General features: G+C 48.9%; 7 protein-coding genes, 3 long non-coding RNA genes and 2 pseudogenes across 42 annotated transcripts; 6 read left to right on the top strand and 6 right to left on the bottom strand.

Annotated features, from left to right (window-relative positions):
• Positions 1–9,951: 9,951 nt before the first annotated feature.
• LOC100451127 (small ribosomal subunit protein eS26-like) lies at positions 9,952–10,531 on the bottom strand (annotated as a pseudogene).
• Positions 10,532–12,508: 1,977 nt separating this feature from the next.
• On the bottom strand, positions 12,509–49,848 carry NCKAP5L (NCK associated protein 5 like). 3 transcript variants are annotated; one of them, XM_024257055.3, is made up of 13 exons: positions 49,699–49,848; positions 27,318–27,379; positions 25,257–25,415; positions 24,431–24,499; positions 24,292–24,330; positions 23,176–23,295; positions 19,701–19,814; positions 16,119–18,748; positions 15,092–15,254; positions 14,710–14,791; positions 14,041–14,349; positions 13,809–13,951; positions 12,509–13,413 (listed from the first exon to the last, which is right to left on the bottom strand). In XM_024257055.3, exons 3-13 carry the CDS (start codon positions 25,377–25,379, stop codon positions 13,201–13,203), a joined length of 4,005 nt encoding a protein of 1,334 aa, XP_024112823.2. In that variant the 5' UTR covers positions 25,380–25,415; positions 27,318–27,379; positions 49,699–49,848; the 3' UTR covers positions 12,509–13,200. The 3 variants fall into 3 exon arrangements, with proteins under 3 accessions (XP_024112823.2, XP_024112824.2, XP_054383923.1); XM_024257056.3 differs by having other exon boundaries at positions 25,257–25,385; positions 49,699–49,836; XM_054527948.2 differs by lacking the exons at positions 23,176–23,295; positions 24,292–24,330; positions 24,431–24,499; ... (1 more) ...; positions 27,318–27,379; positions 49,699–49,848 and adding an exon at positions 19,968–23,169.
• Positions 49,836–70,871, top strand: LOC103892029 (uncharacterized). Of its 2 annotated transcripts, XR_010135763.1 has the most exons (6): positions 49,836–50,125; positions 50,312–50,460; positions 59,466–62,903; positions 67,498–67,642; positions 68,151–68,273; positions 68,928–70,871. It is a non-coding gene; the product is annotated as an uncharacterized LOC103892029 (long non-coding RNA). The 2 variants fall into 2 exon arrangements; XR_010135762.1 differs by lacking the exon at positions 50,312–50,460 and having other exon boundaries at positions 49,836–50,057.
• Positions 56,305–64,142, bottom strand: BCDIN3D (BCDIN3 domain containing RNA methyltransferase). Of its 2 annotated transcripts, none has more exons than XM_054526245.2 (2): positions 63,830–64,142; positions 56,305–60,059 (listed from the first exon to the last, which is right to left on the bottom strand). In XM_054526245.2, exons 1-2 carry the CDS (start codon positions 64,100–64,102, stop codon positions 59,415–59,417), a joined length of 918 nt encoding a protein of 305 aa, XP_054382220.1. In that variant the 5' UTR covers positions 64,103–64,142; the 3' UTR covers positions 56,305–59,414.
• An 11,102-nt stretch (positions 70,872–81,973) lies between the features above and the next one.
• On the top strand, positions 81,974–84,737 carry LOC129049314 (large ribosomal subunit protein eL33-like; annotated as a pseudogene).
• A 1,165-nt stretch (positions 84,738–85,902) lies between these two features.
• Positions 85,903–121,642, bottom strand: FAIM2 (Fas apoptotic inhibitory molecule 2). Of its 3 annotated transcripts, none has more exons than XM_063711607.1 (12): positions 121,483–121,642; positions 118,838–119,033; positions 115,680–115,783; positions 115,214–115,278; positions 114,726–114,779; positions 108,755–108,805; positions 108,374–108,413; positions 107,807–107,844; positions 107,163–107,250; positions 106,792–106,887; positions 105,073–105,126; positions 85,903–89,537 (listed from the first exon to the last, which is right to left on the bottom strand). In XM_063711607.1, exons 1-12 carry the CDS (start codon positions 121,495–121,497, stop codon positions 89,514–89,516), a joined length of 825 nt encoding a protein of 274 aa, XP_063567677.1. In that variant the 5' UTR covers positions 121,498–121,642; the 3' UTR covers positions 85,903–89,513.
• Positions 118,012–147,922, top strand: LOC129049315 (uncharacterized). 13 transcript variants are annotated; one of them, XR_010135764.1, is made up of 8 exons: positions 118,012–118,216; positions 119,710–119,850; positions 141,434–141,605; positions 141,937–142,145; positions 142,572–142,740; positions 144,521–144,656; positions 146,993–147,197; positions 147,495–147,922. It is a non-coding gene; the product is annotated as an uncharacterized LOC129049315 (long non-coding RNA). The 13 variants fall into 13 exon arrangements; XR_008512318.1 differs by lacking the exons at positions 118,012–118,216; positions 119,710–119,850 and adding exons at positions 129,573–129,843; positions 139,577–139,630 and having other exon boundaries at positions 142,011–142,145; XR_008512323.1 differs by lacking the exons at positions 118,012–118,216; positions 119,710–119,850 and adding exons at positions 129,583–129,843; positions 139,577–139,630 and having other exon boundaries at positions 141,403–141,605; positions 142,014–142,145; positions 142,572–143,024.
• A 20,444-nt stretch (positions 147,923–168,366) lies between these two features.
• Positions 168,367–176,639, top strand: AQP2 (aquaporin 2). The gene is made up of 4 exons (XM_002823203.5): positions 168,367–168,820; positions 171,919–172,083; positions 172,392–172,472; positions 173,164–176,639. The coding sequence occupies exons 1-4, from the start codon at positions 168,461–168,463 to the stop codon at positions 173,371–173,373; spliced, it is 816 nt and encodes a 271-aa protein (XP_002823249.1). The 5' UTR covers positions 168,367–168,460; the 3' UTR covers positions 173,374–176,639.
• A 571-nt stretch (positions 176,640–177,210) lies between these two features.
• LOC103892031 (uncharacterized) lies at positions 177,211–179,522 on the bottom strand. Its single transcript, XR_008512327.1, has 2 exons — positions 179,331–179,522; positions 177,211–177,403 (listed from the first exon to the last, which is right to left on the bottom strand). It is a non-coding gene; the product is annotated as an uncharacterized LOC103892031 (long non-coding RNA).
• An 87-nt stretch (positions 179,523–179,609) lies between these two features.
• Positions 179,610–183,425, top strand: AQP5 (aquaporin 5). The gene is made up of 4 exons (XM_009247691.3): positions 179,610–180,118; positions 181,232–181,396; positions 181,831–181,914; positions 182,734–183,425. The coding sequence occupies exons 1-4, from the start codon at positions 179,756–179,758 to the stop codon at positions 182,917–182,919; spliced, it is 798 nt and encodes a 265-aa protein (XP_009245966.3). The 5' UTR covers positions 179,610–179,755; the 3' UTR covers positions 182,920–183,425.
• Positions 183,426–187,117: 3,692 nt separating this feature from the next.
• Positions 187,118–194,916, top strand: AQP6 (aquaporin 6). The gene is made up of 4 exons (XM_002823204.4): positions 187,118–191,320; positions 192,072–192,230; positions 192,494–192,574; positions 193,218–194,916. Exons 1-4 carry the CDS (start codon positions 190,919–190,921, stop codon positions 193,428–193,430), a joined length of 855 nt encoding a protein of 284 aa, XP_002823250.3. The 5' UTR covers positions 187,118–190,918; the 3' UTR covers positions 193,431–194,916.
• Positions 194,917–206,872: 11,956 nt separating this feature from the next.
• On the bottom strand, positions 206,873–242,333 carry RACGAP1 (Rac GTPase activating protein 1). Of its 15 annotated transcripts, XM_063712143.1 has the most exons (19): positions 242,176–242,271; positions 238,663–238,762; positions 235,280–235,353; positions 233,415–233,499; positions 224,094–224,296; positions 222,913–223,049; positions 221,898–221,967; positions 219,910–219,963; positions 218,847–218,927; positions 217,275–217,392; positions 216,800–216,930; positions 214,721–214,885; positions 212,120–212,215; positions 211,837–212,035; positions 210,243–210,348; positions 209,936–210,068; positions 209,689–209,824; positions 208,390–208,498; positions 206,873–208,053 (listed from the first exon to the last, which is right to left on the bottom strand). In XM_063712143.1, exons 3-19 carry the CDS (start codon positions 235,313–235,315, stop codon positions 207,978–207,980), a joined length of 1,935 nt encoding a protein of 644 aa, XP_063568213.1. In that variant the 5' UTR covers positions 235,316–235,353; positions 238,663–238,762; positions 242,176–242,271; the 3' UTR covers positions 206,873–207,977. The 15 variants fall into 15 exon arrangements, with proteins under 15 accessions (XP_063568213.1, XP_009245969.2, XP_009245970.2 ...); XM_009247694.4 differs by lacking the exon at positions 238,663–238,762 and having other exon boundaries at positions 242,176–242,282; XM_009247695.4 differs by lacking the exon at positions 238,663–238,762 and having other exon boundaries at positions 242,151–242,264.
• Positions 242,334–266,644: the final 24,311 nt, after the last annotated feature.

A 266,644-nucleotide genomic window follows, 5' to 3' on the forward strand; every position in this document is an offset into this window, starting at 1 on the left:
GCCCACCCAAATGACCTCATTGTAACTTGACTACCTCTGTAAAGACCCTATTTCCAGATAAGGTCACATTCTGAGACACTGGGGGTAGGCCTCCACATCTTAGAGGGAGAGGGACACAATTCAACCCGTAACACCCCATTCCCATTCCCATTCTCTCAATGTCATGCAGCCCATCCCGTGACCTCCACCTCATTTCTTCCCAACATCTTTCCAACTTATTCCCACTAGTACTCTACCTCCAAAATTCCTTTGACCCCACTGGGACCTACAATCTACTGTCCCTACTCCCCCATGCCTCCCTCTTTTACTGTTCCTTTTTCTGTTTTTATCCAATTTAAAGACCACAGTCACACTTGTAATCCCAGCTACTCAGGAGGCTGAGGCAGGAGGATTCCTTGAGCCCAGGAATTTGAGGCTGCAGTGAGCTGTGATCTCTCCACTGCACATCAGCCTGGGTGACAGAGCAAGACACCGACTCCAAAAAAAAAATAGAATCACTCCCCTGCATACACCTTCAATTCCCTTGCTTCTTTCCCTCTCCTTTGTTGCACTCAATTAGTAAATGGCAGCCCTGGCTAATTCACCTCACTGCATGGGAAGCATGGGCTGTAGAAGAAAACCAACACATTCATGTTAACCAGTCTCCCTTTAAATTCCTAATTACCTAAGGTGGACCCTTCATGCTGCCTGGTAATCCTACTACATTTCCCAGTCCATTCACTCTTTTGGGCTCCTAGATGACTACTCATACGTTCTCCTGTCTTCTCAAGCCTCCAACATCTTCTCCAGCCATCTTTCTCAGCTGATGATCTTGAATATTTCCTTGAGAAAATAAAAGCACCCAGGAGAGAGCTCCTATAGTTAGACACCATCACATATACCCAACTACCTGCTTCTGAGCCTTCCTCCTTCCTGTACCTATGAATGCTATTTAAAGCCACTTATGCACTGGAGCCTGACAATTCCCTCTTCTCTTTCCTGCATCATCAGATTTTCTTTCTTCCTTCCTTTCTTTCCTTCCCTTCCTTCCCTTCCTTCTTCCCTTCTCTTCCCCTTCCTTCCTTCCTTCTTTCTTTTCTCTCTTTCTTTCCTTCCTTCCTTCCTTCTTTCTTCTTTTCTCTTTCTTTCTCTTTCTTTCTTTTCTTTCTCTCTCTTTCTCTCTTTCTTTCTCTCTTTCTTTCTTTTTCTTTCTTTCTTTTTCTTTCTTTCTTTTTCTTTCTTTCTCCTTCCTTCCTTCCTTCCTCCCTTCCCTTCCCTTCCTTTCCCTTCCTTCCTTCCTTCCTTCCTTCCTTCCTTCTTTCTTTCTTTCTTTCTTTCTTTCTTTCTTTCTTTCTTCTTTCCTTCTTTTCAGATGGAGTCTCGCTCTGTCGCCAGGCTGGAGTGCAGTGACACGATCTCGGCTCACTGCAACCTCCGTCTCCCAGGTTCAAGTGGTTCTCCTGCCTCAGCCTCCCGAGTAGCTGGGACTACAGGCATGTGCCACCACGCCCAGGTAATTTTTATATTTTTAGTAGAGAGGGGTTTCACCATGTTGGCCAGGCTGGTCTCAATCTCTTGCCTTGTGATCTGCCCGCCTTGGCCTCCCAAAGTGCTGGGATTACAAGCGTGAGCCACTGCACCTGGCCCCAGATTTTCTCTAGTTTATCGTTCCAATAAGTATAAGAATATGCTGTAATTTCTTTTTTTTTTTTAATTTTTAGAGATGGGGGGGTCTCACTATGCAGCCCAGGCTGAACTTCACTCCTGGGCTCAAGCAATCTTCCTGTCTCAGCCTTCCAACTAGCTAGGACTACAGGCATGTGCCACTGGGCCTGTCTGGCTAATTTTTCTTATGTTTAAGAAATCCCCACTTAGAGCCTGGGAGCAACAACACTCCAACAGCAATGAACAAACCCAGCTTCCAGATCTTTGTTTCTAAATATTCCCCACGAAAATAAAACAGGGCTCTTTGGAAAAATGCTTGATTCCAGTACTGGGTTGGGGAAAATCCAAGATGAATCTCGAGCATGTTATGGCAGAAAGTAAGTACGTCCTTGAAGAATGATGAAGATTTGTTAAAGAGACACAGAAGCCAGTTTGAAGGGGCTCCCACTGGCCAAATCATGGACAGTTTGAGCATTTGAGATATAAACCACTGAATAAAATAAGAAACCATAATTCTATACTGATTTAAATAAATGAACACATAAAAAGTTAAATAAAAACTTAATATTTACATTTTCAGAGTACCTATCTATAACGTAATTATTCATTATAAAGGGAAATAGTAAATGTGTGATGGAGAAACCTAGCAGACAGCAAGTAATGCAAATGAACATTTTTAGTAATGAGACAAATCAATATCAACATCTGTAATCTTCCAAAATTTCAAAGTCCTGTAAGTTAGGAAAGACTGAAGAATTGTTCCAGATTGAAGGAGACTAAATAAACATGACAACTGAATGCAATGTGTGACTTTAAACTGGCTAGAAAGGATATTATTCTGACAATTAGTGAAAGTTGACTGTGGTCTGAGGAGTAGATAAGTTTTTTTTATCAATATTAATTTCTGATTTTGATGGTGGTATGGTATTGGGGAAGATAAGAAAGTGTCCTTGTTTGTAGTAAACAAACCTGAAGTGTTTGGGGTGATAAAACATCATGTTAGCAACCTACTCTTAAATAGTTTAGGTGAAAGACGGGGACACCTATAATGCCAGGTACTCAAGAGGTGGTGGCAAGTGCCTATAATGCCAGCTACTCAAGGGGCTGAGGCAGGAGAATCACTTGAACCCAGGAGGCAGAAGTTTCAGTGAGCCGAGATCGCACCACTGCACTCCAGCCTAGGTGAGAGAGTGAGACTCTGTTTAAAAAAAAAAAAAAAAAAGATAGTTTAAGAGAGGAAAAAAAACTTTGTACTGTATTTGAAACATTTGTGTATGAAATAGTTTCAAAAATAAAAACTTTAAAATGATGAAGTCTAATTTCTTGACCCCTATCTCCTCTCCCACTCTCTTCTACCCTACTTACTTGTCCCTAAAGAAGGTGTCTAGGCTGGGCACAGTGGGTCACGCCTGTAATCCAAGCACTTTGGGAGGCTGAGGTGGGTGGATCATCTGAGGTCAGGAGTTCAAGACCAGCCTGGCCAACATGGTGAAACCCCGTCTCTACTAAAAATACAAAAATTAGCCAGGTGTGGTGGCACGTGCCTGTACTGTAGTCCCAGCTACTCAGGAGGCTGAGGCATGACAATTGCTTGAACTCAGGAGACGGAGGTTGCAGTGAGCTGAGATCGTGCCACTGCACTCCAGCCTGGGCGACAGAGCGAGACGCCATCTCAAAAAAAAAAAAAAAAAGACGGCGTCCAGGGAAAACGAGATCACGATGGCCTTGAATCTTGAACTCTTAAACTCAAGAGATTCTCCCACCTCAGCTTCCTGAGTAGCTGGTGGGGGACTTATAGGCATGTGCCTTTTTCTTCCCTATATCTTAAAAGAATTTTCTGTTTCTTAAATTATTTGTTTTTATTTTTTTTAGAGACAGGGTCTCGCTTTGTCACCCAGGCTGGAGAGTGCAGTGGTGTGATCATAGCTCACCGCTGCCTCCAATTCCTGGGCTCCATGATCCTCCCTCCTCAGCCTCCTGAGTAGCTGGGACTATAGGGATGTGCCACAATGCTAAAAAAGAGCTGTCTATACTCCAATTCTTCCTTTCCCATTTGCTCTTGACCCACTCAAAACAGCTTTCACTTCCATCACTGTTCCTGTTAAGGTCACCAGTGACCTCTGTGCTGCTAAATCCAAAAGGTAATTTTCTTTTTTTTTTTCCTTTGAGACAGGGTCTCACTCTGTCATCCACCCAGGAATGAAGTGGCACAATCATAGCTCCCTGCAGCCTCGACCTCCTGGGCTCAAGTGATCATCCTGCCTCAGCCTCCCAAAGCACTACAACTAAAAGGTGCGTGCCACCACGCCTGGCTCAAAAGGCAATTTTCAATCCTCTTTTTGCCAGACACATCAGCAGAAGTGACAGCTGATTATTTAATCCTTCTTGAAACGTTTTCTTCACTTACATGCCAAGACCCCACATTTTCCCAGGACCACCCTGCAGCCTCCTTTGCCGTTTCCTCCTCGTTTCCTCTGACCTCTAAAGAATGGAGTATGCTAGGGGTCAGGACCCAGACTTTTCCTCTTCTCACTTCTTTGGTGATCTCATCCAGTCCTCTGGCTTTAAATAACATCCACATGCTGATGACTTACTAATTTATGCCTCCAGCCAGGCCTCTTTTCTCAACTCTGGACTTCTATAACCCAACTGCTTACTCCACATTTTCCCTTGGATGCTATCCAACAGGCATCTCAAATTTAACGTGGCCAACACTTAACTCCTGACCTTCCTTCCCTCCCCGACATCTGCTCTAGCCAGTCTTCCCCATATCAGTGAATGGCACCCTTCCATTTGCTCCAAAACTCTTAGAGTTATCCTTGACTCTTCTTTCCTCACATCAATTACATTAGCAAATCCTGTCATCCTGACTGTCTCCGCTTGGTCCAGGTCACCTGCATCTCCCACTGGGGTTCCTGAAGAGGCCTCCTTACCGGCCCCTGCTTCTGTGCCAGCCCTCTACAGTCTCTTCTCATCACTCTCCACTGCTTCCCCATTTCACTCTGAGTGAAAGCCAAAGCAGTCCCGACACTGACGCAAAACCCCACATGATCTCTTCTACCAAATTGGCTAACAAGAAGTTTGATAGAATCAATGATATGGAAGAAGTGGGGAGACAGTTCAACTTGTATGTTGCTTGTGGGAGTGTAACTTATGAACGTCTATTAAAAAACAAAGTTAAGGCCAGGGCAGTGGCTCATGCCTCTAATCCCAACACTTTGGGAGGTCAAGGCGAGTGAATCACTTGAGCCCAGGAGTTCAAGATCAGCCTGGGCAACACAGCAAAACTTGTCTCTACAAAAAATACAAAAGTTAACTGGGTGTGATGGTGCATGCCTAGGTCCCAGCTACTGGGGAGGCTGAAGTGGGATGACCAATTGAACCTGGGAGGTGGAGGTTGCAGTGAGCTGAGATGGCGCCACTGCATGCAAGCCTGGGTGACAGTGATACACTGTCTCAAAAAAACAAAAACCTAAGCATACTCTACGACTCAGAAATTCCATTTATAGAAATTTATTTATTTATTTTAGAGACAGGCTCTTACCCTATTCCTCAGGCTGGAGTGCAGTGGTGGGAAAATAGCTTGCTGTAGCCTCAAACTTCTGGGCTCAAGGGATCCTCCTGCCTCAGCCTCCCAAGTAGCTAGGACTATAGGTGTGTGCCACCACATCTGGCTAATTTTTGTAGGTTTTGTAGAGATGGGGTCTCACTGTGTTGCCCAGGCTGGTCTCAAACTCCTGGCCCCAAGCAATTCTTTCCGCCTCGGCCTTTCAAAGTGCTAAATTACTGGTATGAGCTACTATACCTGGAGAATATAGGAATTTATCCTATGGAAATATACAAGTGGCCAAAGACACATATGGAATGTTCACTGCAGTGTTGTCATGACAAAACAAATAAATAAAGTATGTCTGTACAATGAAGTACGATGTACAAAAGTGGAGATTCATGGGTTTTGGAAAAATCTCCAAGATATATTATTGAGTGCTAAAGGGAAGATCAGTAACTACGGGATAATCTCATTGTCTAATAAAAAGGTAAACATAAATATGCTTGTATATATGTGGATTTTAAAAACATCTGAAAGGGGCCAGGAACAGTGGCTCATGCCTGTAACCCCAGCACTTTGGGAGGCCGAGACTGGCAGATCACATGAGGCCAGGAGTTTGAGACCAGCCTGGGCAACATGGTGAAACCCCGCTTCTACTAAAAGTACAAAAATTAGCTGGGTGTGGTGGTGCATGTCTGTAATACCAGCTACTCAGGAGGCTGAAGCATGAGAATCACTTGAACCTGGGAGGCAGAGGTTGCACTGAGCCGAGATCCCGCCAATACACTTCAGCCAGGGCGACACAGCAAGACTGCCTCAAAAATAAATAAATAAATAAAAATAAATAAAAACATCTGAAAGGATAACCAATTAACTCAGGTTGCCTGTGGAATGAAACCGAGGGTGTATATGAAGGGGATTTTTCGTTTTTTCTGTTTTTTATTAAATTATTTTTAATTTTTAGAGACAAGGTCTTGTTTTGTTGCCCAGGCTGAAATGTAGTCGGATGCTAATAGCTCACTACAGCCTCAAATTCCTGGGTTCATGCAATCATCCCACCTCAGCTTCCCAAGTAGGTAGGACTACAGGCTCACACCACCACGCCCAGCTAATTTTTTACTTATTTTTTGAGACAGGGTCTCACTCTGTCACCCAGGCTGACTGCAGTGACATGATCATCGCTCACTGCAGGCTCCAATCACTCAGGCTCAAGCCATCCTCCCACCTCAGACTCTCAAGTAGCTGGGACTACAGGTGTGTACCAACATGCCTGGGTAATTTTTGATTTTTTTTTTTTTTTGAAACAGAGTCTTGCTCTGTTGCCCAGGCTGGAGTGCAGTGGTGCAATCTCGGCTCACTGCAACCTCCGCCTCCTGGGTTCAAGAGATTCTCTCCCAAGTAGCTGGGATTACAGGCATGCGCCACCACGCCCAGCTAATTTTTGTATCTGTAGTAGAAATGGGGTTTCACCATGTTGGCCAGGTTGATCTCAAACTCCTGAACTTAAGTGATCTGCCCGCCTTGGCCTCTCAAAGTGCTTGGGATTACAGGCGTGAGCCACAGCCCTGGCCTAATTTTTAATTTTTTTGTAGAGACATGGTCTCACTATGAAGCCCAGGCTGGTCTCAAACTCCTGGGTGCAAGTGATCTTCCTCCCTTGGCTTCCCAAAGTGCTGGGATTACAGGTGTGAGCCACCATGGCCAGCCCCTTTTTTTCCTTGTATAACATTCAATTTATTTTCCTTTTTTTTTTTTTTTTTTTTTGAGATGGAATCTCGCTCTGTTGCCCAGGCTGGAGTGGTGCAGTGGCGTGATCTCGCCTCACTGCAATCTCTGCCTCCAGGTTCAAGCGATTCTCCAGCCTCAGCCTCCTGAGTAGGCTGGGATTACAGGCGCATGCCAACACGCCTGGCTTTTTTTTTTTTTTTTTTTTTTGTATTTTTAGTAGAGACGGGGTTTCATCATGTTGATCAGGGTGGTCTCAAACTCCTGACCTCGTGATCCGCCCACCTCGGCCTCCCAAAGTGCTGGGATTACAGGAGTGAGCCACCGCGCCTGGCCTAATTTGTTTTCAATTTTTTTCTTTTCTTTTTTTTTTTTTTGAGATAGAGTCTCGCTCTGTTGCCAGGCTGGAGTGCAGTGGCATGATCTCGGCTCACCGTAACCTCCGCTTCCCGGGTTCAAGCGATTCTCCTGCCTCAGCCTCCCAAGTAGCTGGGATTACAGGCATGCATAAGCACACCCGGCTAATTTTTGTATTTTTAGTAGAGACGGGGTTTCACCCTGTTGGCCAGGATGTTCTTGATCTCCTGACCTTGTGACCCACCCACCTGGGCCTCCCAAAGTGCTGGGATTACAGGTGTGAGCCACAGTGCCCAGCCTCTTTTCAATTATTTTTTTTTTTTGAGACGGAGTCTTGCTCTGTCCCTCAGGCTGGAGTGCAGTGGCGCAGTCTTGGCTCACTGTCAGCTCTGCCTCCCGAGTTCACGCCATTCTCCTGTCTCAGCCTCCCGAGTAGCTCGGATTACAGGTGCCTGCCACCACGCCCAGCTAACTTTTTGTATTTTTAGTAGAGACGGGATTTCACCATATTAGCCAGGATGGTCTCGATCTCCTGACCTCATGATCCACCCGCCTCAGCCTCTCAAAGTGCTGAGATTACAGGAGTGAGCCACTGCGCCGGCCTCTTTTCAATTTTTGACACTTTATAATTGTATGTACTTATGGGGTACAATGTGATGTTTCTGCATACATGGATACATTGTATAGTGATCAAATCAGGGTATTTAGGACAGCCATCTCATTATGAATTTATCATTTTTTTGTGGTGAGAACATTCAAAATCCTCTCTTCTATTTTGTAATAATATACCATACCTTCTTGTTAACCATTGTCACCCTACTGTGCAATAGAGCACCAGAACTCATTCCTCCTCTCTAGTTTTGTACCTGCAAACAACCTCTCCTCAACCTCCTCTCCTCCACTGGCTCCACAGCCTCTGGTAACCACTGATCTGCTCTATACTTCTGTAAGATCGGCTTTTTCTTTTTCTTTTTTTTAAGATTCCACGTTATCAGTGAGATCATGTGGTATTTGTCTTTTTGTGTCTGACTTATTTCACTTAACATAATGTTCAGGTTCACATAATTTGTTTCAAATGACAGGATATCATTCTTTTTCATTGCTGAATAGTATATTCCACTGTAGTATATACCACATTTTATCCATTCATCCATTGCTGGCATTTAGGTTGACTTCAATTCTTGACTATTGTCAACAGTGCTGCAATAAACAAGGGAGTACAGACATCTCCATTTACCCACTGGTGGGATTGCTGGAACAAATAGTAGCTTTACTTTTAATTTTTTGAGGAACCTCCACAGTTTTCCTTAATAGAGGTACTAATTTACATTCCCACCAACAGTGTGTAAGGGTTCTATTTTCTCTGTATCCTCACCAACACTTGTTTTCTTTTGTCTTTTTGATAAGAGATATTCTAACTAGAGTGAGATGGTATTTCATTGCGGTTTTGATTTGCATTTCCCTGATAATTAGTTACAACATTCAATTTCAATTCGTTTTTTTAAAAACCATGAACATATACTCTTTTTTTTTTTTTTTTTGAGACAGAGTTTTGCTTTTGTTGCCCAGGCTGGAATCTTGGCTCACTGCAACCTCCACCTCCCAAGTTCAAGTGATTCTCCTGCCTCAGCCTCCCGAATAGCTGGGATTCCAGGCATGTGCCATCACGCCTAGCTAATTTTGTATTTTTTAGTAGAGATGGGGTTTCTCCATGTTGGTCAGGCTGGTTTCGAACTCCTGACCTTAGGTGATCCACCCGCCTCGGCCTCCTAAAGTGCTGGGATTACATGCGTGAGCCATTGTGCCTAGGGAACATATACTTCTGTAATTTCTACTCCTTTCACAATTAAAAACCTTTTAAGGGGCCAGGCACAGTGGTTCACGCCTGTAATCCCAGCACTTTGGGAGGCCGAGGTGGGTAGATCACGAGGTCAGGAGATTGAGACCATTCTGGCTAAGATGGTGAAACTCCACCTCTGCTAAAAATACAAAAAATTAGCCGAGTGTGGTGGTGGGAGCCTGTAGTCCCAGCTACTCAGGAGGCTGAGGCAGGAGAATGGCGTGAACCTGGGAGGCGGAGCTTGCAGTGAGCCAAGATTGCGCCACTGCACTCCAGCCTGGGCGACAGAGTGAGACTCCATCTCAAAAAAAAAAAAAAAAAAAAAAAGTTAAAAAAAATTTTTCCCGAGACTATAGAAATGCTCACCTGTATTAACTTCAAATTCATGTGGCCTTAAGTAACTTATTTATATGCTTGAACTAACTCACACAGGATTACAGAATGAGGGTATATATCTAGTTTGCTGCAGAGAATGATTGTTTCTTTTAAAACCTTTTTTTTTTTTTTTTTTTTTTTTTTTGAGACGGCGTCTCTCTCTGTCGCCCAGGCTGGAGTGCAGTGGCATGATCTCGGCTCACTGCAACCTCTGCCTTCCGGGTTCAAGCGATTCTCCTGCCTCAGCCTCCAGAGTAGCTGGGACTACAGGAGCGTGCTACCACACCCGGCTAGTTTTTTGTATTTTTAGTAGAGACAGGGTTTCACTGTGTTAGCCAGGATGGTATCGATCTCCTGACCTCGTGATCCGCCCACCTCAGCCTCCCGAAGTGCTGGGATTACAGGCGTGAGCCACTGCGCCCGGCCTTAAAACTTTTTTTGATAAAGAAAACAGGTTGGATGCAGTGGCTCACACCTGTAATCCCAGAACTTGGAGAGGCCAGGGTGGGAGGATCTCTTGAGGCCAGGAGTTTGAGACCAGCCTGGGCAACATAGTGAGACCCCATCTCTAAAAAAAAAAAATTTTCTTTTTTAAGTACAATTTCCATTTTATTTTTCTCCAGAGAATAGTCTGTCTTCAGTCTTTAAGAACTCAGCTCCTTACATGGGCTTTGGTGGGGGACGTGGGGCAGCACCCACAGGTCTAAATCGGGGTGAGGGTGTTTGGTCCTTGTGGGCTTCACGAGATTGATTCCTGACTACTTTGCTGTGAATTGCACAACTCACACAGTAATGTAGCTCACATACAGCTTGGGAAGCACATAGGCATCGAAGACGCTCGCTTCAGAAATGTCCCTGACTGCTGCGGCCTCCACTATGTTTCAAATGACGAATTTCTTAATGGCCTTGTCCTTGGGCATGCATCGGGCACAGTTAGTGCAGTGAATAGGCTGCACGTGGCCGTGGCCCTTTTTGGCACGACCGTTGTTCCTTCTTTTCTTTGTCATCTTGGAGGCACGGACCGGAGAGACAATTTTTTTTTTTTTGAGACGGAGTCTTGCTCTGAACCCCAGGCTGGGGTGCAGTGGCGCAATCTCGGCTCACTGCAAGCTCTGCCTCCCGGGTTCATGCCATTCTCCTGCCTCAGCCTCCCGAGTAGCTGGGACTACAGGCGCCCGCCACCACGCCCGGCTAATTTTTTGTATTTTTAGTAGAGACGGGGTTTCACCGTGTTAGCCGGGATGGTCTCGATCTCCTGACTTTGTGATCCACCCGCCTTGGCCTCCCAAAGTGCTAGGATTACAGGCGTGAGCCACCGCGCCCAGCCAAATTTTTTTTTTTTTTTTTAAGAAAACAAAGCACACTATTTGTAGAAAATCTAGAAAAGGGTAAAGAAGGGAAAAAAAAAAAAAACAAAAACCACTGGCTACCCAGAGAAAACTTGAGTTAACATTTTTGGGACATTTCCTGCAAAAGGCAAAGTGCCCAGTGAAGTTGAACCTGAAGCCTTGTCATAATCTTTTGCTGATGCCTTGATGCCATTCTGGGGGATGGGGGAGGTGGCCTGGCAGTTTTGTCTTCCTTTGTTTGGAAAATCCAGCAGAATGGGTCTTGCACATTGGAAAGGCAAACATTCACCTATTATTCTTGGAGAAAACAGTGAATTTACCTGAATTCTGCAGGAAGATGTTGCAAACTGAGATATGAAGTGTTCTGCCTTAGTAAGGATCAAATCGTCTTTTAGCCAAACCTTTCTTTGAAGTGCAAGAAATTGATTCCCCAGGAGTGTCTTTAAACTCAAGTGCATGTCTTCCTCCACAGAATCATTTTAGATAAAATACTGGGTCTGTGTGGAGGGCACACAATTATGTGGGCCATGGGGTGGCTCATCTGGGTCCAGGGTCTCTTAGCAGAATGCTGGAGGATTTAGGAAGTTTCCCACCATGGAACAGTTGGTAGTCAAGGGCTGCCTCCAGGCGTCAGGTGTGACTGATGCCACCTGCCCTGCCCTGGTCAGTCAGCCCACATTGCCCTGGAAACCAAGGTGACGCCTTGCATTTGCAAACACCAGAGAATACAGCCTGGTGGCAGATGGATCAGACCCTGGTGGTAAGAATGCGGATGGACCCTCTGGTCTCAGCTTGAAAGAGGTGGAGTCCTGCATCAAACCCACTATGCCAAACTCCTTCCCCAAAAGGAAATAGGAGAAATATCCTGCAGGCAAACAATTCTGTTCTAACTAGGAAATGAGGTAATCTACCAAGTTCAAGCAGAGAAGAGGGCTTGAAAAACCAAGAAATAAAAAGTGGGAAGGAGGTAGACCTCTTCAAGCCCACCTGGCAAGAAGCAGAGATTTACAGCTTGGTAATATTATGCTTAAGCCTATAAAAGCAGAAAGGATAGGACAGTGGGATAGGAATCTGGAAGTAGAAGACAAGAGGTAAGAAAATGGGATACTGACTTAAAAAAAAAACAACAAAACTCAGACATCCAACTTGACCCTCTCTGTCTTGTTAATTTCTTCAATGATGATATTAACTAAGAAGGGGTAGGAAGAGAATTGGGGAAGGGGTAGGAAGAGGAGAATGCTGAGAAGAAAGTCTGGCTGATGGGACCAGCTCGTCTGGATTAACCTTCTGATCTTCTATAGAGGAGGAAAACCAAGGTCTGGAGAAGAGATGCAACTCTGCTCAGAGTCTGCATGTCCCACCCAGCCTGGGACACTTGGGGCCTGAGTGCATGTCCACAGCCATCTTCCCCAGCTCCCTCTCCAAGGGGCCACTCAGCCTCACACCGTGCCCAAGCCCTGGGCCAGGAGAATCTCTCCGAGCCCAGGTACCCTTCCGGGCCTAAGCAGGCCCTACTCTCCCAACCCTCAATTACCTTCTGGGATGACTCCAGCCAGTTGCCCTGGTGAGGGGGCTGTGTCACAAGGGGGCCTGGGGTCCCTCAACCTGGCACCCATGCAGTGTCCCCCGACCTGGCCTGCCTGAGTCCTTCCACACAACAAGCCGAGCCAGGGGCAGGGAGGGGGCCTCCACATTTTATTAGGGATACGGCAGAAGCAGAGGCAGGAAGCAGAGCAGCCGCATTTTAAACAACAGATAAATTAACCGCAGTGTGGGGCTGGGGGCTGGGCCAGGTGCTTCAATATATAAAAACAACAACAAAAAAGACGGACAAATAGACCCCAAAGGCATGGGGCAGGGGAGGGCAGCACCATCCAGACAGCAGGGAGGACCAGGGCAGAGAGAGAAGGCAACTTGTCCCCCTGGCCCCCAAACTCCACCAGCATGGGGGCCTCCAGGAGGGCCTCTCGAGGGCTTCGGGGCAGAGGAGCAGCCGGGTTGGGCAGAGATGGCACGGCTGGTGGGCAGGAAGCCCAGCACCACAAGATGGCTCAGCCTGAAGTAGGGGCTGGGGGGCTGCGACACAGTGGCCTTAAACCCGCAGTCCCTTCAAGGAAGAGCCTTACTCTGGGTGAGAGAAGGGACCAAGGGCGGGGTCTCTCCCTGAGCTGAGCACGGTCATCTCATCCGCAGTAGCAGTGGGTGGTGGGGTGTGCCAGGGACCCCCTTTTCACCTTCTTATCCACCTGCCTCCTTGGTTCCTTCAGGGAGGGGCCCCCGTCTCCGGGGGCTGGGCATGAAGAGAGCCGGTCCAGTCTGTGGTCCCCAACTCCAGCGGGGCTGTGGCGTGGCGCAGCCCCTCAGCCCTGACTCCCACAGGAGGAGAGCGAGTCGTAGAGCGAGTCACTGAGAGACTCTGAGGTCTCCAGCCCCGGGGGGCCCCCACTGGCCACTCTGCCTTCCTCGGCCATGTCCGAAGTGCTGGGGGTGCGGCTACCCCCGAAAGGTGGGCCCTGGGGCGTAGGGGACGGGCGGCTGGGCTCCTGGCTTCGCTTCCGGTCCACGGGCAGGGCCTGGGAAAGGAGGGGCAGCTCGGGAGGAAGCTCCTCTCCACCTTTCCGCCCAGCCTCAGAGGCACTGAGCTCTGAGAGGCATCTGGGCACCTGATGGGGGGCTGCTCCAGAGGGGGCCCAAGGTGGGGTATACTTCAGAGGAAACAGGCTGGAGGTGCAACTGAGAACAGTCCTACAAGGTTCTGGGGAGGGACAGAAACCCTTTCCCCACGAGAGGAGTGCAAGGAGGGCAGTGGGGAGGGCCGCTCACAGGGCATCCCAGGGGTCCTCCTCCCAGAGGGTGCCACACTGAGACTGTGCGACACACAGGCCGTACCTCACTGGAGAAACTGGTCTCCCCACATCACTCCCTCCTGCTCCCGAGTCCTTTCCCTTTCCTCTGCTGCAATTCTCACCATGGGGGTCCTGGGCAGCCCCTCCAATTGTCGGGGTGGGCACATGAAAGGGTCCGAGGAGCTGCCGGCTGCCCTAGTATTGGGGAAGGTCCAGTTCTTGGCCAGCTGGACAGGAGGGGTGGGGCCTGGGTCTTCACAGGGATCTGTCCAGGAACAAAGGGAAGGTGGATGGAGCTGCCTGGGCAGCACCAGGATGCCCAGGGGCATCCCACCCTCCCACCTGGACACTCACCATCAGGACAGGTCTCATGGCCCCGGTGGCCTGGAGCAGCGGGTAGCAGTGCAGGGAAGGCTGGCATGCTGGGGTGCCGCCCACTCACCAGCAGCTCCTCTATGCCTGGCACTTCCCGCTCCAGCGTGTGGGCGCGGCGGGGAACCTTGGTAAGGGGTGGGGGCCGAGCTGGGGGTACCCCAGGTTGGGGATCCAGCCGCGGTGGCTTGGTCTTAGGAAGATTCTTGCTGGGGGTCCCACTGCTACCATGGTCTGGGGGTGGGAAGGTCCCAATGCCACTGTCCAAGGTTCGAGTCAAGGAGCCACAGGCTGGGGAGGGGAGGGCCCGTTAAGAGTGTGAGGCTGGGCTCAGTCCCCGGCCTGCCTCTACTTCCCGCCCAGCCCAGGCTCCACCCCTACTCAGGGTCCCTCTTGGCCCAACAGGCTCATTCCACAGCACCTGTCCACCATCCCCACCTGCACTGGGCTTGGGGAAAGGGTGCAGGTGGGGCGAGTACCCTGAGGGCAGGGAAGGATTTGCTCCTGTGTAGCTCCAGTGTCCACCTGGTGCTTGGCACCAAGATGGCACACAGAGCCTGGCACCTGCTGCAGGGACAGGAAGAAGTTAAGTGGGAAGAAGTGGGTAGGGGGGTGGGGGCAGGCCCATCCTCAGCCCCTGACCCTGCTGACCTGTGAAGTGTGAGGTGGGCACTGGCTCGGCCAGGCTGTCCTCCGAAGGCATCTCTTCCCGCCTCCCTGGCTCGCTGCTCGGCTGTGTGGGGTACAGGAGACCTCATAGTCCACTCCTCCCCTCTCCACACCCCTCCCCATGCCTCTAGAGGGTGGGAATGTGGCTGTGAACATATGGGAGTATGAGGATTAGGGCCCCGGAGTATGGATCTGAGAGCCCCTGCAGACTGGGAAGCCCCTCTACCCTCCCCAGTCTCCCCTTAGAGACCGTGAGTGCATCTGGCACTCATGGTCTTGGGGAAGGGGAACCCTCTAGGGGGTAAGAGACCTGGCAGGGCCAGAAAGCCAGGCCCTTTACCCAGTCCCTGCCCCAAGAACTTACCTTTCCAGGAGGTTTTCCACAGCCCTGAAGAGGGCCCACCAGACCATTCCGGGGCCCACAGGCTGGCCAGGGGCTCTTGGGATCAGAAGACACCGGCTGGAAATCCCCGTACTCAGGCTTGGGCTCCCGCCAGCTCTTGGATGGCAGCTCCTTGCCATCCACCCTATGGGCAACAGCACAGATGTAGGTGAGGGTGGTCTTGCCTGCCCAGACATTCCAGCCTTGCACCCGCCAATGGTGCTGGGTTTAGGGAGGCACTTCCTGCCATCCACCCCCGGGGAAGGGGACATGTCATTAGTGATTGCTCCCACCACCCTTCTTGACACTGGCAACAGGCAAGGGCCCTAGGGAACCCCAGAGGAACAGAGGGCAGGGGAGAAGACGGGAGAACTCCCCGAAAGTTATCCAGGGTCAAGCCTAGAGACTGCTTGATGGTGATTCCAGGTAGACTGGCAGACCCGGTCACATCCTGGTCCATGAACGACACACTCCACCTGCTCTAGCTGAACTTCTGAGCACACCTGCAGTCCAAACCACACACCCTACCTGGGGCCCAATTCCTGCAGACTTTCTGCCTCATCTGGCCCAGACAGAGCAACCCCAATATGGGTGGATCCCTTCTTTAAACCACAACTTCTGTCGTGGCAGGTGTCAAAGGGCAAGATGGGAAGAGGACTCCCCTTGTCCCTTTCCTGAGAGAGAAGACCTTCATCAGCCCATAGTTAGGCTCTAGACTTCACTTAACTATCACATGCAGACTGCCTCATCTGGTATGGAGACCATCCAGGAAGATGTGGACTGTTAACTCTTCTCAAATGAGAAGCCAGCAATGAGGCCAAGCCCCTGATCTTTCCTCCAGGCCAAGTCACTGACCCCCCAGCTGCTTTGGTGGCCTTCTATCCCTTTTGACCTCTGGGAAGCCCCAGCTCCCAGGAAAAGCAGGCCTAGCTCCAGATGCAGGTGTGCCCACGAAGGGAAAAGTGCCCCATGCCCACCAAGCACCTGTTGACTGATCCCAGGCCCTCACCTGTTTAGCAGCTGCTGCATGAAGGTGTCTGCACCTTGGTACATGCCAGCCAGCTGGCCCTGCACCTGCCCCAGCCCCGTGTTGGGCCCTGGGGCTGGGCCACCAGGCCGTGGCCGGGCCCTGCTGCTTAGGTAGGCCTTCTCCTCTTCCAGTGCCCGACGCAGGTCTTCCGCCTTGGCCATCAGCTTGGAGATGTTGAGGCTCTCGGCCTCCAGCTTCCGGGCTTCCATCTTGACTTCCCTCCGGAGCGGGGAGCCCCCACCAGCCCCCTCCTTGTTCTTGGTGGCCTCCGTGCGGCGGTTCAGCGCTGGCAGCTTGCTCTTCTTAAGGCCGAACCAGCTGGCGATGCTGCTGGTGTTGCGGTGCTTGACCTCGGCGCCGGGGGCTCGCTCCTGGCCCTGGAGCCGCAGCACGTTCTCCTCAATACCCTTCATCACCTTCTCCTCGATGGCTGAGTGTGGGGCCAGCCCCTCAGGGCCCTGGCTTGGGTCAGTGGGGCCAGGTACTAGGGGTGTGGACTGGGCCGTGGTACTACCACAGTCTGCCCAGGGAGGGCCCTTCCCTTTGTCAGGCTTGGGGGACTCCTTGGTGACTGGGGGAGCCCCAGGTCGAGGCACCACCTTGGTGGGTGACTTGGAAGGGAGCTTGGTGGGGCTGCTGTGAGGGCTCTTATTGGGCTTGCCCAGGCTTGGGGCTGAGGTTGGCACTTTGGCAGGGGTACGGGGTACCTGGGGGCACAGGGCCCCTGCCAGCCGGCTCTTGGCCAGCTCTACTTTGGTGAGGCAGCTCCTTGGTGAGACAGGCTCCAGGTCCACCCGGGCCCCCATGGAGTGAGAGGAGTAGACTCGGGCCCCAGGATCCCCCATGAGTCCAGGTTCCTGCTGCTTCAGGCTGTTTGTGCCCAAGGCCACTGCCCCCCGTATCCCCCCCTTGGCTTCTAGCTGCTCCGGTGGCCTGTGGATGGAGGGCACCATGTCTCCAGCACTCTCCCCTGACTTCCCAGGTCCCCGGGTCTTTTCGGTGCCAGGCCTGGCTGGCACCCCATTCTTCTCTGGGCCCAGGGCCCCCTCGGGGCCTGTCTTCAGCTTCCCCAGGGCCGCCAGTCTGTCCCGCAGAGGTGTGCTGCCAGGATCCCCAGGTCGCCGTCCTGACCCCTGGCTGGGCTTCTTGGATGAGTTGCCTGGGGTCCTGCGGCCAGGATGGGGAGACTCCGAGCCTGCCTTGTCCAAACTCTTCTCCTGGGGGCTCCCATAGGGGTACGATTCTGCGGGGCAAGGGCTGGGGGGGACTCCAGGGCTTCTGAGGACCTCAGGGGCCTGTGGTACCTCCAGAGTTAGCTGTGGGTAGGTGGGCACCTGCAGTGGGGATGGAGGTGGCTCTGGGGAAGGCCCCCTAAAGGTGCTCCGAGAAAGGTCCAGGATGTTCTCATAGCAGGGAGACACCACTGGGCCTGGGGACAGCGTGGTGGACAAGGCTGACTGCAGGGGTCTGAGCTGTGCGGAGTCTGGGGTTGTGTAGCAGGGTGAAGGGCTGGTGGGCAGGCCTTGAGCCCCCTCTGGGGACAGCTCTCCTCCACCCAGACCCCTTCGGGGCAACAGTGGGGAAGGGCTGCCGTCTGAGCCACTGTTCCGACAGGGGATTCGCGAGTTCCGGGGGAGCTGGGGACTGAGCTGCGGGCCTCCTGGGCTAGGGCTCTTCTCCGAGGTTGGAGGCAGCTTTAGAAACTTGAGACCCCTAGCTGGAGAGGGCAGAAGGGGTCCTTGAGCTTCCCCAGGAGAAGGGGGGCCAATTTGGAGCTTGCTTTTCACCTGAGATGAGGAATGGGGGTGGCCAGGCCGAGAGCCCAGTGGGGCATCCCCAGCACCCATGAACATGCTAAGGAAAGGAAGGGGCCCCTGGCCCTCTGAGGTAGCACCGAAGCCTGGCCTGTGGGCCTCTGGGGTGCCCCCACCCCAAGCTGACTTGGGGAGGCCTTTGGACTTAGACAGCTGTGGGGGCGCCTGGTCTGGGGAGGATGGCTGCCCGGGACCTGGGTGGTCCCCGTTGAGTGGGCCTGTAGCCCCGGCCAGGAAGGCCTGTAGGTAAGACTCTGTGTCCTCAAGGAGCTGGCCCAGGTTCAACTGTCTGCGGGCCAGGGCACCGAGCAGGGTGTCGGGGCTGGGTGCCTCATTGGGGTCACCTGCCTCATCAGAAGAAGAGGAGGAGCTGCTGCCTGGGGCACAGTTTGGGCCAGAGCTGGTGCCCTGGACCTGAGGAGGTCCCCTGCTAGGACCCCAGGGCCGCCCAGTGCCCTCTTCCCCTCCCGGACCCCCCAAGAGGCGCTCCCAGTGCAGCAGGCCTCCCAGGTTGCCAGGGCCTAGCAGCAGGCAGGGCGCCCAGGGCGAGGGTTCAGGCTGAGGCGGGCCACACAGCTCGCCATTGATGGGCTCTGGGGAGCCAGACCCCTGGCCTGGAGGCCGCCAGGGGGTGGCAGGTGAGCAGAGAAGCAAGGGGTCAGTCTCTTCCAGGGCTCTCAGCACCTCCAGAATCTGGGCCTTCTTCCGAAGGAATGGGGATAGGGCATCCAGCGCTGGGGGTGGGGCGGCTGGGGGGCCTGGGCCTCCTGGCCTCAGCCGCTGCTCCCAACATACCTTAGGGGAGAGATGATGGCATGAGGAGGAGACCACAAGCAGCTGGGATCCAGTTCCAGGCCCAGGCCCTGGGCTGGCGTAACAGGGAATGCCAGGAACAGAGCTGGCCTGGTTGTGTCTGTGTCCCCAAAAGGAATTCACAGCAACTGGGATATGATGGTTCCGCTTCAAGGGTTGCTCAACCCTGGTTATCCCAATTCTTCTTCCTGGCACGCTTGGGGTTGGGCAGACATCCTACATCCTTTTCTTGGTTGCTCCAGCCCCTACTCCCCACAGCCATTTGGATTAGCAGGGCTGACCACCTAAAACTCTGACCTCTGTGTTTGTCCCAGGGGAGGGAGGCCTGTCCATTTCTCAGGCCCAGAAAGAACACACAGACTCCAGAAGGGAGTGTGATGTGGCCAAGTCCTAAGTCAGTCACTATAGGCAAACCCAGGCCTCCTCAGGGAACACAGCTGACCCCGCTGACCTCATCCCCAGCAGAAAGGGGTTGGGGGTGACGCCATGCCCAGCCCTTTCTCGGGGGTAGCATAGTGTGGTATAGTGGGCAACCCATAGGCTCTGGAGTCAGCCTGTGTAGGCTCAAGTTCCAGTTCTACCTATCGATAGGGCCTTCAAGTTATTTGAGCTCTAAGCTACTTCACTGTGTCATCTGTAAAATGGGATGATTATTATGTTAACCTCACTAAGGAAGACAAATGAGATCCAGGGTGTTCTACACAGTGCCTGGCATGCAGTAAGAGCTCAGTAAGTGTTAACCATGCCTCCTAATGCATTACTAATGCATTTGCTCACAGGGCCAGTGGCTAGGATTGGGGATCTGCTTTTCTTGGCATTCGGCTGCTCACACTTCCAGCCTGGACAAACGTCTGAGCACTGTGAAACAGCCCTTCTCTGGATATTTGCTAGGAAACATCAGTGGAGTACTGACCACAATACCCAGCCCTCCTACCTCTCTTTGCCCAGCACAGTGCCCCAGAGGCAGCGGGGCAGCCGGTCTCTCAGTGGAGCTCAGGGAGGGGGAGGCTGGTGGCTCTGATGGTGGCTGGAGTGGAGTGAGTGGGATCTGCAGAGGTAGAGGCAGAGTTAGCACAGTAGCTGTCTGACCCCAGCTCCCTACTCCCTCGCAAAGCCAGGCCTTCCCCTCTGAGTCCGCTCCTTCATGGAGGACTCCCAGACTCCCAGCCCCAAATGCAGCTCTTGCTGCTGCCCCACCCACCAGTAAGAGAAGCCTCAGGAGACCACAGCACAGGCAGATCTGGGGTCTCAGAGTGAGACTGGTCAGAGGGCTTTGGAGAAACATGAATGTCCCAGGTCCAGAGGGCCACAGCAAGTCTAACTCAGGGTGCCTTTCTTAGCTCCAGGCCTGCTTTACTTTTCTGTGGGGCTTCCTCTCCTCTCACAAAGAGGGTTACCGCAAAGGTCTCTTCCTGTTCTGACCACCTGGGATCTGAGGATCATAGGGACAGCTGAGATAGATGGTCTTAGAAAAGAGATGGCAGGGAGTTATAATATTTTGGTCTCCCCCACCTGGTCTCATGTGGAACATCTACTCTGAGGACTGAAAAGGAAGGATTTAATCATTCTCAGTCCCTGAGAATGTAATTTCCTTCTCCTGGGCATCTTGTGGCTAGATACAAGTCAGCTTTAACTCCTCCCTCTCCCTCATTCTTCACAGCCTTTAAACCCTGTCTCTGCAGCGCCCCTCAAGCCCCCCTACCCCACAACCTATGGCCAACTGCAGCAGCGCCTCCAGCCCAGTTCTTCCTGCCTCTGGCCTGCACTGCTCAGCATCTCATGCAGTCTCCTTGACCTGGTTTGGTGGTCTTTCAATCTCCTGTGCACAAGACAACCTAAAGCATCTTTTTTTTTTCTTTAAACTATAAACTCTAACAATGAGATGAGTTTTTTTTTTTTTTTTTTTTGAGACAGGGTTTTGCCTCTGTCACTCAGGCTGGAATGCAGTGGCACGACTGTAGCTCACTGCAGCCTAGATCCCCTGGGCTCAAGCAATCCTCTTGCCCCAGCCTCCTGAGTAGCTAGGACTACAGGCGCATGTCACCATGCCTGGCTAATTAAAAAAAATTTTTTTTTTTGTACAGATGGTGTCTTGCTATGTTGCCTAGACTGGTCTTGAACTCCTGGGCCCAAGTTGATTCTCCCTCTTCAGCCTCCAAAATGTTGGAATTATAGGCGTGAGCTACTGTGCTTGGCCTCATTTTCTTTTCTAAGCATTTTTGTGCTCGAAAGCCTCCTATGCCTGCCCACTGCCCATGGAAACAAGTGTGAACTCCTCTGCAGGCATTCCGGGCCTGGCTGGCCAGCTCTTCCCATGCCACCATCTCCCTCACTGTCCCTTCACACGTCCTTTGCTCCAGCCAAGCTGCACAGCTTGCTGCTCTCTGGGCTTCCTTGCCCTTGGATCTTTGCTCATGCTGTTCTTTCCACAGGGAATCCCTCCGCCCCAGTCCCCATTTCACTCTTAAAATCTCCCATCCTGCCGGGCATGGTGGCTCATGCCTGTAATCCCAGCACTTTGGGAGGCCGAGGCGGGTGGGTCACCTGATGTCAGGAGTTCCAGACCAGCCTGACCAACATGGAGAAATCTCGTCTCTACTAAAAATAGAAAATTAGCTGGACGTGGTGGCGCATGCCTGTAATCTCAGCTACTCGGGAGGCTGAGGCAGAAGAATCGCTTGAACCCGGGAGGCAGAGGTTGCGGTGAGCCGAGATCGTGCCATTGCACTCCAGCCTGGGCAACAAGAGTGAAACTCCATCTCAAAAAAATCTTCCATCCATCCATTAAGGCCCAGTTGCAATGTTGTTTCCATCCTTCTCTTATGGCCTCCCCACACTGTCCCCTGGGTTCTTTGACGGCACTGTCACACTCTGCCTTGTGGCATGGCGTCTCTACCTCCCTGAGCTCCCAACAGTCCCAGGGTCCTGGGGTCCTGTTGGCCTGCAGAGGCCTCAGCCCTTAGACAGGGCCTTGTGATGCAGTCCAATTCCATACGTGTTGTCAAAGGCACTGCTCACAGTAAGAGCTTAATTGGTATTTGTGCAAAGGAGCTTTCACCCTAGCAAAGCACAAGCTGGGAATCACATCATAAACAGCTGCCACTGACTGACTATCTACTGTGGGCCAAGCGTGACATATCATCTCATTGAATCTTCACGTCAACTGCAATATGGGTATTTTTATCCTTATCTGTAAAGAAAAAACTATAGTCTGTAAACCTTAGTAATTTGCCCCAGGTCATGCAGCTAAGAAGTAGCTAAGTTAGGGATCCAACCCAAGTTTATCCGAGGCCAAGCTTCGTGCTCTTTCCATTATGTCATGTTACCTCTGGGGAAGATAAATCTATTGGCCCAAACCCCACGAGGTTCCAGAATTCATTTAGGTAAAAAGTAAATGATTTAAGGACACTCGACCCCTCTGTTATCAGCAGTCATTGAGAAGAGTGTGCTGGGGTGGGCTGAGCTGGTGTGGTTGGGCCTCTGGGGATTCCAGGGTAAACCCTGCCACAGGGACAGATCTAGGGCAAGGAGAACTGCAGAGTCACTGCTGTGGACTCTGACCCAGCTCTGTGCCAATCTGGCGAGACGGGGGCTCCAGAGTGGCCATGGTGACAAGGGGCCTCCTCTGCGAGGGCCAGGCTACCAGTGAGTGGAGGGGCTGCCTGCTCAGGGGCTGGGGGCCAAGAGCTGCCTAGTTTTCCTCAGACAGACACAAACACGCACACCCCCCTCCCCCATACACACACACAGAAAAGTGCTTCTCTTCTTGTCAAAGTGAGGGGAAGGGGCTGGCTAACCTCAAAAACAACCTGCTGCTCACCTCAGGCATCTGGAGCCGCTCCTGATCCTCCCACCCCCATGTCTTACCCCATCCTTGGGGGTTCCTCACAGAGTAACCTCAAGTGACACCTTAACTCAGCCCAGGAGTCACTCCCAATAGCCTCCTGCTTCTCCTGGGGAAGGCAGGTGTCAGGGCTCCCAGCAGAGACTGTGAACAGTTATCAGATCTGAAATGTCTTTCCTGACCTCTCCGTGACACCATACCCCAGGCTGCCTTACACCCAGCCCTACCCCTGCACCCAGCCAAGAAGAGGCTGTGTCAGTGGCCAAATAAGCCTCTTGGAAGCTTGAAATAATTGCATCTGCAGACTCCACCCATCTCCCCACCCGAGGCAGGAGCAAGTGCAAAGCTGTGTCAACAAGAAGGGACACCCTCCCACTGGTGGGGAGCACTGGGAGGAGGGAACAGCCAAACCCAGGGGACTTGGGTAGTTTCCATACCCCCAGAATGGAAGGTGGACAGCTGATGGCCTGCTCCCCTAGGTGCACGTCAGAAGACTGTGATGGGCCGATGGAGCCGAGGAGGCAGGAGGCAGTGCGATGGGAGTGAAAGGAGTGCAGATGCCTACCTGAGGGAGCGAGCCTGTCGTGAGCTGGAGTTTCTGCTGAAACAGGGCACTCAGCATCTGGTTCTGCCGTTCCAGGTCAAACACCCTCTTCTTCAGCTTGATGCACTCCTCTCGCAGGTCCTGCCACCCACCCCGGGAGGTGCAGGAAGAAGAGGAGAGGATGGTGGGAGAGTGTCACAGTGCTCTTCATCAGAGCAGCGGCATGCACGGATCCTGTCTGGAGGCCCCAGGACCCTTCTGGGCACACCCTTCCGCTGCAACCTCCTTCGATGAGGAATCTGAGCCTGCCGATGTTGGTAGCTATAGCATCTTCTAGGGATGGTAAATTCTCTGAAGTTTATCACCCCTGGTGGGAGGTAAATCCTATTCTCTTTGTTATCTTTCTCATCCCTAGAATCGACCCCCCTGACTCTTTTTTTCTTTTTTGAGACGGAGTCTCGCTTTGTCACCAGGCTGGAGTGCAGTGGTGCAATCTCGGCTCGCTACAACCTCCACAACCTGAGTTCAAGCGATTCTCCTGCCTCAGCCTTCCTAGTAGCTTGGACTACAGGAGTGCACCACCACGCCCAGCCAACTTTTGTATTTTTAGTAGAGACAGGGTTTCACCATGTTGGCTGGGATGGTCTTGATCTCTTGACCTCGTGATCTGCCCACCTCGGCCTCCCAAAGTGCTGGGATTACAGGCGTAAGCCACCACGCCTGGCCCTCTGCCTCTTAGAAACCACACATTAAAAAAGGGCCTATATAAGACAGAGCAAGGCCTTGGAGTCAAAGTGGCCCTGATGTCAAGAAGTTATCCACCATAGGTGAGTAAATATTCAGATGCCATTTAGGCTCACAACATCAACACTGCTTTAAGGACTATCACAACCTGGAAAAGCCAGCTGGGGACAGGGTAAGGGACGGAGTCATGCTGAAATCAGTGACCACTGCTCAGAGACCTGGCCTTACCTAGTCCCACCTCTGCCTCTAGGTAGAACGGTATGGACCCGCCCAAGGCGGAAAGATGGGGAATCACCGGAGGGCAACAGCCCATCTCCTCCAAGCCCTTAGTCTCCAGGAAGGGTCTCATCTGCTGTGCCCAGGGCTTCTCCCCAGGGTGTCTGGGCTACTCACCTTCTGGTTCAGCAACGCCTGCACCACGTGGTTGGCAACCTGGGGACAGAAAGCCCCGAGGCAGAGCCATCAGCTGACCCCAGCTTCTGCCAGGAGCAGATGAGCCACGTCCTCCCAGTCCCACTGCAGACCCACAGACCTCGTCCAGACAGCGCTCATAAGTCTCCCGCTGGTTTTCGTTGGCCTGGGCAAGTGCCGAGTTCTCTGCCTGCAGGAGTGAGGGACGAAGAGGGCAAAAAGGTGGCTTTGGGGATTATTCTTCCCCCAGGGCACATTCCTTTTGGGAAATGGGAGGCAACTACAGGGGTGCTAACTACACCCCCACTCCAGCTCTTGGCTGTGAGCAGATTCTCATATGAGGAATCCTGCAGAGGCCAAGGGCAGCAGGAGGGCAGGGCTGACCTGGGATGGTTTTCTATAAACCCCGACCTCAGTCAGTGGCAATGGGGGCTCTGGGGAGACACAGTGGCCAGGTAGACCTGAGGTGGGAGGTGCCCACAGTAACCCTTATTTCCCTGGGAGACGGGCAGAGGAGGCTGTAGGGAGGATGACAGGGCGTTAAGAATGTGGTGAGGGGTGTGGCCTGAGGATCTGCACCCTTATCCCTCAATTCCTGAGCCCTGGGCCATCCAGCCTCTTCCTTCTGTGGCCTCTGACCACCCCCTTTCCTAGAGCCTGCAGAGGCATGAGAGGTAAGGAAGGGAGGTGTTCGGGGGTTAGGACGCTCATCCCTGTGCATGCTTCTTGTCCCCAAGCCATCACTGGGCTGGGGAGCTAAGAGCAAGGAAAGGGCTTCTCAGAGGAGCTTTGCAAAAGAATGTTCTGCCAGCCTCCCGCCTGGCAAAGCAGGCCGAGAGGAAGGCCCGTGGCACCCAAAAACCCGCAGGAAGCTCAGAGGGAGGGGCAGTCCTGCCTCCCCAGGGCTCTGGCTGGCACTGCTGCCCCTACCATGCCCCATGCCGCACCTCCAGCTCCCGCAGTCGGTGCAGAAGCTCCTGGCAGGTGCCCGGCTCCATGCTGCCATCATCACCCTCTCCTGGCCTTGGGTTTCCAGGACCCCCAGCTGGCTGGTCCATGGCCTCCGACATCTGGCCCTGGGAACAAGGAAGAGAAGCCCCGGCAGGCTACTCCAGGGCACGAGGAGGAAGTGAGGAGGAAGAAGACAAAAATGAAACCCTTCAGTCTCCTTGGAGCTTAGGTCAGTGTGACCTATATGCATGACACTGTAACAACTCAGGGCCAGGCTGGGAATCTCCCAGTCACGGTCACGGGGCAGACACACAGATACTCCCCTCGTCTTAAGAACAGAGACCATTGTTTTAGAAAGCCCCACACTCGCACAAGAAACCTGATTTCTCCACTGGGACTGGCCTCAAGCTGGCGCGTCATTCAGCCTCCCTGGGTCTCAGTCCCTCTATTTGTAAAATAACACCAATATCCCCTAATCTCATTCAGTGTTTGCAAACAAAGATTAGGTCTGTGAAAGTGATTTGAAGAAGTTAAAAAACAAAACAAAACACTTAAAACACAAGACTGTTATTACTCATAACAGTAATAATAATTTAAACTAATTTAACAAGTAAGACAACTAGGATTTTGTCCTGGGCATCGGTGGTCCCCTGCCTGGAGCAGGCACATGCTTTAGGTAGTGGAGACAATGGATAAAACCCTGGCTTTGCGGCCAAAAGCCTCTGCCTGGCTCTGCCTAGTATGAACTGGGTGAACGTATGAAAACTGAGCTCATTCATTCACTCAGTCAACCAGATGATCCTCAGTTTCCTAGTTCTGAGAAATGGGCAGAAGAATTCTTCCTCCCTTACAGGGTCATTGTGAGAGTCAAATGTGACCACCTAGGGAACAGCACCCTGAGAACATGACTCAGCACATGTGGAGAATACAGTTGAGCCTGGGGCCTGGCGCCTTTAGCTCTAGCTCTGGCTCCAGTGCTCACTTGCTGGGTTATCCCAGGGCAAGGTCCCGCTCCCTGGGCCTCAGGCTCCTCCTGGACAAAGTGGGAAGTACCCTGCACCCCTCCGAGGCTCTGCTTTCTGGCTCCAGCCTCACTAGGCACCCACTGCCCTGGCAGGAGCTAGGCCCCATCAGATCTGGCTCTTTGTGCACGATGGTCCTTCTGCTGGGGTCTCTTGACACCACCCGCTCCTTTCGACTTGGCCAGCTCCTCCCTATTCATCCTTCAGGGTTCCCAGGCGATGCTCCCGCAAGATTGTACACCAGCCTCCCCCACCAGTCAACTCCATGAGGGCAGGAACACTGCATTTGCCTCCCCATCCAAACTCACACGCCTCCTGGTGGGATCCCTGGCATGTAGGAGACAGACTGATGACTAGACGAAGCTCATGACCACATCCAGCACGGCCAGGGCTCAGACCTGCGTCACACCATGGGATCCTCCCACCCCACCAAACCATTGCCATTGTTGCTAGCTTGAACTGACTAGTCTTCATCTTCCAACTGAGTTCCAATTTCTCTGCTAGAGAAAAATGCTGTTTTTCTTTCATACAAATATTGTGGAGGTTTCCAGTAGATGGGCAACCCTTCCTATTATAAAAGGGTGGAAGCTTGGTCCACCACTGACTACCCCTTGTGCCACTGAAGCCTCCACAAAAGAAAAATGGGGTTGGGCGTGGTGGCTTATGCCTTGTGACCTCAGCACTTTGGGAGGCCAAGGTGGGAGGATGGCTTACGGCTAGGAGTTCAAGCCCAGCCTGGGCAACATACTGAGACCGCATCTACCAAAAGAAAAAAAAAGAAGTGGGAGGATCCCTTGAGCCCTAGAGTTCGAGGCTGCAGTGAGCTGTGATCGCCACTGCACTCAAGCCTGGGCAACAAAGCGAGACCCTGTTTCAAAACAAAAATAAAAAGGCTTGGAGCTTTTGGACTATAGGAGAGAGGGGTCCTCAGCAGCTCACCACGGAGCCATCTGAGCCTTGCTCTCTTATCCGCCACAGTGGAGCCCAGGGGTGCCTCTCCCACCCCCAGCATGCACAGGCCCCAAAGCCCCTCACCTGTCTCTGCCCCCTTACACAGGTGGGCACACTCACTCTAGCATCCAGAACGGTCACCTTGCCTGTGGAGAAAAAAAAAAAAGATGTCAGCCACGCACTTACTGGGCTCCTGCTATGGGCCAGGCACTGGGACATGGGACGAACAGCCAGAGACAGCCCAGCCGCTATGATGCTTCCACTCTATTGGGCGAGGCCGACAATCTACAGCGTTGGGTTGTGATAAGGCACTGAGAGATGACAATTAAGCAGAGATCAGAATGAAGTCCAGATGAAATCCTGAAATGGGAAAGCATTTGGGACAGCAGAAAGAGCCAGTGCAAAGGTCCCCAGCTCTCAGCCAGGAATCATCAGACAACAGAGGAGACTGAACAGTCACACCTAGTGCTTTACAACCTGGTTCTACAATATACATTGTCTTGTCTCGTGCTCAACAGTTAACCACAACAATGTTAAATGCTATTATCAGTGCCTGTGTTTCAGATGAGGAAACCGAGAACAGGAAGTTACACTTGCACACACTGTGTTCATCCAATGTGATGAATAGCAGAGGCGCTTTCTTCCACACCATCCCATCCGGTTCTCCTAACAACCCTGGAAGGGGAGCACCCGCCTGCGGGAGGAGGCCGGCTCTGGGGCAGAGGATATTGCCCAAGTCACATGACTACTTCACAAAGCACACCAGACAGGCCTAGATTTTCCCACTCCTCTGCACACACCCAAGCTTCACTGTAAGCTCCACAGTAAAACAGACATTTAAGCTCCGTACAGCCCTAGGGCTCCCTGGAGGCTAGAAACTTGGGCTAGAAATCTGACACTAAAGAATCTCTTTTCTCTTTTTCTCACTTGTAAAACAGGGATAAAAACACTTAGCCCAAAGGGTTGTTGAAGGACAAAATGAGATAATATATGTAGAGTGTCTGGCATGAATTCCATAAATGGAGACTTTTCATATCATCACCTGCTGACAGAGGCACAGTGCAAAGCTATGGGGTTGTTGTGGAGCCTGCTGCCACCTTGTCCGTTCACACAGAGGCGACTCCGAGTCCCAGGGCCCTTACCCAGGGGTCTCGGCTATAGGGGCACCTGAAGATCTCAGAATGCTGCTCCGCCCACCCTGCCCTCAGAGGCCTCCTCTCCAACTCCTCCCAGCCGGCCCTCCAGCCCCAGGGCCAGCCTTGCCTTCCCTCTTCTCTTCTGATACCCCAGAAAGAGAAGCAGCTGTATGTTTGGGGGCTGAGATTACAGTGAAAAGAGAGAATGCTTCTTCGTGTGTGTGTGTGTGTGTGTGTGTGTGTGTGTGTGTGGACACAACAGTGGGAAGGGGACTTCTGAAAACACTTGGAGGAAAAGGAAGACCTGTTTAATACTGATTTTTTTATTTTTTTAAGAGACAGGGGTCTCACCTCACTGCCCAGGCTGGAGTTCAGTGGTACATTCATAGCTCACTGCATCCTTGGCCTCCTGGGCTCAAGTGATCTCCTGCCTTAGCCTCCCAAGTGGCTGGGATGAGAGGCACGAGTCACTGTGCCTGGCCGCTACTGCTTATTGTTAATATTGTATAATAATCTGAAGTTTTTTATTTTAACATCATAAAAATGTATCATATTTAACTTGGTTTGCTCATAACATTATCATGTTTGATAGACTTAGAAATATACAGGCCTGAAAAAAAAATATTTAAGAATTATCCTCCTTCCCACACTCAAATAGGGTGAAACCCAGACAATGTCTCAGGTCACCTCCAGCATCTGACCACTGCCACCCTCACCCACAACTCTGGTCTCTGGGCCACTGTCCTCCCACTGCCTGGAGCCACCTGCCCGTCGGTCCCCAGCGTGTCCCTCAATCCCCTCACCATCAGAGGGGCTGGGGTGTGGCTGAGGTATGTTGTGGAGGAGGAGAAAAAAGTTGGGAGGGTGAGGGAAAGGAATGGGATGAAGAAGGCAGCATCCGGGGTCTGGAAAAGGATAACACTAAGGACTGGGAAACCCTAAGGTTTGTGTTCTTCACAAGAAAGCAACAACAAAACAATGGGTGACAGTGGTTTAGTAGAGTATCTTTTCCTAAAATAATAAAAAAGCATCCAGGTTTAAGAGCAAGGCCAGGCTGTGAGGACTGGCTGCAGACTCTCTATGTGTGCATGCAGCGGTTTTCTGTGCTGAGGACCATGGAGACCCCACACACTCCACAAAGCCAGGCATGGCCCCGATCCACAGCTGAGCCCCTGTGAATCCCAGGCCAGGAGGCCTGAGTCCCACTGAGAATGGGGGAGACCCTCCGATTTATGAGCCAGCCAGTGGCCACAGTTCTTCTCAGTGTGCCCCAGCTGGAGTGGGGCTGGGACTCAGCCCCACTTCGGGAGAAATACTTTCTGGCCTCACAGTGAGGGGGTCTGGGGTCAGCCCAGGATGAGGGGCCTCTTCTGCATCTGCAGGGCAGTCACAGTGGAGGGCAGGGAGCTGTCACGGGGAAGAGACCTGCAGGAAAGCTTGGTGGTGGGGAGGAGCACGGGCTGTGAGAGTCGGCCCAGAGTCTGAGTTCAAGATTTCTAAAGAAAACTTCCTGCGTCCTTACCCTTCTCTAGGTAAGGTCAAGATCCAGAGAGAGACCACCACCACCAGCTCCAAATAGAAGCCAAGTCAGGAATGTGGCCCTCTGGAGTCTGGGCTTTCTGCCTGCATCTCATGGGGGATGCCTGCCCAGGCAGGCTTCGCAGTGGTGGTCCCTGCTGCCTCCCCATGGGCTGAGCACCGCCTCCTCCCTCAGGACCCACAGCTCCTGCTCACAGCCCTGAGCTCAGCCCAACCTGGGGCAGGGAAAACCCCAGGCTTAGGGTTTTTGGAATGGCTCTGGTTTCAGACATTCCTCTGGTGGCCCCAATCTGGGATGCTGGGTCTGGACACACAGTGCCGGCCAGGCAGGGGCTGGGAACTCTAACTTGAACTGGAGGCTTCTCCCGCCGGAATTGCCAGCGGAGGCCCCTCCATCCACAAAGGCCTGATTCAGAGGGAGGTGACCTCAGTGCAGGGGGAGGGAGAGAAGGAGGCGGGAGAAGAGCGGAGTCCTCTCTGGCTCGTCCTTCAGAGGGGGTGGGGAAGGGGCCAGTTTTCAGGCAGCCAGGGCCGAGGAAGGGGGAAACTTGCTCTGGGGTCTCTGGGTAACCTGGGCGACCACCATCTCTTCAGCCAAGTCAGTCACGGAGGGCCCCAGCTCTCCCTTCCCCCTTAAAGCCAGGAGGGGACAGGGGCTTTCAGGGCCTCCAGAGAGATCTGACTGTCCTGGCCTTTCAGTTAGCCAGACCAGTCTGTAGCTCCCACCTCCTCTCCAGCAGGGCACAGGCAAGACCCCTCCCTGAACAGAGACCAGGCATGGGAGGAAGGGGCTGGAGAGGCAGGCGGCAGCAAGCCTGTCCTCATTCCCTCACCCCGGCCCTTAGCCAAGGCCTCCTGGCCCCTGGTGAGCCCCTCACTCACCAGCTGTTCCCCCCAGAGTCCTCTAGGGAGAGAAGCCAGGGACCAGGAGTGGGGGAGGGTGGGCAGCTGTAGGAAGGCAGAGATGGAGAGCTCACTTAATCACAGAATCACCCGTAACACCAACTGCTTCCCTCCGCACCCTCCCCAGCTGCTTTCTGGAATCCCTGTTACCCTCCCAGCCCTTTTACCAGTCACACCCAAGAATCCACTTGTAAACAGCAACTTCTGTCCCCACAGCAAACACCCTTTGCAGCCAAGATCAGCCCTGGGCTGCTGAGGAGTGTGTGGAGGGACAGGAGGACTGAGGCCTGGCTCCCAGGGCACTTCTAGCCTGAAAGGGGCCACTTAATCCCTGACCCAAAGCATCTTTCAGCCCTGAGAATTCCAACTGGTCTTCTCCACCTTCAGGGTAAGAGGGCAGACAAGAATTTCCTTCCCTCCTCCTGACAACTGGTACTGGAGACACAATAGCCCTTCTGAGAGGCATCTGTCTTGGAAGGGGCCCCCTACATCCCCCCAACTTCCTTTTCACAGGCACTCTAAGCACCTAAACCACCATGGCGTGGGTTCTTCCAAACTGGCTGCAGGATAGGTCCTCAGCTCTTCCAGGAAGGGAAGAAGGGCAGTCGTGTTATGAGCCCCAAAGGCTTCCAGATTTCAACATCCCTCATCTCCCCTCCCTCAGAGCCCTCCTGCTCCCTGTCCACAGCATAACCCAGTAACAAAAATAGCAGCTGCTGGGGGTGGGGGGAGGGAAGGGGGTGGGGAGAGGGAAGGGGTGCCGACACAATGGGTTTATTTATAGGACCACACACCAGGGACTCTGCAGCCAAGCGGCCCAGGCCCACTCCCAAAAGTCCAGCCCAGGCCATCCTAGCCCAGCCGAGGGTACTGGAAACAGCCTCAGACCGGAAGGCAGAACAGTCTAGCATGGAGTCCAGTTCGAACTCTGCAATTAACTTACATGCTGTGTGACTAGGCACATCATTCCGTCTCCCCGAGATAAGTTTCTTCACACCAAGTGGTTGTTGTTTTGCCACAGTGGTTCCCATAGTGGGGCCTAGGCACCCTGCGGCCCTCTCCAGGGGCTGTAAGGTCAAAGCTGTTTTCCTGATAATACTACTAAGACACTATCTGCCTTTATTACTCTCATTCTCTCCTGAGTGTACAGTGGCATTTTCCAGATACTATGCTGTGTGATACCGCAAAAGACTGAATACCGAAGCAGAGAGGAGAAGCCAGCTTCCTTCTATTAAGTCAGACAGAAGAAATTTGCAAAAATAGAGAACAATGACATTCTTATTATTTGTGTTTTTGGAACATATATAATTATATTTTTAAATAAAATATGTTAACATGTGATGGGTTTATTGCTATTTTTAAACAAATTAATTAAATAACTGTAAGTATAACATATACAAACAAAAGCTCTTCGGGGTCCTCAAGTTTTAAGCATATAGAAGGGTCCTCAGACCAAAAAGTTGGAGTCGTTTTTCTAGAACAGTGCTGTCCAGTAGAACTTTCTGTGATAATGAACATGCTTAGTCTGTACTATCCAATATGGAAGCTATCTATTAGCTACACCTGGCTGCCAAACACTTGAAATGTGGCTAGTCCAACTGAGGAACTGAATTTTACTTTAATTTTAGATAGCCACATGCGAGCTCAAGAAGCTCCCTGGGATTCCTCGACTTGCGTATTCTAGGACAATGCTTCTTTCCACAAGGAGTGGGTGTTGGAAAGGGACTCCTGTCCCCAGGCTTGTGCTTACGCTCTCTCTCACTCTCTTCCCCCCCACAGAAGGCCAGCTCAGTCCAGCCTGGCAATCCTGCCTGGCTCGAGTAAGAGAGCTGCTCTCTCATTCTGTGCCATGAGTAGCACACACCCTCTCCACTCTCCTATAACTTCTGGCTTACCACCCTCCTTTTCCCCAGAGAATTAAAGCCAGCAGAGGGAAACCCCCTCACACCTCCTGCCGCCACCCTCCCAGGCCCCTCGGAACCCTCCCCACATCCTCATCCACTATTACAGCAGATGAGTTGCCTGCTCCCAGCCAAAGCCGGTCCTGCTTGTCCCAGACTTTCCCCATTTACGTCTTCAGTATCTACCTCCTGAAGAAAGCTTTCCCATCTACCCTTTAAAACTTAAAATCTTTAAATCTTAAAAACAATCTTCTTGCTGGGCACAGTGGCTCACACCTGTAGTCCCAGCTACTTGGGAGGCTGAGGTGGGAGGATCACCTGAGGGACTCCAAGGCTGCAGCGAGCTACGACCCAGCTACTGCTGCACTCCAGCCTGGGCGACAAAGAGGGACCCTTTTTTTTCTCTTAAACAAAAACAACAATCTTTGCTTGACATTTTCCCAGATACTGCCAAATTTTAAAAAATACTCTAGATACTTCAAAGCCAAACTTCTCAAAAAACAAAAAAGAAAATCCCAAAACCATCTTCTCATTCCTCCCTTAACCTGGTCCAACTTCAGCGGTAGCCACCACGATGCTAAATCCAAACAATATTTTTCAGTCCTCATTGCCGTCGCAGGTATAAGACCTCTGTGACCACTTCCTCCTGGACTTTTTTTTAAGCTTTGAGACAGTCCATGTCTCACACAATTCACTCACTGAAAGTGTACAATTCAGTGGTTCTTAGTATACTCAGAGATACGTGCAATCATCACCATGGTTAATTTTAGAACAATTTTATTAGCTTTTATTGTTCCTTTCCTTAACACTGCCCCCTCCCCACCCAGTCACAGGCAACCACTCATCTATTTTCTGTCTCTATTGAGTTCCCTATTCTGGACATTTCATGTGAATTCAATCATATCATTGGTGCCTTTTACGACTGGCTTCTTTCACTTTCCACGATGTTTTCAAGGTTCATCCATGTTGTTGCATGTATCAGTACTCCATTCTTTTTGTTTTGTTTTCATCTTTTTTTTTTTTTTTTAGACAGAGTTTCCCTCTTGTTGCCCAGGCTGGAGTGCAGTGGCGTGATCTCGGCTCACTGTAACCTCTGCCGCTCAGGTTCAAGCGATTCTCCTGCCTCAGCCTCCTGAGTAGATGGGACTACAGGCGCCCGCCACCACGCCTGGCTAATTTTTGTATTTTTAGCAGAGACGGGGTTTCACCATGTTGTCCAGGCTGATCTCGAACTCCTGACCTCAGGTGATCCTCCTTCCTTGGCCTCCCACAGTGCTGGGATTACAGGCGTGAGCCACCACACCCAGCCTCCATTCCTTTGTATGGGTGAACAGTGCTCCACTGTATGGGCCAGCCACAGTTTATCCATCCATTCTACTGATGAACATTTGGCTTGTTTTCACTTTTTAGCTATTATGAATATTGCTATGATCATTTATGTAGTTATCCCTTGGCATCCCCAGGGGATTGGATCTAAGTCCCTTGCAAAAACCAAAATCTGAGGATGCTCAAGTCCCTTATATAAAAAATGGTACAGTATTTGCATAAAACCTAAACACTTCCTCTGGTATACTTTATAAATCATCTCCAGGCTTCTTATAATACCTAATACAGTGTAAATGCTATGTAAATAGTTGTTATTGTATTATTGTATTATTGTATTATTCTTATTTTATGGTTATTTTTTATTTTTTTCCCCCAAATATTTTTGGCCCGCAGTTGGTGGGACCCTGCAAATGTGGATCAGTACACAAGTTTTTGTATAGATGTATGTTTTCCTTTCTCTTGGGTATATACTTAGGAGTAGAATTGCTGGGTTATATAATAACTGCAGGTTTAATCATTTGAGGAACTGTCAGATTGTTGCCCAGAGCAGGTGTACCATTTTATAATACCACCAGCAGTGTACGAGGGTTCCAATTTCTCCATACCATCACCACTTATTATTTGATCTGCTGATTCCAGCCACCCAGTAAGTGTGAAGTGAGATTTTATTGTGGTTTGAGTTTGTATCTCCCTGATGACAAATGATGTTAAGCATCTTTGCATGTGCTTATTGGCCATTTGTATCTCTTCCTTGGAAAAATGTTTTTCAAATTTTTGCTGATTTTTAAATCGGGGATTGTGTCTTTTTATTATCTAATTGTGAGAATTCTTTATTTTTATTTTTTATTTTTTTTGAGATGGAGTCTCACTCTGTCACCCAGGCTGGAGTGCAGTGGCACGATTTCAGCTCACTGCCACCTCCGCCTCCTGGGTTCAAGCGATTCTCCTGTCTCAGCCTTCTGAGTACCTGGGATTACAGGCGTGTGCACCACACCTGACTAATTTTTGTATTTTTAGTAGAGATGGGGTTTCACCATGTTGGCCAGGCTGGTCTCCAACTCCTGGCCTCAAGTCAGCTGCCTGCCTCGGCCTCCCAAAGTGCTGGGATTACAGGCATGAGACACTGCGCCCGGCCTACATTTTTTTTTTTAAGAGACAAGATCTGGCTCTATCACTCAGGCCGGAGTGCAGTGCCACAGTCATAGTTTACTGTAACTTCAGACTCCTAGGCTCAAGTGGTTCTCCCACTTCAGCCTCCCAAGTAACTAGGACTACCACAGCTGGCTAATTTTAAAATTTTTTGTAGAGACAGGGTCTTGCCATACTGCCCAGGCTGATCTTGAACTCCTCCAAGTGATCCTCCTGCCTTGGCCTCCCAAAGCACTGGGATTACAGGAATGAGCAACTTTGCCCAGCCTAGTTTTCAGAATTCTTTACATATTTTAGATACAAGTCCTTTATTTTATATTTATATATATATATATATGATTTGAAAATATTTTCTTCCAGCCGGGCGCGGTGGCTCAAGCCTGTAATCCCAGCACTTTGGGAGGTCGAGGTGGGCGGATCATGAGGTCAGAAGTTCGAGACCAGCCTGGCCAACATAGTGAAAGCCCGTCTCTACTAAAAATACAAAAAGTTAGCCGGGTGTGGTGGTGTGCGCCTGTAATCCCAGGTATTCAGGAGGCTAAGGCAGGAGAATCGTGTGAACCCAGGAGGTGGAGGTTGCAGTGAGCCGAGATAGCGCCATTGCACTCCAGCCTGGGCGACAGTGTGAGACACCGTCTCAAAAAAAAAAAAAAGAAAGAAAAAGAAAATATTTTCTTCCATTTGTGGGCTGTCTTTTCACTTTCTTGAGGGTATCCACTTCTTCCTGGATGACTTTTCCCTTGCTTATTACATTCCCGTGCTCCTCCCACCCCTCTTCCACCTCTTCTTCTGTGTGCCTATGTGTTACTTTATGTATAAATACGTACTTAAAAAAAAGACATAGTAGCACGTTCTCATGGTTCCACATCTTTCTTTAGCAGAACAATTTTTAGAAAATGAAACTATAGCCTTTATATGGATATTATCAGTTTTTCTATCAATATTCTGTTCCAAGATCCAATCCAGGATTCCACAGGGTACTTGGTCACCCAGTCTCCTTAGTGTCTACAATTCATGACAATCCCTCGACCTTTCCTTACCTTTTATCATCTTAACACTTCTGAAGGGACTGGTCAACATTTTGGAGAATGTCCTCCAATTTGGGTTGTTTGATGTTCTCACTGATTAGACTGAGGTTATATGCTTTGAGAAGAATACCACAGAGGTGATATGCCTTCCCCAGGGCATTATATCTGAGGACACACATGATATCAAGGTTTCTTGTTCCTGGTGATGTTTTAACCTCATCACTTGGTTAGGCAGTATCTATTAATTGGTTTCTCCATTATAAAGTCACTATTTTTCCTTTTGTAATTAAATATTTTGGGGGGCAATATTTTGAGACTATGTAAATATCCTGTTTCTCCTTAAATTTTCACCCAGCAATTTTTTACCAAAATCAGTGGATCCTGCTTGTAGCAATTACTATGGTGTTCTAAAACATAATTTTCAATTTCTTATCTTCCTCCTATATTTATTAATTGCAAGTTTTCAATAAGGAAGAATTGTCCCTTCGTCCCATTTAATCATGTATTTATATTGGTATGGATGAACTGGATATTTATTTTAATCTTTGGGTTATAATCCAATAATATCATCACATTTCATTGCTCAAATTCCAGCTATGGCCATTGGTCATTGAGAATCTTTCAGGTTGGGTCCTTCTTTCAACATGCTTCCTTTTTTTTTTTAAGACAAGTCTTGCCCTGTCGCCCAGGCTGGAGTACAGTGGCGTGATCTTGGCTCAAGTGATTCTCATGCCTCAGCCTCCTGAGTAGCTGGGACCACAGGTGTGTGCCGCTACACCTGGTTAATTTTTATATTTTTAGTAGAGATGGGGTTTCACCACGTTGGCCAGGCTGGTTTCCAACCCCTGACCTCAAGAGCTCCACCCACCTGGGCCTCCCAAAGTGCTGGGATTACAGACGTAAGTCACCACACCCGGCCAGTGCTACCTTTTTTTTTTTTTTTTTTTTTTTTTTAAGCACTCTCTTGCCATAAGATGTTCCTGGCTTATCTTGTATTTTCCTTGCCACAAACACTTTTCCAAGGAGCTCCACCATAGCAACCTTCTAAAACTATAAATCTGATTGTGTTCTTCCCACTTCAAATCTTCCCATGACGTCCTACTGCTTTTGGAAACGACCAAAGCCCTCAACACAACCCTCGAAGCTCTGCCTTTGTCTGGCCCCAGAGCAACTCTTTGGACAAGCTTTCCTGTACTCACGCCGCTTCATTGTTCTATCTTCTTCAAGTGCCTCCTGCAAGATCAGTATTTCCAAATGCAATGCATCATGTTCTTGAACATTCCCTGTGAAGGGGAGGGGACTGCCTATACTGTTAGAAGGGGAGCTCCCCAAGGAGAGGCCCTTCCTTGTATTTCTGCACTCCCTGCCACGCCCTCTGCCAGTGTACCACTCCTACCAACCAGATCAGGCCCTGAGCCACCCTGCCCCCTGCAGAACTGGTGATCTCCTTTCATTCTCATCAGAAAGAAGGTTAGAAAGAAGGGACAGCTAAGAACATACATGGGCTCATCAGGTTCCCCGAAAGACCCCTAACTATCCTCCATCAAATGGCTCTTAGGACCCATAGGACAAACCATACTGAGGGTGAGGAAGGAACATTTTCAGATTTGTCTCTGACCCTTTCAAAGTTCTCAACCCTCTCAAAAAAAAAAAAAGAAAAAAAAAAAAGGCTGGACGCGGCGGCTCACGCTTATAATCCCAGCACTTTGGGAGGCCAAGGTGGGCGGATTATGAGGTCAGGAGTTCGAGTCCAGCCTGACCAACATGATGAAAACCTGCCTTTACTAAAAATACAAAAATTAGCCGGGCGTGGTGGCACGCGCCTGTGATCCCAGCTACTTGGGAGTCTGAGGCAGAAGAATTGCTTGAACCTGGGAGGCGGAGGTTGTGGTGAGCTGAAATCGTGCCACTGCACTCCAGCCCGGGTGACAGAGTAAGAGTCTGTCTCAAAAAAAAAAAAAAGTTCTCAACCCAATCTTAGGCTGCAGTGACTCTCTCTGGCAAATAGTACTAACCTATTCATTCTACAGATATTTCTGGTCTGACAAACTCACTAGGAAATGCAATGCTTGGATATATAGCTGGGGGCAATTCAGAGAAGGGTCAGCTCTTGGGCTTCTTGGAGCTTTCAGTCTATAGGGGACATAAGACATGCAAGAAAAAAAATCAGTAGCCTTTCTATATGTTAACAACGAACTACCTAAAAAAGTACAAAATAGTAAAATATTTGGGAATAAGTTTAACCAAGGAGGTGAAGGATCTCTACACTAAAAACTATAAAACACTGATAAAAGAAATTGACATGAATAACTGGAAAGATGTCCCATGTTCAGGGATTGGAAGAATTAATATTTTTTAAATGTCCATAAATACCCAAAGCAATCTACAGATTCAATGCAATCCCTATCAAGATATCAATTATATTTTTCATAGAAATAGGGAAAAAAAATCCTAAAACTCATATGGAACCATAAAAGACCCCAAACAGCCAAAGCAATACGTCTGACAAAAGAATTACTTTGATAGAGTAAACAATAGAGGTTAAAATCCTCTTATTTCTAGAATATAGGAATTGAACCTACCCCTGAGAATCCAAAATTCTCCGTGCTACCTATCACACCACATCCTAGAGTAAAGCCAGGTAAATAAGCTGAGCAACAGTTTGTTCTTAAGCAAAAGAACAAACTTGGAGGCATCACATTAACTGATTGGAAGAACCTACTAACCTACTACAAAGCTATAGTAATCAAAATAGCATGGTACTGACATAAAAACAGATACTAGATGAATGGTTCAGAATAGAGAGACCAGAAATAAATCCACATGTTTACAGTTAATTGATCACTGACAAAGAAGCCAAGAACACACAACAGGGAAAGGACAGTCTCCTTAGTAATTAGTGTTGAGAAAACTGGATATTCACATGCAGAAGACTGAAATTAGATTGGACCCTCATGTCACACCACATACAAAAATCAACTCAAAATGGATTAAAAACTTAAACCTGGCCGGGCACAGTGCTCATGCCTATCATCCCAGCACTTTGGGAGGCCAAGGCAGGCAGATTACTTGAGGTCACGAGTTTGAGACCAGCCTGGGCAACATGGTGAAACCTCATCTCTACTAAAAATACAAAAATTAGCTGGGTGTGGTGGCTCATGCCTGTAATTCCAGCTACTTGGGAGGCAGAGGCACAGGAATCTCTTGAACCCAGGAGGTAGTGGAGGTAGTGGAGGTTGTAGTAAGCCGAGATCGCGCTGCTGCACTCTGGCCTGGGTGACAGAGCGAGGCTTTGTCTTGGGAAAAAAAAAAAACAGAAAAACCTTAAACCTTACCAGAAACTGTAAAACTACTAGGAGAAAATAAAATACAGGGTAAAAACTCCATGACATTGGTCTGGGCAATGACTTTTTGGATATGACCCCAAAAGCACAGGCAACAAAGGGGATTACATCAAACTAAAAAGCTTCTGCAGAGCAAAGGAAACAGCAGATTAAAGAGACAATCTACAGAATAGGAGAAAATATTTGTAAACCACACATCTCATTCACTCAGGCTGGAGTGCAGGCTGGTTGCAGTGGTGCCATCATGGCTCACTGCAACCTCAAACTCCTGGGCTCAGCTGATCCTCCCACCTCAGCCTCCTGAGTAGCTGGGACTACAGGCATGCATCACCACGCCCAGCTAATTTTTTGGATTTTTTTTGTAGAGACAGACTTTGACCATGTTGCCCAGGCTGGTCTCGAACTCCTGGGCTCAAGCAATCTGCCTGCCTCAGCCTCCCAAAGTGCTGGGATTACAGGAGTGAGCCACTGTGCAGAGCCTGACATTTCTTAAAAGACAGACAAATGGCCAGTGGGTATATGAAAAAATGCTCGATATCACGAATCATCAGGGAAATGTAAATTTAAACCACATTACCTCATACATTTAGAATATTATAAAAAAGACAAAATAATCAGTGTTGGCAAGGATGTGGAGAAAAGGGAACCCTTGTACACCATTGGAGGGAATATAAATTAGTACAGCCACTATGGTAAATAGTATGAAAGTTTCTCAAAAAACTTAAAATAGGCCAGACCCAGTGGCTCACACCTATAATCTTAACACTTTGGGAGGCCAAGGCAGGAGCATCACTTGAGGCCAGGAGTTCAAGACCAGCCTAGACAACACAACAAGACCCTGTATTTAAAAAAAAAAAAAAAAGGCCGGGCGTGGTGGCTCACACCTGTAATCCCAGCACTTTGGGCGGCTGAGGTGGGCAGATCACGAGGTCAGGAGATTGAGACCATCCTATCTCTATTAAAACTACAAAAAATTAGCCGGGCGTGGTGGTGGGTGCCTGTAGTCCCAGCTACCTGGGAGGCTGAGGCAGGAGAATAGCTTGAACCTGGGAGGCAGAGCTTGCAGTGAGCTGAGATTGCGCCACTGCATTCCAGCCTGGGTGACAGTGCAAGTCTCCGCTTCAAAAAAAAAAAAAAAAAATTAAAAACCCTTAAATAGAACTACCATTAAATCAGGATGTTGAAGAGATATCTGCACTCCCATGTTTGTTCATTGTAGTCAAGATATGGAACCAACCTAAGTATCCATCAGTAGATGAATGGATAAAGAAAAGATGCTATATATACATAATAGGACACTATTCAGTCCTAAAAAAGGAGGAAATCCTGTCATTTGCAACAACGTGGATGAATCTGGAGAACATTATGTTACATGAAATAAGCCAGGCCCAGACAAATACCACATGATCTCATATGTGGATTCTAAAAAGTTGAATGCATAGAAGCAGAGGATTGCTTGAGCCCAGGAGTTCAAGACCGGCCTGGGCAACGTAGCAAGACTCTGCCTCAAGGGAAGAAAAGAAAACAGACATGTGAATAGCTGTACTATGAAGGAAGTTCCATAAGAGGAGTCTTTTGAAGAACTTTAAAAATCAGGAGAGAAATATTAAGCTGAAGCTGAAACCGTTTTTCAGAATTGGAGACATCAAGTGAACAGAAGGTAAAGACAGGTGGGGTTTACATACAACGAAAAGGGAAGGGTGTCATTCCACACAGAAGGAAGGGCAGCAACAGAAGTGAGGAGGCAGAAACCTCTGTGTGTATATGGAACCAGAATGATTCAGTGCAGCTGGATCTAAGGACATTTGAAGGTGACGGTTTCCTGCTTCCCTGGCCCATGCCAATAACTAACTCCTCTCCTATCCCATGGCCGAATTAGAGAGTTGGCATCTTTTCAATATCCTGGGCATAACCAGAGACACATGCTGGGCCCCACAGGAGGAACCAAGGCAGAGAGGCTCCTGGAGGCGATGGCAGAGCTGATCACTGAAACATCAGCTATTAGTATTTTCTCCCAGGTCTGAGACAATAGGGCCTGGGAGCCTGCATCTGCAAGGGGAGGAGAGCTGGGCAGATACCCTTCCAGCTCCTAGTGCCCATCCCCCAAACTTTATCTCCTGGCCTTTTTTTTTTTTTTTTTGAGATGGAGTTTTGCTCTGTCGCCCAGGCTGGAAGGCAGTGGCGCGATCTCGGCTCATTGCAACCTCCACCTCCAGGGTTCAAGCGATTCTCCTGCCTCAGCCTCCTGAGTAGCTGGGACTACAGGCGCGTGCCACCATGGCTGGCTAATTTTTGTATTTTTAGTAGAGACGGTGTTTCACTGTGTTAGCCAGGATGGTCTCGATCTCCTGACCTTGTGATCCACCCACCTTGGCCTCGCAAAGTGCTGGGATTACAGGCGTGAGCCACTGCGCCCAGGCCCCCATCTCCTGGCTTCTTTCTACAAAAAGAATAAGCTCTGGCCAGCCAATATGCCTTCTGCACTCAAGCAACTCCAGTGCTCAGCTAGTGGGCACCATCCAGCCAGAGCCCAGAGGTGACACCCCAAGCTGCCAGCTCTATGCTGGGAGGAGAAAACAGCTCTGGTTCACCCACAAGCCCCCACTGGGCTCTGCTCTTGTTTGTGATCACAAACAGGAGTCAGGCTTTTGGGATTCTGCTCCTGAGATTCATGCAGCCAAACCACGTGACCCTAGGTGAAGCTGGCACCCCTCTAGGCCTCAGTTTCCTTCCTGTAAAATGGGGGTGAGCCCTCTGACTCCTCTCCCCTGCAGGGCACAGGAGAGAAGAATATCCCATCTAGAAAAGGACTGCAGCTGAGGAGTCAGGTCCCTTGTGCGGGGTAAGGGTGGGGTAAGGAGCTCGGCAAGGCCTTCAGGCATAAGCTGCTGGCTTTGATGCTGCCTTGCTCCTTCAAGGCCTGTAGGCTTTCCAGGAAAGCAGTGGGGGAGGAGAGAGGAAGGGACAGCAAAGCCAAGAGTTTTAGCCTTCTTCTAGCCTGGGGGACAGGAAGTGAGGTGCTGTCTACAGAGGAAGTGAGAAGCAAACCCCCATCCCCACCCCCCAACTTCCCCTCAGCCTGGAGTGGAAAGAAAGGCTCCAGCTTCAGGAGCCTGCAGGCTCAGAGCTGGGGAAATAGAAGACGATGTGATGCGGGTGGGGGGAAGAGAAATGATCAGCACCATCTGGCAGAGAAGGGGGTCTCCTGTCTTGGACACAATAAAACTCAAGGGGCCCAGGACATCCCACAGACTGGGGGAGTGGGGAGAAGAGAAGCCACTCAAGCCAAGTTGAAAAAGCCAGCATTCTAGGCCACGTGGTACTCACATCTGCAGTCCTGGCCTGACTCCTGCTCCCAGCATGTGTGCCATGTCATGCGCCTGGGCACGGGCCACCCCCAACACTAGGTGGGGTGGGTCCTTGGAGTACTTGCTCTTATAGCACGTGCCCTTTCTTTGCAAACCTTATCACAGCTATAATTATAAAGCTGTTTAATTACTTGATTAACGTGGACTTTTTTGATCACCACTGTATCCCCAGAGATTAGCACAGCACCCGGCACACAGTAAATTCTAAATAATCTGCTGGCTGAATGAACAGGCCGCTCATATGGCTTGAGAATTCCTCAGAGGCCGGTTTGGCCTGAATCCTGGCAACTGAATGAAGTTTGGTATACAAAGGTGAATGAACACTGCTCATGACTTGGGGCCAACTGGGGAACCCTGGGATGACTGGTCAAGGCCAGTGCTATGGTCTGAATGTTTTGTATCCCCCCAAATCCACATGTTGAAATCCTAATACCCAAGGTAATGCTATTGTGGGGCAGCGGGGCGGTGGTGCTGTGGCAGGTAAATAGGTCATGGAGGTGGAGCCCTCATGAATGGGATTAGTGCTCTTATGAAAAGGGGCCTGGTGAGATTCCTCACCCCTTCCACCATGTGAGGACACAGTAAGCCTCTGTCCAGGAATCAGAAAGCTGGCCCTCACCAGACACCAAATCTGCCCTTGCCTTCACCTTGGACTTCCCAGCCTCTAGAACTGTGAGAAATAAATTTCTGTTTTTCCTAAGCTGCCTAGTTTATGGTATGTTGTTATAGCAGCTCAAACAGACTAAGACAGCCAGAAACAGGAGAGCTGACATAGGCGGCAGGAGAAATCCAGGCACACCCAGGTACTGCTAATAGGTAAGGCAACAAATACCATAGACATGCTACACTGTATTTTGGGTAAGAATGAAAAAAAGAATATATATTTGTGTGTGTTTGGTATTGTGTAAGGAAACTCGAGGGATATACAAGAAACAAATAAATGATTATGGGGGAGAACGCGAGGGAGGTGGGAGTGAGATTTTTTTTTTTTTTTTGAGACAGGGTCTCACTGTAGGCTGGAGTGCAGTGGCTCAATCTCTGCTCACTGCAACCTCTGCCTCCTGGGTTCAAGCGATCCTCCCACCTCAGCCTCCCCAGTAGCTGGGACTACAGGTTCACACCACCACGCCCAGCTAATTTTTATATTTTTTGGTAGAGACGAGGTTTCACCGTCTTAGTCAGGCTGGTCTTGAACTCCTGACCTCAAGTGATCTGCCCACCTTGGCCTCCCACAGTGCTGGGCATGAGCCACCATGCCCAGCAGAGATTTCAATTTTCAAATTATATTTATAAAACTGCAAAAAATATTAGAAGGAATCAAACTACTCAACAAGTTGATTTCCAAAGCTCCTCCCAGCTGTGGCATCCACCCTCTTCCAGGCCCCTAGGACAAGGGAGCAGGTGAGGCAGCCGGTCAGATGAACGTAGGGGCTCCAACCCAGGGCTGCTGATGCCTTCACATCCTTTCTTCTCCAGCAATCTTGCCCTGGGTTAGCAGAGAGGCCCTCCTAACCCCAGGCTGTGGTGTGGGCATGGTAACACCACTATTCAGAAGTTGGTCAGGGGCTCTACCACCTGGGTAAAAGTTGGGTTTATTCTAGGTCCCTGGGAAGGGGGACAGTCTGGTCGGGGCAGAGGCAGAGGGCAGGGGGAAGTTTGGGGCAAGTGGGGTAAATGACTCCTGGAAGTGCCTGGTGCTGCTGTGGGCAGGTTCTGGGGGTGTCTGAACAGATCCTTGTACAGAAGGGCCGATTACAGCTCCCACATCAAGCCAGCTGGGAGTGAGGTAAATCAGCCCCTGGGAACTGCAACTGCTGAGAACCCCAGAATTCCAGCACGGGACTTCCAGGAGAGTTCCTGGAGAACAGGAGTTCCAGGGCCCCTCACAGCCCTGCCTAGAAAAACCTTGACCATTGGCCTACCCAGAGTGTCTAAGGGCAGGGGCAATTTCAGGCTGAACTACATAAGAGTGAGGAGACATGCAGATCACAGGTCCTAAGCAGCACCTGTCACTCAAGCCCTGCAGGTAACAGCAGGAGCAGCAGAATGGGGTCTTCTCTCCTTTAAGACATCTATACATTAAAAAAAAAAAAAAGCATAGTGAATATTGCAGAATTCTGGAGAATTGGAGAACTCTGGAGAATTCCCAGAGTTCAAGGACCAGCATAAGGTTCAGAGTGCTGTGCCTGACTGGGCTCTTCTCAGCAGCTGCTGGGTTTTAGAAATCAGTAATAACAGCAACAATAATTCACCTTAATAACAGCCTGGCCTCCTCTTTCATCTGCGTAACTCCCAGAGCTGGGAAAATGGTAATTACTGAGCAGATGCCACACCCCAGTGGTGATGCATGATTAATCCAGGAACACTGGCTGGGAAACTGAGGCCCAAGGAGAAGGATTTCCCCTCACAGAGAACTAGAGACACAGGCGCTGAGGGCTGCTGGGCGGTGGGGGGTGAGGATGCCAGTTCCACATCTGCAGTGTTTTGGGAAGGTGCTGAAGACAGGGGCACTCATTCCAGAGTCCTCCGGACTTGGGTTTGGGGAGAAGGTGAAGAAAGACCCAGATATGTGTCCCAAGCCCCCTCCTTGCTGGGCAGGGCCTGGTGAGTAGCCTTAGCTGGGAGTCAAGGCCTCTGTTCTTGAGCCCATGTCCCACCCTCCCAGAGTATCACAAAGCAGGATGACAGCTGCCTCAGGCACCTCCACATCTATACAGTATGCCCAGGCACCACAGGGTAAGTGAGCGCTCAGCCCTCCGAACAGCCCTACGCCACAGGCACAGTCCATGAAGTGGGAGAGGGGAGCACCTTACAGCCAGGTAGGCAGATCAGATCAAGAAGAGTCAAGAAATGGGGGAGACTGCTTCTTGGGGACCCCAGCCCATCTCTGAAGCCCCCTTGCATCCTTGGTATTGATCCTAAAATAAAGAGATCCTTCCTACAGCAAGGCCTGTCTGGCCAGTGCCGTAGAAACCTGCAGGGGAGGTCCAGTTGGCGTCTGCCCTCCAGGAGGGCAGAGGACGGTGGGCAAAGAATCCTAAGAGACCAATGACCTTTTCCCACTGTGTCCCTGGAGGGAACCAGTAGAGACTCAAACTAGGAGGGAAGGGTAAACAAAGATGGAGGCATTGCATATGCAGGTCCATCCACAGCCTGCTGCGTGCCTGGTACTGTGACAGATGCCGGGACAGACAAAATCTAAGCTTCCGAGAAACCACAAGGGCCAAGAAAGGCAGCAACAAATGACCTTAGCCTCCAACCTTCCAGGTCAGTGTCTGGGGGAAAATATTATGGGTCTTGTTCTCAGGGATTTGAAGCTGTTTTTCCTCAGCATGTTACAAAGCTGACCAGAACCCCTGGGGGGTCCTGCGATAACCCTCTGACTCTCCAAGGGCCCAGCTTTCTGCTATCTCAGGTTCAGAACTGGCCCTCTCTGCTTTAAATCCAGCCAGGCTACCTCATGCATAAAACATTAAGGCAGAATAGGACCCTGTAACAGAGCAGAATCAGGAGTCCTGCCTCTGACACTCACCACCGCATGAATCACTTCCCCCTCTGGACTTCAGTTTCCCCATTTTTAACACGAGGGCGTTGGACTAGACTGTCTCTAGGATTCCTTCCAGCCTATGCTCTGTGTTGTTTTGATGTAGTGGCAGATCCCAGATTGATTTACATAAATTTGCATGTTCAATCAGAAATCCCAAACGCCAAGTATAGAAAATCCAATCAGTCCATTAATGCAGCCAGACTGGGGCTCGGGGAACCTGCCAGGTTCGGGTGAGGGTTGTCGAAGGAGACAGTGAGAGTAGTGGTGAACTGGGGGAGGGGGCTGAGAAGCAGGGGCTAGAAAGGGCACTTGTTTTGAGAGATGCAGCTCTGGTGACTCAGGCATGATGGGGTCAGGGACCCCACTTTGGCTATCAGGCAAGGGCCCTTTCTCCTCCTGCTTCTAACGGGGCCTCTGGCTGGCCAGCCTCAGAGCCACACCCCAGGAGGGAACAGCAGCTTCTGCCTAGTAACAGCTGCATCCTTCAGTCTGACAGTGACTCCAGCATTAGCCACTTTCTGGGAAACTGACCTCCCTGGGAGCTTCCATTATCCATTCCAAGGGCTCACAGCGGTAAGGAAGGCTTCCTTGGGATTTAACCTAAACACCTCCTGCTGCAGCTTCACCCTCACAGGCAGCAGGGCTCAGGGCAGAGGGCTTCCCAGGCCCAGGAGAGCCAGCAGAGGGAAAAGTAACCCAGTGAGAATGTGCCCCTACATGAGCAAACCCAGGGCTTCCTTAACCATCACCTCTCCTTCAACATTTCCCTTCACCTGGGAGACCGAGGATGAAAACAAACAAGAAGAACTTCAAGACCTCTGGCTCTTGGGCTGGAAAGCAAGTCCCAACCTGGAGAGCCCAACTCCTGGGAATTCCTACCCTGGGGAGGGAAGGGGCTGGGAAAGGTGGGGTGGGGGCGGCTTCTCCTCACTGCTGCCACTGGCTGGTATAGCAGGGCCTGGGAGGCTGGCTGGGCTGGATGAGGGCGGTGGGGAAGATTCCTTAGCCCCTTGCCTGGGACCTGGGGGTGTGAGTACAGCAGTGAGGTGGGCAGGGCTGGGGGTGGGATGGGCAAAAGCAGTGGGGCCCTCCTTGCCCTCCTCCTGTAAGAGGGCGGGTGGGTGAGTGTGTTGTGCTACCTGGCCCAGATCCTAAAACAAGTCCCAACAGCTGAGATGTAAACTGTCTCCTGGGAATCTGCTTACCCTGCTGGCCCTTGGCTGCCTCCTCCTCTCTCAGCTCCTCTTCAAAGGGCCAGGATGTCTCACCACAGGCGTGATGGGTGGGCCAAACCCAAGCCAGCAGGAGCAGGAGTTCATATCCCAAGGCACCAGTGGTGTGTGGGACAAGGTCTACTCTCAGGCTTAGAATAAGGGAATCTGTTCTCTCTACCCAGGGTTCTAATCCTAAGTAATTGCAATTTAAAGCACACCCAACACGTTAGCTCTCTCTAAATGGAACCATTCTGCCAGAGGACCTTTCTCCCCTATTGATTCACCCATCAGTGGAACCATTCAATGTCAAAAAGTGGAAGGGAATATTAGAGCTATCTAGTCCAACTACTGAGTTTTAAAGATGGGGAAACTGAGCCCCAGAGAGCAAACTGTCTTGGCCAAGGTCATACAGCAAGCTAGGAAAAGTAGGGACCAGAGCTTCTGACTCTGTCTTTATTGATACCCGCTTGGTCCTCAAACACTTAAGTCTTCACCGGCCTATCATGAAGATCCTTCTTCCCTGCCAACCACGGCACCTGCCCCTCCAGGTCTTCACTCTCTTCGTGAGGGCCAGAGCTGGAGAAAGATGCTGGAGGGACGAAGCCACCTCATGCACAGACCATAGACTTTGAAAACAAGCTTGAACATGGGAATATCTCCCCAGACAGGAATACACACGGTTTCCTTGGGATAGGAAACCCACTAATCCCAGGTTGTTTTTAGGAAGATGGGGGGACCAATTTGAGAAATGAATTTTCCTGTCACACAAGGAGTCTCAGAGAACCAGATGGTGTAATGTCTGCAAGGGAGGGTCTGCAACAAGGCAAATGGACTATGTTCATTTTCCCCAAGTACTGACCACAAAACGGTTAGGCATTGACACTCTTTCTACTGCTCCCCAGGCTACCCCTGCCCGGGCCACTTCCTCTGGCTGACCATTGTGCTTAAGAAGGAGGACCCATGAAAGAGGGGGAGAAGTGGGAGGGAGGGATTGCCTCTACAGCCAGAGAACTCCTTAGCCCAAGACCCCTAGCTCCTCAGCAAGGCAGGCCTTTAAGTAGTAGCAGCTGGACAGACTAGGTGGACTCGGCTGATCCAGCCCTGGGATGCCTGGAAAACCAGGCCTGTGGGAGGTGAGGGCCCTCTGTGCCCTTGGGGCCGTGCCAGGACTGGAGACAACGCGGGACCTGGGGCCCAGGACAGAGAGAGGGGAGCTAGGATCCGGGCAGCCGCTTTCTTAGTGGGGCTAAGCCAGGGAAGCGTCGGGCACAGATGAATTCTCTGCATTCTTCTGGCACCGCAGCCAGCACCCGGAGGGCCTTTTCTGCAGGCGCTGCCCTGTCCCTGCTCCCTGCCCAACCAACCCTTCTCCCTCCCTTAGCTTCTCTTCAGCGTGCAGCCCACCAGGTCCTTCCTCCTTCCCGCAGCCCCTCAAAGCCTTTGAAGGGCTGTTCTCTAGGAGACCCGGTCTTTCCGCCTCTCCCCGCCTTCCCCAGGCCCTACCGCCCCAGGCCACGGGGAATGGAAAGAGTGCGAAAGGGAGCCCCAAGCTCGTCTCCGCGCCTGCGCTTTGGGGAGAGAGCCCCTCCCCCCGCAATAACCCGGCACCGCTAAGCGGCACCCGGACGGTGGGATGCGGGTTGGGTGGGGTGAGCAGCTGGGGCAAGGTCAGTGCTTACAAAGAGGGAGGGGAGCCCGGCCCCCGGAACATCCCCCACTCCCGAAAGTTTCCCTTCCGGGGCCACGGAGTGTGCGCGAGGATGGCGCGGGGGGCGGGAGGGGGTGGGGTGGGGGTGCACAGAGTCGCAGCCGGACCCCCGAGGAGGGTGCGGCTGGAGGGAGGGACGGAGGGGCGGGCAGCAGGGTTTGGGCAGGAAGCCGCGACGCCCTCTCCGACCCTGTACTGCCACGAGAGCCTTACCCTCCACACCCCACTCCCCCCGGCCCGGAGCTACAGATCGCCCCCCCGCACTCGCCGCCCTTTCAATCCCAAGTAGACCCAGAACTCACCGAAATCAGGTGTTCAGCTGGGCCAGGGCAGGTCGGATCCGCCAGGTCCATGGCCGCGGCTTGGGGGCGGGGGGCAGAGAAAGGGGGGTGCCGGAGCCGCCTCCTGATGTCAAGGCTTTAAAGGGGCCGGGGAGCCCCGCCCCTGACTCTGACCCCGCCTCCCTCCTCCCTAGCAGCCAATCCACGTTCAGCCTGGATGCGCGCCCCTCCCAGCCCCCTCCAGATGTTCCCAGGACGCGAGCTAAGTCCGCCCGGCCGGCGCGCGCCGCTTCCGCTTTAGTGGGAAGGACCTCCTTTCCTCCTTACAGAAACACTTTCTCCAGGTCGGGCCGCGCTTGGTAAACTTCAGCCGTGCCTAGGTACAGGACGCCGGGCTAGGCCGAGCGGGGGTGGAATGAGGGCGTCTGGAACAGAGAAAACTAAGTAGGTGCGCGCGGGCCCACAGGCATGCGCGTTTGCTTCTGTGGGGCTGGGCGTGCACGTGTATGTGTGGTTGTGAGCGTCGGTGTTTGTAATTTGCCTTTCTGCATACGTGTTGGGTGTAAATCCATGGGGGAAAGGCTTGAGTGCCTCTTTGGCCTTAAATGCTCCCGCCTCTCTCTTCCTTCTCCAGGATGGGGTCGTCCCGCCAGTAATCTGGAAAACAGTGATAGGAACAGGCTCCTCTCATCAGACGGCAGTGCTGGCCGTTTCCTCACTGCTTTGTGGGGAAGGCTGGGCAGAAAAAGGATACGACCTTGTTCTCAACCACTTGCTATCTCGGTGAGGATAAGGAAAAGCAAACAGCCCATCCAGGCCCCTGCAGAGCCTCAGAGCTTTCAATATCATTCCCATTAGTCCTTAATTAAACACCTATTTGCTCTCGCCTAAATACCGTATAACCCTCACAACCTGCATTGTAGTGACTGCCTCAGAAATGTAGGTTATCAACTGGGTTCTGCAGGGAAATACGAAGGAATCCCTAGGTATAGTCTCTGCCTACTTCATTAAAATTTCTTTTGTTGCGGGTATACAAAGGATGCAGCTTACAGTATCATATTAGTCCAGTAAAGGAACATAAAAAGTAAGGCAATTTAGGGTGCTCAGATTGGCTAGGATTAAGAGTTCTTTTCTGAAGGAGGTTTATTTAAATACGGGATTTGAAGGGCAGAGAGAGCTTGAGTAGGGTCCAGGCAGAGTAAAGGCCACAAGGAGACTCAGATAGGAAAGAGCAAATTATCTGCATGGGACCGTGAGCAGATCACCGTGGTACGTTGGGAAGTGGGAGAAGTTAATGGAGGAGGTTTCTTATGGAGGAGAGCAGAATAAGGATATGGATGTGACAAGACATAAGATAAAGAAGTCATTTTGGGTTCTTGAGCATAGAGGTAGTTTGATGAAAAGAGTGCCCAAGGACAGCTATTACTAGAACCTAAAAGATGTCTTGATGATTACCCCCACCAGCTTTCTCATTTTTTTGCTTAAAAAATATTTTATTCTTTTCTTTTCTCTGAGATGGAGTCTCACTCTGTCCCAGGTTGGATGGAGTGCAGTGGCACAATCTCTGCTCACTGCAACCTCTGCCTCCTGATTTCAGGTGATTCTCCTGCCTCAGCCTCCCAAGTAGCTGGTATTACAAGTGTGCGCCACCACACCTGGCTAATTTTTGTATTTTTAGTAGAGACGGGGGCTTCACCATGTTGGCCAGGCTGGTCTCGAACTCCTGACCTCAGGTGATTTGCCCACCTCGGCCTCCCAAAGTGCTAGGATTACAGATGTGAGCCACCATGCCCGGCCCTTAAATTATTCTTAACATGCAATAAAATGCACACATCTTAGGTGCTTTGTTTGGTGAATTTCAAAATATACACCTATGTAATTAACACCCAAAACAAGATACGGAACCACCACCCTATAAAGTTCCCTCATGCTCCTTTATAGTTGATCACCCCACACCTACCACCACCTTCCCCTGGCAACTTCCTGAATTACAGCACCATAGATTTGTCTGCATTTGTATTTCACATATATGGAGCTTTACGGTATGTACTTGTGTCTGTATCGTTTAGCTTAGTAATGTTTTTGAGATCCATCCATGTGTATCAGTAATCTGTTATTTTTTATTGCTGAGTAATATTGCATTGCATGAATATATCACAATGTGTTTATCCATTCTTCAATTGATGGATATTTGGGTATTTCCAGTTGGGGTTGTGATGAATATGGCTGCTATTAACATTCTGGTGCAAATATTTTCATAGACATGTTTTCATTTCTCCCTTTCACCTTATTTCTTGATGATAGTGGCATCTTTGGAAGCCTACAGCATTGTGAATTCTTATTCAATCATCTAACATTTATTGAATAGGGATCAGTGAGCTAGTTCTGGGACTACAACAAAAAGTAGACATGGTCCTTTCCTCAAAGGGCTTGAAAGTCCAATAAAACTCCATGTACCTGTTGTATTCCTAATATTGTCTTGTATTCCTAATTCTGCCTTGAGGTAGAAAACCTTAAAAGTATGCCAGGCATTTCTAACTACTTTTGGATGTTTCCAAATAACTGAATTATTGGAAGTAAACAGAACATCAAGATGATAATTTACTTTCCTTTTTTTTTTTTTTTTTTTTTTTGAGACAGAGTCTTGCTCTGTCACCCAGGCTGGAGTGTAGCGGCAGAATCTCAGCTCACTGCAAGGTCTGCCTTCCAAGAGGCAATTCTCTTGCCTCTTGCAATTCTCAAGCAATTCTCCTGCCTCAGCCTCCCAAGTAGCTGAGATTACAGGCGTGTGCCACCACACCCAGCTAATTTTTGTATTTTTAGTAGAAATGAGGTTTCACCAAGTTGTCCAGGCTGGTCTTGAACTCCTGACCTTAAGTGATCTGCCCACTTCAGCCTCCCAGAGTGCTGGGATTACAGGCGTGAGCCTCTGCGCCCAGCCAATATTTTACTTTTCATTTAGATGTTTACGCTTGTTTAATAAACACAGCCAGAACATCTGTATTTGTCAGAGCAAGTATCTGCGCTCCTTCCTTAAAGGCTATTGTGCACTTGATAATTTCAGCATTCAGATTTTGGCAGAGTCTCTATGCTTCACAAACCTTCATCCTCACTGACAGGGGTTGAAAGAAGTGTAGCTACTATTGCTTCAAGATCCCTTTCAGTCTTTTGATGAGGCTTAAGGCACTTTCATTCCTTAGTGCTATTATTTGCATAAATTAAAAATGACACAGAAGTCCCAAAGTTTGTTCTTCACTCTTATGATATACCACTAATCATATATTGTTATTTACTTGAGTCGTCTGTGTAACAAAACAGGCTAGGCCTCTTAGGTCTCTGGTAGCTGCAAGCTGTTACTACTGGTTTATTATCAAACCAGTTTGGTGGTATTGTCTAACTATGCATGTAGTGCTCATGCCTGATAGATGGATTCTCAGAGAGAACCACCCCGTCACTGCTAACATCAGTACTTTGAATGGGGTTCCCTGCTTTAATACTGTGTGGTCATTCATTTAATGTTGGAGCACCTTCAATTCTCAGGGGTTGAAACTGTAGCCATTTAGCCATTGGTTGATAAGCTGACTCTAGTTTAGAACTCCTGGCAACAGGAGATAGTCAGGTTGGTAACTAGCCTCTCAAAACATTTTTTCTTTTTTTTTTTTTTCCAGATAGGGTCTTGCTCTGTCACCCAGATTGGAGTGCAGTGGTGTGATCACAGCTCACTGCAGCCTTGACTTCTAGGCTCAAGTGAGCCCCCACCAAGCAGCTGGGACTACAAGTGCGCACTACCATACCCAGCTAATTTTTTCATTTTTTGTAGAGACAGGGTCTCACTGTATTGCTCAGGCTGGTCTTGAACTCCTGAGATCAAGCGATCCTCCCACTGTGGCCTCCCAAAGTGCTGGGATTATAGATGTGAGCTACCATGCCTGGCCTCAAAACATTTTTGTAATCTGGCTGTTTTCCAGTTGGATGGACTCTGAGTGCAATCTCAATGTCTTTCCTGATCAGTAAGAGGAAGAAAGGAGCTGTTGTATAATTTTTGGTCCACTTGCTATATAGGAATAGATCTTTACTGCTACAAATACATAATTCTGTACGGAACAGTCATGTTCCTTGGATTCTGACAGCATCGCCAATATGTGCTTTGAAACCTCCTACCTGGCACGGATATGATGAATCTACTCATATCCTTGAACCTCTTTTTCATCACTTTTCATCATTCAAACATTTTTATTGAATCTATATGCTAAGCACTGTACATAAAGTATTAGATAACTTGTACAGAGTTCATGCGGGGTATGATAAACAATGAGACTGGAAAGGTAAGCAGTGGGTAGATCATCGTTTATCCTAAGAGCAGTGTAGCCTTTGAATGGTTTTAAGCAGGAGGGTAGCATAATCAGATTTGCATTTTGGATCCGTGTGGTTGCAGTGAGGAGGATAGAGAGAGCAAGACTGAAGTCAGGGGGGCCAGGCAAGGTTTTTGTAGTACCTGAGGAGAAAAACGAGAAGTGATGTGGTCTGGACTAGGAAAGTGATAGTAGTGATGAAGAGGACATAGAAATGCCCAGGGGGCATCCAAGTAGAAACATCTCTCCAACTCGTCAGAACTTCCCAACTGTGTGCCTCAGGAAGAGGTTACACTGGTGCTGCATAATGGGCTTCACAATTCTCAGGGCAGCACAAGCTTCCTGAGTCAGAGAGCAATCTTGGTTATGCCAGATTGCATCATCCAGCATATAAAACACCATCATTTTCTATGTGTGTACTGACATGGAAAAGGTTGGGAAGCACTGATGTAGGCTGTGGGATAAATAATTCTGAAGCTCAGGAGAGGAATCGGGATGATAGATAAGAGATTTGTGAGTCCGCAGAACGTTGGTGGTTACTGAAGTCATGGAGTTGAGGAGATCATGCAAGGAGAGAAAAGAAAGGCTGGAACAGAACCCCAAGGAACATCAACATTAGAGGGGGGTCTCTAGAGAAGGAGAAAGAAAACTGAATGAATGCTGTCACCAGAACCCAAGAAAGGGATTTCCAAAAAAAAGACCAAATACAGTCGGTCCTTCTTATTGGTGGCTTCCACATCCATGCACTCAATCAACCTCAGATCATAAAAAACAAAAGAATAAAAACTACATTTCTGAAGACTAGATCAGAAAAAAAATAACTACAGCAATAAAAATACAAAATTTTAAAAATTTAGTGTTAACTATTTACATAGTATTTACATGATATTACATATTATAAATAATCTAGAGATGATTTAAAGTATATAGGAGAATACCCCTAGGTCATTTGCAAATACTATACTATTTTATGTAAGGGACTTAAGCATCCGTTGATTTTTGTGTCCTTGTGGGTCCTGGAACCAATTCCCCATGAATAGGAAGGGATGATTTTTTTGGCCCCGATGTTGCTGAGTCAAGTTGGATCAGGACAGAGACATCCCCACTGACTCTGGCTACATGTCATTGGAGACTTTGATAAAACCAGATTTTATTTGTTTATTTAAAATAGAGATGGGGTCTCACTCCATTGCCCAGGCTGTTCTCGAACTCCTGGGCTGAAGCAGTCCTCCCCTCTCGGCCTTCCAAAGTGCTAGGATTACAGGCGTGAGCCACCATGCTTGACCTGGCAAAACCAGATTCTGAAGGATTGAGAAAAATTTACAAAGTAAGGAATGGAGACAGGAGGTGTTTAAAACTTTTTGGCCGGGCGCAGTGGCCCACGCCTGTAATTCCAGCACTTTGGGAGGACGAGGTGGGTGGATCACCTGAGGTCAGGAATTCAAGACTGGCCTGGCCTACATGGTGAAACCCCGTCTCTACTAAAAATACAAAAATTAGCTGTGCGCGGTGGCACATGCCTGTAATCCCAGCTACTCAGGAGGCTGAGGCAGGAGAATCGCTTGAGCCTGGGAGGCGGAGGTTGCAGTGAGCCGATTGCGCCATTGCACTCCAGCCTGGGTGATAGAGTGAGACTCTGTCTCAAAAACAAAACAAAAACACAAACAACAAAAAAACTTTTCTAAGATTTTGGCTATGCTGTGAGGGAAAAATTAGGCAGATAGATGGGTGGTACAGTGAGAGTTATTTTAGAAAACACTGGCTAATTTTAAAAATTATTCAAGATTAGTTTTTATAAAAAGTAATATGTCCATATGGTTTAATAATCAAATAATACAGAAGCAATTATTTGCTGCATTTCTTGCCTCCAGCAATGAGCCATTTTAACTTTTTGGCTGATTCTTCTATATGGCTAAATATGCTTATACTGCCATTCCTTTTTTTTTTTTTGAGATAGAGTCTCACTGTGCTGTCCAGGCTGGAGTGCAGTGGCACGATCTCGGCTCACTGCAACCTCTGCTTTCCAGGCTCAAGCAAGCAATCCTCCCACTTCGGCCTCCTGAGTAGCTAGGACTACAGGCGCACGCCACCATGTTCAGCTAATTTTTAAATTTTTTTTGTAGAGATGAAGTCTTATTGTCTTACCCAGGCTGGTCTGTAACTCCTGGGCTCAAGTGATTCTCCCGCCTTGGCCTCCCAAAGTGTTGGGATTACAGACGTGAGCCACCGCACCTGACCTGAGGACCTCATTTTTATGGGCACTAATTGCACATCCTTTTTGCTTTTTTTTTTTTTTTTTGAGATGGAGTCTCGCCCTGTCGCCCAGGCTGGAATGCAGTGGTGTGATCTCGGCTCACTGCAACCTCCGTCTCCCGGGTTCAAGCGATTCTCCTGCCCCAGCCTCCCAAGTAGCTGGGATTACAGACGCGCGCCACTACGCCCAGCTAATTTTTGTATTTTTAGTAGAGATGGGGTTTCACTATGCTGGTCAGGCTGGTCTCAAACTCATGACCTCGTGATCCGCCCGCCTCGGCCTCCCAAAGTGCTGGAATTACAGGCGTGAGCCAACGTGCCCAGCCAATCCTTTTTGATTTTTTTTTTTTTTTTTTTTGAGACGGAGTCTCGCTCATGTCGCCCAGGCTGGAATGCAGTGGTGCGATCTCAGCTCACTGCAACCTCCGCCTCCCGGGTTCAAGCGATTCTCCTGCCCCAGCCTCCCAAGTAGCTGGGATTACAGGCGCGCACCTGCACATCCTTTTTGAAACTAACTGCCACAGACATGAAATACAGTGGTTCCTCCCAACAGGTCAGGTAACTGCTCAGCCAATCTGTTACTAGGGAACAGGTCATGTTTGGATGCTGAAGCGTCTCCCAAAGCTTTTAGTTATTGAGGATTTCTTTTTTTAAGACAGTATCGCTCTATTACCCAGGCTGGAGTGCAGTGGCATGATCTTGGCTTACTGCAACCTCAGCCTCCTGGGCTCAAGTGATCCTGCACCTCAGCCTCCCAAGTTGCTGGACTACAGGTGCGTGCCACCACTCCCAGCTAATATATATATATATATATATATATATATATTTTTTTTTTTTTTTGCAGATTCAGGGTTTTGCCATGTTGCCCAGGCTGGTCTCAAACTGCTGAGCTCAAGTGATCCACCTGCCTAAGCCTCCCAGTGTTGGGATTACAGGTGTGAGCCACTGCACCTGGCAATTTCTTAATTAGCCATGTTGGACAAAGCCCCTATGTATCCTTCTGCTCACTGAGGTTATTTTCTGTTAACAAGGAGTTATCTGGGAAAGGTGCCACTTGGCTTTGTAAGCCAGTCTCACTGTAGTCAGAACCCATGTATTAGTTTTATAGTGCTGCTGTAAGAAATCACCACAAAACTTAGTGGTTTAAAATACTGATTTATTCTCTTACAGCTCTGGAGATTAAATCTGAAATCAAGGTGTTGGCAGGGCTATTCCTTCTGGACGCTTCAGGGGAGAATACATTTTCTTGCTTTTTCTAACTTCTAGAAGCCACCTGCATTCCTTGACTTGTAGCCCTTCTTCACATCACTCCAACCTCTTGCTTTTGTCATTACATCTCCTACTGTGGTCAGCTCTCCCTCTGCCTCCCTATTATAAGAACACTGATGATTGCACTTAGGGTATATTCTGATCATCCAGGTTAATCTCCCTATCTCAAGATCCTCAATCTCATTTGCAAAGCCCCTTTTGCTAAAGGAGGTGGACATCTTGGGGGACCGTTATTCATCCTACCACAGCCCCACGTATGTTTCTGTGCACTGCCTTTGTGGAGTGAGAGGAGAGAGCACCCAGCAGGGTTACAAGGTTTCAAAGTGTTCCTAAATTAAGGTCTTGTGGGTAAACTCAGCTCTGTAACTACTGTGATAACTGAGACCATCATAAACTAGCCTCATTTCCATTAGCTCCATATCCCTCCCTCCCAACACTGATTCCTTTAAAATGCTCTGTAGCACTGAGGCTGGACTCCTTATTACTTCATCATCCTGAAAAACAAGTTATCAGAGATAGTAAGATGCATGTTTTCTACAAGGTGAGATATTTTTCTCATAAACCTCCGGTCTAACAAGTGCAGTTGTGGTCTGCCGCATGCTCACACAGTGTAACAGCACCTTATTTTTCTTTATCACTCTATATTCTGCACAATACCTTCACATCCTTAGCTCATTTGGGCATAGGAACAGGAAAGTGGTGTTATTTCGTTGTACAATGAGTAAACTGTGGCTGTAAGGCAGATAATGGATTGGAAGGTAGATGACTTTAATATAGGAACCTCCCACCAGGCACCGGACACATGGATGGAATGAAACTTATAAGTAATTGATAGAATTTGCTGCTGGACTTTGAGAGCATTTCAATGTGGGGAATGTAAGTGAGAAAATCAACTGGTTTCTAGCTTAAGCAATGATTACTATCAAATGAGACAGGACTAGGTTTTGAATGAGGGTAGTGAGCTTGCTTTTGAGATCTTTTGACTCTGATGTACCTAAGAACTAAGGGATATAATGACAAAACAGGAAAAATGCTAGTCTGGAACTGTGGATGTCGGGCTACCAATGTATTTGGGGACCATAAGCATGTAGGTAGTTGTTAAAATCATAGGGAATAACTCACCCCAGGAAAAATACATAGAGGAGGACTGAATGGAACCGTAAGCACTCAAAGTATGGTCTACCTCTGCTTGCCTCAGAATCATCTGGGGGAGCTGTTAAAAACAGATGCCTAATTGTGAATGTACTTAATGTCACAAAATTGTATACTTAAAAAAAATTATCAATTTATCTTTTAATTTTTTAATCCAATTTTTGATGGGATTTCCACGTTCTGAAAAACTGTACTTAAAAACGGTTAAAATGGTAAATTTTATGTATATATTATAATAGAAGAATGCAAAAACAAACAAACAAAAAACAGAAAATAGATTCCTAAGCCCCATTCCAGACCTGAATTACTAAGGTTTTGCCCAAAGGCAGGCCTAGCAAGTCCGGAAGCCTGAAGAAACCAGGTAAGATTCAGAGAGCCCAGGAACTGATATATTTTAAGACTAGCCTAGTCTGATCTTTATAAATAATCCCCAAAAGAGCCCTCTCCATAACCCATAACCAAGACCACTTTTCCTAGGCCATCTCAATCCAGATATCCTAGCTCATCACTCCACAGATTCATTCTCCTCAAGATTTGTTCCAAACAATGAGGAACAGATACTGATTCTTTCAATTATGTGCCTTGGACATTTTACCAAAAGCTCCTGCCAGGTTTTGTGGCTGCCTGATTGTTAAGGAGTTAAGGAGAGTGAACATAATTCTCAATATAAAACCCTTTCAATATATTTCTTGGTCTTCTTGCCCTCCCATCTCACTGCTTCTGGAAACTTAATCTGTTCTTTTCTTTCCCTTTTTCTATCAGTGATTCAGGGATTGGATGAGTCTCTATGGTTTGTTTTGCCCTGAAGAGCAGAAGGCTTCTGTCCCAACTGGTGTTGCCAAAGCAACATATTAATTCCATGCCATGATCCTGGGTCAAGATCTGCACAATCTGATTGGGCATATCACCTCGGATGGTAAGGGAGTGGAAGTGGTCAAAATCATGGAGTCCCAGCTTTCGGAGACGCCTTGCAGCTGCCCGGTAACACTTCCAGGGTTGGGGCTCCACAAGAAGGTAGCGGCAGAGGGAGGAAAGATGGGCCAGGAACTCCCACAGGCCATGGTCTCCATGATTCAGATGAATCCACATGGTTATTGACATGCAGAAGCCAATGTCAAAAACTGAACGTCCAAATTGGCTTAAGAAAGAGCTTAAGAGAACCTTCCGGGTCCTTTGGTTCATGAAGTCCAGGGTGATAAAGGTCAAGGCATCAGGAAAAGGACATTCTTTTTCAGCTCGCTTCACCAGGACTGGATCTATGTCGCAGCAGAGGAGACGGAATTCTCTTGAGGCATCTGAGCAGGTCTTCCCGTCAGGTAGGGAGAGGAAGTGTTTGTATAGAGCCACACTCAGATCCTAGAGGAATCCAAAACAGCTTTGTCACTGCAGTTCTCAATCAGTGAATGGAAGAGAAATTTGTATCATTCTCCCACTGAGAATGCCACTTACCTCTGGCTGTATAGGATGTGAGGTTCCTAAACCATAACCTAAAGAGGCTGTGCAAAAATTTCCCACAGAGTAGGCTCTCAGTACCCTCCAGGGGTCACATGCTGTAATGCATCATCCCCATATTTTCCTGACACTGATGATAGATTGGGTTGTATAGCTGAAAGTTACAGCCAAATGGATGCAGCAAAGGAGCCTACAGCAGTATTTCCCAGCTTAAGTAATATGCTGATAAACTCACTCTTTTTCTGGGTATCTCAAGACCCCAGGGAGGAGGAAAGGGGTCCAGAGGCATAACCAGTGTCTCTTACCACCAGGAAAGTGACGAATACAGCAAGCACCATCTTATAAAAACCTGCTTCTCAGACCCGCAGTGGGGGAAGTCTGGATTCCAAAGTCCTCATTCAGCCTTCACTATAGCTTCAATTTTACTGTCTTAGGATTCACCACCTCCTTCTGAGACATTCTGCTTCTATAACCATCATTGCTAAAAGTCACTGCTAACAACCTTCTAGACAAGTCCAATGATTTGTGATTTTTACCACATTAGCACCTTTTTTACTCTTAAGTCACCATCTCCTTTCTCTAACTTTGAATTCTTTTTTTTTTTTTGAGACAAAGTCTGGTTCTGTCGGCCAGGCTGGAGTGCAATGGTGTGATCTCAGCAACCTCTGCCTCCCAGGTTCAAGCGATTCTCCTGCCTCAGCCTCCTAAGTAGCTGGGATTACAAGCACCACACTCAGCTAATTTTTGTATTTTTAGTAGAGACAGGGTTTCACCATGTTGGCCAGGCTGGTCTTTAACTGACCTCAAGTGATCTACCTGCCTCGGCCTCCCAAAGTGCTGGGACTATAGGAATGAGCCACTGCACCTGACCTCTTTGATTTCTATAACCATTATAACTAACTGAAATTTGTTTTTCCACATAGTATTTTCAAGGCATTTTTCTGTTTACTACTTTATTTGCTTGGTGTAACAAGCATGTGAGGAAAATATTTATTTATGCCTTTTGTGCAGGTGAAGAAAATGCACAATGGAAACCACCCAGATGTCCAATGATAGTGGCATGGACAAATAAATGTGGTATAATCATGAAGATAGAATACTAAATAGCAGTAAAAAATGAAGGCACCCAGCTTGGTGCACAACATGGATGATTCTCACAAATACATAATGTTGAGAAAAAAAGCAAGCCATAACAGAAAATATATGACAAGCATCCATTTACATGAAGCTCGAAAATGGGTGAAATTAAAGTACATCGTTCAGGGAAGAAAAACAGTACACTATAAAGAAAAGCAAGGAAACAACAGAAGGCTAGTTGTTACCTCTGGGTAGAGATAGACGTTTATGAACAGGAAAAGGCATATAGGGGAAGTTGTGGGATGCTGAAAATGTTTATTTTTTATTTATTTATTTATTTATTTTTGAGACAGGGTCTTACTCTGTTTCCCAGGCTGGAGTACGTGGCGTGATCACTGCAGCCTTGACTTCCCAGGCTCCAGAGATCCTCCTACTTCAGCCTTATGAGTAGCTGGAACCACGGGTGCACACCACCATGCCCAGCTAATTTTTGTATTTTTGGTAGGGATGAGATTTTGCCATGTTGCCCAGGCTGATCTCGAACTCCTGAGCTCAAGCAATCCACCAGCGTCAGCCTCTGAAAATGTTGGGATTACAGGCATCAGCCACTGCACCCAGCAGTCTTTTGGGTTTTTTGTTGTTGTTTTATTTGAGACAGGGTCACTTTGTCACCCAGGCTGGGGTATGTGGCACAATTAAGGCTCACTGCAGCCTCGACCTCCTGGGTTCAAGCGATCCTCCTCCCTCAGCTCTCTAAGTAGCTGGGACTACAGATGCCCACCACCACACCTGGCTAATTTTTTTTAGAGATGGGGTTTTGCCATGTTGCCCAGGCTGGGAAAGGAGTTTTTAAAACTGAAAAAAAAAAAGCACTCATAAATTATGGTACATCTATCCAATGAAACATTAGGAAGCTGCTAAAAAAAGAATGCGGTGATATAATCTCAGAATTAAAAGCTACTAATAGTGTGTTACCATTTGTAAAACTAGAAGGGGGGTACTTATATGTACATAAATGCTGGTATACACACAGGACTGATACCTAATAAATTATAAACAGTAGTGCCACTATGTGGGGGAAAAGGAGGATTTAGGGTTGGGAGTAGAGACTTACTTTTGACTATATACCCCTTTGTAGTTTGAATTTTTTTGTTTTATCAAGCGCAAGCATTTTTTTCCCTTTTCTGACTACACAGATCCACAAGAAAAAGCATTTTTTAAAAACTGCAAAACAGAAAGCTCCATAAACGTACAGCCAAGTTTGGGAACCACTACCCTAGTTAGCTGCCAACTATGTCTTTGCCTCTCGTGTATACTACTCTCAACTTTAAAATCTCTGGTGGTTTCCTAATGCCTTTTGTGAAATCTCAATCCTTAACCTCAGTCTCTCTTTTCCATTGTTTTTACCCTCTGACTTCCCGTATCATCACAGCGGAGAAATTTTGCAGGTGACACCGGACATCAACCCATCTCCTCATTCCAGTCTTTGAGACTATCCAAATGTCCCCTTCCTACTTATCAGCTGAGTCCCACAAGGTCTGAAATCGTCCCCCAAAGTCTCTTCTGTGAAAGGACAGCAACACAACAGAATTGTCCCCCACCCTCCAGATGCTGGACTGGAGTGATGGAGGGAGCGCACAGAGGGTACTAACTTTTGAAGCATTTGCCATGGTAAGTTCAGACTGCCTGCTAGTGTAGAATATCCCAGTGGCTACAAATAGGTGTGGGAGAGACATTTCCTTATTTTGCATGCGGTTTGATTATAATCATTATATGCCTAAGAATAGTTTGCAGCAAGAAGAGTGGCAGTGCCACCCTTCTCCATTCCCTTGGGCAAAATGCTCTACTTGCTTCTCGATCCTCTCCACTGTACTCTGTCAACTCACTGTTTTTGTTTTGTTTTGTTTTTGGAGTGCAGTGGCACTAGCTCGGCTCACTGCAAGCTACGCCTCCTGGGTTCACGCCATTCTCCTGCCTTAGCCTCCGGAGTAGCTGGGACTGTTACAGGCGCCCGCCACCACGCCCGGCTAATTTTTTGTATTTTTAGTAGAGACAGGGTTTCACCGTGTTAGCCAGGATGGTTTCGATCTCCTGACCTTGTGATCCACCCACCTCGGCCTCCCAAAGTGCTGGGATTACAGGCGTGAGCCACAGCGCCCGGCCTACTCACTTTTTTTGAAATAAACATGCAGGTCCCAGGGTCTGTCCTGCACTGTATAGCACACATGAGTCTCAATATCAGGCATGATTCTGTCACCCTTGGCTCTTCTCTCCCAGTAAACCAAACCTAACCCCATGTTCCCAAACGTGTGTCTCTGGAAGCCCCCTTTCCCCAGCTAAAGCGCCAGGCACGCTGGACAAAGGCCACTCTAGATACAAGGACCGTTCCCACCTGGGGTCTGGCCCTGAAAGAGAAGTGGGAACGTAGTCGACAAGGACTCCTCTCCAAGAGAGATTCCTAAGACAGATGGTGGAACCCTGGCGGGCAGGCAGCAGCGGCACTGGCTCAGTCAAAGCCAGGCTTTATACTCGTTTTGGGAAAGTTTCGATGGGTGTGAGCCCAGGCCAAAACCACAGTGGAAGTGTAGGCAGCCTACCACTTGGCTCCGGATGCTCCAATCCCTCCCGTCACTCACCCCGGAGTTACACCCCACGTCGAGCCCCAGAATCGGCCCGTTCTCGGGACTCTCAGGAAAGAGCTGTCGAAGCAGCTCCGGGGGCAGGAGGCGGAGCCGTTGCTCCGGAGGGTGGAAGCGAGAATAATGAGGAAAATTTCCGAACGGGGCGGCGCCAGGTTCCAGAACTCGCGATTCCTTTTCTGCTGCGGTCTCCTTAACACTCCCTCCATGCAGTTCCGTGGGCACCGCCATTAGCCTCAACACCGCCTCTGGGCCCTGGCGGAACCGGAAGTCGGGAACCTGCGGTCGGCGTGGGCGGTGGCTGTGCCAGCGCGCGTGCGCCGAACAGCGAGGGCGGGTGGCTAGAATTCTAAGGTGAAGCAGAAAGGCTGTCCTGACTTCCTCTCGCTGTATACCTGGAGCCGGCGAGCGCCTGGGGCTTGCCTTGTATTATTGAACCCTCATCACAACACTGGGAGGGGATTACCAATATCATCCACGTTTTACAAGGATGAAACAAACTCTAAGGGCTAAATGTCTTGGCCAAGCTGACATAGTTTGAAACTTGGGCTACTTGACCCAAAACAAGTATACTAGTTTGTTGGGATCTTGGAAATCAATTTTAGTCCAATTTCCTTTCTTTATAAATGCAAAAAGTGAGACCGAGAGAACTTACTTGTCTAGGGTCATACAGTGAATCTGTGACTCAAAAACTTCCACCCGGTTCAGGAAAGGGTAGCCAGGAGGTGCAGGTCACTTGGGAAGCCAGCCGACTCAGCCCTGTTCCCCAGGGGCAACTGTAGACCATGAGCTCCTTGAGAGGCAAGGACCGTGCCTTAAGAGCCAGCACTTAAAGAGTGCTTACCAGGCACCAGACACCCTTGTACGCTCCTTAGTCAATCTTCTTACCCCGTGAGAAAATGACCGTATTATTATTCTTTTTATACAGATGAGGACACTGGAGTACAACAAAGTAACTTGTCCAAGATCCCACAGTTAGAAATGATGGTACTAGGATTCGAACCCAGGTAGTTTGGATCCAGAGGATGTGCTTGCAACGCTGTGTTATTCTCAGCCTTGAGTCTCCTATACTCACCATGGGCCTGGCACAAAGATGCTCAACAAATGTTGAATGAAAACTCAATAGAGGATACAATAAGGCCAGATCTGTTTGGGGAAACTTTAAATGGAAGGGAGAAAGGATGCGAACTGAAACAGACATAGTGGAATGGATTTGGGCAAGATGTGAGTCAGATATTGGAAATAACAAAGCTGATAAGGAGAGGAACTGAAGGGTCAACCTAGGTAGCAGGTTCCAGTCAAAAGCCAGGATGGCCGAGAATATCCGTCAGGGTCAACCAAGCATCAGCAGAGTTGTGCAGGACCCCCAATCCCACCCCTGCACCTGGCCCACCCATCTTAAAGGGGGTATCCTGCTCCATGAGGCTGGCAGTTCGGTAAACTTCTTATAAGGCACTGGAGCATGACTCCTGCAAACAGTACCATCAGGAGTTAAAATAAGCGCTGTTTTCCTCTCAGTTTTTACTTTATGTTTTCTTTTTCTTTTTTCCTTTTTTTGAGATGGAGTTTCACACTATTGCCTGGGCTGGAGTGCAGTGGCACGATCTCGGCTCACTGCAACCTTTGCCTCCCAGGTTCAAGTGATTCTCCTGTCCCAGCCTCCCAAGTAGCTGGAATTACAGGCACCTGCCACCATTCCTGGCTAAGTTTTTGTATTTTTTAGTAGAGACGGGGTTTCACTATGTTGGCCAGGCTGGTCTCGGACTCCTGACCTCGTGATCTGCCCACCTCGGCCTCCCAAAATGTTGGGATTACAGGCAAGAGCCACCACGCCCAGCCTTTACTTTATATTTTCATCTCTATCTGGCCTGCTGTTTCTCTAGTTTCACTTATTTGAGGACATGTTAATAAAAGTCACTCTGGAATTTAGTAAACCACAGTATTCTGCACAATTACAGAAAAGGAGAAAAAGCTGCACCTTTTTGACAAATTTTGGTGAGCTGAGCTGAACTTACGTCTTTTTGTCACTAGATGACGCTAGCACAAATAACAATTTTCAAGGAGCTGGAATCACCTTGCTTCCGGGACAGTGAATGGCAAGAACTCCTGACCCTGGGGTTCCTCCAGAAGCAAAGATAGGCCCTGGTAACATTACTGGTGATCTAAAATGCCTGAGAGGTGACCTCATAAAGAGGTGTTTTAATTTGATCCACTCTGGTGACTTTTCTAACCTATGACCACTTTTCAGAGCCTGAACAGCACAGGTGTCTTGACAATACTTGACAATACCAGCCCCAGCACCTTAAATAGCTGTAGCAGCACCTAAGAGCTTGCTCTGCACTGTGGTCAGCCAGGTTTTATGGAGTGAGATGTATATATAATTCCAAGGGAAAGGGGAAGAAGGGGCGCCCTGTTTAAGGAAAAAACCCCCACCAACTTACAAATATAAAGATAGGTATAAAAGTGAATATTTATTTATAATGAGAAATCACAACAAATTACAAATTTTGAAAAGCTGACTACTAAAAGCATCACAAAAAATTTTCTATAATAGTTTGATTGACTAAATGCTAGTCACACTTGAATATTACTTTTTTTCTTACACTTTTGGCTGCATACTCTTTGATTGCTTCTTCACGTGACAATCACTTGATAATATCATTTTAGAGAGAGACCAGGAAGGTAATTCAGTCTTTTCTAAGCGTGGTGGGTCAAATTTGTCTTTTATTATTTGTCTTTTATTATTTATTATTTTATTATAAAAGTTTCTTTTAAGTTCACAAGTTGTTATTGGCAATGTCATGTAAATTTTTTGGTTTGTTATCAAATTGGGGGAGAACTTTGATTAAATTTCTTTCATTTATTAGCTGGAAGATTTCAGAGCATTTCAAATTTTCTTGTGCAAGAAATAATCTTAGATCTACTCTTCAAATGGACTATATTCATTAGCCAATTTGTCGTTGAGAACCTCATTATGAATGGTGCATTATAAAATTTTTATCATCTGCATTGATAGCAGTAATTTGTGTCAAGTCAGCAAAATAATTTAAACATAGGGATTCGGATAAATTGTGTATTGTACAATTCCCATCAAGAAATAAAAGAATGCATGGTGCATTTATAATTATATATGTTGTGCTATTGAGTTACTGGACAAAATTTATAATTTATAATTTATAATTTATATATTATAAATTATATAATTATAATTATAATTTATAATTATAATTATATAATTTATAATTTATAATTATATATGTTGTGCTATTGAGTTACCAGGACAAAACTTGTTTTGACTGGTGTTTAATAAGAGACAGAATCTTCTGCTTATGATTGGAATAATTTTCTTCAGACTAGCTTCTGACTTCATATATTTTCAAATCTTTAGGCCCACATAACTTCAGGTGCCAGGTGCTATGGGACACATTTATATCCTGGTTTAACCTAAGCCTTTTTTTTTTGAGACGGAATCTTGCTCTGTCGCCCAGGCTAGAGTGCGGTGGCGCATTCTCGGCTTACTGCCAGCTCCGCCTCCCGGGTTCACGCCATTCTCCTGCCTCAGCCTCTGGAGTAGCTGGGACTACAGGCGCCCGCCACCACGCCCAGCTAATTTTTTGTATTTTTAGTAGAGACGGGGTTTCACCGTGTTAGCCAGGATGGTCTCGATCTCCTGACCTCGTGATCTGCCCGCCTCGGCCTCCCAAAGTGCTGGGATTACAGGCGTGAGCCACCGCGCCCGGCCGCTCTTCTACCTACAGGTCACAATACCGGGTAAGTCAGCTTGGTGGATGAATAAGAGTACTTCTGGAAGGTATTCCTGTGTCTGGGTTGCAGGTGGTAGCTATGCATGGAAGTGTTGGTATGCCATATGAATAGATACCAAATGGAGTCTATTCCCAACTCAACTTCCCTGTAGCTTTTATTTCCCAAAAATGCCTGTGGCCACTTCAGTACCATCTAACACAAGGGAAAATGTGAAGGAGGGGAAGTCAGAGCAGAAATAGACAGCAGCCTTAACCAACTGCTGTTAAGATATCTTACTTTTTCCAATTTTACAAAAACAAATGACCTGGTAAACACATTGCAAGGGCCTTGGAAAGGTCCTACATGGGAGTGAGGACCTCGAAGCCTCTGGTTCATTAGCTTCATGGTAAATCTATCTCTGCTTTGCACAGAACGTGTACCCAAGCACAGTTAAAAAGAAGAGGTAGACCTAGAATTGGAAATATCCAATTTAGCAATGATTCCCATGTATCATGGCTTCCACTTCCTCCCACAGGAAGCTTGTACAGCTGACATCCTGGCCCATGGTGCAGCCCATCCTACCCTCCTGTCCCTCTCTGATCACACCTCAGAGCCTTTGCTCAGCTGCTGCTTGCCTATCTCACTCACTGCTTCCAAGGTAAGAGCTTAGGGGGCCTCAGAACTGAGGATGAAGCAGGAACCTATGTATATGTTTAAAAATTGAATCTGGCCAGGTGTGGTAGCTCACACCTGTAATCCTAGCATTTTGGGAGGCCAAGGCAGGTGGATCATGTGAGGTCAGGAGTTTGAGACCAGCCTGACCAATATGGTGAAACCCCATTTCTACTAAAAATACAAAATTAGCTGGGTGTGGTGGCACATGACTGTAATCCCAGCTATTTGAGAGGCTAAGGCAGGAGAATCACTTGAACCCAGGAGGCCGAAGTTGCAGTGAGCCAAAATTGCACCATTGCACTCCAGCCTGGGCACCAAGAGTGAAACTCCGTCTCAAAAAAAAAAAAAAATATATATATATATATATATATATATATATATATATATATATATGTTTTCACAGAAACAATGCTCCAACAAGGAACTCGTACCTGAACTTTTGAAACACAACCCATGTATAAATTGAGAATTTAGTCTTTATTATAGTCGAGAAATTCTACATTTAGTCCTTGTAGAGTTTTAAACCATTTGGAAAGAATAACCATAGGATTTATAAATGCAGTGTTATAGCTCATGGCAACCAAGAGCGCCCCTATTCTAAATTCCTCGTTTTCTTTTTTCTTTTTCAATATCCCAGGTCCTGCTTTGACCTCATTTTCAGATGAAGAAACTGAGACCCAGGAGGTAAAGACAATTTCTCCAAAGATAGGGCTGAATTATTCAGGGTAGGCTAAGTGCTATAACAAGCAATCCCCAAATCTCGGTGACTTACTCATCCAGTATCATGGTTCAATGTGGGTCACTGGGAGAGTGGGAGAGGGCACTCTGTTTCTCAAAGACTTCATGGGCCCATCTAGAAGCTCTGCCTTTTCTATGAGACTGAGTCCTCCAGTGAGTCCTCTGAAAATCCTCTGAACCTGGCTGCAGATGAGGGAGAAGAGAGCCTAGAGAATCTCAAGGGAAGATTTGGGGCCAGATCCAGAAGGGGCATTCCTAACTCTTCCTAACACATTCCATGAGTTGGCCAGAACTCGGTCTCGCAGTCCACCTGGATGCAAGAACGGTGGGCTAGCAGTGTGTCCAGGAAGAAGAAAACACGGGTTTGTGAGAAAACGAACTAGTTTATGTCTGGGAAAAACAGGAGAGGAGAAAGGCAGTGAATATTTGTGAAATATTGACCAGCCAATTGGCACTGGACTTTATACATTATTTCATTTAATCTGGTCTAGACTTTGTGTTGTCCTTATTCCCGTGACATTTTTTCCCGTGGTATTTTTTTTTTTTAACCTCAATCCCATATGGAAGGTAAAATGGAAACAAGGGTATTTCTCATCCTCCATTTCTCTCCCAAGATACGTTTTAGACCTCAAGGGTCTCATTAAGCCAACAATCTGTCTTCCCTAATTACTGAGAAGAGGATCTTTTGGTCAGGTATTCTCTAGCCTATCCTCCACAATATAAACCATTTTCTTGTCCCCTTTGAAATCCCACAGGTCCTGCAGGTGATTAACAGCTAATCTTATCAGCTATTTTCAGAATCTCTCCCCTTTATCTTCTGACATAAACTATTTTCATTGTATCAATTAGAGTTCTTGGTTGCAAGCAACAGAAATTGGCTCTGGTTGATAAACAGAAAAGAAATTTGTTGAAAGGATATATAAGAATTCACAGATTGTAAAAGGAAAACAGGAGAACTAGGCTTGAAAAGGGCATAAGAGACTTCCAGTTAAAGGTGGGTGGATTAAGCCATATGTCCTTTAGCCCCTTTTTTATTTCTCCCATCCTGCTGCCTGAAACTTGGCTATAATGGTTGCATCTCCAGCAGCTATTTTGTGAGCATGAGTAATCATGGCAGACAGAAGCAAATACTAAGGATAGTGGATTAAAACATAGAAGGAACCTGGGTACTGATGACCATGAAGCCATCATACCAGTACTGGACTACCTTCCTCCAGAAGAACAGACAACAAAAAATGGATTAAGGCACAAGACCACCAGCCTGTGATGGCTCAACCTGTGTTCTTCTGCTTGATTGATGGAGACCCAGAATTCCATAGGAATTTGCAATGGCTTTGCACTGAGTTGAAATTATGACTGCAAAACACTGGTTACTATTACAGAAAAAGCCCAGACGAAGAAGTAATCAAAGGCTACGGTCTTTTCAGGAAAAGTAGAAGTTTTTGCCTGCAATGAAAAGATGAATGGATTATAAATGCTGGCAATAGGCTCACTGAGTGAGAACTATTCAGAACAATCATTAATGGAGGTGCTGGCATTAAGAAAATTCTGAGCCCAGGATGTTACTGAGTAGGACAAAGATTTTACATGAAGAATCCTGGGAATGGAAAGTATTATTCTTTTAAATATTTTTTAATTTTTAATTATTATGGATACAGAATAGTCATGTATATTTATGGGGTACATGTGATGTTTTGATTCAGGTATACAGTGTGTAATAATCCAATCAGAATAATTGAGATCCATCACTTTATGCGTTTGTCATTTCTTTGTATTAGGAACATCCCAATTTCACTGTTTTAGTTACTTTTGAATATACAATACATTATTGCTAACTACAGTCTTCAGATTGTGCCACTGAATACAATATCTTATTCATTCCAGCTAACTGTATTTTTGTACCCATGAAAGTGATATTGGCCAGGCACAGTGGCTCATGCCTCTAATCCCAGCACTTTGGGAGGCCGAGGTGGGCAGATCACGAGATCAAGAGATTGAGACCATCCTGGCCAACATAGCGAAACCCCGTCTCTACTAAAAATACAAAAATTAGCTGGGTGTGGTGGTGTGTGCCTGTAGTCCCAGCTACTCAGGAGGCTGAGACAGAAGAATGGCTCGAACCCGGGAGGCAGAGGTTGCAGTGAGCCAAGATCACGCCACTGCACTCCAGCCTGGCGACAGAGACTCTGTCTCAAAAAAGAAAAAAAAAAAAGGATATTCCTGATGCGGGCTGACTCTGTCTGTGGCTCAACTGGACATTGTCAGTAAATTCAGGGGGGTTTTCTTTCTTTTTTTTTACTTTGTTTTTTCTTTTCTTTTTTTTTTTTTTTTGAGATAGAGCCTCGCCCTGTCACCCAGGCTGGAGTGCAATGGCACAATCTTGGCTCACTGCAACCTCTGCCTCCTGGGTTCAAATGATTCTCCTGCCTCAGCCTCCCGAGTAGCTGGGATTACAGGTGTGTGCCACCATGCCCAGCTAATTTTGTATTTTGAGTAGAGACGGGGTTTCACCATGTTATCCAGGTTGATCTTGAACTCCCCACCTCAGGTGATCTGCCCGCCTTGGCCTCCCAAAGTGCTGGGATTACAGGCGCGAGCCACAGTGCCCGCCCGGGTTTTCTTTCATAAACACTTTCTGTTTGCATTTTGCTTTCCATAAACTGCTCATTTGCTGACAATGACTACGCTAAAGTGAAAAGAACAAAAAGTGATGTCTGAAGTATTTTTAAACTCTTAGACCATATTTCTGGCTGTTCTTTCATTTCTTACGAGAAAAGTTCATTTCGTTTCAGGCATGTATGAATTATCAGCTACTTTTCAGCAACTGAAATACTGTGAGATCTAGAGGACTTCAGTTAAATGTTCAGAACCTTAAAGCTAGGAAGAATTCCATCATTACATACTTTATTCCTTATATAACAGGAGAACAAACTGAAAACAACCAAGAAGTTCAACAATAAGGAACTGGTTAGATAAATTATGCTATCTTTTCCACCACGCCTGGCCTTGTAGCCAGAGTTTTAAAAAGAATTCTTACCTTCTCTAAATAGTCATTTAAACATTTACAGGTAAAATGATATAATGCTTCAAAAGAATGGGAGAGAGGAAGATGTATAAGTAAAACAAGATTGGCTATGAGTTGATAAACATCGATCTGAATACAGGGAGAAGAAAGTGTCAAGAAAAGCCCCTGAAATATCAATATTCTCTAATACTGCATCCATGAAACAAGCTATAAAAAGAACATTCAAGCCAGGTGATGGTTATATGGGTGTTTGCCATAAAATTCTTTCCACTTTTCTATGTGTTTGGAAATTTTCATAACAAAATATTGGAAAAAAAGAACACTTAATGCACAAAAAAACCCTCTTGAAAATTAACAATATAATAGCAGAAATGAAACACTCCATAGAACAGTTGGAAAATAAGCTAGAGGCAATCTTCCACAAAGTAGAGCGAAAAAAGCCAAAAGATGGAAAATGGAAAATAATAGACAAAAGATAAGGTCCAGCCTAGGAGGTCTCACAAAATAGGAGTTCCAGAAAAGAGAAGCAGAGAGAACTATCCAATTATCCATCAAATAACTACTATCCAGGAAATAATTCAGTAAAATTTCCTAGAGCTGAAGGGCCCATCAAGTGTCAAGTATAATGGATGAAAATAGTTTCACAAATGACAAAACATAGTGAGTTTTCACAACACTGAGGACAGAGAGGAAATCCTCCTATATGTTTTCAGAAAGATTAAAAATAAACAAAAAGACAGATTTCATACAAAGGATCAGGAATCACAACAACAGTGGATCTCTCACCAGCCACACTGGCAGCTGGAAGGCAACAGAATAATGCCTTGAATGTTCTGGAGGAAAATGATTTCCAATCTTCCCTTCTATACACAGCCAAATGATTAATTTAGTGTGAAGACAGAATGAAGGCGTTTCCAGACATGAAAGAAACCAAACCCATTGTCTTTAATGAGCTCTTTCTCAGGAAGCTACTGGAGAAAATTTTCCACCAAAATGAGGTAGAAGAACCAGAAGTGAAAGTGTATGGAACCTAGAAAGCAGGTTTTTAACAGAGGAGAGTTGAAGGAAATCCCCAGGATGGAGATGGAAGGTTACTGAACAGCAGCAGGGCAGCAGATCTTCAGAGTGACCAATGCAGGCTACAGCAGTCAGAAGATTCCAAGAGAGATGATAGCATCAACAAGATGAAACTGATAAAACATTTAATGGGCTGGGTGCAGTGGCTCACACCTGTAATCCCAGCACTTTGGGAGGCTGAGATGGGAGGATCACTTGAGGCCAGGAATTTGAGACCAGCCTGGCCAACATGGCAAAACCCATCTCCACTAAAAACATAAAAATTACCTGGGCCATGGTGGCACGCACCTGTAATCCCAGCTACTCAGGAGGCTGAGGCAGAATAATTGAACCCTGGAGGCGGAGGTTGCAGTGAGCTGGGATTGCACCACTGCACTGCAGCCTGGGGGACAGAGTAAGACCCTGTCTCAAAGAAACAAACAAACAACAACAACAACAACAAACCATTTAATGTATCTGAATATATTCAGAGAATATTTACCCACTTAGGGAAGAGTTAAGAAGTTACTAATAGGCTGGGCGCGGTGGCTCACACCTGTAATCCCAGTACTTTGGGAGGCTGAGGCGGGCGGATCACCTGAGGTCGGGAGTTCAAGACCAGCCTGACCAACATGGAGAAACCCTGTCTCTACTAAAAATACAAAATTAGCCAGGTGTGATGGTGCATGCCTGTAATCCCAGCTACTCGAGAGGCTGAGGCAGGAGAATCACTTGAACCCGGGAGGCAGAGGTTGTGGTGAGCCAAGATCGTGCCATTGCACTCCAGCCTGGGGCACAAGAGTGAAACTTTGTCTCAAAAAAAAAAAAAAAAAAGAAATTACTAATAAAGACATTAAAAAACTAATCAATTGAACATAGAACTAACAACAATGATCAACTCCCAGAAAAGCAAAATGTTGTGCAAGAAAGGAAAAGTAATCATTGTATACTACATAGTTCAGTGGTCAACGGGGTTTACAGTCTTGATAATGTAAACATTGAATATTGATCAATCTGCAATCACAGTTATAACCAAATCAGAAGGACAGGGTAGGAGTGGCGGGAGGTGGGAAGAATATGTGTGTGTGTGTATGTGTGTGTGTGTGTGCACGCATGCATGCCCTTGATTTCCTTCTCTGTGTTTTTAATCCCTTCTGATTTTTTCTCTGACTGACCTTTTGTTTTCTTGTTCAAACTAATGTATTTCCAAGCTTTCTAATGCACATATATTAGTTTTATAGTCAGAAAAAAACCAATACAGGTTATTATCAAGAAAAGGTTAGGGACCACATCTCTGCATCCTGTTTCCCTTCTTAACTCACCATGGATTTACTTTTGTGAATCTTTCTCAATGTTTTTTGAGCCTACTTATGTTTTCAGCACGTGCCACTGCTTGGGCATAATGAATTCCACAAGGTCATCCTGCTGTGCAAAGTATTTCATAGAATCATAGAATCTTACATTTTCATTTATCATTGTTCAAACCCAAGGGATTCCCTGCACTCAAGAATTATACAAGGTGTGTTCAGGGCAGTGAGGCTGAGGAAAGGTCTGTGAAGGCAGGTAGTGGATGGAGGACTGGAGTGTTTGGGGTTAGTGGGTGGCAGAGGGGCTGATGAAGAAACAGGTAAGGAGAAGACTGGGAAGAGAAAATGAAGAACCATCCCCTGCTGCGGACACCAAGGAAGGAGGTCAGAACAATTGTGTCCTGCCCCTGCTGAAAGCCCTCAAAGGCTCCTCGGTGTCCACACAATAAAGTTTGAAGGTCTTAAGTCAGAGCAGAGCTTCTTGAACTTGAATGCACAAAGGAATCACTTGAACCTCTTGTTAAAATGTAGATTCTGTTTTTGTTTGTTTGTTTGTTTGAGACAGAGTTTCGCTCTTGTTGCCCAGGCTGGAGTGCAATGGCATGATCTTGGCTCACCACAACCTCCGCCTCCCAGGTTCAAGCAATTCTCCTGCCTCAGCCTCCTGAGTAGCTGGGATTACAGGCATGTACCACCACGCCCAACTAATTTCATATTTTTAGTAGAGACAGGGTTTCTCCTTGTTGGTCAGGCTAGTCTCAAATTCCCGACCTCAGGTGATTCACCTGCCTTGGCCTCCCGAAGTGCTGGGATTACAGGCATGAACCACTGCACTCGGCCTAAAATGTAGATTCTGGCTGGGCACAGAGGCTCATGCCTATAATCCCAGCACTTTGGGAGGCCGAGGCAGGAGTACCCCTTGAACCCAAGAATTCAAGACCAGCCTGGGCAACATAGCGAGACCCTGTCTCCACAAAAAATTTAAAAAATTAGCCAAGCATGGTGGTGCACGCCTGTATTCCTAGCTACTCAGGAGGCTGAGGTGGGAGGATCACCTGAGCCATGATTACACCGCTGCACTTCAGCCTGGGCAATAGAATGAGACTCTGTCTCTAAATAAATACATGTAGATTCTGATTCAGAAGGCCTGTGGTGGGCCTGAGAGTCTGCATTTCTGACAAGCACACAGGTAATACACTCTTTCTGAGTAGTGAGGCCTCAGAGGACTCAAAAGCTCCTCTGAGACTGACTTCCTGTCTGTTCCTTCACCTTCCACTGCACTCCCCACCCCATCCCAACGTCTCTGTTCCAGCCATGCTGAACCACTCACAGTGCCCTGAGTGTGCTGGGTGGGAACTCCGTGTCCTCGCATGTACTGTTCCCTGTGCCTGGAATCTACCCTCCATGCACAACTCCCACTTTCCTCAAGACCTAGCTCATGGGTGTCCTCTTTTGTGAAAACTTCACCAGCCACTCTCCTTCAAAGAGAGTGAATATTTTCCTTCCTCTGTCTACATGAATGTCTGTTGCTGCATTTGTCACACAATACTGCAATGTTTGATTTACCATGAACTCATGGGAAAGAGTGACCACATATAGCCTTTGTATCCCCTGCATCTGGCACGATGCCGGGCAGCTAAAGGAATGTCACCTTAATGGGTGGAGGCTCTTTATACATAAAGAAGGAACAGGTTCTCAGTAATGTACAGTTTTACAAAGGGAAGAAAAAATAATTCGCAGAAAAGGACATCTGATGTCTCAAGTAGGTGATACATGGTGAGTATCACTAATTACCTGTATTCCTTCCATCATCCTTCCCTCCTTCTTTTGCCCTTCCCTCCTTTCCTTTTTCTCTGTTTATTTTTTGAGTTTCTCTTTACAGTATATTTTAATACCCAAGTTATAGAATTCTTTCAGTGTAGAAAAATTAGTAAACCTAGATAAGCTACAATAAAAGACCTATTCTTACCCAACCTCTGGAGATAATAATTAACCATAAAATTTTTTAAAAATTTGTAGGTACATAGTAGGTGAATGTATTTATGGGGTACATGAGATATTTTGATACAGGCAATAATAATCACATCAGAGTAAATGGAGTATCCATCAATTTAAGCATTCATCCTTTGTATTTCAAACAATTCAATTTTAGTTATTTTTAAATGTACAATAAATTATTATTTTAGTTATTTTTAAGTGTACAATAAATTATTGTCAGCTACAATAACCCGTTATGCTATCAAACACTAGGCCTTCGTCATTCTAATTATATTTTTGTACTTATTAACCATCCCCACTTGCACGTCCCCCACTACCCTTCCCAGCCTCTCATAATCATCCTTCTACTCTATATCTCTATGAGTTCAATTGTTTTAATTTTCAGCTCCCAGAAATAAGTGAGAACATGCAAAGTTTGTCTTTCTGTGCTTGGCTTATTTCCTTTAACATAATGACCTCCAGTTCCATCCATGTTGCTGCAAATGACAGGATCTCATTCTTTTTTATGGCTGAATAGTACTCCATTGTGTATATGTACCACATTTTCTTTATCCATTCATCTGTTGATGGACATTTACGTTGCTTCCAAATCTTTTTTTTTTGAGACAGTCTTTCTCTGTCGCCAGGCTGGAGTGCAGTGGCCTGATCTTGGCTCACTGCAGCCTCTGCCTCCTGGGTTCAAACTATTCTCCTGGCTCAGCCTCCCGAGTAGCTGGGACTACAGGCGCGTGCCACCATGCCCGGCTAATTTTTTGTATTTTAGTAGAGATGGGGTTTCACCACGTTGGTCAGGCTGGTCTGGAACTCCCGACCTCAGGTGATCAGCCTGCCTCAGACTCCCAAAGTGCTGGGATTACAGGCGTAAGCCACCGCACCCGGCCCCAAATCTTGGCTATTGTGAAAAGTGCTGCAATAAACATGGGAGTGCAGATATCTCTTTGATATAATGATGTCCTTTCTTTTGGTTATATACCTAGTAGTGGGATTGGTGAATCATAAGGTAGCTCTATTTTTAGTTTTTTGAGGGCCCTCCAGACTGTTCTCCATAGTGGTTGTAGTAATTTACATTCCCACCCACAGAGTGTGAGGGTTCCCTTTTCCCCACATCCTCACCAGTATGCGTTATTCCCTATCTTTCCGATGAAAGCCATTTTAACTAGGATGAGACGATATCTCCCTGTAGTTTTGATTTGCATATTTCTGGTGATCAATGATGTTGAGCACCTTTTCATATACCTGTTTGCCATTGTATGTTTTCTTTTGAGAAATGTCTATTCAGATCTTTTGTCCATTTTTAATTGGATTGCTAGATTTTTTCCTATTGAGGTATTTGAGCTCCTTATATATTCTGGTTATTAATCCCTTGTCAGATGGATCGTCTGCAACTATTTTTTCTCCTATTCTGTGGGTTGTCTCTTCACTTTGTTCATTGTTTCCTTTGCTGTGCAGAAGCTTTTTAACTTGATGTGATCCCATTTGTCCATTTTTGCTTTGGTTGCCTGTGCTTGTTGGGTATTACTCAAGAAATCTTTGCCCAGCCCAATGTGCCGGAGAGTTTCCCCAGTGTTTTCCTTTAGTAGTTTCATAGTTTGAAGTCTTGGATTTAAGACTTCAATCGATTTTGATTTGATTTTTGTATATGTTGAGAGATGGAGGCCTAGTTTCATTCTTCTGCATATGGATATCCAGTTTCCCAGCATCATTTGTTGAAGAGAATGTCCATTCCCTAATGTATATTCTAGGCAACTTTGTTGAAAATGAGTTCACTGTAGATGTATGGATTTATTTCTGGGTTTTCTTTTCTGTTCCATTGGTCTATGCATCTGTTTTTATACCAGTGCCATGCTGTTTTGGTTACTATAATGGCTCTGTAGTATAATTTGAAGTCAAATAATGTGATTCCTCCAGTTTTGTTTTTTGCTCAGGATAGCTTTGCCTAACTAACATTTTAATGTATATCCATCTAGGGTTTTTTCTATTCATAAGTAAACATAAAATGTGTGTGCACATATATATTTAATCAACATTAAACAAATTAAGTAGTTTTAATATTACTCACTCAAATATTACAACTGTGAGTATAGCTCCTTTGGAGATGCCACCAGAAGCCTACATTTCAGAACATTTTTGAGGAATACAGGCCATTTAGTTTGCAGAATATCCTTCAATTTGTTTTTTTTGTTGTTGTTGTTGGTTTTTTTTTTTTTTTTTTTGAGACGGAGTCTTACTCTGTCGCCCAGGCTGGAGTGCAGTGGCGTGATCTCGGCTCACTGCAACCTCCGCCTCCCAGGTTCAAGCAATTCTCATGTTTCAGCTTTCCGAGTAGCTGGGACTGCAGGCATGTGCCACTATGCCCAGCTAATTTTTGTATTTTCAGTAGAGACGGAGTTTCACCATGTTGCCCAGGCTGGTCTCAAGCTCCTGACCTCGAGCTTCTGACCTCAAGTGATCCACCCGCCTCAGCCTCCCAAAGTGCTGGTATTACAGGTGTGAGCCGCTGCACCACCCTCAATTTGGTTTTGTCTAATATTTCTTCATGATAAGACTCAGGCTTTGCTTCTTCTTTTCTTTCTTTTTTTTTTTTTTTTTTTGAAATAGGGTCTCACTCTGTCGCCCAGGCTGGAGTGCAATGGCATAGACTTGGCTCACTGCAGCCTTCACTGCTTGGGCTCAAGCAATCCTCCTGCCTTGGCCTCCCAAAGTGCTAGGATTACAGCTGTGAGACATCCTGCCAGCCGGCTTTGCATTTCTTTGGCAGAAGCGTTATAAAGTATATTTTTGTCCTTCTTAGCACATCATATCAGAAAACACGTAGTGTCAATTTGTGCCATTCTTTGTGATTCATGATTAAGTTGGAACCTAACAGTTTTCTCTACTGTAGTGTTATCATTTTTTCCTTTGTAATTTTTTTTTCAGACAGGGTCTCGCTCTGCCCAGGCTGGAGTGCAGTGGCATGATCTTGGCTCTCTGCAACCTCTGCCCCCCAGGCTCCAATAATCCTCCCACCTCAGCCTCCCAAGTAGCTAGGACTATAGGCACGTGCTACTCAGCTAATTTGTGTATTTTTAATAGAGACAGGGTTTCGCCATGTTGCCTAGGCTGGTCTTGAATTCCTGGACTCAAGCGATCCACCCACTTCAGTCTTCCAAAGTGCTGGGATTACAGGTGTAAGCCACCGTGCCAGACCTCTCCTTTGTAATTTAAAAGTAATCTGTGAACATGAAAAAAAAAGCAATCTATGCACATGAAAAGATACTAAGCATCACTACTCATTAGGGAATGCAAACCCAAACCATAATGAGATACCAATTCACATCTACAAATAGGGCTAAAATTTAAAAGACAGATATCAACAAGTTGGCAAGGATGTGGGGAAACTGGAACCCCTCATCCATTGCTGATGGGATATAAAATGGTGCAGCCCCTTCGAAAAACAACTTGGCAGTTCCTCAAAAAGTTAAACACAGGTACATATGACACAGCAATGCTTCTCCTAGGTATATACCCGAAAGAACTGAAAACACATCCCCACAAAAATCAGGAATGTTTATAGCAGTATTACTCATATAAACAAAAGTGAAAACAAATGTCCATCAATTGATGAATGGATACATAAAATGTGGTCCATCCATACAATAGAATATTATTTGGCAATAAAAAGGAATGAAGTGGCCAGGTGCAGTGGCTTACATCTGTCATCCCAGCACTTTGAGAGGCAGAGGTGGTGGATTGCTTGAGTCCAGGAGTTCGAGACCAGCCTGGGTGACATGGTGAAACCCCGTCTCTACAAAAAAACAAAAAACAAAAATTAGGCTGGGTGCAGTGGCAGATGCCTGTAATCCCAGCACTCTGGGAGGCTGAGGACGGCAGATCACTTGAGTCCAGGAGTTCAAGACCAGCATGAACAACATGGCAAAACCCTGTCTCTACAAAAAATACAAAAATTAGCCAGGCATGGTGGCGCATGCCTGTAGTCCCAACTACTCAAGAGGGTGAAACGGAAAGATGGCTTGAGCTCAGGAGGTGGAGGTTGCAGTGAGCCACGATTGTGCCACTGCACTCCAGCCTGAGTGACAGAGCCAGGCCCAGTCTCAAAACATGAACAAAAACAAAAATAAAAATTAGCTGGGCACAGTGGCGTGCACTTGTGGTCCCAGGTGCTCAGGAGGCTGAGGCGGAAGGATTGCTTGAGCCCAGGAGGTGGAGGTTGCAGTGAACTGAGACTGTGCCACTGTACTCCAGCCTGGGCAACAGAGTGAAACTCTATCTCCAAAAAGAAAAAGGAATGAACTACTAACACATGCTACAACATAGAGAACGCTGGAAAACATTATGCTAAGTGAAAGAAGCCAGTCACAGAAGACTGTATTGTATGATTCCATTTATGTGAAGTGTTCAAAATAGGTGCATTTCTAGAAACAGAAAGTAGATTCATGGTTGCCAGGGGATAGGGGAAGGAAGGGAATAGGGACTAATGCTAATGGGAGAGAGAGACGAAAACATTCTAAAATTAGATCGTGGTGATAGTTGCACAGCCCTTTGAATATACTAAGAAAACACTGAATTGCACATTTTAAATGGCATATTATATGGCGTTTGGATTACATCTCAATAAAGCTGTTTAAACACAAAGAAAGGCCGGGCATGGTGGCTCACACCTGTAATCCCAGCACTTTGGGAGCCAGAGGCAGGTGGATCACCTGAGGTCAGGAGTTTGATACCAGCCTAACCATCATCGTGAAACCTCATCTCTACTAAAAATACAAAAATTAGCAGGGCTTGGTGTCAGACGCCTGTAGTCCCAGCTACTCGGGAGGCTGAGACAGGAGAATTGCTTGAACCCGAGAAGTGGAGGTTGCAGTGAGCCGAGATCGTGCCAGGGAACTCCAGCCTGGGCAACAGAGTGAGACTGTGTCTCAAAACAAAAACAAAAAACAAACACAAAGAAAAAAGAAGTCTGTGTGGAGGCATGTTTAAACTATATCAATACTCTGTTCCCTATCAAACTTGCACCTAAGAGTTTTAGCATCCATTGATGATTCTTGACTGAATCATTACTATATTGCAAAATGGTGATTTTTCTATCATTACTCCTTCATCTACTAGTTGGCATTTTACTATAAGGAAGAGCCATCAAAGATATTTTTAAAAATAAATGGGATAATACTCAACATTAATGCTTCATAATTTGCTTTCTAATTTAATATTATTCAGTACTGTGATTCTGTATGTAAATATTTACCCATGTCCTCATTTTTAGTGGCTGCTAAGTTTTTTGTTTTTTGAGACAGGGTCTTTCTCTGTCACCCAGGCTGGAGTGCAATGGTCTGATCTCAGCTCACTGCAACCTCCGCCTCCTGGGTTCAAGCGATTCTCCTGCCTCAGCCTCCTGAGTAGCTGGGATTACAGGCATGTGCCACCAAGCCTGGATAATTTTTGTATTTTTTAGTAGAGACAGGGTTTCACCATGTTGGCCAGGCTGGTCTCAAACTCCTGACCTCAGGTGATCCTTCTGTCGCAGCTTCGGAAAGTGCTGGGATTACAGGCGTGAGCCACTGCGCCCGGTCTCTATGAATCTTATTGGAGGATTATTCCATTAGACAAAAATCACACTGATAAGTCTCTTTAAGACACGGTCTTCTCTATCTTGGGTACCCAGTGAGGCTGCGGAGGAATAATATCCTTAAGATCCTTAGAAGGTCTTTCTCTTCCTGCCATCTTGAATCCTGTGGAGGCTTGCTGGGAACAGGACTTCTAAAAGGAAATATGTCTGGAAGGCTGTGGCCCAAGGCCATTTTTGCTGGCTATAAGCACAGTCTCTGGAATCAAATGGAGCACACAGCAGTTCTTCTTAAAATTGAAGGTGGTTTATGCCCGAGATGAAACAGAATTCTATTTGGGCAAGAGATGTGCTTATGTATACAAAGCAAAGGACACCACAGTGACTCATGGTGGCAAACCAAACAAAATCAGAGTAATCTGGGGAAAGGTAACTCGGGCCCACGGAAACAGTGGCAAGGTTCGTGCCAAATTCCGAAGCAATCTCCCTGTTAAGCCCACTGGACACAGAATCTGAGTGATGCTGTACCCCTCAAGGGTTTAAACTAATGAAAAGTCAACAAATAAAGTGGATTTGTAGGGGGAAAAGATCCTTAGAAGTCCTATTGTTTAACAGAGTGGGTCTGCAACAAACGCCTGTGGGATCCTTAGGAGTACTTCTGCCTGTCTGAAGGATTCTGAGGCACCTGCTTAGATCTTTCTGATGCTTAATGACTGCTTTCACAGTCACAGCTTTGACTTCATCTTTACCCAGAGACTGTGTGTTCCTGACAATGCTCTGGAGTTGATCTTTGCCCCGAGGCTTTTTTATTACTTTGACAATTCTTTCTTGGCTGGAAAGATTATCCTGGGCTTTTTATATCTCCTCCAAATTCTGCTTAAAAAACAGAATAATTCTTTCTTTAGCTTTTTTCTCACTATCTGTATCCTAGGATGCAAGGCTCAAATAAGTCAAACACACTTTCAACCCTCTGCCTGAAAATCCTAGCCAGAGTCATCAGTTAATTAGACCTTTTTTATCTTTCACATTAGTACAGATGAAAGTTTCACTCAACTGTCCACCACTATATCAGAGTCTCTGTTCCTCCAGATTCCAGTAGTGTTTTGCTCAACTTTCCCTGGAGCCTTCGCCCGCAGTCTCCTCAAGGCCCTGCCAGCTTTCCCGCGCAGTCTCACTGAGGGTGTCAGGCGCCTCCCACACGTTAGGTTCTGCTATGGCAGTGCCTCACTTCCAGGTACCAAATCCTGTTCCAGGCATCTGTTGCTGCATAGCAAATGACTTCAAGCTTAGTGGCATAAAACCACAACCATTTTATTATTCTTGCGGATTCTGTGGATTAGGAATTTGGATAGGGCATGGAGGAGATGGATTTTTAATGCTCCATGAGGTCTTGGACCTCAACCAGGAAGACTCGGTGCACAGGAGCTGGAACAGCTGAAGTTGGAGAATCCACTTCCAAGATGGTTCTTCCTGCCTACAGCTGCCAGCCTGGCGGGCGTGGCTGGGAGGCTGGCTCAGCTGGGTCTCTTGGCTGGAGCACCACACGTGGCCTCTCTGGCATGGCAGCCTCGGGAAATTGGACTTCTTACATAGTGGCTCAGGAGAAAAAGAAGCCAACAAAGGGGGACAGCAGTGATGTGGGACAGGCGAGGCTCACTCCTTTTGGCAGCGTTTTCCCAGATAAAGCAAGCAGAGAGTGTGGAGGGGGATGGAAGATGAGAAGCTGGGAATAAAGCATCTTAGCCATCCGTGGTGTGTGTGTGTGTGCACGCACGCATGTGCATGTTTGTGTGCGTGCACACACACACACACAAAATCTGTGAGGGCAAACAGGTTTGCTGGGAGTAGCCAGACTTGAGTAAAGACAGATGGTGTAAGTGAGCTGGATGAGGTTGCTCAGCTCTGGGATTTCTCCAGTCTCACTGGGGACTGGGTACTGTATGTGAAGACTGTCCCATGGGTGGGGGATGCGTACAGAGGCCACCACGGGGCAGTAGCAGCCAGAAGAGAATGAATGGTGTAAAGGGTTGAATAGGGGCCCCCTCAAGAGAGATATGTCCAAGTTCTAAACCCCTGTACCTGTGAATGTGACCTTTTTTGGAAATAGGATCTTTTTCCAAATAAAGATCTTGAGATGAGATCATCCTAGATTTATTGTGAGCCTTAAATCCAGAGCCAGGTATCCTTCTAGGAGGAAGGAGAGGGAGCTTCAAGACACAGAGATACAGAGGAGAAGGCCACGTGAAGATGGAGGCAGAGACTGGAGGCGCCACTGCCAAGCAACACTGCGGATCACCTGCAGCTGCCAGAGGCTTGGAGAGAGCTTGCCACAGGCCCTCCCTCAGAGCCTCCAGTGGGAACCCACCCTGCTGACACCTTGATTTCAGGCTTCCAGCCTCCACAACTGTGGTGGAATGAATCACTGTTGTTTTGACCCACGCAGTTTGTGGCAATTTGTACGGCAGTCCTAGGAAAGCTAACAGGCAGTCCAGGTAAGAATGGGTGGTGAGGTAGAAGGGATCTGGAGGCAGGGGGTGCCAAGGGGGCCCAGCGTGTACGCCAACCTAGACCATTCATCCCTTCCGTCACACTAGCCCCTGCCCCTCAACACTTTGCAAGCTTTGAGCCCTGATCCAGAGATCTTCCCTTTCCCCGGCACCACGGCTCAGCACTGCTTCCCCCGCGGGGCTGCATCTTCTCAGGACCCACGGCTGCACGGTCTCGAGCCGCGGTGCCTGGTTTCTCTCTTGCACCACCATTGGTATCTTCTCCCTCTCCTATCTCTCACCATCTGTGGAAGTGCTTTGTATACAGTGAGCGCTTAATAAAAGTCACTTTTCTCTCCTCAGAGGCCCCTAACTCTTGCCCCAGCCACTTTCCCTGCTCCAACTGAATTTGTGCCCTGACCTTGTCAGAGACAAGGATAACGTCCCCCATGGCTCCAGTGTGATGGCGTTCCCTCCCCTCCCACACAGCGCCCTGGCCTCACCTTCCCCACAGGAGCTTGTGGGGTGATCATTAACCCATGCGCCTCCTGACCCCACTCCCAGTCACTAATTTGTGTGTAAACTTGGACAAGTCGCTGCACCCTCTGCTCCTTAGTTTCCTCTCAGGTAAAATAAGAGGGTTGGAGTAGACACATTCACCCATGCATTCCTCCATTCGCTGGAAAGTTGTTTACTGAGACCGTGCGTCATAACTCTGCCTTCAAGGAGCTTTGGTTCTGTAGGGTTTTTGTTTTGTTTTGTTTTGTTTTGTTTTAAGATGGGGTCTCACTCTGTCGCCCAGGCTGGAGTGAAGTGGTGTGAGCTTGGCTCATTGCAACCTCTGCCTCCTGGGTTCAAGTGATTCTCTTGTCTCAGTCTCTTGAGTAACTGGGATTACAGGTGTGCGCCACCACGCCCAGCTAATTTTTGTGTTTTTAGTAGAGACAGGGTTTCACCCTGTTGGCCAGGCTGGTCTCGAACTCCTGACCTCAGGTGATCTACCCACCTCGGCCTCCTAAAGTGCTGGGATTACGGGGGTGAGCCACTGTGGTTTTAAAGCTGCCGCTCTGGAGAATCTGTCCAGGTGCAACCCAGGCATTCCTTCCTTTTGTGTACCTTTTAGGAAGCAGATTTTGGCTCAGAATAAGAAAGACCCTTCTACCAGAACGGTCCACAAACGGACAGGCTTCCACAGAAAGGGGTGAGCCCCTGTTCCGGAGGAGCCTCTGGGATTGCTTCCAACTCTGGGATCCTGAGAGCCTCTGTAAAGGGTTTATTGAGCAGGAGAACCCATTTAACTCTGTCCATATGAAAATAAACGTGGAGATTTACTTCAAACTCAGCAGCTCTGGTGAGAAGGCTCTCACACAGGTCCAGGTTCGACCCACACAGACTCCACGACCATCTGAGGCAACCAGCACACGGCAGACGAGGGAAACGACTCAGGTGTCAGAATTGCTTTTATTTTTATCTCCAGTCAGTCACAGACCCCAGGAAGGTGAGGTCAGGGAAGGGAACAGGTGCGGACACTGGGGAACTTGCAGGAGCTGAGGCCAGTGGACAGCAGGAGTGTCTGGGGTGTGGCAGCCGGGCCAGGTCCCTGGAGCTGTGTCTGCCCTCAGGGACTCAGGAGAACGGCCCCGGGGAGGGCTTGGGAGGGGGTACACTGTGTCCGAGAGATGCAGCCATCGTTCGGTAAAAGAAAACAGCGGTGGCTGATGAGAAGACAGGTCTGGGGAGGTCTGAGGAGAGGTGGGGGCCAGATCCTGCCCCCAACCTCCAGCCACATGGGCCCTCGGTGACTCTCCCAAACCAGGCCCCGCGTTTCCTCAAGCAGCCACCGGAGGGCAGCAAAGTGCTTGTGCAAAATCCCACCCCGCCCAGGAGAGCAGCCAGGACACCCGGGACTTGGCTTCAGGTGGGCCAGGGAAGGAGGCAAGGAGCCTTTTGGAAAATGGGTGTCTGTCCCATTCTGACTCCCTCGGAAGGAAGAGTAGGGAATGGAAGAACTAAGATTCCAGGGCTTCCCCAGGTGATACAGAAGGAGCCATAGGTGTGCCTGGGAATGAGTCCCAGACTCACGTGTGCCTCCCTGGCCCCCATCTGCAGCTTCCAGGAGAGGACTTCAGTGGGAGACCCCTCAACTCACATTCCAGACGGTCAGATTCCTGGCTGCCTCCAGCTTTACAAAATCCAGCCCACCCCTTCCCGGGCCCAGCCCCACCCAGGCCAAAAATGTGAGGGGCCTGCAGGCTCCCTTCCTCCTTTACAGCTTGTGACACCTGCTCAGCTGTGGTTTCCTTAATCTTGCATTCCTGTTCCCCCGCCCTTCCTCCTTCTGACGCCTCTCCTGGTGTTTCAGGATTCCTTACTGCCTGGATTGGAGATGGAACGCATAGACTTTGGCCCTGACCCTGCTGCCTACACTGTGGTACCCAGGACCCCCCCTCAGGACCCAGAGTAGGAGGCTGCGGCATCTTCTGCCCGGCTTCCCCAGCTCTGCAAAGAAGCCATTTCTCAAATGGCTGTGATGCGTGTGTGACATTGTTTATAGCCGAGGACCTGTCCCTCCTCCCCCAAGCTTTTGGCACTCAGCCCTGAATAAGCTTCCAAATCCCCAGTTTCTGCAATAACTTATCCCAGGGAGAGGAGAACTTGGACAAGTAGATTCTAGGAAGCATGACCAAGGCTATCTGACAGTGGCAGGAGAGTGGGGTGCTGGGGCTAACCCTCTGGAACTGAGGCCAGAGATGAGGAGAGGAAACTGAGGGGCCCAGAGGAGAGGAGGTGGAGGAGGGTGTGAACCGGCTGAGAAAGTCAGTGGAGAGAAATGTTCTGGTGCCTCTCCCACCCTATCCTGGCTATGAACTTCCATGTGGCAGATGGAAAAACTGAATTCCAGACAGCAAGAAACCCTCACCTAATACCAGGAGCCCGCTGGCAGTGAGGCTAGGAACCAGAAACCAGAAATCTTGCCTCCCAGCTCTTGTCTGGAAGATAGAAACCTCAGAGTGCAAAATCTGGCAAGGGGTTTCAGGAAAGACGGGAGACCGGGTGGCACTGAGGACAAGAAATCCCCAGGACATCAGGGCCTGACCACCCACCTCTCTGTGCTCTCATGTGGTCTCATTCCGGCCCCCACCCAGGCCCAGGGGCAAGCGTGATACCCTGTTTGTGTGAGGCAACTGTGGGACTGAACCCCAGGCCCGCCACTCGCTAGCCGTAGGACCTCAGACTCATTACCGAGCCTTTCTGAGCACCTCGGCTTTTCCCTCTGCTACGGACATGAGCAGAGCGCTGTCTCTGGAGGATCACTGCGATGGATTAATTTAGACCAGCACACAGTGGGCATCTCACCCGTGCCCCCAATGCCTTTGCTGCACACACACCACCTGCCAGTTCTTGGCTCCTTTTCTCTTCAAATATCCAAGATGGAACAAAACTTCAAATGCTTCTGCAATGTTTCTTGAAAGCTGGGAGTAGGAAGGGTGGGGAGGGATGGGGCTGGGAAGGAACAGCACACCTCGTCTCCCTTCCCAGGGCAGACGGAGCTCCCAGCACAGGGGAGAGAGAAGAGGAGGAGAGCGAAGCCGAGGGAGGGTCCTGCTAGCCACTCAGAGCCTTCCTGTATCCACACAGTAACTTTCCACTGGCCTGGAGCTGGCCATTGCACATGCTGGCTGCATGCTCCCCCAGTGTGGCCTCCTGGTTCCCTCCCCACAGGCGCCCCCCTGGGGGTTGGAGGGCTGACGCACACCCTGCCTGAGATCCCAGCCGCCTGGAAGCTGATAAGGAGCCCTGGCCTCATTACATGGGACCAGCTGGAGGGACTGGCCCTGGCTGTTAGCATCAGCTGGATGGCTTCCAAATTGGAGAGATGCAGAGATAAGTTGGGGGAGCACTTAGGGACTCTGGGCTGAGTGAGTGGCCAGTGAAGCTAGAAGAGATGTGGACTGTGCCAACTACGAAGACCTCAGGAGGCCTGGCTGGGGACAAGCCAGCAAACAGCAGCTGACGGGAAGGGTTTCGGAAATAAGAGGTGCAGAAGGGACTCCCACACAGCCTCGGGTTAGGGCTGAGGCAGAGCAGGGACTCCTTCCAGATGGGGCTGGCCTGGCAGCTAGAGTGATTGCCTCCTCCCCCAGAACATCCAGCCGGAGGGCCCAATCACACCTCACTCAGCCTCAGGCCTGTGGCAGCTGCCTGGCAGGTGGAGAAGCGAGTGAGAGGATGTGGGTCTTGGTCCTGCAACCCCAAATGCCTCCCAGGTGGACGTGGGTCTGGATGGATTGGCTCCCCAGCTCCCACTTCCCTGGGAGCCCCAGGGCAGGCCCTCACTGAGGAGTGGGGCCCCCTGCCCTCACCTCCTGCCCCAACAGAACTCTGTCATGACCCAGGAGGGCCATTCACAGCAAGCAGGAGACAGCACAGACTTCAGACCCTCTCCTATTGCTCTTGGCCTCCAGGTCCAAATCCCTAGAAAAAGCCGCTGGTCCCAGAGCCAAGAGAAGATGGGCAGCCTGGGACAGCCATCCTGCCCACCCACTCCACCTGCCCAGCTGTGTCCCCTACCCCCTTTCTTACAAAGTGTCAATGCCTGACCTGGACGAGAAAGACAGGAGGACACAGACTGGATGCAGGACAGTTTGCCCCAAGGCCACATGGTTGTGCAGCCCTAGGAGGAATTGCGGTGGGGCTCAGGGCTCTGCCGGGCTTCCTGGGTCTCTCTCCCGCAACTGAAATCCTGCTAGGCTTCTCCTTCTTGTTCCTTGGACCCTCAAACCCAGAGGAGCCTTCAGCCTTGACCGTCCCAGTTTGGAAGATATAACGGGGGGAATGGGGCGGCACAGGGATTGACGTGGCCTCAGTTCCTCAGGGTCCCCATGGCATATGTACAAGCGGCAGAGGGCTGGGCTGGGCTGGGGTAGAGAGTGGCCTGGCCACAGGCTGGGTTGGCAGCTAGTTTTATATCTGGTCTCGCAGGAGTGCAGGGGAGGGACAGGGAACCAGGAGGGGCGCATTCTCTGGAGGACGGTGGGGCGGGGAGGGCTCCTCATTCTCGGTTAGTGCCAAAAAGCTGCAGGAAGAAGGTGAAGATATAGATGATGTCTAGGTAAATGTTGAGGGCTCCAAAAATATACTCCTCAGGGCTCAGCGAGTGGCGTCGGTTACCCATCAGCAACTGGGTGTCAAGTGCCAGGAACTGGGAGAAGTGAGGAGAGAGAGAGATGTCAGAGGCCCAGGCAGTGTGACAGTGACTATGGCAGCCCAGGTGCCCCCCTCAGCCCCACCCCCAATTTTATTACCCTCACCTGCTGCCTGACTGCCCAGTGGCCCTCCTATGACACCTTCTGTCCCTAATTCTATTCAGCAGCTATTTACTGAGCACCTGCTATGTACCAGGCACAGGGATACAGCAGAGAACAAGACAGCCAGGATCCCTGTCCTCACAGAGCTTAGAGTCTAGAGGAAGTAATTGTTAGGATGATGAGTATAACAAGGTTCCAGGCAGCGGTGGGGCTGATAACAAGGAGCCTCACCTATGTGAGTGTGTCAGGAAGTTAGGGAAGGCTTCCTGGAAGAGGAGACCTTCAAGCTGAGGCCTAGTCTTCTTGCCATTCCCTCAGGACCCTGCTCTCAGAGGAAGGCAAACGCTTCAGGTACAAGCAGGGCCTGAGCACTTGTGCTGTACTGACATCAGCCCATCAGTGCTACCGACATCCCCATCAAGTAAGAATCAGATTCTTCCTACAGGAAGCGAGGCCCAGAGACCTTAAATATTAGCTAAAGGTCACACAGCTGGAAAGTGGCAAAGCCAAGATTTGAACCTGAGCAGGCCGGCTCCGGAGCCCCAGGTGTAAACATTCTGCCCTGCTGCTAACAGCACCCGGGGTTAATGCCTTTCCTCCCAGGAAATAGGCTCTTCCCTGGGGCCCTGCTTGGCCTAATGGACTAGGAACAGATTCCCTCTGAGACAGCGCTGTGTCACCCCGCTGCCCCTGCAAGGCCCACTGTATACAGTGGCTCCTGCCCTTTGCCATGTAGCTTTCCTCTGGGCTCCAAGCCTAAGGAGCAGAACCCTTAAGTAGCATATGAAATTTGGCAGGCGTGGTGCACTTTTCTGGAGAAAGAGGCCAAAAAGTCCACCAGTATCTCAAAGGTGATGAAGCACTGATCCACGTGGGATTGGAATTTTTTTTCTTTTCTTTTCTTTTTTTTTTTTTTGAGACAGAGTTTCCCTCTTGTTGCCCAGGTTGGAGTGCAGTGGCGTGATCTCGGCTCACTGCAACCTCCACCTCCCAGGCTCAAGCGATTCTCTTGCCTCAGCCTCCCGAGGAGCTAGGATTACAGGCATGTGCCACCACACCCGGCTAATTTTGTATTTTTAGTAGAGACAGAGTTTCTCCATGTTGGTTAGGCTGGTCCTGAACTCCCAACCTCAGGTGATCTGCCCGCCTTGGCCTCTCAAAGTGTTGGGGTTACAGGCGTGAGCCACCAGGCCCAGCCCGGGATTAGAATTCTTTTACATTGATTCACATTCTTGTTAACTGGGCTCTTCAGTCACTTGTATATGAAAGGCATGTTCCCTGGGTCCTCTGAAATTCATTCATTATACAATAAATATGTATGGGGCAACAGCTGCAATGACAGGGACTTGCTGAGAGCGGAAGAGACGAGAAACACAAAGCCATGCCTGCCTTGGGGAAGCTCACGGCGTCATGGGGGACACTTACAGGTCATTACAAGAAAACCCAGGAAATGCACAATTAGGACTATGAAGGAAGGAGCTACTAATTGGGCCAGAGGAAGGTGACCCAGGAGAGGTGGCATTTCACCTGAGGCTTAAGTAGGAGTTTGCTAGCTGGGAAGGCCTAGGGAAGCCTGGGAGGCCTGACTGGTGTTGTGTGAAGAGTGGGGAACTCGGTGAGGCAGGAACTATGGGAGAAGTGGATAGAAGAGGAAGGGATTGGGGCCTGCCCTTGCAGCTTGCACTCTGCTTGGTAGGCAGGGGTCATGCCCAGTTCCCTTTCCTTCACCCCCGCCATGGACTCCTTGACTCCCAAGACCCAGACTTTAGAGTAGCTACAGACACAGCCCCATAGAATCCTAGTCGAATCCCAGCCCTGGTGCAATGCACTCCAGCGCCACCCCCCATGCCCAAGAGGCCAGGGCTCCAACAGGGAGCAATTCCAGTACACGGGACATTGAGGCAGGGCCACCCTCAAAGGTGAAGAGGTGGGGGCAATTATGAGCAAAGGCTTGAAAGTCAGATCCACTTGGACTGCAGGCTCTGCTCTACCACTCATTAGCTGTAGGACCTGGGCAGAGCATTTAATCTCTCTGGGCCTGTGAGTCCCTATGTGTAAAAGGGAGATGAGCGTGCCTGCCTCCTGAGGTTGTTGTGAGAATGAGATAATGCATGCAAGGGGCCTGGCATGGTGCCTGACACATGGTAAGCACTTAATGAATGCTTGCTATTATATTAATGTGGTTTCATTGTTATTATCTGCAGAAGGAGAGGTGGCCTCTTGAGGACGTGCACGTGCTGCTGATGAGACTCAGGTGTCTCTTGCATCTCATCAGGGAGGCAGCACTGTTCCTTGGGGAACTGAGTGGCCTCAACAGAGCAAAAATGGGGAGCCATGGCCAGGGCTGAGAGGAGCCCTGCGCAGGGTGCGTCAGTCTCCTGAGCTCAGTGGCACTGAGGGAAGGGCACTCCAGACAGGAACAGGAGTTGAAATGCCTGGGTTTGAGACCCAGCTCCATTGCTCAGTGCCCAAGTCATCCACTTGACCTCAGTGTCCTCATCTACAAAATGGGATAGTAGCAATGCCCACATCACAGTGTGGTTTTGAGGGTAGATTTATGACAGTGTATGTGGCATCCACTATTTGTATTCTTCAGTATGATTTCTCTCCATTCCGCTCTGCTCCTTCTGTGTTTGATTTGGATTCCCAAGCACATTTTCCTTCTGCAGAGAGAATGAGCAAGCAGAAGGCCCAGCACAAATGCTTTGGGCCACTTGGCAGTCACAGCTGCCAGCATCAGTTCATAAACTGCTGATCTGGCTGATCAATCAGTAGCTTGCTTGGTTGGTTTCCCAGAGCCTGGTCACCCCTGGGTGAGCTAATGAAATTGAGTCTCTTAACTTGGAAGGCTTGGATCTGTCCAGCTCTGGGAGTGGCCCCTCTGAGAAGCACCCATACAGGAGACCCCCTAGAGCAGCCAGCTGGCTTTTCTCTTGGAGAGAAGAGGAATGAAATGATTTCTGCCCCAGCCCTTGGTCCATGGCCATAGATGCTTATCTATGTGGTGTTCTCTGGGATGGCCTGCTTCAAATTTCAACCCCACTGACCAGTATGACCCATCACTGCCACCTCATGCCTGTGAGTCAAACAGTCTTTTCATTGATTTATTCCCAACAATATTTGCTGAGCACCTACTATGTTCCAGAGAACTTGCCCTCATAGAACTGACAGTCTAATGAGGGCAAAAGACATGATCAGAGATTCTGCGTGGCAGTGCATTGATTTACAGGGGAAAGTCATCTGCTGCTATCTCCTTGGAGATGGAAAGCATTGTTAACTAATGTCTTGGTTGAGAGCAGGGATCTTGGTTATAGTTAACATCTTAGTGGGTAGCTAGGATCTTGGCTGAGAGCTAGCAACCAAATTGACTGCAAACCCCTAAAAGGAGGGCAGGTACTTGAGTTAGTGGCCAGCTGAACAGGAGACTCTGCAGGAGGAGCACGTGGGATGGGGCAGGAGGTCCCCCAGGACAAGGACGCTATTAACTTACATCTGAAGAGTCCTTCCCCAGACCAACACTTGATCTCATCTCCCTCTCCCCATTTGCCCTGGGAGGTGGGCGTTCTCATGGTCTTACACATGAGGAAAGGAGTCTGAGAGCTGAGTGACTTGCTGATGGCTGCTTATCGAGTGCCGTCTCCTACACTGGTGGAGATAGGGGAGGAGTGGGCTTGCAGGGAGGGAAGGAGCATGTGCAGAGGGCACAGGCGCCAAAGGCAAACTTCCCCGCCTCACTTTACTGGCCAGTGCTAAACCTAGCCAGGGCCCCCAGCCACACATTTGGCCTGACCCTGCCGTATCTGGGGCCCAGGCTTATGTCTGTTGTCCTCCCTGAATGTGGCCCCAGAGGTGACGCTGAGGGGCTCTGGGCAGTGCATGCCATGGAAAGGCCAGCTTAGAGCCACCCGCAGGCAGGCACTGAATACAAAAAGCTGGGGTTGCAATGTGTTGAATCAGCATAAACAGTGACACGTGGACTGTGTCTGTCCTGCAAAAATGCCAGTGTGAGGGCGCGTGGAGGCAACCCCCAGGCTGTTGTTTGCAGCATTGGTTCTAACAGTGATATGCTGAAACAACCCAAACTCTACCAACACGGGGGTGGTTAAATAAACTCTGGGCAGCAGTGCTGAGGTGGAAACATCTGTGACAGACGCTACTGTGAGAAAAAAGCAAGTTGTGAAAAATCTATATCGTATGATCCCATAAAACTATACATGTCAGAGGAGCGCACATAGCAAATATCTATGAAATGCATAAAGAAAGGTCTGGAAGGAGAGATAATTCATGGTTCCTGCTGGGGAAAGCAGTGAGGGACACGATCAAAGTGACATTTGCTTTTTTCTATATTTAAGGTTTTCCAAAAGTGAAATATGTGAATAAATGTATTCACATATTATATAATTAGAAGTTTAAAATAGAAGGGTTAAAATAGCATAAAAGAAGAGTTCATGAACTCTTTCACTGAATTCTCACGATAAGCCTCTGCGGCAGGTGTCGCACTATCAGCTCCATCATTTGCTGAGGACACTGAGGCAGAGACAGTGTAAATGACTTGCCCGCATCACCCAGCCCAGGGACAGCTAGAGGGTGAGCTTGGGCTTTGGGGAGTCTCTGGAGAAGAGACTACCAGCCATATGTCCAGGTGCGCCGACTGGGCTGAAGGAGAGGGTGAGGGGGTGAGGGAGTGAAGACAGACCACTGAGTGGAGATCTGGGGCCCATTTCTTGCCTGATACCTATAGAAGATACTTCTCTCCATTGACCTGGGTGTCAAAAATTTAGATGGCACAGACAACATTTGCACCCCCAGGACGGCCACCAAAGGAACAGGGTCTGGCAGGCATTCGAATCAGAAAGCCTGGCCCAGGATGAAAGGGGGGTAGTGTATGAAAGTGTATTAATGACACACGATTATCTATCAACTTTTTAAAAAGTGGGCCAGGTGCGAAGGTTCACACCGGTAATCCCAGCACTTTGGGAGGCCAAGGTGGGTGGATCGCCTGAGGTCAGGAGTTCGAGACCAGCCTGGCCAACATGATGAAACCCCGTCTGTATTAAAAATACAAAAGTTAGCCGGGCGTGGTGGTGGGCACCTGTAATCCCAGCTACTTGGGAGGCTGAGGGAGGAGAATCGTTTGAACCCGGGAAGTGGAGGTTCCAGTGAGCCAAGATCACACCACTGCACTCCAGACTGGGCGACAGAGCGAGACTCCATCTCAAAAAAAAAAAAAAAAAGGAACCAGGAGGCAAGGTAAGCATCAATAGCCTGTGGCAGTAAGTGGAATAAAATATTTTGTATGAAAGAGCCATGTGTGGTCATACGAGAAAGGGCATGAGTCCAGTATAATACAGTGCTTAAGAACATAGGCTGGGGAGTCACACAGACCTGGGTTCAAATTTTGGCTCAGACCTCAGATAACTTACTAACAGGTAAGAGTTACTGATCATTGACCACACACCAGGCACTGAGTGCTTTACATATATGAATGCATCCAAAAGTCACAGCCACCTATGAGGGAGGTACTGTTCTTGTCCCCATTTTACAGATAGGGAAACTGAAGCAAAAAGACGTTACATAACTCGGTGAGTCCACACAGCAAGAATGTGGCAGAGAAGGGGCTTTGATACTTACAGTGAATGATAACCTTGTCATTTAGATCACCAGATTTTGAAGCCAGGCTAAATCTGGTGATCTAAATGACAACGTTATCATTTACCGTAAGAGTAAAAACTGGGCCGGGTGCGGTGGCTCACGCCTGTAATCCCAGCACTTTGGAAGGCCGAGGCGGGCGGATCACCAGGTCAGGAGATCGAGACCATCCTGGCTAACATAGGGAAACCCCGTCTCTACTTTAAAAAAAAAAAAATACAAAAAATTAGCCAGGCATGGTGGTGCATGCCTGTAGTCCCAGCTACTCGAGAGGCTGAGGCAGGAGAATGGCGTGAACCCAGGAGGCGGAGCTTGCAGTGAGCCGAGATCGAGCCACTGCTCTCCAGCCTGGGCAACAGAGCGAGACTCCGTTTCAAAAAAAAAAAAGAGTAAAAGCTGTCATTGATTGAGAATTGCCATGTGCCAAGTGTGAGGAGGCTGATTTCCCTTCATTTGTTACCCTATTCATCCATTACAACAGCCTGTGAGACAGGCAGGTTAGCCCCATTTTAAAGATGAGGCCAGTGAGGCACAGAGCAGTCAAGTCATTTTGCCCAAGGTCACAGAATGGTAAGAGGAGCAGCGAGGCCTTGAATGTGACTTGGTGGGGGGCACTGGCCAGCTGCAGAGCCCCCTCCCCACCCCACACCCCTACTGGCCGTGCCAGTGCCTCTTCCTGGCTCTGCTCTGAAGAACCAAGTCCTGGATATGGAAGCAGAAGTTCCTTTCTGCCCCCAGGCAGGTGTGGAGCTGCCTCTGCCTCCCCTCCCTCAGTCCCCCACCCCAGGGCTTCTCCACCTCCTCCTGTCAGGTTTGAGCAGGGTGTGGGTTGGGGGATGAGCTCCTCAGGAATGAGACAGGCAGGCCTCAGGAGGGGGTCTGCACACTCTCCCCTGAAGGAGCAATCACTGATTAGTCCACCCACTCCAGCCCAGAGGAATCCACGCCACTTCCAGGTTGTCTGGGTGAGGCGTTGGGGAGGCCTCAGGGGAGGCATTGGGACTGTTTCAGTGGCAGAGGGTGGGAGACCTAATAGAGCAGGTTCTCACTGGCTCCTTCAGCCTCACGTAATGCACTGCGGGAAATGGGCCTCAAGCTGTGAATGGAATGAAGATAAGTCTAAAAGTCATGCCTCAGCCTTGGATTTGTGTGGCCATTTTTACTTTTCGAAGTGTTTTTCTAATTGTGAGGAAGGTAGGGCATATATTGCCATCCCCACTAGAAAAGCAGGGTGAGAGGTTGGGGTAGACGGGAGTATTTTTCTTAAATCCCTTGGACGCTGTGGGTCTGGCCCAGGCTGGTCATGGTATGTGTGTGTGCGCGTAGGCGTGTGGGTATGTGTGTGCCTGTATATATATGTGTGTATGTGTGTATGTATGTGTATGTGTGCGCATGTGTATATATGTGTGTGAGTGTGCGTATATGTGTGTGTCTATGTGCATATATGTGTGTAGGTGTGTGCATGTGTGTGAGTGTATACGTATATGTGTATCTGGGTATATGTGTGTATATGTGTCCATGTGAGTGTATGCATCTGCATGTGTGTATATGTGCGTGTGTGTATGTGTGTATGTGAGTGTATGTGTATGTGTGCATGTGCATGTGTGTATATGTGCATGTATGTGTGTATATGTGTGCATGTGTGTATGAGTGTATGCATGTGTACATATGTGCGTGTGTGTATATGTATGCATGTGTACATATGTGCGCGTGTGTATATGTATGCATGTGTGTGTGCATGTGTATATGTGCGTGTGCATGTGTGTTTATGTGTGCATGTGAGTGCATGTGTGTGTGCATGTGTGTATATGTGTATGTGGGTATGTGTGCACATGAGTGTGCATGAGTGTATGTGTGTATGTGAATGTGTATATGTGTGCATATGTGTATGTGTGTGCACGTGTGTATATGTGCATGTGTGTATGTGCATGTGAGCGTATGTGTGTATATGTAAGTGTATGTGCATGTGTGTGTCTATGTGTGCATATGTGTATATGTGAGTATATGGGTGTATGTGCATGTGTGTATATGTGCGTGTATATGTGTATTTGTGTGCATGTGAGTGTGTGTGCATGTGTGTATATGTGCGTGTGTATGTGTGGGCATGTGAATGTGTGTATATGTGTGAGTGCATGTGTGTATATGTGTGTCTGTGTGCATGTGTGTGTATGTGCATGTGTGTGTCTGAGTGAATGTGTGTGCGTGTGTATGTGTGTGCCTGTGTGCTTATGACTGTGTATGTGCATGTGTGTTTCTGAGTGAATGTGTGTGCGTGTGTATGTGTGTGCTTGTGTGCTTATGACTGTGTATGTGCATGTGTGTATACGTGCACGCATGTGTGTGAGTGTATGTGTGCATGTTCATATGTGTATATGTACGTGTGTATGTGTATATGTGTGCATGAGTGTATGTGTGTATGTGCATGTATATATGTGTGCACATGTGTATGTGCACTTGTATATATGTGCATGTGTATGTGCATGTGAGTGTATGTGTGTATATGTGAGTGTATGTGCATGTGTGCATATGTGCGTGTGTAAGTCTGTGTGCATATGAGTGTGTATATGTGAGTGTATATGCATGTGTGTATATATGCGTGTATTTGTGTGCATGTAAGTGTATGTGTGTGCCTGTGTGTATATGTGCGTTTGTGTGTGTGTGCATGTGAATGTGTGTATATGTGTATGTGTGTGTCTGTGTGCATGTGAGTTTGTGTATGTGCATGTATGTATATGTGCATGTGTATGTGTCTATGTGTGCATGTGAGTGTATGTATGTGCATGTGTATATGTGCATGTGTATGTGTGTGTCTGTGTGCATGAGTGCATGTGTGTGCATGTGTGTATATGTATGAGTGTGTATGTGCATGTGTGTCTATGTGTGCATGTGTGTATGTGCATGTGTATATGTGCATGTGTATGTGTGTGCATGTGAGTGTGTGTGTATATATGCATGTGTATCTGTGAGTGCATGTGTGTGTGCATGTCTATATGTGCATGTGTATGTGTGCATGTGAGTCCGTGTGTGTGCATGCATGTATATGTGTATGTGTGTATGTGTGCATGTGTGTGTGTGTGCATGTGGGTATATGTGTGTATATGAGTGTGTATGTATGTGTATGTGTTTGTGCATGTGGCTATGTGTGTATATGTGAGTTTATGTGAGTGTATGTATATGGATGTGCATGTGTGTATATGCGTGAATGTGAAAGTGTGTGTGTGTCTTTCTGGACGTGCTGTCTTGGCTTCAGCGCATGCTCAGCTTCAGCAGCAGCTGCCTCAGGCAGGTCCCTGCCAGCTCTGAGGGCTCCAGGTCTCAGCCCTGCTTTCCTTCCAGAGGCTGAGGACAGATAGCTGTGTGTCTCTCCATAGTCAGTGGTCAACATTGGAACTGGAGGTCCAGCATCCCTACTGAGCATCTTCCTATCCCAGGTCTGCTCATCCAAATGCCATTAGGCTTGCAGCATCCAGTACTGACCATGCACAGTCTCCCTGCCCCCACCCACCCTGGCTCTGGGACACTGCAGTGACCTCCTAACTGGTCTCCCAGCCTCTGGTCTGTCCACTCAGCTTCTCACTAATCTTCCTTAAAGCATGACAACTGTGATGTTTCTTAGCAACTGTCAGTGGCTCCCAAGGTCCTCAAATTGGCCAGACTGGGCAGGAAGTGAAGAGGTCTATTCCCACTGGGCCCATCACCTAATTTCTAATGTCCTATGCCTCATTCCTTCCCGAGGACTCTGGGACTTGGGCTCCTGATTTAGGGGGCTCAGAGACCTTAGCTTCCCCAAGGAAGGACCAACTCTGAGACGGGGCAACCTGCTCCAAGTCCCATGGGCCCTGGAGTCTCAGCTGCGGCTAGAAGCCAGCTGCAGGCATGTGCCCCCACCTTATTCCCTGCCCCATCACGCCAGCCCGGCCCGACCCTCATGCTTCTTGTGCGACTTCCCATGAGTTTCTACAGAAAAGCACCCAAAGAGAGGGCACTAGGGGGAATAGGAGGATTCGGCCACTCTGAGGTCAGGGCTGTTCAGCTGGCTCACCCACTTCTACTGGCATATTTGGGTTCTGGCATCCAGTGAGGGATATGGGGTAGGGGTGAGACCAAAAACCCAAGTCTCCCTGAGAATGTACTAAGGCTGACATGGGTGAGGCCTAGGAGGGGCCCGTTCCTCAAAGCTGGACCAGAGCCCTAAGAAGCCTCGCCTGCCACCCCCTCAGGTGCTGCCCCTTCTACTGGGCGGCCCTGCCCTCAAAGATGGCAGAATCTCAAGGGAGGGGCTGATGTTTCTGGGAGAGAAACTGTATTCTCAAAGCTGGATTCTCACAGCGCTTCCAAAGCTCAGTTGAGGGGAGGGTCCCCCTGGGGGTCTGGGGCCTCCTCCTACACTTCTCTTCACCCTACTCTCGCACAGTCTCCTTGAGGCGGCACACGTGGCAGGGACGCCTGCATGCAGTGTGCTGTGTGCAGCTCTGCTCAGCTGCAGGGCTGGGAGTGGCCCCCACTATGCTGAGAATTCCCCAAAGGCTACAGTGGGAGAGGGCAGGATGGGCAGACGAGAGACCGGGGGTGCTGGGTGCCAGTTATGGGATAGGCTGGAGCTAGGGGACCACAGAGTCCGCAGGCCTGAGGGTCAGGACGAGGTCAGCATGTTTCTGAGTTCGAGCTAATGGGAGGGGAAGGGGATTTAGTTATGGGGCTGGGCATCTGAGGGCCTTCGTCCACCTGAAACTGAGAGGAGGTCAGGGGAACGAGTCTTGAAGCCCCTCTCATCAACATTCCCCCGCCCCATGGGCCCCAGGGGAGCTGCAGATGAACACGGGCAGGGGATGGAGCCAGGGGAACTGGTCCCATGCTCTCCATTGTTGTTTCTATAATCTGCAGGATGATCCCAACCAGGGCCTTTTGGAGTGTTGATCTCCTAATGAGATAATTGGCACTGCAGTTCCCCCTCCCCTGTGACTCACAGAAGACTGATGGGCAGTGCTGAATTCAACCACACAGACTGTGCGTTCTCTGCCTTGCTCTGATTGTACCTCCGTGGGCCTGGCCCTGCCCCCTGCCACACCTCTTGGGGATCTGTTCATGCCACAAACATCTCCTGGGTATCTACTATGTACCAGGCCCTGTTCTGGGCACTGGGGCTGCAGTGATGAACAAGCCAGACTACAATCCCTGTCCTTAAGGAACTTAGATTCTGCTGGAGGGAGACAGACAATGAGACAGACAGATCAGAAAAATACATAGTGTGTCAGAATGAGATGCGCTACAGAGAGAGAGAAATAGGGTAGGCAGGAAGAGGGAGGGACAGAGCTGCACACACTTGAAGGATGGAAGAGAGGGCTGTGAGCAGACCCTAAGAACAGACAGAGGTAGGTGCAGAGACCCTGGGTTTGGAGACAGCCTGCCATGCTCACGCAACACGTGGCTACAGCAGAGGGGAGTGGGGAGGTCAGAGAGCTTGCAGGCTGTGGGAAGCGATTGCGGGATGCTCAACGGAGGACCGAGGGGACCTAACAACTCCAGCTGCTGTGCTGCGCACGGCGGGGCACAGGGGCAGCCTGCAGGAGGCCATGGCAACAATGAGTCCAGGCTGGAGGCTATGGGGGCTGGGAGAAGGAGTAGCCATGAGGGCAGAGATAAGTTGTCAGACTCTGGATAGGAGTGGGGGTACAGCATTGATGTGGGGAGTGATGTAGGGGGTGAGGAGAGGGGAGGAGTGGAAGGTGTCACCAAGGCATTTGTCCTGAGTGACAGGAAGATGGGGGAAGGCTTTGGGAAAAGCAGGCATCCAGGGGAAGGGGCAGGAGCTTGGTTTTGTACATGTGAAGTCCGAGGTGCCTATGAGACTTCCTCATGCAGACCCTCACTAGGCAACTGGAAATTCGAGTCTAGAATCCAAGAGACAGATCCAGGCTAGAGATGTAAATGTTAGAGTAATCATAAAATATCGCATTCAAAGCTTTGAGGCTGCCTGAGACCCTGAGGGAGCAGGGTAGAAAGCGAAGAGTCGGCCTTTTGCAGGATCAAGAATGCTGTAGAAAGGCCTGGGCGGGTGGTGGCCTGGACACCAAGGGAAGAAGATGCTTTGGGGCGGGTGGGAGAAGTAAGGAACCGTTGTATCCAATACTTCTGGGAGTCCAGCAAGATGAGGACTGAGACTGGGTCCCGGATTTAGCTACACGGAGGTCCCTGTGACCTGGATGAGAGTGTGTTTAAGAGGCTCAAGAAAGAATGGACGGGCACCGTGGCTCACGCCTGTTATCCCAGCACTTTGGGAGGCCGAGGCGGGCAGATCATCTGAGGTCAGGAGTTCAAGACCAGCCTGGCCAACATGGCAAGACCCCATCCCTACTAAAAATACAAAAAAAATAGCCAGGCATGGTGGTGCATGCCTGTAGTCCCAGCTACTCAGGAGGCTGAGGCAGGAGAATCGCTTGAACCCAGGAGGCAGAGGTTGCAGTGAGTGGAAATCATGCCACTGCACTCCAGCCTGGGTGACACAGCGAGACTCCGTCTCAAAAAAAAAAAAAAAAAAAAAAAAAAGAGAGAGAGAGAATGGGAGGGAAAGGAATTGTGAGGAGAGTAGGGAAGAAGGAGAGAGGGAGGAGAGCCACTGGAGAAAGTGAGTGGAGGTTCTCTTAAAAGGAATTTTGCTGTATATGGGGAGCAGGAAATGGGGCAGGAGTGAGAAGGGGGATGTGGGTCAAGAGTGTTTTGTGGGTTATTTTCAGGTGGGAGAAATTACAGCATGTTCCTATGTTAATGGGACTACTCCATTAGAGAGGGCAATACTGATTACTGACGGAGAGAGAGAGAGAGGAAGATTCCTGGAGAGAACTCCTCAGCCTCTCCCCAATTCCAAGCCAGTAGAACCACAGAAGGTGTCTTCTTTGAAGGGAACCACAGGGGCACTGGAAATGGCACCAGGCTGGGCACAGGACACCTGGGTCCTGGTCCTCAATCTGCCTGTTACTGGCCATAAGACTCTGTGCCAGCACAGGCATGGTGACTCACGCCTGTAATCCCAGCACTTTGGGAGGCTGAGGTGGGCGGATCACGAGGTCAGGAGATCGAGACCATCCTGGCTAACACAGTGAAAGCTCGTCTCTACTAAAAATACAAAAAGTTAGCAGGGCATGGTGGTGGGCACCTGTAGTCCCAGCTACTCGGGAGACTGAGGCAGGAGAATGGCGTGAACCCGGGAGGTGGAGCTTGCAGTCAGCCAAGATCGCGCCACTGCACTCCAGCCTGGGCGACAAGAGTGAGACTCCGTCTCAAAAAAAAAAAGACTCTGTGCCAGCCCCTTAACACCCAGGGCTTTGGATGTGGAAAGCAAGTCTTTCAGCCTCAGGGCTGCCTGCCCCCACTCCCTGGCCAGACTGTGGTTGAGATGCGGGGAGGTAACAGGTGTGAAAGTGCTTTGTAAAACATAAAGGGTGGAACAGAGGATGGGGACTATTGTTATTATTCTAATAACACTACGGCTTATCCAACAAATTTAAGGGATTACCATTCACCCAGCCCTACTTGCATGCATGGCTTCCTCGGGTGGTTCACACACTGGCTGTAACCTGATCCACGGGAAGCCAAGTAAACTCCCCGGCCGGCCCCCCATGGGTGCTCACTGCCTCCAACATCACCAGCCTGTCTGCCCTGGCTTGACCCCTCTTCTGTCCCCTGCAAATGCCTCCCTCTAGGGCCTCCAGGCGCTGTTGCCCGGACTAGCTCTCCTGAATGTGGCCCTCCTTTTTCTCTCCTAGTCCGATTCCCCACCACATCCTTTGAAACCTTTCTTTAGGAAGTATTGCCTGGAGGGAAGAGCATGGTGTGGGGTCTGAGAAAAGTTAGTATCTTCTGGTGACCAGGCTCCCAGTTTGCCCAGGATTTAGGGGCTCCTCAAGAAGTGGGGCTTTCAGTGCTGAAACTGGGAAAGTCCTAGGTAGCCTGGGATAAGCTGACACTTTAGTCTTGATCAAGACCACATTGAGCCATTATCTTGCCGGGAAACCATGGACAAATCATTCCATTTCTCTGGAGTTCAGTTTTCTCATCTAGATCTCAGCCCTCCAGTTCCAAGCCTGGAGGTCATTTATTCATTCTACAATACTGGCTGTGTGCTACTCTGCACCACGCACTGCACTCTCCCTGCTGACCAGGCATCTGGGCAGCCGCGCTGCACATCACACACAGTAGGTGCTCTATAAACACCTGAGGAAAGGACGCATGAATGAACCTGCCACACCCTCACTCAGGCTTGATCCCCCTGCAAAGCCCCCAAAACCTCTGCTCACAGCTCTCTCCCCATCCCTTCCCCCATTTCAGCCCCCTCAGCCTGTCGCCCACAAGCCTCCGGAACCTGGACTAAGCTGCAACTCTGGCCACTTGAATTGAGCTGAACGTTCCAGCGAGGGAGGGGAGAGTCTGGTTACTGCTTCCATTGTCAATAACTGTTGACCTTGAATGCCTTTCCGAGAGGATGTCACCAGCACAAGCTTGCCCAACTGGGTGGGTCCTAAAACACAATTGCATTCGGGTGCGTGGGGCCCACCTGAGCAGAAGGCCTGTGTTGGGCAGCTCCAGGCAGGTGTCTGTCCATGGTCATCTCTTGCCTCCTGGGCATCTGCTTCCAGCCACTCCCCACTTAGCCTCAGACCCCAAGGGGGACTCACATCTGTGTGACTTTGGGCATGTTATTTGATATCTCTGAGCTTCAGTTTCCCCATATTAATTAATTTATTATTATTATTATTTTTGAGACGGAGTCTCGCTCTGTTGCCCAGGCTAGAGTGTAGTGGCGCGATCTCGGCTCACTGCAAACTCCGCCTCCCGGGTTCACACCATTCTCCTGCCTCAGCCTCCCGAGTAGCTGGACGACAGGCGCCCGCCACCACGCCCAGCTAATTTTTTTTTTGTATTTTTAGTAAAGACGGGGTTTCACCATGTTAGCCAGGATGGTCTCGATCTCCTGACCTCATGATCTGCCCTCCTCAGCCTTCCAAAGTGCTTGGATTACAGGCGTGAACCACCATGACCAGCCTCCCCATCTTAATTTATTAATAGTAGAACCTATCTTATAGACTTAAGATGACGATTAAATGCTATGGAGAGCTGGCTGAGGGGAAGCAAGTGTTCAATAAATATTAGCTGTTACTGTTATCCTAACCATAATCATCATCATCAACATTCTCAGTTTCGTGAGAGCAGCAAAGAACGTGCTCAATCTAACAGTCTCTCTCTCAGGGTACCTGGAATCTCCCTGGCTCCAAGAAGCCTTCCCCAATTGCCCCTAGGAGGGTAACTACTAACTTGGTCCACATGGCCAGGACACCCCCACTCTCCTGCCCCCGCAAGCACCTGTGCCCCTCCCCTGGAGGAAGGGATGCCTCTTCCCAGCTCTGCCTCTGTCTACAGCTTCCATCCTGCTGTTACAATCTTCCCTCCTGCCCAGGTCAGCCGATCTGTCCTGGAAACCAGGTAGAATTCCCCAAACAAACAAAAAAACAAACAAACGCAGCACCGAGCCTAGCCCTACCCGCAGGTGCTCCCGAGGATCCAGGGAGGAGGGCTGTGAGGAAGATGGGAGGAGAAGGGGACTGGGGTGATGGTCAGGATGCTGGGAAGGAGGCTGCCAAGGAGCCAGACCACACTCACCAATGTAAACACACCCGCTCCCAGTGCTGCATAGACTGCATGGAGCCAGGGCACCTGCGGCAGAGGAAAAATGGGCTTAGGGACGACAAGAAGGGGCAGCAGTCAGAGGGGCAGGGAGGAGGGCTCGGTCTAGAGAATGGAGGACATGGGGTAGCCCTGCCCAGCGCTCCCCAAGGAGCCCCAGGACTGACAGTGGCCCCTGATTCTTTGTGTGCCCAGGGTGGGTGAAGTGAGGCCCAGGATAAGAGCGATCCTGGTGGGACTGGTGGGAGAACTCCCCCGAGCCTGGTCGTTCTTCCTGCAGCACACAGCCCTAGGCTCAGGGCAGATGAAGATGACTCTCGGTGGGCCCTGTCCTCCCTCTAGCCTGGGACTGCTTGAGGCTGCTCCCGCCTCCCAGAGTGCGTTCATCCCTGTCCAGCATAGGATCTGTCTGTCCTTGTGTCAGGGCACTCCTGGGCTCTGCCTTGGAGGCAAGGAACTCAGGTAGAAGGGGACAAAGACTTGACCTCAGGGGTATATGTGTGGGGCATCTGGAGTCTCTGCCAGCTGTGCATGGTGCGCTTGCCTGCACAGGCTGGAACAGCACCTCCCCACCCTCTGCCCCCTGGTCTTCCTCCAGGTCTGGAGCAGCCAGCTGTGGGGGAACTCTGCTGGAAGCACCACACTAGGGCCCTCCATGGGGCCCTCCTCCGGAAGACTCGGAAACAAAGCCATCCCATCAACCAGACCTGGGTCAATAAAGGGTTCTTTGAAGTTCTGTGGCCCCTTCCTATAACACTCCTCCCCATCCTAGACACACAGAGGGCCCCCAGGCCAGCTCTGGCCCCTCCCTTCGTCAACAGGATCCTGGGAAGAGCCAAGGAAATGCCAGCACCAATCCTGACGTCCTGGACTGGACGCCAAGTGCCCGGAGGCTGGGGCTGGGCAGGATGGAGGTGGGGAGGGGAAAGTGAGGACTACTGCTCGCAGCCCTGCTAGAAAAGGGCAGTGGGGGACCGTGTACCATGTGTGGCTATGGGGGTGAGGGGTATAAGCACTGGGCCCCCAGCAGCGGTCCAACAGCTCATCTCTTGGGTTCCCAGGATTCAGATCTCAAGGCCTTCCTGCGATGACCCCAATCTGCCCCTTCTCCACATGCAGGGGCCTGGGTGCCTGCAGTCTCAGCTGGATTCTCCAGGGCAGGCTGGACACCTCTAAAAGAGCTAAGACTTGGCCGCCAGCTGGTGGATGCTCTAAGGCCGTGGGTATACTCCGAGCCCCACTGCCCCACCTCCCGCCTGCCTGGCCAGCTAGATTCTGCCTCTTTGGACTTGGCTGATCCCCCAGGAGCCCCCAGAAGACCCTTCCTCAAGGCCCCTCTGGGTCGGGTGGGCCTCATGGAGCCCCAGTACTCCCTTCCCTGCCCAGGGTTTAAATGCTCCACACCCTACCCTCAATCTCACCTCCACCCCACAGAGGAGGACGGGAAAAGTGAAGCCGGATGTGGCTTGTGGAGCCAGGCAGGTACCCAGGCCTGACAAGAAAAGCCTCCTTGTTTGCTTACACTGCCAGCACGCCTGTGGCAGGTGCCAGGAGGGGCCGCACAGGATGGCAGGCTGTGGGGCCCTGGCTCCTGGCCTTCCCTGGCGGGCAGGGGAGGGAACGGCACCTTGGGCCAGTGGGGCCCCTCCCTCCCCGTGGGGCCTGCTGGGGGTGCTGGGGGACCCAGAGACTCACATATTGGAAGGGCAGGAGTATGGCCAGGATGAGTCCGCTGAAGAAAAGAGTCATGAGAAGCACAAAGAGCACTCCCTGGCAGGAGGTGAAGTCAAACTGTGGGGACAGGATGGGGTTAGCTGCAGGAGCGGCCTGACCTTCCTGGGGCCCCAACTACAGGCTGAGCCCATACAGCAGGCCACAGTCTTGTGCTCACCCCAAGAACCTGGCATTCCTTCCCCTCCTCCTCACCAGGTGGCCTCCCCAAACCCAACTCACCCCCTTTACTTCTCTCCCCAGCCCTGGGTCCGAGCTCTGAGCCCCCCACCCCATCTGCCTTCCCCTGCTCAGCCTCAGGCCGGGGGTCCCTGCCTGCAGGCCCCAGAGCTGACCTTGGTCTGGAAGCTGAAGACGGTGACTGAGAGGCAGACAAGGGCCGTGATGCCCAGGCACAGCAGCACGGAGGTGGTGTTGTAGTAGCTGAGGACCATCAGGCCGAGGGGTCAGCTCTCAGGAAGGGCATCTGGTCTCCCCCACCCTCCTAGCAGGCCCCTCTCTTCTGCCAAGACCTGGTCTTGGGATCCCTGACCCCAATCTGGTGCCCTTTCTCCAGATCCCTCTGTCTGCCTCCCCAGCCTTTCTGCTGGGCCCTGCCCCTCCCAACAGGCTTAGACTCAAAATCAAATTAGAAGGATCTTGATGAGGTGGGAGTGCGAGTGGGGAAGGGTTTGTGCTGGGCCCGGAGGTGGTTTACAAGTAACTGCAGATCATGAGTCTGGGGGCTTGTAAGCTACTGTTTGGGAGGAGCCACCTTGCTCCCCACCCCCTATCCACCGGGCCAGGTCTTGGGGTCACTGTCCAGCTGAGTGCTCAAGGAGAGGACCCTAGGCCAAAGCCTCCTGCATGCCTGAGCCCCCGGGCCCATCCACATGCTCCCAGGAAGGATGGTGTGTGGGGCAGCTCCCCTCGGGTGTGGCTGGTGCCTGGCTCCAAGCCTGGCCTACGGTCCTTCTCTCCTTCCACCTGTTCCCTTTACCTGGACAGCATCCCAGTGAGGTAGGCCATGGACAGGGTCTGAAAGGAGAAGCGGGGTAAAGGAATGTTCCAAACTCAGATGCGGGGGCCCAGGCACCCTCGAGGTCCAGCTCAGGTCTCCACCCCTTGCAGGTACCCCTCAACTCTTTGTCTATGTCACCCACACACACACTGACTTTCGGGAGTCAGGCCTGGCTAAGGAGTGTCCCTACTGCCAGCTTCAGTCTCTGTGCCAGCTGTCCCTTCCTTTCTTCTGCAGCCCTGCTCCCCACTTCTAAGACCCTCCACTCTTCTTCATTACCATAGCTCTAGGATGCCTCAAGCAAACCCCTTAAAAAAATTCACAGTGAAAAAAGACAGTGGATGGGGAACGGGCAAGATTAAGCCCAGTTGGAAAGAGAAGATGGAATGTGTTTGCGGAAGAAGTGGGGTGAAAACACCCCTGCCCCGCCAGGGACCTCACATTGGACATCTCCAGCCCAGTCTTCCTGGTCCTCAATCCACCCTGCTTCCCTTCTTCCTCCATCCCCACTCAGTGTCTGTCCTCAGCACACCCTGGATCACTTACAAAGACGGTCAGGAGAATCAGGTTCCAGGGGAAATGCCTCCTGCAAGGCAAGCCACAGAGTTCAGGAGAGAGTAGGGGGTGGGGGCAGTGGACCCAAGCTGTGTCACTGCTGCAGGGAGGGGGTCTCTGACCAACCCCCTCCACACTCCTCAGAGCCTCTTCCTTCAGCCACATCCCCATTTGCTCCCTTCTCCATCCCCCTTCTCCCTACCTGAGAGGTACCAGGTAAAGGAGGGAGGGGCCGCCTGCTCGATAGAGGCCCAGAGAGGGATGGGGCCCTCTCAGGGCTGCACAGCTCACTGGTGGCAGGCACGGCTGGGGCCAGAACTGTCATGATCCTGCTCATATTCCCACAAGTTCCTCCTCAAGCCATTAGCATACCTGGGTCCAGAACAGCAAGCCAGGGTCAGGTAGGTTGCAAAGAACACAGCACTGTGAGAGACGGATGGATAGGTGAGTCAGCCAGCCTCTCCTGGGTCCCTCCCCCGAGACCCCCTGCTTATGCCACTCTCTGCCACCCCCACCCACAGGGCAGCCAGGCGGGACAGGATGGGGAGGCCACAGTCATCCTAGAACGTGGCAGTGGGCAGGGTGGCGGTCCAGTTCCAAAAGAGAGCAAAAGGATGGGATGAGCCTGCTTCTAGAAACGGAATCTTGGGTCACATGAGACAGCTGTTCCTGACCACCCAATCCAAAGTGGCCTCCCCAGACACTATCTTGCTATTTTAAAAGCCATATACAGCATTTTCCATGTGCTAGGCAGTTTTAAGTGTTTTATGAGTATCAACGAATGCAATCCTCATATCTTTACTTTACTGCTGAGGCACGGGGAGGTCAGGCGACTTGTCCAAGGCCATCCAGCTACCACGCTGCAAAAGCAGGATGAGAACCCAGGCACTCTGGCTCCAGAGTCCCTGCTCATAACCACTGCCCCACACTGCCCCACACAGGCCCTTCTCAGCCCTTATCATTACCTGGAGTGATCTTGTTAGTTACTTTACTGTTGGTCTAGCCTATTAAATTGTAAACTCAGCAAGGGTAGGGCCCTTGTCTGTCCTGTCAGCACCTGGCACAAGCAGGAAGTGGCACCTGTCAGGTGAATTTTTATATCAGGTGGCCACGTCCAGTGGGAGGCTGGCAGGCAGCTTGAGGGCAATCCAGAGAGAGCGATGGAGGATTGAGGATTTTCTGAATAGTGGAGGCAGAGACCAGTCCAGGAGGTGGGAGATGATGGCTGGGGACGCAAGGGTGGAGCTTGCCCATGCCTACCTAGGTTAGCGGTGCCACCAATGCATAGTTTCCAACCCCCAGTGGACCTTCAACATGGCACTGCCATCATTTCCCCACCTCCTTCCTCGGTTCTCTCACCCATCACCCACAATTTCAAGCTTCCTCCTCCATCCACAAACTTCCCAGGCCCCCTCACTCTTCCCGCACAGTCTGCCTCCGGTGCTCCAGAGAGACTGGAAATGAGATGAGCTCCCTTGGATCCCTGCCTGCCACCTGCAAATTTGTGTGGTGCTACTTGCCCTCCTGTCCCTCCTCCAGCCGCAGGCCAATCCTCCCACCCCCTTAATTGCCCGTGGATCTCCATGACTTAAACCTTGCCACTGGTACCTCTCCTCCCCCACAAGCCTCCTCAGCTGTTTTCCATCTTTAAACAACATCTTCCCTGGCTCCAGCTACTGCCACTTCATCCTCTCTTGCAGCCACGCATCTTGAAAAAGTGGTCTCCATTCACCGCGCCCCCTCCTCCATCTTCCCAGCCCAACAAACACAGTCTCGGCACTACTCAATAGGAGCTGGCTCTGCCACATCACAGGACCTTATTGAGTGCAGTGGATACTTGTCAGTCCTTATCTTGCCTGGCTTCTCAACATCTGGTCACTATCATTGTTTCCCTGGTTCCACATGACCCCTGGGTCCCTCCTACCTCCCTCACCATTCCTCGGTCCCTCCAGGGTCTCTCTCAGTCTGCCTGGTTCCCTCGATGTGGGGTCCTCTCCAGCTCTTCCCCCACGCTCTTCCTAGGTGGGCTCACTCATCCACATGACTTGCTCACCCATATTTCTGATCTATATTTTCCTTTTCAACCCTAGACTCGAATTTCCAACTGCCTACTGGGCAGACATGACTATTCAGACACAAGTAATATTCAACAGGTTAGAAGGGAGCTCCCTGTCTCCCCTGCTCCGTCTCCTGCATTCCCTCCTGCAGAGGATGTCATGCATCCTCCAAGTCACCCAATCAGAGACTTCAGCATCATCCTTAACTCTCACTCTGCTACGCCCAATTAACCACCTGGACTTGTTGATCTTCCTACCCAGGCAGTTATCAAAGCTGCCCTCTTCCCTCCACCCCACTACCACCCTTTGAGGTCAGGGCACCTCTCTCTCTCTGGCTTGGACTGTTGCAGGAGTCCACCTGCCTTCCACCCTCCATGCTGCAGGCAGATCCAATCATGTGACTTCCCTGTATAAAATTCCCAAAGACCTGGCAATGCCCTGTCTGAGCAATCAGACAATGCATTCCCACCCACCCCTCCAGCCCTTCTCTCACTGCACTCCGCCCCTCCACTACACCCCTCTCATCACAACCTGCTCTGCTCCCTGGAAACGTGCCTGCCACACTCTGCTCCTGCTGGAAAGGACTGACTGGCAAGGACACCTGAGGCCTGGGTTAGAGGGGGGCATCCTCTGTGCACCGCAGGCATACCTCAACCAAAGCCTGAGCCCCCGCACCCTTCGGGCCAGCTCCTCTGACTTCCCACCCAGGTATAGCATCTGGGGGCCAGCCTGCAACTTAATCAATTTTCTATTCCCACCATCTGACCCACAGCTTGGTGCCTGGTAGGTGCTCTTCAAATATTTCTGGATGAAATGCAAAACAAAACAAAACAAAAAACCCAAAAAAACAAAACAAGAGATGCAGGAGTTGAGACAAGCATATTGGATTTGGTGAATAGGACCCCTTCAACTTAACCCTTTCCTGGTCTTCAGTGGTTTTCAAATAATGAGGAACTGTTGTCACAGTTACTGGAGGGCTCTTCTGGTAGTTGGTGCCAGGGGCTGCTGAACATCCTGCTCAGTGCGGGACAGCAGAGCCATCCTGCCCGATTTAGGAAACACTCGGAACCTGCCCTCTTTTAGCCTCGCTTGAGTCATTGGTAAGCCACCTCAGCAATAATCCTAATAATAATACCCTGGTCCATGTGGGTGTGGGTTCTATCTCCCCAGCCAGAGTGGAAGCTTCCTGAGGGCAAAAGCCCAGTCTCCTTTTCTCTCTGGTTCATAGCTCTTCAACTTTCAAGACAAGGGGTCCGGAGGAAGAGCAGAGGGGCCAAAGACCCTGGGATTATGGTACAGCTTGGGAGCCTGACACCCCTCATTCACATCCCAGCTCTGTCACTACTGTTGTGTGACCTTGGACAATAGCCAAGACCCAGTTTCCACTTTAGCGAAACAGAAATACTGGTACCAACTCACTGGACTGTTGGGAGGACTGATGAGACAGCACAGTTCAAGCACTTTGCGTGGGCCTGGCACAGGGGTGGGACTCCCCACTAGAGTTATGATAATTAGAAGCTGGCTGATGGACAGCTTCCTGGAAAGGCTCTGACCCACCTCCACCCAGCTCTGGTCTCACACTTTTCCTCCTCTGCCTGGGTTTCTCCTGGCCCACCAGCCTTCTACCACCGCAGACACGGTGGCTCAGTGGGCGCAATCAGACAATAAGGTGAGAACCGATGGAGGGAGGCGACGAGGGCCTTGAGAAAGCTGGGCTGTGGGTGGGGGAGGGGGAGGCTGGCAGCCCAGGGGGCAGGGAATGAGTCACTTAAGAAGTGAGAGAGTGAGAGAACCAATGATTTATGCATCAGAGCCCCAGCCCCAGGGCCTGGGCAGGAACCACAGTCTGTTTACAGAATGTCAGGACAGGGAAGTAAGGCTCAGGTGCAGGCCAGCATCCAAACACAATGCCTTCCCCCAGCTTGTCCTGCTCTAAGACAAAGGAGGAAGCAGAGCACAGAGGGTAAGTACATGGGTTTCACCATCAGAAAGACCTGGATTTCTACCCTGGTTATACTGCTCTGAGCCTCACTTTCCTTATCTGTTAAATGAGGATAACAGTAGTGTCTGCCTGGCAGGGCTATTGAAAGATCAAGTGAAAAATACATGTAAAGTGCTTAGCACGGTGCCCTCCATACAGAAAAAGAGCTGTCTGCCTCTCAATGCTCCTATTGTTATTCTAAAAGGAAGAGACCCGGATGGAGTCCTCAGGGAGCACATGATGTGTTGCAGGAGGTGAGACCTACCAGGACTCAGACACGAGGCCGACTTAGGGGGCAGGATGGAGAGAGCTGAGGGGTGTGAAGGGGGCAGGGCAGGGCAGGGCAGGACCCCAGGCACGTTTTCTGGAGGAAAAGGGCAGCATCCCGGTGGTGAAACTCCCAAGCACCTTTCACACTTCGGGATACCCTATGAAAAGCGCCCAGTCCACACCCACCTCCCACTTCTGCCAGCACCCACCCTGGTAGAAGCCAGAGAGAGCATCTCTGTTTTCTGCCCAGAGATGTTGAAGAGGAGGGACTCCAGATCTCACCATTCAGAGGTCAGATTCTCACACTCCACCCTCCCAATCCCCCCATCCCCGCAATGGAGTGGACTCTGCCCCCACCTCCTGGGCCTACTCACTCCTGGGCTGTCTCCCTGCAACCACCTGCTCAGAGCATAGAGTCTCACAGACCCTCCTCCAGAAGGCTCAGAGAGGGGCCTAAGAATCCCTTCCCAAGTTCTCAGGGGCCCAAAGCTGCCAGGCCATGCTGACGTGCCAGAAGCCATGCCAACCTGCCTGGCCCATGTCACCGGGGCTGGCCCAAGTGGTAGTCTCTGGGGCCTCATTAGCTTTACTGTACAGTGCCTCCCATTCCCCAAGACACATGCCTCCCTGCCTGCCTGCAGACAGGCCCTCTGTCCTCTGCTCTAGGAAAGACTCTGGAACCCCCAGAGGCCAGGCTAGGGTCCTTACCATCAGCCTCTGGCGGGCCTCTGTGAACTCTAGGCCCATCTCTGAGGCTACTCTGGGCTCGACGTGGTCCAGGGGGCTCTGGGCTTAGCCCACCTCCCCACCAGAGCCCTATCCAGGAACAGACTTGGGACAGCCGCAGTGTGTAAGCTCTTCGGGCAGGCAGTCAGAACCTTGACCCCACAAGGCCCCACTGCTCTCCAAGATGCCTTGGAATTCCCCTGCGTGGAGCCTTCCAGCTCTCTGCCAGAGAAGTCCCAGTTTACCAAATGTGCCACGTGCATTCTCGCCCCACGCTTTTGCTTAAGGCACTTCTCTCCCGGGAACGCTGTCTCCAGTCTTCATGGCCCATCCTTTGGGGGGTGCCCCTGATATGGGCTGCGTGTACAGGCTCACTCCTTCCCTCCTCCCCTCTCTGAATGCTGCATCTGTTCATGCTACCTTGGGCCACCCCATAACTTTCCCTGCAGAGGCCTCCTCTCCTGCAGCCCTGTACAGGGCTGGGCTCACAGTGAGTGCAAGAGCAGTTCTGCTCTGAGCCCCACGATGGTTCTGGTCTGGAGATATCCAGGATGACTCCTTAATTACCCAGAAAGGAGGATCAGAATCACCTACACATTCAAACCTCCTCTCCCAAGTTACCGGCCGGGTTCCTCAAAGAATATAGGACAAGCAGGAGCCAAGTGGCTCGAGGGCTGCAGGGAGCCTGCCAAGTAGGTGGATTAAGAGCACAAGCCTTAACCTGAATTCTGGGTTTGAATCCCAGTTCTACCACTGACTTGCTGTGTGACCTTGGGCAAATTCCTCATTTCTCTGAACCTTAATTTTCTGAAGTAGTCATACCCAGTAGATGTGAAGACCGAATGCAATACTGTACATCAAGCACACAGAACAATGCCCAGCCCTTATTAAGCACTCTTTAAGTGGTAGCTATTATGATTAATATTTCATAAGCATTACTAACAACATTAATAAGAGTAGCAACATTATCATTAGTGTGGGCCAAAGTGTTCCAGCCCCACTTCCTCTTAGGACCGAGGTCTGGGTCTCTCCAGCTACAGCCCTGGCCCAACCCTTTCCAATTTGTGCAGGCAGCAGAACCTACCCCTATCTCCTTTGTGCCCCATCAGATGTAACGCCCCAGAAAGGTGCTTCTGGCCATGCTCTGAAGCCGACAGAATGGGGCAGGGTTGGAGGGGATCTGTGAGGACAGTCCCTATGGGGCTGGGGGATGCTATGGGCTCAGATTAGGTCAAGAAAGACACAGAGATTCCCTCTTTTGGCCACTAAGCCTTCTCTGGAAGGGGACTGGGGACTAAGATATACTCACTAGGATGCCCAGTACCAGCCTGGGTTGGCCTGGACATAGTCCTTGACAGGGTCACTGCAGAGAAGAGAGAGTGGGAGAGACAGTCAAAATGTACCCTAGGTCTCCATTTCTGGTTCAGCATCTGCATCTGTCCCACACAGTTCACAGAAATTGAGAGGAAGCCAAAGGAATGCAGCCCCTGGAGGCTCGGGGAGTCCCAGCCCACAGTCGCCGGCTGGGACCTGCAGGTGCCTGGGCATGCAGCTAGTGGTTCGGATCAGAAGGACTGCCACACAGACACCCAGAAGACACCCCGGGTCCATCCCACACTGGACAGAGGGCCCCTCGCCTGATGCCCTCTCTAAGGCTCTTTCCCAGCAGGAGGAGGCCCACTGCCCCACAGGCATCTCTCCAGGCAGCATTCCAGCAGGAGTCTGATCATGGGTTCCCCGGCTCCAGGCCTGGCCATAGCCACCCCTGGAAGGTGCTGGTCCATGCTGCCAACTCACCAGAAAGTAAAGAGAGCCACGACAGCCAAGGTCACCAGCAGCTGAATCAGCAGGATGGTATAGACCTGGGGGTGGGAGGGGTTCTACTCAGCTTGGGGGGCCCTGTTAGGGACCTGTCAGCCCCGCAGTGACTCAGTCACCTCTCCAGGTCCCCATCCTGTGCACCCCACCCTCCTTTTGGGGGGGTCACTGGAGTGAACCCAGGGCAAGGCGAAAGGAAAGCAAAGATGCTGCAGAGCCAAGCGCACCCCCCAACATTGGGAGAAAAGAGGGGACAGTGTGTTTAGGTGTAGCACAGGGCACTGGAGGGACACCTAAGGAAGCAATTCCTAGTGGGTGCTGTCAGCTGGGATCACAAGAGAAGGGGGCAGGGATGGCTTCTGCAGGCAGAGGGTTGGGCCAGGGGCCTCTCCAGGGGCTCCCCCACTGAGCCTCCCAGTCCTAGAGGGCTAGAGAGGGGCATTACCTTTCTGACGAAGACTCGACGAACTTTCTGGTCATCCCAGCTGAAAGTGGTGAAGAGCTCATGGTCTCCGGTGGGGAAACCGTTGTCATAGCTGGAGCTACTGCCTGTGTGGCACGTGGAGGAGGAGGACATGAGGGTTCCCGCTACATAGAATTACTGTCCCCAACAGCCCCCAACTCAAAGCTGCCTTTTTGTCAACCTGGCTCTCTGGACCCTGAAGTCTTTCTCTCCTGCTCCATTATCAAACACCCAGCCCGGGCCCAGCCCGGCTCCACCCCAATCCCCAGATCTCTCTCCCTGGTCAATTCTCACTTTTCCTGCTCTGAGTCCTGGGAAGAAACTGTCATCCCCTACCTCTCCCTCCACCCCGGCTGGGGCTCCCCGGGGACCAAGCTCTGCCATACGAATGTGAATCTCCCATCTTCTTCCCCCCACCCTCCTCCTTGGACGTTCTGGCTCCCTTGTGGTCAAGGATCACAGAGGGCCAGCCACTCTCTCTGGGCCACCCAGCAGCAAAGATCCTGACCCTGGCTCATTCTTTTTGTTTTTGTTTTGTTTTGTTTTGTTTTTTTGAGACAGGGTCTCACTCCTGTCACTCAGGCTAGAGTGCAGTGGCATGATCATGGCTCACTGCAGCCTCGACTTCCCCTGGCTCAGGTGATCCTTCCACCCCAACCTCCCGAGTAGCTGGGACTACAGGTGCACACCACCACGCCTGGCTAATTTTTTGTATTTTTAGTAGGGATGGGGTTTCACCATGTTGCCCAGGCTGGTCTCGAACTCCTGAGCTCAAGCAATCCACCTGCCTTGGCCTCCAAAAGTGCTGGGATTACAGGTATGAGCCACTGTGCCCAGCTCTGACTCTGGCTTGTGCTGAGTCTCTTGGGCTGGGAGCTGGGGACTGGTTGGCTGTGGTGGACTGCTGGTACTCCAGCTGGAAACCAGGGCTTCAGGGGGTGGGGGGCTGGAGGGGAAAAAAAGCCAGGACAAGGGCAAGAAGTGGGGGTGAGGATAACAGTTCCAGGCCTAGTCCCAGAACTGAGGCTTTTGGAAGAGCATGGACTCCACAGTCAAACAAACGCAGGGGTGGATCCCTCCCCTAGAACTTACTAGATGTGTGACCCTGATAAAGTTACTGGCCTTCCCTGAGCCTCTTCTGATACTGGTTAGTGATACCCACCTCCTGGGGACTATAAACATGAAAGCCTCCAGGTCTGTGAAATGACAGCCTATGCTCCTGGTGGGAACTACACTGCCTCACCCTCTTCCTTGTGCCCCTCATCATGGCCATTTCCATGTGTTCCGGTGTGTTCATTCCGTCCCTCCACTGTCCCCACTAGGTTTCCATGATCTCATTTGCCCCCAGCGGTAGCCTCTGTCTTGGTCTTTCAAAGCTGACCATGGTATTGCCCTGCTTTGAGCTCTTCAGTGGCTCCCCACTGCCCTTCACTGAAGTTTGAGTTTCTTAAGAAAGCCTCCACGGCCTCCCTGAGCAGCACCCTCCAGCCCCGCTATACATTCCTCCCCCCGACCATGTTCTCAACCTGAGTATATTTTTTCAACCATGTATTCTCTTGCCTGTGGGCCCCTGCACATTCTATTCTTTCAGCCTTAAACACTCATTTTCCTGCCTCTTCACCAGACTAACTCATGCCTATCCTTTGGGACTCAGTGTGGATACCGCTTCTTCCAAGAAGCCTTCCCTGACTGTCAGGTGGGTTAGGTAAGGTGCCCAGGCGTCTGTCACTGTGTTTGTGTCACTGTGTGGTAGTTGTCCAATCACTTGTCTATACAGTCAGCTCTCTGAGGACAGAGATCCCAGCAGGTCTTGCAAATCAATGCATCCTCCGAAACAAACCCAGACGTGAACTCTGTGCCCTGGCACACACTTAGTAAATGTCTGTCACAGCTGCCTTCCTGCCTCGACAGTTCCTTGGAAAACATTCCTTAAAACAGCAGTCCTAGCAACGAGGATATGGGAAATGAGGAAGGGGGAGAGAGGTAGACCCACTGCAAACCTGGGGCCTGGAGACCCTTGCCCTCTTGTCCTTCACTTCTCCCTCGTGTCCTGTCTACATCCTCTGCCAAAGCCCAGGTGGCCAGGCCACAGAGGGAAGGGAAAAAGAGAGGGAAAGTGGGCCAGCGGGTGTGTAGGGCAGGGAGGAGGGCGCCCACAAACACCAGACCTTCATTGACCCTCCAGTAGGTCACGGTGGGGTGAGTCTTCAGGGGTCTGCGCCCAGGGGATTTGTAGTGGGAGGTGTAGACCATGGTGGCTACCCCCTGTGAGCAGAGGCTCTGTCTGGGGCATTGTCTCTGAGATCTCTTCTAGAATCCTGCTGGAGGTGGGGTGATAAAGTGGGGGAGGGGGAGGGGCTGCTGAGGAAGACCGAAGGGGCTGAGAAGGATTTCCTCAGAGCTTTTGGGAAGCTATACATTCCTGGCCCCGAGGTAAAGCTCCCACAGGCTGCTTGACCCAACAGAGCAGCTCCTACCCACTGGGATTCTCGGTCTGCAGGAATCTGGCATCCACCTGGGTGAGCGTGCCTGGCTGTGGGGGCACTGAGGCTGGAAACCACACTCCCTCCCTCGTCATGCCCTCCTGCCCCAGCATGGGCTCGGGGAAGGGAACAGATATGAGAAGAGTGATTGGTGAGGTGGATCCCCAGACCCCTATCCCCCAACAGCCCTGGGGCCTCCATGGAGACGTGTCCCCACTGAGGTTTCAGATCAGCCAGTGAGTAAACACTGCACCCCCACTCACAGGGGCCAGGCCCAGTGAAGGCTGTGGCCAGCGGCAGCCTCATACGCCCCCTCCTTCTCTGTATCTCTTTTTTCTAGGAGTTCTATCTTAACTAGCCCTTAGCTTTTCTCCCTCATCTGTCCCCTCCATTTACTCTAGCACGGTGAGTTGAAAAAAAAAAATGCCCTCTTCCTTATTGAGAGCATGCTGATGAGACATTGTATCTCTCTCCGTTTTCATGGAGTTGTCTCTGACCTACCCTCAGACTAGTTCTCCAAATCCTAAGCATCTAACAACAAGCTTCATACAACCACACAGTGTACCTCTTTCTGGACAACTTCCTCCTACTCAGGTTTTCCCTCTGGGTCCACCCCCACCCCATGATGCTCCAGGTTCCAGGAGCTGAAAGACTTACTGGGGTCCACATAGGCCCAGCTAGGGTGGAGAGGCACCGCTGTGGGGGCTGGGGGAAAGGCCCCTGCCTTCATCCCCTCCCCAGAGGTGGCTTCCTCATAGGAGGGTGGGGCTGAGGGCACTGCTGGAGCCTCCTTCTTCTCGCCATGCACCTGCTGCTGCCCCTCGGTCCCAGGGGCCTTGTTAGCCACGGAGAGCTATGGAGTAGAGGCAGAGAGAGAGACAGTCACCAGGGAAAGGGAGCCTTCCAACTCCTCCTCCTCACCAACTCCTCAATTCCTGGAACTTTCATGGGTCCTTCCTTACCTGCACTTGGAAGCCAGGAGTGCAGACAAGAATGTCTCTATTTTATAGACAAGAGAACTAAGCTCCAGAGGGGTCAGAGCTAGCTGGGGCACACGGTGGAGCTGGGATAGGAACAGAGGAAAGAGAAAATTCTTAGGAGTGTCCACCATTGGTTGTCACTGTCATTGTCCCTGGGGTAGGGGCAGGGCCTCTATGGTTCCAGAAAAGGGCCTGGCACATAGTAGACTGTTACAAATAAAAGGTTATGTCATTTAATCTTCCTGAGACTTGCTAGTTGCGTTTTGACCCCTGCTTTAAAATGAGGAGAATGAGGATCAGAGAGGAAGAGCGATTCATCCAAGGTCACAGAGCTGCATGTGGCCCACTGAGAGGCAGAGCCTAGGCATCATCCACTGGGATTGATCCTTCTGTTGGGCTGGAAGTGATGCAAGGAGAATGGAGATGGGAGAGAGAAGGGCAACAGAAAGGGAAGAGGAGAGGGAGAAAACAGAAAAGAGGAAGGGCCTTCAGGGTGGAGGAAGGGCAAGAGGATCCAGGCTAAGGGTCTGTTCTGGCCTCATCCTGTAGGAATCTCAGCCTCTCCCCTAAACCAGAACGGACTCACAGAGTGACCCAGTGGAAGGGGCCTCAGAAGACATCCAGTTGAGTCTCTTCCTTCACTGAACAGACGAGGAAACTGAGGCTCAAAGGGAAATGTCCCCATGGCAGGTTGGAAACGCAAGACCATTTATACTCAGATGTGTCCCCTGCCCCCCCCACCCGTGGACATGTTTAGCTTTGGTGAGAGGATTTGAGCTGGGAAGGCCTGAATGAGGCAGCCAGAGAAGGAAAGATTGGGGTGGAGGGGGTGGTGTGAAATTGAAACAGCAACAAAAGGCCCGGCTCTCAGAAAATGGGATTTAGGTCTGGTTCCCAGAAGATTGTGTTAGACCTAAAGGGCCACTGAGGAAGACTGCGGACTTCCTTCTTTGCGGGGGGCGTCTGGCTGAGGCAGCCTGGAGACAGGCACACACCAGAAGACTTCTGGTTCCATCCAGGCCCAAGGACCACTGAACTGGAGCAGTCTTCTCCATCCCCCAGCAAGCTTGTGAGTGAGCTGGGGACAAGGGGCAGAGGAGGCAGAGGTCCCCCTCACTCCAGGAAGGGAACAGCGCCACTAACGGGCCTGGTGGAAGCAGGGTGAAAGTAGAAGGAGACTCAGCAGAAGGGGTGGGTTCTCCATGTTTACCAACCTGAACACTCCCCAGACCTCCCACTCCCTCCCACTCCCCAGCCCCCCTCATCACCTGGATCTGAAGGATCATGCCCACCTAAATCGAGTTCAGCCCCCACCCTGCCACTCTGCCCCCCAGAGCCTTCTGGACCCTAATGCCCAGCCCCCTGACACACATACGGCACTCCCAAGTGAGGTGTGACCAATGGCAGGAGGTGGTATCACCCAATGACATCATTTGAGGCCCAAAGAGCTTGCATACAGGGAGAGGAGGGTCTGAGGGTCCAGGGAAGGATGCCATTGGCTCTGAAGCTCCTCTCAAAGAGAAGAAGGCGGAGTGTAGGGGAGGTCCTTCCCCTGTTTTCTCTGCCCAATCCTTAGCAACCCAAACAGAGGGCCAGAGTACCCTCCCCCTTAGCCCCAGGCCCTAGTGGTTGTATAATTCCACAGGCTATTGATGTTACATAAGCCTACTAGGCCAGCCAAGTCTCTGCCCCAGCCCCTCCCCTACAATTCAGGCCTAAAACTGGAGAAGAAGAGATGCTTCATCCGGACCCATCCATGCCTGGCCAAAATCAAAACAACAATTAGAGCATCCCGATGCAGAGTTGTCATAGCAAGCCCCAAGCACAGGGACGGAGCCAAGACGCCCAGATGTGGAACAACAGCAGGGAGTGGGGTGGGGGTTGTTTCTGTGGAGGGTGGGAAAGATGAGCATTAAGTGGTTGGGTTTGGGATTGGAGGGTTGGGCCAGAGGGGTTTGCCCGATAGGCACTGACCCTCAGGGCTCACTCTGGCACACCCATACCCATGCACACACATACAGTCACACCAGACGCCCGGGCTGACTCCTCACGGGGGGCCTGGGTATCTGTCAGGAGCCTTGTGATGCCAAAGCAGGGGTGGGAGGGTGACAGGGGAGGAGAGGCGCGCCTGCGGGCAGGAAGAGGCCCCGGTCCATTCCTTGACACCGGCCTTTCGGGCCTCTGACTTCAGCAAGGACCACGGAGGACCTTCAAACTAGGGCCAGGGGAGGATGCTTTCGTGGTCCAGAGGGCTTGCTGAGGATGACAGGGAGCCGGGAGCCGGAGGATGGAGGATGGTGCAGGCGGGGGAGATGCCGGTACCTTTCCCTGGGTCATGGTGCCGTCTCTCGGGGAAGGGGTCCCTGAGGCCGGGGCGGCCGCTTGGGTAACCGCAGCCTGCCTGCGTCTCTTCCTTCCTCCGCGTGGGTTCTAGCAACATCCACTGCAGCCGGGCCAGGCGAGCCGGCGCGTACCATCGGCACGGGGGGAGGAGAGGGCCGGGCCTGGGAAGATGCTGCAGAGGACGCTGCGGATTCGCGAGCCCGGGTGGTGGGGGGAAGGCGGCCGCGCACCGCCCCCTCCCGCCGCTTCCCCCCCACCCCGCCCCCCACCGCCGCCCTCAGCCCTCCCCCGGAATGAGAGAGCGTCGCGCTGCGGAGCAACCCCAGTGGATGGGTCCGCGGGGGCTGAGCGGGCGGAGGACGCGGGAACTCCGTGACACCGACCAGCTGACGCTGCCCGCGTGAAACCAGAGCCGGGCATCAGGGCCTCCTCTCTCCACCGTCTCTGCACCTCTCTGCAGCTTCAGCTGGGCCTCTGCCTTTTCCCCCTCCCTCTTTGGATGCGGCCCTGATTTCTGTCTCCATCTCCACCTCCCCCTCATCATCTATTTCATCATCCACGGTAGAGGGGAAGGTCTGGAAGTCTCGCCTGTGCTGCCCGCTTGTAACAGGGCCCCTGGGCCCTGCGCTCCTGTGGGCCTGGGGCAAGCCAATAGCCACCTCTCGTTGCTCCTTTTTCTCGCCTGTGAAATGCACACAGTAGGTCCCTCCCTGCCTTGGTTCACAGAGACATGGGGTGGGAGGACACCTCCTCTGTTTCTTTCAGCCCTGCTGGGACATTTCACGGGGTCTTTCTGGAGACACCGCTAGTTCTGTCTCAAAGCCTCTACAACCCTGCCAGAGCTCTCTTCCTGCCTCCATGCTTAGCTTCCATCACCCCGTCTCCGTCTTCCCCCCTGTTCCATTCCTCCCATGCCAGAGCTCGTTCTCCCTGCTTCCCCAGATGTGTCCTTGGCACCCAGCCATCATCAGGCCCCGTTTTCTGTAGCTGCCGCAGTGTCACTATGAGGTTTGCAATCTCAAGAGCTGGGATCAAGTCCCAATTTAGTCACCCACTGGCCGCGTGGCCCTGGCAAGGCCCTTAACCTCTCTGAGCTGCAGCTCCTACGAAAAAGAGGCTTAGAACAGAGCTCTGTCCATCCTAAATTGACTGTCAGACGCACAGGTTATGGCAGTAAAAGCACATAAAAGACCACGAAGTGCTGGAAGTATGTGAGGTATTATTAACTGAGGAGTCTCCTACCAGAATGTCTTGGGCTGCCCCAGAGCGAGCACCCACAAATCTGCCTAAAAGAAGGATCTGAACCTGCTAGGATGGGATGAGAAACTAAGACCTGGGGCAGGTGGGGGTGGCCACTTACCTTCTGCTTCCCTCTCACTGCCCAGGAACCCACCTAAAGTCCTTGAGAAAGCAGGGCCCAGGTGGGCAGACAAATTATCAAAGTCTTTTTTTTTTTTTTAAAGAGACAGTCTTGCTCTGTTGCTCAGGCTGGAGTGCAGTGGCACAATCTCGGCTCACTGCAACTGCTGTCTTCCGGGTTCAAGTGATTCTCCTGCCTCAGCCTCCCGAGTAGCTGGGATTACAGGTGTGCACCACCACGCCCGGCTAATTTTGTATTTTTAGTAGAGACAGGGTTTCACCATGTTGGCCAGGCTGGTCTCCAACTCCTGACCTCAAGTGATCTTCCCGCCTCAGCCTCCCAAAGGGCTGGGATTACAGGCATGAGCCACCATGACTGGCCTAATTATCAAAGTCTTTATCCCACCCCTTTTTGCCCTTTGTCCCCCACTCCATAACCACCAATTTTGCACAAACACACTTAAGCCTGGGCCTCCGTGTCCAGAGGCTCTCTCGACCCTGCAAACCCGAGCTCTTCTTCCAGCAAGCTGTGCCCTGGTCCCCCAGCACTGCTCCTGGAGCTCTGACCAGCTGTTCCAGGTTCTGGCCTTCCCTCCCTCTCTGCATCTGCATCCTGGAAATGTTTTCCTTCTCCTGCTTGACAGCTTGAATGCCACCTCCTCCAGGAAACCTCCTTCCCCCCTAGTTGGGGTTAGATGCTCCTCTTCTGTATTTCCCTAGCACCCTGATGTAACGCCTGTCACGTGGCGCTGTGAAGTTTCTTTGACTGACTCCCTGTTACACTCTAAGCTCCTGTAGCAGTTTTGGTGTGAGCTGGACTGAATGCAGTGCCAGGCGTGTGGAATGCACTCCACCAATTGTAGCTATTAATATTTCCCAGACATGGCACTATGCAGAGCCTGACTTTCATCAGCCTCAGCACTTTCATGTTTGTGAATCCCTCCTGTTCCTTCTCTCGCATTCACTCTGCTCCAGCCACACAGGCCTCTTGGCCATTCCTTAGACTGGGCTGAGCATGCCCTTAGCTGAGGGCCTTTGCACTGGCTGTGTCTTGTTTGGAAATTCTACAGATCACTGTGTGGCTCCCTCCCTCACTAACTTCACTACTCTGCTCAGACATCATCTCAGGGGTGGTCTTCCTGATCTTATACAAAGTAGCAGTGCCACCCACATACCCCCACCCAGCACATTGGACAGTCCCTTTTTTCTGATTAAGCTTTATGTTTTCTATGTCAATTGTCACCTCTGACATGTTTTGTTTTGTTTTGTTCTCTCTCTCCCATTAGAATGTCAGCTACACAAGAGGAGGAGTTTGGGGGTGTTGTGTCATTGCCCTACACCTGTGGGTTAAAATAGTGCCTGACATGGATGTAGTGGGTTGATAAATATTTGGTTGAGTAAAGTACAGCATTATACAAAATCCTTATATTCCTCAGACGTGTTGACATTGTCAGTGCTATGATGTTTCTCAGATGCTGGACTCTATTACCTTGACATTGTTTATATGTCCTCCCCACTTTTTTTTGAGACAGGGTCTCGCTCTGTTGCCTAAGCTGGAGTGCAGTGGTATGATCATGGCTTTTTACAATCTGAATTTCTGGGCTTAAGCATCCTCCTGCCTCAGCCTCTCAAGTAACTAGGGTATATGTTCCCATGAGGTGGTGTCTTTGGATATTACTCAAAAAAATTTTTGTTTTGAGGTATAGTTTTGCTCTTGTTGCCCAGGCTGGAGAGCAGTGGCACGATCTCAGCTCACTGCAACCTCCGCCTCCCAGGTTCAAGCAATTCTTCTGCCTCAGCTTCCTGAGTAGCTGGGACTACAGGCACACGCCACCACGCCTGGCTACTTTTTGTATTTTTGGTAGAGACAGTTTCACCACGTTGGCCAGGCTGGTCTCGAACTCCTGACCTCAGGTGATCTGCCCGCCTCAGCCGCCCAAAGTGCTGGGATTACAGGCATGAGCCACTGTGCCCAGCCGACATTACTCAAATATCAAACACTGGTGTAACATTGCTCTGGGATCTGGTGATAATTAGGTGTGGTAGTCAAAAGCCAAGGCTACAGTGTCAAGCAGCTTTGCTCCAGATCCCCGCTCCTCTATTTAAAAGCTGTATGAGAGCTTGTGAGAGATGAGTTGTGAAAGTTGTGAGAATGAGGAGAGTTAGGATTTGTAAGGCACTTAGAACAGAGCCAGGCATCTAACACATGCTCTATGCATGTTTGATGACTATAAGCACACAATAAGCTCTTGGTGTTAGCTATTAGCGTTAGCCTTAAGGGTTCCACAAATATTGCTTAATGAAATAATTTCCACCACATAAGGCAGCTCAGTTCCACAGTTACTCATTTGTTCATTCATTTGTCATGTCTGTGGTCTCTGTCCCTGTTGACACAGTTGGTAGAAGCCATTCTTCAAGAAGGATGAGGTCCCTTCAGACTCACCCCCGGGCAGGAGGGGACGGAGCTGTGCTGGGGTGGCTGAGGGCTGGGGGAAGAGTGCCTCAGGGGAGTCAGAAACAGTAAGGAGCTCCCCAGGGGAGCTGGGGAGGTTGTTGGGGTAGCATCCTCAAATCTCCAGCCCCATGATAGGCTTTATTCTGTTTGTAAAAGGTGGGGAAGTAATGGGGAGATTCAAGCTGTATTTTATTTTATTATTTATTTAATTTTTGAGACAGAATCTCACTCTATCGCCCAGGCTGGAATGCAGTGGCACGATCATGGCTCACTTCAGCCTCAACCTCCCAGGCTCAAGCGATCTTCCCAACTCACCCTCCCAAGTAGCTGGGACTACAGGCCTGCACCACCATGCCTGGTTAATTTTATTTTTTATAGAGACAGGATCTCACTATGTTGCCCAGGCTGGTCTCAAACTCCTGGGCTCAACCGATCCTTTTACCTCGCCCTCCCAAAGGCTGGGATTACAGGAGTAAGTCACTGTGCCTGGCCTCAAGGTTTTATTGAACATGGAAATGACATGTTTAAAGTCATGCTTCAGAAAGACCAACCAGGCCAGACGCGGTGGCTCATGCTTGTAATCCCAGCACTTTGGGAAGCCAAGGTAGATGGATCACCTGAGGTCAGGAGCTCGAGACCAGCCTGATCAACATGGCGAAACCCCGTTTCTACTAAAAATAAACAAAATTAGCCAGATGTGGTGGCACATGCCTGTAATCCCAGCTACTTGGGAGGCTGAGGCCGGAGAATCGCTTGAACCTGGGAGGCAGAGGTTGCAGTGAGCCAAGATTGCACCATTGCACTCCAGTCTGGGCAACAAGAGCGAAACTCAGCCTCAAAAAAAAAAAAAAAAGATAAGAAAGACCAACCTCTGTAGTAATTTTTGTTATTATATTGTTTTCTCTTTTTTTCTTTTTTCTTCCCTTTTTTTTTTTTTTTTTTGAGGTGGAGTCTCACTCTGTCACCCAGGCTGGAGTGCAGTGGTGTGATCTCCACTCACTGCAACCTCTGTCTCCTGGGTTCAAGCAATTCTCCTGCCTCAGCCTCCCAAGTAGCTGAGATTACAGGTACCCACCATCCCGCCCAGGTAATTTTTGTATTTTTAGTAAATACGGGGTTTCACCATGTTTGCCAGGCTGGTCTCAAACTCCTGACCTCAGGTGATCCACCCGCCTTGGCCTCCCAAAGTGCTAGGATTACAGGCGTAAGCCACCACGCCCGGCCTAATTTTTCTATTTTTAGTAGACACGAGGTTTCACCATGTTTGCCAGGCTGGTCATTACATTGTTTTATTAAATAAGAAAGGAAGAAGATTTCATCTGTGAACATGTGGGAGGGATGGAGAGAGGAAGAGATTGAAGGTGCAGCGGTAAGTGGAACTTTAGTGATGGCTCTTGTGGAGGGTCAGAGCCCGGCTCTGGAGCAGGCTGCCTGGGTCCCAATCCTGACCCCGCACAAGATGCTTGACTTCTCTGTGCCTCAGTTTCATCCTCTGTAAACTGAAGGTTGTGAGAATAGGAGAGTTAGGATTTGTAAGGCACTTAGAACAGAGCCAGCCATCTAACACATGCTCTATGCATGTTTGATCACTAGAAAATAAGACAAGTGATCCAGGGGCAGAAAAGATGGAGAAAAGGGACAGCATGGGACAGGACCAACAGGACTTGGGAAGACAGTAGAGGTGAGAGAAAGGCAGAAGGGGCATCAGAAAGGGCAAAGGTGTGAAGACTGAGTCCCTGGGAGAATGGTCCCATTATGAAAAGGGAAAGGAGCTGAGGTGCTCGGGGCGGGGGGGTCAGGTTGAGTTTGAGGGCCTATAGGACATCCAGATGGAGACGCCCTGTAGACAGTTGGCCAGAGGTTCCTGGTGCCCAGGAGAGAGGTCCGGGCAAGGCCTCCTCCCTGCGCAGCCCCAGGAGGCACCATGTTCAGGGGGAGGACCACATCCCTTCCTGCCCTGGTGCCCAGCCCTGGGGCCCATGGAGTTGAGTGCTGGGCTGGTGGTGAAGGTTTGGGACTCCTTAGCTCATTAGCACGTGGACCGTGGCTGAACCCTGGAGTGATTGAGCCCCCCACTGCAGAGTGGGGCCAAGGAGAGAAGAAACGGATGAGTGGATCCCAGGCAGCAGCTGGGGGTGGGAGAAGATGGAAGGAAGTTCTGTCCTCCCTGTAGAATTCCCCCTGCCATCTTCATCACGAGGCTGCTGTGACCGTGGAGAGGCAAAGACCAGCCAGAATATTTTCAGGGCTGCTCTGGGGGGAGCAAAGGTCTGGCCGCAGGCATTGCCTCTCTCCTCCTTCCAGGCCCTCCCACTCCACAGTCTGCTTTTGTCGCCAGCTGTGTGGGGCAAGTGTGGGTTGGCGGCGGGGAGGGGCAAAAGTGTGGACGGAGGCGACTTCTCATTTTACAGACGTGGAAGCACAAGGCCAAAGAGGTTGAGTGACTAACACAAGGTTACATGACACTTTGGGGCCATGGCCAGTGAGAAGAATGCATTTGACCCCATGTAGGCACCATCAGCTCAAGAGAGTTTCAGCAACAACACCAAGGTTGGGAGTCGGGGAGGAGTTGGGAGGGTCTCAGACCTCCTAGGTGGGTAGAATCAGAGCTATCCGGGTGCCTTTCCCCAGATTCTCACCAATAACCCCCCGACACACAGACCCGCACACCCAGCCTGCACCACTCTCTGCCTCCCCACCATGTAGGAAAAGAGAGAACCTGTGCTTTTGAGGCCAGTGATGGGGGCGCAGAGGCAGGGGCTAGACAGGGCCCAGCTCACCCACAGTAAGAAGGTTCTCAGGGTGGGCCACAAGAGGCAAATGGGCCAGGCCAGCTCAGGCATCAGGCTGCTTGCTCCCTCCTGGGTGTAGCTGGGCCTCAGGTGCGGCAGCCCTCCACACACTTCAAAGCCTGCCATCACCCTGTAGGTCCCCGGCCCCTACCCTTCTCACTGTTCTTCACAGGGGTTCTTCCTGCCTCTCTCATCCCCAGCAGCCCCACAGCAAAGAACCTGACACTCCTGTGCTGACCAGCCAGAGGCTGGTTGCAAAACCCCTCTCTGCTGCAGTCCCATTCCTGCCTCCCCACGCCCCTCACACTGTGCGTCTCCAGATATGGTCTCCAAAATGCAGGGCATAAAGCCGAAGCCTCTGGCAGGCACCGACATCCCAAGTCGCCATGTTTCCTAGCTACAGGAATTGCTGGGTCGGGGTGAAACCACATTTCTGTCCCTCCTCGTCTCTGTCTCGCCTCCCCTGCTCCCCACACCTGGGCTTTGCTGGGAGTTGGGGCTGAGGCTGGAGCAGTCCTCACTGAGCACAGAAGAGCCAGGCCCCAGGCTTGTCATCCCAGCCTCACATTCCAAAACTCTCAGCCGCATCAGCTCACTCCTTAGTAGGCCTGGTACAGGCCCTCTGCACATTAGAATAACACAAAAAAAATCAAGTTTTCAGGAAACTAGAGTTCTAGGCCAGGCTTAGCCCCTCCCTTGCAGCAGGCCCTTGAAAAGTCATTTCTTTCCCCAGGGCCTCATGGGTTCTGTTGCCATCGCATGTGCCGCTGTGTGCATACATTTCCATTTCTCTACCAAATGGAAAGTGCCTTAAAGATATGGGTTGTGCATCTCAAGCCTTCCTGCTCCATCCCTTGACCTGGTAGAGTTCAGTATTGAAGAATACAGGATTTGGGGTCAGATCAATCTGGGTGCCAATTCCGACTCTCCCAGTTACTAGATGATTGACCTTAGGTAAATCTGAGCCTCAGTTTCCTCATCTATACAATGGATATCCATTAACTGATTTACTTATTCAAACAATATTTATGAGGGCCAACTCCATGTCAAGCACTGATGTGTGTACAACAGTGACCACAACATACACAAATCCCGGCCCTGTGGGGTTACTTCTTAGTGGAGACTATTGGTGCCTGACCCAGAGAGTGATTGTGAAACCTCAGTGAGATGACATTTGGACAGGGCTCAGCACAGTGCCTAGCATACGACAGGCCTGACAAGTTAGAGCCATTATTGTGAACATCCATTCTGAACCACAGAACCATTTGCTGAGAATTTACTGTGTGCCAGCACCATGCTAGGTGCTAGGGAGACAAAGACGTGGAACTCTCATCCACACCCTCGAGGAACTTATAGTCGAATGCACCTACCGAATGTCAAATGGCACCATCCTTATCATTGTTCAGAAGCTTATAACCAGCACCAACTTGTATTACATGCAACAAAGAACCATAACATTCTAGAATGTCAGGTACAACAGAGACAGCTGTTTGTCCCCCAATATCCTTCAGACAAAGCCATATATGATTAAAGGTTATCAGTACTGTGCTTTTGGAGGATTCAGAAGAAGGAGAAGTTATATCTGATTGGGAGATTGAAAAGGATTGGCCTGAAGGACAGGTGGTTTTTGAACTGCATCTTAAAGAAAAGGGTAGGCTTCAACAGACAAGAGACAGTGGTGTTGGGGGAGGAGAATGACGCCCTGCAGGGGACCAGAATGGCGTGCAAATGAAGGTATGGAGGAAGGAAAACATGAGGCGCCAACTTTGAGCTGAATCCTAGGAGGAAGGTGGCCTAGCCCAGAGGTTGGAGGCTGATCCAGGCAAAGCAGCTGTATTCACAGGGACAGGAGGCAACTGTCTAAGAGGTGGGGTTTGAGGGACCCCCTTCCCAGCCATCTACCCTTGGCTGAGACTATAACAGGCTCAATATTCCACCACTAAAAATTCATTTCCTTGAGTAAGCCTCTAGTAGGAGACAGACCATCCCCAGAGGAATAACATGAAAGGACAAGTCTGGGCCAAGGAGGGAGTGATGAGGAAAAGACGCCTGGGAACAGCGGAGAGCCACACAGGGCCAGGGGCCAGAGCCCTCGACATGCCAGGCCTCTTGTATGACCCCAACTGTCCAGGCCATCCATACTGACAGAGCATTGCTTGGCTGTGGGAGGCAGGACTGGGTCACTGGAAAGGGGTGGCAGGTGTCAGTGCTGTGTCCGTGACCGCCCCTTGCCTGGCCAGGGCTCCTCAGCCCTTCCTGCTCTGCCTGCGGGACGTGGGCAGGGCCACGTCCACACAGCAATGCCATTTTTCAGTGCAGTTTGGCCCGGCAGCAGTGTGTGTCACTCCTTGTGTGCTTGGGTGGTGACCAGAACTCATTTATTCAACAAAGTGTTTCCAGCCCAGCCTGAGAGTCATGCAGTGAGCTAGGAGAGCAGAAGCAAGCAAGAGACCCCCCTCCCCACCCTCCAGGAGCTCACAGTCTAGAGGGGGAAGCAGGTCTTAAGTAAATAGCCACATGCTGGGGTGCAGAATCACACATGGCGAGTGCCTCAAAGCAAAAGCCCAAGCTGCCTTGTGGAAGAATAACAGGGCAGTAATGCAGATGGGTGGAGGAGCATGGCCGGGGGAGGCCTCCAGGAGCCCTGAATGATGAGGTGGGGTTGGTGAGGGGATGAGTGTTCTAAACAGAGGGAACCCCTGTGCAAAGGCTGTAAGATGGGGAAGTACCTGGGGCATCAGGCAGATCATGCCAGCCTTGTGGACAGTGGAGTACTTTGGGAAGTTACAGAGGAAGGGAGGTTGAAGGGGTGGGCACCCACTCAGATTGGCCATTTAATTAATTAATTAATTCATTCATTCATTCATTCATTCATTTATTTTGAGACAGTCTCATTCTGTCGCCCATGCTGGAGCTGGAGTGCAGTGGTACAATCTCAGCGCGGTTCAACCTCCACCTCCGGGGTTCAAGTGATTCTTGTGCCTCAGCCTCCCGAGTACCTAGGATTGCAGGCATGCACCACCATGCCCAGCTAATTTTTGTATTTTTAGTGGAGACACGGTTTCACCATATTGCCCAGGCTGGTCTCAAACTCCTGACCTTAAATGATCCACCTGCCTCAGCCTTCCAAAGTGCTGAGATTACAGGTGTGAGCCACCGTGTCCAGCCCAGATTGACCATTTTAGAAGCCTCCCTGGCTGCAGGATAGAAAAGAGACATGAGGAAGCTACCTCTGCCATTATGGGAGAAGTGATGGTGGCCTGGGCTTGTGCTGGGCAGTGAAGGTGGAGAAAATTCACAGATTCAGGGGCTGTTTAAGGGGGGATCTGGTGAAGGGCTGCCTGGTGGTAGAAGGTGAGAGAGAGAGAGAGAGAGGTTTCCAGCTTGAGTGGACATGAGGAAGACAGAGGAGGGTCCGGCCCATTCCTGGAGTGTTGCCATTGCTAGTGAGTGGCCTTGGCTCCTTCCCAAGCCCCTTCACTCTTGTTTGACTGGGCCGATAATGATAAGAATTGCTGCCATTTATGCAGCACTTAACATTTGCTAGGTCCCATGCTAAGGATGCTACATGGATTGTTTTGTTTAATCCTCCCAACAGTGGCAGGTCCTCTTTCTCATCTCCATTTTATAGACAGGAAACTGGGACTTAGAGAGGTTAAGTAACTTGCCCAAGGTTGCCTAGAACTGGCAGGTGATGGGGCCAGCTGCCCAGCCCTGCAGTCAGCCCCCAGAGCCCAGTTCTCAGCCTCTATGCTGTCCTGCTTCAGGCACTTGGGGTCTCAGCCTGCCAGTGAGGTTAGATGAGGTTAATGGTAGCTCCTTCACTGAGCCAGGAGGCTCCCTGCACGGTGTGAGGTGTGACATGTCCAGGTACTTAACAAGCACCACATCCCTTCCCTTTCTCCCCAGCCAAAGCTGTTTCACAAGCCAGCAGCCTCGTAAATATTTCAGCAGTGTCTGTGTAGTCGAGGCTGTGAAGCCTGTCCTCTGGAGCACTTGTGACAGCGAGATCTGGGAGATGTCTCAGGGCCTGTTGCAAGTGTTTGATCAGCTGCGTTTTCAAAAAGACCTTTCCCTGAGCAGCTGACAGTCTCTGGGGTGAGAGAGATTTGCAGACTTTTTCTGGAGAGAGGCCAGAGCATGAGCCGGCTCAGGGGCCCAGTTGGAGCCTTTTGGCTGTAGCTGGCCTCAGTCATTCAGTCCACAACGCAGAGAGAAGCCCTACTGGGTGGCTGACGCTGTGCCAGGCCCCACCCTCAAGATGCTGGAGAAGAGATAGGACAGGCCCAGGTTAAACTCAGTACCAGGCAGGCTGAGGAGTAAGGAAGGACCACAGCAGAGTAAAGCAATGCAGACCGAGGTCCCAGAAACCCTCAGGGGAGTTGGCATTTTAACTGGTCTTTGAAGACCGTGTAAGGCTTTTAAAAATGTATATTAAACAAATTAATTTTTCCAATTATATATGTAGTTAAGACATGTTCATATATATATTTTTTTTGAAACAGTCTTGCTCTGTCGCCCAGGCTGGAGTGCAGTGGCGCAATCTCGGCTCACTGCAAGCTCCGCCTCCCGGATTCATGCCATTCTCCTGCCTCAGCCTCCCGAGTAGCTGGGACTACAGGCGCCCGCCACCACGCCCAGCTAATTTTTTGTATTTTTAGTAGAGACGGGGTTTCACCATGTTAGCCAGGATGATCTCGATCTCCTGACCTTGTGATATACCCACCTCGGACTCCCAAAGTGTTGGGATTACAGGCGTGAGCCACCGCGCCCAGCCGACATGTTCATAATTTTTAAAAATTTAAAGAAGCCTGGGCGCGGTGGCTCACGCTTGTAATCCCAACACTTTGGGAGGCCAAGGTGGGCAGATCACGAGGTCAGGAGTTCGAGACCAGCCTGGTTAACATAGTGAAACTCCATCTCTACTAAAAATACAAAAAATTAGCCGGGCGTGGTGGCACACGATTGTAATCCCAGCTACTTGGGAGGCTGAGGCAGGAGAATCATTTGAACCTAGGAGGCAGAGGTTGTGGTGAGCCGAGATCACGCCACTGCACTCCAACCTGGGCAACAGAGCAAGACTCCGCCTCAAAAAAAAAAAAAAATTTTTTTGAAGAAAATATACAAAAGTAAAAAGAAGAGGGGCTGGGCACAGTGGCTTAAGCCTGTAATCCCAGCACTTTGGGAGGCCAGGATAGGAGGATCACTGGAGCCCAGGAGTTTGAGACCAGCCTAGATAACACAGATAGACCCCTGTCTCTACAAAAAATGAAATAAAAAATTAGCTGGGTTTAATGGCACATGCCTGTAGTCCTAGTTACTCAGGAGGCTGAGGTGGGAGGATTGCTTGAGCCCAGGAGGTCAAGGCAGCAGTGAGCTATGATTGTGCCACTGCACTCCAACCTGAGTGACAGAGGGAGATCCTTTCTCCAAAAAAAAAAAAAAAAAAAAAAAAAGAAATGAAAAGAAGGAAGGAAGGAAAAGAAAAAGTAAAAAGAAAATAGTTACCTAGTTCCAAAACCCAGAGAAAACCATGGCTAAAACATAGGTGTGTTTTCTTCTGGTCTTTTGTCTGTGTTACACTTCTTTCTTTGTTCACTGAATTTTGTAGCTTAAGCATTTTGAAGGATAACATTTTGGCAGATGCAATTGAAGGAAGGGGTGGAAAGGCATTCAGAATGGAGAAGACAGCAGAGCAAGGGTGTGGCATCTACAAGCTCTTTATGTACCCAAATCAGAAGTGATGGAGCTCACTTCCGGACGAAGCTCATGTGGGACCCTTGAGCTTCCCAGACTTCCCACTTCTTAGCTCTCTGATTGGTTAATGGGCCACACCCTTGGCCCAGCCTCAGCCCATTTTCCTGCCTGGCACCCCAGGCTGGAGTTCTGGGCAGGGACACAAGGTTGCAGCCTCCCTTCTTCCTGGCAAATTCTCCTAGTGAGGTGGAGCCTGTTGCTTGAATAATGGAGTTGTGTTTCCAGCTCCAAAACTAGGTAAAGAGGACCAGATCCCAGAATTGATCATCTAGATCTGTTCTGTCCAATGTGGTAGCCACTAGCCACGTGTGGTTAGTCAGCACTTAATATTCAGCTAGTCCAAGTTGAGATGTGCTATCAATGTGAAATGCACGCTGGATTTCAAAGACAGTGTGAAAAGCAGATACAAACTATCTTATTTATAATTTTATATTGATTACATGTTGAAGTGATCACATTTTAGGTATATTGGGTTAAATAAAATGTTATTAAAATTAACTTTACCTGTTCTTTATATATTTTTATGTGACTATTAAAAATTATTTATTTATGGAGATGGCCTTGCTCTGTCACCCGGGCTGGAGTGCACTGGCATGGTCACAGCTCACTGCAGCCTTGACCTCTCTGGCTCCAGTGATCCTCCTACCCCGGTCTCCCGAGTAGCTGGGACTATAGGCACATGCCACCATGTCCAGCTAATTTTTTTTTTTTTTTTTTTTGTATTTTTTGTAGAGGCAAGATCTCTCGATGTTGCCCAGGCTGGTCTCGAACTCCTGGGCTCACGTGACCTGCCCACCTCAGCCTCCCAAATTGCTGGGATTACAGGCCTGAGCCACCACGCCCAGCCCAAAACAATTTAAATTATGTGTGTAACTCACATTTATGTCTCACGTTATTTTTCTTTCTGTTGAACTGTGCTGATCTAGATTGAACCATTCCCCACTCTCTGGAGGGCAAACCCACAGGGTGATGTTATGGGGAGAGTCGGATGGGGAGGGATTGTGACCTGTGGGAGAAGGATCAATCCAGACCAGGCTGGAGACAGGAGGAATGTGAGGGGGCTGCACAACTAAGCCTGACCAGGCTCCTGGGAAGAGGGGTGCATGGAGCAGATATTTTCTCCTTCACTCTCATATTTCCCTGTTAATAGACTGTGAGCAATCTGGGAGAAATAAGACCGTGCTTTATTCATCGCCACGCCCTCGGGGCCAAACGCAGCGCCTGCCATAGAGCGAGTGCTTGCAAATATGCACTGAATTAATGAGTGAGTGAAGGACAGAATGGGGAGAGAATCCAGACAGCAAAGAACTGTGTTGAGATAGTGCCAGGCCTGCCTGGATGGTTCCAGGGTGCAGGGTGTTTGGAGATTTTAATTCTTAAATCCTTTAGGCTATAACCTCCCAGAGAGCGGGGTGGCCACACTCTGTACCCACATATGCACTTCCCAGTAGCTGGAGACAGCTGGGAACAGGCAGTGAGGACACCTGGGGTCATCACATCCAGCCTCCTGCCCCTCTGAGCCCCTTCAAAGGAGTAGATTCTTCTCCCTCCTGCAGGCAGCCTTGGAGCTCCAGCCTGCTCCTTCCCCAAATACACACACACACACACACACACAAATACATCACACACACACACACACCCCTGGGAGAAAGTTCAGTGGGTCTCTCCACACTCAGGCCAGGATGGTAAAGGTTGCCCAGGCAGCCCAGGGAAGGAGGTAAACATGCAGCTGCCTACACCTGGCCCGGTTCTGCCCGCACTTCAAGCTGGGGCCCTACCCTTGCCTAAGTCATGGGTCAGCGACTCTCAGGAGCACCTTCCTCACACACATTGACTCAAGGTGAGGTACCACAGGCAAGTTTCCACAGTCCTCACCCTTAGCAAGCCTCTTCTGGCCCAGCAGTGGGCAAGGTAGGGATGTGGCAGGATGGGGAGGACCTGTGAATGCAGAAAAGACACCACAGTGGCTCACATGGATGCACGGTTAGCTCTGTACTCTGAGAGGCAGCCTATTGTACAACATAAGCAGCAGGGCTCTGGAGTTCCTCCACCTGCCCACCTGCTGTGTGTAACCCCTGGGCAAGTTAATCAACTTCCTTTTTTTTTTTTTTTGAGATGGGGTCTTGCTTTGCTGCCCAGGCAGGAGTGCAGTGGCATGATCCTGGCTCACTGCAGCCTTGACCTACTGGCCCCAAACAATCCTCCTACCTCAGCTTTCCAAGTAGCTGGGACCACAGTATGCACCGCCACACCTGGCTAGTTATTTTTATTTTAATTTTTTTGTAAAGATCAGATCTCCCTACATGGGTCAAGCTGGTCTTAAACTCATGGGCTCAAGGGATCTTCCCACCTGGGCCTCCCAAAGTGCTAGGACTACAGGTATGAGCCACCACACCCAGCCCACCACTAACTTCTTTAGACCTTGGTTTCCTCCAAAATGGGCACAATACAAGTCCCCTGCCCATAGCGTGGTTCAGAGATGGACTGAAAACAAATCAAGTTCTTGGAGCAGTGCCTGGCACCTAGTGAGCGTTGGGCATTGGTGATCACCATGACACAGTTTAGTTCCCTTTGCAGTTGGGGAAATGAGGTTCCACGAGGATCAATTCCTAGAAGCAGTTATAAAGACAAAACGGTTTTACATCATTCAGATTTTTCTTTAACTTTTTATTATGGAAGTTTTCCAACATATACAAAAGTGGAGAGAGTAATATAATAACCCCAGGCGCTCATCACCCCACTTCAATGATTGCCAACTCACGGCCAATTGAGCTTCATCTCTAGCCCAGCCATACCCCCTGGGTTCTTTTGAAGCAAATCTCAAACATCGTACCATCTCATCTGTAACTATTTCAGATGCGTCTCTAAGAGAAGAGGACTTTAACAAATAGCTACACTACTATTATTATGCCTAAAAAACTAACAATAATTTAATATTAAATACTTAGTCACTGTTCCAGTTCTCCAGTTCTCTCATTTATACAATTGTTCAAATTAGGATTCAAATAAAGTCCATATACTGTATGCAAATGATTAATGCTTCTTAAGCGTCTCTCTCTTTTTTTTTCTTTTCATGCCTGGCTAAATTTTTTAATTTTTTGTAGAGACGTGGTCTTGCTGTGTTGCCCAGGCTGGTCTCAAACTGCTGGCCTCAAGCAATCCTCCCTCCTCGGCCTCCCAAAGCACTGGGATTACAGGCATGAGCCACTGTGCCTTAAGTCTCTTTTATTTATTTATTTATTTTTGAGATAAGATCTCACTCTGTCACCCAGGCTGGAGTGCAGTGGCGTGATCTTGGCTCACTGCAACCTCTGCCTCCCAGGTTCAAGCAATTATTGTGCCTCAGCCTCCCAAGTAGCTGGGATCATGGATGCGCACCACCACGTCCATCTAATTTTTGTGTTTTTAGTAGAGACGGGGTTTCACCACGTTTGCCAGGTTGGTCTCAAACTCCTGACATCACGTGATCTGCCTGCCTCAGGCTCCCAAAGTGCTGGGATCACAGGCGTGAGCAACCGCGCCCTGCCTTGTCTCTTTTAAATTATAGGCCCCCTTTTTCTCTTTTTCCAAGCTTACAATGTATTTGTTGAGGAAACCAGATCATTTTTGCTGTAGAATTTCCCACAGTCTGGAGTTTGATTGCATCCCTAAATCTAGAGGCTTGAAAATCCTATAGTTTTCAAAATAATTAGCGAGTTCCCTAGCATCTCTGAAAGTGATCATTAATTTTTATCATGAACTCATGGATTTACATATATTTGAAATGTTTCAACACATTGCCATTATAGTTAGGGTATTTTGTTTTTCTTTTTTTTCGAGATGGAGTCTTGCTCTGTCATCCAGGCTGGAGTGCAATAGCGCAATCTCGGCTCACTGCAACCTCCGCCTCCTGGGTTCAAGCAATTCTCCTGCCTCAGCCTCCCGAGTAGCTGAGATTACAGGCGCCCGCCACCACACCCGGCTAACTTTTTGTATTTTTAGTAGAGACGGGGTTTCACCATGTTGCCTAGGCTGGTCTCGAACTCCTGACCTCATGATCTGCCCACCTCGGCCTCCCAAAGTGCTGGGATTACAGCTGTGAGCCATTGTGCCCAGCCAGTTAGGGTATTTTTTAAAAATTGTTTTTCCAGCTTAAATTTAGGGAGTAAGGGTGATTACAAGGGACAACATAGAAAAATTGACAGAACTCTGGCTTTGGAGGCAAACAACCCATGGATGGAATCCTGGCTCCACCACTTACAAGCTGGATGGCTTTGGTCAAGTTACTTCACTTCTCTTTCCTTCTATTTCCCCACCCCCCAAATAAGGAAATGATTAATAATAACTAACATTTCCTGAGTGCTTACTGTCTTCCAGGCATTGTGCTCAGCATCTTAAAGACATGATGGCAATTTAATCCTCCTATCAGTTCAGTGAAGCAGGATTCGTTATTATTGTCCCCACTTTAGAGATGAGGAAGAAACTGAAGCACAGGCGTTCAGCAATTTGTCCAAGGTTACACACCTAGAAAGGGGCGCGGCAGGGACCTGAACCAGGGTAGTCTGACTCCACAGCCCACTGTCCTCTAGCGGTTGTTGTGGAGAAGAGAGAGGGTGATGGTGATGCCCTCCTGCAGGCCCTGACAGACGGGAAGACCAGGCCAGAAGGCGAGCAGGGCTGTCCCTGGCACTTCCCCTCAGGGATGGAACACAGTCAAGCCTGGCATGTGGGGGGGTGCAACCCCTATTGCAGCTGCAGTCTCTCCCCTTCCCCAGACTCCCCCCTCACCTGCTGTGACCCAGACCCTTGCATAAGAACACGGCTGTTCTTGGTGAGTTCTGTTTCCATTGCCATTATGATTCTCCTCCTAATTGTTTCATTAATCAGAAAGGGCTGATTGATGCTGGGAGGCCAAGGTGGGAGGATTGCTTAAGGCCAGGAGTTCAGCCTGGGCAACGTAGTAAGACCCCTCACCCCCACCCCCGCCTCTACAAAAAATTAAATAAATACAATTAGCTCGGCGTGGTGGCACATGCCTGTGGTTCCAGCTACTCAGGAGGCTGAGGAGGGAGGATTGCTTGAACCCAGGAGGTCAGGGCTGCAGTGAGCTGTGTTCTTACCACTGCACTCCAGCTTGTGTGACAGAGCAAAATCCTGTTGTAGTTGCGGGGACGGGGGGCAGTAGGCAGGGTGCAGGGAAAGGGAGAGAGAAGGAAGGAAGGAAGAAAGGAAGGAAGGAAGGGAGAAAGAGAGAGACAAAGAGAAAAAGAAAGAAGAAAGGAAAAGAAAGAAAGAAGAGAGGAAAGAAAGAAAGAGAAAGAAAGAAAGAGGGAGAGAGGAAAGAAGGAAGGAAAGAGGGAGAGAGAGAAACAAAGAAAAAAAGAAAGAAGAAAAAGAAAGAAAGAGAAAGAAAAGGAAGGAAGGAGGGAGGCAAGAAGGAAAAAAGGAAGGGAGGGAGGGAAAGAGAGAGAGAAAGGGCTGACTGCAGGAAAGCTCCCCATCCCCATGCTTCTCCAGAATCAGCTGGCCTGGGTGGTCCTTGGGTCACCTTAGAGGGCAGAGATCCTGAGTGCAGTTGGGCAGAGTGAGGTATTGATAGGAACACTAAGGATAGTACTAACAGTCATCATTTACACCTCGTGTGTGCCAGGAAGGGGCCAGGTCCCGCATGATCTCAGTTCATCCTTACAACACCCTGAAGGATGGTCTTGTTATCTTCTCCATTTTGCAGATGAGGAAACTGAGGCTGAGAGGGTAGAGAACTTTGCCTGAGGTCACTCAGCAGGTAGGTGGTGGAGTCAGGGGTGTAACCCAGGCTGCGGGCCTCCACATCAGATACAGATAGAACAGGAAGAAGGTGTTGCAGAGGCTGACAATGCTGCGATTCTCTGGGTAGCAAAGGGAGGCGACATTCCCAGCAGAAGGAACGGTTTGTGTAAAGGTGTGGAGGTGTGATACGGTGTGGCCTGTTCAGGGTGGTGACTAACTGTGGCCGGAGTGAAGGGTGTGTAGAGAGGAGTGGCAGCAGATGAGGCAAAGGGCTGGGGACTGGGGCCAAGGTGGAAGAACTTCAGGTTCCAGGCCAAGGAAATGAACTTTGTCCTTGGGTAGGGGGTGCCACAGGAGGCATTGAACAAGAGTGCAACCTTGGGTTTGTATGGTGAGCCTCCAGCAATACCTTAGCAGGTGGGATCCTCATGTCCACCCCGGGTGCCAGCCACATTTTACAGGCTGGGAAACAGAATGGTTATGAGACCGGCTCAGACCACACAGCAATAGACAACTGGCCCCAAGCCAGTTCTCTCGCTGTCACAGGACGTTGCTTCGAACTCAGGTCATAGTGAGAGAGGCAGGGGCATCCTTCCGTTCCTCACTTCTCCAGCCCTGTGCCTGCTCGGCTCACTGGAGAACGTGAGATGAAGGTCAACTGGACCGAGGCCCAGGCATATCTGCTCACCAAGAAAAAGACAGAAAACAATAAAAGCAAATCATGGAGCTCCAGCTATGTGCTAGGCACTGGGCTGGGAGGAAACTAAACAGAGAACAACAGCGCCAGGCACTCTCTGTGATAATGAGTGTTCTGGACTGAGGGACCCCCAGACTGGCCTAGGAGGTGCCGTCCAATCCGCCTGAAGAGCTGGAATGGGCTCCAAGTGGAGAGAACTGTGGGATTGCTGGCTCAGCCCCCAACTACGCAGCAACCTTGGACAGAGCGGGCCCTCCGGGAGCCTTGGCAAGCCAGTTGCTAAGAGGGGAGACTGCACCAGAGAAGGGATTTTTAATATCTGAAACCCTGGGGAGCTCCTCAAGCTGACTCTGGAGGTCTGAGGTAGGGACTCTCGTTGGGGTGTTTTGACAAGTTCCACCAGAAACTTGGAAAGCACACCTGGTTAGAAATAACTAGATGATCAAGGTCCTTCCAGATTCAGTTCGACAAATTCAACACAACACATGTTTACTGAGCACACACCATGCCAGGTGCCATTCTGCAATGTCAGGATACATCAGTAAGCAAAATAACAAAAAGTTTTAGAAGTTAGAGATGCTGTGGACAGGGGAAAGCGGTGCTAGGCAAGGTGGTGAGGAGGGCAGGGATAGGGCAGTTCCAGGACTTAGCAGGATGGGCAGGGCTGGCCTTGTTGAGAAGGGGACTGGAAAGAACAAGGGAGCCAACTGAGTGACATCTGGGGAAAGAGCATTCCAAGCAGTCAACGGCAAGAGCAAAGGCCCTGACAGGGAGCATGCAGGCACGGTGGCCAGCATGGCTGCAGCGGAGTGGCCAAGGGCTGGGGTGGGGTGAGGGGCAGGAGCCAGCTGTGGAATGCTGCTCCTATGTGCTAGTGTTCTAAGACTCATTCAGCACTGCCCTGAGTATCTTGACTCTGAACCTGTCCCTGCCCTGACCCCTTCCCCAATCAACTTTAATTTTAGGGACCCACCCATCACAGTAAATGCCAGCACTGCTGATGCCAAAACAATGTTATTTGTGTAGGTATGTGTTTTGTATTTTACCGCCTTAATCCTGTCTTCAACCTCTCCTTTTCTGTCCCACCCAAGTATCTGCCTTTCCCTTCTTGACTCCTTCCAGAGGCCCTCGGAGTTTGTGACCTGAAGGAAGAAGAGCAGGGCCATGGGAAGTATGTAACCAGCGTCATGCCCCTGGTCCCAAGGAAGCAGTGGCTTAGTAAAGAGGGCACCCCCGTCAATAACTCCCTGTAATTACTGGGCATCCACTCTGAGCTCCTCAGTGGAATCCTAAGGTTAGTAAGACTGTCTCTAGCCACTGGGGCTCCCAGCCTGGAGTGAGGTGAGAGGAGAGGAGCCGGCTGGGGAGGGAGACGAACACATACACAGAAGTTTCAGACACACCTGCAATGTATTGTTGGCGATTCTCCAGCATTGGCATGATGGAGAAGGCGGAGAATCATTTGACCACCTGCCCCTAGGATTGCAGAGTTCAGCTGGCCATCATCCACCAGCCGGGGGACTGTGCATATCAGTTAACCTCTCCTCTCAGGCCTTGAAAAGCACCAGGCTTAGTACACGTTTGTTAAATGAATGCACTTCAGTTTTTTTGCTTGTTAAATGCAGGTAATAATAATGATATTGCTGACTAAGGGCTCCCATCCACTCCCAGTGAGCCTGCTGCCCCCCGCCCTCCTCAGCAGTGCCTGCACGTCCCCTCGCCACAATGTCGTGTGCCACCTCTTCAAAGGAGGGATGTACCAGCTAGTGGACATGACCTTGACTGCAAAGGGCGGCACGCAGCTGATGTAATGGTCGTTTAAGTGTTCACAAATGTAAGTAGTTATTATTATAAGTGGTGGGTGATCAAGTGGCTAGGGGTGCCATCTTTAGCAAATAAAAATACAGGACGCACGGTTAAATTTGAATTTCAGATAAGAATTTCTTAGCATAAGTATGCCCTATGCAATATTTGGGACACATTTATACAAAAAAAAATTCGATATTTATCTGAAATTCAAATGTAACTGTGTGTCCTAGATTTTATCTGGCAGCCTTATTGATGGCAGCTTATTGACTGGCTGGGAATGGCAGGGCTGTAGGCCACGAAATGGCTCTGTGAAGGCTGCCTAGAACTGAATTGAACATGAGGATGAGTCAGTGTCAAGACTCCCAGTGGGGCCATCGGATCATTACTGTGGGATTGTCTTAAGCCCTTATTTGTTAGTGAATCCCTCAGACTCACGCCTTCTTCCCTCCAGGCCTGAACACCCTGTCCTACCTGGTGCTGCCTGGATGCTGGCCTCAGTAAGCTCTTGGGCTCATTGAAGATGAACCTAGCAGTAGTATTTACACCACTTATTGTGTGCCCACTGTGGGCCCAGCGCCATGCCGAGTGCTCTATGGATGTGAGCTAATGAAGCTGCATGGGTGAGATTCAAATGCAGGGTGGTCTGACCCCAAGGCCAAGATCTCTTTCTATTGCACCATGCTATGGCCTGATCAAAGACTCAAGCATCTAGAACAGAGAAAGAGGGAGCAGGAGTGGACATGGAGTATCCTAAAGTGGCTTCCTACTGTGTCCCAGGCACTGTGTTAGGATTCATTGAGTTGTCACAAAAATCCTGCGAAGTTCATTCTCGAGGACGCTCTGGAATTTAAATACCTTGCCAAGATCATACAGATTAAGTGGTGGAGCAGGGATTTGAAAGGAGGTCTGTCTCACCGCAAAGCCTAAGTAATTTTGCCCCCTTTTGTGTCTATGCATCCTGGGATGATGTGTGCATGCAGGTGTGTGTGTGTGTGTGTGTGTGTGTGTGCATGCGTGCATGTGTGTGTGTATGCGTGCATGTGTGTGTATGCATGTGTGTGTGTGTGTGTGCGTGTGTTCCTACAGTCACATCCCACCTTCGGAGTGGCGCTTTCCGGTCCTACCCAGCCCTTCCTCTCTTGGGATGGGTCTAGGGCCTTGGAGGTGATTAGACTGTAGTGGTGCTGGCACAGGGCTGGCTTTCTCAGCCTTTTTCAGGGGCCTGTGTCCTCTGCCTGCTGTCCCCCAATCAGTAGCTTCTCTTGGGACTTGCCCTCCCCTGCCAGGGCTAAGGTCTGGTTGGTTCCCAGGCCCCTGGGCCTTGGACAGGGGAGCTAGGGGGTGAGGGGTGGTGGATGGTGGGAGAGGGCAGGACTGGCAAAGAAGAGACTGACAAATACCATGGATGCCTCGATTTTCAGTTCCTGCTCTCTCACTCCCACACACTTGCTCTCTGCAATCTCTAGAATCAAACAGTATTCAAACTGGAAGTGGCCTTAGAAAACAACTAGTCTTCTCTCCTCATTCTACAGAGAGAGAAACGGAGGCCCAGAAAGCAGAAATGATGTGTTAAGATCACTCATCAAGCTGATGGTACAGAGGTTAGAGCCTCTGCTCCCTGCTCTACCTCTTTCCCTTACTCCACATCCATGCCTGTCTTCCAATGGGTCGGCATCCACCCTGACACATTACAGCTAAAAGGAACCTTAAGCTAGGGAAGGGGCTCCATAACTTTAGTGAAAGATTCAAACAGGTCCATTGAACTCAATGGAGAAAATAGAATATTTAATCAATGGTGTTGGGATGCCTGGATTATTGTTGGAGAGGGATCATAAAAATGGAACCAAAACAATTCCATTTGGATCAAAGATTTAAGTGTCATAAAGCCATGTAAATTCTATAAGGAAGTATGGGTAAATTGATTTACATTTTGGAATAGGAAAGCCTTTCTTTTTTTCCAACTTTTATTTTAGATTTGGGGGGTATATGTGCAGGTTTGTTATAAGGGTATATTGCAGGATGCTGAGATTTGGGGTACAATCAAACCCATCACCCACATAGCATAGTGGGAAGGCTTTTCTAATCAGGATGGAAAACCCAGAGTCATATAGGAAAAGACTGATACATTCAACCACATAAAAAAATTTTAAACTTCTTTATGGAAAACCACCATAGAAATGTTTTTCCAATAACTGAGAAAAATATGACATGGGGATATTTCCTTAATTTGCAAAGAAACTCATATTAATGAATACAAAAAACAAGTATTTTAATTGCTAATACTTAATGATCATTTACTATGTGCTAGACACTATTTTAAGTATATGGATTATTTCATTTAATTCTCACAGTAAATAACCCTATAAGGTAAGTGCTATTATTACCATCTCCATTTTATAGATGAGGACATTGGAGCAGTTTTTTTAAAAAATAGCTGCCTGGCACGGTGGCTCACATCTGTAGTCCCAGCACTTTGGGAGGCCGAGGCAGGCGGATCACTTGACGCCAGGAATTCAAGACCAGCATGGGCAACATGGTAAAACCCCATCCCTACTAAAAATACAAAAATTAGCCGGGTGTGGTGGCACACACCTGTAATCCCAACTACTCAGGAGGCTGAGGCAGGAGAATTGCTTGAACCCAGAGGCAGAGGTTGCAGTGAGCCAAGATCACACCACTGCACTCCAGCCTGGGCAACAGAGCAAGACTCCGTCTCGGGGAAAAAAAATACAAAAATTAGCCAGGCGTGGTAGTGGGCACCTGTAATCCCAGCTACTTGGGAGGCTGAGGCAGGAGAATCACTTGAACCCGGGAGGCAGAGGTTGCAGTGAGCCGAGATTGCGATTGCACCACTGCACTCCAGCCTGAGTGACAGAGCAAGACTCCATCTCAAAAAAAAAAAAAAAAAGTCAAAGAATATATATTAGGTTGGTGCAAAAGTAATTGCAGTTTTTGCCAATACAAGTAGTTTACAGAAAGAGAAATATCAGTGGCCCATAAACATGTAGAAAGATGTTTAATACCACTCATAATTCAAGAAATGCAAAATCAAACTAAAATTAAACATCACTTTTTCATTCACCTTTCTGCTTGGCAAAAATGAAAACATTTGCCAATACTCAGGGATGGTGAGAAAAACTACTTATATAACTTACATAACTGTTCCTCTGTAGATTCTGAGTTCTATCCTAGTAACAGTTCACGTCACCAAAAAACTACACATTATAGAACGACCTTAGCTTAGCTGTCTGGGAAAAATGCCTTCAGCCAAGTTCCGTTTTAATGTTATACGCTTGGCGTCTCTTGATGGTTGGCAGAAGAAATGACCACATGAAAACCTGCATTTTTTTGTCCTGGAAAAACCACCACTAAAGGCATTGTAATCTACGTTAAATATATAAGGAGGGGCCCACACAGTAAATTATCTTCAGTATTTACTACCAAGGAAGATTTACTTTCTCCTGAAGACCTGATGTTTTATTTTGCCATACGATGGTAATCATATAAACCCTCTGTTTCTCTTTTCTCCTTGGCTGCCAGGAAGCTCAAAAATCACATCTGATGATCCACTATAGTGACAACATAGCCAGGGAGATTGGCATCTGACTTCTCAACCCAACCTGACCTCATATTAGCTTTTTTCTTTTGTCTCCTCTCCCCTTCCATTAGTTTCTCTTCTTCCACTTGCTGTTTAGTTTTCTAATTCTAGTTTAACAAAATTATTATAAAAGTGTGTTTTTGGAAGCTATTTCAAAATCTGTTGGAAGTAGGTAGGATATGTTACAAATAGTCAAACTCCCTTAGTTTATAGATGAGAAAACTCAAGTTCTTTAGAAGTTAAATGACTTATTCCAGTGTTAATCAGCTCCTATCTGTGTGCACACGTGACTCTCACTTTATTGTAAGTGTCTTAGAATTATATTTATCTCTGAGACTCTGGTGGCCAGCTTTGAGCCAAGTACACGGTAAATTGTCAATGCATATATATTGGTTGAAAAAATTCTAAGTGCTGTGAGGAAAGGGACATTTTTGCAGGGAATAAGGTCGTAGTAGGTGCTCATGAGAACTGAATTCACAACAGGGCGTGGCCTCAGCCTCTGGCCTCACCCCACCACACCCTAGCATCTCCACCACCCAGGAGTCTCAGGGCTGGGCCTCATGCAACCCATCTGCCCTACACCCGTCCACACTCTGCCTTTGTCTCCACTATTCTGCCTTGGCCCTCTTGCCTTGTCCAGTGAATTTCCAAATATTTCTCTTTTTTTTTTCTTTTTTTTTGAGATGGAGTCTTGCTCTGCTGCCCAGGCTGGAGTGCAGCGGCGTGATCTCGGCTCACTGCAAGCTCCGCCTCCCGGGTTCAAGTGATTCTCCTGCCTCAGCCTCCGGAATAGCTGGGACTACAGGCGCCCGCCATCACGCCCGGCTAATTTTTTTTGTTTTTTTTAGTAGAGACGGGGGTTTCACCGTGTTAACCAGGATGGTCTCGATCTCCTGACCTCGTGATCTACCCGCCTCAGCCTCCGAAAGTGCTGGGATTAGAGGCGTGAGCCACCGTGCCCGGCTGAGTTTCCAAATATTTCTGATTTCACCCGGGGGGAAGACTGGCAGGCGCCTATATCCTCGAAGTATCCTGCCATGAGATGCCTGCAGAGTGGGGAATGGCATCACCTTTCCAACCCTGTGCAGCACCCAGTGTGAGCTGCTTATTAGTGGGAACTGGAGAGGAAGAGGAGGAACAGGATGACCCATGGCCATGGCTTTTTCTGTCCTTGTAACCCTCAACTGATGTGTGTTCCATACTTCCTGGTTGGGCAGAGGGGGGAGCAGAGGTTGACAGGTCACATTTCCCTCAGTTTTCCATCCTTCCTTCAGTGCTGGGAGAGAAAAGCATACAACATAGACAGGGAGGTCAAGCTCCACCACGCAAATGAGCTGCAGGCCACCGGGCTTCCTCTGCCACATCTCCTTCTGAAAAGGCAACCCTGCGCCGCCGTCCCATTGGCTGCCACCTTGCATCCTCTACCCACAGCTCTCTACCTTGCTCTTCGCCTGAGCGGCCTCTAAAAAGAGAGCTGAGGTATGGGCAAAGCCTTCTGACAGGCTTTCTTGGGCAGGGGAGCTGGGGCTGGGGGATGAATGGTGGGAGGGAGAAGGACCAGATTTCCTGGCCTGACAGGCAGCCTGTGCTGAGAAACCATGACTGAGCAAGCCAAGCTTTGTTGGCCGCACCTGCCAAGCCACAGGGTGCCTCAGGCTTGGAGCATCCCGGAGCCAGTTACAACCTGAGACTTCAGCCTTCTGGAAGGTGTTGGGTCAGCCACCCTGAAGGACGATCCTGCCCAAGTGACACGCTTTGCTCTTCCTTCTCACCCAGGACTTCACATTCACCCTTGCAATCCATGCGGGGACACTGTTGGATAGGAGGCGTGGTCCCAGAGTGGTCTCCCTGTCTGGGCCTCTGCGTATGCCAAATGTTTGCCTCACGCTGCACACTCAAGAGGTTCCATGTATACAGATGGGAATTCCAGAGCTACAGAAAAGGCAGCAAGCACCATGATTCAAGCTAATCAGTGTGGATTCACACCTTCCTCTCTCTCTCTCAGTGGCAGAACTACCAGCTAGAGTAAGAAGTGGTTGATCCAGGACCTGAACATTCTGGAAACTCTTGCCCACTTCTGGGAGAAATGACCCAATCCATAGTACTAGGCACACCTTAACTTTCGTAGGACCCAGGCAAGTTGTCATACCATGTACCTAAATATTGAAAAATGATCCACTGGACTAATAAACTGTTAAATAAAATATGTCCTGACTGTCTACTTTGACAACATACTTTCATAATGACAAAACTTAAAAATGTATAAAGCTATGGTTTTTATATAGCTGAAAATTGACAAAACATCAGAAGAGTAAATTTACTTGTTATTGCACATGATGGGCGGGCTATGTTTGGTTGAGTAATAAATATATACATACTTCATACATTTTTACATGTTTATTCAACAAAATTTATTTTTCTTGCCTTTGTCATAGCAAAGCCACCAATTATGCAGTTATAATCACAATTTTATATAATTTTTGTTCTGTCGACAGTCATACTGAATTAGATAACTTTTCTTGAGTCATTATAGTTTTTAGTTTTTTATCAATTTCACTGTGGAGAAATTGTGAATTACACTCTGCTAAGGCTGGAAATTATCAATATAATTCTCAAAGCAATACTTGGATACAGAACTAAGCCATGGATTTTATATGCCACGTACAAACTAAATAATGGGATGGTGTATGTTAAATTGTCACTGTCACAACAAAATTACAAAAATGTTTTTATTTCATCATATAAAGTGCTATCCTGTACATCATGAAAATTTCTTAAAGCAATATCAAGCAAGTCTCAAGCTTTTTGAGGTTGGAACTCCTTTATACTCTTAAAAGTTATTGAGGACCCCAAAGACCCCTTTTGAGGACCCCTTTTGTTTATATCAATTATAACTATCAATTTTTGCCAAATTAGAAATTAAAACTGATAACTTTTAAAACTCAACACACAAGCACACATCCCATTAGTCATCAGAGTGATGATGACATCACACACTGAGTAGCTTCTGGAAAATTCCACTGTACACTCGTGAAAGAATTAGCCTGAAAAGGGCAAATGATATCTTAGCATTACAGGTTAAGTATCCCTTATCCAAAATGCTTGGGACCAGAAATGTTTTGGTTTTCAGATATTTTCTTTGAATATTTGCATATATATCATGAGATATCTTGGGATGGGACCCAAGTCTAAACACAGAATTCACTTAGGCTTCATATACACCTAATACACATGGCCCAAAGGTAATTTTATAAAATATTTTTGATAATTTTGAGCATGAAACAGTTTTGTCTGGATTGTGACTATGACCTGTCACATGAGGTTCTGTGTGGAATTTTCTACTTGTAGGGTCATGTTGAGTCTCAATCAGCTTCAGAATTTGGAGCATTTCAGATTTTGGATTCTCAGGTTAGGGCTACACAACCTGTATTAGGAAAATGATTTTGACCCCCACAGACTCCTTAGAAGAGCTCAACAACTCCCAGGAATCCTCAGACCATACTTCGAGCACTGCTGCTGTAGAGTGATGGAAAGAACTGGTACCATGCTGCTACATGTTATGTCTAGACCTATAAATGTGCAAAAATATGAGTTATGAGAATCATTCTTACAAAACATTCCTCAAATGCCACATGCAGGTTTTGTGAGTACTGCACTAACTCGTGTATGTCCAGGACCATGAACTGGAACAGGAAGAGATACAAGAATAGGGACACTCAGCATTTCTGGGAAAGGATACTGTGTTGGGTAGGAGTCTATTACATTCATTGGATCTGAGAAGAAAGCTTGGATGAGCTAATCCTGAATCCTTCCTATACCCTGCCCTGAAAGCAGTGTTGTCTCCCACGTGGCAGCTGTACAACCTACAAACCTTCCCAGCATTAGGGTTCCAGAGGTTTTGGCTTCGAGAACACGAGGTAAGAGGTGTGAAGAAGCATGTCCCTGGGGCCTGACTGGTGTTGGTCATGAGAGTGGATGTTTGGGTCCAGGCAGTGCTGTGTCCTGAGAGTCACTGGTCCTTCAGATGTCTCTGCTGTGGATATACGTGATATGGCAGAGCCCTCTAAAGCACTGGGCCAGAGCAGGAGTCCCCTGGCCTGTTTCTGAGTGGAGTGCTCCTGCATAGACTTTAGGACACAGAATCACAAAATCTCAGTCTCCAAAGGGACCTCGGTGGCCAGCCCGCCAGCCCACCACGCAGGTAGCAAATCTTCCACATGTGGTAGCAGAAATGGTCTTGCTACGGAGGTAAGAAAGCTTAAGCTTCAGGGCCCGGCTTGCATAGGCTCTTCTAGGACTTTGGAATAGGCCCTAGCCATGCATTCACATGGCCATATATTTTTGTATATTTTATAATTTTTATTTTTCTTAAAGAGCTTGCTGCAAGTTGTATAAGCTTCAGGAACCACCCAACCCGAACCCACCTCTGCATAGCCAGGCTCTTCCTTGCCAGGCACTTCTCTTGAAGGAACATTGAGTTTTGAACCAGAAGAGCTGGATTTGAGCCAGAGCTTTGTACAGACTAGCTGTGTGACTTTGGAAATAATAACAACAGCTGACATTTATCAAGCTTTACTACATGTCAGGCACTGTGCTAAGCTTTTGCATGCTTCATTGCGTGTAAAATTCAGAAATGCCTCTCGACCTCTCAAAGTGTCAGTTTCCTCTTTTGTGCAATGAAAAGAACAACATCCATGTATATTTCCCACCTCAGTTCTGTGCATGACCTGAGGGCGGGCCCTGCCTTAGTCACCACTGTGTCCCCATCGCCCAGCCCAGTGTCTGGCCCCAACTCAGTGATGTCGAGGAGGTATGCAAGTGCCTCATGGCTGTGCTGACAAAGGCAGTCATCACGTGCACTTTGGAGGCTGGCAGCTTAGTAGTGGAGGCTGGCAGCTTGAAGGTCTTTTCTCCTGGGGTCAGAATCTCCACCATTTACAAATCTAGAAACCTGGGTAAGTTGCTAACCTGTATAAGGGAGTAATAACACTGGTAACTACCTCCTAGGACTGTTCGGAGGATGCAATAGGTAATCTACCTAAAGCACCTAACACATGACACATAGAAAGTATTTAAGACATGGTAACTATTACTTACTAGGCAGGCAGTTTCACTTTTGGACAGACAGATTTATTATAAATCACCTCCTCCTACCTTGGCAAGGGCAAGGGCAAGGTCAAGGACAAGGGCAAGGACTGTGTCTTGCCCAGATTCTTTTTTTTTTTTTCTTTGAAACAGGGTCCTGCTCTGTCACCCAGGCTGGAGTGCAGTGGCACAATCTTGACTTCCTGCAACCTCTGCCCCCCGAGCTCAAGTGATCTTCCAGCCTCAGCCTCCTGAGTAGCTGGGATAACAGACCCACACCACCATGCCTGGCTAATTTTTTTATTTTTATTTATTTATTTATTTTTTGGTAGAGACAGGGCTTTCACCATGTTGCCCAGGATGGTCTTGAACTTCTGAGCTCAAGTGATCCAGCCGCCTCGGCCTCCCAAAGTGCTGCGATTACAGGTGTGAGCCACCGCACCCAGCTAATCTCTCTTCTTTTTTAAAATATTTGTTTCCAAATTTACCATGATAACCGTGAATTACTTTTTTACTGAATATCTTAGTCCATTTTGTGTTGCTATAAAGGAATACCTGAGGCTGGGTAATTTATAAAGAAAAGAGGTTAATTTGGCTTATGGTTCTACAGGCTGTACAAGAATCATGGCGCCAGCATCTACTTCTGGTGAGGGCCTCAGCCTGCTTCCATTCATAGGGGAAGGCAAACAGGAGCTGGTGTGTCTGGAGATCACAAGGGGAGAGAGCAACTGAGAGGAGAGAGAGCCAGGCCCTTTTTAACAACCAGCTCTCGCAGGAACTAACAGAGCAGGAAGTCCCCAGTTACCGCACCATGAGGGATCTGCCACCATGACTCAAATATCTCCCATTAGGCCTCACCTCCAACATTGGAGATCAAATTAAAAAAAATTTTTTTTTTTCTTTTTAGTATCTTTTCTTCAGACCAGAGGGGATCAAATTTCAGCATGAGATTTGGAAGGGTCAAATATCCAAACCATCGCACTGGGACAAAATTCATATAATGTAAAATTTACTCCTTTTTTTTTTTTGAGACTGAGTCTCTTGTCACCCAGGCTGGAGTGCAGTGGCATGATCTTGGCTCACTGCAAGCTCCGCCTCCTGGGTTCAAGTGATTCTCCTGCCTCAGCCTCCCGAGTAGCTGGGATTTACAGGCATGTGTCACCACACCCGGCTAATTTTTGTATTTTTGGTAGGGACAAGGTTTCACCATGTTGGCCAGGCTGGTCTCGAACTCCTGACTTCAGGTGATCCGCCCACCTCGGTCTCCCAAAGTGTTGGGATTACAGGCGTGAGCCACCGCGCCCGACCACAAATGTACCCTTTTAAAGTGTAATTCAGTGGTCTTTAGCATATTCACAAAATTGTGCAACCATCACCACTACCTAATTCCAGAACATTTTCATCACCTCCAAAACAAACCCCACACCCATTAGCAATTATTTCCTGTTATTCCTCTCCCTGGCCCCTGCAACCACGACTCTACTTACTATCTCCGTGTCTTTGCCTACTCAGGATATTTCATATAAATAGAATTATGAAATATGTGGCCTTTTGTGATTGGCTTATTTCACTTAGCATAATGTCTTCAAGGTTCATCTGTGTTATAACATGTGTCAGAATTTCCTTCCTTCTTAAAGCTAAATAATATTCCACTGTATGGACATACCACACTGCGTTTATCCATTCCTCTGTTGGTGGACACTTGAGTTGTTTCTCCCTTTTGGCCACTGTGAATAACGCTGCTATGAAAACTGGCATACAGTGATCTGCTTGAGCGTCTGTTTTCAGTTCTTTGGGGTACCCTAGTAGTGGAAGTGCAATACAGCAATTCTATATTTAGCTTTTTGAGAAAATACCACATTGTTTTCCACAGCAGCTGCACAATTTTACATCCCCACCAGCAATGTAGGAGGGTTGTGATTTCTTCACATCCCTGTCAACATTTGTTAGTGTCTGTTTTTATTATAGCCATGATAGTTGGTGTGAAGTAGTATCCTATCGTGGTTCTCATTTGCATTTTCCTAGTGACTAATGATGTTGAGCATCTTTTTATATGCTTATTATTATTAGCGATTTGTATCTATATTTTGGAAAAATATCTATTCACATCCTTTGCCCATTTTTAAATTGAGTTGCCTTTTTATTGTTGAGTTGCATGAGTTCCTTAGATATTTTGGAAACTAGATCTTTATCAGATATATGATTTGCTAATATTGTCTCGCATTCTATCAGTTGTTTTTTCATTTTCTTGATGGTGTCCTCTGAAGCACAAAAGTTTTAAATTTTGACGAAGTCCAATTTATCTTTTTTAACTTGTACTTTGGATGTCTGAATTGCCTAATTTGCCTAATTAAAGGTCGAAGAGACTTACCTCTATGTTTTCTGAGAGTTTTATTATTTTTATTTATTTAATTTTTGCAGAGATGGCGTCTCACTATGTTGCCCAGGTTGGTCCTGAACTCCTGGCCTTAAGTGATCCTCCTGCCTCAGCCTCCCAAAGTGTGGGGATTACAGGCATGAGCCACCAAGGTTGGCTGTGTTTTTGGAGAGTTTTAAGTTTTACCTCTTACATTTAGGTCTTTGATCATTTTTAGTTAATTTTTGTTTAGGGGTCCAGATTCACTCTTTTGCATGTAGATATGCAGTTTCCCAGGATTATTTGTTGAAAAGACTACTATTTCTCTTTTTTCCCATTGCCCTGGCACCTTTGTTGAAAATCAATTGCCCCTAAATATATGGGTTTATTTCTAGACTATCAATCCTATTCCATTGATCTATGGTATCTATCCTTATGCCAGTTACACACAGTCTTGATAGAGTACGAATGTAGCTTTGTAGTAAGTTTTAAAATCAGGAGCTGGTGTGGTGGTGCATACCTCTAATCTCAGCTACTTAGGAGGCTGAGGTGGGAGGATCTCTTGAGCCCAGGAGTTTGAGACCAGCCTGAGCAACATAGAAAGACCCTGTCTCAAAAAAAAAAAAAAAAAATCAAATTAAAAATAAATTCATGTATTTGGAAAGTGGCAGAACCAGGTGTGACCCCAGGACCCTGCTATAAACAAAAGTTTCAAAATCAAAAAGTGTGATTCCTACAACTTCATTCTCCTTTTTCAAGATTGCTTTGGCCATTCTAAAGCACGTATTACTTTCATAGAAGGGAAAAAATATGTTGCTATTAACAAAATCCTGCATATTCAAGTCATTCCAACCCAAATGCTATGTCCTCTAGGGAACTTTCCCCAGGCTCACCATTCGGAATATGCCTTCCTCTGGACATTTTGTTAGTACTCCTCTTATAGTGTCTTGTATTCAAATGAGGCTGCTGGGATCTCCAATCTTATTGGAAGGTAAGCTTGTTGAGGGCAGGGGTCTTGTTCACTTGAAAGTATTCCCCAGGCCAGGCACGGTGGCTCATGCCTATAACCCCAGCACTTTGGGAGGCCAAAGTGGGCGGATCACCTGAGGTCAGGGGTTCGAGACCAGCTTGGCCAACATGGCGAAACCCCATCTCTACTAAAAATACAAAATTAGCTGGGCATGGTGGTGCATACCTGTACTCCCAGCTACTCAGGAGGCTGAGGCAAGAGAATCACCTGAACCCGGGAGGCGGAGGTGGCAGTGAGCCAAGATCGCACCATTGCACTCCACCCTGGGGGACAGCCTGAGTGACAAGAGCGAAACTCCATCTCAAAAAAAAAGAAAAAGAAAAAAGAAAGAAAGAAAGTATTTCCCATGGCCCCTGGCATGGAGCCTAGGACTATGGTGAGGCTGAGGATTTGGTAAATGAATGAATGAGTGGATAACTAAATGAATGCTATTGCAACATTCACACCATTTCTATTCTGGTCAGAACCTGGGCAAACATCCTTAACAAAGAAGCACTTAGGAAATGCATTCATTAAATTAATGGTTACACCTTTATTGACAAGCATAGTCATGTGTTGTTTCACTGGAGGTTTCTTTGGTTTATTATAGTCATTATAATGCTCGTCAATAAGAGAAAAATGTGCCCAAATCACTTGAGGAATTATGTGTGAATTGCACACTCAGGCATTCCACAGCTAAGGCTCAGCCTCAATCAATACGGTAACCCAATGACAGGTTTTATCAAACACTGGATCCTGCTTAAGCTAAAAGATTTTTAGCCTTTGAATTAGCACTCTGAACAGGACTCTTAATCTGCTAATGATTTTCTTTGTTTAGAGGGATAGTCCTAATTGATTCTAATATATGCTCCCAGAGATATATGCACTTACATATTCCCTTAAACAATCCTGACAAGAGAGCTAGAGTGTCATAGCCCCTGTCCTCAGGGAGGGCACAGTCCAGAATTGGAGGCAGCACACCCCACTATTTTGATTGGTGGAGTGAGTGCTAGGTCATATGGTGGGTCCAGAGAAGGAGTAAAGGATTCATTCTGCCTGGGAGGCAAGGAGGTGTCAGGCCTCAGGCCACATCACACATTTGAACTGAGCCTTGAAGCACACCTAGCATTTCACCAGGTAGAGACAAGGGCTGGAGGGTTTCAGGCAGTTGGATAAAGTGTTCCAGGCAGAAGGAACAGCTAGAACGAAGGCATGTTCACAGGCACATACTTGTACCAATACACACTCATACACTCAGCTACATTCTTCACCCAAGAATTGGGCCAGTCTGAAACTGTCTGAAAGATGTTATTGTGTCCACCTGAGTCAGCTCACAGCTCCAAGGCCCACCAGGCCCTGGGTTGCAGCTGTCCTTTCTCCAGGAGGGCATTTAATATCTGCCGTCTCCTGCCCGCCTTACCACCAGTGCAGGCCCTCTCCCTGTCACCAGGTTGGACATTCCCCTCAGGGTCCTTACTCACTGCAACTGTGGCTCAAATCCCAGGAGGCTCTGTGTGCCTGGGCCAGAGATTACTGGTGCTGATGAAGCTTGGGTATTGCAAGATGCGGAATTTTCCACCTCCCGTGCTGGGGCCTTTGGCTGACCGGCCAAGCTGCAGCGGTGGGGAGGGAGGGCCTCCACAGCACTGTGGACGGCTGATGGTGGTGTAATTCTGTCCAATAGTCAATACATTGCTTAGAAACAGGCCCAAGGTGCTGTCTTCCATCATTCAAGATGAGTATTTATTGATCATTTAAATTTAACTTTTTTAAAATTTTAATTGAAGTATACAAACATAGTTTAAAATGCACGTCATTAGTGTGCAACCTGACGCATTTCCACCCACTGAACACACCTGTGTAACCAGAAGCTGGTCCAGAAACAGAGCATGGCCAACATCCAGACTCTCCTTCCCCTTCCAGCTGCCACTTTTTCTAAGGGTGACCACTGTCCTGACTTGTAACAGCATAGATCAATTTCTTCTGGTTTTGTACTTTATACAAATGGAATCATATAGTATAGACTCTTTTGGCACTTACTCTTGAACAAACAGGTTGGTCAAAGACTCTGGAGAGAGAAGGCGAGGGGGTGTTGAAAGACTGCTCTCATGAGGAATAGGAACCTATAAATGTAAAATGGAGTAAATCACATGTATGAGGGTCTCTGTGGTCCCCGGGAGAGTGGGGAAGGCAGGTGGCCTGGTAGAAAGTGATCTGGTCCAGGAGTCAGGGACTTGTGCTCACGTTTGATATGTATCCATGGTTTGCTGTGCAACCTTGGGAAAAACTTCTTTCCCTCTCTGGACCTCAGGTACATCCCCTGCAGGGTTGGGGTGGATCATTTCCTACCTTTTTACCAGAAGAGACACTGTCTTTTATCTATCCCCACCTCCACTGCTGCCATGGATGTCATGCTTTGAAAAATGTTTCTAGGCCAGGCACAGTGGCTCATGCCTGTAATCCCAGCACTTTGGGAGGCCGAGATGAGTGGATCGCGAGGTCAGGGGTTCGAGACCAGCCTGGCCAACATGGAGAAACCCTGTCTCTAATAAAAATACAAAACTTAGCTAGGCATGGTGGCACATGCCTGTAATCCCAGCTACTCAGGAGACTGAGGCAGAAGAATCATTTTAACCTGGGAGGCAGAGGTTGCTGTGAGCCGAGATTTCTCAAAAAAAAAAAAAAAGAAAGAAAAATGTTTCTGAGCAGAGTGAAGATTAATTTGTTTCCCCCTTTCTTATTAACTGGAAGAAAGACTCATGGAGCAGACTCAGATCTGCAGCAGATAGCAAGAAGTGCCACCCTGGGTGGACAGAATTCCAGTCAAAAGCAGAGGTTCTTTCTGGCCGAGTTACTTGACTGCAGCCTCCTATCAGGGAAGTATTCAGAGCCTAGTGTACCCAGTGAAATATAGCAAATAGTTTGAGAACACTTAAACTATTGTGCAGCCCTGGGCCCTGGGCCCAGGAACCACTGAAAAGACAGACAATCACTAACTTTCCTTCCAGCTCTGATAAGTCAAAGGTCTAGGGTCACCCATCTCTCCTTGAAATTGACTGCAGAGTTGTGGGATGTGAAACCCCTTCCCTGAGCTGGACCCCCAACCCCATCCTATGCCCTTCACCCCAGCTGGCCCCCTGTCCAGCCCATTACTGGAGTCCTAGGGGACCCAGGGCTATCTCATGTTGCTCCGGGGGACTATTGGGAAACTGCTGATGGAACTTGAGTCAGTAGAACTCTTGACCACTGCTCCCTACAGCTCCATGAAGCTCCCACCAGTCCAGAGAGAGAACCTCGGGGGGGCTCTACAGGAATGTGACCTGGCCCCCTGGGGCTCCTCGTCCTGTAGTCCTGGCTGCCCAGAGCTTAGGCTCCAGGGCCTCACTCCCCTCTGTGCACCCCTGAGAGTTCTCTGCTTTCTAGCCCTGTTTCCATTTCTGTCCATGATCCTAGGATAGGGTGAAGTCTGCTTGAGGACATTAAACCCTCTGATGGGGAGCCAGAACCACACCCAGAATAAGTCAGAATCTGACTAGAGCTGAGAACAGGGAGGGAGAAAGCTTAGTGGGGAAGGACTTGGTCAAGGAGAGCTTCTCGGCCAGGCGCGGTGGCTCACACTTGTAATCTCAGCATTATGGGAAGCCGAGGCAGGCAGATCACCTAAGGTCAGGAGTTCAAGACCCGCTTGGCCAACATGGCGAAACCCCATCTCTACTAAAAATACAAAAATTAGCTGGGCGTGGTGGTGCGTGCCTGTAATCCCAGCTACTCAGGAGGCTGAGGCAGGAGAATCACTTGAACCCAGGAGGTAGAGGTTGTGGTGAGCTGAGATCACTCCACTGCACTCCAGCCTGGGTGACAAAGCGAGACTCTGTCTCAAAAAAAAAAAAAAAAAAAAAGATTGCTTCTTGGAGAAGGGAACTCATGGATGGATGCGGATGAAGAGGCCAGAACTCTATGGAATGAGGGTGTCCCAGGCAGGGATGTTGCAGCTGGGACAGTCTCCATGCAGTATTCTGGGCAGTATGAGGGTGTGCAGGGGACCCAAGAGGTCACCTCTGGAGGAATGAAGTAGCCAGAAGTTCCCTAGGGTGATGAGGTGGGCAGGGGTGGCATGCAATGAGTCTGCTGAGAATTTGGAACTTGGTATCAAGACACCCAGGAGCCTTGATTGGATATTTAGACATGCCTGGGGCAGATAACTGAATGGCCAAGGACGAACAGCCCATCAATCCAGCATCTGATCCATTTTCACTGTCTTCAAGGCAGGTGGCAGGTCTTTGCACAGTGAGATGTAAAGCGGATTGAGGGTTGAGGCCAGTGGTGTCACCTTGGGATGAAGAAATGCTTGCCCACTAGTCCATCAGGATAGGCTTCTTGAAAGAGTAGCAATTTCGGGAACAATGTGACAGGTGAGACAGAGGGTTTGGTTATAGGAAACGGTTAATAAGCATGTGCTGTGGGCTGGTGCAGCCCTAGAAAATAAGGGTGAAGAGTGGTGACCCCTGCCCTGATCATGCCATTGCACTCCAGCCTGGGCAACAAGAGCGAAACTCCATCTCAAAAAAAAAAAACCCATAAAATGTTTTTCAGGTTAATTAGTGTTGTAGCAAGCATCAGTATTTCTTTCCTTTTTATGAATGAATAATATTTCACTGTGTGGCTATAGCATAATTTGTTTATAGATTGATGGACATTTAAATTGTTTCTACCTTTTGGCTATTGTGAATAATGTTGCTATGAACATGTGTGTACAAGTTACTGTTTGAACACCTGATTTCGATTCTAGGAGTGGAATTGTGGGATCACATGTTAACTCTGTGTTTAACTTTTTAAGCAACAGCCCGTACTTCTAATTGCATTATTTAAATTCAAGCAGTGGTGGTGAGACAGGGGTAAAGATGACATCTGAGAGTACATACTGTTATTTTTCAATATTTACAATTTCTTTTCATCTCTTTTTCTGAAGGTTGTTTAAAGTGGAGGAGAACAAGCTGAGACGGGCCATCATCTAGTAAACTGCCCTATAGGCCAAATAAACTCCTTTGTACTGTAAGCCCCACCAAGCCAGGGATCTTTGTCAGTTTCAATTCCTGACATATTTCAAGTTTAGAACAGTGAATGGCATATGGTTGGTGCTCAGCACATGGCTGGTGCTCAATAAATATTTGTTGCATGAATAAATAAATACAATGAACTGCCTCAAGTGTGCTAAAATCTCAAGAAAACAGACATCCATCAAGTAGAACCAGAGGAGAATGGGCCGACTTTGTAGCCAGAGGTGCATGGTTAGACATGGTAAAGGACTTCCCAGAGCTATGGGGCCCTCAGCCCTTGGCGAAGCCTCAACTTCTATTCTTTTAACACCCGCCATGCGCAGGTAATTTTACATATGTTTATATGGAAGCTCCCAGCCAGGCAGCCTAGACGGTGGAATCTGAATCCACCCCCAGGCTGCTGGTCATGCAGGTCTTGCTCCCGCCGTGGGGACAGTGGTCCCTCCATCCCAAGGCCAACGCTCAGCCCTAAGAAGGCCTGGGGTGAGGTCAGCCCAAGGGTACCCAAGGGGCCCTCAGAAGAGCCGTGGAAAATACATGGTGCAGCCAGAGGAGGAAGGAAGGATGGCAGCAGAGCGTGCAAATTGGAAGCTGATATTGAATTGCAGCAAAATGAGCAGAGGATTAAATGCCCCACCTGGACCCACCCCAGAGAATACCAAGGCTTGGGCCGGCCCTTGTGAGAAGCTGGCAGGCCCAGTCCCAGGTGGAAGCCTGGCCCCTGGCCTGATGAGCAGGGGCGATGAGACAGGGTGGGTGATCCCAGGCAGGAAGACACCACTGATTTGGCTGAGGCCCTCCTTCCTGAGCCCTCCACCCTCAGCCTGGGCATCCCACACTCATAGAACTCCTCCTGGTTCTGGGGAAGGAGCAGGATCAGAGCCAAGCTGAGACCCTATCCCAAGTTCCTGCCTTCAGAGAGTGCAGGGGAGACGGGGATAGGAACACATCCAAATGCCCAGGAATCTGAGGGGGTTGGGGGAAGGGGAAGCTGCCTTGACTGTGTAAGTCAGAGAAGGCTTCCTGGAGGAGGGCGAAGGGCGTGGGGCTGGGTTGAGATACAGGAGGATCTGGGTTTGAATTATAGTTTGGCTGCTTCCTAGCTGTTTGATCTTGGACAAAACTTTCGTTCATTCTACATTTTTTGGAGTGTCTACTCCATGCCAATCATGTGTGAAATGTTGGGATAACAAAGGCAAATTCAATCTGGCTCTCGTCCTCGGAGCTTAAGCAAATCATCCGGGGTGGCATGACCCATGCTACGATGGAGATGGAATATGGTGCTGCAGGGTGGGGCCACAGGACATGGTGGGCAGCTTAACCCCCTTGAGCCTCCCTATCCCTAATTCACGTGGTGGGGTTTGTAACCACTTCTCACTTCGTTGAGAGAAAAGGGTGAGCCTGACTCAGAGCTGTGGCAAAGGAAGGGCAGGGCAGGCTTTAAGGACAGGCACAGGGCTGTCAGAGGCTGAGGCTAGGGAGGGGCAGGAGGGGGTGTGAGGCAGGGCGGGAGAGAGCGGGGCCCTGGGCAGGTGCTGAGCCAGGTCCTGCCGGTCACCCAGTCGCTTGAGTCCATGAATGCTGGAGGCAGGCACTGGAGAGCCAGGGTGGTTCAGCCGCAGCTCCTCTGAGCAGGGAGTCAAACAGGTTTGGGTGACCCTTGTGAGCAAGGTCCCAGGGCATCGCTAATTTCCACCCCCTTCTCTGGTAATGACTCTGGTGCGGCCTGGCCCTGGCAGTCACAGCTCCTCTCTCTCCCTATAGGGCTGAAACAGACACCAGCTTTCCAGCACCAGCTGGTAAGAGCTTCTCCACTGCCCCCCAGCCCTGACAGGAGGAGTCCCACAGTGTGCATGGAAGCCCAGGGAGCTGGGGGGCTACAGAGGCACCATTGGCTCTGGGGCCTGCAGCCCAGACTGCCCTCTCCAGATGTAATGGGGCAGGAAGCCAGGGACTGGGAGGAATTCAGAGGTCAGAGGAGGAGCAGTATCAGGAGATATGCCCTCCTGCAACTCCTCCTCCCAGCTGCTCTCCCTGCCTGCTAGTGCCCACAATGGCTCCCAGCTGCCTCCTATAAGGAAGCTTTATTAGCCTGCAGCCTGTACTCTTCCACACAGCAGAGCTGACAGGATCCCATCAGTCAGCTGATTCAACCCTTCCCCTGGTGCACAAACCCTTGCCAAGCTTTTCTGGCATTTTGCTCAGCCTGCTTGGACCCTCCAAGCAGGTAGGAACTCACTATTTCACAAAGCAGTGTTATTAGAAAGGTTTCCCTGACCCTAGCCCCCCACATCTAATCTTTGTCAAATGTGGGCAGACTTGTTCCTGGCCCCCTCTCATTCCACCAATGCAAACATACACATGCTCCCTCTCTCCATCCAAGCTCCAAGAATCAACCTCTCCCCTGAACCAGGTCCCTGAGGACCACCACGTGGCTGCAACACAGCGGGTGTGGGGCAGGGCGCAAGTGGGCTTAGGGGGGTATAAGGGCTGGCAGTTTGCTCATTGATTCACTCAACAAACATGTACTGAGCACCTCTAAAGGGCCAGGGCCTGTGCTAGGCACTGCGGTGCCATGGTGAGCAAATCCAGAAACGGACCCTGCCCTCTAGGAGTTCACAGTCCAGAAGAGAAGCCTGATGCTGAACAGAGAATCACATCCGTGAGCAACACAAAAGGCAAGGCAAACCCTGGGCAGATGCTCCCGGGACTGTGTGTTATGGGCCTACAGGAAGCTTTTCCCAATGAAAAAGCAATTTTTCAGCCAGAACCTCCACCAGTGTCTTTCAAACTGTGAGTGGCAACCCATTCGTGGGTCATAAAATCAATTTAGTAGTTGTGACCTGACTTACTTGTTAATGAAATAGAGAGGAATTTACAACATCACACTTAGGAAATACTGTTTTGTGAAATGTTAGTTTCAGTTATCTATCTATCTATCTATCTATCTATCTATCTATCTATCTATCTGTCTGTCTGAGAGATCATGTTTATTAGTTAGGATATTAAATGTATTTCTTACTGCAGGTCTCAATCAAAAAGCTCTGAAAGCCACTGGCCTAGAGTTTGAGGAAGAGTTAGCCATGAGAAATGGTGGTGACACAGGTTCCAGAAGAAGAAACAATAGGTATCAGGCTCAGAGATGAAAGGGCTAGAAGGAGCACATGCCAAGTTCAAGGTCTGGCCTTTCTCGAGGGCAATGGGGAGCCATGGGAGGTTAGCAAGACCCCATCTTCTTCATCCCTGGGCCTCACCCCATGGGCAGGAGGGAAATGGCAGGAAGTTGTCTTTGTGTCTCCCCAGGAGCCTGGACCTGTGGCCTTCCCTGCCCCGACCTGGGCCTCAACCGTCATGACCACCTGGCCTTTGAGGTAGGGTTTGGAGGAGGAAGTCAGCCTATTATCAGGAGAAGGCTTGAATTTCTATATTCATAGCTTGTTTCTGTCACTTACTAGCCTTGTGATCATGGGCAACTTGTCTAATCTCTGTCCCTCAGTTTCCTCCTTTGTAAAACAGGTCTCATAGAACTCATCCCCAAAAGTCCTTGTGAAGATTTAGTTTGTAACCCAGATGTCTGCAGACCTCCAGTAAAAGAATATGTTTTTAGTATTAGTATGTATGTCCCAAATATTGCTTGGAATATGCTTATACTAACAAAATCATTTGTTTTTTATCTGAAATTCAAATTTACCTGGATGTCCTGTATTTTATCTGGAAACCCTACACAGAAATCAAATGGCCCACGCTGTGTCTCAGAGCTGCAAGGATCCAACGCCCTCCATCCTTCAGAAGCTGTCTGAGGCCCGGGACACGACTCCCACCCTCCTCTCCTGCCAGCCGCGGCCGGGGGCTGCTCTCTTCACTCCGTCCCGCTTCGCCCCGACTGTGGATCTACCCGCTCCCTTCTCCCTCAGTCCCCAAAGCACCAGACTCACAGGCCTGCTGTGTGACCCACTTTACCGACCTTTCGGGGAGAGTAGAGGGCATTTGTGACTCAGCTCGAGCAGGAAACACATCTCACGTCAACTGTCAGACAGCGCTGCTCCGAATCCCATCACAGTGCTCCAGCAGGGGGCGTCCTCACCGGCCGCGGCCACAGCCACGGCTCTACCCGGCCCAGCTCCCAGACACCCTCCTTCCACCTCCTCTTTTCCACCGTCCCCGCCTCCTCTTTCAAGCCAGCAACAAACAACACCCTAATCCGTGTCTTTATTATTCAAAGACCTTAAGCACTCTTTCCCACCTCGTTCCCATTTTGATTATTTCAGGGAGTGAATTAGGGATTCACCTTTACAATCAAAAAATTTCTCTCAAAGCCAGGCTACTGGAGTTCTAATTCTGCCTTCCCACTTTTACTAGCTGTGAAATCTCAGGAAAGTTACTTAACCTCTCTCTGCCTCGTTTTCCTCATCTTTAAAAAACAGGATGATAATATTTAGCTCCTAAGATGGTTGTGAGGATTTAAGTGAGCTGATATATCCAAGAATGTCTAGAATAGTGCGTGGCAGAATGGGCATTGCATATGGGTTTAATCTTGTAACTGCCATGTTTCACCAGTTCTAAGGTGTATCTTGTTTCTCATCATAAGAGCTCTTCCGCTCGTGTGGCAGCTGGGAGTGGCCGTCATTGCCTGCGCATACCTAAACTTGGTCAGGTGAGTTCCGTGCCTTCAGCTTAATTGCTGTTTAAAATGTCTTCAAAAAGGTTACACTGTGGTTTAGCATTTAAACACAGTTATTGTGTATGCAGAAAAGCGGGGAAACAGAAGAGTGTAGCAAGAATTTGATATTAGTGAAGCAGTTATCATTGAAGAATGACCACAATTTGACATTTTCTTGCAAAACAGCAGCCAAGTGTTTTACGAGACCTAAGAAAGGAAGAGCCCCATAAGTAAATGGAACCGTTGTGTTGTTTTATTACCGAGAAAAGGGCAAAATGATTGCTAGTCACACGTGAAGCAAGAAAACACCGGCAATAAAGCTTGCAGAATGAGTAGCTGAGGCTTGAAAATAAATGGTGGAAACAATAGTGGACAATCTTTTAAAGAATGGCACATTGCCAACGCTCCTGATGGCACAGAAGGTGATACCATGCAGAAAATCAAGGCTCTGAGTCAAAGAGGGTTTCAGGAAAATTGGACTCTAAATGTGAAGAAATCTGGGGACTATTTTAGCCAATTTGTTTTGCCTATAATTTCCTTTTATGCTTGCAAAAGAGCAATTTTGACTTTAAAGACTGATATCTAAATAAATCTAAAATATCTTTCTTGTGTGTGTGTCTGTGATACAGTATCTCGCCCCTTCACCCAGGCTGGAGTGCGGTAGTGCAATCTCAGCTCACTGCAACTTCTGCCTCCCAGTCTCAAGCAATCATCCCACATCAGCCGGGACTACAGGTGCACACTACCATGCCTAGCTAATTTTTTTGTGAGTATTTTTTGTAAAGATAGGGTTTCACCATGTTGCCAGACTGGTCTCAAACTCCTGGGCTCAAGTGATCCGCCCACCTTGGCCTCTCAAAGTGCTGGGATTACAAGCATAAACCACCAAGCCCAGCCTATAAAATACGCATAACATAAAATTTACCATCTTAACCTTTTTTTTTTTTTTTTTGAGATGGATTTTCACTCTTGTTGCCCAGGCTGGAGGGCAGTGGCATGATCTCGGCTCACTGCAGCCTCCACATGGATTTTCACTCTTGTTGCCCAGGCTGGAGGACAGTGGCACGATCTTGGCTCACTGCAAACTCCACCTCCTGGGTTCAAGCGATTCTTCTGCCTCAGCCTCCTGAGTAGCCGGGATTACAGGCATGCACCACCACACCCGGCTAATTTTGTATTTTTAGTAGAGATGTGGTTTCTCCATGTTGGTCAGGCTGGTCTCAAACTTCCGACCTCAGGTGATCAGCCCACCTCAGCCTCCCAAAGTGCTGGGATTACAGGCATAGCCACCGTGCCTGGCCCTCATCTTAACCATTTTTAAGTGCACAGTTCAGTGGCATTAAGCACATTCACATTGCTGTGAATTCATCAGCAATTTTTGTCATGTTCTAATTAATAGTGCATGATAGATGCATAGACTTCCTAAGACACAGCGTAGTGGCCATTGTAGAAAAAAATGCAGCCATCCCTGCAGGTGAGCAGAGCTGCCAGCCAGAAGCACAGCCAAGCCCCGCCAGCTTTGATGAGAACACCTTCTTCCTCCCTGGCATGAAGGGAAAGTCAAATGCAAACACAGGCACGAGCCGGGTCATCGTTGGCCCCTTCCCCTCCTCCCAGACTAGGGGCCAGATCAAAATGTGAGTCCTGACTACTACTGTAAGCTGTGCGGCAGGTCACACTCTCTCTGGAATTCATGTTCTTATCATGGAAACTGAAATCCACAGGCAAGATGATTTCTAAGATCCCATTAGCTTCTAAATGTATGATTGTGTAACTGAACAACCACACAACACACACACCACAAACATATGCAAATTCGGGTTGGGGCTTTGTGGGCTCCAAGGAGAAGCTGTCACACCTATCCTGGTGTATTGGGAAGCAAGAGATTTTTACCCGACTGGGTTAGGAGTGGTTCTTCCCAGAATCAAGGGTCAGTAGGCCACTCTGTCAAGATCGTGAATACCTTGACCAAAGAAGGAGAGACCAGAAAGGGTGTGTGGCCCATCCGAGAGCACACAGCAACTAAATGGTTGGGTGTGGATTTAGAAGCCACTGTCACAGCTTCAGTTCACATGAGGCCCAAGGAGAAGGTTTTCCAGGAACCCCTGAGACTCAGTCCTGAACTTGGCCAGTTGGGGTGGACAGTATATCCGAAGGTCAGGAGAAGTGATACATGAAGCCACAAAAGAAAGGAGTAGGCCAGGCGCGGTGGCTCACGTCTGTAATCCCAGCACTTTGGGAGGTCGAGGCAGGTGGATCACAAGGTCAGGAGTTCGAGACCAGCCTGGCCAATATGGTGAAACCCCATCTCTACTAAAAAAAATACAAAAATTAGCTGGGCATGACATGTGCCTGTAATCCCAGCTACTCAGGAAGCTGAGGCGAGAGAATTGCTTGAACCTGGGAGGTGGAAGTTGCAGTGAGCCGAGCCACTGCACTCCAGCAGTGGAGAAGGCACGTTCCCTGGGTGGGGGCAGAGGCACACCCAAGCCAGACCCCTCTGAGTCCTTGTCTCTTCCTATGTGCAGAGTCTGGAGGTGGGTCCCAGATGCGCTTTGTATGACAGGGGTTGGGGTCCCCCTCTCTGTCGATCTTCTCCCGGAGGACCCAGAATGCCTGAAGTTGGGAGGGATGGCTGAGGGAAGAGTGCCAGGGTGTCAGGTGTCTATGTGTCAGGCCAGGTGTTAGGCGCTGGAAATACACGGAGAACAAACCCCACAGGAATCCCTGCTCTTTTGGAGCATCACTTCTGTATGGGTAATTTTTATTCTTTCTTCCTCCCCTTCCTCTTCCCCTTTCTCTTCCTCCTCCTTCATAATAGCAGGAGTCACAAGTCCCCATATATATGTATATGATACATTCTCAGTTGCAAAATACTTTCCCATTCATTATCTTACTGCATTCTCAAAACAACTTTATGGGGTAAGCATCCACATTCCCATTGTCCAGACAAGGAAACTGAGGCACAGAATGTGGCTTGGTAGTATGGGGTGTGGCAGAAAGCTCCAGAAAAGGCTCCAGTCCCGGCTCAGCCACTAACCTGCTGGAGCACCCTAGATAAGTCACTCCCCTCCCTGGACCTATACTCACCCCTCCTGCCCACCCCACATCCCCATGATACAACACAAAGCGCTGCACTCCAGTCTCCAGTCTCTCCCAGATTTCTGTTCCTGGGACTGTGACTTGCCCAGGGACCTGCTGGACAGGAGCTAGGGCAGGGTGCAGAAGCCCGTCCTTCTGCCCCCACTCTGAGCCTGACCCTGCTGTGAATCCCCAGGACAGGGAGCGAGGCTGGAGAGATTAGGGAAGGGCCAGTGAGTGGCGCTGGGGAAACTTCTAGACTTGAACGCCTCCAGGACCCCAATGGCCACAGCAGCATTGATAGCAGGAGGCAGCCCCGCCCAGATGCTGAGCTGAGTGGGCACCAAGGCCAGAGAGCTGCTTATCAGGCATCACAGCCGCCCCGAGCCTGCACAGCTCACTGCCCCACAGAAATGTCTTTCTCCTGTGGCCAGAGCGGCCCTGAGCTCCTCGGGGTTTCTAGGACCTGTCACAGCTTCTGGGACCCCAACACGTGAGTGTGCAAAGACCTGTTCTCCTCAAAGTGTAAATAATACTGTAAGTAAGGGCTGATATTCATTGACCACCTACTGTGGATGAGGCGCTGCTCTGAGCACTTGACATACATTGTTTCATTCAATCCAAACCCCAATCCACTAGGTCAGTTTTATTCTCCCCATTTTACAGAGACAGACAAGAAAGGTTAAGTCACATAGATGGAACAGGCTGATGCCAGAATGGACACCCTCAGCTTCCTCAGCCGCCCCCAGGTTGACTCCATCACCAAGGGCCAGGGTCCCAGTGCCCCCAGGCTCTAGGAGCTGCTATTTAGCTGGGGCTCCCAGGAGAAGGTGAAGCTTAATGATTTATGGGTGATTAGCTGCAAGAATGCAAGCACAGAAGACACAAACCTTTATGCCTTGGAAATTTGTCACAAGCCAACCAGTTGTTTTCCATCCCTGTGAAGCAGGAATAATTGGAGGTCTGACAGAAGAACTTCCCAGTTACCAGAAAGGGCAGCATTCATGTACTCTCTTAGTTTTGTGTGAGGTGTTGCCCCTGCCTTGGTCAACAGTTTGAGTCAGAGAGAGGGGCGCTGGGCACAATCCCCACCAGAGGTTCCCCTTCACAAGACCCTGTGGGGGCTGGGAGATGCCCTGGGGCAGCAGCCCTGGGGTAACCAAGGGAATAAACACGGAAAACCAGGGACGTCAGTCCTTATCTGGAGCTCATTAAATGGGGAACGTTAGTCAGCTGTGAAGGCCAAGATAGGGTGATAGGCATGTGGGTGGGATGGGGCATGGGGGCAGAGGCCGCCATGGAGGAGAAGAGGTATTGGCCTCAACGACTCCACCTCCCTGCCACGTGCCCAGACCCGGGATGGAAGGACCCTATAAATGCCCACAACCCAGCCTCCCCTGAGGCCTTGAGAAAGAGAGCGATAGAGAGCGAGAGAGAGTGCCCAGAGCCTCCTGGCCCTGAGACAGCTGGGCCAGCCACGCAGGGCTCTGCAGCATGTGGGAGCTCCGCTCCATAGCCTTCTCCAGGGCTGTGTTCGCAGAGTTCCTGGCCACACTCCTCTTCGTCTTCTTTGGCCTCGGCTCGGCCCTCAACTGGCCACAGGCCCTGCCCTCTGTGCTACAGATTGCCATGGCGTTTGGCTTGGGTATTGGCACCCTGGTACAGGCTCTGGGCCACATAAGTGGGGCCCACATCAACCCCGCCGTGACTGTGGCCTGCCTGGTGGGCTGCCACGTCTCCTTTCTCCGAGCCACCTTCTACGTGGCTGCCCAGCTGCTGGGGGCTGTGGCCGGAGCCGCTCTGCTCCATGAGATCACGCCAGCAGACATCCGCGGGGACCTGGCTGTCAATGCTGTGAGTAGCCACAACTTTGCCATCCACAAGGGGCAGGTCCTGGGGAATCCCTTGTAAGGGATGAGATGGGAGGGATGGGCTCTGGGTGAGGTGGGGAGAGAGATGGAGACAGAGGCAGAGAGAGAGAGAGAGAGAGAGAGAGAGAGAGAGAGAGAGAGAGAGAGAGAGAGAGAGAGAGAGAGAGAGAGAGAGAGAGAGGCTGGAGCCAGGAACACAGCCACCACAGGAGGGTCAGGATGAAAGGAGCAATGATACCAGAGCAAAGGCAGGATGCAGACAGACTGCTGGCTTCTTCCACCCTGACCGTCGTGCAGGAAGAGCCTCATCCAGGTTTCTGTTGGACTCAACGCCTACATTACAGTGAGGACAGGGCTATACCCCAGCAGGGGTTGGTGTCCCAAGCAGACATGCTTTCCAAGCTGCGGGGAGCCTTGGAGTGATCATCACAGGGTTCTCAAGAGAGAAGAGGGGCCCAGCATTTCTTCTGCTTTGAGGGTTTGCAGGCCCCATGGCAGGTGCTCCTTACAGGCCAGGCACGGATACACCACAGCTCTGCAAGCAGCAATGGGCATACTCACTTCTCCAAACCCTGAGGAGGTCCCCGGAGCCCATAAGCTGGCTGCTGATTACATGATACAGGCGCTAACTGGGCCCCGTGGGCCCTTTGGGAGCTGAGGGTGGTGCCACAGTCCCTTTCCCCATGTCCCACTCACTTCCCCTCTCAGGTCTGTGTGGGCCCTGTGAATCCAAGGGACATGAGTGTGGAGGAATGACCTGTGCCCCCAACAGATCAACTCTCACTCTGTACCCCCATCCTAAGCCAGGACAGCAAGTGCTTCTTTTGTGCCTCGGTCTCCAGTAGTTCCTGGCCTTTTCCACCCCTGGGCCACTGGACAAGAGTCCCAATGTCTTTGACGAGTCCTGCACAATCTCTGTGGCCACCCCCTTCTCTGCACAAGTGGCCCTTCCTCATTTGTGGGACAGAGGTATCCCAATTAGGGAACTTCTCTGTTTTGTTTTGTTTTGTTTTGTTTTTGAGATGGAGTCTCACTCTGTTGCGCAGGCTGGAGTGCAATGGTACAATCTCAGCTTACTGCAACCTCCACCTCAAGCCATTCTCTTGCCTCAGCCTCCCGAGTAGCTGGGATTACATGCCTGTATTCCCACTTATTCCCTTACTACTGTATTCCCACAGTAGAATTTTTAGTATTCTACTAAAAATTTTTGTATTTTTAGTAGAGACAGGACTCACCATGTTGGTAAGGCTGGTTTCGAACTCCTAACCTCAAGTGATCCACCCGCCTCAGCCTCCCAAAGTGCTGGAATTACAGGCATGAGCCACCACACCCAGCCTCTGTTCTTTAAAGAGGAAAATATGACAAGGCTGGGGGCCAGGGGCCAAGGAAAGGCTAGGTGGGCAAGCAGAGGAGTGGGCTCATTTCCTCTGAGAACAAAATTAGTTCAGTTTGCAGCAAGAAGAGGTCCAGTTAGACTGAAAAAGGAACTTCCTGAGAGCATGACCAGGAAGTCCTTCTCTAATAGCAGGGCACTGGGAGCGAGAGGCCATGGGAAACATGCAGTCCTCCTCCTCCATCATTTCACAACTGACTGGGGCCCTCAGAAGAGAAGGGTCTGGGAGGGCTCCTCCATGCCACTTCTCAGCATTTACCACCTTGAGGACCTGGGGAGAACCCTGCCTGGATGGAATGGGGCAGTGGTGGGACCAACTTGCCCTGAGGCTAAGGAGAGCCAGATGACCCTCAAGACAATCCCACGTGTCCTTTGAGGACACTGAGAGCCAGCCTGGCCACCAGGAAGTTAATCATTGACATGCACCTGCCCTGTGCCAGGCCAGCTATCATCTCATCATTGGTACAACGCTATAAGGGAAATTTTGTGGTTCCCCCTACTGTGAGTGGCAAATTCCGGCTCAACAGTCAATTGATCCAAGTCACAGAACCAATAAGTCATTTCCAGTCCTTCCACAGTCCTCCAGAATCCATTTTCTTATGCCATTTCACAGAAGGAGAAACTGAGGCCAAATTAAATAGTCCCATGGCAAGTCAGAGGCCTCCAAAGTGTCTGCTTCCAAAGCTCTTTTCACTGTCCTCTAGAGACTCTGCATTGGACAACAACAGGAGGGATTGAGGTTACACCCTAGAGAGACCCAAGGGTTCTGACCTGATGTCTTGGACCCAGGGGTGGGGGTTCAGGGCCTGGAGAAAGAGCGTGGGAGCTGAGAGCTGTCACTGTTCCACCCAGTGCAGTGCCCAGCCCCAGAAGGCAGGGTGTAGGGTACAGGGTGACAAAACTCAAGGAGAAATCCAGTGCTGGGTGCGGCCCAGTTATGAAATCACCTCTTTACTCAGCCCCAAGTTCTCTCCTTACCCAAGGCAGGGTCTGCTGAGACCATGGGCAGCCTACATGGGTGTGGAGGCATTGTCCAACACAGCTCCAGGGCCCTCACCCCCACCTCCATAGGATGTGCAGGGAGCAAACCAACAGGGCAAACCTGAGGCCTGAAAGGCAGTGGGGAATAGACAAGGGTTAGGGAAAGAGGTAGATGCTGGACTCATAGCGGAAAGGGGCACACTAGGACCGTCCCCCAGACCCAAGTCCCTCTACCCTGTCCCTGGGAGCCATTTGACCTCAGGAAGAAAGACCACAGGCCTCTCATTGCACCAGGGTCTGATGGTCTAGAGAGAGAGGCAGGTGTTCCTGCTAACTGGCCCAAAGCTTCCTGAGGCAGTTGAAATCTCTTCCCTTCTTGTTCTTCGGAAAACAGAAATTCCGGATCTCAGCATTCTTTTCCTCTCATACTGCAGGCTCCCAACCTCAGGCCCCAATCTAATGGGCTACAGAGTCAGTTTTGCTACCTCTGGTGGGGGGACCACGGGCATCCTGGGGGATCATGGGCTGCCTTTGGGCCAGGGCCCAGGAAGAAGGGATCAGTCATTCCAGCTAAGGTGTCTGGCAAGCCCAGGTGTTCTGGTTCCCAGCCCAGAGGCCCCCTGGTGCCTCCACTGCAGGTGGACAGGAAGATGGAGCCAGAGAGGAGAGTGTGCTCAGTATTCCCCTACCTGCCTCTTTGTCCCCAGCTCAGCAACAGCACGACGGCTGGCCAGGCGGTAACTGTGGAGCTCTTCCTGACACTGCAGCTGGTGCTCTGCATCTTTGCCTCCACCGATGAGCGCCGCGGAGAGAACCCGAGCACCCCTGCTCTCTCCATAGGCTTCTCTGTGGCCCTGGGCCACCTCCTTGGGGTAGGTCATGGCCATGGGTTCCAGCCTCCCTGGAGGAACAGACACACAGACCACTCCAGAGACAGACACAGAGACCCCAAGAGGGACACATACACAGAACTCTCAAGAGGAACAGACACCCCAGAGGTTTGACTCCCAGATACCCCAGAGGGACAGATATCACTCCAGCCCATCTGTAAATAAAACATGAAGTTAATTGTCCATCACGTGGGTTCCCTTTAGGCTGAGGTCAAGCACTGCAGCGCGGGACAAGGACTTCCTGCCCTGTCCTCACCTCCCTTCTCTGTGATGCCCTCCTCCCACTGCAGATCCATTACACCGGCTGCTCTATGAATCCTGCCCGCTCCCTGGCTCCAGCTGTCGTCACCGGCAAATTTGATGACCACTGGGTAATGGCTGAAACCCTCTGCCCTCCCCTTCCCTAGAAACCCATTTTAGAGGGAGAACAAGAGCTGGAATAGCATGGGATGGGGGCTCAGCAGCGGTACCCCAAACCCTCCACACTCCTCCTGGTCCTGGGGAGCCTTGGGTTCCACCCCTCAGATCTGATGCCAAAGACTCAGTTTCCACATCTGTGAATGAGGATGACAACAGCTTACCTCACTGGCTTCTTGGGGACAGTAAGTGAGGTTACCGGTGTAACCCAGATAATGCAGTGTCTGGCACTTAAAACTCTGTAAGTGGTAGTATTTAGCACTTATCTGGTGCTTAGTATGTGGTGAGCCTTGTTCTGAGTGCTTTGCAAACATTAACTCAGTTTTCACAACCACCCTAGGAGATAGACATTCTTAGAGTGAAAGGCACAGAGAGGGTAAGTAACTTGTCGAAGTGCACACAGCACTTAAGTGGTGGAATCAGGATTCACACACAGGCAGTGGCTTCAGAATTCGCACCCTTAACCCCGCACTGACAATCCTTCCCCAGCAGCTGGCGTTGTCGTCGCTAATTACATAAATAAGCATTTTACTAGATTAATGGCGGGGAGGAAGGGTGCGGCCGCAGAGTGTGTCGCCGGGGCCTGTGGGCTCCGCGTGCGGGTGCAGGCGCGGGTGCCAAGCCGCCCTCTCCGCTCGCCCCCAGGTCTTCTGGATCGGACCCCTGGTGGGCGCCATCCTGGGCTCCCTCCTCTACAACTACGTGCTGTTTCCGCCAGCCAAGAGCCTGTCGGAGCGCCTGGCAGTGCTGAAGGGCCTGGAGCCGGACACCGACTGGGAGGACCGCGAGGTGCGACGGCGGCAGTCGGTGGAGCTGCACTCGCCGCAGAGCCTGCCACGGGGCACCAAGGCCTGAGGGCCGCCAGCGGCCTCTACGGCCCCGACGGACGCTTGCGAGGCCCGAGGCAGAAGGGCCCACCCCGTCCCTCCTCTCCCCCAGGTCTGAAGTTGGCCCCCCAGCGCAGAGTAGCTGCTTCCTGGACGTGCGCGCCGAGGCCAGTGCTGTGAGCAGGCGGGGAGGAGGCTGCGGGAGGAAGCCCTGAGCCTGGCGGGTCCCCTGCCCTGAGGCTGTGAGCAGCCAGTGGTGGCTCCTTCAGCCTTTTGCAGGGAACTGGGAACTTAGGGGACTGAGCTGGGGAGGGAGGCAGGTGGGTGGTAAGAGGGAAACTCTGGAGAGCCTGCACCCAGGTACTGAGTGGGGAGTGTACAGACCCCTGCCTTGGGGGTTCTGGGAATGGTGCAACTGGTTTTACTAGTGTGCAGGTGTGTTCATCCTTGAGTTTTCCTTTGTCCTCACATGCAGGGTTGTGCATGCCCCGAGTGTGAACAGGTTTGCCTACATTGGTGCAAGTGTGCACGGCTGGGACTTCTCACTTCCCCTTGCACCCTTTCCTCCCCAACCTGCAATAAATCCACTTCTCCTGCGGTGGATGAGTGTGGGTGCCAGTCATCCTCAGGAGAAGGGGAAGGGAAGGAGGCCACTTTGAGAGGGCTGAAGGGAGGGTCTTGATTTCCAGCCGCAATCTGGCTCCTCCTGGAAAATTTCCCCCACCTGCAGCGCTGGGCCCCAAGGCTTGCCAAGATTCATTGCTGGAGGTAGAGAGGTGTCAACCAGAGAACAGCTCCCCTAGAAATGGCCTCTGGAAAAAGGAAATCTTTGGTTGGCAAAGATTTCCTTTCTGTGGTGAGGGAGAACCTCTCCAAAGAGGAAGCAGGCATATGAGTGTGCACGCCTTCACATGTGTGTACGCTGTGTGTGCCCGGGACCCCCGTCTCCAGGGGTGCCCCAGACCCAGAGATTAGCCTCCCACTTCAGCAGAGAAAACAAAAGCCCTTTGTGGGACCCGAGCCTTTGTCTTGGGAGAGGGGGAGATTTGTACCTAAACACTTCTTGAAAGACACTCAGTTTCACAAGTGAGCCCTCTTGCCCAGCACACACCTATGGCTGGCTGGGCAAGGCGCTCAAGCATGCAACCATGGGCACCAGGCAACACCCCTCCATCACCCATCTCATTCTCCCCAGTCCTCGGGCAGCAGCTCCTCCGCCCCAGGAATCTCTGTTCCTTCTCTGTCTGCCTCTCCACAGCCCGTGATCCCCTGCTTCTGGCTCCTACCACTGGACAGTCATTGTGGATAGAGCAGCCTGCTGCTCTCAGGACCAGAGAAGGGAAATGACTTCTCCAGGCAGAGGCAGATCTGAGTCTAGAACCCAGGCTTCTAAATTTCTAGGCCAGTATGACTGCTCTCAAAAGAGATTAACTGGGATTAAGTGAGATGACGCATGTAAAGGTGCTGTGTAAACTGTAATTCTTAATGCCATTATCACGCATTACTAGAATCATTTCATTATTTCTGCTTCCTGGGGGAAGGATGCAGAAGGAATCTGATGCTCAACATCCCTTACCTCCTTTCGTTGATGGCCAAAGCAAAGGAGAGTCCTGGGAGCTCGCAAGATCCAAGCAGAAGGAGATGGGTTTGGGGCTGGCTCCAACCTGGCCCAGCCTCTTAACCTCTTCTTACCCTGAATGTGTGCCCTATCTTTTCTCCCACCTCCTTCCTCCCACCACCCAGCCCCATCCATTCTCTCCTTCCCTCTCCAGCATGCTGTATAAGTAACATGTGGGTCATACCTTGAACCCCCCCCCCGCCCCCATGCTCTCTGTGGCCTCCATGCCTTCAAGACTTCTGTCTGTATCTATCTCACACTGCACCAAGCACCCACTGTGCACCAGGCACTAAGTCTCTAGCCTCTTTCTCCCTTCTGCTCCCATCCAAGAAAGACAGTGTATAAGGAACATCTCTGTAATTGTGTCCCCTCTCATCTATGCTCTTTCCTGTCTTCCTTGACCAAAGCTTTCTTTGAGGTCCAAAAAAGGCTGCCCTGGGCCATACGTGCTATGGAGAGGACTCTCCCAAACCCCCAGTAGCTAGTGACAGCCACTTGGCCTCACTACCAGAAGAAGGATGGAGTCAGAAACCAAAGTGACCTCCAGAGCTGTCCTCCTGGAATCTGAGTGTCCTTGCTCTAGAGGTTCAAAGGCAGCAAGGCAGTGAGCTATGAGCCCAGCATGGATGTGTCTCAGGCACCTCATCCCCACCCTACCTCGCCCCAACAAACTCCTCTAGAAGAAGCCAAGAATTTCTCTCTATGTCTGTTTCACTTCTTGGATTGCATCTCCCCAAAAACTAAATGTGAAATCCTTACCATTTCTAGCCTCTATTGCCCAGATTGGAGTCAGAAGTCAAAAAAGGATTCCAAGTGATGGAACTCCAGGGGTGGAGGGAAATTGGCAGTTCCTGGCATCTCTTGTGTACCAGCTGCTGTGCTGGATGCCTTGCATGCACGGGCTCATCTAATCTTCCTCAAACTTCAGATAGGTTAAGGAAGGACAAAGGCCCCCAGCCATGAAGGGTTTTGCTATTTCCAAAGCTTCCCCTTATCGTCCCCTGTGATTGTCTCCCAACCCTGTGACAAAGGTAGAGCAAATATTGTTCTTCCCATTTTACCGATTCAGAAACCAAGGCTAAGGGACTGGTCTAAAGTCTCACAGGTAGTACATAGTGAAGCCAAGACTTGAACTCAGAGCTTTTTATACAAAATCCCATGATTTTTCCACTGAGACAAATCCTAGGCTCCTGGGAGGCCCTGGCAGAAGCCAGAACACATGGCTGGGCCTTTCCAGTCCAACCCACTGTCTTGCAGTGGACGGACAGCCTTGGCGAGGGCAGCAGGGTAGAGAGGACAAAGAATGTGGGGCTGGTTTCTGCCCTTTAAGAGCACCCGGTCAGTCAGAGAACAGAGATCACACACACCAAACCAGACAGAGGCAGGGCGGCATGGAGACAGGTAGACAGACCTCCAGGTCCCCAAGCTGGGGACAGAGAAGGTTCTGAGCTGTCCCATATTCCCACTTCTTGCCAAATGACTTTGCACCTGCAAATGGTGCTTCAATGTTGTTTTGTATCTTTAAGCTGTGATGTTGTATATATACAATGCCTCCCAGCTAGACTGTAAGCCCTTTGGGGACAGGGCTGCTTCCAGTTCTTGGATGGCATTCTCCTATCTACCTTCCTTCAACTGCTCTGCATATAATAAGCACTCAATAAATGCTCATTTGCCAATAAGTACTGTTTCTTCCACAACTTGGCAGTGGTCAATAGAAATACAGTCCAAGGTACCAGAAGACAGGCGGAGCTCCCTACCATTTCTACCCCAGCCCTCAACTTCTCCCAGGGAACTCAGAAGTCCCCATATCAGGAGAGGAAGGGAAGAGCTCTCCCTAAGATATTCAAATTCCCCCTGTCACAAATGGGGAGACCCATCACTCAGCTCAGAAAGGTCCCGGGCATTCCTCTGGAGCTGCCAGGGCAGGGCCTGAGTGCTTGGGCAAAGAGAATTCCAAGACATAACAGGAGTTTATTGTGATGACTTGAGGACAGAGGGACTCTAGTGGTTAGAGAGATGGAAGAGCCTAAGACACAGGCCTAGGAAACAGAATCAGCTGCCCCGTGTGAGTAACCTTGACAGATGAAGTCACCTTTTTTGGCCTCACCAGGCCCACTCCTGGTGACCAAGTGTGTGGCGACCTGTGATTCCCATCTCAGGTCACTGTGTGACCCTAGGCAAGTGACCTCTGAGTCTGGGTTTCTTCATGGGTAGCTTGGAATCAAATCACACAGTGGAGGCCAATTATAATCTCTAACTTTGTAGATTATATTCTGAATCTCTAAAACGGCAAGAACAAGGTCTTGGCCTTTACAGTCCCTCATTAGTTCAAATCTTCAGGTCGGAGCTTCCCCTGGCAGCCCAGCCTCTTGTGAGCACTTGTGAGTCCTTTCATTCTGAAATGCTGGAGTTTGAGACCTCTGGACTGTGAAGACAGTGCCTGGGGAGAAAGGATGAGAAAGCAAGTGGAAGGGTGCGAACTGGAGGCAAGTTCAGCAGCAAAGGAGCCTGGCCCCCAATGGCCTCTGGGGTCATCAGGGTCATTGTCCAGCCCAAGTCCCAGGCCCAGAAGAAAATCCTGCATACAACTGGCATGATTGGCTGGGGACAGAGCGCTGAGACCCACGGAAGAAAGGACAGACTGACCTCCGGCCTTAAGAGGAGAGATTTGGGGGAGGAGCTGCTCCAGCAGGAAATGCCACAGCTGGGCAGGAACAATAGAGGGGTTTCTTTAGCCCTTGTTTTCTTTGGCATCTTAGCTGCCACAGAGCCCAGAGCCCGCTCCTCCAAGTCCTTAGCATTCCTGCAGGCTCCTCCCCTCAGCCTTGCCTGACAAACTGACAGGGGAGGCACCTGTTCTCTACTTCCTCTGCACCCTCCCGCTGGACTCTTCCCCCAAGCTTAGCACCACACTAAACCCTCAAGGGGCTTTTAAAATTAACAGTCACAACGTAAGGAGACTTTACTGAGCCTTATTCTGTGCCAGGCACTGTGCTAAGGGCTTCTCTAACACACATGGGGATGGGAGTCTTTAATGCAGCTCCTCTCCCGGGATCCTGGGGGTGGGTCCTCCCCCTCTAAGCCCTAGAGAGCCTTCCAGCCTCATTCTCCACATGTCCGACCTGGAGTGAGTGGGAAGAGGGAGGGGGTGGTATGCGAGGAGGCAGCAGGTCACAAAGGGGTTACAAGCTCAGAGGGAAGGGGGATGGGAACTGGAAGAAAGTGTCACCCAGACCAGGAGTAGAAGAACTTGACTTTGGGGAGACTGAAAAAGACCACATGTAAGAGAGAGAGACATGGAAAATGAGGTAGAAACAGACAGAAACAAAGAAAAGCACAAAAATTAAGAGCCAGAGGAAAGGTGAAAATAGCCAGGAGACAGAAACTGCAGGATGAGAGAAATGAATAGAGACAGAGAGATTAAGACAGCAAAAGGCAAGAAGGAAAAACAGAAAATGAGAAGGTGTGAGAGAGAGATGGAGAGGTGGAGAACAGAGAGACTGAAATGAGAAAGAGACCTCTCGGAGAGAGACCGAGAGGAAGAGGCTGGCAGAGGGAGAGGGTCAGAGACCAAAGACAGTGACAAAAAGAGAAATACGGTTTTGCAAAGACTGACTGACAGAAACAGATTTCGAGGGGGAGAGAGACCAAGACCCAGTGAGGGTTTGAAGGAGACTTAGGGGAGATGGAGGAAGACAAGGAGAGTCTCAGATCCAGGGTGAGGGGCTTCTAGCAGGAAGAGGGGAGACGCCAAGACCGCGCTTGGGAGGTCAGTGGTGCGTCTCTACCCTCCCTGCTCCCCCACTCCAACTCCCAGAGTCTCAAGGCCTCGCGTCACACCCCCCTCCCGTCCCCTCGACAAGGGGAACCCCGGCCTGGGAGAGAGCGCCTTCGGGGTCCGTTGCCTAGTCCAGGTACTGCCCAGCTACCGGGCGTCGAGGATTGCGAAGCGTCGGGGCAGACTGGCACGGTGCCCACTTTTCCCAAAATGCCAGCCTTCCAAGCCCAGAAGCTCGCCCGGCCCGGGCCGGGAGCTGCCCACGTCGGACGGCCGGACCGCCCTGCAGGACCCAGCCCGGCCGCCCGCCCCCGCCGCCGGCGGTGAGGGAGGTGAGCGGCGCCGACCTGCGGGACGAGCATCACTCCGACCCAGCCGGGGGTGAGGCGGGTCAGGATGCTCCGGTCGCAGGAGGAAAAGGAGGAGCTGGACCAAAAGCCCGAAGAGAAGAAAAGGGGAAGGCCGCGCGCGGAGCGCGGTAAAGGCCGGCGGAGCTAGACGCCCCGAGGTCGGAGTGAAGCGCCGGGACCGAGCCCCGTCTCCCAGGGAGTCCGGGGCGCACGGCACCGAGGAGAGCGCGGGAGCCAACCTGGGCGCATCATGCGCAGGGCCCGGGACGCTGGGCCGGTCTACACCGCCGCCTGGGTCACGTGGCCCGGACGGGCAGGCGGCTGCCCCGGCCGGGGGGCGGGGGTCGCGCCGGGGCTGCGCTGGGCGACGGGGAGCGGCGGGTCCGCAGCGGCCTTGAGCCTCCCAACCCGCGCGCCGCGCTGGCCCCCGAGCGTAGGAGCCGCCCCCTGCCCCCCCGCGCCGGCCCCGCGCCCGGCCGCCCGCCCCCTATATAGCGCGCCCCAGCAGGGCCCGCGCCAGGCCGCCAGCCTCGGAGTGGGCGCGGGACAGTGCGCGGCGCCCCGCAGCCAGGCCCCCGCCCCCGCCGCCTCCACCTCCTCCGCCGCCTGCGACCCAACGGGCGCCCCCCGCCGCGGCAGCTGCCGCCGGGCCCCCGCGGCCACCATGAAGAAGGAGGTGTGCTCCGTGGCCTTCCTCAAGGCCGTGTTCGCCGAGTTCTTGGCCACCCTCATCTTCGTCTTCTTCGGCCTGGGCTCGGCCCTCAAGTGGCCGTCGGCGCTGCCTACCATCCTGCAGATCGCGCTGGCGTTTGGCCTGGCCATAGGCACGCTGGCCCAGGCCCTGGGACCCGTGAGCGGCGGCCACATCAACCCCGCCATCACCCTGGCCCTCTTGGTGGGCAACCAGATCTCGCTGCTCCGGGCTTTCTTCTACGTGGCGGCCCAGCTGGTGGGCGCCATTGCCGGGGCCGGCATCCTCTACGGTGTGGCACCGCTCAATGCCCGGGGCAATCTGGCCGTCAATGCGGTGAGTGCCCCGGGGGGGGGGGAGGGTGGGAGCCTCGACCCTGGGGTGGGCTCAGGACCAGGCCTCTTACCCCACCTGGAAAAAAGGGGTGCCGCAGAGTGGGCCAGCCCACACCCTTCACCAGGAAGGCAAGAACCTCCCAAGGCCAGGAAGGCAACTCTCCAGGCTGATGTGTGCCCCCTGCCCGCCCACCTCCTCTGCCCTCCACTCATGCTGGCCCACCCTGGTATCTTCAATGCCTGCTGCCCCTCCTCTCCTGCCGGAAACTTCTGCCTCCTCCTGTCTCACCTTTGAGCTCCACCTTCCTCCTGCGCCCCTCACCTCTCCTATCTCCTCAGTGGAGCGGCTGAGTAGAACCACCAGAGAAAAGCGGGCTGTCATCCCGGCTTTGGGTGACCCTGGCCTGTCTGTGCTTCATTGTTCTCAGCCCCTCCATGGGGATGGTCGTGTCTGCCACAGCAGTTGTCAAGGGGCTCACATTTAGAAACCGTAGATAGGAACCCCCTAATGTGGGGCCAGTGCAGAGCAGTTTCTGTTGAGTATTGGTTCCCGCTTTCCCCAACCTGTGCTCCTCCCCTCAACCCCGCACCCCTGCCTCCCTCCCACCTCCCGCAGCCCCAGAGTCAGCCCCCAACCCCATGCAAACTGAGTTCATTAATCAAGCACAGAGGAGGATTTGCTCGGCCATTGTCAAACTGTGAGTCAGCCGCACTGGAGAGACGGGTTTAAGGCTGGCACTGGCATGGGGCCAGGCACGGGCAGGAGGCCGGGATGGGGTGTGAGGCAGGCAAACCGGGCAGCTGCCCACAGGATGGAGGGTAAATGCCAGCTTATGGGGGCTGGGGGTTGGGCAGAGCCATTGATAGGACTGTGTCCAGGAAAAGCTACCCTGACACTCTGCCCTTTGGCCACAGGCCTGAGCTTCAAGCCTGTGCAAACTGTGAAATGTATAGTGTCTTTAACAAATGGCTTCGCTGGGGTGATGTCCACAGGGCTTGGCTTCCAGGTGCCAAGGTGCTCTAAGTGTCCCTGGAGGCCAAAAGCCCTTCTCCCCAAGCCCCTGGCTATACAGCCAGAAGGTGGCTGGGGTCCTAACCCGCTATCCCCTTGCAGCTCAACAACAACACAACGCAAGGCCAGGCCATGGTGGTGGAGCTGATTCTGACCTTCCAGCTGGCACTCTGCATCTTCGCCTCCACTGACTCCCGCCGCACCAGCCCTGTGGGCTCCCCAGCCCTGTCCATTGGCCTGTCTGTCACCCTGGGCCACCTTGTCGGAGTGAGCAGTACTAACATTGGGCTGGGGTGAGGGTGGGGCAGGCACTCAAGGCAAATAATGGAGCCCTGGAGCGGAGCCCACTTCAGATTGATGAGTCCAGCAGAGTTTAAGGCCTGGATTCAGGGCTCCTGGACTCTGGCCCTACTGGGCCCCAGAATTGATCCCCCAAAACCTCTGGGCTGAGGAAAGATGGGAGTAAGTAGGAGGTGGGATGGGACAGGAATCAAACCCAACCTCAGAGCAGAGAAGAGAGGAGGGTGTAGTTAAGGGTCCATGGTTAACCGAGCAGCTGGGATCCTTGGAGGGAGAGGTTGCCAGCCTGAGTTTGAGACCTGGCTGAGCCCCTGGACTGCAGTGTAACCTTGGGAGAGTCCAGGTTCTGTGGGAGTGGACCAGGATGTTGCCTTTCTCTCCACCGCCCTGTCTCTATCCAGATCTACTTCACTGGCTGCTCCATGAACCCAGCCCGCTCTTTTGGCCCTGCCGTGGTCATGAATCGGTTCAGCCCCGCTCACTGGGTGAGTCCGTCCCTTCCCCTGGCTCCCTGGAGATGAGGGCCTGGAGACCCAGCAGTGGCAGCTCAGAGCTCACCAGACCTGGCTTCTGTGGGCCTAGAGCTTGGGGGTGGGCCAGGGAGTGGTGGCTGAGAGAGAAAGGGACACAGTAGGGGATGGGATTCAGCCAGAGGGGCAGAGGTGGCTTTGTATGGCCTGAACCGCTGGGGACAGGGAGTATGAGTATCTGTCCGCTTATGGAAGAGGCTCTGTACTGAACCTGGAGGTGCAGAGGGGCTCTGTGTCAATTCCCTTGAGGATTTGGTGTCTGTCCCTCTGGGTGTCTGTGTGCTGGTCCTCTCTGATGTTTTATTTATCTGTCCCTGTTGAGGGGGTTGGGAGAGTCTTCCTGTGGGTCTGTCCCTGTGGACAATCTGTCTGCCCCCTCCTTTGAAAGCTCATGGTCACTCTCTCCAGGGTCTGTTTCTATCCCTATGTGGAGGGGAGAGGTGCTCTGTTCATCTGTCTCTCTGGGGACCCATGTGTCCCCCCTGAAGGTTTATTTGTTTCTCTTTCCGGTGTGGTTGGAGGGGGCCTGTCCCTCTGGGAATCTGTTTGCCTTCTTTGAGGGTCTGGGTGTCTGTGGTCCATGTCTTTGTCCCTGGGAGTGGTGTGTCAGTATATCCGTCCCCGAGGTGGGAGGAAGTCTTTCTCCCTGAAGGTCTGGAAGTCTGCATGTCTGTCTCCTCTCAGGGTCCATGGGTCTGTCCTCTGTGGGGTGGGGGGCATGTGGTCTTCAAGGTCTGGGGCTCAGTGCCCTGACTCCTGCCCTGTCTCCACCAGGTTTTCTGGGTAGGGCCCATCGTGGGGGCGGTCCTGGCTGCCATCCTCTACTTCTACCTGCTCTTCCCCAACTCCCTGAGCCTGAGTGAGCGTGTGGCCATCATCAAAGGCACGTATGAGCCTGACGAGGACTGGGAGGAGCAGCGGGAAGAGCGGAAGAAGACCATGGAGCTGACCACCCACTGACCGGTGTCAGGCAGGGGCCAGCCCCTCAGCCCCTGAGCCAAGGGGGAAAAAAAGAAAAAGTACATAACACAAGCTTCCTTTTTGCACAACCGGTCCTCTTGGCTGAGGAGGAGGCGCTGGTCCCCCTGGCTGCACAGTTAGAGAGGGGAGAAGGAACCCATGATGGGACTCCTGGGGTAGGGGCCAGGGGCTGGGGTCTGCTGGGGACAGGTCTCTCTGGGACAGACCTCAGAGATTGTGAACGCAGTGCCAAGCTCACAGGCTGCAAGGGCCAGGCCAGAAAAGGGTGGGCCTGCAGCCTGCATCCCCCACCTTCCCCAGCCCTTCCTCAAGAGCTGAAGGGATCCCAGCTCCTAGGTGGGCAGAGGCAGACCCTCCCCTGAGCTCCTTAGGAAGACGACAGACTGGTTCATTGAATGCCGCCTTATTTATTTCTGGTGAGGATGCATGCGTGGGGCTGCTGGTGTTTAGAGTGGGGGCTACCCAATAAATCACTGATACTCACATTCCGCCTCTGTCTCTCCTCAGAGTGCCTTGAGACACCCTGGCCCATTGCCTCTCCTCTTTGTCATCCCACATCCTCCACCACGATCTCCACAGGGTACCAGGGGACCCCAGGACAAGTGCTCTGTGGGAAAAAAGGGAGACTGAGACCATGGGAGGCCCAGAGAATCAGAGAGATGGGAACAGAGCAGGGAGAGACTGAGAGAGAGAAGACCAAATATCAAAATAGAGCTAGAGGCCAGGAAGGAGGGGTCCTCACTGCAGTCACCCTCCACCCCTCCCCCTCAGCCATGTCAATCAAGTCCCTACCATTTGAGGAGGGCTTGGCTGGCACTTGAGGGGAGTGCCAGGGTGTGACAGGCAGGGTGGAGGAGGAGTGAGCCAACTGCAGCCCCTCAAGATGGCAAGGGGGTGACCAGCCAGGTTCCATCACAGCCCTGGGCCCCTTTCTCTGCACCTTGATGTTTCAAAAAGGTGTCCTGCTGGGAGCCTGTGCCCAGAGGGAGCAGCCCCCCGACCCCCTCCCCAAGAAGCCACATGTGGCCCAGCCCCCTTTTCCAGGGCTTCTCTCTCATGCCTCGGCCCACCAGTGTCCCCACCGTCCTCTCCTCTGGGCCTGAGCTCTGTCCTAGCCTGCTCTTGTCCCACTGTCACTGACACTCCTTAGGTAACCTTCTTAAACTCTCAGAGCCTCCATCTCTTCCTCTGTAAAATGGGGATAAAATATCACTTTCCTCACAAGATAGTTGTGGGGACCGGATGAGGGCATGAGATGCCTGGGACCAGTCAGCTTTCTGTGAGGAAAAGGCAGGAGGTCATGCAGTGAACAGCTCCACACAGCCCAGCTTCGCAGTGAGCCCAGTCTGGAGTCAGTAACCACCCTCATTCCAATCTGGCCGCAGAACTTGGGGCAACATAAGCTCTCTGAGCTTTAAGGACCTTATCTGCAAAACAGAGGTACTTTTCCCGACCTCACATGCTGTCGTGAAGAGAAAATGAGACCATGCCTGGAGGTAAAACGCTTGTACAAATGGTCAGGCGCCTTGGAGTGAGTGCTCAGTATAGTCGTGTGAATAGAAACCCACACGTGCCTGCCTAGTCTGGGGCCCCAGCCACATGCTTCTGCCCTCCTGGGGGTGTCTGGACCTGAGCGCCTGTCCAGCGGGGCCAGGAGACGGACTGAGAAGGGGTAGGGGAAGCTGTAGGTCTTGGCCAGCGACAGGCAGTCCCAGAGGCTGGGGTGAGGAGCGGCAGACCCCCCAGCCTTCTCCACACTTAGAGTCTAAGCATCTACAAGTGAGAGGTCAGCCACTCATGTCAGCCACTCATGTCCGCCCCATAGGCTTACAGTAAACACCACGTGGCATTGCGTGTGAGAACCCGGGGAGCCCAGGGAAGGAGCAGCCCCCCACCCACCGTGTCCCTTCCCACTTTTTCCAACCTGCCCCAGGCTGGGGGAGCCGGGCTGGAAGTGCCAGCTCTGGCCAGCAGGGGGCAACGTCGTCCACCGAATCCACAGCGTGGCGCCTCGTCGTCCACAAGTCCTGGGTCTGGGCTCTAGCCAGATGGGGGTGGAGTGGAGGACACAGGGAGTCCCTCATGCTTGAGTCCCCTGGGGCCACCTTGAGGCAGCCTATCCCAATGCACCCCCGCCCCACTATCCGGGTGGGGCGCAGAAGAGAGGGGAGCCCTTCCCCACTCAATCTCCAGGAGACTCAGGTACGGACACAGCCATGACCAGGAGGATGGGCTCTTCCTCCAGCCCAATGGGGACCACGGCAGGGTGGACAGTGGACCCTTGGGAGACAAACCCGCGGGGGCGGGCAAGGCACTAAGTCAGAGGGGGCTACCGGCCCTGAGCTTCCTGCAGGTTGCCTCGCCTGGCCCTTGAGCAAGCTTCCAGCTAGGGCTTGGGGCTGACAAGCGCCGTGGTTGGGGCGGTGTGGCCAGCAGGGGTCGCTGTGTCTGCGTGTCGGATCTTGCAGGAGCGGCAGGTCTGCGGGCTCACAAAGTCCCGTGCACACGCGCGCACACACACACTGACCCCACACAGTCCGGGGCTCGCGGCCACACACTGACCTCAGTCGTGCCCGAGGGCTGCATCTTCCGGGTGTGTGCGTCTCCTTCCCTCCGCACGTTCACTCGAATGTGCGGAGCCACATCAGCCCTCCGGCATTCGCTCACAGGGCCACCGCGGGCCCAGACCTATGAGCCTGGCTCCGCGGTTCTCAGAGGCACACCTGTGTGCTGTCCAACACAAGCACACACAGGCCCCGTCACCTCTGCTGCACCTAAAGAGGGAACCCAGGGAGAGTCTGGATTCTCCTGTGGGAGGCTCCCTTCCCCTTTCTCCCACTCTTCCTCTCCCCAGGGCCTGCCAGTTCTCATCAGCTGGGAGGTGGAAAAGGTGATATGGGGAGAGATGGAAGAGGACCGGGAGGAGAGGTGGAGAGCGGACAGAGGGGCTGGCTGTTGAGATGGGTGGACAGGAGGAAGGACATCTGGGAGGACCAGGTCTCTCCGCTCCTCTTGGCCTCAGTTTCCTCCTCCGTCATGTGTGGATGAGGACATCAGACCTCCCGACCTTTGCAGGTTTTGTGGGGATCAGTGAGATGAGGCACGGGAAGCCATCTTGAATTCCCTCCTCATCAGTTTGTGTTCTCCCTCCTTTTCTCTCCAGGTACCTTCCTCCTTCCCCTCCCCTTCGCCCCGCTTACTTTCCCCAATCTCTGATAGGACTTCAGTCAGAGCTGCATTGACAGGCAGCCCTAGGCAGCCAGATAAGGAACCTCGGCAAAAGGTTTTTGAGCATGAATGAGCTTAAAGCTTGGCACTAGAGCCCAGTGCTGGCTGGGTCTGGGCACGTGCTGGCTAGGACAGGAAGCCAGGCCTGGAGCAAGCCCTGGTCAATGCCCAGCTGGCCTCAGGAGGTGAAGGACCTTGTCCCAGGCCGGGCAGAGGTCAGGAGACTCAGCCCCGGGCTAGCTGGGGACAAGGGCTGCCGCTGCACTTAGCACTTTCAGGCTCCAGGGCCCAGGGCGGGTGCTGAGGTGCCTGTCTTGGAGCAGCCACGCAGCCCCGTCCCCACAGCTGTCTAACGGCAGGGGGCAGGGAAGTTGCAATCCTAATCATTCACATTTTCTGACTTGGAGGCCCTCTCCTAGTTATCAGCACATTTACTCCTAACTACACACAGGGAGGAGGGAATTATTAGCATCATCCCCATTGTAAAAATGAGGATCTTGAGGTTAAGCAACTGCTTAGGGTGCAATACACATGTCAGTGTTCACAGTCCTTTCACTGGCCTCATCGGCAGCTCTCAACAGGTAAGCATTGCTGCCACTTGGCGCCCATTTAACAAGGGCAGAAACTGAGGCTAGGTCAGATGAAAGGACTGGTAAGTGCCTGTCCACCAAGCCCTCTACTGGCCCTGCCTGAAGTGAGAGAAGCAGACAAGTGCCCTGGAGCTACCCTGGGACAACCCCCAGCCAGGGAACCCCCTGTGCCAGGGAGGAACAGTGCCCACGCTGCCCCCACAGCCATGCCCTGTCATCCCTTGAGCATTTATTGAATGACTCCTCTATGCCAGCCAGGGATGGATGTCTGTGCTGGAACAGTGGAGGCATTGAGGAGGCAGAGGCCACAACCAGCCCCTGGCTTTGCTCAAGCCCTGCTTCTCTAAGAAGCTTGCCCTGATTCTGCCGGAGAGGGAAATGAGGGCAGGCTTCGCAGAAGAACAGCACTTGAGCAAAGTCTTGAGAGACAAAAAGGAGAGGCATCCAAACTCCACAGCAAAGGGCTCGTTCTGGAGAAATATGTCTGGCCTGTTTGGAGTAAAGGGTGCAGGGTGGGCAGTGGGAAGGGAGCCTTCCTTGCATGTTAAACATGGGTATTCAGACCTGATTCTGAGGCAATGGGGAGCCATTGAAAGCTTTTGAGCAGAGGAGTAACTTGATGAGCTTTGCATTTTGGAAGGATCTCTCTGACAGTGAGTGGAGAGGAGAGTGGTGTGGAAGGGCACAACATAGTCTGAGAGCCCAGGAAGGAGGTTAATGCAGTCATCCTGGAGAGGTGATAAGGGCTGCACTGTGCCAGTGGCAAGTGGTGATGGAAAGAGGTGTCAAATATGAGAAAGAGCTACCAGGAACCTGGTACCAGGAACCTATTTGCTGTGGGCTAGGGGAAGGGGAAGCACCAGATGGTTCCTGTGTTCTGGCCTGGGCAACTGAGTGAGAGTGGGGTGAGGAGGAGCAAGCCGGAGGGTCCAGTGAGAGCTGAGTGGGTCTGGAGTTCAGGAGAAAGATCTGGGCCAGAGACAATGTTGAGAGTCGACAGTATCTGCAGGGTGTGGAAGTCACGGGTGGGAACAGGGCTGCCCAGGCACACTCATCAGGAGTGAGGGGCCATGGGCCAGGAGTAGACAAGGCCTGGGCTTAAGGATCAGCAGAAGAGGAGCCAGCCATGGAGGCCACGTGGCAGAGATGCCCTCACAGAGATGGGAGGACAGCCAGGAGATGTGCCTCAAAGGCAGGGAAAAAGAGGCATCAGGAAGGAGATGGCCGGCAGCCCATGTGCCACAGTGGGCTGGAGAGGAAATCATGCTGGCCTTTGCCAGAGCGGTTTCAGTAGCCGGGGGCCAGGGGCTGTTGTGCAGTGGATAGGTGGCTGGAACCTTGACTCCAAACCATGACCTTTCACTGCTCCGCGACCATGCAGGTACATTTATAGGGAAGAAGTCAAGAGAAGGGGAAGCCTGAAAGCCACAGGTCAGACTGGGAAAGGCCAAGAGAGGGTCCCAGTCACTCAAAGGGAGCCAGAAGTCCAAGGAGGGTCCCCTGACCCCGACTTGTACACCGGAGAAGGGCTGCCTCTACTTCAAGGGCACAGGGCAGCTGGTGAGGGCACAGGGCGGCTGCAGGTGAGTTTGGCTGGGAGGGAGGATGGGAAGAAGTCGCCTGGTAGCTTGGCTTTCTAGGTGGGGTGGGAGGCAACGGTGGGTGCTCTGCTGAGAGAAAGCCAGAGTGAGCCAAATACTTGAAGAGAGTGGGGGAGGTTTAAAGAATGCGGGGAGAGCTGTGGAAGGATTGCTGAGCAGAGCTGCGATCCCTACTGGGGCCAGAGACCATGAACTTGTCATGGCAGCAGTCTGCACGACTAGGCGAGTTTCTCCAGCAGTGCTCAGCAGCGCAGATGGGGGGCAGAAAGGCGTGGAAGAGGATGAGAACAGAGACACGCAGCAGGGACGGGGTGGAGAGGACAGGGAGCCAGGACCATGGAGCGCTGGCAAGAGGCTACTCAGGGTGAGATGCCCAGGAGTTCCCTGGAAAGGACAGGGTGAAGTCGAGACAGCAGGGAGAACAGAAGGGAATGGGTGAGGGATGTTACTGGGACTCAGACAGGGACTGGGGAGGAACAGACCCAGTGGTCCAGAGTTAAGACGTTTCTCTTGAAGATATCAGAGGGCTCAGTCCCAGGTCGGGGAAGGTATTAGGCTGAAATGCAGCAGACATAGTAATCTGCCCCGGGAAGTCAAGAAGTTTTCATTCATTCATTCATTCAACAAATATTTATTGGGCACTTACTGTGCCAATCTCTGTGCAAGACACTACATGCAGGGGTGAACAAAACTTAGTTCCTGGCCCCCAAAGGCCTCCCCGCCTTGCCTCACTGGGGAGACACATTCACACCACAACAGCACCCTGTGGTGACTGCAGTGTAGGAGAATGCCTAGGTGTGGTGGGAGCACGCAGAAGGGTCCCCACCCAGGAAAGGAGCAAGCGACGTCAAAGCTGAGCCTTTGGAATGGGAGTTACCCAAGCAAACGGAGTGCAAGGGATCTCCAAGAAGAGGATAGAGCTTTTTCCAAGGAGAGGCCAGCAAGAGTATGCATCTGGTGAAACCAGAGGGTAACGGAGTGGGGAGAGGTGAGGAAGAGCTGCAGGGTCCCTGAAGGCAGGCACAGAGCTTTCAGAGGAATGGGAGGCTTGGAAGGGATTTTAGCAGGGGAGCAGCATGATCAGATTTGCATTTTAGCACTCAGGCTGCAGTATGGAAAATTGATTGGAACGGAGCAAGGGAGCAGACAGAGAGACTGGTTAAAGGCTGCAGGGCAGCAGGGGTGGCAAAAAGAGGGCGCAGTCAGGAGATATTTAGGATTCAAAATCAGCAGGACTTGATGTTTTTCCTGGATGGGGGAAGGAGGGAGAAAAGGGTCAAGGATGCTTCCCAGATGCCACCAGCTGAGCTGCAGAAAACAAGAGGAGAACATGGGGGTTGGGGGGGTACCAGGAGACAGGAGGATCACATCTGGAGACAGATTGCGTTTGAGGAGCCTGAGAACAACCAGGGGACATCTGTGGGCAGGTAGATATGCCAGGGATGAGGTCAGGACACCCAGCTGTGGTTAAGAGGGGAAGACTGTTATTTCAATAGCTTGGCAGACTCTTCTTAGGGAGGAACACTTTTGTTTGAGAAAATACCTTGCTATCTGCTAGGGTTAAAAGGGGAAAGCCTAGGGCATGGGTGACCGTAGGGCCAGTGCAGCCACAAAAAATGGTTAAGCTGCCTTGCGTGAGAAAGGAGTGAAATCTGTTTGGCCCCTGAGAGGAGGAGAGCAGAGGGGGAGGAGCCGAGAAGGGAGGGGAGCGCGGGGGAGGGCAGGGAGGCAGGAGGAAGTGAGTGAAGGGCCAGTGGAAATTTCCCCTGGTGGACAGCAGAGGTGCCCATGGCCTTGTGTGATCTGACACGGTTTGAGTCGTGTGGAATAAACCCCTTCTCCACCTGCCCCTCTGCAACCCCACAGGCCGCAGTGTCCACAGTGTCCTTGGTAAAGTCGACTGTATTCACATCTGCATTCTGTGAGTGCGGGTATAGGTGGGAGTGGAGGAGAGGACTTACTTTCTGGGTTTACGGGCACGGTGTGGTGTCAGCCCATTTGGAAGCAAAGCCTAGATATGGAGGGAGCCAGATGAACAGGTCCTGGGAATGCACAGGACCCCCTGAAGCAGGCTGGGGATCTGAGTGATCTTGCTGTATCTGAGCTGACATTGGAACATGAACAGTCTGAAATCCCATGAGCCCTGCTGCCCTGCACCTGTGACCCTCAGGCTAGACCTTAGACTGTCTACAACACGAGTCAGGCCCAACCCACCCTGGAAATCGTCGTAGGAGGTTCCAGCTCAGTGCCCAGAGACAGCCCCCGCATCCCACCCCATCAGGTAAGCTCAGGCTGGAGCAGGCATGTGAGCAACACCCCTCATTCCACCCCCATACACACACATAACCCCATCTGCCTGCGCCCTGCCAGTCTGACCAGCACAGTCCTGGGGACAGGAGCGTGGTGGAGGAGCTGCAGGTGGGGGCCAGAGAAGCCTCCACAGAGAGCAAAAGCCAGGGTCAGCCAGAGACAGGACACCAGAAGAGACAGGAGATCAGAGACCAGAGGAACAGAGAAGAGGCCCCAGAGCAAAGCGAGGAACAGCCAAGGCACCAGGACATGGATGCAGTGGAGCCAGGGGGAAGTGGCTGGGCCGGCGTGTTGGCGTGCAGGCTTTGGAAAGCCATCAGCAGGGCGCTGTTTGCAGAGTTCCTGGCCACGGGGCTGTATGTGTTCTTTGGCGTGGGCTCAGTGATGCGCTGGCCCACAGCACTTCCCTCCGTGCTACAGATTGCCATCACCTTCAACCTGGTCACTGCCATGGCTGTGCAGGTCACCTGGAAGGCCAGCGGGGCCCACGCCAACCCCGCTGTGACGCTGGCCTTCCTCGTAGGTTCCCACATCTCTCTGCCCCGTGCTGTGGCATATGTGGCTGCCCAGCTGGTGGGGGCCACGGTGGGGGCTGCTCTGCTTTATGGGGTCATGCCCGGAGACATCCGAGAGACCCTTGGGATCAACGTGGTAGGTGCAGGGAGGGGCACTTGGAGGGCCAGGAGGCGGGAATGTGCACAGGTGGTGAAGGTGGAGGCCAGGACGGAGGTGAGGGAGCAAAGGAGGAAACAAGTCAGCCGCAGGCTCCACATCCTCCTGGGCTGGGTCCCAGGACCCAGAGGACTGAGACTTTGACCTCAGTCTAGGCAGAATAGAAATGGGATAGTGGCGCGAAGAACAGGTGGAGGTGGAGAAGGAAGAAGCCATATAAAGGAGAAGGAATAGAAGGACCAGGCATTTAAGGGTAGACGCGGCCAAGGGAGTGTGGGGACTGTAGGCAGAGAAGGGGACCCCACGAGGACTTCATTTTTCTCCCAGGCTCCACCCACGTCCTCTGCTCTCCGATTGTTCCCAAATTCTTCCCTCCACCTCGAGGCCTGCCTCACTCGCCCCTTCTCCATTTCCTAACCATCTGTGTTCCACCTTCTTCCCCCAAATCTCCTCCTGCACCTGCTGCCAGTCTCCTCTCAAGCAAGCCTCCTGAACCACTGGCCCCAACCAACCCACTGGTGGGGTGGGAGGAGCGCCACTCACTTCTGCAGGGAGCAAGGGTCCAGAGCAGATATGGACCCCTCTGCACAGACCTCCCGAAGTCCTGAAGCTGGGTGGCAGTGAGGAGTCACCCCCTTCCAGCTGAGGAGACCAGGCCCAGTGGCAGGGGTTTCTCTGTCTGTCCGTGGGCAGAGCCCGCGTCTAGTCCAGAGTAACTCCCTCTGTCCAGGTCCGGAACAGTGTCTCAACTGGCCAGGCGGTGGCAGTGGAGCTGCTTCTGACTCTGCAGCTGGTGCTCTGTGTCTTCGCTTCCACCGACAGCCGTCAGACATCGGGCTCCCCGGCCACCATGATTGGGATCTCTGTGGCACTGGGCCACCTCATTGGGGTAAGGAGCAGACGGGACACCGTGCACATGCACACACTGGATCCGTTCCCAGGGAAACTGTGAAGCCCTGAAGGCCAGGCAGTGTCCCTCCCTGAGCCCCTCGTGCCTTGGAGCCAAAGTGGTACCTCCTGCACTCTAGGCCCAGGATATGGCACTACAGAGGCCATGGCTGGGGCTAAGACTCTGAGCCAGGACTGAGAAATGGTCCCCTCTCAGGCCTGCTTGAAACCTTCTCCCACCCTGACACTGCGCTTGCTCCCCAGATCCACTTCACTGGCTGCTCCATGAACCCAGCCCGCTCCTTCGGCCCTGCCGTCATCATTGGGAAGTTCACAGTCCACTGGGTGAGCCCCTTTGCTGGCAGCCCTGGGGAGGGGAGGGAAGGGACCCTGAGTTGCCTATAGACAGTGGGTTTCACTCGCAGCTTCCCTAAGCTCAGAAGGCCAGGATGAATGTCTTGGCTGGGACTTCCTTTCTTTTCGGCTTCAGTCGCCCGGGATACCCAGTGGACTGGCAAGAAATGGGCCAGGGCAGGAGCTGCAGCCTTGGCCCAGACTTTTAAGTCCTGGCTGTTTCCTTATTCACTTTCTCCAGCTGGACCAATTTTCAAACTTGGATAAAGAAAAAGACAAACAGAAATAGACACACACACCAGCAGAGACAGAAACAGCAATAGCCAGGACTCATGGCTAAAACGGGGGAAGTGAGAGGAAAGAGGCGGGGGTGGGTGAGGAGACTGGCCCCAGGCCCCAGCCACAGCTGCAGAGCCTGGGCTCAGCCCCAGGGAGGGCAGGGAGAGCAAGGGGCAAGGTCCCCATACCTTGTGGGCTTGGAAAAAACGACTTGTGGTTCTCAAATTTAGCACCTTACAGACAGTTCAGGGAGACCTGGGAGATCAAGTCGGCACTAGGGAAGGAGGCAGCAGTCCCAGAGCCACCCTGTGGTCCTGGTAGCTCCTGGGTGGGGTGACGACATCCTTCTCCTCAGGTCTTCTGGGTGGGGCCCCTGATGGGAGCCCTCCTGGCCTCGCTGATGTACAACTTCGTCCTGTTCCCCGACACCAAGACCCTGGCCCAGCGGCTGGCTATCCTCACAGGCACCGCAGAGGTGGGGACAGGGGCAGGGGCGGGGGCAGGGGCAGAGCCCCCGAAGAAGGAGTCCCAGCCGGATTCGGGAGCCATGGAGATGGAGAGTGTGTGAAATAGCCTAGGCCTGGCCGCGCCCTTGGGCTTCCTGCCTTGCAGGGCCTGCCTGGAAGTTCTCCCTGGGGGTGGCGGGAGGGGGAGGCTTGACCTCTTGTCCTGACCAGGTGGGCCAGAGGGGACAAGCCCTATCCCTGGCATTACATTTCTAGGTAGAATCTGGGAGTGAATTTGTCCCATTCTCTCTCTTTAGGGCTTCCCCACCTCTCAGTGGGATAGAGCAGAGGAAGGCAGGGGATTTAGGATCGCCCTCCCCTCCTCTCACCCACTGGACCCCGTAGGAGTCCTGACCCCCAGATGCCCAAGTCTTGGGGGAGAAAGGAATGGGAGCCCAGACAGCCACTCTGCTTAGACGTGGGAGCTATAGGGACCTCAGGGAGCCCCAACTTCTTACCCACCCAGGAAACCCTTGGTCTGGAGGGGACAGACTATCTGGAGGAATCAGGCCCTGGGACAGCCTCTGAGCTCCTGGGGGGGTTTCTCTGCCCTTGGGTGTGGTTTTGGGGGGTATATTTCCTCCTTCAGACTAGGGGCTTCCTGAGGACAGAGACTGCTCTACCAATAGATCTTTGTTTGTTTGTTTTGAGACAGAATCTTGATCTGTTATCCAGGCTGGAGTGCAGTGGCATGATCTCGGCTCACTGCAACCTCTACCTCCTGGGTTCAAGGGATTCTCCTGCCTCAGCCTCCCAAGTAGCTGGGATTACAGGCGCCTGCCACCACGCCCAGCTAATTTTTTGTATTTTTAGTAGAGATGGGGTTTCACCATATTGGTCAGGCTGGTCTCAAACTCCTGACCTGAGGTGATCTGCCCACCTTGGCCTCCCAAAGTGCTGGGATTACAGGCGTGAGCCACCGCGCCCGGCCTCTCCCAATAGGTCTTTATTCCTCACTCCTCCAAATGCTCTGGAGAGGCCCCCACCCTTGAGAAGAACTGACACAGAGAAGAACATTTTCTCAGGCTCGTAGAGGGGTGGGATAGAGGAAGGGAGGTTTGAGCCAGACAGGCCTTTCCCAGGGAAGCCTCCTCCCAGGTGCTTGCCCCAGCTCCCACCCCACAGCCCACTCTCAGGCAGGAACAATCCTTAGAGGGGAAGTGCCCATCTAGCCATTGACTCATGACCTGGGTCAAAGAAGCCATCTCCAGGCTCTCTGTCAGCATTACGGGATCCCCAAAAAGCTGTTGAATAAGCCCTAAGGGTGGTAGGAACCCAGGAGGGACCCAGGAAACGAAGATTTGAGATTCAGTGCCTCTGAAAGACTACCAAAATCTAAATTGGTTTAATAGTTAAAGGCTGCTGTAGATTTATTCTGCCCACAACTTGGGGGTCCTATCTGGATCTCGGCTTCTCCAGCTGTAAAATGGACACACAATCCTCCACCAGGGACTGCTGTGAAATCAAGAAATTGGAAAATACTTTCAGAAGTTAAAATGCTAGAAAAACAACCCCAATAAATGATGATTATTGTTGCTGTTACTGTAATTATTGGGTATGAAGACAATTGCTGCTGGTAATGAGAGGGAGGAGGGGAAAAGAGAGAGAGAAAGATGACTGAGAGGGAGGGAAGAGAGACTGGGTTTTCTCTCACATCATTGGATCTACTTAACCAGGGACCCTGTGTCCTCTTCTCCTGGGTCTGCTGACCTTGAGGCTTTGTGGGTATGAGGGGCTATGGGAGGGCCCTGGAATGAAGAGGCGAGCCAATAAAATCAGTTCTTCTCATCTCTATGACGCCCATCACCATGGTACCCTAAGATGCAGCAGCCAAATTCATATAAAAGATGGGTCCTGGCGGCCAGGCACGGTGGCTCATGCCTGTAATCCCAGCACTTTGGGAGGCTGAGGCGGGCAGATCACAAGGTCAGGAGATCGAGACCATCCTGGCCAACATGGTGAAACCCTGTCCCTACTAAAATATAAAAAATTAGCTGGGCGTGGTGGCGCGTGATTGTAGTCCCAGCTACTTGGGAGGCTGAGGCAGGGGAATCACTTGAACCCGGAAGGTAGAGGTTTCAGTGAGCCAAGATCACACCACTGCACTCCAGCCTGGTGACAGAGTAAGACTGTCTCAAAAAAAAAAAAAAAAAGATGGGTCCTGGCCTGGTGCAGTGGCTCCCACCTGTAATCCTAACACTTTGGGAGGCCAAAGTGGGAGGATAGCTTGAGGCCAGGAGTTCGAGACCAGCCTGGACAACATGGCAAAACCCTGCCTCTACAAAAAATCAAAAACTTAGCCAGGCATGATGGCTCACACCTGTAATCACCAACATGTTGGGTGGCCCAAGCAGGAGGATTGCTTGAGGCCGGGAGTTCGAGACCATCCTGGGCAGCATAGTGAAACTTCATCTCTATTATTTAAAATGAAAAATTAATTAAATTAAAATACAAACAAAAGATAGATCCTTTTTAATGATATCTCCTGAGGGACTGGGGATGGGGGAAAGGCTGCCCAAGTCTTCCAAGGGCAGCGTGGCAGGCCCAGCCTGTGACCAGTGCAGTAGCTGAATCCCTGGTGCTCATAGCCCCAGTAGCTGTGCTCAGCGTTCTGTGATATCAGTGCAGATACTACTCACATCTCTCCAAGCTGGGCCCCACTCATCCATCTTCACAATCTCTCAGAGGCCAAGGCTGCCTGTGTCCTTTTATGAGCAGGGAGAGCTGGTTGTCTGTATGTATGCATGTATGAGAGCGTATGTGTAAACAGAGGACATGATTGACTTGCTCAAGGTCACCCGGTTCAGGAGCACGAACACTTAAGGTCTCCCCAGCTCCCAGTTTAGAATTTTCCAAAATAGAGCTCCTGGGGGGCTCATACAAGCTGCAGCCCCAGGAAGGAAGGAAACAGGAACTAGAGGATTGAAGGGGATGGGGGCGTGGAGCTCCTACGGTAGGCTCTTAAGCTCCTTGACAAATGATCACTGCTTTTTGTCCCCAGAGCCAAGCACACACTGGGTGCTCAATATAAGTTTGATGAATGAATAAGGCTGGGCAGTTGGGGAGGACGGGAGGCAGTAATAGATCAAGAGGAGAAAATTTCAGGAGTTATAGCTCCAAATAAGCCAGTATGACAGCAGCTGAGAAGCCTATGCTTCCAGGCAGGGGCTAGGGAGAGGGTGCATCGCCAGATATTTGCTGTTCCACCCACAATTTCAGAGCAGGCTTCACAACGTCTGTCCCAGGAACTTACAGGCCAAAATATGAGGGGTTGCCTGAAGATAAAGCTGAGGGGCTATTTTCACTAACAGTTCTTCAAAGCAGTTCTCTGTCAGGACAGAGCAGGAGGAAATAAGGTTCCTGAGAAGTGGGGAATTAGGTTAGCCTCTGAAGAGCATCCAAGGTTAGATGTGGAAATAAGTAACCAAAGGTTCGCTTCCCCTCCTCTGGAGCCCTTTAATAGGACAGCAGGCCATCTGTTTGGATGAGGGAAGGGCTGGCCTTTGGAGAGCTGAATCTCAGTAGCTCCAGCTGGGGGAAGCAGGCTTCACTGGCATAGCCCCTGGGCCTGGGTGGGGGCAGGGAACATGGGGAGGACAGAGACCCAACCAGGCCAGCCCTTGGTGTGCATTCCCTTCCTCCTGTTTGTCAGGGAAGTTTTTAATTAATGGTGTGTAATCTGATCTGACCCTTCTCCCTGCTGAGCACTGCCTTCAATCAGTGGAGCCATCTGCAATTGCAATTCATAATTCTCCCAAAAGGGAGGGGGACTCGGGCCGGGTGCCTTGGTGATTAATACAATTAGCCTTTTATGTTGATGATTGTCTTAGCAGGAGCAGATGATGCTGTGCTGGGAGCCTGGGCGGTCGCGTACCGATTGGCTGGCGGGAAGCCCCTCTCCGCTTCCCACCCCCACTGTTCATCTTCAACCTACTACCTCCAGGTATAAAGAGGACAGGCCTCATCTGGGGCCATACTGTGCAAGGCGGAAAAGGCCAGGAAGGGGTCGGGCTCTGAGCCACATTTGGTCTCCTAGGACTGAAGGAAGAGTAGAGTCACACCACGATCTGGGCGCTTTTACATTCCAAAGAAAATCGCTTTCACCTAAAGTATTGTGCGGACCAAAGTTAAAAAAAAAACTACATAAACGTAGATCAGGAGTTGACAGAGTTTAAATATAGGCTCAGGCACTTAGCAGCTGTGTGAACTTGGGCAAGTTACTTAAGGATCCTGAGCCTCACTTTCCTCATCTGGAGGATGGAGTACAGTCAAAAGGGCGCTGGAAGAACTACATGAGATGTGTGTGTGTGTTTCACACCATGCCTGACAGGCAGTCAGATCTCAATCAGTGGTAGCTATTTTTACCACCATCATCATCGCGGTAGATTATTGCATTCTGTCTACCATAAGTTCAGCTACTTCCCCTGCAGTTTCTAATGAGGCCTGGGCTATTACTAAAGAAGGGATCACATCCTTCCCATACCCCAGGCTTAGCTTGAGCTGAGTGGGGACGGGGTAGAGAGTTTATGAGTGTATTTGGGGGAAAGGGGGGGAATCACAGAAGAGAAGTCAAGAATTAAAACATAAGAATTAAACACAAGAAAGAGGCCGGGCTTTGTGGTTCACACCTGTAATCCCAGCACTTTGGGAGGCCAAGGCGGGTGGATCACTTGAGGTCAGGAGTTTGAGACCAGCCTGGCCAACAAGGTGAAACCCCATCTCTACTAAAAATACAAAAATCAACCAGGCGTGGTGGCACATGCCTGTTGTCCCAGCTACACGGGAGGCTGAGGCAGGAGAATTGTCTGAACCTTGGAGGCAGAGGTTGCAGTGAGCTGAGATCACGCCACTGCACTCCAGCACCTGGGTGACAGAGCAAGACTCAGTCTCAAAAAAAAAAAAAAAAAAAAACAAGAGAGCGAGAAATAAGGGCCTTCTCCTAACGGAGAAGTGGAGCACTGAAGTGATCACACCGGGAGAGTTGGGAGACTCCGGGAACGGAGGTAAGAAGTCTGGGTGGGGTGGAAAAGAAGTGAAAAGAAGCAGAGCTTTGAAGATTTGGAATTTCACATGAAAGCTAAGTAAACAAAAAGGGAGCTGACATCAGAGCTGAGAGTTAAAGGGGTAACACAGACCAAAATCACTGTGATCGAAAATGAGGTCAAGGGATCTGAAACAAGCAGATCTGGGTTTTGATGGGAGACTCCACCAGGTCAGGGGAGGGGATCAGCTAAGTCCCTCTGGCCCCACAGTGCTGTTTTCTGTGACCCGGAGCAACCCCAGGGAGTGCAGGAAACAGGCCCGAGAAGAGAGCTTGATGCTTGATACTAAGAGGGATTTTAACTGACAGCTTAGTGCCAGGCCCTCTCAATGTCAGAGAGGAAGATGGGGATGGAAGAAGTTAAGGGCTAATCAAGATGAAGCATCCGGCCAAGCTGTGACCTCTCTGGGCAGTTGTGGCAGGGGGTCAGCATAGCCAAGATCCGTAATCACTTCTCAGGGAGAGGCAGCTACACTACAGTGCAGTCACGTATTTAGCAAAAGCTGGGGAGGCAAGGCATGGTCAGTGAATGGGGTTTATGGGAGTGGGGAGTCCAATAGCACTAATTAATAGGCTGCAGTTAATTAGCAGAAAAGGGGGAAATGAAAAACAATGTTTCAGAGCTCTGATTGAAACCCATAAAGGGGCAGCTATTGCCAGAGCTGCAGGTGGAGGAGGCCAGAGACAAAGGCAGCAAATAACTCCCGCTCCACCCCCATGGACAGATGAAACAAGCTCCAGCCAGGCCAGCGTGTGGCAGGCCAGGTCTCACTAACGCAGGCCTCCATAACAACTGTTTCAGTACTCACTGAGTGGTTAAGTTAAATATTAAAAGCTAAGAGAGCCAGTGCCCTTATACAAAGGCTGGAATATAACAAAAGGCCACCAAGAGTTTTGCCTAGGTTGCTAGGAATGGTGGCTCACGCCTGTAATCCCAACACTTTGGGAGGCCAAGGCGGGCGGATCACGAGGTCAGGAGATCGAGACCATCCTGGCTAACACAGTGAAACCCCATCTCTACTAAAAATACAAAAAATTAGCCAGGCATGGTGGCAAGCACCTGTAATCCCAGTTACTTTGGAGTCTGAGGCAGGAGAATCGTTTGAACCCGGGAGGCGGAGGTTGCAGTGAGCACCATTGCACTCCAGCCTGGGCAAAAAGAGCGAAACCTTGTCTCAAAAAAAAAAAAGAGTTTTGCCTAGGCCTTTCCTAGGCCTTAAAGCATGACAAAATAACGAAAGAATTATTAACAGGACCTGTTTAGGATTAAACAAGTTTATTGGGGGTCTGAAGGAACTCCCCAAACCTCCATGATTTAGCAGGAGACAAGGGTAATCACCCTATCACCTGGACCCATTTAAGTACATTTACTGAGGTTCCAGAGGAATGTCTTCAGGCCTCAGATCTTAGTTATAGATTAAAAGAAGTTATGTCTTTAGATGAATGCACGCTTACACACAGACATCTAGCTTAGAAGGTATATAAGCTCTGGAAAACTTTGTAATTTTGAGTTGGTGTGGTGATAATTTCCAGGCCTTCTCCCTGTAACTGGTTACAGAAATGAAAACTCCCTTCTTTCCCAGTTCACCTGCATCTCATTATTAGGCCATGAAAATAAGCATCCTTACCCTGGGTTTGATCCGGGAACAAGGGCCCAGCCTGTGGTGAGGGAGGAAGCCAGGACAGCAGTCAAGGGTGTCTGGTTCTGGAGCAGCAGACTGGAGGGGCTTTCTCTGGAAATACGCTCTGTCCCTCCCTTACTGCCTGGCACAGCCCGAGTCCCAGGTCTCATGTCAGGACCTTAAGGCTCTGTGAGCTCCCCCAGCACTCTGCACCACCTGTATCCCAGCACTGAACACGTGACTTCATAGTTATTTGAACATCTGCTTCTAACAGGAATATCTCCTTAAACAAAATGATATTTTTAGTCTACTTCTAATTTCAGGGCAATATGTTCCTTATCTTTACTATCTGTCCTGTGAGACAGGCTTCCTTTTTTTGTTGGTCCCCAAATCATGGCCTTTCATTTTCAAAAGAGGAAAGACCTTCCTCTGATATTCTTGATGAGTGAGGTGGTCAAAGGACTGCAACACACACTCCCAAAACCCAGCCCAAACAGAATGTCTCAAACCTCTCATCTCTCATGTGTTAAAGCAGCCTGGCATCCACCAGGATGTACTGTTATTTTGGTCAGATCATCACTGATTCACAGTGGCTTTCCCCTAACGGCTCTGGGGTCATGACTGGGTCCAATCTTGATCCTGCCCCACACATTGCTTGTCTGCTTCTTCATGCTATGTGTCTTGGACTGAGCCTTGGTTTCTCTGCTTTTCCTATACTGTAGCTTCCTTTCAGACCAGGGGGAACTTCCTGTTTTAATCTCTTTGATCACAGCAAAGTCGCTGTTTTCTTGGCCTGCACAGCTGGTCCATCCAACAGCCTATCTCACATGAATAGCTAACACTTCCAACCCAAATAACATTGATTACAAGATGCACTACTATTTTATGAGCTACTGAGAAACATTGCATTATATTAGTAAGATGCCATTGATTATAAGGTGTCCCAATTCTCAGAGATATTAACAATATTTTCCAAAGTGCATCTTTTCAATCAATGAAATGATAATTTCTTTCTTTTTTTTTTTTTTGAGATGGCATTTCACTCTTGTTGCCGAGGCTGGAGTGCAATGGCGCGATCTTGGCTCACCGCAACCTCCACCACCTGGGTTTAAGTGATTCTCCTGCCTCAGTCTCCTGAGTAGCTGGGATTATCGGCACACGCCACCATGCCCGGCTAATTTTGTATTTTTAGTAGAGACGGGGTTTCTCCATGTTGGTCAGGCTGGTCTTGAACTCCCGATCTCAGGTGATTCGCCCACCTCGGCCTCCCAAAGTGCTGGGATTACAGGTGTGAGCCACTGTGCCTGGTCTAAATCTTGGCTCTTTACATGGGGTTTTAATGAAAAGAGGAATGGAAGGCTGAAGTGGGGACCATCTTAGGTGTCTTCCTCCTCCCAGGGGGATGGATACATTGCCCCCATATGCTCTCAACTCTGCACATCTCTTGCTGTACCAGCTTTTAAGTACCCAGGCCACCCCTCACAGTGAACATCTCCTCTCCCTCAGTACCAGGGAGTCCACTGAGAGAAGCCAGCCCCCTGTCTTCACAGAGGCAAAACAAACACAAACCACACCAAGCTGGGACCACAGTTTTAAGGAGATAGAGCCTAGCACTCCAACACCATTTATCCAACCACTTCCCACCCCACTGGGTTATTTTCCCCGGAGCCTCCAGAGCAGTGTCGAGAGAAGATGCAGAGATTAGTCATTTCGTCCTAATCGGGCTAAGACAGCTCTGCTAAGCTGCCGACTGCAGGCAATTCCCGATACCGTTAAAGCAAAGCAGCTGGAAAGGGCTTAGCCCTTTAATGCCGGCAGCTGTATCTTCACAGTGCGGCTGCTCTGCTGAGGGGCTGGACTCTGTCCAGAAGCACCAGGCGTTTAGCCCCATTCAATGTATATTAACCTAGGAGGAGAGAGCAGCCAGCTCCCTGGGAGGAAGGGAGATGGTTCCTTTAAGCACCTCCACCCCCGGGCTTTGCTTCCTAATGAGAAAGAAAAATTCCAGCCCCTTTGAATCTCTCTCTACCAAAATCTGGACAAACTATCATCTCACTGGCAGAAAGAGCTTTCTCTGTGGTGGGAGCAACTCCATTTTAAAAGCTAACCTGATAACAGATCCACTTGTTAGTTTTGACAACAAAAAGACTTTAGGTCACTAACCATGGAGGCTCATTCTCCCTTGAGCTGGTTTTTTTCCTTTGAGGTCTAAAGTAGTCTTCAGATCCCAGGTATGCATATGTGTGGACACAGCACACTGACCTCCCCTTCCTGGAGAGCACTGGGCCCTAGGGTTGATGAGGGAGAATGCTGCACAGCCCTCGGAAAGCCCTGGCGCAAAGCAGGCTGTGAAGAGAGATCACTCGAAGACTCAAAGCCAGAGTGAGCATGAGACAGGGTGAGAGCTAATGCCACTCAGGGGGAAAGCCAGTAAGTTAATCCACTGACACGTTTCTAGAAGCAGGCTGATGGCTCTGGCTCCGAGACTTGCCTGTCCTTGGCTTTGAGCATCAGAGCACACAGGATGCACAGGGGTGGCCTGAAAACAGACTGCCACCAGGAGCAACCTCAAGTGCTCACGCAACTCATCTTGCTCCTTCCACACAGAAAACAGCCCTACATCACCAAGCCCAGGTCTTCCATTCTTCCAGACAACCATTAGGAAATTCTGCCCCACGTGCCGTCTCCAGCAGTTTGGGCCTCCCTGCTCTTTCCGTGTCATCTGCTGAGAATGCATAATGAGAATGCATACTACATCCACACACATAGAGTCCTCAGTGCAATCTGCAGCTCTAGGTTGGGTGTGACTTACAAAGTTCTTAGGATAATGGGGAGAACTCCAGAAATGTAAATGATCATCTCTTTCTACAGCGCTGCTCATTTTATAGTTGCTCACTTTGCAGAACAAGATCCTTCCTTGCATGGAATGTGAATAACACTGGCTCCAAGCAAAGGCCATTTACTAGTACTTAAGTACCTAATAATACACTTACAGGCCCCACAATGCTCTCTGAAGTCTGAAACAGCAAGCACCAGGGCTAACCTTCAGACTAAGCTGTAACTCCCAGATTCTAACCCCAGGTAAGCTACACATTAGTTGGTAGGAGTTTGGGCCAAATCACCTCTCTGAATTTGTTAACTGGAATAGTGTCACCTGTCCTGCCTCACCTCCGGTGGGCGAAGTGAGATTGAGTAAGATGGTAAATGAAAGCACTCTGTATATGGTAAATCACATTCAATTCCCTAGAGACTTGATGGGGACTCAGTTCCTAATTCCATCTTCAGTGATGACCAGAGAAGATTTAACTGGTGCTTTATTATAAGTCTAAATATCCATTTACATGTGTTTGAGCCTAGCACAGAGACGGTACCCAACTGTGTGAGATATGAAAGTAATGCTGCATAAAAAACAATGCAGCTAAATGAAGTCTGGCAAGAGTTATAGAGGGAGAAAGGTAGACAAAAGGAAAAATTCCTGCTTCCAACTAGGAGTCCCTGAAAAGTAGCCTCCTTTCCCATCCCACGCAATTGCAGAGGACAAAGCTCCCACATGCTACAAGGTTATTCCTGGTGATGTCAAGCTGTCTTCCACCTGACTTTGTGAACACAAACGATCAACAAATACAGCTCTGAGAACCAGTGTGTAATAAACTACCCAAGTTAGGGACCTCCTGGCCTGGTGCCTTCACTTATTTACAAAATATACCCGCTACAGGGGGCATATAAAAAAATTACCAAGTTCTTAGGTTAAGTGGCCATTCTCCAAACCCTGTTTACACTAAAAGCACAATGGCTAACATGCCCCAACTCTGCATGCTTGAAAGCTTTTTCCGTCAGTGGCTGAAACCTGAGTCATCACCCAGACTATCATCAAAGCACATTGATCAAGAACCTACTGTGTGAGCTGTGCCACCGTCACGTCTCACATCTGGGCATCCACACCAGCTCTTACCCTGCTCGTGCTGAGAGCCTAAGAAAAGGTGACGCACAATTGAACCCCTTGGCATGCCAGGCATAGCAGTGGGGCCTCTAAATGCTTTTCCAAGAGGAAATCACTTACCATGTGTAATGTACGTATGTGTGTATGTATGTATCTATGTATTATTCCGTTCTCACACTGCTAATAAAGACATACCCAAGACTGGGTAATTTGTAAAGGAAAGAGGTTTAATTGACTCACGGTTCCGCATGGCTGAGGAGGACTCAGGAAACTTACAATCATGGCAGAAGGGGAAGCAAACATGTCCTTCACATGGCAGCAGCAAGAAGTGCAGAGCAAAAGGGGGAAAAGCTCCTTATAAAACCATCAGATCTTGTGAGAACTCACTATCACAAAAACACCATGAGGGTAACCGTCCCCATGATTCAATTACCTCCCACTGGGTCCCTCCCATGACATGTGGAGATTATGGGAACTACAATTCAAGATGAGATTTGGGTGGGGACACAAACCATATCAATCTATCTGAAGCTAGATAGGTGTGCAGGTAGACCCTACCATAACAAAACAAAAGCAGCAAGCCTGGTATCTTTGCTCCCTGTACTCACTCAGCTCTCCTTGTCATTTTGTGCTGCCTAATAATTTAAGCATGCAAGAACTGGCTGGGCACAGTGGCTCATGCCTGTAATCCCAGCACTTTGTTGGGAGGCTGCAGCAGGAGGATCACTTAAGTCCAGGAGTTTGAGACCAACCTGGGCAACATAGTGAGACCTTGTCTCTATAAAAAATTTAAAAATTAGCTGGGCATGGTGGGGCATGCCTGTTGTCCCAGCTACTTGGGAGGCATAAAATAAAATAAAAAGAACACAAGACCACTTTCAATGCCACAGGTTCAGTTCATAACCAAAAATGAGGACTTTTTTTCCCCTGGTAAATCAGTTGTGCACCCTAAACGTCCTCTGACCAAAACTCAGATTCCTTCTTCTATCTCTGCAAGCAATGAATTCACCTTCTTAAGGAAGGATAAGTTGTTAAACACCCAGTAATAAACTCGAATTGTTGCAGCTGAATCCAACCATGTAATGCTTGCCCAGTTAGATAAACATCAAACTAGAGTCTTACATAGATCAGGGAGAATAAAGGTAAATGTCACAACTTAAAGATTCTGTTTATTAGCAAGTGTGATAGTAAAATTAAACTGCATTAAAAGAGAGGAAGGTCAGAAAGGGTTAGGAGTAAGAGATGGACTGATGGCTACTCCAAAGCACTGGACCCCCTTCCACAGCCCTCACATTGAGGAGGTATAATTAAGAAGGCCCTGGAAAGTCAGGCTGTTCCACAGGAAGTACTGTTAAAGAAGTTGAAGGTGGGTATATATTTCCCTTTGCTATTATCAGAATTATTTTCATGGCTAAGGTCTCTTGGCCTAGCCCAAAAACTGAGCAAATGGTTGCCAACATTTGACACACAGGACCATTTCCTTTTTCGTTAATGGACCATTGGTTCCTGCATAGGGTAGCCTTGCCGTCACTAATGTTACACAATCCATTTACTTCCTCTATATTAGTGACTGAAAATGCACCTTGGGGAGATACTACAGAACAGCAAATATGGAACCAGGCCAACGCTAGGATTGCAAAGACATAAGAAAAGAGGTAGCATCTAGGGCGGTTTTAAAAAATAAGGCCTAGCAGGCGTGTGTGAAAGGGGGTATGGGACCCATCCTCTGTCAATTTGCTGAGGCAGATGGGCCCTGCTGTGAAGCTGCCCCCTCCTGGGAAAAAAGCCAGTAGGTTGCCTCCTCTCTCCACAGTTACATATTAAGCCTGCAACTGTTTACGTTCAATCTCAGATACATTCTGTTCACCAGCTTCAGAGTTCCAAGTGCAGGTGCCCTCAGTTAATCATCCCAGCTCACTCCAGAGTCACTTCCAGCAGTGAAGGATGTTCTAGGCAGTCAGCCAGCCAGAGGAAATTTTTTTTTTATCTGCACCATTCTGGTCCCTAAAGACTTGTTTAAAAAGTTGTTGTTGTTTTATTTTTTAAGTACAGTCCCACACTACGTAACGTTTTGATCAATAATGGATCCCATATACAACAGTAGTCACATAAGATTATAATAACCATAGTTTTACTGTACCCTTTCTATGCTTAGGTACAGAAATACTTACCATGCGTTACAACTGCCTACAGTGTTCAGAACAATCACATGATGTACATACAGGTTTGTACCTAGGAGCAATAGGCTATACCATATAGCCTAGGTGTGTAGTAGGCCACACCATCCAGGTTTGTTTAAGGACACTCAGTTTCACACAATGAAATCACCTAATGAAGCACCTCTCAGAATGTATCCCTGTCACTATACAACTCATGACTGTGGTTTCCTTAAACAAGACAACCCGCATAGGACAACTCTACAACTCCAGTTTGGACAAAGAGAGACTGGATGAGAAATGAAGAAACCAACTCCTGGTGGTGGTAAGCCTGGGGTGGGTCCAGAGAGTGGGAAATGGGGATGAACAACAGAGTCAAGACACTTTGAAGGAAGCAATTTTTTCTTTTTTTTTTTGTGACAGGGTCTCACACTCTGTCACCCAGGCTGGGGTGCAGTGGCACGATCTCAGCTCACTGCAACCTCCATCTCCCAGGCTCTATTTTCCCACATCAGCTTCCCAAGTAGCTGGGACCACAGGCGTGTGCCACCATGCCCAGTTAATTTTGTGTTTTTTGTAGAGACGGAGTTTGGCCATATCTCAAACTCTTGACCTCAGGTGATCCACCCATCTTGGCCTCCCAAAGTGCTGGGATTAGAGGCATAAGCCACCACGCCCAGCCCCAGAAATGATTTTCTAAAAGGCATTGAAAATTACCTTGCAAGACAAGAAAACCAGCCTCATGTTCATTTTGAAAAAGCTATTTACTTTTTTTCCAAATATTATCCCAAATAGGTGTTTTACAGATAAGGGTCAATATGAAGTCAAACATTCTACAGAAGAAAATCATTTTTACAGACATTAAGAATAATTTTAACAGAAGAAAAAGCTCACATCTATCTAGATGTGGCTATGTTCCATGGGAAAATTTCAGCATCCAAAGTGCAAACAAAAAATGACCGGCTTTTCTTACCACATAAAATATTGACAATCTTCCCTTATAGCCTACTCTTTATTGTTAGTTGGGATGCCAAAGGACGATATATTGACCTTTAGAAGTTGGGCTCCACTGGACAAGGTTGGGGGTATGGGGGTCAAGCATCAGAATGAATTCAATTTTAAAAGAAAAACTGGCTTTGACCCCAAATGAACCAAAAGTTCAGCCAGCGGCACATCAGAGATAAATACATGTTGTACTTTCACATTTACAAGGTTGTGCCACTCAACATTATTAAAGACCTAATCATCCAAATTAAAGCTATGCATACTCCCATCACTAGTTCTGTCCTCAATGCATCCCATTTTTATGAAAGCTCCATATTATAGCTCAGTTCATAATGTGGAATGAGAACTTCTGGTTCTTAGAAGGAGGCATCCTAAATCCTCTGGTCTAATCCTTTATTTGCCCCGCCCTCCCACTTCCCACCCTGAGACAAGCTAATCTTATCAGATAGGTAGGGTTTCTGTCATTGTCTCATGGAAATCAGTTCTAAATGAAACCAGAGAAAGATCATTCTATGAGCAGCATTTGGCTTTAAGCCAAAGGAACAATAACCCCCTTCCCCAAAAAGAATCACAACCAATTCCATACTAACCCTTCTACCCCTGGAAAGATGTCTCATCTAAAAGCTCCTAACAATCACCAGCACAAAGTGCTGATATTATGTGACTTGAGGAGAAGGAAGGGGAGATATATATAGTTTTAATAAAACCCTCATGCACAATTAAACTTGAGTAAAAGCCTGGAGAATGCTAAAAGTAGTAATGAGTACAGGAGGCTGCAGAGCAGGGTACAGATGTGTCCTTTCTTATAGTCAGTCAATGCTGGGAAGTAACAGGCAGATGTGACTTCACTTGAGCATTGGAGAAGCAAAAAAGTTGCCTTGTCGTCCTAGGTTAGTGGCAGACTTGCTTTTGCTCCCAAATCTACAATAAAAAGAGAATGAACTGGAAAAGTATTCTATAAAAAATGGTTGAATAAACAACTATAATTACTTGATATAACCCATTATAAGTAGGAAACCCTAGACAACTATTTTGCAATAGTTGCTTAAGTACTCTTAGTCACCTACAACGAGAGAGGGGAAATAGTAGACTTTCACAACCTTTTTAAAGAAGGAATCCTTATAGCCCCACGTTCCCTTTTAAAGTCTAGTTGCTAGCTAAAATCGAACGCAATTTTTCTTTCAATAAGCTTCAATATAATAAGAAGTCTAAGAAAGCAGTTGTTTTTTATTTCCTAAGAAGGCCAATTCTGCATACCTGGGAGTGTTCTTGGTGAGGGTGGAACGAACTCTCTGTGACAGGGAACTAGATGAAGGAGTCTTGAGAAGCTGATGTTCAGGAGTGGTCACAGGTCCTAGTAAACTCACTTCAAAGTTCAGACATATTTTTAAGAGAGATGGGAAAAAAGAAGGCATCTTTTTAGATGGCTAGTTTTAAGCTGATTACCCTCTGAAGCACTTAAGAGCTAAGGTTAGACATCTAGCAAAGTCCCAGAGATCATTTTTGTCATCATTCTGTAACACACCAGTGTATCTTTTGAACTCAATGAATAGCTGACACTTCCTGATTTAGGCCATTCTCTAACTCCACACTTCACAAATCTAACATCTAAACATCTGACTTTTAGCTATACTAGAAGAAGCAATATGCTCTCTTAGAAGGAACTTGCAATAATGAAAGAATGGGTCTCCAATGCCAGTGAGACTGGAGTGAAACCAGCCTATTCATATAAAATTGTTGGTTAGCAATATAAATTGGCAAAAGCCTGTAAGACATTTAAGAAATCAAGTTGGTAAAACATATCAAGATACATAAAAATGTTCAAGCCATTTAATTCAGTGATTCCCACTCTTGGGAATTTATCATTAAGAGAAATGCTATATTGACTATAGCATTACTTGTAATTATGAAAAATTGAAAAATAATGTTAATACCTACTAGCACATTTAAGTAAATGATAAATAAGATTATATATGAGAAAAAGTTCTCACAACATGCTAAGTGAAATAAGAATGAATTATATTTAAACTATTATTATATGTTTTTTTTTTTTTTTTTTTTTTTTTTTTTTAGACAGAGTCTCACTCTGTCACCAGGCTGGAGTGCAGTGGCGGGATCTCAGCTCACTGCAAATTCCGCCTCCTGGGTTCCAGCAATTCTTGTGCCTCAGCCACCCTGGTAGCTGGGATTACAGGCATGCACCACCACACCCAGCTAATTTTTGTATCTTTAGTAGAGATGGGGTTTCACCATGTTGGCCAGGATGGTCTCAATCCCCTGACCTTGTGATCCGCCTCAGCCTCCCTCCCAAAGTGCTGGGACTACAGGTGTGAGCCACCACGCCCAGCCTATTATATCTATATTTAAAAACCATATATCCATATGGATAAAGAAAGGAGAACATGGAAAAGCAAAAAAAAATTACGATGGTAGAATTATACAAATTTTCCTTTAATGTCAGAATTTTCAAACAGCTCTAGCAAAGGCAGGAAGAGGCCACATGACTAAAACTAAAGAGGGAGTCAAGTCCCTGAAGAAGCACATCTTGGGCCTTACCTTTAATATCTGGTGTCTGTGGTGTTGAAAAGGCATTTGAGTTTTCAATGACATGTAGGGGGTCAATGTTCTCTTGCTCCACCATCATGAACTGACTCCAATATTCCAGGGGCAAGGAAAGCAGGCGCTCAACCACCTAAAAGCCAGCAAATCTGTTAGCAAACTTCCAAAGCTCAGGGCTTCTCAACTTTCTTTCATGTTATCACATTACACAAGTTCATACACACACACACACGCACCTACCTACCTTGGGTTGACGCTTGATGTCCTGTAACATTGTCACTGGGTCTGGATTGGGCACAGCATGGGCCACTATTGTAGGGCCAAAGACTTTAGCCAGATTGGCAACATCCATTTTAGTATGTGGACTCTGAGCCACCCTAAGCAAAAGAATATTAAATTAGAAGTCTTGCTCCTTGCTTAAATGCAGACCAAAATATAAATTCTATAATAAAACAATTCATCCCTCATACCCCCAAAAACACTCAACCCACATTATCTTCCCCTTGGAAAAAAATTCCCTAACTCCCAGAACAAGTTTCTGCTGTACTCACCTCTGCAAGTGAATCATGAGAAAAGCTAATGTGTCCCTGTTGGCCTGGGGCAGTTCACCAACAGCTTGGTACATGGCAGCTATACTGTTGTCTTCATCTGTGATTTCTGTAATCGAAAAGAAAGCACCAAGAGGCCTAGACTTCTTTCCCTTGACAGCAGGCTTCCAAGTTATCGACCACAAAGTCTCATCTATACAGTAAGCTTCTGAAACTCCTGATTAGTTCATGACTACATCAGACTCTAGTTTCATTAACAAGCAGGATACTGGCCAACAGCTCAATATTAGAAGTCAGAACTTTTAAAAAATTGGCCTTTGCAGTTAGGGAAAGCAGTTGGCAACCAATGTGCTAGGAAGACAGGCATACAATTGCAGTGACTACAATTACCAAGAAGGTATTCATTCATAAGACATATTTAAGGGCCTACGATGTGCCAGGTACAAGTGCTGAGGATAAAGCAGAAGTAAACAAAGCCCTTACCTTATGGAACCTACATTCTATTGGTGGAGCCAGTCAAAAAGCAAATACCTATCAGGTAGAGTGATACATAAATGAAGAAAACAAGGCAGGCAAGAAGCTAGAAAGAAATGAGAGCCGTTAATCTAGACAAGGTTGTCAGGAAAGGTGTTTCTGGGGACAAGTATATGAAGAGAAATATGAAAGAAATAAAGGAGCAAACCATACAGTATCTAATGTAAGAGCATTCAGGTTGAGACAACAAATGTGAAGGCCTTAAGGTAGGGAGTAAACTTGGTATATTCTAAGAATTGAAAAAGCTCCAGTCTAACTGGAGAGGAAGGAAAGAAAGGAAGAGCACTGTACACAATAACGTAATGAGAAAGGAAGAGGACAGGCAAGGGTGACACGCATACAGTTACTCATCCACCAAACTACTTGAGCACCTACTGTTTCAGGCACTGTACTAGGCAAGAGCTAATAAAAAGAGTAAGGTGGCCAGGCATGGTGGCTCATGCCTGTAATCCCAGCACTTTGGGAGGACGAGGTGGGTGGATCACCTGAGGTCAGGAGTTTGAGACCAGCCCGGCTAACATGGTGTAACACCATTTCTACTAAAAATATGAAAAATTAGCTGGGTGTGGTGGTGGCGCACACCTGTAATCTCAGCTATTCAGGAGGCTGAGGTTGCAGTGAGCCGATAGCGCCACTGCACTCCAGCCTGGATGACAGAAAGACTCCATCTTAAAAAAAAAAAAAAAAAAAAAAAGCTGGGGCACGGTGGCTCACGCCTGTAATCGCAGCACTTTGGGAGGCCGAGGCAGGCAAATCACAGGGTCAGGAGATCGAGACCATCCTGGCTAACATGGTGAAACCCCGGCTCTACTAAAAATACAAAAAATTAGCCGGGCGTGGTGGCACATGCCTGTAATCCTAGCTACTCAGGAGGCTGAGGCAGGATTATTGCTTGAACCTGGGAGACGGAGGTTGCAGTGAGCTGAGATCGCGCCACTGACTTCAGCCTGGGTGACAGAGTGACACTCCGTCTAAAAAATAAAAAATAAATAAAACAATAAAAAGAGTAAGAAAAACTAGTGCTGTGGAGGAATTCATATTCAACTATTACATCTGCCCTTACCTGCTGCTTCCATAAAGGCTTTGTTTAGGCGAAAGGTCAGAAGAGGTTCTTTGAGGTTTCGAAGAAAGTCTTTTAGAAGGCTACAGACAGCATGGATATCATCCACTTTGCTGAGGAGGGGTACAGTTTTCACTCTGAGGAATTTCTCTTTCAGCTCTTTTACTGTGCGGTCACAGCCAGAGATCCTATACAGGCCTGTCTATTATCAAGATGACATTTTTATTTAAAAACCTCCTAATTAACACAAATAACAAATTCACCATCTCCTACAGTTGACTCTTACCTCAGTCAGACCTCTTTGCTCAATCTCATTTACACAATGCACAACAATGGAGGGGATCATTGGAGAAGTCTGGGACACAAAGTCTGCCAGCATTCCCTGGAAAAAAAAGAGCTTTAAATTATTATTTATACCATGTAGATCAACAGATGAAGACCACATGCGAAGAACCACCTCCAATCTTATTCTCAAATTGGGACATCATGTCTACTTTTACGTTCCTATTCCCAAAGCATATATTAAAAGAGACTCTCAATTATTTTTCCTACCTCCACACCAGGACTGATTTATTATCATATATACCACACTTTTTTTTTCTTTTTTTTATATATCACACTGTTATGTGAACAAGGAATAAGACCACCAGCTATAACTACCTCCTTCTCATCCACTCAAGGACAGCAGAAAACAAGCAATAATGAGGTTACAGGTATAGCCTTTAATATAAAATAATTTATTACTCTGAACAGATTTTTTTTTCTAACAGAAGAAAGCTGGAATAAGAGAAAAAAATTGTGTATACTTTCATTATTCTCAGTAAAAAAAATTATTTAACACATCTTATCACAGTTGATTATGACACAAACCTACCTGTAGGGGAGAACTCCATGGTTGTATATTAGAGTACAGAACATGTGTAAAAAAAAGTACAGGCGGCCAGGCGCGGTAGCTCACGCCTGTAATCCCAGCACTGCAGGAGGCCGAGGTGGGCGGAACACCTGAGGTCAGGAGTTTGAGACCTGCCTGACTAACATGGAGAAACCCTGTCTCTACTAAAAATACAAAATTAGCCAGGCATGGTGGCACATGCCTGTAATTCCAGCTACGAGGGAGGCTGAGGCAGGAGAATCGCTTGAACCCAGGAGGCGGAGGCTGTGGTGAGCCGAGATCGTGCCATTGCACTCCAGCCTGGGCAACAAGAACAAAACTCCCTCTCAAAAAAAAAAAAAAAAGTACAGGCATGGATAAGAACTTGTAAGATCAGGGGAAAATAACATTTGATTTGCTGAAGAGTAGGTAGGAAGATAGTCATTTTGATTCTTGCTAATGTTGCTTACATAATAATTTTTTTTTTTTTTTTTTTGAGATAGGGTCTTGCTCTATTCCCCAGGCTGGAGTGCAGTGGTGTGATCACAGCTCACTGCAGTTTCAACCTCCCTACCTCAAGCAATAGTCCAACCTAGCTCCTGAGGAGCTACAAACACAGGCGCACACCACTAACCTGGCTAACTTATTTATTTATTCTTTGTAGAGATGGAGTCTTGCTTTGTTGTCCAGGCTGGTCTCAAACTCTTGAGCTCAAGTGATTTTCCTGCCTCAGCCTCCCAAAGTGCTGGGATTACAGGCATGAGCTACCACGCTCAGCAATAAATAATTTCTTAATGGATTTAATCAGTTTGGATTAAACTGGTTAAATATTTGGAAATAAGCAACTTAATCTTGATACCCTATTATGAAGTATGTCTAACATAAGAGCAAGAATAGAAGATAATTTTATCACAGATAAAATTATATGATAGCTGAGATTTGCTTCCAAGTAATTCATTGGACAGAGTCAGGAGGAGGCAACGACAGTATTGGTAAATCAAGAACAGACATAAAGGCTGGGTGCCGTGGCGCACACCTAGAATCCCAACACTTTAGGAGGCCGAGGCAGGCGGATCACTTGAGGTCAGGATTTCAAGACCAGCCTGGCCAACATGGCAAAACCCTGTCTCTACTAAAAATACAAAAAAATTAGTTGAGCATGGTGGCACATGGCTGTAGTCCCAGCAACTTGGGAGGCTGAGGCATGAGAATCACTTGAGCCCAGGAGACAGAGGCTGCAGTGAGCCAAAGTTGCAACACTGCACTCCAGCCTGGATGACAGGGAAACTCTGTCTCAAAAAAAAAGAGACATTAAAAAAAGAATGGACATGGCCAGGCGCAGTGGCTCACGCCTGTAGTCTCAGCACTTTGAGAGGCTGAGGTGGGTGGATCACTTGAGGTCAGGAGCTTGAGACCACCCTGGCCAACATGATGAAACCCCATCTCTACTAAAAAATACAACCAAAAAAAAAAATTAGCCAGGCATGGTGGTGGTACATGCCTGTAATTCCAGGTACTTGGGAGGCTGAGGCAAGAAAATCGCTTGAGCCCAGCGGGGCGGAGGTTGCAGTGAGCTGAGATCATGCCAGTGCACTCCAGCCTAGGCAATAGAGCTAAAAAAAAAAAAAAAAAAAAAAAAAATGGACACAAGTTAGTAATCATGGAAGTTAAGTGATAAGAACCAGGGGTTAGTTATACTAATTTCTCTAGTTTTATACATGTCTGAAATTTTTCAAAATGGGATGAAGGGGAGGAAGGAAGGAAGAAAGAAGAGAAAAGGAGAAGCAGGGAAGAGCAAGAAGGAAAAAGGGGTGGGGAAAGAAGTTTGGTTTAGAAAGGTATTAGACAGACAAACCCAAACAGGACTCTTCTACAAGTAAATATCTTACAATTCTATTCATTATTTGTGGAAAGAAATATATTTGAGATGATTAATTTTAGAACAAAAACTGACACTAAGCCTCTGAAAGGCGAATAAAGAGGCCATAAAACAATGACGGCTTGCATAAGTCATACCTCTCCAATCTTGACAGGTGTTCCTATCAGGGTAGGAATGCAGGGAAGGGGACAGCGGTCCCGACATTCTGGATGACAGACCACACGACAGTCTCGACACTTCAGAGATAATTTGCCAAATTTTATCCGCTTTCCACATGGAACACAGGATTCAGGTTTAATAACCTGGAATAAAACAGGGCAGGAGGAACAGAGTGATATGAATTAGAAAATTATCATCATAATCAACTAACTTTTTTTTTTTTTGAGACCTAATCTCTCTGTTGCATGGCCTGGAGTCAGTGGTGTGATTTCAGCTCACTGCAACCTCTGCCTCCCAGGTTCAAGCGATTCTCCTGCCTCAGCCTCCTGAGTAACTGGGATTACAGGTGCCCACCACTACGCCCAGCTAATTTTTCATATTTTTAGTAGAGACAGGGTTTCACCATGTTGGCCAGGCTGGTCTCGAACTCCTGACCTTGTGATTCACCCACCTCGGCCTCCCAAAGTGGTGGGATTACAGGCGTGAGCCACTGGGCCTAGCCTTTTTTTGTCTTTTTTTGAGACAGAGTTTCGCTCTTGTTGCCCAGGCTGGAGTGCAATGGCGTGGTAGAGGTTGGCTCACTGCAACCTCCACCTCCCGGGTTCAAGCGATTCTCCTGCCTCAGCCTCCCAAGTAGCTGGGATTACAGGCATGCACCACCACGACCGGCTAATTTTTATATTGTTAGTAGAGACAGGGTTTCTCCATGTTGGTCAGGCTGGTCTCGAAGTCCCGACCTCAGGTGATCTGCCTACCTCAGTCTCCCTAAGTGCTGGGATTACAGGCGTGAGCCACTGTGCCCAGCCATAATCAACTAACATTTATTGAGCACGTAGCATGTGCCAAAAAATTTTCTAAGCCCTTTAGACATATTTACATATGTAATTCTCACAGTAATCCCGTAAGATAGGTTTTTTTCTTCATTTTAAGATGAGGAAACAGAAGCAAAGAGAGTTTAAGTAACTTGTTTAAGGTCATCCCACTGGAAGGCAGCAGTGTGCGATAGTGGAAAGAACTTGTTTACAAAAAGCAGAAAACTTGGATGTTGGCAGGGGATGGTGGCTCACGCCTGTAATCCCAGCACTTTGGGAGGCTGAGGCGGGAGGATCACCTGAGGTCAGTAGTTTGAGACCAGCCTGGCCAACATGGTGAAACCCCATCTCTACTAAAAGTACAAAAATTGGCCGGGCATAGTGGTGGGCACCTGTAATCCCAGCTACTCGGGAGGCTGAGGCAGGAGGATCGCTTGAACCCGGGAGGCAGAGTTTGCAGTGAGCCAAAATCGCACCACTGCACTCCAGCCTGGGCAACAGAGTGAGACTCCGTCTCAAAAAAAAAAGAAAAAAGAAAACCTGGATGTGAAATCTGTCACTTACTATCATGTGGCTCAAAAATGTCAATTAACTCCTCTGAGCCTCAGTTAATTTGCTTGGATTTTTATAAGGAAATAAAATGGTACAAAAGCAAAACATTTTGAAAATCTCAGGTGATATATTCAAGAAAAAATGTAAACATGTGTCACTAAAAAGTACTAACAATGGGCCAGGCATGGTAGCTCATGCCTGTAATCCCAGGACTTTGGGAGCTGAGGCAGGGGGAGCATTTGAGCCCAGGAGTTCGGGACCAGCCTGGGCAACATAGCAAGACCAAGTCTCTACAAAAAAATTTAAAAATTAGCCAGGCGTGGTGGCACACATCTGTATCCCTACTACTCAGGAGGCTGAGGCAGGAGGATTGCTTGAGACTGGGAGGTTAAGGCTACAGTGAGCTATGATCACACCACTGCACTCCAGCCTGGGTGACAGAGTAAGACTGTCTCAAAAAAAAAAAAAAACTAACAATTGCTTCAGAAAAGTTGGTCTCTTTAATTTAGTATTATTCACAGAATGGAAAGAAACTTACCTCTGTAACCAACAGTTACTTCTGGAGAGTAAAATTGGAATGAGGAAGGAAATTTGACATTTAACTTTATAACACTGAAGTATTTAACTTTATTCCTGGTATTTATTACTTTCACAATTAAAAAATTAAAACACAAACAGCAATCACAGATTTACCGTCTTAGAAACAAAGTCATGCAGGCGCATCCCTCCATTACTCTGTGGTGTGCCCACACTGTCTGTCTCCGTTCTTGGCTCCAGCTGCCTGCTGTTCAGGGTGGAGTCACTGTTCCAAGGTTGTAAAGTACCTAGAAAACAAGCAACTTTTAAGCTTTGTGTCTTAAGTATTTTGCTCCTTCTAAATTTTAGCTCCAATTTTAACTGGGAGATAAACAGTAATCTGTTATCATAGCCAAAAGTGAGTACTAATGGCTACGTAAAAAAATAGTTTCAAGAAAAACTAAAGTTATGCAAGTGGGCTAGCAATTCAAAGGTAAAGCATGACACAAGCAGTTCTCTGGTCCTCGGTATGCAGCAGTAAGAAACTACCCAATACATCCAATCCCTGCCCCAGGAGGGTTCTAAGAAACCAACTCTCCAAAATTTTACTAGTTGTTTTACACAGGCCAGTTTAGTCACAAATTCAATGGACCTGTTTTCCTTCGGCTCCTGGTCCAATACGGCACAGTCTCAATAGTGGACACAGCTTCGATGGGCCCGCCATCATTGGGAACAGTCACTGTAGTTTTTGCAACTATGGATTCATTCCCCTGCAACAAAAGCAGTAATGAGGAAACACAAACAAAGAATCTAACTTACCCTCCACTATAGGGTATTTTGGAGCAGGTAAAAAAATTCCTTAGTCTTAGTCAAGACTTAAGACCCCAGTCTGAAACTTTTTTTTTTTTGAGACAAAGTTTTTCACTCTACCACCCAGGCTGTAGTACAGTGGCATGATCTCGGCTCACTGCAACCTCCGCCTCCCAGGTTCAAGGGATTCTCCTGCCTCAGCCTCCTGAGTAGCTGGGATTACAAGCGTGTGCCACCACACCTGACTGATTTTTTTTTTTTTTTTTTTTGAGACGGAGTCTCGCTCTGTCGCCCAGGCTGGAGTACAGTGGCCCAATATCGGCTGACTGCAAGCTCCACCTCCCGGGTTCACGCCATTCTCCTGCCTCAGCCTCCCAAGTAGCTGGGACTGCAGGGATCCGCCACCACGCACAGCTAAGTTTTTGTATTTTTAGTAGAGATGGGGTTTCACTGTGTTAGCCAGGATGGTCTCAATCTCCTGACCTCGTGATTCACCTGCCTCGGCCTCCCAAAGTGCTAGGATTACAGGCAGGAGCCACTGCGCCTGGCCGACTGATTTTTGTATTTTTAGTAGAGACGAGATTTCGCCATGTTGACCAGGCTGGTCTTGAACTCCTGACCTCAGGTGATCATCCACTCGCCTAGGCCTCCAGAAGTGCAGGGATTACAGGCGTGAGCTACCGCGTCCGACCTGAAACATTCTTATGTTGAAATCTCATGTTTGGCTGGGTGCAGTGGCTCATGCCTTCAATCCCAGCATTTTGGGAGGCCAAGGTGGAAAGATCACTTGAGCCCAGCAGTTCGAGATCATCCTGCGCAGCAAGGAGAGACTCCCCCTCTACTTTAAAAAGTAAAAATAAAGAAATCTCATACTTAAGAAGATAAACATAGGTCATGGGGGTATATATTCAAGCAACTAAGACTCACTCCGACAGTTGTTTACTTAATCAGAGTAATTCCATTCATATGGATAAGGATCCTACTGCATAGAAAAACTTTAACCAAAGGCCAGGCACGGAGGCTCACGCCTGTAATCCCAGCACTTTGGGAGGCCGAGGCGGGCGGATCACCTGGTCAGGAGTTCGAGACCAGCCTGACCAATATGATGAAACCCTGTCTCTACTAAAAATACAAAAATTAGCCAGGCGTAGTGGCATGCGCCTGTAATCCCAGCTATTTGGGAGGCTGAGACAAGAGAATCACTTGAATCTGGGAGGCAGAGGTTACATACAGTGAGCCAAGATGGTGTCATTGCACTCCAGCCTGGGCAACAAGAACAAAACTCTGTCTCAAAAAACAAACAAAAACTTTAACCAAACATCATCTCTCTCAAAACAATGCTGCAATGCTGACTCAGAGGAGTTTTAATGCTTGGGGCCAGTAATCTCTGTTACCTTGGCCTGACTATTCTTACCTGGTCTACTGTGGAGCCAATGGAACGAGTTTTCTTTACAGGTCCAGGGGGACCATCAACAAACTGTCGGCTAGTAGAGCGCTAGAAAGGAGACAAACACCCCTAACTTTAGTGCCAAGCAGATCTGAAGCACGGAAGATAAAATTATTCCATCAGACAACTTGGATACAGGTCCTGGGGATTAGGGCTACAGTAAATAACAAACAATGTGTTCTCTCTCTCTCTCTCTCTTTGCCTATTTCCACATGAAGAATAAGCTGTTTCAAAAGAATATGTTGTACAAAAATGCTCTCAGTGCCCTAGAAAAAATGAGCAAGCTGTGGAGAAATTTAGATGACACCACCAGAAAAAGTACAGCTGTAATCCTAACTAAGGACATGAAGTCTTGGAAACATTAAGTACCCTAAACAAGCATACACAGATAGATCTCTATATATCCCATTATATGAAGCTTATATTAGAGCACAAAAGTTCCGTGTAAAAATTCATATGACAATTCAAAACAAACTTAAGTTTATCCTTTTCCACTGTATGAATGAATTGAAATGCAGCCTAAACAGTGAAATGGACAGGATCCTGTCCTAAGTTACTACTTCAAAGAGTACCAGTACTGGTTGGGAGCAGTGGCTCACGCCTGTAATCCCAGCACTTTGGGAGGCCGAGGCAGGTGGATCACCTGAGGTCAGGAGTTCCAGACCAGCCTGGCCAACATGGTGAAACCCCATTTCTACTAAAAATACAAGAATTAGCCAGGCGTGGTGGCAGGCACCTGTATCGCAGCTGCTTGGGAGGCCGATGCAGGAGAATTGCTTGAACCCAGGAGGCGGAGGTTGCAGTCAGCCGAGATCGCGCCATTGCCCTCCAGCCTGGGAAACGAGCAAAACTCTGTCTCAAGAAAAAAAAAAAAAAAAAGGAATATCAATACTGTTCCCACAGCATGAATTCATTTGTAGTATGTGCTTAACAATGGCTAGAGCAACATGTCAGGAATGCAATATCACGGCAAAATTTCCAAAAATATTATTACTTTATTTTAAAAAAAGACTAAACAAACCATACATACCCTCTTTTCCCTCTTCTTCAGTTTGAAAGTCTTCACCAAAGAAGAGTCCCAATCCTATTGACAATTACACTGTATTAATTTCTTTTTTTGGTTAGGCCATCCCTAAACCCTGTGCAAATAAATTTACAGAGAACTTTAAAGGCTTCTTCAGTCAGGCTACCTAATGTACAATTCAGGGAGGGTTAGAGAAGGGAAGGTCTCAAGTGTTGTAGCTATAGAGCTATAGTAAGTTAATGTGTGCTTTCTTTCAAAAATTGAAGCTATTATAATAAAATCAGGAATCAACAAAAGGTTAAAGAGGCAACAAAAGGTTAAAGAATCAAATTCTGCCGTGAGTATTTCCAGTGGCTGATCCTTTATTTCTCATTATTTTTGTAATTAGTTTTAGAACTCACAGAATGTTAGGCACTATACTGATCGTATTATATGTGATTCTTGCCCCCAAGGGATTGCCACTGTCTAATCAGATGCTCTGCATAATACTGCCACTTCACAAGTTCTACAGTTGCCGGGCGCGGTGGCTCACGCCTCTAATCCCAGCACTTTGAGAGGCCAAGGTGGGCGGATCACGAGGCAGGAGATCGAGACCATCCTGACTAACAGGGTGAAACCCCGTCTCTACTAAAAAAATACAAAAAAATTAGCCAGGCGTGGTGGCGGGCGCCTGCAGTCCCAGCTACTCAGGAGGCTGAGGCAGGAGAATGGCATAAACCCGGGAGGCGGGGCTTGCAGTGAGCTGAGATTACGCCACTGCACTCCAGCCTGGGTGACAGTGAGACTCTGTTTCAAAAAAAAAAAAAAAAAGTTCTACAGTTTAGGAACTTAGGCCCTAAAACGTGTTCACCACTGTAGAACTATTTGTCTTTTATTGTGGTCTCATTTCAATTCACCTAACTATTTGCATTCATTTTAGTAGTTACCTGTGATTTCCTCACTCCTGATCATCCCTGAAAACAGTATCTAGAAACAGTGGTATACAGCAAATAATAGCTTAGCTAAATAAATTTAACTTCCCCAAGTCATGGTCCAGTAATTTAGTTACTGGTTGTCTGATTCAGCTTCAGTTACAACAAATATTGTATCATAGGTCTAGCTCAAAAATCAACTGATAATATGATTTAGTTTTATTATATATTCCAGACCTCCACTATATCATTCCCTATTTGAAAAAGGTGATGCCTAATATTTTTATCTACAAAATGGTCATATTTTCCCCGGTCAAACACTGAATCTGAACAGAGAACTCCTAGCCATGTAACAAGTAGTTGTCACTTGTTTTGCTATACCAGAAAACCAGTCACCAAAAACTTCCTGATTTGTTTTGTTTGCTAGTTTTCAGCTAGCAACAGCAAAGATGCACAAATCAATGAACTATATCAAAGACTGTATCAGGAGATGACCTTTTATGCAGAAGCATCACTGTAAGTTAAAAGAAGTGTACCGCCCCATAAAAGCAGGGCAACAAATAGTTTAACATATTAACCATTGTTGATGAAAGCATTATATGGTGCCTAGAAACTCTAATCACACTTTTCTGGCTGAAATCCCAGGACCTTGGTTTCGTTCTAATTGTGAAGTATGACTATGCTTTCCCCAAGAACCAAACTAATTCAGAAATAAGGCACAAGTCTATTTAAGAGCAGCAAATAAACCCTGACGACATACAGTCTTGCTAATATTTTTATTATTAGCTGGGGCTTTAATAAGTCAAAATATAATCAATTAGTACATGTGACACACAGAGATCTATTAAATGAACTCAACTTATGCCAAATTCTGAATTCTATATTCTCACTTCAGAAACTAATACATAAGCCAGTCTCTTATAGCTCATGTGGATTTATATTTTAAATTGCTAGCTCAGAATCTATAACACATCAACTAATAAAATAGTAATATAGCATGTTCAGAAGAGAAGACAGGAGAGATATTCCTGAGGAAGCAGAGGTAAGAAAAGTAGTAATTCTCAGAGATCAAATGTTTATTACCAGTGATTCATCAGTCTTGTCAAAGCTGATATCTGATAAAATGGAACCAGATTCATCAATGGTTGATAGTCTAGATCAGTGAAACAATACAATGTTAGACATAGTAGACTGTGGAATGTAAAATTCACCAACATTCAGAACAAGTCCTACTGGTCAGGTAACATCAGTTAATTTCATAGCAAAATCTTCACTATAGAGACAACTACAATCTCAAACCCTGTGGTAGGCTACTTTGTATGGTTTCCATGGAGGAGTGTGTGTGCGTGAGTACAGGTGCACACAGTTGCTTTTTCAGCAAAGACCTTATAACGGCAGTTGAAAGTTAGTCAGGGTTGTGGGTACTATTCTCTACCGAGTTTGTATTACAGGCTACTCAAAATTCACAAAATCAAGGGAATTAAGTTTAATTTGATCCCAACTGTGCTGGTTTCTACAAACAAGAGTATTACCCAACACTGACTTTTTAAGAAATTAAGCCTGTACATCTTCTTAGTTATAAAGATTCCCCATAAAACAACCAGGCAACAAAACAAATAGCTGACCTTTCCCTACATATTGTACTGGGGATGTTAAATTCAAAGCCTGGTTGAGACTATTTTAAACAGTGGTGCAGTGGAACCAAAATTATTGTCTGGTCTTGGCTCACAGAGGCCTTTCTAAACCAGAAGAGCTGTAAGAGCTCTCTGGAGAGTAAACACTGAAAGTATTGCTGAAATGCCACTTTCACCTTTGGGTTTCTTAGCAATGCACAGGATCAGTTATTAATGTGCAATTTAGCACCAACATCAAAATTTTATCCATGGTGAAACAACATCCTTAGGAAAGATTTAAAAATAAAATAAAATAAACAGGGGCATCCCTGTGCCTTTATTCCCCACCTACTCTTCCCCGCAAAATCTTTTTCTGCTTTTTTCAGCACACATTCTAGAAGAAGTATATTTAAGAATTCAGATAACAAGAATATCTGACAGCTGTGTTGCTTGTGATCGGATAACAACAGATGCAGTTCCTCCACCTTTTGTTCCCAGCATTGCTGCTGGATGGTTGGCCTCTGTTGAGAAAAGCCAGAGCTGATTTTTGCTCCTCGCTTAGTTGAATGCTGCCAGATGTGTCACACATGAGCATCTCTCGAATCAGCTGAATCTGTCGTTCCTACAGACCAAAGCAGAGTAAAACATCATAACTAGCCAGGGGAGAAAACTTCACCTCAAATTTATGGGACAGGCAGACCAGAAGACATTAAAATACAGCATTATGCAAATGGGCCTTCAGGAAGGCTGCTACACCAATAGCATATTAATTCACATCAAACCCAGATTATGTCTCTGATTTCTGACTGGTAAAATGAACTACATCTAGAACAGCAAAGTTTCTGCTACAAGACTTTTGGATTAACCTGCTAATCCAAGAGGAGAATAATGCAAAATGAGAGTCCCAAAATAGATTTCACATAGCAAAAACACTTTAGTGTCATTTTATCAGGACAAATATTGGCTACTACGGATCAAAGCAGCCACCCACATCTCTAAGTAGTGGAGCAAAATGCATTAAAATGGATACAAAGCTATAATGCACTAGAACCAGACAATTTGAGTTTACTGAGGCATCTAACACTGTATATACCAAGATGGATTAGTCCCTCCCAGTAAAGGCTTTCCTTTGCACTATGACCCATCCTGGCACATCAAAATGATAGTGTTCTGTGTCAGTCACATTGCTCAACTGGTTGAATACATCTAGCCTTTTACCCTGAATTAGAGAGCGGTGATGAAAAGAAGAGTCACAGTTGTCTTGCCTGTATGTATGACAAAGTACCAGCTACTCATGTAAGGATGGATATTCCGGGTAGCACTTAAACAATGAAGGATGGCCAATATCTTGTAACAGATCAAATACGTTAGGATCTCCCTCCCTCCCTTTTCCTCTAATTCTTTAAGTTCTCATTTGAAATCTGTCTGTTAAGTAATAGTTTCAAGTCTAAATGACAAAAACATTTAAATTTCAAATTACGAAGAACAAGATTCCTAGTCTGCAATTTCAGCTCTAATCATGGGCAAGTTAGTTGTTAAAGAACAGGTCACTTTCAGTTCTTTAATGTGGAAGAAGAAACTAGGTATATTTGGCAAGTGGAAACTGTCAGACAATGCTTTCCTCCTCCCGCATCATCACTGTTCTAGCATGGAAAACAATACACACCAGCTTTTCGCAGTCAGCCTCAGCTCTCTGTCTCCTTTTGATCTCTACATCCACCTGATTACGTGCATGCTTCAGCTTAACATCCAGAGCACTTCGCTCAGTCTCTGCTTTCATCAAAAGATCCTTGTATTTCCCCAGCTCATGGTCAGTCCTCTGCCACTTTTTACGGAAATCCTCAAAGTCCTTCGCCAACTGGATAAATTCTGAGGAAAGGGGGAATCTTTAATAATTCAAGCACCAAACAGAGTATAACTGATCTAATAAATGAGTCCTACAGTTAGCTTTATTTGAAATTCATAATTAAGGAACCAGCTGAACTATGGGCAAATCCAGCTGAAAATAACTAGGAGCAGATCCTGGATATGTTTGTCACTCCGATGAGAACTTTGTGGGTAGCAATTCCTATTTCAATAGGCCACTTACTTTTGGCTTAGCCAGTGGCATCTGCTATGGAATATGTAACTCATTAGTCACCTGGCTCCAGATGTAACACTAACACTGAAAGCTCCTGAACAGAAGGCAATCAAAGGGGGATACCTTTGGGGCAGCTGTCACGCACCAGGACAGTTACAGCTATAAAACAAAAACAGCTTCCTTTACAGTCACGCATTGCTGCACCAGAGAGATGTTAAACAGCAAATTCAAATGTAACTGCTGTAATATGCTCCAGTAGATGTAGATTAATATTACAGATGTCTAGACCTACAATTCCATTTAGCTATATAATTATACAAATATTGATTTGAAAGTAAAAAGCCAATTTGCTTTTGCTGTTTAACACTGCCCTGAAGGGTATGTAAACATTCCAGTTGAAAAAAAAAAACAACAGGAAGAGAAGATCAAACTAGCTTTTGGAACATCCCTGATAGCAGAATGTGAAGTCTCTTCAAATGTCTGCAAAGAGAGCATCACTTCCAAGGCAGCATCTCAAAGGAAGAAGATAACCCTGTTGGCATTCATTCTTATCTCCTGCTATTGGCAAAGCTGTTCTTCTGCAATGTATTTGCAAAAGTGCCTTACAATTTTCTAGTTAACCTCCATCTATCTCTAAGGATCACTCTCCACCAACATCAAGGAAGAAGGTCTCAAGGTGTACATCTGCTGCTGGTCAAACTAACCCAGTTTACAACTGAAAGTAGGCCAAATTCACACACAGCTAGCAGATTCTTAGGTAGTAAGGGCACTTTTCCCCTATGAATTTAACCTAAAAGCATAGAAACAATACATAGTCCTTTTCAAACAATTTTAATCATTTGACCAAATATCAAACTTACAAATTAGGATACCAATTTGTTCCAGAGAAACCAAATCATAAGGAAACTTTAGTTTTTAGCAAACCACAAATTTCAGCAAAATAGGTTATTATGACCTAGTTATCTTAAACAATGCAAATATCAACAATTAAAAAAATTACAATTCAAATAGTTTTAAGAAATAATATGCTGGGTTAGTTAGTCTGGAACATACTACTTTTTTGTGGGTTTTTTTTTAGCTTAAAGAAAAAAAATATATGTTTGCAAACTAAATACCGTACGCATACATACTCAAAAATTTACCAAACTGAAAAACAATTTTGAGAATAAAAAGATTTTCATCTGACCTGATTTTGCTGGTGTGTTTGTTCTTTAGGATACTCCTTTTATTAAATTACTGCTTCAGCTTAGTTTAAGTCAGACCCAAAGCAAAACATTTACATACCTGATTAATATATTACTTTTTGTGTGTGCAGGTGAGAAATGTGGGGGAAAAAAAAAAGGTATTACTTTTTTTTTTGAGACAGAGTTTCACTCTTGTTGCCCAGGCACAAGTGCAATGGCACAATCTTGGCTCACTGCAATCTCCGCCTCCCAGGTTCAAGCAATTCTCCTGCCTCAGCCTCCTGAGTAGCTGGGATTACAGGTGTGCGTCACCATGCCCAGTTAATTTTTGTATTTGTAGTAGAGATGGGGTTTCACCACATTGGCCAGGCTGGTCTCAAACTCCTAACCTCAGGTGATCCACCAGCCTTGGCCTCCAGAAGTGCTAGGATTATAGGCGTAAGCAACCACGCCTGGCCAAAAGATACTATTTTTATGTACAATTCTGCTATGAGCAAAGTTTACTAGGATTGGGTCAGAAGGCATTTTGGGCCATAGATCAGAAACAATTTTGATGTTGAAGACCAATAATCATGGCACTGTTTTGGTCAGTTGGTGAATCACAATTCAGCTTGGTACTAGCCTGTCATGAAGTGCACATTAAAAGCTTTATAAAATTCAGGCCGGGCACGGCGGCTCACGCCTGTAATCCCAGCACTTTGGGAGGCTGTGGTGGGTGGATCACTTGAGGTCAGTAGTACAAGACCAGCCTGGCCAACATGGCGAAACCCTGTCTCTACTAACACAAAAATTAGCTGGGTGTGGTGGTGTGCGCCTGTAATCCCAGCTACTCGAGGAGGCAGAGGTTGCAGTGAGCTGAGATCGTGCCACTGCACTCCAGCCTGGGCAACAGAGTGAGATGCTGTCTCAAAAAAAAAAAAAAAAAAAAATTTATAAAATTCAAATTACAGTACCTCTTTTAAAAAGTTACATACACCCTAAACTATGAAGTGCACCTATCAAAAAGGAGGAAAGAGAAGGGAAATTTCCTCAAAACAAATTGAGGGTGATCTTTGATTTATTTAAAATTTAAAAATCAGGATTTGGTTCATAGCTCAGCAAGCAGATTTAAGTGGGTCCAGAAATCCTGATTTTTTTTTCCCGTTTACTCCCCGAGGCCTTTGAACAGGCTCTTCCATTTGCCTTCCCTACTACCCTCTCTAAGCTTCTTAAAGACAAAGACCCTATGTCTCCTTTGCTCTTTTATCTCCAGTGTTGTAACCTGCCTAGCACACAGTAGACACTTGAAATAATCTGTTGAACAAATGAATGAATGAAAAGCCGCTGTTCAAATTAAATTTACCAGCATCCAAGACCACCTTACCAGTTTAATCAAACTTACCTCCCACCACTATGCAATAAATACCCCTCTAGCTAAACCCGTCTGTCCCTGCCCCCAGAACAGAGGCATTCCTGCCTTCTCACTTGTGACCAAGCTATGCACTCCAAATGGAATGCCCTACCTACTCTTCTTTACATACCCATTTACCAAGTCCCATCTGGTCTGTGAATCTTCTCCTAATCAGTTTGCTACACATTAAATTTTTCTAGATTACCCAAAAGCATATATTTTGATACTTGTACTATCTTCTGTTTCATGAGAAAAAAATCCTGTCTCTGAAACTAAAATACCATAATCTTCTTGAAGACAGGCAATATGTCACATATACTTCAGTATTTCCTACTATGCATAGTGTAGCACAAACCTAGTATGTCACTGGCACACAATAGGCACCTGATAAATGTTAAATTATACTTATTCCTAATTTATACACCAATGATTTTTTTTAAAAAAGCTCAGGCAGCTTATGACAAACTAAAAATAGAACATAAAAACTGTGTGGACTGGAGAAAACAAGACAATAAAATACACTACTAAAGTCATCTTTTTAAAAATATTAACCTCCATTCTGATCTTCCCGTAACTTGGACTTAGCTCTCTTTTTTTTAACTTTTTTTTAAAGAGATGGAGTCTCACTCTGTTGCCCAGGCTGTAGTGCAATGACATGATCTTGGCTGACTGCAACCTCCACCTCCTGAGTTCAAGTGATTCTCATTCCTCAGCCTCCCAAGTAACTGGGATTACAGGTGAATGCTACCATGCCCGGCTAACTTTTTGTATTTCTAGTAGAGACAGGGTTTCACCATGTTGGTCAGACTGGTCTTGAACTCCCGACCAAGTGATCTGCCCGCCTTGGCCTCCCAAAATGCCGGGATTACAGGTGTGAGCCACTTTGCCCGGCCCAGACTTAGCTTTTTAAAAAACAATACAGGCCAGGTACAGTGGCTCATGCTTGTAATCCCAGCACTTTGGGAGGCCAGGGCAAGTGGGTCACCTGAGGTCGGGAGTTCAAGACCAGCCTGACCAACATGGAGAAACCCCAGCTTTACTAAAAATACAAAATTAGCCAGGCATGTTGGCACATGCCTGTAATTCCAGCTACTCGGGAGGCTGAGACAGGAGAATCACTTGAACCCGGGAGGTGGAGGTTGCGGTGAGACGAGATCTCGTCATTGCACTCCAGCCTGGGCAACAAAGAGCGAAAAATTCTGTCTCAAAAAAAAAAAAAAAAAAAAAAAAATGAATACAAAAAAGAGAAAGAGGAATGAAGTTAATGGTGAAAGGCAAGAGTAAGGAGTCAAGGGATAATTGGGCATGCGGGGAATTCCTAAGGATCTAAGAAGAGTACAGGCTGGGCACAGTGGCTCACACCTGTAATCCCAGCACTCTGGGGGGGCCAAGGCAGGTGGATCACTTGAGGTCAGGAGTTCAAGACCAGCCTGGCCAACATGGTTAAACATCGCTACTAAAAATACAAAAACTAGACAGGCTTGGAAGCATGCGCCTGTAATCCCAGTTACTTGGGAGGCTGACGCAGGAGGATCACTTGAACCCAGGAGACAGAGGTTGCAGTGAGCAGAGATCACATAACTGCACTCCAGCCTGGGCGACAGAGTGAGACTGTCTCAAAAAAAAAAAAAAAAAAGAAAAAAGAGGACAGACACTGGGGTGGATGCACAAAGCTGATTCTAGTGTCTAAAAAACACAGGGCCACTTTAGTTCCTCAAAAGCTAACATTTGGCCAGGCGCGGTGGCTCACACCTGTAATTCCAGCACTTTGGGAGGCTGAGGTGGGAGGACCACCTGAGCCCAGGAGTTCAAGACCAGCCTGGGAAACATGGCGAGACCTTGTCTCTACAAAAAATAGAATTAAAACAAAAGTAGTGCTTATAGTAGTTTGGGAGACAAAATAAATAATAAAAATTCAAAATAAAATAATCAAAATAAATATAAAAATTAGCCGGTGTGGGCCGGGCATGGTGGCTCACGCCTGTAAACCCAGCACTTTGGGAGGACGAGGCAGGCGGATCATGAGGTCAGGAGATCAAGACCATCCTGACTAACATGGTAAAACCCCGTCTCTACTAAAAATACAAAAATTAGCTGAGCGTGGTGGCCAGCGCCTATAGTCCCAGCTACTTGGGAGGCTGAGGCAAGAGAATGGTGTGAATCTGGGAGGCGGAGCTGGCAGTGAGCCAAGATCGTGCCACTGCACTCCAATCTGGGTGACAGAGCAAGACTCTGTCTCAAAAAAAAAAAAAAAAAAAAATTAGCTGGTGTGGTGGCATGAGCCTATAGTCCCAGCTACTCTGGAGGCTGCGGTAGGAGGATTGCTTGAGCCTAGGAGTTCAACGCTGCAGTAAGCTATGATTTCACCACTGTACTCCAGCCTGGGCAAGAGAGCGAGACCTTGTCTCCAAAAAAATAAAAACTAGGCCGAGCATGGTTGTTCACACCTGTAATCCCAGCACTTTGGGAGGCCAAGGCGGGTGGATCACCTGAGGTCGGGAGTTCAGTATCAGCCTGGCCAATGTGGTGAAACCCTGTCTCTACTATAAATTAAAAAATTGCCGGGCACGGTGGCTCACGCCTGTAATCCCAGCACTCTGGGAGGCCAAGGCGGGCAGATCACGAGGTCAGGAGATGGAGACCATCCTGGCTAACATGGTGAGATCCTGTCTCTACTAAAAATATAAAAAAATTAGCCAGGCGTGGTGGCACATGCCTGTAATCCCAGCTACTCGGGAGGCTGAGGCAGGAGAATCACTTGAACCCGGAAGGCGGAGGTTGCGGTGAGCCACTATCGTGCCACTGCACTCCAGCCTGGGCAAGAAGAGTGAAACTCCATCTCAAAAAAATAAATAAATAAAAATAAAAAAATACAAATACAAATACAAAAATTAGCCAGGAATGGTGGCAGACACCTGAAATCCCAGCTACTCAGGAGGCTGAGGCAGGAAAATTGCTTGAACCTGGGAGGCAGAAGTTGTAGTGAGCCGAGATCGTACCACTGCACTCCAGCCTGGGCAACAGAGTGAGACTCTGTTTCAAAAAAATAAAAAATAAATGAGGGCTGGGCGCTGTGGCTCACGCCTGTAATCCCAGCACTTTGGGAGGCCAAGGTGGGAGGATCACTTGAGGTCGGGAGTTCAAGACCAGCCTGACCAACATGAAGAAACCCTGACTCTACTAAAAATACAAAATTAGCCAGGCGTGGTGGCGCATGCCTGTAATCCCAGCTACTCGGGAGGCTGAGGCAGGAGAATCACTTGAACCTGGGAGGCGGAGGTTGCAGTGAGCTGAGATTGCGCCATCGCACTCCAGCCTAAGCAACAAGAGTGAAACTCTTGTTTCAAAAAATAAAAATAAAAAATAAAAAAAGCCAACATTCCAAATTAGAGATCTGGAGAAGGAGGTAAAATGTACCTCTATTTTGTAATAGAAATAAATGGGAAGGTAAAAATTTGCTTATAAAATAAAATCAGGATTTCTGTAAAAATAAATATCTTGAGGGGAGATTTTTGGCATAATCATTTCCCAAAGTATTTTCACAACTAATATCTCAATTTATGCCCAAATCCTCATAGCACTCCCACAAAGAAAATAAAGATGTTTAAATTCGTATTTTATAGGTGGAAAAACAGACACAGAAATAACAGGTAAAAGCCAGCACTAGTTATCAACACTCTTAAACCACAGATTCTTCTTCCCTCTGCCCCCATATTCTATCAGCTGCCTCTTTCTACAGGTCTTATTATCACAATCTCTTCTACCCATTTCTCCCTACTTCCATCTTCACAACCACCATTCCAGTTAGGGCTGTTATTGCCTCTTTCCTGAGCTATGACAACCATGTCATTCCTAGTCAGTGTCCCAGCATCCACCTCTAATGCAGACTACACCTCTGCCAGGGTAATCTTCCCAAAGCACGGTTCTGATTATGTCATTCCCTCTTACTCCTATTTCTCTCAAGTCCCACACCCTCTTGCCTCTGCTCAGGCTGTCGCCTGATCTGAAATACCCCCTTTCATCTCTGCCTCTTGGGATTCTACCCTACAGCTAAAGCTCAGCTCAAACCCTTTCCTCCATGACACCATTTAGTCATCCCTTTCCCTCAGTTCAAAAATGCTAGAAGCCCTGATAGGTTCTCACAAAGTATTTGCTGAATGAATCTGAGTTTTAAGATCTCTTATTCCATACTCTAGTCCGCACCACACTCTGATCCATCTTCTGAGATGATGTGACCTCAAAGAGAAACCTAATTAGTATGCCATTGTGGTTACTGAGCTGGTACCAGATGACAGGGTCATGCAGCAGCTATTAGAGAGAGAAAATAGAATATTGTTTTGAAAGGCCTGTAAGTGGATAAGAGCTATTAAAAACATCAATCAATTCAAAGAAAATACTGAATGGCATAAGCAAGATACCACAGTAAGTACTATAGAAATAAAAAAAGTTGAAGACACAGTTCTTACATTACTTTAACACCAGTTAGGCTGACTTGAGAGCAACATTTACTAAATTAGGTATTAATGAAAATCTGAAATAGGAGAGGATGGTAATACAAAGAGAAGCTGGTATAGAATAATTCCCTTGGATCACATGTCAGTACCATCATCCCCATTATTCTTTCTTGCTAATTTATTTCCCAGACTGTTCCTCTCTTAGCACCTCCTTTTTCTCCCCAGCTCACCACCCCATCTCAATTCTCTTTATTATTTCTCCCTGGGAAATGAAGTCTCACTGTCACCCAGGCTGGAGTGCAGTGGCACAATCATAGTTCACTGCAGCCTCAAACTCCTGGGCTCAAGTGATCCTTCAGCCTCCTGAGTATCTGGGACCACAGGCATGTGTCACCACACCCAGCTAATTTTTTTGTTTTTGAAACAGGATCTCGCTCTGTCCCAGGCTGGAGTACAGGAGTGTGATCTCAGCTTACTGCAACCTCTGCCTCCCCAGTGATCCTCCTACCTCAGCCTCCCAGGTAGCTGGGATCACAGGAGCATGCCACCACACTGGCTGTTTTTTTGTTGTTTTTTTTTCTGTAGAGATGGGGTTTTTGTGGCGGGGTGCTCACACCTGTAATCCCAGCACTTTGGGAGGCTGTGGTGGGTGGATCACTTGAGGTCAGGAGTTCAAGACCAGCTTGGCCAACATGACAAAACCCCATCTCTACTAAAAATACAAAAATTAGCCGAGGGTGGTGGCGGACACTTATAATCCCAGCTACTCGGGAGGCTGAGGCAGGGCAATTGCTTGAGCCAGGGAGGTGGAGGTTGCAGTGAGCCAAGATCACGCCACTGCACTCCAGCCTGGGTGACAGAGTGAGATTCTGTCTCAAAAAAAAAAAAAAGATAGATGGGGTTTTGCCATGTTGCCCAGGCTGGTCTCAAATTCCTGGACTCAATTGATCCACCCATCTCAGCCCCGCAAAGTGCTAAGATTACAGGCACGAGCCACTATGCCCGACCGCTAATATTTTCAGAGACAGTCTTGCTATGTTGCCCAAGCTGGTCTCAAACTCCTGGCCTCAAGTGATTCTTCTGCCTCAGCCTCCTGAGTAGCTGGGATTACAGGTGCAAGCCACCAAACCTGGCTCTCAATCCTTAATTATTTAGCATCAAATATATGAAGTAGGTGAAAGCAGATGCCTAGTATCTCCTTCAAAAAGAAATTATGGACTGGGCCTGGTGGCTCATGCCTATAATCTCAGCACTTTGGGAGGCAGAAGTAAGAGGACTGCTTGAGGCCAGGAGTTGGACACCGGCCTGGGTAAAACAGGGAGATCTTATCTCTACAAAAAATTTTTAAGGCCGGGCGCAGTGGCTCACGCCTGTAATCCCAGCACTTTGGGAGGCCGAGGCGGGCGGATCACAAGGTCAGGAGATCGAGACCGTCCTGGCTAACACAGCGAAACCCTGTCTCTACTGAAAATACAAAAAAATTAGCCAGGCGTGGCGGCGTGCATCTGTAATCCCTGCTGCTCGAGAGGCTAAGACAGGGAATCGCTTGAACCCGGGCAGCAGAGGTTGCAGTGAGCCGAGATGTCGCCACTGCACTCCAGCCTGGGTGACAGAGAAAGACTCCATCTCAAAAAAATAAATAAATAAAGATAATAAAAAAGCCTGGCTAAAACCTACTAAGAGCAGCTATAGAAAAGAATTTTAGTGACCATTTAGAATGAGTGCCCATTAGGCTTTGACCACGTAAGTGACCACTGCTTTCTTTTTAGGTAACCCAAATGAAAAACAACTTTAAGATTGGAAAATACTTCAGCTTTGTAAAAATCCCAAATTTGAAATCTGTTTTTCCTTTTGGACAGGCCAGCTCAGAATGACTTACGGAGTTCATTTCCTTCACTGAGAATCTCCGCCCGGCGCACAAGCTGCTCAAACAGATTCCGCATATTCAGCATCATAGTATCCATCTTTCTGCCAAGAAATCAAATATACATTAGGGGTCCTGCCTTCTCGCCCACAACAAAAGATTCTATAGCAATCCAGCCATCAGTGACCAACATCTGGACTCTTCCATTTATAACTACCATTATAAGAATCTCAAGTAACAACAGATGTTTTGTGTGATTCTTATTATAAAAACAAACTTGGAATGTTTAAGACTCATCTGAAAATTAGAAAACCATTTCAGACCTTTGAATATAACAGCCCCTCCAATCACTTTGGAGCAGAAAACAAATAGTAAAGAGCATGTCAGTTCATTACCAAGTGACTGACCAACAACAAAATGTGGTTCTTCAAGTCAAGCCTATTGATTAATATAATACTTTTGCCAGTTTATTCCTTGTGGGCTTTGAAGACCTACAATGTAACTTAAAATATCTATTTTTAATTTCATCTTTAGCTAATGCCCCTGCTGCAACTGCCTTTTAAAATGCAGGACATGGTCAGCACATTTCCTACCAAAAGCACAGATGACGTCACACAAGTGATTAAGTGGGAAAATCGCCAGCTCAGCAGCACCAGAATTATTTCTGTAATGCAGGGCTCTCTGCTGGGCCGCGTGCAGGAACTACGTCTAATAAATTTATACTAAGTAGAGGCAAAGGATTATGTTGTACCACATTCTGGCATCAGAGAGACAATACACCACCTTCACAGTCCGAAGGGCAAAGCAAAAATCATTTACTACTGTGTCCTGTATAGTGAATTTCAGACTTTGTACTTCCCCGCAAAGGCCTACTGATACTATAGAAAAAACAGTGTCGTTACAGGCGGTTCTATTCCAAATAGACTTTAACTGGGAACACTTTGAGGAAATAAGATCTTCACTTAACAGTCGAGAAAGAAAGACATTAACTGGATGTTATGAAAACTATCAAGGAAATGAAATAAAAAGTCAAATTTCATTAGAAATTTAATGTCCTCAGAAATACCATTAAAGGATTCTTATGTTTCTCTTAACCAATGCTTCAACATTCTAGTCCAGGTCCTTATTTCCTAAATAAAATTTTAAGAACTCTTATGAAGGGTTAGTGATTTTGCAATGTTTATAAGATTGCACCACAAGCTATGAGAGCAAGAAAAAATATATAAAAAAGCACAAAGGACAAAGAATATATGAACATAGGCTGGGCACAGCAGCTCACGCCTATAATCCCAGCACTTTGGGAGGCCAAGGTGGGCGGATCACTTGAGGTCAGTTCAAGACCAGCCTGGGCCAACATGGCAAAACCCTGTCTCTACTAAAAACACAAAAATTAGCTGTGCACAGTGATGTGCGCCTATAATTCCAGCTACTTGGGAGGCTGAGGCAGGAGGATTGCTTGAACCTGGGAGGCAGAGGTCGTAGTGAGCTAAGATGTGCCACTGCACTCCAGTCTGGGTGCCAGAGTAAGACTCTGTCTCAAAAAAATATATATATAAAGATATTTTATATTAAATGCTGCACAATTACACATTTATACCATATGATAATTGCTATAATAGAAAAAAAGTTCTCAGTTCCAAGCCTGGATGCAACACATACCTGAATCAGGGCCGGAAACCAAGATTTTCAAACGGCAAGTATCTGTTCCAAGCTACATAATCACAGCAAGCTGCTAAGCAACCAGACCAACAAATTTATTACAAAGATCTTTCTCTAAACTAAGAACAAAACTAAAAGGACAGCATTAAAACCGGCAGGAAGAGCTGTGGAATTCATGGAGATGCCATGGATTTAACAATATAATGAAATAGGCAACATACCCTAAGTGCTACAGGACAGAAACAGGGGCAGGACATTGGGTAGTCAATTCAAATGTTGATTTCCTTTGGCTCTCCTGAGGAAAAAATGGAAGACTCTAATCAGTAGTTTTAATATAAGGTATTGCAAGACTCTAATCAGTAGTTTTAATATAAGGTATTGCTTTCTATCATCTCGGCATTCACTTATATATCGTGAGACTATAAGACAGCTCAATACCACAGCAAAACTTCTATCTGTCCAAGAATTCAAAAAGGAAAATTTCATGGTGCTAGGATGTTGAAAACTGGTTGTTTAAAAAAAAGCTTTTTTGGGGGGGGTTAAGTCTTAAATTACAATATAACCTGTTCTCTTGTCCATTTTTTTTTTTTTTTAATTTTTTGAGAGAGAGTCTTGCTCTGTCCCCCAGGCCAGAGTGCACTGGCATCACCTCAGCTGACTGCAACCTCTGCTTCCCAGGTTCAAGTGATTCTCCAGCCTCAGCCTCCTGACACTGTTCTACTCTTCCTGTTCATGTCCATCAACTACCCTACTCACTGACCTACCCTATCCCATACCCTACTGACTTCCAATTTTGATTTCCCTATTTTTATTATTCTCTCAGTTGCTCAGTTCCAAACTTCAGAATCACCTCTGGTTCCTCCCTTTCCCACAGCATGATCACTAAACCTTGTGTACTCTTCTCTCATGTATCTACCATACCCACCCCCTTATCACTTGCAGGTTGTCATCACTCGCTTCAATTGTGCCCCCTGCCTCCAGTCTTTCCCCTACTGCTTCAGGCAGTTGCCACTCAGATATAAACTCTTTGCACTTGAATTAAACTTTACCATATGATTCTGCCCTGTGTCCCAGCTAGAATGTAAATTTGAGGGGAGAAACCTTACATGTGGCACTACTATATTACACACACAAGCATGTAGCATTTAATATGATGCTCACAAAAAAAAATTGATAAATGTTAATTCAGAGAACAAACACACACATATCTGTGACACTATGGTCAAAAGAATTTCCATTCTACCTCAACATCAACGTGTAATATAGTTTAAAGCAAAAAGAACAGTCAAAAGCGGGAGAAGGAGCAGAAGTCCTGGGACAAGATGGGTGTGGTGGTGCGTGCCTGTAGTCTCAGCTACTCAGGAGGCTGAGGTGGGAGGATCACTTGAGTCTAGGAGTTTGAGGCCACCCTGATCATCACAAGATCCCCTTCTCTTAAAATAAATAAATAAATAAAAAGGTCCTGGGACAAACCTTTAGCTCTTCTATCTACCAGTAGTATAATCTTCAGTAAATCACTTGAATTCCAAGACTCATCTATAAAGTGAAAACAATAACACTTGCTCTATTTACCTCATAGAATATTACAAAAATTTTAAAATGTATAAGTTTACAATCTCACTACCAAAATATAAGGTATCTTTTAGTTGGTATGAAGTGAGTTTGTTTAGGTTTGGTTTTGGTCTGATAGTTGTTACTTCCATCCTAAAATAGTGATTCTCAAATCTAGGTGTTTTCCCCTCTAGGCTGTCTCCAAATAAGGATATCACTAAATTCAGAATTTTAGACCATTTTTAAAAATAATACTATACAATTAGAAAGAAAAGAATCCAGTATTTACTAGGTGCTTTGAAATGACTCGGGCACTAAACTAGACACTTCACGTATACTTTTTCTTTAAGTGAATTTGACTTTTTTTTGAGACGGTGTCTCGCTGTCACCCAGGCTGGAGTGCAGTAGCACCATCTCGGTTCACCGCAACTTCCATTTTCAGGGTTCGAGTGATTCTCCTGCCTCAGCCTCCTGAGTAGCTGGGATTACAGGTGCCCACCACCAGGCCTGGCTAATTTTTTTTTGTATTTTTAGTAGAGATGGAGTTTCACCATGTTGGCCAGGCTGGTCTCGAACTCCTGACCTCTAGCAATCTGCTTGCCTCGGCCTCCCAAAGTGCTGGGATTACAGGTGTGAGCCCCCATGCCTGGCCTCACTAACTTAATTATCTCCATTTTACAGACAATGGGCAACTAAGGCCAGAGACCTTAAATTAACTAATAAATGTCGAGCTCTCATTGAAACCCAGGTCTGAGTCCAAAATCTATATTCTCTCCAACTCAACACATTGAAGAGAGGATATGTTACAAAAATATCAATTAGACCATATATGTTGCAGACCTACTCAGAGACCTCCCCCAAACCATAATATGTCATACAAACAGCAACACATATAAAACACAAATTATAGCTGGAACCCAGACCAAGAAGAATCAAGGAAACAGCAAAATTTGACCAGGTCTAGGCTTTTAAACAAGCTGTTCTAGATGAGGTTTGCTGCTTCTGAAGAGTTATTTTTTCCTCTAACATAGATTTACTTAGGGTAATCCAAAAATGGCACTAGCAGAATATAATCCTCTTCTCTTTATATGCTAGGGCACCATATATTTTTATTAACATTCTACAGAAGTGACTCTCAGGAATTATTTATAGATGACAAAAATATCTTTCTATATCAGTACTAACTCTGATATCTCAGCCAAATTGTAACTCCAAAAGCTAAAATTTACTCACCCTATTCAACGTCAATTGAAAATAGTTGTAATTTTCCTGCTAGGTCACATTTTCACCCTCATGAATACTTGTTTATTTCCCCCCATGTATTATTTAGTCCATAGCTAGGAGATACACTAATGTGAAAGGAAACAAAAACAAAGTCATATTGTAGTACATTGCTTTTGCAGCCGTAAAACAGCTGTCACTTTCCACAACAGAGACTGCTGCCTTTCGGGAAAGCTGAAACGATCCCTGTGTGCAGCAAGAAAATCAGTTTGTGGAGCACTTTAAACCAAAAGGTGCTAGAGAATCTCAGCTGTTATTGATGGGGAGCCCCAGAGGTGGAGAAGTCACTATGTTACAGATTCCCAATCTGTGAGTATCCCTAAGGGAGCAATCTGGAAACACCATGAAAGAGTCTCAGCTGGATGTGATTGCTTTGAGCCCCCAATTTAATTTCAATCACCCAGCCAAGAGATAGATATCATCCTTCAGAATAACAGACTATCACAGATCTTACTGCAGGGTATCCTGGGAAAAGTCTCTATCCTCTTCCTCCTCCTTCAAACAACATTATTAAGAGACCTATATATCAGGTTTTTTAGATGCATCAAGGGTGTTAAATACTTTAAGACAAAGCAATGAAAGGTTGCTGGAGTTTTTCAGGAAAGTGTTTTAATGAAAAACTTTCCCACAAACATTGCTAAATCTGGAGATTTCCAAGAAATCAACAATATAGATTCCCTGCTGTCAAGGAAAACAATTCTCAAAGATAATCAGTACTTTAAGATCCTTTCATAGGAACACAATTGAGGACAATGTGAGGACAATTCTTTACCTGAAATGTCCAGCTTCTGCTTCACTGTATCGAAAGTCTCTAATACAACTGGCGGACAGAAGGATTATCTTGAAACCAAATGTTCTTTATAAGCAAATCACTAGCAGAGAGTAAACAAAATGTTCTCAATCCAACATGAAGACTAAAATAAGGAAGGGAAGATTTGAATTGTGATTTCTCAGAAAGTTACTAGAAGTTCAGCATACTAAATACCTCTTTTTTTCCCTGTGAATTCTTCCTATTCTGGTCTTCCATCCTTCAACGTCTAGAATAAGTCTCACCAATTCACTGAAGCCTTCAGTGGAAATTGGGGAATGGAAGCCTTCCCCAACCATTTCAGTCCAAAATTTTGTTATCTATAACATTCATTTAGCAGATACAAAAATACTGTTTATTATTAATTTTCTATGTTCAAAAACTTAACAGTAAAACAGGCTAGGTGCGGTGGCTCACGCCTGTAATCCCAGCACTTTGGGAGGCCGAAGCAGGATCACCTGAGGTCGGCAGTTTGAGACCAGCCTGATCAACATGGAGAAACTCTGTCTCTACTAAAAATACAAAATTAGCCAGGCGTGGTGGCACATGCCTGTAATCCCAGCTCCTTGGGAGGCTGAGGCAGGAGAATCGCTTGAACCCGGGAGGCGGAGGATGCAGTGACCCAAGATGGCACCATTGCACTCCAGCCTGGGCAACAAGAGTGAAATTCTGTCTCAAAAAAAAAAAAAAAAAATTAATAGCAAAACAAAAATCTCACTATCCTAAACAACTATATGTACCACCTGATCTAATCTTTGCCCATTTTACACTCTTATTTCATGGTGTTACAATCATACATTACATATAATTTTGTGTTTTGCTTCTATCATGTTTCCATTAAGTTCTAAAGAGTTGATGAACAACTGTTTAACTATTCTCTCCTTTGGACGTTTAGGTCATTTCCAGTTTTTCACTTACCTCTGCCTGGAATCTCTTGCATGGTCACTCTCTCACCTCAAATATCTTTACTCAAATGCTGCTTTCTCAGTGAGGTCTTTCCAACCATCCTATTGTAAATTGCAGCCTCTCTCTAACATTACCCTGCTTTACTTTGTTCCAAAGCACTTCTCTCCATCTAACATACTTACATATTTATTCAGTTTATTGCCTGTTTCTCCTCTAGCTTAAGTTCCGAGAAAGCAGAGATTTTTGTGTTTTCTTCCCTGATGCCTAGAACAGTACGTGACATTTGGTAAATGACTAATAAATATTTGGTGAACAAATGAATTGAACATTCCTATGGACAATATTTTTCTTCAGGTGACTGTGTTCCTTAGAATAGATTTCCAAGGCTAGGAGTGCTATATTAGGGTGTAAAAACCTTTTATGGCTCTTAATAGTGCCAAAATGTTTTCTAAAAGGGATGTACTAATGTACAGTACTCTCAACAGTGTATAGGCTCAACAGACTCACCAGTTATCTTTTTAAGTTCTGTTACCCCAAATTAACTGCACATTCTTTAAGACCAAATAAGATTGTCTTCTGCTTACACTTTGCACTTAAGAAATACCTATTGAATGAAAGTAAACAGGACGGGCATGGTGGCTGACGCCTCTAATCCCATCATTTGGGAGACCAAGGCTCCCAAGGCTGATCACATGAGGCCAGGAGTTCAAGACCAGCCTGGCCAACATGGTGAAATCGTATCTCTATTAAACATAAAAAATTAGCCAGGCATGGTGGTGCACACCTATAATTCCAGCTACTCCGGAGGCTGAGGCAGAAGAATCACTTGAACCCGGGAGGCAGAGTTTGCAGTGAGCCGAGATCGCACCACTGCACTTCAGCCTGGACCACAGAGCAAGACTCCTTCTCAAAAAAAAAAAAAAAAAAAAAGAAAAAGAAAAAGAAAAAAGTAAACTAGTACAACCTTTATGGAAAACAGTATGGAGACTTCTCAAAGAACTAAAAATGGAACTACCATTCGATCCAGCAATCCCACTAATGGGTGTAAGGGTAAGAAATCAGTATATCGGCCGGGTGTGGTGGCTCACGCCTGTAATCCCAGCACTTTGGGAGGCCGAGGTGGGCAGATCAGGAGATCAAGACCATCCTGGCTAACACGGTGAAACCTCGTCTCTACTAAAAATACAAAAAATTAGCCGGGCGTGGTGGCAGGCGCCTATAGTCCCAGCTACTCGGGAGGCTGAAGCAGGAGAATGGCGTGAACCCGGGAGGCGGAGCTTGCAGTGAGCCGAGATCGCGCCACTGCACTCCAGACTCCGTCTCAAAAAAAAAAAAAAAAAAAAAAAAAATCAGTATATCAAAAAGACCCCTGCATTGATACGTTTATCGCAGCAGAATTTACAATAGCAAAGATACGGTACCAACCTAAGTGTTCATCAACGGAGGATTGGATGAAGAAAATGTAATATATAGATAGACAGACATACACCACAGAATACTCAGCCATAAAAAAGAATGAAATAACGTCTTTTGCAGCAACATGGATAGAACTGGAGGCCATTATCCTCAGTGAAATAACTCAGAATGTCAAATACCGCATGTTCTCACTTATAAGTGAAAGCTAATCAATGGGTACACAGACATACAGAGTGGAATAATACACACTGGAGAATACAAAAGATGGGAAGATGGAAGGGGCTGAGGCTTGAAAAACTATGTATTGGGTACAATGTTCACTATTTGAGTGATGGGGACACTAACAGCCCAGACCTCACCACGACGCGATATATGCATGTAAGAAATCTGCACTTGTACCCCCTAAATATACAAATTTTTTTTTAAAAATCCCCTCCAAAAAATAAATACCTATTGAATGATTAAGCTACAGGAAAGGCGCCTTCCCTAAACACCTACAATAACTCGGAAAGCTTATTTACCAGACACATTAGAAAGATAATGCTTTCTTAAAAAAAAAAAAAAAAAAGGCTTATCTACCCACCTACTCCCACTTTCCTACACACACCTCTCGGCCTACGAATGAAATACTGTGAAGAGAAATGTACGTGAAAGTGTACAAGTAAGGCCTCCTTGTTACTGAGGCTAAGAATTAGGATGAGAAGGACAAGATGTCATTGCCTTGGCTTGCCTCCCTAGACACACGCGACCCACGAAGCAGAGGGGCTCCACTGCAGGCCGCCCGGGCCTCTCAAACACCAGGGCGCTTCCCTTCGAAAACGATGGGGTGTCACTCCAACCACTCTTAAACTCGTATCTCACTGAGAGACTCTTCTTTAGGATGACTCCTGCCCTGGTTCAGCCATCACCTCAAAAAGAAGCCCTCGGCTTTCCACAAAACCCGGCGCCAAGACAGAAGCCCCCAACCCTCGCAGGCCGCGTCCATTCGACCTGCCCCGACCCCCGCCCCAGAAAAGCCCGAGTGGAGAGGCTGTGGCTGCCGGCCTGTCCCGCTGCCCCGGACCCCCGCGGCGGCCACAGCTCACCACACGAACACTCTGCTTCCTATCACAATTCAGCACTAGACGCACCTGGTCTGGCACCCCCACTACTCACTTCAGTCAGCCTGGCCCCACCTGGGCCGCCCTTCACTTCGCTCCGCGCCTCACCCAACGGCAGAGCAGCGCCGCGCCGCCAGCTCCGGTTTGAAAACCTTCACCAACCAATCACAGAGAAATTTATTCCTCCCGCGCCGTCCCTCTACGGTGTGACGTACGCGTCAGGGCCACGCGGAGGTGACGGGAACGGGAATGGGCATGCGCATTCTGACAAAGCGAAGCCAAAGGTGGCCATTTTGACTAATGTCAACTTTTTTTTTTTTTTTTTTTTTTTTTTTTTTTTTTTTTTTTTTTTTTGCGATGCCCTTTCCGGAAGTCATTCGGGATGCCATATTGACTAAGGGCAAGTGGTACTTCTTGAGTGCAAATTATTCTTGGTCTCACTGTCTGCGGGACTAGGGCCCTTGGAAACGATTAACTGAACAATGTCAGGTCTCAGTAGAATCAGAAGAATACCAGGAGTTAGAACAGCAGTTACTTTCAAATACATTCACTGAGCTATATTATCCCTTCCATTGATGTATCCATTCAGACTTATTTGACACACATTAAGTGAGCCCACATCATCACAAGCACTCCACTGGGAATCGGAAAAATAAAGATGGTATGGTCTCTACTGTCCAGTAGCTACGAATGGAGGCGATAGCTCTAGGAAACAAAAATAAATACAAAATGAAAATAAAATACTATAATTCCATTTAATAAACGTTATTTAGAACTTGGCATTGTGCTAGCACAGGAGCTTTCACGCTTTTTAAAAACTCTGGACCCACAGTGAGAAATAAATTTTACATTACAACCGGGTAATGAAAACTCTGCTCATCCTTACTACATGCAAAGTACCCAGAACTCACTACTCAACAACACATGGCTACCCGCAATTTGGAAAAATACTGGCTGGAGCATACAAGAAGCACTGTGGTTTAAAGGAAAGATCACTTACTGTCACATTGGTCCTTAATTAAAAAAAAAAAAAGAAAAGAAAGAAAGATCACAGATTTGGAGGAGGGAGATTAGGGAGATGTTGGTCAAGAGATATAAAATTTCAGTTAGAGGAAAATTTAGATCTATTGTACAACACAGTGACTGTAGTTAATAACGATGTATAATGCATTTGAAAATTGCTAAGAGTAGATCTTAAATGCTCTCACCACACACCTCAATAAAGTATGTGAGGTAATGGATATGTTAATTCGCTTGATTTAGTCATTCCACAGTGTATACATACATCAAAACATCACCATAGATATGAAAAATTGTATTTTATCAAAAAAACACATCACAAATTTTGTAACCCGAAAACTTGACTCCACTTTTATTTTAGAGACAGGGTCTTACTCTGTCACGCAGGCTGGAGTGCAGTGGCACAATTATAGCTCACTACAAATACGAACTCCTACACTCAAGGGATCCTCCCTCATACCTAGGACTACAGGCACATGCTCAAGGTAATTCCTTTGCTTGTTTGTTTATCTTTTGTAGAGAAGAGTCTCACTATGTTGTCCAGGCTAGTCTTGAACTCCTGGCCTTAGGTGATCCTCCCACCTGAGCCTCCCAAAGCACTGGGATTACAGGCACTAGCACTCCACCTGGCCTTGAACAATAGCAGGCATTCTGCTGACCCACCCATATTATCACTTTTTAATGCTTCTGTACTTCACTTCCTCCAAGTATAAAGTAGAAATAATAATCCCATCTCTATCTCACAGGTTTATTCCCAGATCAACTGAGACACAGTGTGGTACACTATCAAAGTTTATACTTGGTAAATTGTAATACAGATTATTATTAATATTATTAAGAAAGGGATGAAGAAAGAAAATATGAACTGTGCATTTGTTATCCCACTTAATCCTCCTAACAGCCTTTCAAGGTCAGAAGCATTCATTGATTGCATTAGCCTGTGCATCCTTAGATACCTATAATACAATGAAATAAGTAGTAGGACAAAGACATGTATAAAGTGCTTTAGGAGCACAGACAAGGAAGCAATTAATCGTATCTGGGGAGTGGGAGTGTTAAAAAAGCCTACAGAGACTTGATATCTGAGCTGGGTCTTGTGTGAATAGGAATTTACAGGAGAGAAGGGAGTGGGAAATTACTGGCAATAGGAAGATCATGTAACCTCTGAAGAATGAGGCAAGCGTATATTTAATAAATACACAAGGCCAGGCGCAGTGGCTCATGCCCGTCATCCCAGCACTTTGGGAAGCCGAGGAGGGTGGATCGCGAGGTCAGGAGTTCAAGACCAGCCTGGCCAACATCGTGAAACCCCGTCTCTACTAAAAATACAAAAATTAGCCAGGCGTGGTGGCAGACGCCTGTAATCCCAGCTACTCGGGAGGCTGAGGCAAGAGAATTGCTTGAACCCTGGAGGCAGAGGTTGCGGTGAGCCGAGATCATGCCACTGCACTCTAGCCAGGGCAACAGGGCGTGACGCCATCTCAAATCAATCAATCAATCAATCAATACACAAGAAAGCATTTATGAAGGTTTAGGCTGTGAAAGAACATTTACCTCAACTTTCAGGTGATGTTGGGGGTTCAGTGAGTGCGAGGCTTCTTGAGTAGCTTTGGCCTGAGAAGGAAAAGGAGAGACTGGCAAAGTAGGATGAGACCGCACTAGGAAGGGATTGGACTTGATCCTGTAACGGACTCAATGACAAGACAATGGGACTTGGACTGACTTGACTGATTTGTCTTTGGATAGAACATATGCTAAAATGGCAAGCAGGATTGTCTGGAAACGGAAAAATGTAAATGTAGACTCTCTATTTAGGCCAGTGGCAGTGGGGATGACAAGGAGGGGACAAGTGGGAAAGATATTTATGAAATCAATCAATGAAATGAAATGGACTTATTAAATGATTGGACCTCAGGGGTGAGGGAGAGAAGCAGGGGAGTGTAGAATGCCTCAGCTTTCTCTCTTTCCCTTACACCTCAATTACTGAGTGAAACTCCTAAGTACAGATCTCTTGTGTGTGCCCACTTTTCTCCTTCTCCCTGTCACTACCCTTGTCCAATTTGGTAGTCCAACCTCAGTGAAACTGTTTGCCCTCCCTTGCGTTCTTTACTCCTCAAGTGATCTTTTAAAAATGCAATTATGGCTGGGCAAGGTGGCTCACGCCTGTAATCCCAGCACTTTGGGAGGCCGAGGCCTGTGGATCTCTCGAGGTCAAGAGTTCGAGACCAGCCTGGCCAACGTGGTGAAAACCCGTCTCTACTAAAAATGCAAAAAAAATTAGTCAAGTATGCTGGCGGGTGCCTGTAATCCCAGCTACTTGGGAGGCTGAGGCAGGAGAATTGGTTGAATCTGGGAGGCAGAGGTCGCAGTGAGCTGAGATCATGCCATTGCACCCCAGCCTGGGTGACAGAGCAAGACTCTGTCTCAAAAAAATAAAAATAAAAATGCAATTATGGCCGGGCACAGTGGCTCACACTTGTAATCTCAGCACTTTGGGAGGCCAGGGCAGGCAGATCACCTGAGGTCAGGAGTTCAAGACCAGCCTGGCCAACATGGTGAAACCCTATCTCTACTAACAACACAAAAGTTAGGCCGGGCACAGTGGCTCATGCCTGTATTCCCAGCACTTTGGGAGGCCGAGGTGGGCAGATCACGAGGGCAAGAGATGGAGACCATCTTGGCCAACATGGTGAAACCCTGTCTCTACTAAAATACAAAAAATTAGCCAGGCGTGGCGGCGTGCACCTGTAGTCCCAGCTACTCGGGAGGCTGAGGCAGGAGAATGGCTTGAACCCGGGAGGCAGAGGTTGCAGTGACCCGAGATTGCGCCACTGTACTCCAGCCTGGGCGACAGAGTGAGACTCCATCTCAAAAAAAAAAAAAAAAAAAAATTAGCTGGGCATAGTGGTCTGCACGCCTATAGTCCCAGCTACTCGGGAGGCTGAGGCAGAAAAATCACTTGAACCCGGCAGGCAGAGGTTGCAGTGAGCTGAGATCGCACCACTGCACACCAGCCTGGCGACACAGCAAGACTCCGTCTCAAAAACAAATAAACAAACAAACAAAAAACAACAGCTGGGCATGGTGGTGTGTGCTTGTAATCCCAGCTACTTGAGAGGCTGAGGCAAGAGAATCTCTTGAACCCGGGAGACAGAGGTTGCAGTGAACTGAGATTGTGCCACTGCCCTCCAGCCTGGGTGACAGTGTGAGTCTCTGTCTCAAAAAATAAAATTTAATTTAATTAAAAAAAAATTTGAGGGCCGGGCACGGTGGCTCATGCCTGTAATCCCAGCACTTTGGGAGGCTGAGGTGGGCAGATCACGAGGTCAGGAGATCGTGATCATCCTGGTTAACATGGTGAAACCCCATCTCTACTAAAAATACAAAAAATTAGCTGGGCGTGGTGGCGGGCGCCAGTAGTCCCAGCTACTCGGGAGGCTGAGGCAGGAGAACTGCTTGAACCTGGGAAGCGGAGGTTGCGGTGAGCTGAGATTGCGCCACTGCACTCCAGCCTGGGCAACAGAGCAAGACTCTGTCTCAAAAAAAAAAATTAAGTCGGGCGTGGTGGCTGATGCCTGTAATCCCAGCACTTTGGGAGGCTGAGGCGGGCGGATCACGAGGTCAGGAGATGACGAGACCATCCTGGCCAACATAGTGAAACCCCATCTCTACTAAAAATACAAAAATTAGCCGGGCATGGTGGCACATGCCTGTAATCCCAGCTACTTGGGAGGCGGAGGCAGGAGAATTCCTTGAACCAGGGAGTTGGAGGTTGCAGTGAGCCGAGATTGTGCCACAGCACTCTAGCCTGGCGACAGAGCAAGACTCCGTCTCAAAAAAAAAAAAAATTAAAAATTAAAATGCAATTCTACTACAGAAATGATAACTATGTGAAGTGATGCATAGCTTAATTAATGAGCTAGATTTGGCCAGACATGCTGTGGCTCATGCCTGTAATCCCAGTGCTTTGGGAGGCTGAGACGACAGAATCACTAGAGGCCCGGAGTTCAAGACCATCCTAGGGAATATATCGAGACCTCCTCTCTACAAAAAACTGAAAAATTAGGCTCCTGTGCCTATGGAGTAGCCATTCATTTATTCCTTTACTTTCTTAACAAACTTGCTTTCATTTAAAACAAACAAACTAGCTGAATGTAGTGGGCTTGGCAGTAGTCCAGCTACTTGCAAGCCTGAGGCAGGAAGATCACTTGAGCCCAGGGGTTCAAGGCTGCAGTGAGCTAAGATTGCACCACTGCACACTCCAGCCTGAGTGACAGAGCAAGACCTTGTCTCAAAAAAAAAAAAAAAAAAAAAAGAAGCTATATTTAATCATTCCATAATATATCTACAGGCTGGGAGCACGTGGTAGCTCACGCCTGTAATCCCAGCACTTTGGGAGGCTGAGGAGGGCGGATCACATGAGGCCAGGAGTTTGAGAACAGCCAGGCCAACATGGTGAAGCCCTGTTTCTACTAAAAATACAAAAATTAGCCAGGCATGGTGGCACCAGTCTATAATCCCAGCTACTCGGGAGGCTGAGGCAGGAGAATTGCTTGAACTCGGAAGGCAGAAGTTGCAGCAACCCGCGATCGCGCCACTGCACTCCAGACTGGGCGACAGAGTGAAACCCTGTCTCAGAAACAAAACAAAAACCATAATATATATACGTTACACTTCAAAACATCATGTTGTACGTGATTAATATGTACAATTTTATGTCCTTTTTTTTTTTTTTTTTTTTTTTGAGACGGAGTTTTGCTCTACCCAGGCTGGAGTGCAATGGCGTGATCTCGGCCTACTGCAAACTCCGCCTCCCAGGTTCAAGAAATTCTCCTGCCTCGGCCTCCAGAGTAGCAGGGATTACAGGCGCCCGCCACCACGCCTGGCTACCTTTTGTATTTTTAGTAGAGATGGGGTTTCACCATGTTGGCCAGGCTGGTCTCAAACTGGTGACCTCAGGTGATCCATCTGCCTTGGTCTCCCAAAGTGCTAGGATTACAGATGCCACCACGCCCAGCCAATTTTTAAAAATAAACTTGAAAAAAAATTTTTAAAGTAAAAATGTGATACTAATAATATATCTCCCTTGCTTAAAATCCTTAATGACTTCAACTTGCCTTCTAATGAAGATCAAAATTCTGCCGCGCGCGGTGGCTCACACCTGTAATCCCAACACTTTGGGAGGCTGAGGCGGGTGGATCATTTGAGGTCGGGAGTTCAAGACCAGCCTGGCCAACATGGTGAAACCCCGTCTCTACTAAAAATACAAAAAAATTAGCTGGGCATTGTGGTGTGTGCCTGTAATCCCAGCTACTCAGGAGACTGAGGCAGGAGAATTGCTTGAACCTGGGAGGTGGAGGCTGCAGTGAGCCAAGATTGCACCACTGAACTCCAGCCTGGGCAACAGAGCAAGACTCCATCTCAAAAAAAAAAAAAAAAAGACCAAAATCCTTCACAAGGCCCTCCTAAGGCTGCTTTTGCTTGCCCCTCTAGCTGCACTGCCCAACCCTCGTTTGCAGTTCCTCCACACACCTGGCTACCATTTCCACCTGGGGCCTTCACCCTTCCCTGTGCCCCAGCACTCTCCCGAACTTCCAGTGCCTCTTCACCAGGATAAGTTCTACTCACCCTCTAGACAGCTTAAACTTAAACGCTGATGCCTGGGTCGTGCCTTTGTCATAAACTCCCTCAGCACTGTGTTCTCTCCCTTTCATACTCCTGATTCGTTTAGTCTTCCTGGTTTTTCCAGTCACTGTTACATGGCCTTCCACAGGTCAGCTGTGGCTTGACTCGCTCATCTATAAATGGAAATAATAATAATAATACTGCACTTTGGGAGGCCAAAGAGGGTGGATCACAAGGTCAGGAGTTCAAGACCAGCCTGGCCAACATGATGAAACCCCATCTCTACTAAAAATACAAAAATTAGCCTGGTGTGGTGGCACGTGCCTGTAGTCCCAGCTACTTGGGAGGCTGCGGCAGGAGAATTGCTTAACCTGGGAGGCAGAGGTTGCAGTGAGCCAAGATCGTGTCACAGCACTCCAGCCTGGGTGACAGAGCGAGACTTTGTCTCAAAAACTAATAAATAAATAAATTAATAATAATAATAATAATAATAATACCTATTTCCTAGGGTCGTCGAGAGGAATAAATGAGTTAGCCTTATAAAACACTTAGCACAGTTCCTGGCCCACCATAAACACTCTGCAATGCCTATTTTCCCTACTAGACTATGAAGTTCTAGAGAAGAAGGGATGGTACTCCTTCCATGTACTAGTCTTGCTTTCGCAGCTCCAATAAATAGCTGTGTAATGGAGGTGAGTTAAGTTCAGTAGGATGGTGTCCCAAATAATGGATGGGGGTTGGAGACGCTGTCTCTCTTACACCTCCCTCTACCCAAAATACCACCCACCCTTCCAATTCCTCTCAGTCTTCCCTGCTGCACCCGCCCAAGCAAGAAGGCAGCAAAGGAAAAGGTGAGAGTGTGTGTGTGTGTGTGTGTGTGTGTGTGTGTGTGTGTGTGTGTGTGTGTGTGAAGCGGGGTGGCGTGGGGGTGGGGTGCGGGGGGGCGCGGGTTCCTAACTCCCTTTCTTCCCAAACTGTAGCTTCCAGGGTAGGGAGAGATCCTGGGGCTGCACTTGTAACCGGAGAAGCTTGAGAGCTTTGAGAGCTGGTGCAAGAAAGCTTGGGTTCGATTCCCGGCTCTGCCACTTAGGAGAGGTGCACTATCCGGTTATTTAATCTCCCGTGTCCGGCGAAACCCGAGCTCTGGGTGCTTCCGAGGTGCGGGAGGGGTCAGGCTGGAACGCGCCTGTTATCCCGCGCGGGGGCGGCAAGCGGGGCCGCCCCCCTCCCACGTGCTCCCCCGCGCCCGGGCACCAATGATGGGGTTGGTGCTGACAGGTGGTTGCGGGTGACCTCCCGAGCGCGCCCGTGCCCCACCGGCCCCCACCTCCCCAGGGGCGGCCGCCTGATCCGATGTCCCGACAGGCGAACTGTCATCGTCGGTCTCTGGACGCGGGCGTCGGGGGCAGCGAGGCTCGGCTCCGTCCCTGGCTGCCACCCGTCTGGCCACAGCCCGATGCGTGTCTTCATTCTCTCGCCTTCGCTGGGTTCCGCCTCCCTTGGCCTTCTCACTTGCCCTCTGGAGGTCTGGCTCCCTACCTCCCATCCAGGATTATCTTTCCCCCTGTGAATTACACCACGAAGCTTTGAGCCTTTCTGCCTTCCAGGCTGTGCGCTAAGCCCAGGGGCGGAGGTGGGGCGATGCGGGGTGCAAGGCCAGGGCCTGCAGCGCAGACTGCGGAGGTGGGGGCTGTGTTCTGGGGGTCCAGGGAGGGAGGGCCCACCTCTGGCTGGGACTCATGACTGTCAAAGAAGAGACCTCTGAGCTAATCTTTGAAGGATGAATAGGACCCCAACAGGGAGGAGGCTGGGGACTGAAGTAGGCAGGAAGTGCTGAGAGAAATAGGGAAGTCAGTGCAGCCTGACTGGAGTGAGAGGATCTTGGTTGGGGGGCGGCGGGTAAGGCTGGGAGGACTTTTTTTTTTTTTTTTTTGAGACAGAGTCTCGCTCTGTTGCCCAGCCTGGAGTGCAGTGGCGCGATCTCGGCTTTCTGGAACCTCCACCTCCCAGGTTCAAGCGATTTTCCCACCTCAGCCTCCTGAGTAGCTGAGATTACAGGCGCGTGCCACCACGCCCAGCTAATTTTTGTATTTTTAGTAGAAATGGAGTTTCACCATGTTGGCCAGGCTGGTCTCAAACTCCTGACCTCAGGTGATCCTCCCATCTTGGCCTCCCAAAGTGCTGGGATTACAGGCCTGAGCCACCACACCCCACAGGCTGGAAGGACTTTTGAGAGCAGAGCTGAGGTACCTTGAATGACAGGCCAGATAAATTCAGTGTAATTCCTGAGGCACTAGTGAGCCATTGAAGGTTTTCTTCCTATTTCTCTAAGAGAAACAGTAAGCATAGTGGGTAAACACACAGGCCTGGAGTTATTTTGGCCCTGGGTGAAGGTCTACTTCCACCATTTATGACCTGTGTAGTGGGCAACTTAACTTTTCTGTCCCTCCATTTCCACATCTATTAAACGGGGATGATAATAATAGTGTAAAGCACTGTTGGGAGCAATAAATGAGTGTTTGCAAAGCTCTTAGCACAGTGCCTGCCACATAGTAACTCCATGAGTATTACTTATAATTATTTTGTATCCCTCTGTCTTCCTCTCTGTAGAAAGTAAAAAGTTCCTCTTCAAAGTTTCCCTTCTTGTTAAAAAAATAAATAATGTTAGAAATAATAGTTTATTTTAAAGACTAACTTCCTTTAAGCCTCCTTATTTTATGGTAATAACTCTTTGTTGGGCCCTATCCTATGTAGCTGTTAAACATGCTCACAGGCATATAGTACATTCTATGTCCTTGTACCTTAACCAAAATATTTGTGCTGGACATGCTCACAGGCAGGTACCAGCTCGCAGCCTATGCCCCTTCCCTGTTTGGCATAAGCAACTTCCTCTTTTCCTTTATCCTTCCATTACTTTTACCTATTTAGAAAAGTTTTAAACTGTTAGCCAATCGGGTTTTAAATTGTGCAGTCTGGCTCCAGCCAATGGAGACAAGACACAGTAGCAGGGAAAAACTGCATAAGGAATAAAAATTGCTTCCCTCTTTTGTTCAAATGTGCTCTCGCCATTGTTCCATCTGCGATGAGCACCCTTTCTGCAGAAAGTAAAAACGGCTTTGCTAAGAGAATTAAATTTATGTTTAAGTGCTGTTTCTTTGTGGCACCGGGGAACAAGCATTTTATTTCTAATTAAGCATTTACATATAACATTCTCTGTTTCTTTCCTCTTTTTTTTTTTTTTTTGATGTTCTCTCTCTCTCTCATAAAAAAAAAAAAAAAAAATCGAAAACAATGTTTCCCTGCCCCATGCCTAGGAATCACCCTTTCACACTCAATAAAGTGTTGAACTAAATCAAACTGTAATAGACAAAGCAAGACTCTGTTTCAAAAAATACAAAACAAAACAAACCACCCACAAAACAACAATAACAACAAAACTCTAATAGGAACAAATAGAGACAAGTCCCCCTTTAGAAACACACCTGTGTCTCTCCTGGGTGTCCAGGCTCTGGGGAGCCCTGCTTGGAGGAGGGGATATAGTTATTGACATGCCGAACTCATCTCTACTAGAGTCCAACCTCTTTGAAAACAGAGACCGCTGGGCGCGATGGCTCACGCCTGTAATCCCAACACTTTATGAGGCCGAGGCAGGTGGATCACCTGAGGTCGGGAGTTTGAGACCAGCCTGATCAACATGGAGAAACCCTGTCTCTACTAAAAATACAAAATTAGCCAGGGATGGTGGCGCATGCCTGTTATCCCAGCTACTCAGGAGGCTGAGGCAGGAGAATCGCTTGAACCCAGGAGGCAGAGGTTGTGGTGAGCTGAGATTGCGCCGTTGCACTCCAGCCTGGGCAACAAGAGCAAAACTCCGTCTCAAAAAAAAATAATTAATTAAAAAACAAAAACAGAGACCATAGGCCGGGCATGGTGGCTCATGCCTGTTATCTCAGCACTTTGGGAGGCCAAGGTGGGCAGATCACCTGAGGTCAGGAGCTGGAGACCAGCCTGGCCAACATGGCAAAACCCCATCTCTACTAAAAACACAAAAATTAGCTAGGCATGGTGGCATACGCCTGTAATCCTACCCACTCGGGTGGCTGAAGCCGGAGAATCACTTGAACTTGGGCGGCGGAGGTTGCAGTGAGCCAAGTTCTCCCCACTGCACTTCAGCCTGGGTGACAGAGCAAGACTCTGTCTCAAAAAAAAAAAAAAAAAGCAGAGACCGTAGCTTATTCACCCCAGCCTGTCCCCTTCCGAATAATGTGTCTGACTCACAGTAAGTCCCTGTTCTATACCAGTGCTTCTCAAACCTTAGCGTGCATCAAAATCCCCTGGAGAGATTGGTAACATATAGATTGCTGGGACCCATCATGGAGTTCCTCATTCCATCCGTCTTCCATGGGCCCCAAGAATTTTCATTTCGAATGCATTCCTAGATGATGCTGATGTTGCAGATCTGGGAACCACATTTGGAACCACCGCTCTACAACAACATGTTGAATGGCTGTATCTGAGACGGTAAAGTAGCCTCATTGTCCCCTTCCCAAGCTCAGCTGGTCATCAGCATTGAAAATACAGGTCCAAAGCTGAGAATCATGAGGTGTAGGACTCAGAGATTTTCCAAAAATCATCTTCCCAGGTGATTCTTATGTGCAAATAGGTTTGGCATTCTACTGCCACGCACAGTCCTGTACTCTGCCCGCCTCAGCTAACTCCTGCCTCAAGCAAAGGCCACTGCTTGTCTGCACTTTATTCAGGGCACACCTTGCTGCTCTGGATTCAAGATGGCTGGAACTATAGAGGAATGGGCTGCCAAGAGTGAGAGGAAAGTAGCTGGTTCTAAAAAGCAGACCAGAGATTTACGTAAATTGTAACAAGTGCCACTTCTACTAACGGTTAACTCTGAAAGACAGGCTAGGAGCTAGTTCTCCCTAGTCTGACCTGGAGTCAAATTCAGCTCTCTTCCTCCCTATTCAACTTCCCTCCGTTTCTGTTACACTCTGCTTCTGTTACCTCCAGTGTGAAATGAGAATAACATAACCTACTTCACAGGGTTGAGCTGAAGATTAAATAAGAGGTTATGGGGCCGGGAACAGTGGCTCACGCCTATAATCCCAGCACTTTGGGAGGCTGAGGCAGGCGGATCACCTGAGGTCGGGGGTTTGAGACCAGCCTGACCAACATGGAGAAATCCTGTCTCTACTAAAAATACAAAATTAGCCAGGCATGGTAGCGCATGCCTGTAATCCCAGCTACTCAGGAGGCTGAGGCAGGAGAATCGCTTGAACCTGGGAGGCAGAGGTTGCGGTGAGCTGAGATCACGGCACTGCACTCAGGAGAATTGCTTGAGCCCGGGAGGCAGAGGTTGCAGTGAGCTGAGATTGGGCGACAGAGTGAGACTCCGTCTCAAAAAAATAAAAAAATAAATAAAAAATAGCAAAGTGACTGGGGAAAGGAACCTGGCATCCATAACCCTTTTTTCTTTTCTTTTCTTTTCTTTTTTTGAGACAGAGTCTCACTCTGTCGCCCAGGCTGGAGTGCAATCTCAGCTCACTGCAACCTCCGCCTCCCGGGTTCAAGCGATTCTCTGGCCTCAGCCTACCAAGTAGCTGGGATTACAGGCGTGTGCCACCATGCCCAGCTAATTTTTGTATTTTTAGTAGAGACAGGGTTTCACCATGTTGGCCAGGCTGATCACAAACTCTTGACCTTGTGATTCGCCTGCCTCGGCCTCCCAAAGTGCTAGGATTACAGGCGTGAAGCCACCACACCCAGCCATCACTTTGCTATTTACCAAAACTTCCATACATATTTAATTGGGTTTTCACAACAGTCATGAGGAGTAAGAAAGACATTATGGTTCATTCTCATTTTACCATTGAGAAAGCTGAGTCTCAGAGAGGTTAAGTGACTTGCCTGGACGGGTGGATCACCTGAGGTCCGGAGTTTGAGACCAGCCTGACCAACATGGTGAAACTCCGTCTCTATTAAAAATACAAAATTATCTGGGCATGAGGGCGGGCACCTGTAATCCCAGCTACTCGGGAGGCTGAGGCAAGAGAATCGCTTGAACCTGGGAGGCTGAGGTTGCAGTGAGTCAAGGTCCTGCCACTGCACTCCAGCCTGGGTAACAGAGCAAGACTCTGTCTCAAAAAAAAAAAAAAAAAAAAAAAAAAAGAGTCATTTGATCTCTAGGCAAGTAATTTTTTTTTCTTTTTCCTTTTTTCTTTTTTTTTTTTGAGACAGAGTATCACTCTGTCAACCAGGCTGGATGGAGTCCAGTGGCACAATCTCAGCTCACTGCAATCTCTGCCTCCTGGGTTCAAGCGATTTTCCTGCCTCAGCTCCGGAGTAGCTGGGATTACAGGCGCCTGCCACTACGCCCAGCTAATTTTTTGTATTTTTAGTAGAGATGGGGTTTCACCATGTTGGCCAGGCTTGTCTCGAACTCCTAACCTTGTGATTCGCCCGCCTCGGCCTCCCAAAGTGCTGAGATTGCAGGTGTGATTCGCCCGCCTCGGCCTCCCAAAGTGCTGAGATTGCAGGCGTGATTCGCCCGCCTCGGCCTCCCAAAGTGCTGAGATTGCAGGCGTGAGCCACTGCACCTAGCCGAGGTTAAATGACTCTTAACCTACAGGTTAAAATGACCTGCACAGTCTGGGTATTAGGGGAAGGGGCTTTAAGCAGAGCTGGTTGCTCCTCTCCACTCATCCCTGTATTTGTTCTTTTGACATCTCCTTCCCATAAGTCATTTTTTATGGGCATATCTTACCTGAATCTGAATGGTAAGGAAATAAGGTGGGAGTTCTCTGCCCCTGTTGGAGACAGCTCTGTTCTGCTGCCCCCTCCTCCGAGCCCTGTCTGCACCTTCCTCCCTATTTAAGCCTTTGCGGTCCCTTTGACAAACATCTATCTTGAATTCAAATTCTGGCGCAACTTCTCTAGCTGTGTGAATTTTATCAGGTTCCTTCCTCTTTCTAGGCTTCATCTGTTACATAAGAAGAATATAGATCTGTAGTTCCCAAACTATAGAAACCTTGGAGTGATCATGAGAGACTCAGCCCCTGGCCTCCATAAAGACTGAGTAGCCCATCTGTGTGTAACTGACTGTGTAACTGTGTGATTGCTGGGAGACGAGATCCAAATGAGCTTTAATGATGCGATCCAGAACTGAATCACTATGTATTTTCTCGGTCAAAAGATAACAAAAGTACAACTATTGTCATATGGTCATGGTCAGGGAAATTTTTTTGGAAATAGGTTATGCTGGGTTCTGTAAGTTACCTAGAAGAATTAAAAATAAAAAATAAATAAATAATTTAAAAGGTTGGGCCAGGCATGGTGGCTGACGCCTGTAATCCCAATGCTTTCAGAGGCTGAGGCAGGAGGATTGCTTGAGGCCAGGTGTTCCATGGCAACATAGTGAGATCCCATCACTGAAAAAAAAAAAAAAATTAATTATTATTATTGAGACAGAGTCTTGCTCTGTCGCCCAGGCTGGAGTGCAATGGCAGGATCTCGGCTCACTGCAGCCCCTGCCTTCCGGGTTCAAGCGATTCTCCTGCCTCAGCCTCTGAGTAGCTGGGATTACAGGCGAGTGCTACCATGCCTGGCGAATTTTGTGTTTTTAGTAGAGATGGGTTTCACCATGTTGGCCAGGCTGGTCTGGAACTCCTCAGCTCAAGCGATCTGCCCACCTCAGCCTCTCAAAGTGCTGGGATTACTGGGTGGCGTGAGTCACCGCTCCTGGCTTAAATTAAAAAAATAAAAGAATAAAAAGATTGGAAGCCCCTGGTGTAGATATCCTCTAAAGGCCTTATCAGCTGCCATCCTCCGCAGCCACCTGGGAGAAAGGACTTTGGGCCACCAGGGGGCGCGGCGCTGCAGCCCTTGTGCAACGTGGAAGCTGAGGCCCATGGTGAGCAGGCTGCTCTAAACAGAGAGAGGGGTGGGGTCAAGGTTCTGGCCCAGGCTCTATAGACCACAGTTGAGACCTGTTAGACCTAAGTACTCTGTAAGGGAGGTGTCTCTCCAGAGCTGGGGGAGGTAAGGGGCCCAGGGTGGGGTGACCTGTCCCAGGTCTGCAGCACTGGACCCACCCCTGCATAGGGGCTCCTGTGGCAGCCAGTAGCCATTCCTGTCTGGTTGGACCTTGGAGGCAGAGAAACAGAATTTCTCAAATTCCACCTCAGCTATCTTCAGACAAGAAGGGGCTGAGAGGAGGAAATGTTCCTAACAAGGCAGGATGGCTATCCCAAGTGAGTGGCTTCCCATGGACCTCGCGAGTGCAGGGAATGGATGGAGACCTATGGAGTCAGGGAAGCCATTCTGAAAGTGGAGCTGGGGACAATCAGAGGAGAGAAGGAAGATCATGCCAGGCAGGGGGGTCTGTCTAGAAAGGTAACAATTCTGAGATCTTTGCTGACTTGCAGGGCCTGCCTTGCCCAGCAGTAGAAGGCAGCAGCTCACTGCCAGAAGGGAGGACTGGGAGGCCAGAACCCTCCTTCCACTCCCTTCCCTCCCCTGCTGAACCCTGGGCAGAGCTCCACCCAGCTCAGCCACTCCAGCCAGGACTTTCCCCCTGGGAAGGGCCAGAGAGCCTCAAAGGGACAAGGCAGCTCATACCCGCCCCTACCCACTGCCAGAGGCTGAGGCCCTCTCCACTCATAAAGCATCGGGACCCAGAAAACTTTCTGGCCCAATCCAAAGATACACTCAAAGGGATGCCCACCATGATGGGGCACAGGGACTCTACCCTACCCTGGGAGAGACAGACAGACAGACAGACAGACAGACACACACACACACACACACACACACACACACACACACACACATGCTCAGGGCTGATTTTAGCAGAACAAATGAAGTAGAATCCAGGGCCTCTGGCCTCCCAGCTTCTCAGGCCAGAGCACTGGACTCTGCCTGCCTCACTCCTGCTCTAGAGGTGCCACCCTTCCCCTTCCCAGCCAAGCCCCACTCATCTGCTCTTCCCTTCTCATGGACCCCAGCTGGCTCTGAGCTTCTAATTCTTTCCCACAACCCCTCTGCCCTATCTGCCCCTCCACCCCTTGCCTGGGCTCTGGGCACCATCCCTGTCCCCCAGGCCAAGTGCCTCCCAGGACTCTTCCTCCCACCCTCCCACACCTCTGATTCTCCCACAATGCCTGTCTGAGGTTTCCCAAGTGAGTGCTTCCCAGCAGAGAAGGCCAGAAGGAGAGGCAGGCAAAACAGCAGGGTCATTCATGTTGGCAAGGCTCCCCTGGGTGGCAGAGGACAGCAGGACAGGCAGGCAGGCCAGCCACTCTGGAGAGGGTGCACACACACAGCCTACCCCCCTTCTCAACAGGACAGTCTCCCAAGCTTGGAATTTTGGCTCCAGCATCCACCCCCACACACCCACACACACCCAGCTTGGTCTGTTTCTCCGGGGCCCCAGGGCCTGCTTCCTTACTGCCTACCAAGCTTTTCCCATCTGCTTTCCCAGGGAAACCCTCAGTCAGGGAACGCAGAGGAACTGACTTCCTCCAAATTCGAAGTATCTTCCAGCCTTCTAGAGACGAGGCCATATGAAACCTGGAATCGATGCGGCTGCCCCATTTACAGCCCAACCCCTGCTCCTCCCTCCCGTCTCATTCCTCCTGTTCCTCTGTGCCTCCCTCCTGCCTCTGTGAAGCCTTCAAGGCTGGGAGGGAGGTCAGAATGGAGCCCATCCTGGCAAAATGAGAAAAGATTAGAGCAATACATTTGCTGTCAATGGCAATAAGCCTGCCTGAGCAGGGGAGGAGGAATATTTGATTTCAGACTCTCCGGGGGTCTTGATGGAAGAGCACTGGCAGCCTGCAGCCCCAGGCCTGACAGAGTGAGGAGGGCTGGTCCCAGGCCCTGCCACCTGGGGACCCTGGTGTCCCAACCCTCCCATCTCTATATCGACCCCATCCTCCGCGGTCACCAGCAAAGCCCAAGCTCCCTCCTCCTCCCCTCCCCTCCTTTCTCCCTCTCAACTGCCAAACTTGTTTCCCTGCAGCAGTTTTTCTACCCAGTGCAGGGTGATGGAGCAGAAAGAACACTGCTCTGGGGGCTGGAGAGGAGGCCCGGGTTCTAACCCCACTACGGCTTCCAAGTGCAGGGATTTCGTGCAAGTCACTGAGCCTCTCTAAGCCTTGGGGCAGTGCGGTTGAGGGAGAGAACAATGGCATTCGGCTTCCCTAGACCCTAGAGGAGGCTCAGCCACTCACTGCTTCACTGGTCTTGGGCAACATCATTTAACCTCTCTGAGCTCCGGTTTATTCATCTATAAAATGCGGGTGACACAAAATAAGGCCTGCGTCCTAAGGTGATAGTGAATATCAACAAAGCCGGAGATATGAAAGTTGTAAACAATTGTGCCAATAGCATTGTCCTGTTACAAGACAATGGGATTCCTGGTGTGTTCCCTGGCTGAAGGCTGGGCCTGGACATGGCTCCACAGAGTTCCTTCTTGTCTTAGGATCCCAGTTCTGGGCCCTGCCCTCCCGAAGTGGGGTGAGGGCACAGTCTGTCTGGGAAAGGAGATAAGGCAGTTTCTTGGACAAACAATCCTGAACTGAGAGGAGTAGCTGTCAACTCTCCTCAGACCAATCCAGAAAGACATTCTGGAGGGGGAGGTTTGAGAGGCAGTTGGTCAATAGTGTCTCCTTCCTAACTCCTCCTACCCTTATGTCTTCCTGTGAATGGTTTCCCCCGGAGTGGTGCAGGGTGGCAGGCCTGCCTGAATGCAGAATAAGACAACTTCCACCCAGCCTCCAGTGAGTGGACAAGGTGATGGAGAGGAGACGGTGGAGGGAGGCTAGGGGATGGAGTTAATATTTATTACCAGGCTGCCATGTGCCAAGCACCATGCAGATATAGGAAGTATTTTTCATATATCTGGCCCATACTACAGCCTGAAAGGTAGCTGTAGTGGATGTGGCCGTTGAATAATTGCCCGTTGTTACCAGCTGGAAGGAACCGAGACTCAGGTTGGATGGATCCCATCACTCCACACTGCCTCCCATTGGAGCAGAGGGTTGGAGGCCTCAGCCCCAGGCCTGTCTCCCCATGCCTGAGCTAAAAACTGGACAGATCTTTAAATTGCTCTAAACCATAGTTTTCTCATCTGTTAAAGGGGATGGCACAGAGAATGCTCTGGAAAGTATAGAGTCATGCACAAACTTACAATGCATTATACCTTCATATGCTTCTTTTCTGGTTCCAACCTCATCTCTCACTGCTCTCCTGCTTGGCCTTCCCTCTGGCTAGATCTCCTCACTTCATTTTTCATATGAACCATCAGGCTGACTCATGTCTTCCCCTTCCTCCTCTGCCTATCCAGATCTCTTTGATCCCCTGGATTTGAGGTCCCCTCCTCCATGAAGCCTTCCCTCCCACTCTGACCCACAGTGGCAATAAGCATAGGCTTTCTTGACTTACCATTCACTTTTTTTTTTTTTTTTTTTTTTTTTTTTTTTGAGGAGGACTCTCGCTCTGTTGCCCAGGCTGGACTGCAGTGGCATGATCTCGGCTCACTGCAGCCTCTGCCTCCTGGGTTCAAGTGATTTTCCTGTCTCAGCCTTCCAAGTAGCTGGGATTACAGGCACCTGCCACCATGCCCGGCTAATTTTTTTGTATTTTTAGTAGAGACGGGGTTTCATCACGTTGTCCAGGCTGGTCTCAAACTTCTGACGTTAAGTGATCTGCCTGCCTTGGCCTCCCAAAGTGCTGGGATCATAGGCATGAGCCACTTTTTATGAAGTGTTCTAATCTCTTAACTAGACTCCCCAGCTGATTCTCTGAGGGCACAGACTATGTCTTTTTCCCCTTCATAACCCTAGGGCTTACATAAGGTCTGGGACATATTGGATACTAGGATGAATTTTGCAGCTACTGGTGATGATTGTGGTCATGATGCTCATGATAGAATCCATATTTGAGTATAAAGTAGTGATGGTGATGGCTATGATGGCAGTTTTGGTGGTGAGTTTGAGATCACGTTAGTGTTGGGAGTGGTGATGGTGATACTGATGATGTGAATTTGAAGATGACTGTGGTGATGGTGGCTGTATTAGTTACCTATTGCTACATAACAAATTACCCCCAAAACTTAGGAGCTCAAAACAGCATACATTTACCACCTCGCAGTTTACATAGATTAGAAATTGGAGCACGGCTTAGGGCTGGTGCCTCTGGCTCAGGGGCTCTCACAAAGCTGCTACCAAGGTGTCAGCAGGGGCTGCAGCCTCATCTGTTGTGTCGACTGGAAGCAACCTTCTTCCAAGTTCACACACATGATTGTTGGCAGGATTCATTTCGTTTTAGGCTCTTGGACTTTGATGAGTGTTGGCCTGGGGTCTTCCTCAGTTCCTTGCCATGTGGGCTTCTTCGTGGGGTAGCTGACAACATGGCAGCTGGCTTTCCTCAGTGCAAGTGAGAGAGTAACCAAGACGGAAGCCACAGTGTTTTTGTAGCCTAATCGTGAAGTGATATCCCGTCACCTCTGCTGAAATCTATTCACTAGAAGTGAGTCATTAAATACAACCCACACTCAAAAGGATAGGATTGCATGAATGCCATGCAATGAAGGGCATGAATGCCAGGAGGCAGGGGTCACTGAGAGCCATCTTAGAGGCTGCCTACCACAATGGCGATGGTGGTGATGACGACAATAGAGAAGTTGGAGAGTCTACGGCCATACCACCCTGAACGCGCCCGATCTCGTCTGATCTCGGAAGCTAAGCAGGGTCGGGCCTGGTTAGTACTTGGATGGGAGAAGTTGGAGAGTGGTGATTAGATCAGGGATGCTAGGGTATTTGAGAGTGAAAGCATTGGTGGCCTATTAGAATTGAAAAGTGGTTCCCTCACACTGGATCTGAGCAGGGGCATTCAGTTGGCCCGAGCCAGATATATGAGACCCACTCTTCCCCACAATGTTCCAGCCCCATCCCAGGTCCAGGCCCACATCCATTCCCCTAGAGTCCTTGCTACCCATTGCTTTCTCTGCCAACCACTCTCACTCCAGGCTGCTCTTCCTCTTTAGACAATTAATGAGCTAAGTAATGGCCAAATGGAGAGCAATTACCTCCAGCAGTCCAAGGGGGATGGGGAAAGAGTGGTCAGAGGCCCAGGAGGGATGGAGAGGTGCTGCCAGTTTGGGGGCTGGACTGTGGTTCCTTCAACTTGGATAAAGCCATCTACCCTATTCTATACTGAACCCCATATCCTTGGTCTACCACACCGCTGTAGACACCGCCCACCCCACCATCACTTTATCTTCCCTCTCTCAGTCCTTCACATAGGGTTTAGATCAGAGCTTCACTGAGCCCTTGGGAGCCCATCCACTCCAGCCCCCGCCTCCATCTCCTACCTCTAATCTCTCCCTACTTCTGATGATCTTCTATTTCTTGAAATTCCACAACACCACTCCTGGTTTTTGTTGTTGTTGTTGTTTGTTTGTTTTTTGAGACAGTCTCACTGTGTTGCCCAGGCTGGGGCTGGAGTGCAGCAGTGTGAACTTGGCTCACTGCAACCTTCGCCTCCTGGATTCAAGCAATTCTCCTGCCTCAGCCTCCCGAGTAGCTGGGATTACAGGTACCTGCCACCATGCCCAGCTAATTTTTGTATTTTTGGTAGAGACAGGGTTTCACCATGTTAGCCAAGCTGGTCTCAAACTCCTGACCTCAAGCGATCTGCCCGCCTCAGTCTCCCAAAGTGCTGGGATTACAGGCATGAGCCATTGGGCCTGGCCCACCCCTGTTTTTGATAAGCACAGAAAGCGGTCATATTTTCTTTTCTTTTCCTTTTTTTTTTTTTAAATGGAGTTTTGCACTTCTTGCCCAGGCTGGAGTGCGGTGTTGCGATCTTGGCTTTCTGCAACCTCTGCCCCCAGGGTTCTAGCAATTCTCCTACCTCAGCCTCCTGAGTAGCTGGGATTACAGGCACCTGCCACCATGCCCAGCTAATTTTTTTGTATTTTTACTAGAGACGGGGTTTTGCCACATTGGCCAGGCTGGTCTCCAACTCCTGACCTCAGGTGATCTGCCCACCTCAGGCTCCCAAAGTGCTGGGATTACAGGCGTGAGCCACCGAACCTGGCCAGAAATTTTAAGATAAATATTATACTAGAAAAAAAATAGGTCGGGCATGACGGCTCATGCCTATAATCCCAACACTTTGGGAAGCCAAGGCAGGCAGATCACTTGAGCTCAGGAGTTCAAGACCAGCCTAGACAACATGGTGAAAGCCCGTCTCTACAAAAAATAAAAAATTAACCGGGTGTGGTGGCATGTGCTTGTAGTTCCAGCTACTCAGGAGGCTGAGGTGGAAGGATCACCTGAGCCTGGCAGGTTGAGGCTGCAGTGAACCGTGATTGTGCCTCTGCACTCCACCCTGTGTGTCAGTGTGAGATTCTATCTCACAAGAAGAAAAAAAAAAAAAAGGAAGAAAGAAAGAAAAAGAAAAAAAGGAACTTCTATAATTCTGCTTCCCAGGAAAAGGGTGGAGGTTGAGCAGAAGGTGCTAGCTGCACTAGAAGGCTGAGGGCCGCATGGTTAAGAGAGTAGTTTCTATTTGCAAAGGAGAGTCAAGCCTAGTCACAATAGGGTACCTTTTTTCTGTGCATTGTAGGAACCTAGGGCCACCCCAACCTTCCTTTTCTGCACCTGGCCAGGCCCCAAGTACACGAACTTACAATTGCCAGCTTCCCCTCACACTCATCAGTGCGTCCAGTCAGCCACCATCTGCAATTCCCCCTAAGATATCCCTTTGTTTCATCAACCGCTAAGATCTGCAGCCCAGGTGTGTCCCAGGAGACATCCTAACACACCCAGATGGTTCCCACCTAGTTCAGGCCTTCACCACTTCCCTCCTGGGCCTCTGTAACACACTCCTGGGCCTCTGTAACTGTTCCTTTGCCTCCCACCCTCTCAGCCTAAGGGACATTCCTCCTCTCCTGTTCTTCTCCCATGCCTTTGCTCAATCTTTCTCAGGTCCCTTTGTCTTTCAGCCTCTTAACTGTGTCCGCTTTCTGTTTACCCCTTAAATTTTGATGAAACCCCGAAGGTTTCCTCCTTGACCGCTTGTAATAGTAACATAACAAAAGCCAAAACAACTAGGACTTAATGGTGCTTATAAGGTACAAAGGACTTGACATGTGTTTTCATTTGATTCTATGAGGTAAGCTATTATCCCCCATTTAATAGAAGTCAATTTTGCCTTCACGGAGTGTCTGAAAACTGTCATTTCCTTTTTATTTCCATCGCCACTGCCCTAATTCGAGCTGTTAATACCACGTCTTAGACCCTTGCTTCAGCACCCTAGCTGACAATATTGTAGGTCTTAGCGGTTGATGAGAAGGAAGGGATGTAGTTCCAGTTAACCAATTGACCAAGGGCTTTCGACTTAAGTGAACCAGACCAGGCTCCACTGAGAACAGTGGTTACGTGGTGGGCTGTGCTGTAAAGATAAGGTACTCAAAACTAGAATTATTTGGAGAAAAGATTAGGGTCACACGCACACAAAACTAGAACCTATGATTGGTCTGAGCATAAAGAGGACAATTTCTGATGAAATAGGTGAAGAGCTGCATAATGAACTCCCTGAGAATCTCCTTGGAAGCCCCACCCTGCCAGGATTTGTGTGCCCGGTCCCAAACCATCTCCAATCAACTCCTTCTGCAGCCTCAGCCTGTTGGAGAAGGTAAACCTCTACTCCCTAGTTTAAGTCACAAAAAATCCTATCTCTGAAAAGAAAAAAGAATAAAAATAAAGAACGTAATATTAGAAATATTAAACAGAGAAATTTAAATTTGTAATGGGTGGGTGGATTTTTTTGCAATAATTGTATTGTATGTTTCATCTGCTTTTAAAGGTGTTTAAAGCTTATAAGCAAAACTGAGGCAGGAGGATTGAGGCCAGGATTTCGGGCAATATAGCAAGACCTGTATTGCCTGATTGACCTATACTGACCAACCTGTTTTGGGCAATACAGCAAGACCAACTTGGGCAATACAGCAAGATCTGGTCTCTACAAAACATACAAAAATTAGGCAGGGCGCAGTGGCTCACGCCTGTAATCCCAGCACTTTGGGAGGCCAAGGCGGGCAGATCACGAAGTCAGGAGTTCGAGACCAGCCTGACCAACATGGTGAAGGTCCATCTCTACTAAAAATACAGAAATTAGCCGGGTGTGGTGGCGCACGCCTGTAATCTCAGCTACTCAGGAGGCTGAGGCAGGAGAATCCCGTGAACCTGGGAGGCGGAGGTTGCAGTGAGCGGAGATTGCACCACTGTACTCCAGCCTGGGTGACAGAGCTAGACTCCATCTCAAAAAAACAAAAACAAAAACAAAAATTAGCCAAGAGTTGTGGCACATGTCTGTAATGCTAGCTACTTGGAAGGCTGAGGAGGCAGGATTGCTTGAGCCCAGGAGTTTGAGGCTGCAGTGAACTATTGTTGTGCCACTGCACTCCAGACAGGGCAACAGAGTAAGATCCTGTCTCTGAAAAAAAAAAAAAGAAAGAAAAGAAAAACAGATTTATGAAGAGTTTGATATTTGATTTCATTTGCAATCAATGTTTAAATATTTGAGGAAATATAACCTGCTAAATTTCTGAGTTTTGATTTATTGGTTGTATAAATAGTATGGGAGTATTTGGGGAATATTACTTGAATAGAGATTAATAAATTGGACATCAAAGTACAAAAAATAACAAACATTTTTTTCCATACCCAAAAGCACCCGGGGTGTTAAAGAATTTATCCTAAGCTTCCTGTCTCTCATTTCTGGGTCTTCAATTGATCCCCATTCTATTGCTTGCATCTCTGTGCTCTATTTCCTCATCTATAAAATGGGATGATACTGCCTAAGAAGGTGGCTGAGAGGATTTAATAACTCCTTTTGAAGCACTTACTACAATGCCCAGCACATACCTGCTAAATAAATGTTGGCTGTCTTTATCTTATCCCAGTACTACCTTGATTATGCCACCTCCTGCTCAAAACCATTTAATTGCTCTCCAGTGACCCCAGGGCAAATCCAATTTCCTTTACACTTATGTCCTCACCTCTTCCTACTTCTCAGCCTTGGCCCTCACTATTTATTCCCTGCCACCTCCAGCCCACCAGACAGATTAAATTCCTCCCTATGCTTCACCCTGGTCCCCCATCATCATCATTTCTTTCATACTATCCCTCCACCTGAAATGCCTTGCCTCCTTCCCATGCCATTGTGGCCACTGCAAACTCCTATCATCCTTCAAAACCCATCTCAAATACCACTTCTTCCAATATGCTTTCATGGTCATCTCCAACTCTCTCCTGCCTCTGAACTCTTTATTAGTACCTCTTTCTTGGCAAGCATCGCATTCTTTCTTGCATCAGAGCCAAACACCTATGTGTCTGGTCATCCCTGCTGACCTATAAGCTCCTTGAAGGCAGGACCCACTTCTAATTGATCTTGGGAAACACAGGGCTGCCCAGCCCAAGACCTGGCATGTAATAGGTGCTCAGCTAACAGACGGTGGATTCTACTAGCTCTGGGTAGTTGTGTCATCTAAGCAGAAGCAGCAGGAACCTGCAGGTTTCCCAGGCCACCCTCACTGACCTGTGTAGACCATGAGGGTACAGAAAACCAACGAAGCCAGCAGTCTGTACATGCAGGGTCCACCGAGCAGATGGCAAGAAGACGGCAAAGCCAGATTCCAGGAGCATGTGGAGCTGTGTGTGCTCAGCTCATCAACATTCTCTCAGACATTTAGCCCCTCAGTCAGTCAACATTTTTTTTCTTTTTGTCTGTTCTGTGCCAGGCACTGTGTGAGGTGCAGCGGACACCAGCCTGGTGTCAGTTCCCAAAGAGTATGCCTA

This window comes from Pongo abelii, chromosome 10, assembly GCF_028885655.2.
Source record: "Pongo abelii isolate AG06213 chromosome 10, NHGRI_mPonAbe1-v2.0_pri, whole genome shotgun sequence".
Taxonomy (NCBI): domain Eukaryota; kingdom Metazoa; phylum Chordata; class Mammalia; order Primates; family Hominidae; genus Pongo; species Pongo abelii.

Coding starts and splice junctions, on each gene's coding strand:
- NCKAP5L (XM_024257055.3), bottom strand. CDS start 25,379: ATGTCGGAGGCCATGGACCAGCCAGCTGGGGGTCCTGGAAACCCAAGG. Junction 19,815..23,175: donor CGACAGGCTCGCTCCCTCAG/GTAGGCATCTGC, acceptor CTACCTCTGCAG/ATCCCACTCACTCCACTCCA. Junction 13,952..14,040: donor CCATGAGACCTGTCCTGATG/GTGAGTGTCCAG, acceptor GTTCCTGGACAG/ATCCCTGTGAAGACCCAGGC.
- BCDIN3D (XM_054526245.2), bottom strand. CDS start 64,102: ATGGCGGTGCCCACGGAACTGCATGGAGGGAGTGTTAAGGAGACCGCA. Junction 60,060..63,829: donor GGAGCATCCGGAGCCAAGTG/GTAGGCTGCCTA, acceptor GGATTCCTCTAG/GATCTGAGTGTGGCTCTATA.
- FAIM2 (XM_063711607.1), bottom strand. Junction 115,784..118,837: donor CTGGGCCTATGTGGACCCCA/GTAAGTCTTTCA, acceptor CGTGCCACACAG/GCAGTAGCTCCAGCTATGAC. Junction 114,780..115,213: donor GTGGCTCTCTTTACTTTCTG/GTGAGTTGGCAG, acceptor TCTTCTCTGCAG/TGACCCTGTCAAGGACTATG.
- AQP2 (XM_002823203.5), top strand. CDS start 168,461: ATGTGGGAGCTCCGCTCCATAGCCTTCTCCAGGGCTGTGTTCGCAGAG. Junction 168,821..171,918: donor GGGACCTGGCTGTCAATGCT/GTGAGTAGCCAC, acceptor CTTTGTCCCCAG/CTCAGCAACAGCACGACGGC. Junction 172,473..173,163: donor GCAAATTTGATGACCACTGG/GTAATGGCTGAA, acceptor GCTCGCCCCCAG/GTCTTCTGGATCGGACCCCT.
- AQP5 (XM_009247691.3), top strand. CDS start 179,756: ATGAAGAAGGAGGTGTGCTCCGTGGCCTTCCTCAAGGCCGTGTTCGCC. Junction 181,397..181,830: donor CCCTGGGCCACCTTGTCGGA/GTGAGCAGTACT, acceptor GTCTCTATCCAG/ATCTACTTCACTGGCTGCTC. Junction 181,915..182,733: donor GGTTCAGCCCCGCTCACTGG/GTGAGTCCGTCC, acceptor TGTCTCCACCAG/GTTTTCTGGGTAGGGCCCAT.
- AQP6 (XM_002823204.4), top strand. CDS start 190,919: ATGGATGCAGTGGAGCCAGGGGGAAGTGGCTGGGCCGGCGTGTTGGCG. Junction 191,321..192,071: donor AGACCCTTGGGATCAACGTG/GTAGGTGCAGGG, acceptor CCCTCTGTCCAG/GTCCGGAACAGTGTCTCAAC. Junction 192,231..192,493: donor CACTGGGCCACCTCATTGGG/GTAAGGAGCAGA, acceptor CTTGCTCCCCAG/ATCCACTTCACTGGCTGCTC.
- RACGAP1 (XM_009247694.4), bottom strand. CDS start 235,315: ATGTCCTGCCCCTGTTTCTGTCCTGTAGCACTTAGG. Junction 219,964..221,897: donor ACAAGACTGATGAATCACTG/GTAATAAACATT, acceptor AATTGTCAATAG/GATTGGGACTCTTCTTTGGT. Junction 210,069..210,242: donor CTCATGATTCACTTGCAGAG/GTGAGTACAGCA, acceptor TCTTTTGCTTAG/GGTGGCTCAGAGTCCACATA.